General features: G+C 26.6%; 9 protein-coding genes across 15 annotated transcripts; 5 read left to right on the top strand and 4 right to left on the bottom strand.

The window, feature by feature from the left end:
• The first annotated feature begins 33,830 nt into the window (after positions 1 to 33,830).
• On the top strand, positions 33,831 to 34,559 carry LOC135926918 (uncharacterized). Its single transcript, XM_065462850.1, has 2 exons — positions 33,831 to 33,961; positions 34,217 to 34,559. The coding sequence occupies exons 1-2, from the start codon at positions 33,831 to 33,833 to the stop codon at positions 34,557 to 34,559; spliced, it is 474 nt and encodes a 157-aa protein (XP_065318922.1).
• Positions 34,560 to 36,601: 2,042 nt separating this feature from the next.
• LOC135927270 (uncharacterized) lies at positions 36,602 to 86,875 on the top strand. Its single transcript, XM_065463225.1, has 6 exons — positions 36,602 to 36,685; positions 37,670 to 37,807; positions 37,919 to 38,024; positions 69,330 to 69,400; positions 72,621 to 72,729; positions 86,747 to 86,875. The coding sequence occupies exons 1-6, from the start codon at positions 36,674 to 36,676 to the stop codon at positions 86,782 to 86,784; spliced, it is 474 nt and encodes a 157-aa protein (XP_065319297.1). The 5' UTR covers positions 36,602 to 36,673; the 3' UTR covers positions 86,785 to 86,875.
• A 2,726-nt stretch (positions 86,876 to 89,601) lies between these two features.
• LOC135926308 (small glutamine-rich tetratricopeptide repeat-containing protein alpha-like) lies at positions 89,602 to 111,042 on the top strand. Its single transcript, XM_065462134.1, has 9 exons — positions 89,602 to 89,747; positions 89,832 to 89,944; positions 95,901 to 95,958; positions 96,003 to 96,102; positions 102,530 to 102,634; positions 103,531 to 103,633; positions 103,924 to 104,159; positions 110,223 to 110,297; positions 110,698 to 111,042. Exons 1-9 carry the CDS (start codon positions 89,645 to 89,647, stop codon positions 110,930 to 110,932), a joined length of 1,128 nt encoding a protein of 375 aa, XP_065318206.1. The 5' UTR covers positions 89,602 to 89,644; the 3' UTR covers positions 110,933 to 111,042.
• Positions 111,043 to 116,735: 5,693 nt separating this feature from the next.
• On the top strand, positions 116,736 to 150,692 carry LOC135926295 (elongator complex protein 4-like). Of its 5 annotated transcripts, none has more exons than XM_065462107.1 (11): positions 116,736 to 116,856; positions 116,903 to 116,935; positions 116,978 to 117,096; positions 117,139 to 117,225; positions 117,275 to 117,320; positions 117,366 to 117,438; positions 117,483 to 117,685; positions 132,142 to 132,284; positions 132,899 to 133,028; positions 136,153 to 136,262; positions 141,167 to 141,409. In XM_065462107.1, the coding sequence occupies exons 1-11, from the start codon at positions 116,775 to 116,777 to the stop codon at positions 141,266 to 141,268; spliced, it is 1,128 nt and encodes a 375-aa protein (XP_065318179.1). In that variant the 5' UTR covers positions 116,736 to 116,774; the 3' UTR covers positions 141,269 to 141,409. The 5 variants fall into 5 exon arrangements, with proteins under 5 accessions (XP_065318179.1, XP_065318178.1, XP_065318181.1 ...); XM_065462106.1 differs by adding an exon at positions 140,769 to 140,880 and having other exon boundaries at positions 117,275 to 117,438; positions 141,167 to 141,301; XM_065462109.1 differs by lacking the exon at positions 141,167 to 141,409 and adding an exon at positions 150,571 to 150,692 and having other exon boundaries at positions 117,275 to 117,438.
• Positions 150,693 to 177,416: 26,724 nt separating this feature from the next.
• On the bottom strand, positions 177,417 to 179,954 carry LOC135926916 (uncharacterized). The gene is made up of 3 exons (XM_065462849.1): positions 178,910 to 179,954; positions 177,855 to 178,694; positions 177,417 to 177,784 (listed from the first exon to the last, which is right to left on the bottom strand). The coding sequence occupies exons 1-3, from the start codon at positions 179,952 to 179,954 to the stop codon at positions 177,417 to 177,419; spliced, it is 2,253 nt and encodes a 750-aa protein (XP_065318921.1).
• A 5,930-nt stretch (positions 179,955 to 185,884) lies between these two features.
• LOC135927252 (uncharacterized) lies at positions 185,885 to 196,985 on the bottom strand. The gene is made up of 9 exons (XM_065463207.1): positions 196,970 to 196,985; positions 196,614 to 196,710; positions 196,053 to 196,127; positions 191,334 to 191,394; positions 191,035 to 191,201; positions 190,291 to 190,404; positions 189,578 to 189,620; positions 189,275 to 189,453; positions 185,885 to 185,985 (listed from the first exon to the last, which is right to left on the bottom strand). Exons 2-9 carry the CDS (start codon positions 196,701 to 196,703, stop codon positions 185,899 to 185,901), a joined length of 816 nt encoding a protein of 271 aa, XP_065319279.1. The 5' UTR covers positions 196,704 to 196,710; positions 196,970 to 196,985; the 3' UTR covers positions 185,885 to 185,898.
• Positions 196,986 to 203,534: 6,549 nt separating this feature from the next.
• On the bottom strand, positions 203,535 to 204,736 carry LOC135926915 (zinc finger MYM-type protein 1-like). Its single transcript, XM_065462848.1, has 3 exons — positions 204,580 to 204,736; positions 203,876 to 204,377; positions 203,535 to 203,829 (listed from the first exon to the last, which is right to left on the bottom strand). Exons 1-3 carry the CDS (start codon positions 204,734 to 204,736, stop codon positions 203,535 to 203,537), a joined length of 954 nt encoding a protein of 317 aa, XP_065318920.1.
• A 7,759-nt stretch (positions 204,737 to 212,495) lies between these two features.
• LOC135926635 (uncharacterized) lies at positions 212,496 to 227,542 on the top strand. 2 transcript variants are annotated; one of them, XM_065462561.1, is made up of 6 exons: positions 212,496 to 212,617; positions 214,443 to 214,542; positions 218,635 to 218,720; positions 225,377 to 225,469; positions 226,144 to 226,203; positions 226,986 to 227,542. In XM_065462561.1, exons 1-6 carry the CDS (start codon positions 212,543 to 212,545, stop codon positions 227,046 to 227,048), a joined length of 477 nt encoding a protein of 158 aa, XP_065318633.1. In that variant the 5' UTR covers positions 212,496 to 212,542; the 3' UTR covers positions 227,049 to 227,542. The 2 variants fall into 2 exon arrangements, with proteins under 2 accessions (XP_065318633.1, XP_065318634.1); XM_065462562.1 differs by lacking the exon at positions 225,377 to 225,469.
• Positions 227,543 to 227,911: 369 nt separating this feature from the next.
• On the bottom strand, positions 227,912 to 252,490 carry LOC135927591 (ATP synthase subunit alpha, mitochondrial-like). 2 transcript variants are annotated; one of them, XR_010572120.1, is made up of 12 exons: positions 252,392 to 252,490; positions 252,285 to 252,348; positions 252,073 to 252,236; positions 251,788 to 251,941; positions 245,645 to 245,831; positions 245,277 to 245,425; positions 244,814 to 244,965; positions 232,554 to 232,821; positions 230,227 to 230,303; positions 229,674 to 229,818; positions 228,021 to 228,387; positions 227,912 to 227,977 (listed from the first exon to the last, which is right to left on the bottom strand). XR_010572120.1 is itself a non-coding variant. In XM_065463677.1 (11 exons), exons 1-11 carry the CDS (start codon positions 252,449 to 252,451, stop codon positions 228,095 to 228,097), a joined length of 1,713 nt encoding a protein of 570 aa, XP_065319749.1. In that variant the 5' UTR covers positions 252,452 to 252,490; the 3' UTR covers positions 227,984 to 228,094. The 2 variants fall into 2 exon arrangements, 1 of the variants encoding a protein (XP_065319749.1); XM_065463677.1 differs by lacking the exon at positions 227,912 to 227,977 and having other exon boundaries at positions 227,984 to 228,387.
• Positions 252,491 to 254,864: the final 2,374 nt, after the last annotated feature.

Raw genomic sequence — 254,864 nt, 5'->3', positions numbered from 1 at the left:
TAAAACTGTGTCATGGTTTAAAATAGACAGCTGATATTATTCTAAAAATATATGCTACTTCATTTATAAGGGAATGACTAAAATACGCGTCCCCAAAAACTACGCGTCCCTACGCGTCCCCGGTCAAAACGATTAATTTTTATTAATATTAATAGGAAATCTTATTAAGCTTTATAAGATGAGTTAGAAAATGTTTTTTTTAATTTAAAAAAAATACGATAACTATATAAAATTTACAAAAATTTATAAATACTACGCGTCCAAAATTTTTTTAAAAAATCAAAACGGATTCATATTTAGCTCATTAAAAGAATACAGAATATGTAAATATTATATTTTAAACTATTTTATAACTTAGTGATTTTTTCAAAAAACACTTTTTTTTTCAAAAACACTACGCGTCCCCGGTCAAAAAACCTTTTTTTTAAAAAAATAATAGCAGATTCATGTTTAACTTTTTAAGAAGATTCATTTTTTTTTGGCTAAACTACGCGTCCCTACGCGTCCCCGGCCAAAATACAGTTTTTTTAAAAAATCAAAACGGATTCATATTTAGCTCATTGAAAGAATACAGAATATGTAAATATTATATTTTAAACTATTTTAAACTATTTTATAACTTAGTGATTTTTTCAAAAAACACTTTTTTCGAAAACACTACGCGTCCCCTATCTGCTTTTATTTTTTTTAAAAAAAAGGTTTTTTGACCGGGGACGCGTAGTGTTTTCGAAAAAAGTGTTTTTTGAAAAAATCACTAAGTTATAAAATAGTTTAAAATATAATATTTACATATTCTGTATTCTTTTAATGAGCTAAATATGAATCCGTTTTGATTTTTTAAAAAAAACTGTATTTTGGCCGGGGACGCGTAGTTTAGCCAAAAAAAAAATTTTTCGAAAAATTTTTTTTTTAAATTTTTTTTATTAATACCATTTTCTGAATCTCCTTGAAAAGCTAAACATGAATCTGCTTTTATTTTTTTAAAAAAAGGTTTTTTGACCGGGGACGCGTAGTGTTTTTGAAAAAAAGAAGTGTTTTTTGAAAAAATCACTGTTATAAAATAGTTTAATATATAATATTTACATATTCTGTATTCTTTTAATGAGCTAAATATGAATCCGTTTTGATTTTTTTAAAAAAACTGTATTTTGACCGGGGACGCGTAGGGACGCGTAGTTTAGCCAAAAAAAATGAAACTCCTTAAAAAGTTAAACATGAATCTGCTATTATTTTTTAAAAAAAAAGGTTTTTTGACCGGGGACGCGTAGTGTTTTTGAAAAAAAGAAGTGTTTTTTGAAAAAATCACTAAGTTATAAAATAGTTTAAAATATAATATTTACATATTCTGTATTCTTTTAATGAGCTAAATATGAATCCGTTTTGATTTTTTAAAAAAAACTGTATTTTGGGAGGGGACGCGTAGTTTAGCCAAAAAAAAATTTTTCGAAAAATTTTTTTTTTTAAAATTTTTTTATTAATACCATTTTCTGAATCTCCTTGAAAAGCTAAACATGAATCTGCTTTTATTTTTTAAAAAAAAGGTTTTTTGACCGGGGACGCGTAGTGTTTTTGAAAAAAAAAGTGTTTTTTGAAAAAAATCGCTAAGTTATAAAATAGTTTAATATATAATATTTACATATTCTGTATTCTTTTAATGAGCTAAATATGAATCCGTTTTGATTTTTTTAAAAAAACTATATTTTGACCGGGGACGCCTAGGGACGCGTAGTTTAGCCAAAAAAAAAATTTTTTTAAATTTTTTTTAAAAAAAATTAATACCATTTTCTGAATCTCCTTAAAAAGTTAAACATGAATCTGCTATTATTTTTTAAAAAAATAGGTTTTTTGACCGGGGACGCGTAGTGTTTTTGAAAAAAAAAGTGTTTTTTGAAAAAATCACTAAGTTATAAAATAGTTTAAAATATAATATTTACATATTCTGTATTCTTTTAATGAGCTAAATATGAATCCGTTTTGATTTTTTAAAAAAAACTGTATTTTGACCGGGGACGCGTAGGGACGCGTAGTTTATTTTTTAAAAAAATAAATTTTTGTAAATTTTATATAGTTACCGTATTTTTTTTAAATTAAAAAAAACATTTTCTAACTCATCTTATAAAGCTTAATAAGATTTCCTATTAATATTAATAAAAATAAATCGTTTTGACCGGGGACGCGTAGGGACGCGTAGGGACGCGTAGTTTTTGGGGACGCGTATTTTAGTCATTCCCATTTATAATTTCAAATTTTTCCTACTTTTATATTATTTGGGATCTAACTGAAATTCTTTCTTATCATTTCAAATCTTCAGAGATTCTTATTTTATTTTTAAATAATAGATACATACCTAAAATTGTGTCATGGTTTAAAATAGACAGCTGATATTATTCTATTGAAAATAATGATCCTAATTTCAAATTATTCCTACTTTTATATTACTCTTGTTTTAAGTTTTTTAGGCAAAAATATTTGAAATTTGACTTTTATAATAAATTAGAATTTAAAAAGTGCTTTTATATTAAAATTATATTTCAGTTAATTTAATGAAGAAAAAGAAATTAAAATTACTAGAAATAATTATTTAGGGTATTGTATAGGAAAAAATATTATTATCCCTCAAAAATGCTTTAATTCTAACATAACTCAAAAAATGAGATAAAATCAAGTCAACAAATTCAATTAAAATAATTTTATTCAATAAAATTTCATTTACAACTGTAATTCTAATAAATACATAAATATTTATAATCATTTAATAATTAAAATATAAAATGAATATAAAAATAAATTTAACAATTTTCACAAAACCAATGATTTTATTTTCAGGATATACAGTGGTGAATCTATTTTAAATATCATATAATTTTATTTAAAAATATTATTTTACCTTTAATTTTATTAAATTGTTTGAAGCCAAGTTTGTATCTTGAATAATTTTGATATTTTCAGGATATACAGTGATGAATCTATTTTAAATATCATAATTTGATTTTAAAATATTATTTTACCTAAAATTTTATTGAATTGTTTGAAGCCAAGTTTGTATCTTAAATAATTTTGATATTTTTAGGATATACATTGGTGAATCTATTTTAAATTTAAAAATATTATTTTACCAAGGATAATGGTTGAATTTGTATATGTTTTTAATTGGCGGGAAAAAATATATATTAAATAATGATTTGAAATTTATAATTTTTATGTTGTGAATTAACTACATTATCTTGCTGATTGGAAATTGTTCTATGCAGTGATGTATTGCTTAAAAAATTATTGGTTAGGGCAGGGGGCAGGAGACTACAATTTTTTAAATTATTATCTATGATATATATGAAATAAATTTTTTACTATGAATATGAATATTATTCTTTAAAAACGATGTAATAATTACCATCGATTTAAAAAATATATATAAATGCTTCGTTTTATTTGGGTTCTATTTTTCTTTAAAAGATTTCAATCCCCGTGTTGGTTCCTTTTCCATATTCAGCTGCAAGTAACTGGAATCGATTCCAATATTGAGGGTTAATTAATATATATATGAATATTAAATTTGACAAATTATATACTCCTACTCTTTCAATTATCAGCTATGATTAAAATCATAAAATAAAAGCTCTTTTGACACCAGACAGTAGAATAAAATATCCATAAAGTTAAGGAAATATTAAAAATTTTAATTGATGAATTGTCGAAGCATATCATATTTATTTAATTTGAATTTTTTTATGTTTTTGACCAAATTGCGCATCTAGATTCTTAGGGCAATTTCTTTTTGAAGAAAGTATAATTTGGGAAGAATTTTTAAAATAAAAAAATAATTTTATTAAAATTTATTTGTTATAGAAAGATAACTAGGGTTACGGTGAGCTATATAATTTTATTCTAAAAATTAATTATAACTAAAATTTCTCATAAAATGTTAATAATATATATACATTTTTATATCTAGAAATTAGAATATATAAATCACAAATTTATAAGACAAGGTTAAATTATAAAATGAAAAGTAAAAATTAAGGGTATAATTACGTGATACGTGATATATAGCGCTTTTGCCCTCTAGCGTTGAAGATTCAACAGAGCTACGCTAGGTTTTCCTCATTTCCATCTAATTGGAACAATTTAATTCGGGTATAAAAGTAAAAATATGAGGAGCCCTCCACACGTTTGTGGGCAAGCCGCACGTACTTGTAGGCACACCATTTCGAAAAATGTCGCTTAAACCTCTATAGGCTTTAATTTAAAAGGATTGGGACAAAGAAAAAGCCTATACCCAAAAACTACAAAATAATTTAATTACTTTAAGGGTGGGCGGTGGATCATTTTTAATTTAATAATTTTACAAATTTAATACAAGTTTTGGTAAGAAAATTATAGAATACTTCCAAAAAGTTGAATAATTGTTGATTGGGAACCTTTAGATAATGATATATGAGCAAAGAACTTCAAAATACGGTTTCATTTGAGATAACTTTTTTTAATGCGGAAAAGTTTTTTGATGGAACTCTTATTGTTATTAAGTTTTATGAATTGTTTCATATTAATATTTAAATCCATTATATCCTTTATGGTTTTATAGTACCATAAGGATTTATATTTTGTGTATTGTTTTCCTTTATGTGTGTACATCCATGCTATCGCGTCATGAGCCAAATTGTGGTCAGAGTTCCTTATTATATGAGCTAGGAACTGTATACGGCGTTTTTTTTACAGTGATATTAATTGGCGATGATTAGATTTTTTCCAGAGATTTTGGTTTGTGTTGCGTTATATACTTTTTGTTTTTGAATTCTTTTTGTTTTTGAATTTTTTATAATCTAATTTTTTGTTATTTGTTATAATCTAATTTTATTTTATAAACGGCGTAACCTTACTTTTTTAATATTATTTTACTTTTTTGTATTTCGTTTATATTCTAATTTGGACGTATAAAAAATGTATATAATAGAAGTGTGAAATGGAAAAAATAGTATTAATAGTATTAATAAAGTTTACTTTTGTGCACATATTCATGTAACTCTACATGGTGCTCCAGTTTTGGCAAAAGAAACTCGCCTCATGGAAATTTTTTTTTAAAAATAAAATTTTTTTCCCTTTGTAAATATGGTTAATAAAAAAAATTATAAAATGGTACAAACAATTCTATATAAGATGGATAAAAAAAGGGTAAGTCATTTCAAAATTATTTTCATCAATTATGTTCGCCTTCAAAGTACTAAATGTACCCCATCAAATTTCCATCTACGATATTTTATTTGATTTAACTTATAATTGCGATGTCAACTTTTCTAGGATAAACGGTACGGAGGATGTGCTGTTTGAATTTATGAATTTAAGAGACATGATAAATTGCTTTGAATTATTAAACGGGAAACACTATATTTACAGCGATAGTGATTTCATTGAATTAATTTGTATATTCGTTAAAACATAAATAGTTATACCAAAACTTGAATTAATAAAATAATAAATGTTATAATTGCTTATTTATGTGTCTTATTAATTAAATATGGAAATTAAACAAGAATTTACACATAAGATCCCTAAGTTAGTGGGTCCTCTTACTGAAATTTATTTAGACAGAATATTAAATTACTTTTCGACCAGTACATTATCGGACTCTATTAAAATTAATACTTTGCTTAATAATTTATCAGACGAAGTTTTTGACGACATTAAGGCAATTTGTTCTGATACCGATATTTTAGATCTTAAAATTGTGATTAAAAAGTTAACCTATCTTTTACCAGCGCTAAATTTAAATACTTTAATTAATAAATTTAATCTTCTTCAACAAAACTCATCAGAGAGTTTTATGCTGTGGTACATTAGAGTATCGAAACTTCATAAGAAATGTAATTTTTTGGACGATAGTAGATTAAAAGAGAAATTACGGACATCTTCCTTAAACGATAAGATTAAATACAAATTCTCCAAAAATTTTGACCTTACATTGAATCAGATGGTGGAATTAGGGGTGAAATTGGATTCTAGTAATATTAAGTCGAAGGATAATGATATAAGTTATATAAATAAGGATATAAAGTCCGATAAAGATAAAAATTTTTGCAGTAGAAATGATAATAATTTTAGAAATAATTTTAGAAATAATTATGATAATAGATATAGAAATGGGAATTACAATAATAATTTTAGATACAATTATGGTAATAATAATTCGCGATACCACGATAATTATAACAATTATAACTATAACAATTATCGCTATAATAATAATAATCAATCGAATTATGGTAGAAATAATACATGGTATGATAATAATCAAAGAAAACAAATCCAATACAATCGTAACAATTACCAATCTTATTACAACAATTCAAATAATTATAGAGGTAATGATAATAATCAGAGAAAGCAAATACAATATAACAACAACTCAAATAATTATAGAGGTAATGATAATAATCAGAGAAAGCAAATACAATATAACAACAACTCAAATAATTATAGAAGTGGCGACGAAAATAATAGAAAGCAAATACAATACAATAATGATTACAACATGAATATTGAAGAAATTATTGAAGAAAAAGGCGACTCTACAAAGAACAAAGATGATAATGATTTTAATGTCAACAATTTATCTGGCGATATGATTAATGACAAAAATAACGCTTTTATGACTACTTTAAAAGTGAACGACATTGTTACTTGTATGCAAGTGGACACTGGATCCAAATACACTATCATACCTCATGGTCTGGCTAAAAAACTTGGTATTAGAGATCTTAAGAAATCCGAGCTACAACTCACTGCTTATGATGGGAAATTAATCAAAATCATAGGAACTACTCAAGTTAAAGTGACTTATGATGGTATTTCCAAATATTTACAAGCGGTAGTCGTTGAATCAAGTAAAAATGCCTTGTTGGGACGTACGTGGATCAATACTTTCAAAAATATTTTAAATAAATTTATAGCAAATATTGACACTAATTATGAAGATGAAATAAAAAAATTGATTAAAGAGTGTGAATCGAAATTAACTAATGGGCCAATCAACAAAGCAAGTGTCAAGTTACATTTAAGAAGTGATGCCCAACCTAAAATTATACCGCCTAGACGTATTCCTTATTCAAAAATTGTTCTTGTTAGTAATGAACTCAAAAAATGGATACATGATAAAATAATTGAGCCGGTGAATGATGTCCGATGGGCAAGTCCTGTTACCGCGGTCTACAAAGAAGATGGGAGCATAGGCTTTGCGTTGATTTTAAGGATACTGTAAACCCAGCTCTAGAAGACTTTAGATACCCTCTACCACGAATTAATGATCTAATTGCTAAACTTTCGGAAGGAAAGAAATTTACGAAGATTGACTTTAAAAATGCTTTCTTACAGATTCCAATTGATAAAAGTTGCAGAAATATTTTAACCATATCTACGCATAAGGGATATTACCAATTTACTAGACTTCCTTTTGGGCTTAAGACCTCATCTGCAATTTTTCAACAGATTATGGATCAAATCTTCGGTGACATGGATGACGTTATATTTTATATTGATGATTTACTTATAACTGGAAAAAACGATGAAGCCCACCTAAACAACATAAAAAAAGTGTTTGATAGAATATCATCGTTTGGGCTAATACCTAACTTTAATAAAAGTGTGTTCTTTAAAAACAAAGTGAGGTTCCTGGGTCATGATATTGACGCTAAGGGGATTCATGCTAATCACGACAAAATTGAAGCAATAATTAATATGCCAGAACCAAAATCAGCTGCTGAATTATCAACATTTCTGGGAATGGCTGGCTACTATAGAAAATTTTTGAACAATTTTGCGGAAATTGCCGATCCTCTTTATAAGATTGTCAATAAAGAAAAATGGGCTTGGAACCTAAAACACTCTAAAAGTTTTAATGATCTAAAGAAGTTAATTAGTCTTCCACCTGCTTTGACATATTTTAACCCTGAATTACCTATAGGGATAGCCACTGACGCATCAAAATGTGGTTTAGGAGCTGTACTATTTCATATTGAAAAAGATGGTAAAGAAAAACCTATAGCTTTCGCGTCGAGAACTTTATTAAAGTCTGAAATGAACTATACCAATATTGAGCGTGAGGCTCTCGCTATAATGTTCGCTATAAAGAGATTTCAGGAATATTTAATCGGCACAAAATTTACAATTATTACTGACCATAAGCCTCTAGTTCACATCTTCACCAAGGGTCTTAAGGATAATAGCACTATGTCGTTAAGACTCCAGAAGTGGAATATTACATTAGGAGGATATGATTTAATATAAAATATAAAGCCGGTAAATATAATGTTGTTCCTGATTGCCTTTCAAGATTACCACAAGAATGTCGAGATGAAACTATTGAAGATGTAACCATAATAAATGAATATGAGGATTTACCTATTAACTTTGATCAAATTCGTGATGAAACTTTGAAAGATACGGAATTAAAACAAGTCATAAATGATATTAATAACAACAGACCTATAATGAATAATATTTATAAAACATTGAATTGGAATTAAGTATAATTAAGAAATGTCTTTACAAAAGCAATAAAATCATAATTCCGTCTTCTATGAGAAAAACTATACTACAGTCATTACATGAAGGTCACTTGGGAGCAGGAAAAATCAAATCCTTAGCCAAAGATTACATGTGGTGGCCTGGTATAAATAATGATATCGTTATGGAAGTGAAAAGTTGTGACGATTGTAATATATATCATGATAATCCTATAAAGATACAAAAACCATGGGTTTCGGCAACCAAACCGTTTGAAAGGATACATATAGATTATGCGGGTCCGTTTTTCACAAAAAATTGGTTGATAATAGTCGATGCCTACAGCAAATTTCCTATTATTATTCCTGTTAAAAATATTACGACAGATGTTACTTTAAAAGAAATCTTTAAAACTATTTCGCTATACGGAATACCTGAAACTATAGTTACTGATAACGGCACTAACTTTACGAGTAACGATTTTGAAAAATTTTGCAACAATTTTGGTATTAAACATGTGCTTACATCTGCTTATCACCAGCAATCCAATGGCCAGGTTGAACGCATGGTTAGAACGTTCAAAACACATATGAAAAGGAATATTAAAATAGACCCAGATATCGCACTTAGCAAATTTTTACTTAATTACAGGAATACGCGTAATGATACTACAGGAGTTACACCATCACAGAGAATGTTTAATCGAGATATTAGAATTAAATGGGACTTATTAAAACCGATGGAGGAGAAGGAGAATAAAATAAACGTTACTTTACCACGAAATAGAACTTTTAATGTAGGAGATTTTGTTTGGTATAAAATACAAGGTGATGATAAATGGTGCAAAGGTATGATCACACATAAAGAAAGTGATATGATGTTCCAAATTAAGACTGAGAAAGGTATTTTGAGGAGACATTTAGATCAAATAAGAATTAGAAACTGTTTTAACACAATTATTAACTATGACTCTAAGGATTCTTTTAAGGAGGGAAGTATGGACAAAAATATAAAAATTACTGATAATAACGATATAACACCTCTCTTTAGACCTGTGCGAATTAAAAAAAAACCTGCTTATTTAAAAGACTATGTAACTTAAAATATAAAATAAATGTTAAATTGCATAAACTAAATTAAATATTAAAACGCTTATATTAAAACGCAAAAAATTAAAACGCTAAAAATATAACAATCTTATTGATTTATCATTCTTCATTTATTCTTATGATGAACTATTATTTCTTATTCGCAACTTATTTATGATAATAACAATTTCGGAAAAATGATAATAACAATTGAGTACTATCAAACAAGCTATGATTAATGGAGACAATTTACGATATGGATATCAAGCTTGTGATCAAACAAACCAACGTGCAAAATCGAATTGATCAAACCAACGATTGGGACAAGCCAACGTTATGATGATTTGTGATACAACTTGATTACCAAAATGATAAACCACTTGGACAACAAACTCTCTATGACTTCTCCGATGAAATTATCAGAAGAGGGAGAATGTTGCGTTATATACTTTTTGTTTTTGAATTCTTTTTGTTTTTGAATTTTTTATAATCTAATTTTTTGTTATTTGTTATAATCTAATTTTATTTTATAAACGGCGTAACCTTACTTTTTTAATATTATTTTCCTCTTTTGTATTTCGTTTATATTCTAATTTGGACGTATAAAAAATGTATATAATAGAAGTGTGAAATGGAATAAATAGTATTAATAGTATTAATAAAGTTTACCTTTGTGCACATATTCATGTAACTCTACAGTTTGATATGACTCTTGGATAGAAAATGCCATTAATTATACGTAGACAATTATTTATAAATGATTGTAATCGTCTCATTTCCGTTTTATTTGCTTCCCAAATTTCCCCACCATATAATAGAATCGGAACAATTGTCGAGTTGAATAACTTCAGTCTGGTAAAAACAGAGATCTCTTTTGTTTTCCAAATTTTCATATACTTGTAGAAGGTTCCCTTCGCCTTTTGTATTCTTATAGACAATTCCTCTTTACCACTACCTTTATTGTCTAGTGTTATACCCAAATATCTAATTTTATCTACAACCTTAATTATTTTTCCTCCAAAAGTAAGATTGTCCATTGGTGGAGCATTTGTGGAGGGAGAATAACAGTTTTTTTGAAATTTATTTCGAGTCCAACTCTTTGACTTAGGGTCTCTAGTAAGTATAATAAGTTTTTGATTTCATCAATGCTCTTGGAGATTACAACAATGTCATCAGCATAAGATATTATTCTGTTAACAAACGATATGGACTTATCGGAACTTAGATCAACAAGATCAGCTGCCCCTAGTGCTTCTCTTATAACTTTATTTATTATCATGTTAAATAGTAATGGTGATAGAGTACACCCCTGTTTTACTCCTTTTTTAATTCTAAAGCAGGGAGATATTTTATCGTTTATTCTAAAACACGCTGCTAATTTAGAGTAGTGGTTTTTTAAGATGAGAATTATTTGAGGTTCTATTCCACATTCAGCTAGCGTTTCCCAAAGAGCTCCGTGATTAACATTATCGAAAGCTCTACTAAAGTCGATGAAAGTATAATAGGATGATATTTTGTATTTATAACATTTCTGCATTATTATTTTCAAGGCTAATATTGGTTCTAGTATGTTTTTATTCGGCCTATAAGCACAAATGTATTTGGGGAAAAGATGGGGCTTCGATTTCACAATTTTATTTTTTAATAACGTCATAAATATTTTAGATACACAAGATGTCAGAGCCACGGCACGATAATCTGTGAAATTCCGTGGATTCTCAATTTTGGGGAAATTACATAAAAATGATTCATTCCATTCCACCGGAGTTTTCCCACATTCCCATATTTTGTTAAAAAGGGTCAAAAGGAAAGAAGAGACAGTCTTAGGTGCAATTTTCAGATACTCAGCCGTTATGTCATCAGGCCCCGGAGCTTTGTTTCTGCGTAATTTTTTTATTATGTTAGTAATCTCATCAATAGAAAAGCCAGAAGGGGGTGAGACCGAAATTTTATTTAAGCTAGCTGGTGGAGTTGCTTTCCTTGAGTCAAAGACTGTCATGTAATAATCAAACCATACAGCTATTTGTTCATCTTGATCAATGATCACTTTCCCATTCCTTAATACAATGGCGGGAAGTTTCTTAAAGCTACTAGGTTTACAAAAATATTTTAATTTTTTATATGCATCATAAATCTTGTTTACCTTCATATCCCTATCAATGTCAAAGGCTTTCCTCGCAATATATATACGTCTATCCCGGCGTAATAGTTTCTGTATATCTTTCCATAAGTCACTTTTCTTACTAGTTTTTGATTTTTTTAAAATCATATATTTTTAAATATAAGTGCAATTTCTGAATCGAGTCACATTTATAAATATTTACCATAATTTTTAAATTACATTTTTTAAAATATTCGCCAATTAAATCGATAAAAAAAGGTAAATTTTTAAAACGACACCAATTAACTTTATAAAAAATATCACTACTAAAAATGGGATTAGATTAGGGTTTGGGTTCAGTTAAAAATCTCTGAACTAGATTCGGGTTTAGGTGGGTTCAGGTATAGGTGTACAGAAATTACAAAATTTAGCTATAAAAGAAATATAATTTTTTTTAAATTAATTTTGTTATATATAGAAATACCATAAAGGTATATCATTATAATTATAATAATATAATACAATTTAAAAAATATTATACATTTGTATTTTAAAAATTTTATTTAAATAAATCATAATTATCTTCTAAAATATCATCATTGAGAATTCCACGTAGTTCTGACAATATATATTTTAATGACGAAAATGATAGTTCAACATTAACTTTATAATTAATTAAGTTTAATACAATATATGTAATGTAAGTTCTTGTGTTGCTGTGACGCCTAGAATTCACCTATGTTGGATAAATTAAACTATTTTCCTTCCAGAAGAATATTTATAACCTTATTAATTCTTTTTATAAGTGAAAATATTTCCAATAATAATTAATTAGAATTACTTCACTTTGATGTTGATATAATTTTTTTTATCTTTTTCTAATAGTAATTTTTCCAAATCATCATTATCATCATAATGATTATCTGTAGCTGAAATTAATGTTGATGGGTCCAATAATTTATAATTTAATAATTTCTGTTTCCCACATAACAGTAAAAAATTCCCCCTGAACCCTAAATTTAAAAAAAGATTCATCTTTTGAAGTTGTGGTTCAATAAAATATCAGGGTTCCAGGGTTCTGATTCATTCGGGTTCCCAGTTCTGGTTGCAATCGACTTACAACTACTCTATCGGCAAAGTAATATTCAATAAAAAAATAAGTATCTAGTAATTTTAAAACAATTTGAAATTTTACAATCCTTTAAATTTCTTATTAAGTGTTGTTTAAATTTTTTTTATATCTATTCTTTATTAAAGTCTTAAATCATTCATTTACATAAATCAATTATATTAATGTTTAAATTGTTATGCGTCATTTTAAATGGTATACGTGCTCAAGCTAAAAACATTTTAATGAACATTCATCAACAAAATCAATAAATTAATCAGAACGGAATATTTTTTTTCCTAATGGGAGTTATGGAATTAGTTGATCCAGTTCCACTGAAATATAAAGCAGAGTAAATACAATATGACCGAGAATCCGCTAATATTTAATTTATCATTTGATTATTATTAAAATAGTACCGTTCCAATGCATACGATAAATATTTTATGAAACACGTGCTACGATAAAAAAAAACTTGGCGGAAATCTAACTCTGATCCCAAATTATTTATGATATCACTCCACTTAAATCTTTATTTTTTAAAGACTTATAGGGACTCTAAATCTAATCCAGGTATCAGAAAAGCATGATATCGTGCCAATTACATTATTAATTATTATAATCATAATAATATTTTTTTTCCAACAATTAACTAAAAAAAAAATACGTTGTAAATAAAAAACTGATTAACAGATTTAAAAAATTTTCCTGCTATTTTAAATTTTCAGAGGTTTCAAACATAGTTTTAATGATTTTTCGAGAATCTAATAAAATAATTCTATTTTCATCTAAGACATATATTTTATGTATTTCTCTAATAATCCTTAACGAGAGTAAGGCATGGTACTTATTCAACTTCAGAAAACCTCCTAAATCATTAGCCGAAACTTCATATTACAAGGGTTCGGATTTAATTTCGAATTCTAAATCAATGAAAATATTAACGACCAAGTTACCCGGGATCTTCAAATACTACATTCCCTTAGATAATTCTAATTCTTTGTCGCCTGTATACAAGCTGAAAGAATATGACGAATTCGATGGCTCGGATAGATATTTGACTGCTGAAGACATGTGGCAGATAAGATCTAAGAACTTATATCCTGACCCAAATCTTCACCCGCATTCCGTAAATGCTGATATAGCTTGGAGGCAAAGATTTGACGATGATAGCAAATACTATCTTATAGAAGCTTTGAAAAGACATGGGATGGAAGGTGGCATTATTTTAAAGCCGAGAGAACAGGAATCTAATTTTAATTCCTCTTCTTTAGCATTACATCAAATTTCCTTAAATGGTAGTAGATATAAAAATTCATATAATAAAAAAAAGAAGAGAAGGCACGAAGAGAAAAACTACATATTCGAAACTACCAAAAATGTTAACCTAGAAAGTCACCTAACTTCCATTTTTGAAACTAACTCTTTTAAATCATTAATTGTAAAAGGTAACATAACCCCTTCTTTGCCTAGCACCAAACTTCCTAAGTTTCGCCCTAATATATCCGATCAATTATCTACTTTTAGATGGTCCACTTTAACGTCGCTAACTTGGCCCACAAATGTTGGTGTAATTATTAATCCTATAAGCCCACTGACTTACTATCCATATATGAAAACGTTATATAGTTTACCTTCCGAAGATATTCCCACTGAATCTATAAATCGGGTTAATTCCCATTTGCACAAGGACAATCAGCAGGCCCAATTATCTATATACCTTAAAATATTTTTAAAAAATTTTGAAGACAAAACATTCCTGAGAGATCTTTTGACCTTTTTGACCTCTCATAAAAATTTTGGCCAGATTAGAGATCTGAAAATTATAAAGGACTATGCCAATAGTATTGTAAAAGCCGTAACAAATAATAGTTTAATTTTTAATGTCACTAATACCACCACGATTGCCAAAAATTTGTCATGTAATTTAAAAAGTTTCAGCTCGAAAGGAAAAAATGACGAATATATAGAAAAAAACCTTATCAAAGATGTAAAGCCTGAGAGCGATGAAATTAATGATTGTCAGGAAAAGAGGCCTGATAAAGCTTTGGAGACAAATCCAGATTTTAGGGCGCATACCAAATTTAAGGCAAGTCCAGCAGTCGCTAATCTCTTCAAACGACGTCGGGTGGAATTTAACAATATAATGTTTAAACGCCCATCATTTTATAAATTATATTAGAGAATTATGATATATAGTGCTAGAGTTTGATTTAAAATAATAAAAATGTAACCAATAGTAAATTATAAAGGGATAAATGGGGGAGGGGGTGGTAAATTTCAAATGAATTAAATTTTTTGATATCTAGCAAATAGCTCGTCAACGAATGAAAAGTGAACCAGAAAGTTTTCCTTTACTTGATGACGAAATCAGAATGCCTTATTTTTATGAGGGATGAACGAAAATTGGGTATCACGTCAATTCGGCGCGATTCGGTGCGGCGTCAATTCAGTGCGACGACAATTCGGCGGCGTATCTAATGCAATTTATAAAATGATTAGTATAAAAAAACTCCTATTCTTTATTTCTTTATATTTTTTTACACAAATCTTAATTTTATTTACTAAATGTGTTATATCAATAAAAAATTTAATAATATCGAAAAAAAATTAACAACCAATTACCGATTTCTTTGGTGGACCAATACCATATTATAAGGTGTACACATTATTTTGACTAAAATCTTAATCGATAGTTTTTAAAAATAGACTAAAATCGGCCGTTCATTAATGCTGATCCAAAAAAAATCAAATTAATTCTTTTTTAGATTTATTAAAAATCCTTAAAATAATTCTATTAATCATTTTAAAAAATATATATTATGCAGAGTTGTTAAGGAGCGGAGCTAAAGAAGCGGTGCTCCTGAAGCGCCGCTACATTTTTTCAAAAACACCTGGAGCTTCTTTTTAAAAATGAGGAGCGGGAGCTAGCTCCTTTTAGGGCTGAAGTGGAGGAGCGCCGCTCCACCGCTCCTTTAAATTTAAGGTATAAATTAAATTATTTTTTAAATATTAATAATGTTTGTTAATTAAAATTCAATAAAAATGAAATTTTATTTTATTTAAATTTATCCATTAATAAATGTTGAGCCGAGTTTTATATTGGCTTTTCATCTAATCATTTTAAATATTAAACATCAAGTTTTTCATTGTTATATTGAAAATTTTTTGTAAAATCTTGTAAGTCATATTAATATTCATTTTATAGATATATAATAAAAAATAGTTTTAGATATTATGGAGAGATCATAGAAGAAGAAATCGAATTTCCATTTCCATCATACAAAAAATATTTTACACTTCTAAAAGATGTTGATCCAAAAATGATTAAACAAATTTAAGGGCAAAATGCCTTTTGTGGTTAAGTAAAAGTACTTCTTTTTCAAAGCGAGCAGCTTCAAATCTAAAAAAGCATTTAAAAGTAAAAAATCTTTCTTTTAAATACAAACGAAAAAGGAATAAAGGACTTAACCGAAAAAATAGTAAATATCAGATTCAACGAAACCGCTTGGGCCCAAGCAACTCTTCCAACCAAATTTGGTGGTCTCGGCATCAGATCTCCACTTGACTTAGCAACAACTACTTTCATATCGAGTAGTCTCTTGACAAAGCCAATAACCACCGCCCATAATTCTAAAGAAGACCTTTCCTTAATTGTGGCTAAGGATATTTGGAAAACAAGGATCAATGCTGATTCTCATCCCCCCACAACCCATAAACAGAAAGACTGGGATGCACCAGTGGTTGCTCGCTGCGTTGAAACTCTCTTATCTAGCATGCAATCTACCGACCGCACCCTATTCTCTTCCTTGCTCAATGGTACGGGACATGAGTTTCTTGAGGCCATCCCATCTACCAATCTTCAGCTTCAACTATCCAACAATGAATTTACCCATGCCATCGGCATTCGTCTAAATTGTTCCATCACTCACCCCCACATCTGCTCAGGGTGCAACTCGCCAGTTGACTCGAAGGGTAGACATAGTTTACATTGTCGCTCCTGCAATGGACGATTCATCAGACACAAGCAATGTAATACAATCATCCAACATGCTCTGAAATCCGCCCAAATTCCTTCCACGTTAGAACCACAGGGTCTTTTTAGATCTGATGGTAAACGTCCTGATGGGATCTCTCAAATCCCATGGAGGAGAGGCCAACTTTTGGTATGGGACTATTCCTGTATTGACCCCTTGGCCCCATCCAACCACGCCATCAACATCCTTGACCAGAAGGAACAACTTAAAATTTCTAAATACACAGAAATAATAAACGATCATTGCTTCATCCCAATCATATCAACCACTCTTGGCACCTTCGGCAAACTCGCCTTAGCATTTTTCAAAAACTTAGGATCACAAATCAGCAAACTCTCAGAAGAACCTCGAGAGGGTTTTTTTCTTCGTCAACGATTATGCATAGCGATTCACAAAGCTAATTATATCAGTTTCAATGGTAGCCTTCTAGCCAAAGAGCTATCATAGACAACGCTTACGTTCCTTTTTCATTTTTGTTTCCCTGCGTCACACCATCTCCGTTCTTTTTTTTAGATAGTATTATTATATATTTTTCAAACATTTTTAAATATATTAAAATTTATTATAATGAAAATTTAAATTATTATATCTTATATTGAAATGATAACTAGATTTTTTTATTTTGGAATAATTTTTTTAAAATGGTTATAATTATTCTTGGGCAATTCATTATAGTTGAGCCTGGGTTGTTAGATATGATGCTTTTTAAAATATATTATAATATTTATTTTAATTTTCTCATTACTTGTTCAACCTCATTTTTTATACCTGAATTAAAAAATTTCTTTATAAAATACAATACCCCGCTTCCCTCTAGTGCTCCTGTGGAGCGCTTATTTAGTTTTGCAAAACAGGTCATAGGGGAGAAGCATGGATGTTTTTTAGATTCTAATTTAGAAAATTTATTACTTTTAAAGGCTAATAAAAGATTATAAATATTTTGATAGATCATTTAATATAAATAAAACCTTTTGATAAAATATGATTTTGTTTCTCGTACCTTTTAAAAAAATGAAAATCAAAGGAGTGGTTATGGAGTGGCGCTCCATTACTTGGAGCGGGAGCTAGCTCCTTTTAAAAATGTAGTAGCGGAAGCGGGAGCTAGCTCCTTTTGAGAAGGTAGGAGCGGGAGCTAGCTACTTTTAAAAAGGAGCGTTAACAACTCTGATATTATGTTTAGTTAATTCTTTCTATTATAAAATAATCAAAAACGAATTAACGCACAATTTTTTAATTTATATATAAAATGACTATAATAAATATAAATATACTATATAAAACATGCAAAAAATATCATTAATATGTTTGTAAATTAAAATTATATGCGATCCAATCATTAATCGGGCGATTTACATAGTCAAATACAATTAATATAATAATTTCAGAAGTATTCCTATATACCCTTCTTGATCTCGGAGGTTGCGTACCAGAAATATATTATTCAATTTTTGTTTCGGTTAACGATTGTTCCAAGCGTAGAGCATCCAAAAATTTCCAAATAGAGGGATGGTGCGATGATAGAAGAGATGAGAATGCTCTGTGCCAATCTTTAAAAAATAATTGCAAAGTAAATTATAAAAAATGATAGTGTAATAATGATCAAAAGATATCAAATTTAAAAAAAAAATTCACTTCAACTGCATTATTTGTTTTTGGAAGTCCCTCCAATGTAGCAGCATATTGATTCTAACGGGGAATTGGAAACCTTGGTGCTTGTCTATCTCCATTACAAAGAATTTCACCAATCCAATTCTCTATAAAGTATGTAATAAGATATGACTCTTTCATTATCTTGATAAAGGGGTGTTTGTAAAAATTGCGAATTAATTCGTCGGGCCGATTTGGTCATATTTTTAAAAACGGTCGATTAAGATTTTAGCCAAAATAATAAGATTCGAGATAGAGGTCCAAACCTTTCTTTTTTATTATTTCTTTCTTTCTTTTATGCGCAAAATCTCCAGGGTTACATAATATTTATTGGCTACTAATCAACATACCTTATAATATGGTAAATTGGTTCACCAAAGATCGGTATAAATATTGATTTTTAATTTTTTTTTGATATTATTAAATTTTTTATTGATATTACACATTTAGTAAATAAAATTGAGATTTTTGTAAAAAATATAAAGAAATAATTAATAGGACTAACATCCAAAATGACTTCTATCTAACCATCCTTTTTTTATACTAATAAATTTAATTTATAATAAATTGCAGCTGTATTAGATACGCGCCGAATTGTCGCTGCGCCGAATTGCCATGAAACCCAAAAATTGACCTTTTTTATGAAAGTTGATCCAGAAATCTTCCAATACCTTGATGAAATGTGTTAATGTACTATATATTTAGTGATTTAACTATGCACCTCTTATCTAGCAAGAATAATTTTTTTTAATCATAAATTACAAATACAAATGTTTTTAAAATAAATAATTTTTAACAAATATGATTATGATATAAACATAATATGATTTATAAAAATAATGCGATATTCAAATATGTTTTAAATAATTTGTACATGTTGAAAGTAATAAATATATATTCAACTAATATTAGTGGCATAGAAAGGAACCCCCCCCTCTCTCCCACACTTGATTGGGTAAAATTTAGCCTTCATAATATTTTATGTTAATATCAAGACTAACATTTGCTTTCATTTCTTTCTAAAAATCCCTCCTTAATTTTTTTTATTCTTATAAAATTATTTCAGAAAATTCTTCTTTTATTTAAAAAGTGCGTGAAAAAAATCCTAAAATCAAAGAATAAACAATACAATAGCTATTAATTTTTAAACATTAAAAAAATATTATAAATTATATTTAAAAAAATTGAAAAAACTGGAGACGCTTGGCAGAGATGCTTTAATTAGTAAGAAGACGTTTGACCCTTTCTATTCCCAAGTGTAGAAGTATATTTAATATTAGTAATACTTTACTTAAAAATCGCTCAACCCTAGTGCTTGAGGATAAGAATAATAGTTTCCATTTTTACCATAACCAATTAATCTTATTTTGGCTTCACATTTCAAAGATGCTACAAATCTATTTGATTACCTTATGCGCTACTAAATTATAAAAGTACCAAAGTTATGGCATCCATCAAATCACATTATAAAATACGATAAGAATTTGATTTTTATGATAGAATTTTTAATTATTATAACCTCTTTAGTACTTAACATTTTTTTGATCTATCTTGATTCTTTATATCATTATTAGAATTTTTCAAATTTTGTTAATAATTTTTATTTATACTTGTTACCAAACGGTTTGAAGTATTAAACTTAAATGCATAGCATTATATATGGCCCTTAAAAAAGTTAGGTAAACTTCAGGCTTAAGGTTAACTATTTTACTTGAAAATTTTTAAATAATCTGAAAGGAATAAATAATATCTAGAAAGATAGTTAAATCATAAGATTCATTTTGAATCGGGGTTTTTTATAATTTACCAAAAACCTTTTCTCTTTTAAACCACTGCCAAACAGATTAAAGCAACAAAAAGTACTAAACCCTCCTTGATGGTTCAATAAAAGTTTCAAAATTAATATTTTAAAACATTGGTTCACTTTAAGAAGCGCGACATCAATGTTTTTATTTTGTCTAAATCTCGATTTCTTTTTTGTGTTTCGCAACTGATGAAGGAATTAAGTAATAGTTGTACTACTAAATATTAGTAAGAATCAGATATTTTTAGTTCTTCTATATTTTAGATTTTGGCATGATGTCAATTTTGACAATATTTTTTAGCTAATAACTTTTTTCTTTTATACTGTCTTTTAAACAGATTAAAATATAAATATAATATACAATTAAGGAAAATGCTTTCAATCAATTTTTGATCATAAAAGTTGAATTTTGTTGCTAATTCTTTTTTCCTATATATTGGCTACTATATTGGTTAAAACACTCAAAGACACTAATAAAGCAAGAAATATTAGCATAGATTCGAATTAGTGCTTCCAATTGTATAGCCAACATTAATGGAAATGATATATAAAGATATTATATATTAAAAAAAAACAAAATAAAAACAACTAAAGTAAAATCATGCTTAATTAGAATTTATAGACAGAACCCGGTAGAAGGTCGGCAAATGGGAATTTGGAGAGGAGGATCTCGAAAAAAAGTTTAATCCTACCCACCCCCTCCCCCGGAATTCTGACTATCTAATTAATATATTTTATCAAAATATGGAAAATCCACAATCACCTCTCATTATATAGGCATAGGAGATCGGAGATAGTTTTCTGTACAAGTATTTTTTGTCAAATAATTTTAAAACTAATAAACTTTGATATTTGAAATTTAAACCTTAGATCTATTTTAATAAGATGCTGAAATAGTTCTAAAAATATTTCGTAGAAATATGCTCATCAAATGTTTCAAATGCAAATTTAAATTTTAACACGTTAAATGTAACTTTAATTTTTTACATTTTTTACAAATAAATTATTTTATAAAAGTTACTCAGACTAAATATCAATTCAAAATGATAAAGTACTCTCAATATTATGATGGATAAAAATATTGACAATATTTTTGGTAATTTAATATCTTTAAATTAAATTTTAATTAAATGTGAATATCTGGTGCATGTTTTGTGAAGGTGTGTATTAGCCAATTTTAAGTAGGGATATATTTTAATAAAAAAATCCAACTATATTTATAAGAACACTAGAAGCCACTAGTTTTTATAGGGTCACGAATGACAATATGAAGATGGTTGACCTGTTTTTGTAAATTATATGGCAGTTTCATGTGACAAGTTCTTCTCGGTGATATATATAATATGGATGAACCTGATGCATTTAACAAATTTGAAAAGTATTCTCATTTATTTACTTAGGATAGCTTAGTTAAACGGCTAGATTAGAGCCGATTTTTAAAAACGCCTAACTCAATATTTTAGCTAGAAAAATATTTGCTAACCCTCGAGATTTCGCTAAACAATACTAACTTAGGATTAAAATTTTTATGTAAATTTTTTTTTAAAAATAAAAAAATAAAGAATTGCTACTCTATAACAGTCACTGCGAACAGCTGGTTTTTCTTTTTTCTTTTTTCTTAAATTTTCTATTTATATTAATATAGAATGAAAATATATTTTTTCTTAAATTTTCTATTTATATTAATATAGAATGAAAATATATTTTTTTCTAAATATTAATTTCTACTGTTGTATATGAAAAGAATAAAACTACGTTTAAATATTTTTAAAATTCGATCCATCTAATTTTTTTACAACTATTTTTTATGGGCATTATAACTCCAGTCTCCACTACATATCGTATTCATCTCATAAAGATAAGGTATATTTCTGCGTCATCAAATAAAGTGGAAATTTTAGTCACCTCGCCTTTAGCGTACTAACTACTAATCTAGGAATAAATTTGAATACATCATATAAGAAGAATTAAGTTAACCAAATTAGATTTAAATACAATTAATTATGCTTAATTTTATATTAAAATTATTATCAAATAAAAAATGGCTATTTTAGATTATAACAGAATTCTAACTTTTCAGTTACTGGGCCCATTAGAGATCTGCAAATCTTTCTAATTTTGCTAGAACCCGCCCACAGCCCGTAATAAAATATATTTACCTAGACTCCTCATTGCTACCTCAATTTTAAAAAAAGATATAAGGAAGAAATTTTTAACTCAAAATATTTATTTTATTCCCTATTTAATCGAGGTGTCAAATAAAACCTATGGAACCGTTATAAAAAAATTTTAAAAGGAGGGAACAAAATCATGGATTAACATTTTAAAACTGTTTAAACCGGTTTTACATTTATTTTATTTTGAATGATTGGTATTAAAAATATTATATTGTAGTTGTTTTTGACATTTTACATAATTTGTTAATTTTTATTTCATGTTTAAATAAAGAAATTCGGTAACTCACTGAAACTAGGGAAAATTTCCAATATTATTTTTATTAATTTATTTTATTAAAAAATAATAATTATGCGATCGTATGGCTATTGGTGGAAATTTTTTTGATGTAATAATTATTCAAATCATTTTTTAAGAATTGCATAACTTTAGTGAAAATTTTCACAATTCTTTAATTTTACATTAAAAATGGTTTAAATATTTTTTATCGTTGTATTTGCGTAAATTTTGAGATCTATTTTTTTTATAGGATATAGCCTAATATATTTTTTTTTAATTTTAAAAAGGCATGTTTTATATGGTTCCACGTCAATTCGGCGCGGAAAATTCAGCGCCCGACAATTCGGCGCATATCTTTTACAGTTTAAATTTATTATATATTATTTAGTATAAAAAAATAAGGATGATTAAAAAGCACTTTGAATGTTGGTCCTATTAATTATTTCTTCATATTTATTTTTACAAAAATCTCAATTTTATTTACTAAATGTGTAATATCAAAAAAAATTAACAACCAATATTTATACCTATTTCTTTAAGTGATCAAGTTACCACATAAGGTATGTTGATTAGTAGCCAATTTTATGTAAGCCGAGATTTTGGGCATAGAAGAAAGAAAGAAAAAGAAAGGTTTGGACCTCTATCTCCGATATCTATAGAATAACATGTTCAGGGTTGCCATTCCTTCAATATGACAGCAAGCATTTGCAACCGGAACTGCCAAGAATTTTGATATTCGCTACCGCCCAAAACCTAACATTGATGGAGGAAAGCAGTCACTGGTATGCAGTGGCACATTTAAGACAACCCCCTTAATTTTTCACCAACTTTGGAACCACCCTCCATGTCCTATAGAAATAAACGATTGTACCCACAATTTTTGCGCTAACCGAATAAAACCCAGATTACATATATAAGGGTCTTGGATGAGTTAAAAAGATTAAAAAATAATCTAAACCCTATATCGGTAATGATCGATCTTGAGCAGAAATAAATACCTATACACATTCATTTCCGTCAATAACTGTAAGAGGGTGTTTTTTTCATATGACCCAAGCGATTTGGAGACATATACAGAGTGATGGCCAGTTATTAGCGCATTATTTAGATAAAGATGCAGGATATGAGTGGCCTATAAAAATTAGACAAATGCTCTTTCTTGCATTTGTTCCCATGGATGATGTAGTTGATGCTTTTTATGGACTTACACAAACACCATTCTATCAAGATAATGAAAGGGTCTTATATAATCCTATAACATATTGTGAAGCGAATTGGATTGGGAAAATTCTTCGTAATGGAGAAAGACAACCATCAAGGTTTCCAATTCCCCTATCGAATCAATATGTTGCTACATTGGAGGGAATCCCAAAAACAAATAATGCAGTTGAAGGTAATTTTTTTTAAAATTTGCTATCTTTTTAATTATTATTACACAATCATTTTTTATAATTTACTACTTTGCAATTTTTTACTATAGGTTGGCATAGAGCATTTTCATCTCTGCTATCATCACACCATCTCTCTATTTGGAAATTTTTAGATGCTCTATGGTTAGAACAATCGTTAACCGAAGCAAAAATTCAACAATATATTTCTGGTACGCAACCCCCGAGATCAAGAAAGAGGTATCAGGATAAGGCTGAAAATATTATATTAATTGTATCTGACTATGTAGATAGCCCGATTAATGATTATTTAAGGGGGATCTCATATAATTTTAATTTACAAATATAATGTTTTTTTAATAGCATGTTTTGTATAGTATGTTTATATTTTCTATTTTTAAAAATAAATAAAAAAAATTGTGCGTTAATTCATTTTTGATTTATATAATAGAAAATTAGCCTAAGCATAATATATTCTTTTAAAAGGATTAATAGAATTTAGGGATTTTTAATAAATCTAAAAAATGAGTCAGTCTTAATTTGATTTTTTTTTGGATCATGGCTGGGTCTATTTTTAAAAAGGGTCGATTTAAATTCTAGCCAAAATAATTTGTAAGATTCGAGATAGAGGTCCAAACCTTTCTTTTTCTTTCTTTTTTTATGTCCAAAATCTCGGCTTAGATAACATTGGCTACAAATCAACATACCTGTGGTAAATTAGTCAACCAAAGAAATAGGTATTGATATTGGTTGTTAATTTTTTTTGATATTACACATTTAGTAAATAAAATTGAGATTTTTGTAAAAATAAATATGAAGAAATAATTAATAGGACCAACATTCAAAATGATTTCTAGTTAATCATCCTTCCTTTTTTATACTAAGTATTATATAAAAAATTGTATTTATAATTACGCGCCGAATTGACGCTGTGCTGAATTGTCGCTGCACCGAATTTTCAGTGCCGAATTGACGTGATACCGTTTTATATTGGAAGCTACTAAGTTAGGACTATTAAATCAAATACTAGATAATTAAGCAATTTATTTAAATAAACATAATATATAAACACTAGTCTCATTATACAATAAAAGGAGGGAAACAAAATAAGATTTTTGAAATTAAATATGGACAAGCAATTAATTAAGAAGATTAATCGTTAAAAGAAATGTGTTGGAAATTTAATTTAAAATAAAAAAATGTGTTAGTAAAATATTTATTAATTTTTAAAATTTTTCTTAAATAATAAAAAATGTTTAATACTTTATTATCCAATAGTTTTACTAATTTTTCCAATTTAAATAAAAACTCCCAATCTTAGTCGAGAACTCAAAGACCAAAAAGAATACACAAATATTGGAATAAAGGAAAAATTTATAGTTACTAAAATGTTATCAATGCCTGAAATAAAACAAATGAAAATCAAAGATATCGTTAAATACATCGAAGTATCGATGGTATCGATTCATAAATTTAGACGAGTTTAATTCCCAGAAATAAATGGAGATCTTCTAAAAAATTAGTGCTGTAAACGTTACTACAAAAAAACGCGTTACCGTTACTCATTACCTTTTCAAAAAAGGAAAGCGCATTACCGACTTTTCAAAAACATAACGGGCTTCTCGTTACTTAAAAAAATTAAATATATACAAAAATAATATTTATTTTTTTCCGACATTATATAATAAAATAAAACTATACAAAAAGAATATATAAGATAGTTTTATAAAAAAAAATTTCATATATATAATTATAATATAAATAAAATTATACAAAAATAATATATTATAAGATAACATCTTTATGTATCAATTCTTTATTTATTTTTAGCAATGAATTCAAAATTTTGATTAGACAAACAAGAGCGCTTTAGTGCTCAACACAGCTGGTTAAATAATGAGATGTTTTATATAGTATTTTAAAATAAATAAAATCTATAATGAAATTCTCTGTAAAATTTTATTATTGGATAAATCCTGGCTACACCACTATTCCATATATATATTATTTAAACAAAGTTTTTAAATCAGTCTTTAAATTTATTAATAATTATAGTCAAACCAATAGCAATACTAAAACAAGAAATAGAAGATATTGTTTAAAAAACTCAACATAATACTTTGAACCAAAACCAATATTTTGTTAATCTTGGGTTTTTAATGTTGGCTCCCAGCCAAATACTGTCGTATGATTTAATTTATATTTAGGGCTGTGCCGATCCACATATTTTCACCGATCCGATTCGATATTGCTTCAAAACCGATTCGATTGATACCGATCCGATATTTATATTGATTTTTCACCACCCCCCTTTGAACCAAATTAAGAAATCAATATTTTTTATGCTAAAAAATTATACATTTAATAATTTCTTTATTTCTACAATTAAAACTATAATTAAAAAAACATATATTTAATAATATATCCATTTTATGTTGGTATGAATTATAAAATTGTAATATTTAATATATAAAATTATAATATATTAGATTTTTTTAATAAATATGAGAACCTCTCGATTTTCTGGCAATAAGCTTCTACGATATGGACTATCTATATCCCCTGCCTTACTAAAGGCAGACTCATATGATTCCGCAGATAACGCATTTTGCAAAATTATCTTTGTCTTTTGTAAAATATTTCCATAATTCAGATACCATATTTAAAAAAATGCTTTTATTTATAGTATAAAAAATTGGCTTTATTATTTAAAAAGATTTGAAATAAATAAAACTTTGGGTGTTCCTTTCTATTTTTATAAAAAAACTTTTAATATATTATAAATCTATTTTAAAAAAGAAATAAAATTTAAAGGATGTTGTGCATTTGCATTGTTTAAAAAAAATTTAGAAAATATTATAATAACGTTAAATAAATATACATAACATAAAATAACAAAAAAAAATAAAGTAAAAAATCGGATCGGTTTTCCCAGGTATCGACCCGATCCGATATTTTTGAAAACGCTAAAATATCGGCACAGCCTACTTATATTTTAATTCCATGATTAAGCTTTTCAAAATTTCATGAAAGAATATTATTCTATTATTAAAGTATTGTTTAAAATAATGATATATTAATTTATCTTTTTACCTACGCTTTTTTAAGTTGAACTGCTAAATATTGAGGTTGAAATATTTGCGTTGGGATATCATTTACATTAACAAAGTGTAGACTTGGTACCATTAATTATTGGTTTAAAATATATCAAATTGGGGCCAAGGAAGGGTTAAATCATCTTCATCTGAAGAAGTAAGTACTATGGACATAATATTCTTAAAATAAATATAAGAATAATATTATCATTAGTAACTTTTACTTTGAATTTTGATTGAATTCAAATTTCGACAGAAAATTTAACAACGAGAATTTAAAATAAAAATGAAGGAAGTGGTTGATATGAATTAAAACTCAGCTTAAATTATTAATATTAAGAATTAAAAAATAAATAAAACTAATTTTATAATACAATAAAATATATTTTTCTTTTTGTTGATATTTTTTAAGAAAAAATATAAAGTAACGAGAAACGTTTTGGGTTACCGTTACTCAAAAAAAAGAAACGCGTTACCGTTACTCGTTACCTCAAGAAGAAGGTAAATAATAGCATTCCTTTTCTTCAAAAAAAGTAACGTGGTTAACGACGTTATTTTTTTGACGTTACTTAACAGCACTAAAAAGAATACAATATTAAAAAAAGAGGAAGTAAGAAAAAAGATTCTTACATAATTGAAAGTTACATCATTAGCTTATTAATGGAAAATAACATTCTTACTATCCAGGAGATAATAGAGAAAATTTTCCCCATGGTAGTCCAAAAACGAAAACTTAGTAAATATTTCAAAAATATAGGTTGGTCTAAAAATGAGCTGGCAAGGAACCTGATAGAAGAAATACTCCCGGGGCAATTAATATTCGTCAAATCTATTATGTAAAGATCTTGAATATCCCAAGAAAATTATATTTCCTAGATGAAACCTGTATAATTGAATATTGTATCAATCTACGCTTGGGTGCCATACAATGTCCGTCTAATAATAAAAATCTCATCCTCTAAGGGTAAAAATGCAAGCATACTTTGTACAATTGGAATTGGAGGGGTAATCCTTTATAAAATAATCGAAGGAACATATAATGGGTTATTATTCCGTGATTTTATTACTGAGCTTATCAGTGTATTACCACCAGATGCAATTATTGTAATGGATAATGTATCTATTCATAGAAGCCATCTTATCGATGCTTATAAAGGTAGGATTGAATACCTATTATCATATTCACCTCAGCTAAATCCCATCGAAATTTTTTTGGAGTCTTGAAAAATAAATATCGAGCAATCGATCCCTGCCTTAATTCAAGAGATGAAATTGTTGAGAATATTATTCAGCTCATACACGGATTTATTCCTTATGATTTTATTAAATTTTACAATCACATGCAAAGCTATTTGGAGTTGGGTTATCGCGAACAACTGATATATTTGGTAATCCTTATAATTAATTTGCATTAATAATTATAATATTAATCTTTTTGGAAAAAATTTGTGATGAAAAATAAAAAAAATTTTTGAACTTTTTTGAGAATACTCAAGTAAGATTTTTGATTAAATTTCATCTGAAATTTTAAATAATTTCTTTTTATTATTTAAATATGACGATTAATCTTAATTAATTGCTTGTTCATTAAGAAAATAAGAATATTCACATATAAATGACAAGATGATTTTCTTTCCGTTCTTCCTAAAACTTGCGGCTCAAAAAGTCATTATAAAAAAGGAATGAAAAGAAAATAATCTTAAATAAAAGGGTTTTAAGGTCACAACTTATTTTTAACATTTATATAATTCTATTCAAAATTATTAAGATATATATATATACTCTTTGTCTAAATTTAACGCAAACTATAATTAACTTCCTTTTTTTTCTTCTAAATTTAAATAATATCAGAATAGCTGCTTGAACATGTTGAGCATCTTACTCTATAAGATGCTGAATTCTTCTGCAATTTTTTGCTATCATAACAACCCGTGTGATTAATGATCCATTAAGAAAGCCATGGTTCTTGAATACGAGATTATAATCATGGTAAAATTTATGTATTCCATAAAAGGGGGAAAAAAATATTTGTTAAATTTAAAAAAATATTATATAAATTAAAATTTAATAATTAAAATATCTTCAACTAATGGCCGCAATAAAATACACCAATCGCCACACGATTGCACATTTATTATTTTTTAATAAATAAATAATTTAAAAAATAAATAAAATAAGATAATATTTTTGGTAACTCAATGAAACTCGGGGAAATTTTTAATAATATCTTTTTTTTTTGGTTATTGTTTTTTTTATGTTATTTTTTTTTAAAGAAATTTAAAAAAAGATTTTTCTACAAATTTTTATTTAAGATATTTTAAAAAAGTTTTTTCTACAAAATTTTGTATTAGGGGTAAAATCAGGCTTGTTAATCGATCCTTTTAAAAAGATCGAATCCCGATCACGATCTTTCGAAAAAAAGAGGATCGAAATCCAGAATCGACCTTTTTTAAAAAAGGATCGCGATTACGATCACGATCACGATCCTTTTCTTATTTAAATTTGTGATCGATGCAAAATTAACTAATATAAAAATTAATTAAATATGGTATAAATTTATTGTAATCGAATAATATAATATAAGTATAACAATTAAAATATATTTATTTATAATTAAATTAGCCTTTAATAATAAAAGATTTTCTAAATTATCATCATTTAAACAACCACGTTTTTCATACATGTTTAGCTTTAATAAACAAGCGCTCCTGTTTTTAAAAATATTCACTGAATCATCATTAGAATAAAAAAAATTATTAATGGAGAGCATTTTCTGACGAATTTTTCCAAAAAAGGTATCGATCTCATTCATGCATTCATTTGAAGGATCTGCATATGGTCAACCCTGTATATTTGCTAAATGGGCAATTAACATTTTTTTTAGCAACAAATTTTGTGGCAGATTAATAAAAGGCCAATTGAGCTTAAATTTTGGGTGAATTATTGATGCCAATATATTATTGTCATCCATCATATAGTGAAGGAAATCTATAATTCTTATTATATGCATATTGTTATGATCTTCATAAATAATTTTTAAAAAAATTAATTACTTCTAAATGCCTCTTTAGGTTTGAACTGCTAATCTTTGAAGAAGATATTTTGTTTTTGCATAAAGAGCATTTTGCATAGATCATTGTATGGTTACTTCCATCCATTTCACATAAAGTAAAATCCTTATGTAAATTATGAAATGGTAAAAGATTCTCATTCTCATTTATATCTGCTATCATATCAATAGAAGTAGATGCATCATCTTCTAAATCTATAATGGAGGACATTATTAAAACCTAGAATTTATTTATATTATAATATAATCAATAAATAAATATAACTTGTACTTACAAAAAATTTGAGGAATCTGATGGAATGGTGGTTGATAAAATACAGGGACCAGGAGTGAACCGTAACGAACCGTTAAATCATTATAAACCTTTATAAATATCTGAACCATATAACCGAACCAATATAATTATTTTTTGAAGGAGTAAAAATTACCTTTATAAAAAAAGGTTAAACCGGTTCAGTTTTTATTTTTTAGAAATCAAAATAATTTGAATATCCAGAATTATATAAACCTGCTCTTATAGTACTGGCGGTTCTCGCAGCACAAGTTTCTGTAGAAAGGGCCTTTTCGGGGTTAGAATTTGTGATATCGTCACAACGAACAAATATGAATCCATTTATATTAAAAAATATATTACTTATAGGTTGTTCAAATTATATATTTAAAAATGAGTTATTTTGAATCTTATATATTTTTTTTATATATATAATTCATAGACGTTTATAATAAAATAAATTAGACAATGGTGTTGCTCAATTAAAAAAAAATTTCTAACCGTAATGAACCTTTATAAATCTTTATAATTATCTGAACTGAACCTTTATAAATTTTTTCTTAAGAACCGTAACCAAAACGTAACCATTGTAATATTTTACAAACTGAACCGTAATCCAACTGAACCGTTATAAATAACGGTTCGGGTCCCTGATAAAATATGATATAGATAGATATTTTCTTTAAATAATATTTTAATTTAATTTTCAAAATTTTTATTTTATTTATTGCTTTTAAAGTAAAAAAATAATTTTTATAAGGATCGGGATCGAATATTTAAAAAAATGATCTAGATCACGATACACAATTTAAAGTCAGGATCTTAAATCCGAGAAAATTGACAAATTTAGGATCGAATCCAGGATCGGCGATCTTTTGATTCCATCCTTTAACAACTCTGGGTAAAATATAGTAATTCTTAATTTTGCAAGTTTTTTCTACAAAATTTTGTATTAGGGATAAAATATAGGTATTCTTAATTCTACAGCATTTATATATAAGGGAGGGAGAGGGTAGGAGAATTTTACCTATAAATTTAATTTTTTATTTAAGATATTTTAAAATAGCCTTTTCTACAAAATTTTTGGTAGATGAAATTTTCCATTTAATTTTTTTGGGTGATAATACTATAATTAGAGAAAGATCCCATAAATAAAAAAATATTTAGAAGAAAATTACTAAATGCCTACAAAGTTTTTAAAGAGGGTATAGGGGTGAGGTAAATTTTTGGTAGATGAAACTTTGCATTTTAAATTTTTTTTGGTTATAATACTATAATTAAAGGAAGATCCCATAAATAAATAAAATTTAAGCAACTTTAGGAAAATTAGAATAACTTTTTTCTGGAAAATAATAATCTAAAATTTGGTATTATGGATAAAATAGATTCCACCTTTGAAGTTTAAGTTATTTTTTTAACTTTTGTAGTGAAGAGTTAAATAGAAACATAGTATTAAATGACGCAATTAGATATAGTATTAAAATTTATACACGAAATATAGTATTAAATGACGCAATTTTATTCATTAAAGTAAAATATATTATAGAAATTTATACAATCATTAATAAAATGAATAAAAATATCAATACCTTATCATAATCGATATTTTCGAAAATATCTATATTCAAGAAGATTTATGAATATTATCCCGATCATGTCTTGTATAGTTTGCTTTTAGATCCCGCCACAGCCTTCCAACTTTTTGGGTGTGGATGGATCTGATCAACAAAATTTTGCAAATGATTGACCCGATAGTGGAAATAATTTGTTTGTTCTAACAGATTATATCTAAGATAAATATATTTAATTTATTGCCACTAAATAAAAAATTTAATTTGTAGGCAAAATTTTCTTACCCCCCCCCCCTCCCTCCCCTATATATAAACGCTGCGGAATTAAGAATTCCTATATTTTACCCCCAATACAAAATTTTGAGAAAAAACTTTTTAAAATATCTAAATAAAAATTTGTAGAAAATACTTTTTTAAAATATCTTAAATAAAAATTTGTAGAAAAAACTTTTTGAAAATATCTTAAATAAAAAATTAATATATTAATTTTTTAAAAAAAAACAAAATAAAATAACATTAAAAAAAAATATACCCCCCGAAAGTGGCAATATCCGAAAAGTTGATATAGCGTGCATACAAGAGACAAAATGGCAAAAGACTTTAATGATTGGAAGGGTATAAATTGTACTATAATGGAATTATTAGCAATAGGAACGGTGTCGGCATCATCCTCAGTCAAGATCTAACCTCGTCAGTGGTAGAAGTCAACAGGATCTCTGATAGACTAATGAAAATAAAACGCTGCACTGGTCAATCAATACTTCACATCCTTTCAGTATATGCTTCTCAAACTGGTTGCTAAGAAGAGGAGAAAGATGAAATTAAGCTGTAATGGAAATCCCTAAGGATGACCTTGCCATAATAGGTGGTGACTTAGATGCCCATGTGGGAAAAGCAAGAAACAGCTACAAAAGGCATCATGGTGGTTTTGGATATGGAGAAGGAAATGATGAAGGCGAGCATGTACTGAAATTTCTTGCCTTAACCAACACCTACTATAAGAAAAAGGAGAGTCATTTAATAACATATGAAAGTGGTACAAGGAAAACCCAGATAAATTACATGCTTCTCTCTCGCATAAGATTAAAAGATGTAATAGACTGCAAAGTCATCCCAGGAGAAGATATTACCGTGTAACACAAGCTACTAGTCATAGATTTGCACCTTACAAATAAATCCACTAAAAACAATAAAAAACTTGAACCATGCATCAAATGGAGTAAATTAAAAACAATGACAGATGCCTTTGCAATCAATGCAAACATTGAAACAATAGATTCCTCATTAGTCAGTGAAAAAATGTCAGACCTTTCATCCAGATTAATAAACACTGCCAAATCGACACTAGACTTGGAAAGAGGGGGGGGCAACAAAATCACACAAAGAACTATGGTGGTGGAATGAATAGGTACAAACCACTATACAGGAGGAAAAAACCCTATATAAAATATGATATTGTATCCAAAAACCCAGATGACAAGACAAGATACAAAAAATCTAAGAGAATAGTTACAAAGGTGGTGGCTAGGGCCAAAGCTATGGGATACGATGATATGTATTAAGAACTACATACCAAAGAAGGGCAAAATAAAATATACAGATTATCCAAACAGTGAGAATAGAATTCTAGGGATATAAACGGAGCTCCGAAAGTAATCAAAAATAAAGATGGGAAATTGATAATAAAGGAAAAAGCTATAATGAATAGATGGAAAGAATATTTTCAGGAGCTTCTCAACTTTAATTCCAACATACTACATCTAGATGAACACTCCCCATATCAAAACCTTATACAACCAAAAACAGAACAAGAAATAATCACATGCTTCAAGTATATGAAAAACCAAAGCTAATGGTCCAGATGATATTCCAATAGAAAGCCTTAAAGCACTAGGAGATGATGTAATACATTTCCTCACAAATCTATACAATAAAATACTGGGAAACGAAGAGATTCCTCAAAAATGGAGGCAGAGCTATCTAGTTCCTATCTTCAAAAAAGGGGATCCACACAATTGTCAAAATAACAGGGTCATAAAACTAATGTCACACTGTCTTAAACTTTACGAAAACTCATTGAAAAAAGGTTAAGAGACATAATCGAAATGGGAGACACTCAGTTTGGCTTTATGCCTGGAAGATCAACAACTGATGCAATCCACGCATTTAGGCAAATGAGTATAAAATACAAGGAAAAGAACAAAAAGCTACACATGGTCTTTTTCGATCTAGAAAAGGCCTTCGATAGAATCCCAAAAAAACTTATCTGGTGGGCGCTACGCCATAAAAATCTTCCCGAAAAATATAAAAGAATAATACAGGATATGTATATGGTCCATACAACAATGGTCCGTAGCACAACTGGTACTTCAGCAGGCTTCACGAGGGTGTTCATCAAGGATCGGCTCCTAGCCCAATTCTCTTCATAACAGTAATAGATGTATCATCACAGTCTATACCGCAAACAGTCTCGTGAAATATGATATTTGCAGATGATATTGCGATACTGCCGAATCCATGGATGAAATGGAAGAAAGGTTAGTGAATTGGATAAATATCCCAGAAAAGCACGAACTAAAAGTAAACAGAGAAAAGACGGAGTATATGGTGATAGGAGGAAATGAAACAGAGAGCATTGATATAAATGAATGGCAGATATCGGCAATTGAAAGCTGCAAATATGTGGGCTCCACTATACAAACAAACGGCCCAATAGAGAAAGAGATAAAGAGTAAAATTAATCAAGGGTGGAAGTGGAGATCATCTGGAATGCTCTTTGACAAAAGAATCCATTGAAGGGAAAAATTTACAGTTCCATAGTACAAATAACTATTCTATATAGTTCGGAAACATGGCCAACCAAAGAATCAGACGAGAGAAGTCTACAAACTATGGAGATGAGAATGCTGAGGATGATTGCTGGGGTAACAAGAAAGGATAAGGTGTGAAGTACAAGAATACTAGGAAGTTTAAAGGTAGTGCCCATTAAGAATAAGATAATGGTAAACAGACTTAGGTGGTATGGGCACACAATGAAAAGGTTTATGAACTATATAAGAAATAAGGTTGAGAGTTTGGAAGTGATGGGTAAACATAAAAGAGGAAGGCCAAAACTTCAATGGGACCATAAAGTTAGAGCCAATATGTAGAAGTAAAAATTAGATAAAAGAGATAGCATGAATAACATAAAGTGGAGAGAGATATTGAAGGAGCTTACCACCAGAAAAGGTGAAAGCTAAAAAGAAAAAAACAACTTAATAGCATTTAATATAGCACACACCTTTCTATTTTTAATGTAAAATCAAAGAATTATGAAAATTTTTACAGGAAAAAAATATGAAATTCTTAAAACTTTTGAGTAATGAAACTTTGAATTATTATTACATCAAAAATTTTCCATCCATATCCACACGATCGCATTTAAATAAAAAAAATATTTAAAAATAAATAAAAAATATTTAAAAATAAATAATATTTAAAATTTCCCCGAGTTTTAATGAGTTACCAAAATTTTCCCTAGCTTCGGTGATTTACCAGAAATTCAACTTAGTTTTAATTTTTGTTTGGATTTAATTTTTAAAGTTTTTAAAATACTATTATAAAGGATTTTTATTTAAGTTTTTATTTTTAATAGATTATTAAGGGCCAATTAATAAATTATATTATGATTAATTTAAAAATTAGAAAGAACTGAAAAGAACTAACGAATTTATAAAGGATATAACAGATATAAATTTTTTTTATGAAATAGAAGTAATGCGTTTTAGGATTTTAAACTAAAACCAGGAATAGAACTGAAATACCAATCGGTTCAACATGTTTATTTATTATATTCTATTTATTACAAAATGTGATATGGAAATGAATAGTAAATATTTATAAACTCTTTTTATTTGTTAGATTTATTTTATAACTGTGATATTCAATCATTCAAAAAAAGGAATAATAAGTATAAGATATTTTTCTAGCCATGACCTGGGCCTATATTTCATTGATGAAGTTAGCACACTATTTAATAAAAAAAGAAGTGGTTTAAATTTAAAGAAATCAATAATATCTCTCAGAATTCTTTGCAAGAAACAATAAACATATGAATTAAGGCAGAGAAAAATATTCTTAATGATCTTTCCATTTATTTTAAAAGTTTCCACACCGAAGGAAATAAATACTTACTCAAAGCGAAAGTCTAACAAAGAAAATAAAGCAAAAAAAGAAGATAAAAAAGAATAATAAAGACAGAAATAAAACTATACTGACCATCCTAAAATTAGTGTTCTCATTAAAACCTTTTATAAATGTCAAATTATTTTACCCAATAATATTCATCACCCTCATAATAGGAAAAAAAATGAAAGTGCTATTTTTACATAATTATCGATTTTTCAAGAAGAGGGAGAGAAACTTTTCTGTTTTTATTTGTTTTTTTTTGCAATATTTATTCCATAATAAATTTTTCCCTAAAATATTTGTTTTTGTTTTGGACATATTTGGATACTTGGAAAAATTATTTTAAAAAAATTTAGAAAAAAATATATATTCTGAAATGAACTCTAAAGTAACGAAAGTTTTATATTTATTTTTTATATATTATAATCAGAAATTTGCTATAAACGTTTTCATTCTATCCTATCATATATTTTTTTTCATTTCCAATTTATTTTTTAAATATTTTGTTTAAAGTATATTATGAATAAATAATATATGTATAATAATCTTCATCGGTGCCAGCCATTTTTAGAGGCGCCTATTTTAAAATTTTCTTTTTAAAATTTTTATATTGTTAGTTTTTATCTACAAACTAAATAAATTTATATCACATGATTATCATTCAATGATAGTTATTGTGTTGAGTAGTGTTGTTAAACGGCTCGATTTTAGCCTATTTTTATACGGCCCTCGAGGCTTCATTAATAGATGTATAAACCTTTGTGTTATCTATGACCAAAATCTTCAGACTTGCGTAATATTTTCCTGGCTAAAATATTGAGTTAGCCATTTTAAAAATAGGCTCAAATCGAGCCGTTTAACAACACTAGTGTTGAGATTCTAACCAAAAAAATGATAGGAATATTGTATGTAACCTTTTATATGAATTACACTAATTTAACAATACCAATTACGTTCTTCCCGTCTTCCCTGCTTTCACAGTTAACCAAATTTATAGTAAAGTATACAAAAATGAATGCAAAATTATTATATATTATATTTTGTAAACTTCTCCGCGAATTCGCGCTAACTGTAAATGCAAGGATAAATTGATCAAAACTTATCTTTGTTGGCAACATCTCTGGTATTATGGAAGATAATTTTTCTATTCGGTGAAAATCTTTAATGCTGGTTTCAATTAAGTTTAGGTATGCATGTTCAAATAATCCATATGTAGTATGTTTTAGTTATATATATATTTTTACATTAACAATATTTTTATAAAATATATATTTTTTTATATGCAATTTTTTTTTATTGTGATTTTTATATTTTATAAACTCATAATTTTTATAAAAGTATTCACTTAAACTCGGCATTTATTCAATAAAAGATATTCGATGATTTAGATCAGCATATAAACTATTACCAGCGCCCAGCTAGAAAAGGTGATGATTCCGCGTTAAATATATTCGGCGATTCAGTCAAGGCAAGTTCTATTAACCTGGACAGGTCAATTATCATAGATCGAGTATATTCAATTTATTTTAATTTTACAACTCTCTGGTATTAATTTTAAAATAAGTAATTTAAACATAATCTTATATGAATAAATCAATTATACCTTTGTCATTCAATAAAGCCTTATGAATTTTCGAATGAGATAAATGACACAAATATGACCAGCCCGAAAATAGACGATCAAAATATCAAAAATGACCCCATTATAGCTGACAATGACAATATAAGTATAATTTATTTATATTTTTGCCTAATAGCAGGAAAAACTGGAGCTAAATCGAAGTAAAGAGGCAAAAGCCTATAAATTTTTGTTCTTCAAAATAAAATCTTTCAAATTTGGTAAAAGATATATTTTTATACACATTTTATTTTCTACCATATTTTCAATTGGAAATGAGGCTAAACACTCAAGAGATATTGTACAAATAGTGTTTTTTTCACACTTTTATACCAAAATAATTTTTGCACCACAAAAATTCATGATAATTTCCATTTTTCTAGACTAATTCTATTGGTGAAATAAAAGTACCCTGAAAATAATAATATAGCAAATGATCAAAATTACAGAAGAACTAAAACTTGATGATGATATGAAGTGTTTCTTAAATTAAATTATAAGATCCATCTTATTCCTATATATTCAATCCGATTTCTGTTATTTCCCTCCATAAATCTTATAACCCCATCTTCCTCCACTAGACAAAAAACTTCAAAGTTATAACAAAATTGTCCTTATAAAAATAAATTATTGAATTGTAAGATGACAAAAATAAGAAAAGACAATATTGTGTTGTTTGCTGAAAATTATAAAAGTAGTAAAAAAAAGGGACACATTTTAATTGTACCAAGAATGACCCATTATACAATGTTCATGTTGTTAGGATTAAATTTTTTTTATTTTTTAATAATATTTACAATAAAAAGAGAAATTTTATTTTCTGTAATTAAATAGAATTTTTGCTCTCTTACTGAGTATAGTTTGCCCCTTTTGGGTAGTTGATAAATAGCAAAATTTACTAAATCGCAAATAGTGTCTAAATTATCAAAGGTAGTATTTTAATTCTCATTTTATTAATCATAATGCCAATTTCTCAATTAATTGGAAAAATAATATTTTTTACAAAATTACGATAAACATCACAAAGTGTTTATATTTTTTATAATTAAAATTATGCATCTATTAATAATAATAATAATCCTAATATCATTATGTGCAATCAAAATTTTACAATCTTTGATTGCCATCTAATGGTTAAATAATATATTTGCGAAAATATTATTATTGACATTTTATGATATGCCTCCTATTTATAAGGCCAGTGCTTATTTAATAAACCCAGTAAGTTATAATTCCTCTACTTGTCTGAATTCTCGAATTCGTCATGTCTTATGTATTCGTTACTAAAATATTGGTATCCCGAATTATTTTATAATTGATTTATAATAGGTACATTTACATAAGTATTAAATTTTATCCACCATTAATTTGATTTATAATGCGTGTATGTAGATAGTAAATAAATTCATAAAAATAGTTGTAAATTTTTTTATAAAAATAGCTATATAAAAAAAATTTGAAAGAATAACTTTATTAATAGTGTAATTTAATGAATAAATCAGATAATACTAGTGCTGTGAAGTAACGTCAAAAAGTAACGCCGTTACTAACGACGTTACTTTTTGAAGAAAAGGAACGTTATTCTTTACCTTATTTTTGAGGTAACTTTTGAGTAACGGTAACGCAAATCGTTACTCGATACTTCATATTTTTTCTTAAAAAATATCAACAAAAAGAAAAATATATTTTATTGTATTATAAAATTAGTTTTATTTATTTTTAAATTCTTAATATTAATAATTTAAGCTGAGTTTTAATTCATATCAACCACTTCCTTCATTTTTATTTTAAATTCTCGTTGTTAAATTTTCTGTCGAAATTAATATTCAATCAAAATTCAAAGTAAAAGTTAATAATGATATTATTATTCGTATAATTTATTTTAAGAATATTATGTCGATAGTACTTACTTCTTCAGATGAATATATTTTAAACCAATAAAGAAAATTAATGGTACCAAGTCCACACTTTGTAAATGTAAATTATATCCCAACGCAAATATTTCAACCTCAATACCCAGCAGTTCAAACTTAAAAAAGCATAGGTAAAAAGATGAATTAATATATCATTATTTTAAACATTACTTTAATAATAGAATAATGTTCTTTCATAAAATTTTGAAAAGCTTAATCATGGAATTAAAATATAAGTAGGCTTTGCCGATATTAAATATCGCACCGATATTTAGCGTTTTCCAAAAATATCGGATCGTACCGATATCTATAAAAACCGATTCGATTTTTACTTTTCTTTTTTTTGTTATTTTATGTTATGTATATTTATTTTACGTTATTTTACGTTATTATAATATTTTCTAAATAATTTTTTTTAAACAATGTAAATGCACAACACCCTCTATATTTATTTTATTTTTAAAATAGATTTATAATTTAAAAGTTTTTTTATAAAAATAGAAAGGAACACCCAAAGTTTTATTTATTTCAAATCTTTTTAAATAATAACGCCAATTTTATTATTTATACTTTAAATAAAAGAATTTTTTTAAATATGGTATCTGAATTATGGAAATATTTTACAAAAGACAAAGATAATTTTGCAAAATGCGTTATCTGCGGAATCATATGAGTCTGCCTTTAGTAAGGCAGGGGATATAGATAGTCCATATCGTCGAAGCTTATTGCCAGAAAATCGAGAGGTTCTCATATTTATTAAAAAAATCTAATATATTATAATTTTATATATTAAATATTACAATTTTATAATTCATACCAACATAAAATGGATATATTATTAAATATATGTTTTTTTAATTATAGTTTTAATTGTAGAAATAAAGAAATTATTAAATGTATTTTTTTAGCATAAAAAATATTGATTTCTTAATTTGGTTCAAAGGGGGGTGGTGATAAATCAATATAAATATCGGATCGGTATCAATCGAATCGGTTTTGAAGCAATATCGAATCGGATCGGTGAAAATATGTGGATCGGCACAGCCTTAAATATAAGCAATTAAATTATACTACAGTATTGAGCTGGGAACCAACATTAAAAACCCAAGATTAACAAAATATTGGTTTTGATTCAAAGCATTATATTGAGTTTTTTATACAATATCTTCTATTTCTTGTTTGTTTAAATAATATATATATATATATATATATGGAATATTGGCGTAGCCAGGATTTATCCAACAATAAAATTTTACAGAGAATTTCATTATAGATTTTATTTATTTTAAAATACTATATATAACATCCCATTGTTTAACCAGCTGTTTGAGCACTAAGCGCTCTTGTTTGTCTGATCAAAATTTTGAAATCAATTGTTGCTAAAAATAAATAAAAATTGATACATAACGATTATCTTATAAAATAATATTTTTGTATAATTTTATTTATATTATAACCATACATGAAATTTTTTTTTATAAAACTATCTTATATATTCTTTTTGTATAGTTTTATTTTATTATATATTGTCGGAAAAAAATAAATATTATTTTTGTATATATTTAATTTTTTTAAGTAACATGTAGCCCGTTACCTTTTTGAAAAGTCGGTAACGCGCGTTCCTTTTTTGAAAAGGTAACGAGTAACGGTAGAACGTTCCTTATTTCAGATGTAACGAGTAACGGTAACACTTTTTTTTAGTAATGTTTACAGCACTAGATAATACTAATTCACAATATATTTCTTTTGAGTAGACATATATATATATTTCTTTAGAAAAATAGACAATCCATGTGGTATATAATATTTTATTTTTAAGGATATTTAATTTAGAGGGGATATAAAATAAAAATTTTCATGAAAATACATTTTTCTTGCAAAAACACAATACACATGTTTTTTAAAAATTAAAATAAACAATTTTAAATAAGATATGCGAAGGGGTATAAATAATGTCGTGTAACAAATGGTAAATCTACAAGATCTCACAAATAAATTTAAATGCTAAATCACATTACACTTTTAAGTTCTCACATTGAGAAAAAGAATATATTTTTTTTATTATACTTTCAATTTTAATTAAATGAAGACCCATTAGCCAAATAAATTTACCCTCATAGTCAAATTAACAATTTTTTCCTTATTAATATCATTTACACAAAAATATTTTTACACGGTTAATCCACATTCAACCATCTCACAATTCAAAATGGACCCACCGTTAATTAAAATGAATGTACACACACATGTCAACTCCTTTTAAAAACCCCCTATTGCTTCGGCATTTTTCTTCTTTAATATTTCTAGAGCCCCTTGTTGTTCAATTTTCACCCAAAATGATCACATTTCATAAATCATATATGAATATGCCACTTTTGGAAAATTCTCCACAAAACGATTATAATAATTCACAATACCCAAAAAGGATTGCACTTCAACCTTACTTGTTGGCCGATTCATATTTAATATGTATTTTAAATTTTTATCAAGAGGTTTCCCACCCCAATAATTTGATGACCCAAATATATAATTTCTGTTACACCAAAAACACTCTTTTCTTTACTGGCTCTTAAGCCTTTGTCACAAATTCTCTTAAAACTTCTTCAAGAAGCTGATTATGTTTCTCTGGTGTCACATCAGTTATCAACACATCATCTTATAATAAAATGCACTTTCCAATTCCAAAACAGAAGCCATGGTACGTTGAATAGGTGCTGACACCCTTAACCTAAAAGATAATCTACAAAATGAAAATAAACCTTACAGAGTAAGTAATTATAATAACTTGCGAATTTTTTACAAGGGTGACTGCACTGCTTATACGTTGATGAAAAATCCACTATGAAAAAATATTTTTCACCTTTTAAATTGTCTAAAATTTTCTCAATTCTAGGAAATGGATATTTAACTTCAACAACCCATTGTTACTTCCCATTTGATTTTTATACAGGAGCTAATAATTCCACTGTCATAATAATACTATCTTTAATCCAATGGTCTAATTCTTCTTCAATTTCTTTCTTTCACTATAAAGGAACTCATATACATGCTAAAAAAAATGGGTGAACATCCCTCTTTCAATTTCACCTCCACTTGATAATCATTGATTCAACCCAAAGTGTCTTTAAAAATATACTATATTTTTACATTATCGGTATGGCTTCATGAATTTTATTTAATTCATTAACTTTAAAATCAGCAATTTGATTTTCATTTATTTCAATATTATTTTTAGAGCTACACAGCTTAGCTATTAATTTGTAGAAAGTTTCATAAATATCAGAATTAATGAAGTGATTTACTTCCTCTCTCAATAAATTAGCCATCTCCACGAATTTAACTTAGGATGTTATCCGCAATTATTTCTCGTTAAGCATTATTTACTGCCAAAAAATATCGCAATAATTATTAGAAGAACCAAGATTGGTAATCAATCTCACCCCATAATAGTTTCAACATTTTCTCTACCACCCATAAAGCAAGAACAAATATCATTGAGAACCATTCTCAATTTGGGCTTAATTGTCTGATCACATAAGTTCTTTTTAAAGTGTACCGCAGGCCAATATTTATAATAATTTTCCCTAAATATTATTGAAATGCTTTCACCAGTATGAAACAACAGTTCAATATTTTGCCTATCAATTCTCAAATTAACACGAGGTTATAAACATTGTCCATCTCCTCTTTCAGTTATTAGAATTTTATTCATTCTAATTGGCTGAATTATATTTATTATATTTGAATTTTCACTTTCAATACAGGGGCGTCGCTAGCCCTTACAATCTCAGGGGGCTCAGCTAAAAAAAAATTTTATGGGAGGCGAACATACCCCAGGGTTTTATAAATATATTATACATTTTTAAAATATGCTAAACTCTAAACAATTATTCTGAATTTCATATTTTGTTATTTATAATATTTTGCATACAAAATAAACTAGCATATAAATAATTAAAACAATACAAGACATTTCTAAAAATAATATTTTTTAATACAGAATCTATTTATTACAGTATAAAATATTTTCGATTGCTGATATAAAAAAATTTTGCGTAAAGAATTTCAAATGATAAAAAAGGTTAATTAATGCATACATATGCCTAATTGTTATGGTTTTTAAAAACCACATAAGGCTATAAAATTCTTAGCAAGCTACATTGACAAAAGGTCATGAAACGAATATAACTTTCTGATACCATTTTAGACAATGTTTTATAGAATGGACTAATAAGGAAAAATTTATAGGCTTTACCAAGTCAACAATTCTTGAAGAAGAGAATATAATCGACCAATCCAAATCATAAAACTATATGGTGGCTAGAGCTTCCTCTTAGATGACATGATGGAAGCTAGATAAATAATCGAGAAAATTTTTGTGAGATATTAAATTTCAAAAGATTATCTTCCATTTTTTAATGATATATAAACGACCACACAGTTGACCATTATTGCTTATCTACATATACTCTCAGCAGCTATAGTAATAATCTTAAATTACATAGCCACACAAATAATAAATGCTGTTTAATTTGTAGTCATAGCCATGACACTCACGATGGTAAGCCATATCAGAATTTATTATGTTAGATAAATTGATAAAACAAAAACAGTAAAAATCTTTAGAAGAAATTATGCAAATATATTGAAGTCTTGAGTTATTTACACGGCAAGGATGGCATATTAGAAATGAAACATTTTGTAACTATAAAATAAGAACCAGAGTGATATAATGAAAGTAATTAAGATTTTATATATGATTGTCGCACCACCTCTAGTTGGTATATTATATCTTAAAATAATAGTAGATTATAATATTATGAAAAATATATTCGTATTAAAAATTTCACTCAAAACTGTTTTTCAAAGAAGAAAAAAAAATCTTTCCTAATAACACTTAAAAAAAGAGAAGAAAAGATATCTAACATCCATTGTGGGATGAATAATAAGAAGTTTAATTTTAATAATATATTTAATAAATAGATGGCGTTAAATAATCGAATGTAAATTGTCATTATATTTATTATCAAAAGCATTTATTTTTAAAATTTTTAAATTATTAACTGTAATATATTATATAACTGTCAAATACGTCTGTAAAAGTGGCATTTTACCTAATATTTTATAAATAATTATATATTATAAAGGATTATAAACTATATATCTACTTACTTTTATAAATAAACATCTTATACTCATTTGGATTTGGACCTTGAAAATAATTTTAGGAAGAGACATGATAATTAAATTTAAAAATCAATAATGTAGTTGATTAGTGATATTGTCGGCTAATTATAATATTAAATTTGTTAATTTTCAATTAATAAATGATTATATTTATTTAATTAAGTCTATATAATAATTTAAATAATAAAAGTCAATTGAGCTCAACTGTTAATGCTATTAATATTTATTGAGTGATATTGATATTTAACACAGAATTTGATTGCAAGCTGACAGAGTGAACATATAATTTATATGTATTAATCTAATCTAATAATTATACAATTTCTTTATTTAATATGTATATGTAAATCAAGTATTCTATCACATATTTATATATATATATATGATTGATTTGTATATGACATTTATAACATTAATAATATATATAATATATCCAGGCGCGTACGCAGGAATTTGGTCTGGGGGGGGGGGGGGATAATAAATTTTTTTAAGAAATATTATTGTTATTAAAAAATATCAAGCATAAATTTATTAGGACTAATAACTATTTCTAGCACAATTTTAAATTATATGAATTATAAAAAAATTATATATATAAACCGGCACATAAAAAACTATAAAATATATGTGAATTAAAAAATATAAAGTTAATATAACCACCATATGAATCACTTAAATGACCCAAAATAGAAATTTGAATTTTTTGAGCCTTTAAAATTTATATATAAAGTAAAAAAATTTAATGTTGGAAATATAAATATTAATACACAAAAAGTTTCTTAGGAATAATTGTATTTTGTATTATATTTACAATGTAAAATCCAATCTTCGTTGGGTTTGAGCTAATTTTTCAATTACTCATCCTTGCTTGGCGTCAAATGCTTATAAATATTTAAAAGATCCAAACCATTCAATCCACTTTCAGAAGTTGTACTTCTTAGGTATGTTTTCAGAGAACTGTAGGCTCGGTTCCCGGGTCGGATCGTATTTTAATTTTTTAAATACATCCGGGCAGGCCCCGAAATTTTTTTTAAAAAAACAGCCGGGCCGGGCCTGATTTTTTTAAAAAAAATTATTCGGGCTCGGTTATATATTTTAAAACCAAATATTTGAAATTAGCTATAAAAATAAAAAATAAATATAATTTCTTTAAAAAAAAAACCCGGGCCAGGCGAAAAAAATTTTGAAAAAAAATCCAGGCCGTGCCCTGCAAATTGTATCTCTGCAGGGCTCTGTTATTCTTCTTAAAAAAGAGAATGTTCTCTCATTAGTTTACTAATGGGAAGAGTTGCTAATATATATAATATATATAATAATTTTAATACATTGGGATAAAATCTAAAATGTGTTTAAAATTATACAAAGCATCCATAACATTTTTTGGGACTATATCTTAGTTAATCTTTTAAACATAGTTATTCAGCTAATAAGGCATCAAACATATTATTTTTTTTCTATCACCATCTGAAAAAGATTGGGAAGGCTTTTGTGGAAGTAATATCTGCAGATTGGTAAGTGCTGCATGATGAATTAAAAATCATTCATTTATTTGAATTTTAGTTTTATAATACTTTTATACTGATCTTATACTAATGTTTTGACGATGAGCTTGCCTTGCTGCAAATCGAGTGAGACAAATATTAAACACGTATAACTCTCCTTTTGACTCAACGATAACATATAAAATTGAAATTCTTCATCAACATTAGCCCTAATTTCCTTGAGTTCTAATAAAATGCTCTCCGCTATTCTCATCTTCTTAATCAAGTCAATGTCATGTTTTTGAAAAGTATTACATAAAATAGTTGTATAATTAAATTATGCATTCTAATGGGAAAAAAAAAATTGAAATAAGTTTTGAATCCAATAATTTTCATACTTCTGAAGAAATATTTCTTTCAGGCCATTGTGATATTTCAGTAATAGCATTAATAATAGGTTCTTCTAACTCCATAAAAGCTGTTACTGCTTGATGGCAGAGACTCCATCTCGTTGGACAAGCTTGCACTTTCTTTCTCCCTGTTGGACAAGGAGTTTCAGAAAAATTATTATTTGACTAGAAATATGGAAATGGTAGATAAATAATACGCCACTAGAAATTTGAAAATAATAGGTAAATATTATGCCAATGAAAACTTGAAATCGAAATTAATTGATAAATAACTTAATAGATGAATGTGATAAATAAATGTAATTAAATATATATTTAATATGAGATAGGAATAAATATTAACAAATATAAATTAATATAAACATTAATATTTTTGAAAATCCGGCATCTGCATTTTTTGGCTTTGGGGAAGGGATTTGTCCCATTGCCCCCCCCCCCGCTGCGTACGCCAATGAATATATCTCATTTATAACATATCCCCATACATATGATCTTACAACTCCTCAATCAGCCTATTTGTAGGTTTCCTAGCTCTTTGTGATTTTCGCGTTTCTAGTTTTCCGTTATCTTCCACATTTTCTAAAATCTCAACCATATATGACTCTCTATTTTTTATATTTTCTTCTTCTCTCTCTGACTCCATATTTTCTCCATTTTCTTCCTCTCTCTTTGACTCCATATTTTCTTTATTTTCTTCCAATGGCCCAGACTTCTCCATTTCTTTAGCTATCTCCCTTTTTCGAAGTTGATCCGTATGCTTTCGTACCATTCTATTCTTGCTTTCTACCAAATAAGATATCTACCAGTTATGGATTTTATAACTCCTTTTTCCAACCTGAATTTATTTTATTATGCACCCATACCGGTTGTGCAATATCAAATTCCCTCATTTGACTATGTTCATCATGCGCTGCTTTTTGTCGTATATTCGATCGTTCCATTTCATCCCTAACATTTGGATGTAACCAATTTAATCCCCTTTTTAAATTTCGCCCCAATAATAACTTTGCCATGAACGTCCAGTTGATTGATGTTCACCAATTCTATATGTTATCAAAACTTCTCCCAAGGCTTCCTCAGGCCCCCTGATGTCTTTCCTAGTTGCAAAATATCGAGTCTTGAGGGTTCGTATTGTTCTTTCTGCTAAACCGTTTGTTTTTGGATGGTCCGGTCTTGTATGTATCAATTAATTTTCTCGAAACAAAATTTTCGAAATTCTCCAGAAATAAATTGAGGTCCATTATCTGATACAATTTGTCTAGGTGTTCCAAACCGTGCGAACCATTTCCTTAAGGTCCTGATTATTGTCGTGGACGTGGTCTCTCTCATTAACTCAACCTCAACCCATTTAGTATGTGCATCAACTCCAACTAACCATGAATACGAATCAATATGCCCCGCGAAATCCAAATGAATTCGTTCCCATGGCATATTAGATATGTTCCACGAATATAAAGAACCTCCATAATATTCGACCGGTTACTTTGACATGGCATACATTGACGAACATATTGTTCAATGTCTTTATCGCAATTAGGCCACCAACAATACATTCTAAAAATTGATTTCATAGCATTTATTCCTGGATGCCCTCTGTGTATAATCCTTAATATTGATTTCTTCAAAACGGTTGGAATTACCAACTTCCCATTCCATTTAATAACATCATCATCTACTGACAATTCCTCTCTACGATTATAAAAACAAACTAACTCTGTATCTTTTTTCGCATCAAACTCAACTCATCCACGCTCAATGTTTTTAACTACTTTTTTAAACAAGCTATCATTCCTTGTTTCCTTTTGGAGTTCAACTTGACTAATATTTATATCGTGCAAATTTATAGCTCTGATTTTTAACGCATTTCTTTGATCGTTATTTGATTCTATGCCTTCTGCTGGCAGTTTAGATAAAGTATCAGCTACTTTATTTTCTTTTCCTGGAACATATTCAATATTAAAATCACATGCGGACATTTTCCAAGCCCAGCGCGTTAATCGACTATTGGATATTTTTGGTAGTTCCCGTTTATCACCAAATAATTTTTCCAAAGGTTTGTGATCTGTTTGCAATATAAATTTTCGACCAAAAATGAAAGTATGAAATTTTTCCATTCCAAACAAAAGTGCTCGTGCCTCTTTTTCTATTAGTAATTTTTCTCTTACTCCAATAATGTTCGCGAGGCAAATGCGATAGGTCTGCTAATACTTTTTTACTAAATGACACAACACAGCTCTAAAACCAGTGTTAAAGGCATCACATTCCAATATAATTCGCAAGTTTGGCGAATATGGAATTAGCGTTTTATTTGTTGACAAAAGATGTTTTATTTTATCAAATACCTCTTGTTCCCTGTCCGACCAACCCCAGCAACATTTAATGCTTGTTAATTTATGCAGTGGAGCGGCAATTTCATGCAGAGGCAAAAATCTCTCGTGATAGTTCACAAGTCCTGAAAAAGATCGTAATTGGTGTATATTAAGTTGGTATCCTTCGAATAGCATCTATTTTTTTTTCGCTGGGTGTATTCCATTTTTGTCTATTACAAAACCTAGAAAAGAAACTGATTCATTTAAAAAGCGTATTTTGGCCCATTTTGCCTTCATAGCCACCTGTTTTAATTTCATTAATACTTTTTTTACGTTATTCAAATGTTCTACATCATTTTTCCCCGTTATGATAATATCGTCAAGATATACTCAGGTCATTTGACAGTCTTGTAATAAATTATCCATATATCTTTAGAAAATGGTTGGCGCACTACAAAGACCGAAAGACATACATTGATATTGGAAATAACCAATATGGGTTGATATGGTTAAGTATTCTTTTGAACTCTCTTTTATTGGTAATTGTAAATATGCATCTTTCAAATCTATTACCGTAAATTTCAACCCATCTTTTAATTTGGTTAATAGATCATCCACCGTTGGTATAATATGATATTCGTATAAAATATATGGGTTTAATGTTACCTTAAAATCCGCACAAATCCTGATTTCTCCATTTGTTTTGCGTACGTTTACTGTTGGAGTAGCCCATGTCAAACGTTTTTTTGTTGGGTCAATCTCCTTCAATATTGCAGATTTAACCAATCTATCGAATTCCATTTCAATTGGTTTTCATAATGGAAAAGGTACTCTACGAGCTGACCATGATTTCGGCCTTGCTGCCTCACTCAGATGTATGCTAACTTCTATTATATCACTCACCCGTCCTGTCTTGTCATCAAAAACACTGAAAAATTTAGTCGTCATGTCAGCAATTTGTTTATCGGTTGTCATAACCTTTTTACTTGTGATACTACGTATAGTAACATGTCGTGGGATAAACATATTAAATGCCAGTATCCATGGTTGTCCAAATAATGGTATGTCATTTGAACGGGTCACCACAATCGTTAGTGATCTGCTTATCTTTTCAAGACGAACCAAGTACATCCAGCGGTCGGTTACCATATACTGACAAAGGTTTGGTTGGTCCAAGTTTGCGTCGGCCAATTTCATCCCAATATTGTTTCCCAATCACCGATACCTGTGCCCCCGTATCATAGTCAAATTCTATAGGTACTCCATTTATCCTAACAGATATCTTCGCACTATTTCTAGCAATTTGGGAAATATTATTAAATGAATCTGATGAGTCATTGTCATCTTGATGCATAGCATGTAACTTCCGTCCCTTACAATATTTAGCATAATGCCCTACCTTTTGACAATTATAACATTTCACCCTTGATGCAAAACATTGAAAAGGGGGGTTAGTTCTTCCACATTTTGAGCATTCATTGTACTTACACATATCCTTATTGTTAAACTTACTGTTATCTCTGAACTTAAAATTATTATTATATTATTGTAATAATTAAAATTTCCTTTTTCTTTATTATTATTATATGGATACTTTTATTTAGAAAAATTTCCTTGATTATTCTCTATCTGCTCCTTAGGTTTGTTGACTTTTTTTACCATCATATTTGTCACGTCATCCTCAACCCTTTCCATTGCCAAAGCCATATTTAAAGCCTGTTGAAAACTCACCCTTTCTCCCATGTCATTTATTCCATCAGGAAATCTGGTGCGAATATCTTTCTCCAATGCACCCATTTTGATTCCAGCCACCATCTGATCCCTCAATCTCTCATCAAGGTCAGATTCAAATTTACACTCTTGTGCCAATTTTTTAAGTCGGTTTGCAAACTCAGCAACTGCTTCACCAACCCCTCTTTTTATCCGAATAAACTTAATTCTCGAGCTGAATAACGTTGAAATAGGCTTAAATACCTTTTTACCCACATTAATTATCTCCTCATAATTAAGTTCTTTCAAAATTTTACAAAAGACCTCATCTCTGCCAAATTACTAATCCCCATATATGCAAATAATATTTTTTTCTTGGTTTCATATTTATTAATATACCTCTTACCTCCAACACATCATCTATATATTCAATATAATCTTGAAAGTTGTTTTGTTTATCATAAATTTTAAATTTCATTTGTATAATATTATTTACTTGATTAATATTATTCCTTTCATTTGATATATTCAATTCACCACTAGTAATTGGTTTAGCTTCTTTATTCATAATAAGAACGTCGCCAATATACAATTTCTTTATTTAATATGTATATGTAAATCAAGTATTCTATCACATGACAATTGGTATATATATGTATGATTGATTTGTATATGACATTTATAACATTTATAACATTAATAATATATATAATATATCTCATTTATAACAATAATTAAAATAGTATTCATTTAATAAAAATTTAGATAGTTTTATTAATTTTTAAATAATAAAATTAAATCAATATATTACTCAATTTATAAAAGAAATCGTTCAGGGGGCAATTAAAAAAATTTATTTTTAGTTCAAGGGGATATTAAGGAGAAATTAAAAAAAAAATTTTTGCTTCAGGGGGCTATTCAAATTTTTTAGGGGGCTCGAGCCGACGCCACTGAATATAATTAATACTCATGCCCAAATTCGTCCCTATATTTAACTGCCTCTGAATATCACTAATTTTTTTATTATAAATTTCCAATGGATATTTCTCACCTTTTTTTTTTATTGTAATCCTTTTTTTAAGATTATTGATCAATTTAAATTTTTTTATTTCATCAAAATGACATTCAAAATTTCCAACACTACAATTCTTTTTATTCGAGTTAAAATTCGATTTACAACTATCATTCCCATGACAATTGTCCTTTTTATTAAATATAACAAAAGAATTCTTTACAAAACTATATGTAGTGTTGTTAATTGGTCGTAAAATTTACGACACAATTTTGTGGTCAGGCTTGCTCTAGAGCAAACCCGGGGTCCCATGGTTCAGATAAACGAAAACTAATAAAATATAAATCTTATTTACTCTTAAATCTGATTATACATTCTAATTATAAATTAAAGCTTTGATTATTTTATTATACATTAAACTCATTTTCTTACCATTTAATTATTTGTTTAAATTGGGGTACTTTTGATTGGAGTCAATCTAACCTAGTGCCCATTTTTTCTCTTCAAGACTATAAATTCACATATATAATTAGTAGTTTATATATAGTTAACCTTCTTCAAAACTTTTGTGGGATTTATAGGATATCTACAACCCACAACTTTACAAAATTTCTTAATTATGATATTGACAATTATTTCTTGAACAAACTTTGCCATAATTATCCTAAACAATCAGCATGCGATTTATTAATATTTATTAAGTTAATTATTTTTTTAGTTATTTATATATAGAAATTTTTTTTTAAAATATTTTTTTTATTAAATCAAGTGTTGTGCAGATTTAATTCAAAACATTTCCATATTTATTAATTTATTTGAAAATAAAATTATTTGACTAGCAAAAAATTGTTAAATATATTCTTATAATTTTTACAAGTTAAATAATTTTATTTACAAACGAATTAAAAAATATGGAAATGTTTTGAATTAAATCTGCACAACACTGTAACTTTCACTATAATTTTAAAAATGAATTATTAAAAATAAAATTTGTGTTTTTTTTACATTTTTGAAGTTAAGTTTATTAATTATTATTTTTCATTGTTGTAATAATTTAGGGTAAATTAATATAATAAAAGCCAAAAATTAAAAAGATTTAACAAAATGTTTTTTATTTTTACATAATACTCAAAAAATAAATGACGATCAAATATATAATATATGACAAAACAGATTTAAAAAATGCATTAAAATATAAAAAATTGGATATTTTAATTTTATTTTTCGTTTTTTCTTTATGTATGATTTTCTATATTCCTTTAAAATATATTAAAAATAAATTATATTAAAAATTTACCTTTGTCCTCGATAACCAATCTCCAATATTGTTCATCTTATTATAATAACTTTATAAGTCATAAGGAATAGTAAATTCATTAAGAATTGATGATACATTATGAACGATTTCGTTTTTTATATTTGGTCGGGGATTGATTAACCTATATTTGTTTTTTAATACCCCAAAGAAATTTTCTATTGGATTTAGTTGCGGCGAATAGGGTGGCAAATATTCTATTCGCTCTTTAAAACTATCAATGAGGTGGCTTTTATGGATCGATGCATTGTCCATAACAATAACTGCATCAGGTATGATATTAATTAGTTCTATCATATATTCTCGAAATATTAGATTATTATAAGCTCCCTCGATGATGCGATAAAGTATTATACCTTCGATTTCCATAGTACATAATATACTTAAATTTTTACCATTAGATAGTAAGAGTTTAACAGTTGGCGTAACATTGTATGGTGCCCAGGCGTAAACAGGTACAACAGGTAAATTTATGCCTGTCTCGTTAAAGAAAAATATTTTTTCTCTGGTTATATTCAATATTTTTATACAATAAATTTGGCATATATTGACTGTGCCCGGTGTGTTCCTCCTACCAGGTTCCTTTCCTGCACGTTTTTTGGACCATCCTATTTTTTAAATATATTTCCTTATGGTTCCTTTATTTTTAAGAAATCCTAGAGGCAAATTTTCTATAATATTTTTAATAGTTAATGTATTGTTGGCCATTTTTTTCTTATGTTTTAACATAATCTGGAAGAGATAAAATGGCTAAGACAAATTGACTCCAATCAAAAGCACCCCAATTAAAACAAATATTTAAATAGTTAGAAAATGAGATTAATGTAGAATAAAATAATAAACAAAGCTTTAATTTATAATTAGAATGTATTATAAGATTTAAGATTAGTAAATGAGATTTATTTTTTCTTAGTTGTGGTTTATCTGAACCCCGGGTCACCATGAGTCTAAATCACGGGTCTGAACCCTAGGTCTGTGCTTGGGGTTCGTACTCAGAGCTGGTTTAGTAGATTTTTAGACCCAAATCCCTGGTCTGGGTTTAACACAACCAACCAATTAACAACACTAACTATATGTATTACAAAATTTATTATTATAAATATATGGCAACCTTTAAATGATTTTCTCACAAAATAGTCACTGCAATCCACTCATGGATTGAACACAATTCAACGTATGACCTATATGCTCACATCTGAAGCACATTCGGGAACTATCTATATAATACATATCTATTTCACTTATATACGAGATAATAGGATTTTTTATATTTTCAACTACCTGGTTTATCAATACTATTGGCCTCTGCAGAAAACCATTTTTAAAATTTATTCTTTCAAGAATAAATTTCTTTTAATATGACCTAAGAAGCCGCATCGATGAGAAATCGTATTATTTTTATCACATGTTTGTACAGTAAAATTTTTATTAATTTTTCGATCCCTAGAAAAACAAATTTTTTTAGTATGACCTTATCGGCCACAAATAGTACAGTTATCACTGACATTATTAATTTTATTTTTTAATATATACTTCTCACTATAAATTTTTAAAACCCCTTTAATTTCTCTTATTTTTCGTAAAATAAAATTTAATCTTTCATCATTTTCCATTTGATGAATTTCATTTGAATTATTGATTTTATTAACCACTAAGGGTTCCTCAATTATAGACACAAGTATTTGTTCTTTAATTTCTTTCAAAATTAAATTTAAACTCTCAGTTATCTCTTCACCGCCTTTTTACAATTAAATGGTACTTCACTTGTACTGGCTTCTTCATACCCATTTGTTGCATTTGTTTATTCCTATGGGATTCTTTTAATTCTTTCAAATAATAATATTTCTGATATCCTCGAATATATTCCCGGTGTGGTCAAGCTGCACAGACATGATAATATTTTGCTTGTCTATGTGCTTAATAGGTAAAACTATCTCACTCCACTCTTCATTAATAGAGCGTGTCTTACTATTCTTCTTAATTTAAAATTTAACAAATGTAAATAATATATAGAATCTAAAGAATAAAAACCACTATACAGTCATTCTTTAAATCAGCTTCAGTAAATTTCTTATTAAACATTAAATATCACTCTTAAAAATGAAAATTTTTTAGGAGGAGAATTCCTATGAAAATTAACAAAATATATAGCCATACCTTCATTTATTTTATATAAAATAAATATTAAATTTAAGACAAATTTTAATTATGAGTACAATTTAATTATATATCAAAATACAAATCATCTCCAAAAATTCGTAATATATTAATTAATAAAAACTTAATTCGAAAAAATTTATTCATAAAAATAGTACTTACTTGCATGATAGATATTTCTCTATGAATCCTCTGTTAATAACTATGTCACAGAATTAGGTCCAATATTATTTGAAGAATATTTGCAATTATCAGAATTCAAATCCTTGTCATGGCACCATTATTTTATATTCTCATTTTATTAATCATAATGCTAATTTCTCAATAAATTAGAAAAAAAATTATATTTTTTACAAATTACTAAGTATCACAAAGTGTCTATATTTTTTATAAATAAAATTATAATAATAATCCTAATATCATGTCCAATCAAAATTATCTTTGAATGGCATCTAATGGTTAAATAATGTATATGCGAAAATATTATTATTGACAGTTTATGACAGGTAGAAAGTTCGGTTTTATACTTTTTTTATCCTTATGAGGAGGATATCCAATAATTAAATTAGTTTAAGCTCAAAAATTCAAATAAAATTTTTATCGCAACAAAGCAAAACATTTGCAATATAACGCCGGTCTATCTCATATGATGTTTTTTAAATCATTAGTCACTTATTATGTTTTCATTATAAATATACAATTTATTTAAAAAAATATATATGAAACATTTCAAATAAATATTTTTTAAAAAAGAAGTCGCATATATGTTAATATGGTACGACTTTTAAAAATATTACATCTTTTTCTATAAATATTATTAGTCATCATTAATAAAAATAATTCATTAGCCTAACCTACTTCGTAATTAAATTTTTTTATATAATTCAGGCTCTTAAACTAAACTGCGGGCTATCCCCATCCCTCCTCCCTTCCAAAAAAATAATGAATAAAATATTGTATAATTGTAATATAAGTAAGAGATTAACTATAATTATATAGTATACCAACAAAAGGAAATATTAAAATTTTTGAATCAGCATTATTATTATATAACTAGATATCCAGGTAAAGAATGACGGGTGAATCAGAAATTTCTCCTTTATTTGATAAAGCTTGTCAGAATTTACCTTTTTTATCAGTTATGAATCAGAAAATTTATCGTTATTTTGATGAGAGTTTATTCAGAAATCTTCTATTCAGGCGCGTACGCAGCGGGAGCAGGGAAAGTTATTTTATCAATTAATTTAGATTTCAAGTTTTCCGGCGTAATATTTACTTATTATTTTAGAATTTTTAGTGGATTTTTCTACCATTATTTTCAAATTTCTAGTCAAATAACTCCTTGTCCAACAGGGAGAGAGAAATTGCAAGCTTGTCCAACAAGATAGAATCTCCACCATCAAGCAGTGGCCCCTACACTTTTTGAGCGAATGAAGCAGAATACCCCCATGAAAAGTACCCCCTTGAAAAGTATCCCCCCCCCTTCGAAAAAATGATAATTATGACACCCATAAATTTCAAAAATAATTTTTATTGCATCACTTTTTAATATATAATATAAATAAAATGCAAAAAATATAACTTTATAAATATTATTTTTAAATTAATAATTTAGATAAATTAGGGGAAGAGAAAGTGAAAGAATTTATAATTTCATCAGTATTTAATTGTTTAAATAAAAAATTTCCCATTGATAATATGGTTAAATTATTGAGAAAAGAATCTTTCATGGTACTGCGCAGTCTTGTTTTAATTAATTTAATTTTACTCATGACTCTTTCGGCAGTACATGAGGTTGTGGGAATGGTTAATAAATATTTATATAAAATTCTTAAATTAGGGAAAGCAGAAAAATTTTAAAGTAAACGATAAGGTAAAATAAATGAATAGTTTTTCCAATCTGAATCGTAAGTCCCTGAATTATCATCATCATCAGAAGAAGCTAAATAATGTATTGGTAAAAATATTTTAATTAAATAAATTTACAATTCTCAGAATCTGACAAATCTTTAGATTCTTGAACCTCTAGGTCATGAGTAATAATTACATTCCCCATTTTGGCCATCTTATAAATATTTCTAAACTTCAACAGATATCCTCGATATCTTCCTTAATAATTGATTTTTCTGCCACATTATTTGGCGTAAAAAATGATGTTTGATGTAAAAATTTCATCGAATCATCATTAAATCTTTCGTTAAACTGCAATAATTATCGAGTGCAGCATAAAACACACCTATTTTAAAGCTAAAAAAAATTTCTATATTTAATGATGAAAGTATATATACCTCTCCTTTTTGGATTGTAATGTTTAAGTTTAGAACTTTCAAAATCAAAAGGTAGATTTCTCTCCTTCATAAAATCTTTTGCCTTTGAAAAAATATCCAAAAATTCAGTGTTATTATCTATTAGATTAAAAAATAATTAAGACAATAAATAATTTATATTATACTTCTCAAATTAATCAAGCAATCTTTTGCCAATTGAATTTGATTTATTGCAAACCCTATATCCTTCGAAATGGTTTGCAATTTTGTACAAGCTAAACTTGTTATCAACAATATTTTATCCAAAACACAAAGTGATAAGATAAATAAAATAAAATTTTTCTATTCTAAAGACTATAGCACTAGCTAGTGTTGTTAAACGGCTCGATTTGAGCCGATTTTTAAAAACGGCTAACTCAACATTATAGCCAGGAAAATATTGCCTATGCTTCGAGATTTTTCCAATAGATGTTCAATCCTATGTGCCATCTATGAGCAAAATCTCTAGGCTTGCATAATATTTTTCTGGATAAATATCTAGTTAGCCGTTTTTAAAAATCAGCTCAAATTGAGCTGTTTAACAACACTAGCACTAGCCATAGTGGAAGTAGCAGGATCTTTAAAATCCTTCTGCCCTCAAGGCATCATAAAGTAGAAAAAATTTTCAATAGCTTTATATGAGGATAACCAGCTTCTAAATAAAAAAACATTTTAAATCTAAATAAATAAGGTACTATTACCTAGTGGTATTCTTGACGCGTAGAAATCGTTGCGATTTTTTCAGATCATTACACTGAAATTTTTTGAGTACCTCATATCTTTTTACACCATTAAAATAGACATAAATCTCATCTAGTATTCCTAGAACATTTCGAAGTTCTTTAATTGATTGGCATAATTGAACAACGATTAAATTTAATCGATGACAATAACACCAAATAAAAGATGCCTTATGCGCCTCTCCTCTAATCAAGGCTTGCACACCATTGATTCTTCCACTCATGTTTGAGGCGCCATCATAACTTTGCCCAACTAGATATTCAAGGGGTAAATTCATCGAACCAAGTTTGGATATTATATTATGCTTTATATCGAGACCTGTGGTATTTACCGTACAATATATGTCAATCAGTCTTTCAACAGGCTTCGGCGTCTCACTATTTTCAACATATCTTACTATCAAAGCTATTGCTTCTGATTTAGAAACATCGTATGTGCCATCAACTATGATTGAAAAGCACCTGTTAAATGTAATCTCATTTTGAATTTATTTTATAACCATATTTTTCATGGTTTCAATGAGAATGTTTATGTAACCTATTATCATATAATAACAGTTATTATATGATAATAGGTTTGAATATAATTTCGTTTTTAATCCCTTATTTTTTTTTATCCTTTTTTCTTTCTTCATTTTGCTGTATATACATTTTTAGTATAGGTTCAGAATCTGCAATAAGCTTAATAAGGGCCATCATATTGCCTTCTTGTTGCCTGTTCCCCCAGAAGGCTTGGTTACGAGATAAATAAAATTTACTAATAAATATTAAGTGGTGGGGGGGGGGGGTCTTATTATTACATTTATAAACCAGAAATCACATGATCATGATGGATGTAATAAAAAAAAATTTTTTTTAAATTTTAAAAAATTAAAATAAAAAAATTTTAAAAAAAAATTACCCCCACTCAAATTTACGGAAGCAGTTGCTTCGGACCCCCCCTCCGTTGTAGGGGCCCCTGCTATCAAGCAGTAACAGCTTTTATGGAGTTAGAAGTAGTAATCTGCATCGAGCCTAATTTTTCAAACCCGGCTCGGCTCAAAATTTTTTTTAAAAAGTTTTGTCGGCCCGGCATCAAAATTTATTTTAAAAAGTTTTGCCGGCCCGACCCGAACCCAATTTTTTTAAAAAACTTACCGGCTCGACCCGGCCCGAATTTATTTAATATAGAAATTAATTTTTATAATTACTCAAAATAAAAGGCATATGTTATATGGCATCTAGTTTCTATAAATAAAATAAAATATTTTTATTTTACATAAAAAATTCAATATAAAATTGATAAGTTTAGATAAATTTTAAAAAAATTCCAAGGCCCGACCAGACTCGGCCCGAATTTTTTTTCAAAAAATTAGGCCCGTACTTTTGCAGATCTCTAGTTAGAAGAGCCGATTATTTGCTATTCATGAAATATCACAGTAAGATATTATTTCCTCAGAAGCAAGAAAATTATTGGATTCAATGCTTATTCCAATTTTTTTTTCTCATTATAATGTATTATTTAATTATACAAATTTTATGTATTAATTTTCAAAAACATGACATTGACTTGATTAAGAAGATGAGAATAGCGGAGAACATTTTATTAGAACTCAAGGAAATTAGGTCTAATGTTGATGAAGAATTTCATATTTTATGTTATTGTTGAGTCAAAAGCAGAGCTATACGTGTTTAATATTTGTCTCCCACGACTTGCAGCAAGGCAAGCTCATCGTCAAAACATTAATATAGGATCAATAGAAGAGTATTAAAACAAATGTCCCCTCTCTTATGATACATTTAACCCAAATAAATGAATGATTTTTAATTCATCATGGCAGCATTTACCAATCTGCAAATATTACTTCCACACCTTCCCAGCCTTTTTGAGATGGTGATAGAAAAAAATAAATATTTGTTAGATTTTTATCATGAAGATGTTAAAGTATCTTATGATGACTTATTAGCTGAATAACCATGTTTATAAAATTAACTATGGTTGAGTCCCAAAAAATGCTATGGATGCTTTGCATTATTTTAAACACATTTTAGATTATATTCCCAATGTATTAAAAGGGTTTATATATTGCAACTCTTCCCATTAGTAAACTAATGAGAGAACATTCTCTTTTTTAAGAAGAATAACAGTGCCCTGCAGAGGTACCATTTGGAGGGCACGACCCTTTTTACCGCTCGGCCCAGGTTATTTTTAAAAAAATTTTCAGGCCCGGCCCGTTTTTTTTAAATAAAATTTTTAGGCCTCAGCCCGGATTTTTTTAAAATAAATTTTATTTATTTTTGATTTTATACCTAATAATAACGATTTCAAATATAGGCTGTTTTAAAATATATAGCCCGATCCGGATATTTTTTTAAAAAAATTTTCAGGACTGGGGTGTTTTTTTAAAAAAAAATTCAGACCCGACCCGGGTATATTTTAAAATTCCTGCAGGTCTCTGAAAAACATACCAAGAAGTACAACTTCTGAAAGTAGATTGAAAGGTTTGGATCTTTTGAATATTCATAGGCATTTGATGACAAGCAAGGATGAGATAATTAATTAGTTCAATCCCAACGAAGATTGGATTTTCATTGTAAATTTATAACATACAAAATAAAATTATTCCTAAGAAACTTTTTGTGTGTTAATTTATATTTCCAACATTTAAATTTTTTATACTTTATATATAAATTTTAAAGGCTCATAAAATTCAAATTTCTATTTTGGGTCATTTAAGTGATTCATATAGTGGTTATATTCACTTTATATTTTATAATTCACATTTATTTTATAGTTTTTCATATACCGACAGTTATATCCGTTTAATATTTTTTAATTCGCATTTATTTTATAGTTTTTTATATGCTGGTTTATAAATATAATTTTTTTATAATTCACATTAATTTAAAATTGTGTATTAGAAAATTAGTCCTAATAAATTTATGCTTAATATTTTTAAAAAACAATAATATTTTTTTAAAAAGTTTATTATCCCCCCCCCCCAGACCAAATTCCTGCGTACGCGCCTGCTTCTATTATTTTTATAAAATATATATTAATATGAAGAAATAGTTAGAATACATTTATAAATATACTCGATTTCATAATATCTCAAAAAATTGTCTTTACATGAACAATAAAAAAAAGATCTTTTTAACTATATTTTTATATATATGTATTTGTAATTTATGATCCAAATATTTTTAATCTTGCTAGGTGAGGTAGAGTGCTACAAATTTCATTTCGGCCTGTCCGGTAAATTTTTAAATTTTAAGACCCAGTTTTTTTAATTAAAAAATATTAAAAATCCTTAATTACTTTATCCTCCTTATCATAGATTTTTAAGACCCAGTTTTTTTAATTAAAAAATATTAAAAATCCTTAATTACTTTATCCTCCTTATCATAGATAAATTTTAGTTACCATTTAATTTGATAAAACAAGAAAAAATATCACTTTCTGTTATTTTTTAGAATTATTATATATTTTTCAAGTAAGAATCTGGCCTCGCTTTAGAGTGCGACCAAAATGTTGAAATATATACAATACAGCCGGGCTACAAGGCTATTGCAGGGCTCCAAGGTGTGCATTATTTTCGATTTATTGCTGCAACACAAAATTCTCACCTAACAAGTTTACATTTTTTAGAGGATAAATTATAAATATAAATGTATAAAAATGTAGTTGAAATGTAATGCATAATATTTTAAGTTATTAGGAAATCGATAACTCAAAATTAGTATATTCATATAAATATATTCAAAATATTTATTTTTATGAAAGTACGTAATACTTCCGTAATGTACATAAACTCTCCTCAAAATAAAAATAAATGTCTGATTTATATAAAAAACGGGGCAAATTTCTGATGCACTCATCATTCTTTGATGGTCTATCTGTTAGTAATTAATATAATTATTTATACTTATATAGCATATCGTGTAACTGGGAGGTGAAAGATAATAGAAAGAATGGGTCAAATTAAAAGGTGATATCGTGGAATTAAGATATACATATATTGAATATGTTATTTCGAAGACTAGATTCAGCTAGTTCTATAGTAGTGGCTCATGAGTAAATATGTGGTTTGGAAGAAATAATAGAAAAGAATTAAAATACAGGTTAGAGGATAATGTAAAAATAAGTAAGGATATAAGTAAATATAATTATTAATGAGTAAACTACTGGAGTGGGAAAGAAGAATATAAGATGATGGATTAGGTTATGAAATAAATGAAAATCATACTTAAAATAAACGTATCTTAATATGTGTTTCTCCTTTGTCATAAATATAATTATCCTCCTTATGAAATTAATAATTTTTTCTAAAAAAAAGTTTTAAATCGCCGGGGTGGCCTAGTGGGTTGTGATAAATGCTTGGAAACTTGGAAACATCCCAGGTTCAATACTTGTAAGGAACGTAAAGGTTTTCAGGTTTTTCTTCGTTGACTGATGTGTAAAGACACTGATAAGATAAATTTCGGAGCTTAGAGATGACACCCCGGTCACCGACAGGCTTAACAGTAGGGTGCTAAGGATACTAGCCCAATAAACAAATGAAGGATACAAAAAATACAAATATGAAATCTAGGGCGTTCCATCCAAGCGACGCACAGAGTGTAGACCTCAATCCTGTGAAAAGTATAATAAAGGTCAAAGCAAAGAAAACAAGGTTGGCAAGTTTGATTATTAGTACACTTAAAGGTAAAACGAGAGAAATGGCATCAATGTTGAACAAGAGAAAAGTTGATATAGCGTGTATACAAGAGACGAAATGGAATCGTCAGAAGATTTTAATGATTGGAGATGGGTATAAATTGTACTATAATGGAATTTATAGCAATAGGAACGGTGTCGGCATTATCCTCAGTCAAGATCTAACTTCCTCAGTGGTAGAAGTCATTAGGATCTCTGATAGATTAAAAAAAACTCTTCATTGCTCAATCAATAATACACATCCTTTTGTTGCAAAGAAGAGGAGAAAGATAAAATTAAGCTGTATTTGAAATCCCTAAGGATGACCTAGTTATAATATGTTGTGATATAAATGCGCATGTGGGAAAATCAAGAGAGAGCTACAAAAGGCATCATGGTGGTTTTGGATATGGAGAAAGAAATGATGAAAGCGAACATATACTAAAATTTCTTGCCTTAACCAACACCTACTATAAGAAAAATGACAGTCATTTAATAAAATATGAAAGTGGTACAAGGAAAACCCAGATAGATTACATGTTTATCTCTCGCATAAGATTAAAAGATGTAATAGACTGCAAAGTCTTCCCAGGATAAAATATTGCCGTGTAACATAAACTACTAGTCATGGATTTACACCTCACAAATGAATTCACTAAAAACATAGGCGCAGCCAGGGGGGAAGACAAGGGGAAATCCCCCCTTCAGAAATTTATCACTTTTTGTAAATATCATTTTAAGCTAATAAAAATTATCCCCCTTAGTCCTCCCCCCACTCCCTAACCTCCAAAAATGTATGCATATATCTTAAACAATAATTTGAAAGAAAGAATGTAAAAGTTGATATTTTTCTATAAAACTATTCATCATAATTTATACATTTTTGGAAAAAGTATCTATATATAAAAAAATGAACCAAAAATGTTTTTTAAATGGAATATAAGCCAAATATAAGTCTTAAGGCAAAAGTGAAATGTATTATAATTATTAATAATAGATCCATAAAATTAATATAATATATCAAATATAATTTTTTATAAAGTGAGTAATTTTAATTTATTTATATTAATAAAAGTAAAATATAATTATAAAACTATTGATATAAATCATAAATTAAATAATATTATATGACAATCAAGTAATTTTTACCAATATAGCGAATTATATATTTTACAGAAAACTTTAAAAATTGATAAGGAGATCAGGAAATATCTTTTAAAAACATTGTGGGATGAATAATATGAAGAATAATTTTTAATATCATTTTTATTTAAAATAAATAGATGGCGTTAAATAATTGAATGCAAATTGATGCTATATTTATTATCAAGAGCATTGATTAGAAAAATTTGTTAAAATATTAACTGTAATATATTCTCTAACTGTCAAATATGTTTGTAAAAGGGAAATTTTGATTTTGTAACTAATTCTATATAATAGAGGAATATCAACTATGTATTTATTTACTTTTTATAAATAAATTTCTTATACTTGTTTAATAAATTATTACCATGCTTTTATATTAATGTATATATAAGTTATTTATTATATTTTATATAAACTAATAATCCAGGCTTTTTTTATTAAAATTAACCTCCTATGTTGTAAAATTTTTTTATGACTTTATATAGACTAAAGTAACCCGGCCGAATGCCGAGCAAAAGCGGGCAGAAGACCCGCCCAAAATGGGGTCTGGGAGAGAAGCCCTCAGTAATTTTTTAATTCCCCCCCCCCTTTGGCTACGCCTATGACTAAAAACAATATAAAACTTGAACGATGCATCAAAGATTAAAATCAATGACAGATGCCTTTGCAATCAATGCAAACATTGAAACAATAGATTCCTCACAAGTCAGTGAAAAAATGTGGACAGACCTTTCATCCAGATTAATAGACACTGCCAAATCGACACTAGGCTTGACCAGTGGCGTCGCTTGCTAGGGGGGCAGGGGCTTGAGCCCCCTGAAAAATTTGAATAGCCTCCTGAAGCAAAAATTTTTTTTTAATGGCTTCTTAATATCCCCTTGAACTAAAAATAAGTTTTTTTGATTGCCCACTATGATTTCTTTTATAATTCCATTAAGTAATATATAGATAATATTTTATTATTTAGAAATTAACAAGACTATTTGAATTTTTATTAAATGAATATTATTTTAATTATTAGATTAGATAAATACATATAAATTATATTTTCACTATGTCAGCTAGCAATCAAATTCTGTATTAAAAATATAATATCAATAACTCACTAAATATTAATATAGCTTTAACAGTTGAAGTTTAATTGACTTTTATTATTTAAATTATTATTTAACCCTAATTAAATAAATATAATCATATATTATTTGAAATAATAAATTTAATATTGTAATTAGCCGAGTTCAAAATGACTAATCAACTGTATATTTATTTTTAAATTTTATTATGTCCAAATAAGTATAAGAGATTTCTTTATAAAAAGTAAGTAGACATATAGTTTATAATCCTCTGCTATATACAGTTGTTTATAAAATATTAGATATAATGCAACTTTTATAAACATATTTGAGATTTGACAGTTATATAATATATTACAGTTAATATTATAATAAATTTTACTAATAAATGGTTCTGATAATAAATATAATAACAAATTGGATTCAAGTATTTAACGCCATCTATTAAGTTATAAATAATTTTTAAAAATAAACATTTCATTATTCATCCTGCAATAGATGTAATAAATTTGATATCTTTTCTTCTCTTTTTTTACGTGTTTTTAGGAAGACTATTTTTTTCTTTTTCGAAAAACAGTCTTGAGTTAAATTTTTAATACAAGCATATTTTTGATATTATTATAAACCACTATTATTTTAAGATATAATATACCAAGGTGGTGCGACAATATATAAAATCTTAATTGTTTCATCAAATCATTCTGGTTCTTATTTTATAGTTAGAAAATGTTTCATTTCTAATATGGCATTGTCGTGTAACCAGGCTTCAATATATTTGCATAATTATTTCTTCCAAAGATTTTTAGTGTTTTTATTTTATCAATTTATGCATCATAATAAATTCTGATATTAGTTTAATCGTGAGTGTCATGGCTATTACTGCCAAATTAACAAACATCTATTATTTGTGTTGCTATGTAATTTAAGATTATTACTATAACGGCTGAGAGCATATAATTGCATATTTTAGATAATCAATAATGGTCAACTGTGTAGTCGTTTATATATCATTTAAAATAGAAGATAATCTTTTAGAAATTTAATATCTCACAATAATTTTCTCGATTACTTATCTAGCTTCAATAATGTCATCTATCTAAGAGGAAGCTCTAACCACCTATAGTTCTATGATTTGGATTGGTCGTTTATACTCTCTCTTACAAAAATTGTTGATTTGGGTTAGGCCTATAAATTTTTCCTTATTAGTCGATTCTATAAAACATTGTCTAAAATGGAGAGAATTATATTAGTTTGATAACCTTTTGTCAATGTAAGTTGCTAAAAATTATATTATTGCATTATGTGATTTTATATGCTAGTTTATTTTGTATGCATAATATAATAAATGACAAAATATGAAAATCAGAATAATTGTTCAGAGTTAACAAATTTTAAAAAAGTATAATATCATATAAAACCCGGGCGAAGGCCGGGCCAAAGCGGGCCGAAGGCCCGGAAATTGGGGGGTATGGGGACGAAGCCCCCATAAAATTTTTTTTAGTTGAGCCCCCTGAGATTGTGAAATCTAGCGACGCCCATGGGCTTGACAAGGGGATGGGGCAACAAATTATACAAAGAACTATGGTGGTGGAATGAAAAGGTACAAACCACTATACAGGAGAAAAAAACCCTACCCAAAAACCCAAATGACAAGACAAGATTCAAATAATCCAAGAGAGCTAGCTACAAAGGCTGTGGCTAGGGCCAAAGCTATGGTATACGATGAGATGTATGATGAACTATAACCAAAGAAGGGCAAAATAAAATATACAGATTAGCCAAACAGCGAGAAAAGAATTTAGGGAAATAAACGGAGCTCCGAAAGTAATCAAAAATAAAGATGGGAAATTGATAATAAAGTAAAAAGAAATAATGAATAGATGGAAAGAATATTTTCTAGCTTCTCAACTTCAATCCCCACATACTACATCTAGACGAACACTCCCTATGATGTCAAAACATAATCAATCAATAACAGACAAAAAATAATCACATAGCATATGGAAAACAACAAAAGAGGTCCAGATGATATTCCAATAGAAAGCCTTAAAGCATTAGGAAATGATGTAATACACTTCCTCACAAATCTGTATAATAAAATACTGGGAAACGAAGAAATTTCTCAAAAATGGAGGCAGAGCTATCTAGTTCCTATCTTCAAAAAAGGGGATCCACACAATTGTCAAAATAACAGGGTCATAAAATTAATGTCACACTGTCTTAAACTTTACGAAAAAATCATAGAAAAAAGGTTAAGAGACATAATCGAAATAGTAGAGACTCAGTTTGGCCTTATGCCTGGAAGATCAACCAACTGATGCAATCCACTCAATTAGGCAAATGAGTGTAAAATAGAGGGAAAAGAACAAAAAGCTACACATAGTCTTTTTCGATCTAGAAAAGGCTTTCGATAGAATCCCAAGAAAACCTAACTGGTGGGTTCTACGCCACAAAAAGGTTCCCGATTAAATTATATAAGAATAATACAGGATATGTATATGGGCCATACAACAATGGTCCGTAGCACAACTGGTATTTCAGGCTTCACGAGGGTGTTCATCAAGGATCGGCTCCTAGCCCAATTCTCTTCATAACAGTAATAGATGTATCATCACAGTCTATACCGCAAACAGTCTCGTGAAATATGATATTTGCAGATGATATTACGATACTTGCCGAATCCATGGATGAAATGGAAGAAAGATTAGTGAGTTGGATAAATATCTCAGAAAAACACGGACTAAAAGTAAACAGAGAAAAGACGGAGTATATGGTGATAGGAGGAAATGAAACAGAGAGCATTGATATAAATGAATGGCGATATCGGCAATTGAAAGCTGCAAATATTTGGGCTCCACTATACAAACGGCCCAATAGAGAAAGAGATAAATAAAATTAATCAAGGGTGGAAATGGAGATCATCTGGAGTGCTCTTTGGCAAAAGAATCCGGCACAAATTGAAGGGAAAAATTTACAGTTCCATAGTACCAATAACTACTCTATATCGTTCGTAAACATGGCCAACCATAGAATCAGACGAGAGAAGTCTACAAACTATGGAGATGAGAATGCTGACGATGATTGCTGGGGTAACAAGAAAGGATAAGGTGCGAAGTACAAGAATACTAGGAAGTTTAAAGGTAGTGCCCATTAAGAATAAGATAATGGTAAACATGGGCACACAATGAAAAGGCTTATGAACTATATAGGAAATAAGGTTGAGAGTTTGGTAAAATAAGAAAGCCAAAACTTCAAGGGGGCCATAAATTAGAACCAATATGAAGAAGTATAAATTAGATAAAAGAGATAGCATGAATAACATAAAGTGGAGAGAGATATAGAAGGAGATTACCACCAGAAAAGGTGAAAGCTAAAAAAAAAAGAATTATATTATATTGAATTAAATAATATTAAGGTGAAACTTTTACAAAGATATTTAAATGCCTCTAATAATTTTAAACCAAATCCAATCAGGCCAGATTAAACTCAGATGGGCCGGATCCAATGTTAATCCGATAGTTTACATGGGAGATATAGTTTTCTTGATGTATAAACACATTGACTATAACACCAACTTTATGTAACAATTTAACAAATGACTATTATATATGTCGTATTACAATATGGAATCCAAGGGATTCTAAATCTCTCAATTTCTAATTATTTACTGAGAGAAATTTTTAAATTTAAAAAAAACTGACCATTACCGTGAATTTCAGATACTTTTGCGACGAACTTTCTGAAATTAAAAAATATATAAAAGTTTATAGTATTTGTAATTCACAGGGAAGGTATTCTAGAGGTACTACTAACACATCAGAATAAATTTAAAGATTATTTTCAGTAAAGATTCCGAATTTCCATAGATTCCATATCTGAACACGACATATATATATATTGATAATAAATTTAAAGTAAATAATAAACTTTTTTATTTTCTTTATAAACTTCAATGTATTAATATAATATTCCATCAATAGATTCAGATCATATGGAACAAGTGGGAAAAGAAGAATTAATTGATTCAAAGGGAACGGAAGGAAAGTTCGAAGTTACTTTTAATTATATTGTGGATAGCCTTATTTATCTTTTCTTCTTATTCCCATTTTTTTGTTCAATTAAAAAAATTTATTATTTTATTTTCATTATTTATTTATCTAAAAAAGGACAAATGTTCATGGTTGGTTCGGTTTGGAGCTGATTTTCATAGATCGAACCTAATTATGAAATTGTTTCTTAAGGCCAAGGCGAACACATTTAAAGATTCAACCGAACCGTGTTTTCTTGGTTTTAAATATCTATATAAAACAAAATAATTTCATTTATATGCTAATATAGGAATAATAAAAATGTCATAAATAGCTAGGGTTGTTAAGGTTACTCTTCAAAAGTAAAGAAGGGCCAAAGATGGGATGATGGTTCGAAATATTAAGATTTTCAGTGGAGAGGGCTTGGGGACCCGGCTTTAGTGACGGTGTTTTAACCAGCATCTAGAAAAAATTTATAAATGCCAACTAAAATAAAAGAGAATATTGGGTTAATTTGCAAGGCGCAGTCAGGGCCACTTAACGGAGCAGCCCGTGGCTTTTAATTAAGTTAATCATCATTCACAAATAAAGGGAAAAATCAATGGGGAATTAGGGGGTTATTTGCAATGCGTGGCCTGGGTCACACCATGGGGAAAAGTGAATCATCATATACGAAAATAAATAGGGAATAAATCAATCTTCTATTATATCAAAATCAAATCGTTGTCTTTATCAAATCATATCGTTAAAATCAAAAAGGAAAAACAAAATAAAAATAGATCAGGCATAAAATTTTATCATTATATATATATGTCAGCGTCAATGTGTTTTTTCCGACAAAGTGTTATTTTTTCAACTTTAAATCATTTTTGAGCGCCTTTTATTAAATTTATAAATTGGATATTACCGGAAATGTATTCCAGCATGTTTAGAATACCTATTTAAAAAATTGTAAATAATTTTGCCGTTAACCTTTAAGTCATTTATAATTTATATCAAAAATCTATGGAAAAACAAATATAAATATATTAAGTTCAAAAGTTCATAGCGAAATTGTTTTAAATTTATAGGGTAGATATTCCAAACATGTTAATACATTTTCGGTAAAATCAAATTTTTAAATTTAGAAAAACGCGCTCAAAAAATAATTTAAAGTTGAAAAAATAACACATTACCAGAAAAACACATTGACGCTAACATATATAAATCTTTCATATGGAATCTGGTTTAACCAGTTCACAAATGATAATTGTCGTGAGAAAAATAAGTAATAAATAATACATTTTAAAGAGTAAAAAAAATATATGAACAATAAAAGACTAAAGAAAAAAAGGGAAACACAATAAAAAGTAAAAGTTATTTAATGTGTTACTTTATGAAAATACTCAATAATCAATTATAGTTTAAGAATTCTCAAAAACAAAGACGTATTACGATCATTTATAAATCTTAATATTTTGTTTGGTTAGGATAAAAATTAATGGTCAATTTCCTCCCTAATAGTAAACTTTACCTTTCGTCACTGTTATTTAGTATAACTAAAAACAAACAATATCTATTCATATTCATTAAATTAGATTAGATTTAAATTGTTTAGATAAATTAATTTACAAAACATATACAAGAAGTTTAATAAACTTAAATCTAAAAAACTTAGTCACAATTTTTATTTTCAATTGGCTGGAAAGACTATAAACAAGATTTCTTTTGAATTTTAATTTAAAAATTAGCACACATTTATAAGAGTAATCTTACAATTTTTATCTGATATATAATAAAATAAAATTATTAGTATTATTTATAGGCGAAAGCTGCAATTTTCAAGATGTAACTAATGTTACAGTTTAAGCTCCTAAAAAGGTAATAACTAGTTACATTAACATTACTAGATATACATAAGCAGTATTATTTTTTGTTCTGAGATAATGCCATTTTCAATGAGATTAGCCTGAAAATCTTTTCCTAGAGATATTCTATTTATAAGCCGTGACCCATCACACATATCATTTTGCGTGATAATTTGTTTCACTTCTTAGTTACTAAGTAACCTGTTTTCAAAAATAATTGTTTATGGGAACTAAGGTTGTTTGAATTTTTTATTCTCTTTCAACAATATTTACAACTTAATTCACAGTCAGAGATAATTTTTAATAAAGGATAAATACATGATTATCAGTAGTATTATACTTAGACAGGCTCCATTGTAAAATTTACTATGATATATATTTGAGTCAAATCAAGTAATCAATCATCAATACGATATTACCTTACAAAATCCCGTAATATCGTATACAATTATCTGAAATTTATTGGATAGGTATTCTACACGTGTTGGAATATATTTCCGAAGAAATTAGATTGTTCAAATTTAAAAAATATCCTTGAATTTCTTAAATTTAAGACATAAATATTTTATCTATACTTTATAGTTACATTGTAGATTTAACGTCATTTGGCGAATAATATTTCGTAAGAGTATATAATATACTATATATTTTTTAAATAGGTAAATAAATCATATTCAATATAATATTAGACATTATATTGCCTTCATTTTTTGTCTTTAAAACTACTTTCCATTTCACCCTGTTTCATTTATATGTTGGTACTTTTTCAGTGGGGAAAGGGGTGGATTTATTGGTTCAAGAGGGATATGAGCTATGGCTTTATGTGTTTAAGCGATAGGCTTAGGGGTCAGCAAGGGGAAATTCCCCCTTCGGTAATTTGCATGTTCTCGTAAATATCAATTTAAGCTAATAACCCCCTCCCCCCCAAATACCACTAACTCCCTCTCCCCAAAAAGTGTATACAATATATTACTATAAAGAAGAATTCAAAGGAAAGTAAAAGTTAATAATTTTTAAAATAACGACTATAATTCAAAATCTTTATAAAAAGGCATTTGTATAAAAAAAACTTAAGAACCAAGATTATTTTTAGAAAAATCTAATATAACCAAAAGCCATAATAAGTGGGACTAAAGACCTCCAATAAATTTATGGGGAAACACCCACTTAGTAGATGCCCCCCTCCCTTTACCAAATTATTGGCTCCGCCTATGCCCCGACATAACCGATTAATTAGGCCATTTAATTCAATGAAAAGGTAAATCAATCAGAATACCTATAATTAAACAATTTCATTCATTTTCTTTATAAAAATGACCTCGTTCTAAAAAACATTTATTTCACAATACATTTCTTATTGTGTATAATATTAATATAGTAATTTATAATTTTAAAGGAAGGAGATCCGCATGAGGGAATTGATTCTTTTACTAGCATGACATCGTCTAAGTACGTCAACAGAGGTGGAGCCGCATCCGAGACAAACTATATAAAAAATCAGAGAGGTAATTTTTTTAAATATAATATATTGAACAAACATTTAACTAATTGAAAACCTCTATAAGTAACATCTATAGAGAACTCTGTCATTCGTCGATTTCTAAAACCATAATAATTCAATAATTAAAATTAACACTCCAATTTAATTATCTTAGGCTTGAGGGCCAAGTTTTAAATTCAAATTAAGCATATAAGAATTAATTGAAATATATTTTAGTCTGCTAAATATAACAAAAGTGAAATCAATTTATAAGATTAGATATAATTATGGATTCACATGTTGCCCAAACATGTATTAAAAATGGTTCCATGCAATTCAGCGAAACTTTTATCGCAAAACACTTTTTCGCGAAACTTTCATCGCGAATGTCGTTTATCGCGAATGAATTTTATAACGAAACTTTTATCGCGAATCCACATTAGCGAATACTTTCCTGCGAAAACAATATAGCGAAACAAATATGGCGAATTTTTTATAGCGAAACTCTTATCGCGAAACTCTTATCGCAAAACTCTTATCGCGAAACCTTTAAAGCGAATACATTAGAGCGAAAATTTTATAGCAAAGGCAATATCGCGAAACATAAATCGCGAAGACAATATAGCGAAAACTATTTCGCGAAATATAACACGGCCTATTATTATTTTTTTTTTTATTAAAATAATTTATTTTATTTATATTTATATTTAATGTTAATATTTTATTTATCAACAAATAAACATATTATATGATATATATTTTTTATTTATATTATTATATTATGAAATGAAAAATGGATTTCTTTTATTTGATGGTTTTTAATAAAAATAATGATTTTATTACAATTTATTAGTGATTTTCACGACCAAAATTTTAAACAAAAAATATTTTTTGAAGTTCAAAAAGATTTTTGAACATATTTTGATATAAATTTTAAATCTTTTTTGAGGAATTCTTTTATGAATTTTATTATAAATAAACAATCTTTTAGGTGAAATCTTTTAGTTTTTTTTATCATTTTTGTAAAATTATCTATTTTTTAAGTTTATTAAAAGAGGTGGGTTTTCTAAATAATATTTATTAAAAATATTTTTATTTAACTTATTTATGTTATTTTATATAATCTTTTTAAGGAAAATAATTTAATCTGACAACTTTTATATCCGTTATTGAAGATGTTCCTTGGAAAAATGACAATTATCATAACCGGTATTTTTAAACATATTAGATTTTTTTTACGGTAAAATATGTATTTTTAACATGTTAAATTAAAATTTCAATTAAGATGCACCATATAAAAGTGACAATTATCATAATCGTTATTTTTAAAGTTTTTTAAATTTTTTTGACGTAAATCGGCTAAAATAAGTATTGTTAACATGTATTAATAAAACTTCAGTGAAGATGTACCCTAGATAAATGAAAATTGTCATAATCCTTATTTTTAAAGTTTTTTGAATTTTTTTGATGCAAATGGTAAAAATATAGATTGTAAACTTGTTAAATTAAAATTTCATGAAGATGTACCAGAGAAAAGTGACAATTGTAATAAATAATCGTTATTTTTAAACTTTTTTTGACGTAAATGGGCCAAAATAAGTATTGATAATATGGTTAAATAAAACTTCAGTGAAGATGTACCCAAGATAAGTGACAATTGATAATCATTTTTAAAGGTTTTGGATTTTTTTGACGCAAATGGGCAAAAAATAAATTGCCAACATGTTTAAATAAAACTTCAGTGAAGATTTACCCTAGATAAGTGACAATTGTCATAATCGTTATTTTTAAAGTTTTTGGAATTTTTTTGACGCAAATGGGCAAAAATAGGAATTGCTAACATGTTAAAATAAAATATCAATGAAGATGTACCATAGATAAGTGACAATTGTCATAATCGTTGTTTTTAAAGTTTTTTGAATTTTTTTGATATAAATGGATAAAAATATAGATTGTAAAAATGTCAAATTAAAATTTCATGAAGATGTACCATATAAAAGTGACAATTGTCATAATCGTTATTTTTAAATGTTTTTAAATATTTTTGAAGCAAATGGGCTAAAATATAAATTGCTAACATGTATTTCAGTGAAGATGCACCCTAGATTAGTGACAATAGTCATAATCGTTATTTTTATAGTTTTTGAATTGTTTGACTAAATTGGACAAAAATATAAATTGTTAACATGTTGAAATAAAATTTCAGTCGAAACAAAAATCAAATCGATATTTTCATGCTCATAATCGTTGTTCCTTTTATCCTGCTTAAAATTTGATAAAAATATACAAAGTGATTATTAAAGATAGTTGTAACCTATGTTAAATTCTAAACTTTTGATATGGATTCACAATCTTATTCCTTTAATTAATAAATTTTAATTTTACATTATAAAAATGTATAACCTTGCATTCACAGTTAGCAAATTCGTGGCAAAATAGTGCTGAGTCTGAATTCAGGGTAGGATTTTTATAGAAAGAACTTAAAAACCATATGAATAATATTAGTAATATGATACAATCAATATCCTATAAATTTTATGTTAAGATTTTATTTTTATAAATATTTGGTTAAGATGGATTACAATCTATATTTTAATTTATTTACATCAAAGAACTTTAAAAATAACGATTATAACAATTATCACTTTTCAATGGTATATCATCATGAAATTTTAATTAAGCATGATTACAATCTATATTTTTACCATTTGCAACAAAAAAAATCAAAAAAACTTTATTAACAACGATGACAATTGTAACTTATCTATGTTACATCTTCACTGAAATTTTATTTTAACATGTAAGCAATTAATATTTTTGCCCATTTGCTTCTAAAAAATTCAAAAAGTTATAAAATAACGATTATGACAATTGTCACTTTTCTATGGTACATCTTCATGAAATTTTAATTTAACATGTTTATAATCTATATTTTTATCCATTTGCGTCAAAATATTCAAAAAAACTTTAAAAATAACGATTATAACAATTGTCACTTATCTAGGGTACATTTTCATTGAAATTTTATTTTAACATATTAGCAATACTTATTTTAGCCCATTTACGTCAAAAAAATTTTAAAAAGTTATAAAATAACGATTATGACAATTGTCACTTTTTTATGGTATATCTTCATGAAATTCTAATTTAACATGTTTACCATCCTTACCCATTTGCGTTAAAAAAATACAAAAAACTTTAAAAATAACGATTTTGACAATTGTCACTTATCTAGGGTACATCTTCACTAAAGTTTTATTTAAATATGTCATCAATACTTATTTTAAACCATTTTGGTCAAAAAAATTCAAAAAACTTTAAAAATAACGATTATGACAGTTGTCAATTTTCAATGGTACATCTTCATGAAATTTTAATTTAGCATGTTTACAATCTATATTTTTACCCATTTGCAACAAAAAAATTTATAAAATAATGATTATGACAATTGTCACTTTTCTATGGTACATCTTCACTGAAATTTTATTTAAACATGTTTGCAATACTTATTTTATGCCCATTTACGTCAAAAAAATTTATAAAATAACGATTATGACAATTGTCACTTTTCTATGGTACATCTTCATGAAATTTTAATTTAACATGTTTACAATCTATATTTTTACCCATTTACGTTAAAAAATTTTAAAAAAGTTTAAAAATAATGATTATGATAATTGTCACTTCTCTATAGTACATCTTCACTGAAGTTTTATTTAAACATATTAGCAATACTTATATTAACGCATTTTGGTCAAAACAATTCAAAAAACTTTAAAAATAACGATTATGAAAACTTTAAAAATAACGATTATGACAATTGTCACTTTTCAATGGTAGATCTTCATGAAATTTTAATTTAGCATGTTTACAATCTATATTTTTACCCATTTGCAACAAAAAAATTCAAAAAACTTTATATACAAAGATTATGACAATTGTCACTTTTCAATGGTTGATCTTCATGAAATTTTAATTAAGCATATTTACAATTTATATTTTTACCCATTTGCAACAAAGAAATTCAAAAAACTTTATAAACAACGATTATGACAATTGTAACTTATATCTATGGTACATCTTCTCTGAAATTTTATTTTAACATGTAACAATTTATATTTTTGCCCATTTACGTCAAAAAATTGTAAAAAAACTTTAAAAATAATGATTATGACAATTGTCGCTTTTATATGGTACATCCTAATTGAAATTAAAATTTAACATGTTAAAAATACATATTTTAGCCCATTAGCGTTAAAAAAATCTAATATGTTTAAAAATACCGATTATGATAATTGCCATATTTCCAAGGAACATCTTCATTAAATCTATAATTTAACATCTATACAATATAAATAATATTTTTACCCTTTTGAGTCAATAATTTTCAAAAATTTTAAGAAATAACGAATATGACAATTGTCACATTAAATTATTTTCCAAAGATCATATCAAATAACATAAATAAGTTGAATATAAATATTTAAAAAAAAATTATTTAGAAAACCCACCTCTTTTAATATAATTAAGAAATAGATAATTTTACAAAAATGATAAAAAACTATAAAAGATTTCACTTAAAAATTGTATATTTATAATAAATTTCACAAAATAATACCTCAAAAAAAATACATTTACAAAGAAGATTTAAAATTTTTATCAAAATTGAACTTCAAGAAATATTTTTTACTTAGAATCTTGGGCGTGAAAATCACTAAATTGTAACAAAAATAATATTACAATAATAGCATATCATTTTTTATTAACCCTTTCGCGCCCAGCGAGATCATTTGTCATCAAAATTTTTAATCAATTTTTTTTTCTCTTTAGCTTATGGGCACTACCTTTAAACTATTTAGTATTCTTGTACTGCGCACCTTATCCTTTCTTGTTACCCCAGCAATCATCCTCAGAATTCTCATCTCCATAGTTTGTAGACTTCTCTCGTCTGATTCTTTGGTTGGCCATGTTTCTGAACTATATAGAATAGTTGGTTGTACTATGGAACTGTAAATTTTTCCCTTTAATTTGTGTGGGATTCTTTTGTCAAATAGCACTCCAGATAAAGATCTCCACTTTAACTACCCTTGATTAATCTTACTCTTTATCTCTTTTTCTATTGTGCCGTTTGTTTGTATAGTGGAGCCCAAATATTTGCAGCTTTCAATTGCGGATATCTGCCAATCATTTATATCAATACTCTCCGTTTCATCTCCTCCTATCACCATATACTCCGTCTTTTCTCTATTTACTTTTAATCCGTGCATTTCTAGGATATTTATCCAATTCACTAACCTTTCTTTCATTTCATCCTTGGATTCGGCAAGTATCACAATATCATCTGCAAATATCATATTCCACGGGACTGTTTGAGGTATAGACTGTGCTAATACATCTATTACTGTAATGAAGAGAAGTGGGCTGAGAGCCGACCCTTGATGAACTCATTCGGCTATTGTGAAGCCTGCTGAAGTACCTGCTGTGTTACGGACCATTGTTGTATGTCTCATACACATATCCTGTATTATTCTTATATATTTTTCGGGAACTTTTTTGTGACGTAGCGCCCACCAGATAAGTTTTCTTGTGATTCTATCGAAGGCCTTTTCTAGATCGAGAAAGACCATTGTAGCTTTTTGTTCTTTTCCCTGTATTTTTCACTCATTTGCCTAATTGAATGGATAGCATCGGTTGTTGATCTTCCAGGCATAAAGCCAAACTGTGTCTCTCCTATTTCGATTATATCTCTTAATCTTTTTTCTATTATTTTTTCGTATAGTTTTAGACAGTGTGACATTAGTTTTATGCCCCTGTAATTTTGACAATTGTGTGGATCCCCTTTATTTTTGAAGATAGGAACTAGATAGCTCTGCCTCCATTTTTGGGGAACCTCTTCATTTCCAAGTATTTTATTGTACAGATTTGTGAGGAGATGTATTCCATCATCTCCTAGTGCTTTAAGGCTTTCTATTGGAATATCGTCTGGACCCCTAGCTTTGTTGTTTTTCATATGCTTGAGGCATGTGATTACTTGTTCTGTTATAGGTTGTACAAGGTTTTGACAAGGGGAGTGTTCGTCGAGATGCAATATGTGGGAATTAAAGTTGAGAAGCTCCTGGTCATCTGCATTTTTGGATTTGTACCATATTTTATAAAGGGCTTTTTTCTCCTGTATAGTGGTTTGTACCTCTTGATTCCACCACCATAGTTCTTTGTGTGATTTGTTGCCTCCTCTTGTCAAGCCTAGCGTCGATTTTGCAGTGTCTATTAATCTGGATGAAAGGTCTGTCCAGATTTTTTCACTGACTTGTGAGCAATTTATTGTTTCAATGTTTGCATTGAATGCAAAGGCATCTGTCAGAGAAGTATGAGAAGTATAAATTACCATTTTACTTTATCTTCGTTGATTTTAAGCGCGCTTTTGACAGCGTTATTCACGATACTCTGTGGGCAATCCTAGAAGGATGTGGCATTGACGGGAATATCATTAAGATTCTTAGGACACATTATAGTAATCTCTTCGCCTCGTTTAAAATCATTAATAAAGTTTCTCCCCACTTTAGAACAAAAAAAGGAGTAAAGCAAGAGTGTGTTGTCTCCCCTCTGTTGTTCAATTTAGTTATGAATAAAATAATTACTGATTAGCTGGGAGCCGCAAATCTTCTGGAACTTGGATTTAATCAGACATGGTTTTTGGAAAATAGAGTGATTTGTTATGCAGATGACGTGATGATTGCCAAGAGCTTGGAGGAGGCCCATAATTTAGTCTTGATACTTAATTCCTTCAGCCTAAAGGTTGGATTGGATATTAACTTCGATAAGACGGTAATTATGCCATCATCTCATGCGCCCCCTTTGGTTGATTGGATGGTAGGGGAGGGGGGAGTTGGTTAGGGTGGTGTCCTTTTATAAATATCTTGGGGTAAACATAGATAATAGGGGTAGCTGCCATGAAGAACTAAAAATCAGATTTCATAACGCAAGGCTGCTTTTTTAAATATTCCAAACTGTGGAAATCCAGGGAGATATCGGTTTACACTAGGCTACGTATATTCAATTCCACCATCATCCCAATTCTCCTTTACGGCGGTGATATATGGGAGATTACGAAGAGAGAGACCAGGAGATTACAGGCGTTTGTCAACAAATGTCTTAGGATAATAAATGGCATTTTTTACCCCAACATTATCTCTAATGTTAACCTTTGGCTGAGGTCACGTCACACTCAAGTGCATGTGTGAAAAAGAAACGTCTTACCTTTTTTGCACATATTCTGAGGAATTACACAAATAATAGCCTGGTCCTGGAGGCGATAAATTGGTTATACTCATTCAACGGCAAAACCTATAGGAAATATAAAACTTTATGGTTCTATAGGGCAGTAAAGGATATCATGGATTTAAACCTTAACACGAAACAGTTTTTAAGGTTGAATAAATATAAGAAATCAATAAAGAAACTGTTGAGGATCAAATCATATTATTTGAATCTCCATAAACTCCTTTTTGACACAGGTTATTTTTACTTTTGTTTTATCTTCCTTTATTTTACTTTCGCTGCCTTTTCTCTCTTCTCATTCTGTATCCAACTTTTTTCCTTTTCATCTATTATTTGCTATCAAATTTCCCATCTTATGCCGTATGAACCGTGTTATTAAAGTTAGGTCCCTATTTGCCTTTATAATTTATTATGTATATAAGCATCTTATGGGTGTGGGCTGAGCTTATTTTTGTCCATTCCTCATCAGCCCACTTGGACTATTACGCGTACAAGTACGTGCGGCTTGCCCACAAACGTGTGAAGGGCTCCTCATTTTTTATCCCCATTTTAATTTGTCCATTCAGATGGATTATCAGGAAAACCTAACGTAGCTCTGTTGTATCCACAACTAGGGGGCGAAAACGTTCTATATCATGTATCACGTAATACAAGTTCAAAGTTAGGTATTTTACGCGCCAAAATTTTTACACTTTTACATCGATAATCATTCAGTAACGTCGCTATGGAGGGGGCGCGCGGGAGCTCGAGCTCCCTGAATAATTTGAATAGCCCCCTGAAGCAAAATAATTTTTTTTTTATTGGCTCCTTAATATCCCCTTGAACTAAGAATAAATTTTTTTGATCGCTCACTGAATGATTTCTTTTATAATTTTATTGAGTAATTTATAGATTTAATTTTATAATTTACAAATCAATAAGTCTATCTAAATTATTCTTAAATGAATACTATTTTAATTATTAGATTAGATTAATACTTATAAATTATATTTTCACTATGTCAGCTTGCAATCAAATTCTGTGTTAAAAATAGAATATTAATATCACTCACAAAATATTAATTTAGCATTAACAGTTGAAGCTTTATTGACTTTTATTATTTAAATTATTATGTACCCTAATTAAATAAATATTAATTGAAAATTAACAAATTTAATATTGTAATTAGCCGAGTTCAAAATTATGAATCAACTATATCATTGATATTTAAATTTAATTACCATGCCTCTTCTTAAAATTATTTTCAAGGTCCAAATCCAAATAAGTATAAGAGATTTATTTATAAAAAGTAAGTAAACATATAGTTTATAATCCTCTATTAGATAAAATTGGTTATAAAAGATTAGGTTAAATACCCCTTTTACAGACGTATTTGACAGTTATATAATATATTCCTAATATTTTAATAAATTTTACTAATAAATGCTATTGATAATAAATATAAGTAATAAATTGCTTTAAAATATTTAACGCCATCTAAAATTTAATATCTTATTATTTATCCCAGAATGGATGTAATAATTAGATAACTTTTCTTATCTTTTTTACGTGTTATTAGGAAAGCTATTTTTTTCTTATTTGTAAAACAGTTTTGAGTTAAATTTTTAATACTAGTATATTTTTGATATTAATACAAACTACTACTATTTTAAGATATAATATACCAACTAGAGGTGGTGCGATAATAATATATAAAATCTTAATTAATTTCTTTTATCATATCATATCCCTCTGGTTCTTATTTTATAGTTGTAAAATGTTTCATTTCTAATATGGCATCCCTGCCTTGTAAATAACTTAAGGCTTCAATACATTTGCATAATTTCTACTAAAGAATTTAGTGTATTTGTTTTATCAATTTATCTATCATAATAAATACTGACATAAGATAATATAGTGAGTGTCATGGCTATGACAGCAAATTAACCAGCATCTATTATTTGTGTGGGTATGTTATTAATTACAGCTGCTGAGAGCATATGATTGCATATTTTATAAGCAATAATGGTCAACTGTGTAGTTGTTTATGTCATTAAAAATGGAAGATAATCTCTTAGAAATTTAATATCTCACAATTTTTTTCTCAATTACTTATCTAGCTTTCATCATGTCATTTAAGAGGAAGCTCTAACCACCATATAGTTTTATGATTTGGATTGGTCGTAAATATTCTCTTCTCCAAGAATTTTTGATTTGGTTGGCCTATAAAATTTTCCTTATTAATCCATTCTATCTAAAAATGGCAACAGAGTGTTATATTAGTTTCTTGACCTTTTGTCAATGTAAGTTGCTAATTTTATAATATATAGTTTTTAAAAACCATTATCAATTGAGGCATATGTATGAAATAATTAACCTCTTTTATCACTTGTAATTCTTTAGACCCAAATTTTTTATATCAGCAATCAAAGATATTTTATACTGTAATAAATAGATTTTGTATTAAAAAATAATATTTTTAGAAATGTCATATTGTTTTAATTATTTATATGCCAGTTTATTTTGTATGCATAATGTAATAAATAATCAAAATATGAAATTCAGAATTCAGAGTTAGCAAATTTTTAAAAAGTATAATATATTAATATAAAACCCGGCCGAAGACCAGGCAAAAGCGGGCCGAAGCCCCGCAAATGAGAGGCATGGGGGCGAAGCCACCATTTTTTTTTTTAGTTGAGCCTCTTGAGATTGTAAAGGTTAGCGACGCCCCTGTAACCATTCTATATAAATATATATAAAAATAGATTTTTACTAGTATTTCATATTTAGTAAAAAAATTTTTAACAATAACTATTATTTATATGATTTTTTGAAGGAAATCCAAATTGGTAACATTGGGATTTTATAATGTAATTTTTTCTATAAATTTTTTAAAATTAAATATTAAAAATATGATATAGTAAGAATTGAATATAGGTTATTTTCCATTTAGAAAGCCACTATAATATTTGCAAAAAGTTAGGAGTGGGAATTTTTTTTTATTATACTTTTTTTAAAATTTTTATAAATAATTTTTAGATTACCTCAACATATATTAAACCAGAGGGAGATGGGTTTAAACAATATATTAGCTCAAAACCGCATAAATGTGGATCATCTGGAGTGCTATATGATTTCGAAATATATTTAGAAAAATCCACAAACATAAAAAAAACATAGAAGGGAATTAGCGGAAATATTGTTATACAACTATTAAAAACTGTTCCCCCACATAAAAATAATAAAATTTACATCGATAACTTTTTTTCTTCGTATAATTTAGCAGTTGCTCTCAAAGATAATGGCTTTATCGTGTCGGGGACCCTTATATCTAATTGATTATCGGGATGAAACCTGTATGATGATAGAATCCTAAAGAAAAAAGGAAGAGGGTCCCTTGATTATAAGATTCTAATAATATTATAATTTGCAAACCGTTGATAACAAATGGATTATCACCATATCATCATTTATGGGAATAAATCCAAAATCAAGAACGAGATGGTCGGCATCTTATAAGTCTTTTTTTCAATGTTGAAATTCCGGCCATAATTCAAGACTATAACGGAGGTATGGGCGGGGTGGATCTCCATGATATGTTATTTGAACTCTACAGAACTGACATAAAATGGACACGTTTTTATATGCGAGTTTTCTTTCATTTATTAGATTCCTGTTGTAGTAAATTCATGGTTGCTCTATAGATGTCACATAACAGAAAAATAGTAAACATATATCTCTTTTAGTATTTAAAGCTCCGATAGCTAAATGATTGATTATGGTTGGAAAGGAAAATGGTAAAATAGAAGGTAGACCTACTTTGAAGATTGAAAGGAGGAAATTGAATAGTTTTCATCCAATCACAGAGATTAGATTAGATAAAACAGCCATCGGCGGATAGCAGACAAAGATGCAAGAACTGCAAAAATGGTTGTTCAAGATTTGAATAAATTATAAAATATCTAGATGTTTAAATAAAAATCGCAATTGTTTTATTTCTTATCATTCAAAATAAATTGTATATTTCTTTACATATGAATATCCCAATGACGACAATTGGTTACATTTCATAATTTTATATATATACACTTTTTTAAATAAAAACGTTGAAAATATGTTATTTGTGTCTTGTTTAACTCAGTTTTTTAAAAAAAATTTTGTTCACGGGAAATATTTCGGGCGCGAAAGGGTTAAAAAACATCAAATAATAAATAATATGTTCTTTTCATTTGTATAAATGCATTCGCAATATATTTATTGTTTAGCGGTAATGTGCTCGCGATAATGACTTCGCTCAAATTAGCGATAAAAAATTCCCCATAAAGTGCACGTAAAATGTTTCGCTAAAATGTATTCGCTCTAATAAATTCGAGGTTAAGGTTTCGCGGAATTCGAGGTTAAGGTTTCGCGGAATTCGCGACAATGGCTTCGCGAAATTGTCTTCGCTATAAATGTTTCGCGGAGATATATTCGCAGAATTGGTTTCGCTATAAAAAATTTTCGCGATAAACGACATTCGCGAAAAAGTGTTTCGCGATAAAAGTTTCGCTGAATTGAACTGATACGATTAAAAATTACATGTCATAAAATTAATGCATATTAACAAGAAACTACAACCATTCTATGATATAAAATTTGCCTTAAGCAAGCTATTAGTCAAAAAATAAATAGGTTGGGACACCTTAAAATGAGTGCAAAAGGATTATTATTATTATTAATATTGATATTATTATTATTGAATAGCTAAATAATATAAAAATTGGAATGGCAATTTAGCCAATATTTAATATATTTTTTTTATCTACCTCTTCCCTGACTATGTTAGCGATAGCTCACTAGACATTTTATAAGTAGAAGAATTCAGTCGATTAAAAAGAGGCCTGTTGTTGTTGGTCAATAATTTATTGAACCATATGCTTTACTCTAAGTCTTCACAAGTGAATCTGTCAAATGACGTTCATGAGCCTCACGCATATTCTGTAGGAGTATTATACGAATTGTTATACATTTTTAAACTCCTTCAGCATTTATCCTGACATAGAATGTGCACAAGATATCAATAATCTGAAACCAAAATAAGAAATAATTTGCCATAAACTTAAGATGGGAACACCCTTCAATGTTAGATGCCTATCTCAAATTTGTAATTTAACATGTAATAGTTGGGCCACATTATCTTTATTAATCCTTAAGAAGACTGTTATCTAATAAATATAATATACATTATTATTTTATAAAATATTTTTATATAAATAGGATAAAAGATATATATTTTTTGAAATTTTAACATTTAAATTTTGAAGGATAGTCTAACAAGTGAATCGGGATATTCGTATATTATATACTCTACACATGTATCAATATAGAAGTGGAATGTTTTTTATTGAATAGTAGGGGAGATGTGCTAAAATGGCCTTGTTTTTACTTTTTTCAAATAAAGGCATTTTGGGTTTAACAAATTTTATATCAATGTGTAGCCCAATCCTTAATCTTTAAAATCAAATTTGTATCATAGCCTAGCCCTATGTATAATAGTTTATGAGCTAGCTGAGGTTATGTGAAGTTGTTTTTCTGGCCACTCAAAACATGGTATGTGTTGACTGGCCATATACTATGAGTTAATTAGCCATAATGTATTGTTTAAAAATTTTATTATAAATATTAAATATTACAATATGAAATATGAAATGAAATACTTGTAAAAGACCTATATTAATATTTATTCATTTTTTAGTTAGGTGTATAAAAAATTAATTATCATCTTAATTTTTCATAATCTATTTAATGATAATATTATAAATTAATAACTTAATTATCTTTTTGTTAATCATTCTTAAGTTTATTCATCATTTAATAAATGTTGTTTTGCACGAGCTTTTCATTTCTATATGAATATATGAATGTATAAATAGTGGCCAGTCAATACATGACCCGACAATACTCACTCTGAATATTATTCAGCGCCTTGTCTATTAAATAAAACTTGTAAGCTCTAATTTTTTGTGTGAATAATGTTAAATGCCTCAGTAATCTAAATTGTATTATTTCACCAAACAATAAAATTGTGTAACGTGATTTTTCTAGATAGAGGTATATTTTTTATTAGAGCTATATTTATTAAATGATCTTAGGTAAGGTACATATCATAAATATACATACTTTGACCACTTTTGAGATAAATCTGTCTAATAGATAAAAGTGTTAAAGGGTGGTGGCCAGTGTTGTTAAACGGCTCATTTTGAGCCGATTTTTTAAAACGGATAACTCAAAATTTAGCCAGAAAAGTATTGCCTAAGCCACGAGATTTTGGTAATATATGTATAGACCTTTGTCTTCTATGAGCAAAATCTTCAGGCTTGCGTAATATTTTTCTGGATAAAACATTAAGTTAGCCGTTTTTAAAATCGGCTCAAAACAAGCCGTTTTACAACACTAGTGGTGGCTTGTCATCAAACATGGTCATTTATGGCATATCTCCACTACTTATCTTCAGTTATTAAAAGAAGCATACAATTCAAAATCTTTTATCTAAAAAATTGATATAATAAGCTCAAGTTCAAATATAATTTAAAAAATAATTTTAGTCCATTTTAAGTGACATTAAAATAATTAGCCAATATAAATAGATTCTGATGTTTAGGTTAAACAACTGAATGGTCAGTTTATTAGAAAGATTTTTTGTTGCATTGCATTATAATACGCCCTTCTCTCTTTAAATTTTTTAAAATATATTTTTGATTATCTACATTGATTTACTATTTTTATTTTATATTGAAAAAAAATAGGTATGTATAATCCCATCACAGGAGAAGGTTACGATTAATGGTAGATATGGAATACTAACTTGCCATTTAGATCTATTTCATATATTAGTTATTTTAGAATTTAAAAAACCTATTTTTGTAATAATAATATTATATCTATTTATTATTAATTTTGCATTGTATTCCTTTTTTATAAAAATTTTTCTAATGTAGAATAAAAAGAGATCATTGGCATCTATTATCTCTCATCATTTATATTTGATACTCTGAAACTCAAACCAGAGTACGTCTCAGGATTGAATCACCTATTAATTAGCATGAGCAGACTAGCGTGACAGACTTCTGAGCTTGAATTATTTATTTTAGAATTAATAATTATAATATATTTTTATGATTAATAATTTTGAAAATCCATTTTTACAATTACTTAGATAATTTGATGATGTATCAATATCTTATATCATCTTTATTATATATATATATATATATAACGATATAAAATGCTAAATTATTTTAAGGGGGTGGGGCAGTAATTATATTAAAATTTCTTCCTTTTTTAAAAAATTTTGTACATCCACACATTGGATGTCAAAGAATTCTTTTTCTACAAATAGAAATATTTACATATATCAATGTGTTTCAATTATGTTTTTCATAATATCCACCCCCTCCCCTCCATTCTCCCTTCCTTTTTTAAAAATTATTTTATATTTTATATTGTTTTTTATAGTATATATTATATGTATAATATTTAATTGTTAAAATGTAAATTTGAAATAGAAATATACTATTAACAGATATTAAAATATTTTATTATAAAATATGATATATAAATAAATATGAAACATATGGAATATTAAAGGAAACTAATTTAAACTAGTTTACAATTATGATTTGAAATGTTAAAGAATATAAAATTATAATAGGATTTAATGCTGCCTATATTTTAAAAATTTACCTCATTTCTGAGAAATTTGGTATGGCAAATAATTTTTCCATTATTTATAAGTTTGTAATAGAAAATGACAAATTAAGATTTATCAATAAAATTATAATTATTTTGTTAAAAAATATCAGATTTGACCTGATAGGGGAGGGGCTTCTGCAATTTCATTAGATTTATTCAGCATGAACATTTTGATTTGTACTTAATCAACTATTTCTGATTTATTATTTTTTTTTCTTTTGCAAATTCATACGTCACCTAATTTTACTTTGTCAACAATTATGTAATGATTAAATATTAGAATCATTATATAATCATAATTCATTCTTCATTATCAACCATAATTTATTCATATTGCCCAGCATAATATCATATATAAAAAATAGTTCATACTTCAATACGATTTATTAATATATTTCATTTGGTAGCATATAAATATATATCCCTAGGATTTATGTAATTCTTTATTGCAATCAAATAAACTATTTATACAAATAATACTAATTATATATATTCCAATAACAACATCATAATAATAAATATGAAATTCAAAACACCAGCCATTATTCTAGAACGTTACTCTATTTCCGATAACCACATGATCTTGATTGATGAATCTTAGATATCCAACCCAGTGTTTGGTAGCTAGTCACTACACCCCCCCCCCCCTCCATAAAAATTATTAGTTGACTCTCCTGGGATTGTAACTAGTGACGCCCATGATTTGCATTATTTGGTTTGAATCGAATAATTGTATTTTTCGTATTCGTAGGAATCGAATTATTCCATATTAGTAATCGTACGAATAATAAAAACCTTATTCAATTTGATTCGATTTTTTCAATAGTATTTTAAAAAGGAAAAAATTGTAGTATAAAAAAATCTTCAAAATTTTTTGGAATAGATCTTTAAATATTTTTAAAAAGTTTTTGATAACATCTTGAAAGATTTGTTATGCATGAAAATTAGAAATGATTTACTTAAGATCTTTTTTTACTAAAGAATTTGGAATTTTAGGTAAAATTTGTTCAAAAATCTTTCTCTTTAAAATTATTTTTAAAGATTTTTGCCTAAAAGATTTTTTCCAAACTTTGACAAAATTAGAATAATGAAATATTTATAATATGAATTAGAATCAATTTTAAATGTTATAATATTCTTCCTTTATATTTTCTTTTTACTATCTAAGCTGATTATGTCTTGTTTTAATATAATTTTGTATCTTTTTATATTTGAGTTTAAAAATTATTTTAATTTATACAATAACCTATAATACAAACCATAGTGAAATATAATATATTATAATAAAAAAAAATATTTTCAATAAAAATTATTGATTAATCATATTCAGAGGTGAAACGAATTAGTGTTGTTAAAAAGCTCGATTCGGGTCGATTTTTAAAAATGACCCGATTAATATCATAATCAAATTAATATTATGTAATTGACATTTATTTGTTAAATCTCAAGGTTTGCCTAACAATCCGGCCGTTTTTAAAATTAGGACTAAATCGTACTTTATGACAACACTATCATGAATCTTATTATAATTTGTAAGAAAAATTGTTTAAACAGCTATTTACTAAGAAAAATATTTAATTTGGTAAAAGAAGTGAGCATTAGGATCATATTTTTAATAGAGATTATTTGGCTTTGAGCATTTTTTAGGCACCTGGAATCATAATAATACTTTTCATATTGGAAATGTTTTATAAGGTTCTTTATATATAGTATAGGGTTGATTTGTAGAAAGCATTTTTATATATTTTAATTTATTTGGAAATAAAATTAATTAACTTCTAAATATTGTTTCATTAAATATGTTTTAATTTTTCATAGCTAAACAAATTTATCTATAGTTGGATTAAAATAATTGTCGTATTTTAGAAATCAACAGTCTTTGTCATGTCAATTTGACAGATACCAAGATACTCGCTATTTTATAGCAAGGTTTTTATAAATAATCTAACACAATGATGACAACAGAAAAGAAACTCGTTTTAAGCTTTATTGATTTTTTAAAGGATCAAATAGTGGTAAATAAATCTTCACCAGATTCTGTTGAAAGTTTAGAAGGTTTCGTTTAAATTTACACTTTCTTTATGTAAATATATTCATTTTTTTATTGTAAAATATATTTTTTTAAAATCTAAAATATAGTTGCCATACAGTGTTTGGAAAATGCGTTTGGGGTTACGGCAAATGAATCTACTGATTACATGAAATGTGGGTCTACGAAAATCCTAGATATATATAAAAAAAATATTGACAAGGTTAAATTAATTTTACATATATATATGTATATATATATTTGAAAAATCAGTAGATAGAATTTTGCCTAAGCACCATTTCATAGTTTTTTCTACATAGAATTTATTGTAGGTATTTAGGTCCACTTATTATGGGCATTTAGATATGTTGTATTTAAAAAATAATGATTTTGGGTTTTTACTATTTTTTATAAAAAAATTCGTTGAAATTAAATTATTATTATAAAAATTATTAACTTGATTTATTTTTATTGGAAGGGGAGATTAAACAACTGCTTTCTAAAATGGGGTACAGACCTTTGAAGCAATTGCTTTATAGAAATATATCCCCCCATGTTGATTAGAGTATTTTTTGAATTTTTATGATTTTTACAAAAAACTATTTAAAATTTTATTTATTGCTTTACTACACCCATCTAGTGGGCTCTATACCTTTGAGCTAGGAAAATAGAATAACCTGATGAAAAATAAATACTTCCATCCAAGAGAAGCAGTTACATTTTTTTGACTCTTACTCTTGATTATAAATTTAAAAAATAATATATAAAATAATTTTTATTGCATTATTCAATATATTATAAATAAAAATATTAAAATATAAAGATATTTAAAATTGTAAGCAAAGAGATTTAAAATATTTTTTAAAAAAATAGTAATGTTAAAATAATTTATACTACAATATTTAATTTTTTAAATAAATTTTGTTCCATTGATAAAATGATTAAATTATTAGGAAACAGATTCATAATACTCCAAAGTCATAACCCTTTTGGCACCAACACAAGTTGTAGCAATAGTTAATAAATATTTATATAAAATTAAATTAGGGAGTCAGTAAAATTTGTAAATGATAAGGTATAATAAATGAATAGTTTTTCCAGTTTTAATCTTAACAAGTCTCAGAATCATGAACAATAAGCTGAATAATCTACAAATATTTTAATAAAATAAATTTATAATTCTCAGAATGATGAGTTTTTTGTTTAACTTAGGGATCATCTGTAATATTTACATTCCCCCTTTTTAAATATTTCAAAATTTAGACATTTCATCAAAAACTTGTTTCGAATTCAAATGGTAAAATTCTCAGATATCCATATCATATTTAAAAAGTTTCTCATCACCAATTCTCCTTGGTGTGAAAAACGAGGATTGATTTAAAAATTTAATGGATTCATCATTAAATCTTTCAATAAACTACATTGTTATCAAATAGTGCAACATAAAAAATAAAATATTAATAATGAAGTATATATACCCTTCTTTTTGGATTGAAATGTTTGAAGCCTAGAACCTTCAAAATCAAAAAATAAAATTCTCCTCTTAATAAAAGTTAGAAAAAGATTCAAAAATTTAATAGTATGATCCAATAAGATTAATTAATGATACAACAACTAATTCAGAAGATTTTTTGCTAATTGAATATGATTCATTGCAAACCCTATATCCTTTGACATAGTCTGCAAGCCAAGCTTGTTGTTAATAATATTTTGCCCAAAATGCAAAGTGATAAAATAATTGGTCATTCCATGACAAATCCACCACGATTCTACCGACCCCTTCGATTTTTTTAAAATTTGGTAAGCAAAGAAAGGGTAGTGTAGTTAAGAAATAGCCAAAATTTTAGCCTCGTATCATTTATATTTTTGGAGATATTAGGGTTCAAAGTGGCAAAAATGACGTATTTTTACCATTATCTGCCTTCATTCATTTAAGCATATCTTAAAAACTACATAATTGTAAATAACAAATTTAATATCAAAATTGCGTAGAAAGATTCTACTTTTAGATAAAAAATTTCCGGTCATTTTATTTAATATAAAAGGACTAAAAACAATTTTTTGGAAATAATACGACCTTCAATTTTTTAAAAAAATTTAGTAGTTATTAAACTCTTTCTTTATATTTATAAAAAAAATTAATCTGGGACGCGGCCATCTTCATTCTCAAAATCGATAAAAATGTTTAGAAAAGTGTATAAATATTGTCCCAAAAGGGGGCGTCTTTGTATAAAATTATATATTAATCAGTTTTTAATGGTTTTTCTTGGACTATTTTATATAATTTAAAGGATTATTCATCTTGTAAGTGAAAATAACAATAAATGGGGCTTTCATTCAATTATAGAAATTGTCTATCGATAAAAGAAATTCAATTAATTTATTACTTTATTTATAATTTATTATAAAATTTTTTGCGCATATAACATATATTTAATGAATATTAATAAAATATGTTCAATTAAGTTTCGAGTTCTTGAATATATGAATCAGAATCTTGTGCATTTCATATATGGCGCCAAAAAATTGATATAATTTAAATTTAAAAATCTAATAAACAACTCACCTTTAAAAGATTCTAATTTTTTGGTATCGCATTTACTTTCTTGTGACAACAATGTATAACTACGGCCAGTAGCAGTTAACAGTGAAACTAATGTTAAGATATGACATTTGGACAAGTAAAGAGTGTCGTCTATATTTGAAAATGTAAAGGAATTAGAAGGTCCGGATGGGTTAAAAACTTTATATATATTTCTTCCTGCTTTTAATTTTTCACTAAAACAAAATACGTTAGGTATCCTGATATTTCTTCAATAATTATACTTTCATCATTATATGATAACTATTCTATAGTACTTTCTATTGAATTGGAATACATTTTACTTTTAAATTAATGTAGATATGTTGGAATCAAGGTGTGTATTTTGTGTGTTCCAGGTATAGATCTAGTTTTTGAAAATCTTTTCTTGAGTAATAGATCTTCTTAATCATAATTTATTTTGGTCATCTATTCAAAATATATGACATTAATATTTTCTTTATTTAACTCGTACAATTCATATCATATGATAAGGTTATTAACTTTGAGTAAGGCCTTGTAAACTAGCTCTAGCGGCTAATCTTTTAACAGTGCCACCAATCCCATCACAAACATTTTCCCCGTGTGCTAAGCAGAAAAATGCCATTTCGCCTGTACCCCGAAATCCATCTCATGATGGCAAATATTAATAAAATTTTTATGATTTTTATCATCGGAAAAATAAAAAATTTTATTTGGCCTATAAATTTTATTAATTAAAAAATTTACTAATGTTTTTTTGAAATTATGTACTGCTATTGTATTGTGTTGCAAAGATTCGGATATCATTACGTAATTTAGGCAACAAATATTGGCAAAATTATCTTTATAATATATAACAAAAGGGTGAGCAGTGGATAAAGCTATAGTTTTCTTAAAAATCACATAAAATTAAATATTGGTCTTCGTCTAAGTTCAATTTTAGATTGTCTTGATACAACGATTGTTGCGTTGAAATAAAAAAATGGAGTAATAAAGATTCCATTTTTTCAAAAAAGGCATTGATAAATTCACCTACTGGTTTGGTTATTGTTTCAAGAGTGGTTCTATCTACGGATAGCCATTGTTTGTATGTTATAAATTCGATGTCCTTAGAACGAAACAATATTTCTATTTGATCGCGTAATGTGTTGACCCTGGACAATTATCACATTTGCCCATATAAACTGGATTGTTGAGGCGAATTACAAATTATTAAGTGTAAAATATGTTTGTATGTTTTAAAGGGCAACATATCATTGGTTAAATTTGATCCAATGATCATTAATTTAAAATTTTGGCGGTAGCTGCAATCACATACATGTGTACCACTACCTCCAACGAGTATACAATTTTTGAGCGAATGCTTGCAAATTTCGAAAAACCAATTTTAACATCAGGCCTCATTTCTTTAAAAAATATATGAATTTCTTTCAAATTATCTAAAATTAATCTCTTATGCATGGTATTCTTTTTCCGTCTTTGGTCAAAATCTAAACGCAATCTTTCTTGCCTGGCATGATTCTGCTTATTTCGTCCATACAATAAAATTCTTGTACAATTTTAGCTGTATATTCGTCTATAGTTTTTCCAGGCTTGGGGTTAGGTGTTGATAGAAATCAAAATACCAATAAATTAATTAAAAAATGAATTAATATAGTGAGCATGTATTTTGAATGATTAATCAATTTTAAAATTTTTATTTATTTTATTGATTGAAACACTTATTTATTGTTATTCTAATTTAGTAAGGCTATGCTGATTTAAGAAAATCCGATCCAATATTTATATTGTTTTGGGTTATTTTATGATAATACTTTTATTTTGTTTATAATTTCATAATAATAATAAATTAATATTTGTAATATTTTAAAAATATCAAATTATTTTAAAAAATTGAGTAGAGAAAATTTTGATATTATTTTTTGGCGTCTATGAAATGCACAAGATTCTGATTCATATATTCAAGAACTATAAACTTGGTTAAATATATTAATATTCATTAAATATATGCTATATGGGCAAAATTTTTATAAATTATAAATAAAGTAATAAATTGAATTTCTTTTATCGATATACAATTTCTATAATTGAACGAAAGCCCCATTTATTGTTATTTTCACTATAAGATGAATAATCCTTTAAATTATATCAAATAGTCCAAGAAAAACCATTAAAAACTGATTAATATATAATTTTATACAAAGACGCCCCATTTCGGGAAAATATTTATACACTTTTCTAAACATTTTTATCGATTTTGAGAATGAAGATGGCCGCTGCTAAACCAATTTTTTTATATAAATATAAAGGAAGAGTTTAATAATGTCTACGAAATTTTTTAAAAAAATTGAAGGCCGTATTATTTCCAAAAAATCGTTTTTAGTCTTTATATATTAAATAAAATGGCCAGAAATTGGTAAAAAAAATAAAAAAATTTTTTTATCTAAAAGTAGAATCTTTGTACGTAATTTTGATATTAAATTCGTTATTTACAATTATGTAGTTTTTAAGATATGCTTAATTGAATGAAGGCAGATAATGGTAAAAGTAAGTCATTTTTGCCACCTTAAACCCTAATATCTTCAAAAATATAAATGTTAGGAGGCTAAAATTTTGGCTATTTCTTAGTTACATTGACCTTTCTTTGCTTACCAAATTTTAAAAAAATCGAAAGGGGTCGGCCGAAAATCTCATTTTTTTGCTCATTTGATGTGGAATGACCCTAATATGTTTTAAAAATTATAGCACTAGTCTTGGAAATGGCAGGATCTTTGGAAATCTATGACAAAGCTGTTCTCAGGCCATCATAAAGTATAATTATTTTAGCTTTATAAGCTAATAACCAGCTTCTATAAATATATAAAATAAATATGTTAAATCTAAACAAATAAGTTAATAATATTGAGTGATATTATTGATACTTATAATTTATTACGATTTTGTTACCACTCGGATATACTATATACACTGCATATCTTTTAACCTCACATAAATAAACATGAATATCATCTAAGATCCCTATAACATTTCTAAGGCCTAATACAGATTGGCATAATTGAACAATGATTGAATTTAATGACAATAGCACCACACCAAAGCCTCCTTTTTGGTCTCAGCTTCCAAGCCTGTACTCTGTTCCTTCTACTCACTTTGAAGCACCATCATAGCTTTGCCCAACTAAGTATTCCAGGGGTACATTCATGGAATTAAAATTTTTTTATAAATATCCAACACCAGTCATGTTACTTTACAATATTTATCAATGTGACTTTGGTGTTTAACTATTGTCAATACATCTTACAACATTATTGTTTCTAATTTAGTAATAATTGAGAAGCATCTATTAGATTCAATTTCTTTTTGAATTTTTTTATAACCACTTTTTTTATGATTTCAAGAAGTCTATTTAATATAAAAGATTTGAATATAGTTTGGATTCTAATCCCATTTGTTCTCAAGAATTTATAAAGGGGAGAAATTTATTTACCTTTTTATTATGAAATTTCTAACTTCAAACATTTCAATCCAAAAAGGAAGGGTAGCTAAAATCAGGAGGACTGGCAACCCTAATTATGACATTAAATTTATACAAAAATTTTAATAATGTTTTTGATAGGATATAAAATTAATATCACCAGAGCAAAAGACAGAAGCAGATGATCATAAAAATAAAGGTTTTTTTTTAAAATGCAATATAATTTTAAATATATTATATTAGGGAATGATTTGATAAAACTAGAAAATGCTCAAGAAGCTTTAGAACATTATAACAAAGCTATTTTGATTGATGATTCGGATCCAATATATTATTGTAACAGGTATGTTTATATTGGTTTTAAACCTAATATTAATCATGAAATGACATCATGTAAATATAATTTTTTATCCAATATAATTTGGGCTGTATCTTTTGGTGGTTTAGGGCAAAAATGGCCTAATTAAAATTCAGTTTGTCTAGATTTATATCAAAATTTCCTCTATATTTTATTACTAAAAAAACAAAAGCTTTTTTGAGTTATCACATAAATGGTTAATTTAATTAAAAATAGGCGTAATTACAAAATACACTAAATTTAACAGGTTAGAAATGATTATTCATAACCAAATTGTATAATGATTTTAAACATTATTAACTATATTATTGTACTAAACAGTTATATTTATAACTTCATTGCTTTTCGTAAAGGGTAATATAATGTGTGATATAATATATTATCTACGCAATCAATTTAAGTACCAATATTATTTTTTATGGAAATTAGGGATAGGGCAATGAGTTAATCATGCAAACTTCAGGTAGGTCTTGATTAATTTAAGCTTAAAATTATCACTACAAACCACAGTGATCAGAATTGTTAGTAAAATTTTTAAAACAATTTAAATATTTTTTAACGCCTCTCCTAACTTATTCCTATGGATAAAGCTTAAAATTTGTTTTAGAGTATTCATGGTATGTGTGGATAATATATTAATTAGCGTTTTTAGTTCTATTATTAGATTTAATTCATTAATACCGCTTTCCAGTGAATCCTTGGTCTGTAAGAAAAATATTTTATTTATTGCATATGATCTTAAATCAGCTTCGGATGGTTTGATAAATCAGATATATCAAAGAGGAAGCTAAAATTGTTCTTAAATATTTAAACATAAACATTGAAAACATTTGAAAGCGTTCTTGTAATGACATCATCACAGCCAGATGGAACAAAACACTGAAGAATCAATATTATATTTTTCCTCAAGATTATATATAGGTTCATCCTCAACTTCATGGAAAAATTCTTTTAAGTTTTCTTTTGATGAATTGACTTTATTGCTGATTAATATTTTTTTGGCAAACTAGGAAGAATATCTTTGACCATTCTTCTTAGCGATCTAAAAATTTATCTATTTTATAAGCATAACTGCATTTGATATTGTCTCTTTATATAATCCTGTTTACAAGATTCGCTTATGCCAGAGCATCATACTAGTTAACTAGTAACCAAAAACGAGAAAATTGTTTATTCTTTTGATGAAACCCTCTCCATGCTTCATTTTGGGTCTTTGTTTCTAAAACATCCAACAAACGGTCGTAAATATTACCAAATATCGCTTTTAGATTTTTTAATTTTTCCCTTCTGTTTTTCGCTAACGGATTCAATGTAAACTATTTATATAATGGCAGAAAATATAATACATATATACACTTTACAATACCATAAAAATTCTCAATAGTCAAAAATCTTAGGTGTCACAAAGCAACTAGTTGAGTCTATGACAAACTTAAAACATAATCACGCTCTTCAATTCATTTCTAAAAATTAATACATGGACGACCTTTAGTAATCTCTTACATAAATAAAATAACAATCATTAGTCATGTCATTATCATACCCTTCAACTTCCACTTGGTTTGATATTTGTCTTTTACTGGGCTGGGCTGGACAATTGTTCAATTTTTTTTATGGGCCAGACCAAGGTTTTGAAAGTGTAGCTGATAAGACAAGTTTATGTCGCTTTTATTCATAAAAAGTTATTATGGGCTGGGCCAAAAAATTATCTTTGCTAGGCCAGTTTTCGCCCACCTTTACTTTCTATATGATATTTTTTAAATAATAAATTATCTAAAAGTTACTATCACCATTTTCTATGTCTGGCCTGAAAGAGGCTTTGAGTTTGACTGAGCTGTGCATATCTCTAACATTAAAATATGGCGTAAGTTATTTTATAGATTGATTTTTTTTCTATTATCATTCAAAAGTTAAAAAATTAATGAATGAATTTATATTAACCTATTTATGATCACGCTTTTTCCAGCCGGTAAAATTCTTGATTTTTTCAAATTTTATTTATTTTAGTTTATCTAAGAAATCATTTAAAATCGGAACGAAAAAATCATCCTAAATAGAAAATCTGAACCGTCGCATATCTGCAACGTTGACCATTAGGGGTATAAAAATAAGATAAAATTATATTATTGCAAAAAATCGAAATATGATAGATAATTCCAAAATTTATTTTTTGCATTTATAAGATAATATTTTATAATTTTAATATTTTATGAAATTTTTGAAAACAATCAATATGTATTGGTATTTGACACATGTTACATATATATCTTGTCTGACTATGACAAAGCTTACAACGTCGCCTTTTGTTATCGATAAGTTTTAACATAATGACCATAAGAATTTTCAGGTTTTTTGAGAAAATTGACTAGAATGGCCTCTATTTGTACACTCATCTTTTTTTTAACGGGAGTTTTCAAATGTGTCATAGTTATTTCCCGCCAAAATGTTAGTAATGATTTTTTATCATCAGGATTCACTCGATTCCATAACTTCCATGAATTTACTACTGCTACGTCAATAAAATTGCTAAAAATAGATCACCACTATTTTTACCTCGTATATTTATTCTGTATGTTGACACTAGGTTATCGCACATATCAAAGCCACCCATATTACAATTATATGAATTTAAAAGTTTTGGTTGTGTAATTTTGTTTTTGAGAAAATCTTTCGATAGAATCTTGATACGTTGCATAGAGGGCTAAAAACTTTACATGTTGAGGCAACTGTCACCACTGAACTATCATTTTATCGAACTACAAATATTTCTTATATCTTTTCAAATCGGTAGTCGTATTAGCCCCTCTCTTTTTTTGCCATAACTTTAATTGTTTTTAGGGAAGAATTTTCAAGTCTATTTTCTCTTATAGTCTCAGTTGCGAAAAATTCAAGATGCATCAAATGTGATAAAAGCCTTAGGAGATATAAAAAATTATTGAAGTAAATAGAATGTAAAATTTGTAACAACCATATTTCCTAATCCAAGATTCGAAGCTATTGGACTTTTATTTTTACCTTGATATATATTAAATGCAAGTGTATATCCATTGGAGGAAGCAAGGGTGCATGATTTATATCCAAATCGAATGGCTTACCAAACATTTTACTGGGATTTCTTCCTCGATACGGTATCATTTGCTCATATATCCTTAAATTATATAAAAATATACCAAATTGTTGAAACTTTTTATTTAGTGAATTTGAATATGGATGTACTTAATAAAGATTATCCTCTTCATTAAGTGTTGAATCTATATATATAATCACCGTAATCAAGAAATGAACGTTTTCGTATAATCTTAATGTTAATTTTTATTTTTTCTATCAACTTTCCTATTCTCTTAATGTTAAATAAATCGATGGAGACTATATATATCTAATGTTAAATTTTAAGAAAATTTTTTGTACATCACGGGATTCGAACATATGACTTAACGTTTTAAAGGCAAATATTCTTCCACTCAGCCACCTTCAATATTAAATTTTGTAATATAATCTTTCTTATATATGTTATTATTTTGCTATTAACATATTTTTAATTAATTTATATAATTTAGATCTTATTGTGTTATATTAAAAAGAATACTAACCTCACCTCATTATGGTAAGAATGAATATTATTAAATTTAAAATAGCAAATTAAATTATATTTTGCCAATTGAAAAATAAACATTTATCTCATATTAATTTTAGCGTAAGTATTTATATTCAATCAAAGTAAAATTTATTAATTTTTATAAAATTATTTTTATATTACTATTTAGATTTAAAAAATAAATTTAAATTATTTATCACCCCAAAATATGGCAGTAAATTTTTTTTTATCTCAACCACAATATGGGAGCTCTGCAAATAGTATAAAATACCTATTTATCAATATCTTCCCATGCCAGAAAATTAACCTCCCTCACTAATCTTAAGTACTTATTATAATTTAGATTTAACAAATAAATTTAGATTATATTTAGCCAATTGAAAAATAAACATTTATCTCATATTACCATCCCAAAATAGGCCAGTATAAAAATTTTATCTCAACAACAATATTTGAACCCTGGAAATGACATACAATACGAATTTATCAATATCTACCCTACATTTTTAATTACAATTTCATATATTTTACGCCAAATTTAATAAAATGAAAAAATAATCACTAAAATTTGTCTATTTTATATAAAAAAATGTATTTAAAAAAAAATTTCATATAATAGTTCAAGATTTTATTATTCCCGTCATTCTTGACGGGTTATCAACTAGTTATTAAATAAATGTAGATATTTTTTTGATATCGCAAAATGTATGTTGTGTCATTGAATTCCTAACGATTGGTATAATAATATCATTGTCATTCGACCAATACATTCTTTCTTGCGATAAGGAATGGTATCCTGATAGCAAAAGAATTCCTATAAATTTTTTTATCTCTGACTCGGTTGTAATAAAATTTGTTCTATTGTTTTGTTTGGAATAAATATGTGATTGATTCACAAGCAGTGAATACATATCTTAATCAAAAATGGAGTTTTTCCGATCAAATCAAATTGAAGATTTGATTATAATTCCTTATCATTATCAGTAGATCTAGATGTGTAAATTGGATCAATTTTTCTCCATTTTAAATTATTTCGAAAATTTAATTTGCTCTCTTGATTTTTAGGTATTGAGGATTTTGAAACAATATCAATGTCTGCTGGATTATGGATTTCGATCTCCCCTGCAGTATCTAATGGAAGATTAGATGTGTCGGTGTGATCGTTTTCATCGAAATCTTCTTCATCTCTAACTAAACCAGCATTATGAGGTATAATTACAACATCTGCTTCATCACCAGAGCCTTCATCTAAAAACATGGATAGGGCTTCATCAACTGTTAGAAATTGTTTTGTCTTAATAATATTCTATTATTATTTAAAAATTTGGTAAATATAAAATGATTATAAATAATTTTTATATTCAAATGAAAAAATATAATGATAATAACAATAAAATTTTTAATTTTCTGGAATTTTTATATAAATAATAAAAATATTATGAAGAAAAAATAGTATTTTTGTTTAGTAAGAATATAAACTAAAATTTATTATAAAATATTTTGCCAAATTTTTTTTAGAAAAATTACTTTTTTTGAACCCTTATGTGGTCATCGTTGCATAAATGGTATAGTAAAAAACATATGATTATAAGTTCGAGAATAGATATGATGGGCCAAAATTAATTAGAATAGGCTAAGACATCTATAAGAAATAAATTTATGTCAATTACAATACTCTTTCAACGAGGGAGCTTATAACATATGGTATTTTAATAGTCCAAAATTGTCAAAGCATAAGCTTTATGTTTATGTCATAAAATAAATTTTTTATAAATAAAATAAATAAGCTATGCAATATGTAGATTTGCTGAGCTTGAATTGGCCTGAAGATTTTATAAAGATTAATATTTATTTAAAGAAAATGTGAATGAAATATTTTAAATTTTATATAAAATTCTGTAAAATATTTTGCATGAGTTGTCTGGCTAATTTTTAGCCCGGTTAGGTTTGTTGGCTGAGGCAGATTTATAATATAAAAAAACTGCAGAAATCTTTTATAGATTGATAATTGAAAGAAGTCAATCAATAAAAAAAACTTATACAATATTATGTTGGGGATCTGAACACCCCAACCCAAAACTTCATCCACGGACCACGCATTGAAAATTATATGATATGAACCTTTTAGATCATTATTTAAAATATTTTTTTTATGGAAACATTGATCATTTATGGAACGAAAATATGCCATCTATAGTATAAATAAAAGATTAATTTGCTCATTTTATATTAGTTTTATGGATTTTACTTATGATGTCGTAAAATCTCATCTCTAATTTGTTTTTTATTAATGTATATAGTAATGTTTGTTTAAAATTTTATTAAGATCAAAGCGACTCCTTTCCTTTATTTTAATACTAAATTTATTATTTTCATGCTTGTGGTTTTTAATTAATTATCAATTAAATGAAAACCGACATTCATAAAAAATGCTTCTACCCCTGATATCTTAAAAAGTTTTAGAAGGTGGAAATTTTGCTTTAAATATATAAAAACTGAGAAATGTCTTAAAATCATGTTTTTTTGATCAATCTTTCATGAAATGACCCTAATATGGCATAACCAGAGGACCCCTCATATTGGCAAATTTGCAAAGTTTTGTAAATATCATTCTAATAAATAAAATTTGATAACTCCCTCTCCTTCCAATAAGTAAATATACAAAACAAGAAGAAATAAATAAAATAAGAATAAACAAATTTTAAATAAATTTTAAGAATAATTACTATAGCCAGAAAATAATATTTTTGAGGGGGGTGAAACTCTCCATCGATTATTTTTTAATTAATTTATTTTTCATATATATTTATTTCCAAGAGCCGCAGCTTATTTGAAGTTGAACGATGTGAATAATGCTATAAAGGATTGTCAAAAAGCTCTCCAGCTTAACCCATCATATGGCAAAGCATATGGCAGATTGGGGTAAAAAAATTTGATTTCAATTTATCATTAAAATTATGCTTGAAAGATTATTATAAACCGAATTATATAATAAACATCATTTTATGATGATATGGTTTCATAAAAAAAACATAATCATCAGATTTGTTAGAACCTTATTTTGTGTGTAATGTTATTTAAGCATGCATGCTGAGCTTAAAATTTTGGTCAACGAGTCATTTAAATTGCCAAGGTAAGGTTATAAAAAAAAATTTTAAACAAAGTTTTAGTAAATATTTATAGATTGAAAAATAAAAAAATAAACAACGTTATTTTCTAATAATTTTCTCATCATTATGATTTTTTTAAAAAGGCTAATTTTTTAATTTTCAGAAATCACCATTTTTACAAAAATCATAAAAATTTTGTTATCCTAAGAAAATTTAGAATTTTATTTTATATTAAACTCTTAAGATGTTGTGAGTATGTAAGTATGTGCACTTATTAAGATATATGCAATTTAAAGTTGGGGATGTCAAACCTCTCATTTTACCTTAAATAAACTTGAAAAACTTTTTGCAGCCACTAAATTTTTTTTATGATTGACTACATTTTTTAAATTTAATGATTTTTTTGGGAATAGAATTTACCTTTTCTAAAAAAATGGATATACTTGATTAAAATATATATATATATATATATACATACTTATTTTTTGAAATCTTAACTTGTAATTTTTTTTACTTTTTCAATCTTACTTTGTAATTTCTCTTATCTTCATTGCAATATTTTTAGATATTAAAAATAATGCTATATCCTAAAAGTAGAACAAAAAATTTAATTTGTATGTTAAATTTTTTTTAAAGGATACAAATAAGAGAAAATAGTATGAATGAACAATAAAAAAAATAGAGTAACTTTTTCTTTATTATATCTAGCTTAGCCTATATAGCTGCTGAAAAATTTACGGAAGCCAAATCCTGTTACGAAAAAGCTCTCTCGCTAGAACCTTCCAATGAGAGCTACCAAAATAACTTAAAAGTATGAAAAGGCAAAAAAAATATTTAGTTGAAACAATATTTTTTAAAATCCTAATGTTTTTTTAAACCTATAAACTTTAATAAGTTTCCTCTTTATTATAAAATTGATAAGAAAGCCATAAATTCAAACACTATTTACTGAAAAGGAAGGTATGATATATTAATTCTAAATACTGTATAATCAGTACATGTACTCTAGGAAAAATGCTTAATTTTCATATTCCAAGAATTTTCCCCATGAATTTACAATCATTTTTATACTAATGTGACTTTTTTACTGTATGCATAAAGATAGTAATTGACAAATTGGCCGACGCACACATGACAACAGACAAATCGGGAACCGCCCAATCCATTCCTGGTGGGATGGGCTGTTTAGGAAACATATTTGGGATTTCGGGGGCCGGCGGTGTCGGAGGCGGAAGCACTAATTGTGCCAATAATCTAGATTTCGGTGCCATGTTAAACAATCCAGCACTGATCAATATGGCCACTAATCTTATGGCAGACCATAATATTCAAAAGGCGTAAAAAACCATTAAATTTTTAAAACGCTTCCTTTCCTTTTTAATATAAACGATCTTCATAAAAGTTTTTAGCACAGTAAAAGTAAGCTAACATTTTGATAGAGGCTTTATTATATTGAAGAATATTAAGAATAAGTTTATTAAATAAAACGCTCAAATTAATAATTAAATCGTGAGTTAAATAAAATTCAAAAGGGGGGAATCTGTATTTCCATAAAATATGGGAGCTTATGTGCGAATAGAATTAAGTTGTTATTAAAAATTTATCAAAATATAAATTTTCGCCAAATTTTGTGTCAAAAGGGATTATTTCTTAACAAAAATAAGAATGAATTTTAGAAAATATAATGAAAACCATATTTGTTTTGTCTTAATAAAATTTAAGTTTTCATGGTAAACACTCATAAAATATAATAATTTATAGTGCTGTAAACATTTCTAAAAAAATCGAACGCGTTCATGATCAAGTTCATGTTCAAAAAAAGGAACACGTTCACGAACGCGTTCACGTTCACGAACGCTTCACGTTCACGAACGCGTTCACGTTCACGAACGCGTTCACGTTCATAAAACCGTTCAAAATTTTATGATTAATTTTTATTAAATTAAATTTAATATAAATAAACTTATATTTTTTACTACAATATATTTTAGCCATGTTAAAAAATAATATAGTTATATTTTGATAATATAATATAATATAGCGAATAAAAAGATATTTTTATTTATAAAAAATTTTTCTTATTAAATTTTAATAACAATTGTTTTCAAAATATTTATCTGATAGACAGGAACACTGGCAGTTAATACGGCATTAGCCTAAACGCGCTCTACAGGGGAAGATGAGGGGATTTAGGTATTATACTTAATAAACAGCTCTTTTAACGTGGAGAATTAATTAAAAACATATTGTTTTGTTATTTGCAAAAAATTGAGATAAGTTATCTCCTCCAATCCATTCTCTACTCTCGACAAAAAAAGGATATCTCGAAATTAACAGTTCTCTAGGGTTTTCAAAGCATTTTTTTCAATAACGCTATAAGTTTTATTTTAATAGGTTCGTTCTGTGGAAGTTTTATCCATGGCCATTGAAGTTTGAATTCTGGATGTATAATTGCAGAAAGAACATATTGATCCTTATATATATGTTCAAATCTTTAAAAAATATAAAATAATGTAATTAATTGAGAGTGATAGGTTTAATACCTTTTATTAATCCCATTTAATACGGCGTCTATCAATGGTTGACCATATTTGAGGCCACTAATTTTTTTAATTTTAAAATAACTATCGTTTTTGTTGGGGTCAAATATCCCAAATGCATTATTTCTTCAAATTTAATGATTTAACTTAGTTATATCATATAAAATCAAATAATTAATATTAAAATCAAATGTCGTTTTAAGAACCTGAAGATTTTGACAATATAATACTTTTTGGCCACATTTTACACTTGGTAAGCATTGGATTAGTTCCTTTAATATAGGATGTTAATGTAAAACATTTATCATATTTGGCCATAGTAATGATAATTCATCTGATTTTGGATTTTCTGAATCAGATGATGAGGATTAAATAATAATATCCATGCTTATGCTAATCTATTAAATTAAAATATAAACAATAAAATTTAAACTAATAAACTATAATAATGGTGTGTTAAAAAAATTGAAATGTGAAAAGGAAATACACAGCCGATAAAAAATTTGGAAATATTAAATTTTTCAAATAAATAAAAATAAAAGTATTTTTACAATTGAACGAACGTTAAATTCGAACGCGTTCATCATAAAAAAAGGAACGCGTTCACGTTCAAAGTTCATCAAAAATAAAAGGAACGCCGTTCATCATTTTTTTCAAAAAAACGAACTTCAATAATTTATGATTAAAATATGGCGAACCTATTTAATTATAGGTGAATTTGCAGGAAATATTAATATCAGTAAATGTGGTGATATTGATATTTTTTTGTGAATAAAAAAAGTGGCTTGTAATCATTTAGGGGAAAAATCCCTAACAGTCCTAGAGGGGAGGGGGCAAGGGTGCTAGTCAAATCATGTCAAATAGTAGGGGTTAGACAGTTATTTCTGTTGGAGATGTTTGTGCACAAGGTGCTTGCTAAAAAGATTGAGGCAGTGTTTGACGTCCATTATTTAAGTGCCTGTGGAAATAAGTCATTCAGGTTGATGTCTATGATGTCCATAATCGGGGTTAGAATGGTTGAATAATTCGGCTCAGAGTAGACATGTTCATGGGATTATCGATTCATCTTGATCTTTCACATTGATTTACTTTGATTATTGTAAGCTTTAAAACATTCCTCTCATTATTTTATTATGATCACCTCTTACTTTTAACCACAATTTTTCGTTAATAATTAAATGTTCTAGTATATTTATCAGAGATCTGTAGAGGTACCATTTCGGCGGCCCGGCCCGGATTCAAAAAAATTTCAGCACAGGCTTTTTTAAAATTTTTTCGGCCTGTCCTGGCCCTCATTTTATATTTTCAGGCTTGGATTTAAAAAAAAATTATTTTGTCCTGATCAGGATTTTTTTTAAATATAGGAAATTTATTTTATAGATAATATAATGATAGCGATTAAAAAATTTAAGATAAGGCCCATCCTGTGTACCTGGCTGGGCCTGCAGGGCTCTGATATTTATTATTAAAAGTATTGGGTAATACTTAAGTACTTTAAGTAATGTGTGATTTCAGTGAGGGAACCAAGAAAGTTAAAATTACTCGATTTTGGTTTTTGAGGAGTAAATACCTTTTCAAGAAGATATAATCTATTGAAATACACACCATAAAAAGCATCCAGATATAGATTTTTTGATTGGGGAATCTGAAAGAAGGGAAATGGAGATAATAGAGAGTAAGGAAATGAGAAGGGTAGAAAGAAAAGAAATAGATAAGTTGATATCATCTCCTTTTAATGACGATTTCCAGGTAGGCCAGTTTTCCCTCTGATTTTTTTTTCCATTTTTGTTGGGCCTCAGCATTTTGTAAGATTCATTTTTCTCATATCTGCCCCTATCATATTTATCCACGTCATCTTGGTCCTCCTATTTCCATCAAGATGCATCTCTTTACCCAGTCATCTTTTGCCTTACGTTCCACATGCCCAAATCATCTAAGTCTATTTCTTCGCATTACCACTCAAAATATTTCTATACCCAATGCTAGTTTTTCTTTCTCTCAGAGATACCCCACACATCCATATAATCATCCTCATCTCTGATCTTTCTAATTTGATTTTGTGGGTCGCATTTATTGCCCATGTTTTACCGCTATAACACTAAACAACTCCTTACACAGTTTACATAAACTTTCCCCTTTAACTTCAGAGAGACGCTTTTATTTGTTTAAATAGATGACATCTCTTTGAACTTCTTACATGCTTGTCTGAAAGCAGCTATATCACCCAAACAAAATTTTCCCACTTTTTCCACAGTTAACTCATTGCTAATATCCAAACCACCATTTTCTACATTATCAGTATTAAGTACCCCTATTATGTGTGTTCTACAACTAAAGGTCATTCTTGCTAACATCAGACTTCCTTTTATCACGCTACATCTTTTGCACCCATTTCTGGTATCTGGTGCTTGAATTTCTAGAAACTTCTTTCCCTCATACATCACATGGCTGGTTGCCGGATTCCTCCGTCTTCAGATTTTCCCCACTAATCATCACCTTCTTTACGCATTCATTTTCAGGCTTTTTGCTTCCATAGCCATCTTCCATTTACTAATTTAATCCCTTAATTTTTTTTCACTGTTTGCCATTATTACAAGGTCATCTGCATATAATAGCTCGCAGGGAAGTCCTTCACGCATTTATCTAGCCACCACATCCATTACTAAGATAAATAATAATGAACTTAGCATGGATCCCTGATTAAGTCCTACCTTCACTTCAATTTTCACTATCTCATCATCCACCCGTACTGGAGTTTGTGCTCCCACATACATCGCCTTAACTGCCATAACCAACCATTCTTCCACCTGATTTTCCCAAGGCCTATCTAGTAACCTTGCGTATGACCCAACCAAATGCTTTCTCCAAATCAGCAAACGCATAATACAGTTACTCTTCCTTCGTAGATACTTCTATATTGTTTGTCTCATCACAAAAATTGCATTTGTCGTGCTTTTCTCCAATCCCGATGTGACCCCAAACTGCATTTCATTAATTTTAGTTTGTTCCCTTATCCGCTTCCCTATCACCCTCTCAAAAACTTTCATTGTATTCCAAAGTTTGATATCTCTGTAAGACCCACAAAGAAAGAATAGTTTCTTCTGTGACAATTTGATTGGCTAAATACATTAACCATTCAATCCCGAAGTCATTAGAACCTTTAAACATCTCTAATACCAACCACCCTTGTTAAACCCGCGGTCTTTCCTTTTTTCATCTTTTTTACTGCTTTCTTAATTTCGCCCTTGCCAAATTTACACCCTGGACCTTCTACCTTTGTACAACTAACATCAATATCTCATTCATTTTCTTTATTCAAAAGTCCTTCTATGTAGATTTTCCAGGTGTTCTTAATACAACTACTATCAATCACCATTTTTCCTTCCATATTTTTCAAACACTTAACAACCACATCCTGCCTCTTTTTTGCCATTCGGACCACAGATCCCATTCCTTCCCCCCATTCCATTTCTTCTGCCGTTTTTCTTCTTGCACTTTCGCTATTATTTTCTTAGCATTTCTTTTCGCTTCCTTGTAAATATTATTATCACTATTTCCTTTACTATTACACCACTCTTAAGCACTTCCGTTTCTCGCCCACAGCTTTCGCTACCTCCTGATTCTACCCCCATGTCTCCTTATGTCTAGGCGGCCCTTATGTCCATTCACATACTTCCTCAGTTGTCCTCACCCATGTTCTCCTTATGGCTTCTCCCATGCTTGTGCCACCTTCGGCTCTGATATCGCCAAGGTCATATTGAATTGACGTCTAGCACTCTCCTTCAATTTCCAAACCTTCAGCCTTGGCACAAACTTTCTTTAAGTGATTCTGGCGCCTTTAAAAGTGAGATCTCCTATAACTAGTCGGGGCTGATTAATACACTCCTCTCCCGGTATCACTTTCACATTTTTTACTATGCTCCTATCACATCTCCTTACTACAAATAATTCACTGCACTTTTAGCACTACCCGACTTGTAAGTCACCAGCTTCTCTGATTATTTCTTAAACATTGTATTACAAACAGTCATATCCATGGCATCACTAAAATCCTCTCCCCTTCCCGATTTCTCATTCCGTTACTCCTTCATAACCTCACTACTCCCTCCCACAGGTCCATTCAGATCACCAGCCAGGATAATCCCCTCATCATTTGCCAGTCTCGATGTCATCTCCAATATACTGTCCCAAAATCTATCTTTCACTTCTTCTAACCTTAGGAACATATGCCGAAATAATATTGTATAGCTTTCTACCAAAAATCATCTTGATAATCATTATCTGGTTATCTAGCCTCGATTACTTTGTTTACCCATTTCTTGCAACCAATACCCCAACGCCCACACATCTATATGCCTTCTATGCAATACATCGACCACGTCTCCCGCTCTTCCCGTCATTCTCCCAACATTCCATGTTCAACTCTTACTCCATCCCCCTTAAACTGGCTTCTCCACTTATTATCAGGTCGTTTATGGCCGTCATATGTTTCATTTTCACGAATCGTGGTTCCACCAGGTTTACCACCCTTCTTTTTATCGTAGGCGGATAAGAAGGCCCACGGGGTACTTTGGGCTATTCCCCGCCCATTCTTTATTGCAAACGTTGCTACATTTTATAGCAACGTTTTCATAATCGGATGCCTTTCCTGAAGTCAACCCCTTTAAGTGGTTTTTACACTCCGTCTAGGAGATAATGATCCTATTCTAGATCCAGACCACAGGGAATCTTTTAGACCTCCATTAGCCGCCAAAAGACTTTGCCACTCCCCCGCCATGATAAGGCTGAAGTTAGGATTTTGGGGATAAATTAAATAGATATAATTTTAAAATTTTATAAAATTTATATTTTTTATAATAGTTTATCAGGTATGTTAAATAATACTACTACTACTACCTCTAACTCACCTGGCAATTTGGACGCATTTCTAAATATGTAAGTTCTTTGAAGTATATAAACAAAAACTATTTTATTTGAGACTAAAAGCATATTTTTAAAATTTGTTTATTTTTTAATTTAACTTTTGGTAATTTCTATCATACTGGACCATGATTTGGGCACCATTTTTTAAGCATAGGGAAAAGAATAGGGTTAAACATTTTACAGGGCACTCAATTTTTGCAAGAAATTTAATGTTATCTGATCGTAAAGTTAGTGACTTATTTATATAATTGATTAAACTATAATTATTTATTTTTTCTAAAGCATTTAATGTTTAGCTAACATATATTTTAATAGTTGAAAAAGATCATCCATAACTATTCTATTTTAAATTTACAAATTATTTTATAGTATTTTTAATTTTACTCTACTTGCCACATTACCTTTCACAAAGTGGTCAACAGCTGGCCTCTCAGATTCAAAATAGGAATCCAGAATTGATAAGTCAATTAAGGAATCAATTCACCAGCCTAAATCCACCACCTCATGACCCTCAAAGCGCCGAGAACATTACAAACATCAATCATCACAATTCCTCATCAAACGAAACACCGCTTGATCCGAAGCCTAAGAATGCAGATGGTAACAATAAGGGCGATGGCGAGGCTGAAAATAAGAAGAATCAATAATATTTAAAAAGATTATGTTACATAATAAAGTTTAATTCAAAAGGAATAATATTTGTGTTATATAAAAATGCTTTTATATTTCACGCTTAAATAAATGTAAAATTATTGAAGTAATTATTTTAAACAAATTTTTTAATATATTACCCAAACAATTAACTAATTGATTGGTTTATATACATTACATATATATTAACCATTATTTCTAAGTTTTTCTTTTTTTATAACATGCGTGTATGTATTAGAAAAACTTCTTTAAAAATAGTTCTTTATCTTTTATACCAAAGTTTATCATCTCTATATGGTAGTCGGTTTAGATATATTAATTTATTATTGTTATTTTAGTAATTTTTTATTTTTCATATAACATTTTATTAATATGATTATGAACATATATATGATATTGTATTTAAATATAGTGTCTTTTTCTAACAAAATAATTAATAAAAGCTCAATGAGCTGAGGATTTACTAAACTTTTTTAATAATATTTCTTTTCGTGAAATTTAATTTTTTTAAAATTCGGTGTTACCAAAAACCCCAAAATAATTTAAAAATAAAACTTAATGCTAAAAATACAAAGATGATAACCTTTTCAATTATCATTTATGAGTAAAAAAAATTTATGGCAATACACGATAATATATTTTGAAAGCATAAAACTTTCAATATTAACGTTGAAAACCTTAAAACATTTATTCGTGATTGTAATAAGCCTCCTTTAAGAAAGTTTGGGATACAGATTCTGGAATTATTTTATATTTATTAACTTATAATTATTTTATATATAAGAAGTTATTCTAGAAAGTAACTATTACATTTTACTTTACTCAATAGTAACATCATTAAATTGACCTTATTGTTAGATAGGGCACATTAGCAAAGTAGATCGTTACCAAAACGTTGCACGTTGCTATAAAACGACCCTTTGTATTTTATCAATTGATATATATTTATTATACAAATAGCAAAATGTGAATATCAATAATTACACTAAAAAGTAGATATCAGTTTTTTATAATTGTAATGCTTGAAATATTAATAATATAATTGTAATCTGATAAACATTTATCTTTAAGCCATAACAAGCCAATTCAGCGAGATTTTTAACGCGAAACAATTTTTAACTAAAGTTTAATCTCAAAGGTAATATTATGAAACTACAATAATTTTGCAGAAAATTTAAAATAAAGACAATATCGCAAATTCATTTCCGCGAACCCTTTATAACATATTTTTTGCTCTGAATGTATTAGGTCCGTGAAGTTGGCGGAACGATGTGAGGATCAATTAACAAAACCTATGCCAATATTTAGAGTCTTAATTGATCTTCAAACTAAACATCAGCGGAATCAAAGGTTAATGGGTTTTAAGCAAAATAAGGAAAGTGTGAAATTTTGAAGCTGGTGGAACGATTTGAGGATCAATTACTAAAACCTAACCCATTGTATAGCCCGTTAATTGATCTTCTATCCGGAAAGCAGCGGAATGAACCGTTACTAAGTTATGAGCAAAATAAGAAAGTGTTGGCACTTTGCCAAAACCGAAAATATAAAAGATAATGATCTGAAACTTGGCAATTATGTAGTATTTAATATGTACGTTAATAATCAAAGCACGTATCCGTTACATTAACCGTGACCGAGTTATAACGGTTTTAAAAACGTGAAGTTGGCGGAATTATTTAAGCTGGCGGAACGACTTGAGGATCAATTACCGAAACATATACCAGTAGTCCGTTAATTGATCTTCTATCCGGAAAGCATCGGAATGAACCGTTACTGAGTTATGAGCAAAATATGAAAGTGTAGTCACTTTGCCCAAACTGAAAATAAAAAATATCATGCTCTGAAACTTGGCAATTATGTAGTATTCAATATGTACGTTAATAATCTCCAAACCGCATATCCGTATCATTAACCATAACCGAGTTATATCCGTTTTAAAAACGTGAAGTTAGCGGAATTATTTTTAGAAAGTGAAGATCAATTACCGAAAATAATGCCAATGTGAAGTCCGTTAATTTATACTCCAGAATCTTTAAACCGTATACCAGCGGAATAAACCGTTCGTGAGTTATGAGTAAAATAAAAAATGTTGGCACTTTACCAAAACCAATAATAAAAAAGATTATGTTTTGAAACTTAGCAATTATGTAGTATTCAATATGTACGTTAATAATCTCCAAACCGTATATCGGTATCCCACGTAACCGAGTTATATCCGGTTTAAAAGCGTGAAGTTAGAATTATTTTTAGAAAGTGAGGATCAATTACCGAAAATAATGCCAATGTGAAGCCCATTAATTGATCCTCCAGAATCTTTGAACCGTATACCAGCAAAATAAACCGTCCATAAGTTATGATCAAAATAAAAAATGTTGGCACTTTGACCGATTAAAAAAGATTATGTTTTATCTGTTTGATTTTGCCCAAGCTACAAGGTTTAGGCCAAGGCCTGATGTATAGCAGTGTTATATCAAGAATAGCGCGGCCCTGCCATAACCGATCTATGGAATATTTTTGTTGGGCTTTTGACCCATCTGGTTTGTAATTATCTCTGGCCGGACCGTAAAATATATTATATACAAATTGTTTAGTCCGGCTCCATCTTTTTAACTTGTCACATTGTCGAGCTTCAAGCCAAGCCGTGTTGACAACTATCAACGATTAAACATGTATTAATAATCATTTAATTTTAGTAAGAAGTCAAATTAATTCATATTAACATAACCAGCTTATAAATTTTTAAATGTCTAATATTTTTTTAAACCGGATTTTTATAAAGTATTTGAATTGTAATTTTTTACAAGATGGTGCATATAACTCCTGTACTATTAACCTAGTTTTCATTGTCTACCTCTACATTCATTCCTTTAAAATATAAATTTCATATGATAATTTGCGAATTGCACTAAAATATATATAATTTAATATAAAACGTATTATTTTTTTTGTTTTTCAGCTATAAAATATAACGATTAAAAAAAATACGTAACATTTAAAAAAAAAATTCAACCAATAAATATACTGATGTAAATCGTAAACAATTTTTACTGAAAAAGAATAAATGTAAGATAAATAATTTTGTTGATAAACGGTCTAGTACTTGAGCAGAATTAAGATAACATCATTGACCATCTTTAATTATTAAATATATCAATCTATATATTGAGAATCACGATAAAATTTGTAGTTTAAGGATGTATATATATCGTTATATAATGTATATATTTAGAAAAAAGATTGAATAATAATTTTTTTTTTTTTTTAATTTTTAAGACAGAAATTTATATACATTCGCAATCATAATTGAATCTGCAGTTTTATGATGTTTATATCAGAGACCTGCGGAGGTACCTGCACGGCCCGGTCCGGATATTTTAAAAATAATTTCAGACCCAATCCAGATTTTTTAAAAATAATTATATTTATTTTTAGTTTTTATAACTAATGGCCAATTAAAATATTTGGTTTTAAAATATAGGGCCCAGGCTTTGTTTGTCTCATAATCCAACTAACCTTCTACTATTTAGAAACCCAACAATTTTTTAACAGTCATGAAAGGCTACACGCAATCTAGAGTAGGAAAAAGGAGATGTTACTCGCGAAAGATGAGTTCTAAATCGCGATTAGCTATAGACTAGGTATCATTCCGATAATATTTGTGCCGCCTACAATAAGTAAGTTGATCCATTTTCCATGCATAGTTTCTATTGTCTTAGATTCAGGGGTCGCTTTTTGCGGCGTGACAACTTGAATTAGAGATATGCAAATCACGGCCCGGCCCATACTCTGCTCGAACCTATACAGAAAGGGTTTCAGGCCAATCGAGTATATTTTTTAAAAATAGTTACGGTTCGGACTGGGTCGGGCATTAAATTCGGGCCTGGCTAAGTAGGGCTTAAAATTTTAAATATGTTATTATTACATTTTGACAAACAAATTGATATATTATAAAAATATTAAAAAAAACAAGGCGCTAATCTTTTTTATTTTTAGTATTTTTTTTTACAATAAAAAATAATAAAAATTTTTTATATTTAAATAAATACTTCCCGAGCTGGGTGGACAAATCCTTTTTATTTTTATTTCGAGTGGAGCTTTTCGGGAAAAATAAAAAAAATTTGTTCTGGATTGAAAGGTCAGAACAAATTTATTAGAAAGATTTTGGGCTAAGAGAGTTTGAAAAATTAGGCACTAGACAGATCCCTAACCTGAATAGGTTGATCGGCAAATCCTTGATTTCCGCTGGTATCCCCAATAGTTCAGAGCCATTATGACTTTTATAAGAGGATGATAAGCGTCCGGATTGTATGTCCTTAACATTTTGGCTCGGCGGCAAAAGACTTGTCTGGGATGTGTCATGCGTTACCTCATTTCCGTTCAATAGAAATTCTGACTTCTTAGAACTCGAAGAAATCAAAAAATTAAATAAATATAGGTCCCTTTTAAATGCCTTTATTTTTATTCCATTAATCTTTAGTATTTTGGGTATTGTTTAAAAAATCGAGTTCACCCGACCAACTCTCTAGTCGTTAGTAGAATTAGTCGACTAACTTAAGTCATGAACTCAGGAACTTAACTCGTGAAGTCAAATCTATATACTTGACTCGACTAGAGGACTAATAATTCTATTAACAAGAGTCGTTAACTTGAATCGACTCGAGGACAAATAGTTTTATGAACTTGAGACTTCAGCCAGAGTCAACTAGAAGGGAGGACGCATATTTCAAATTATTTATTATTAATTAAGATATTTGTTCTGCTTTTTATATTATTTTACTTTAGACTTCCAACTTGAGTCGTGAATACAAATTATATATTAGAGTCGACTAGAGGACGAATAGTTTATGAACTTAAATCGACAACTTGAGTCGACTAGAGGACGAATATTTTAAATTAGTTAATAATTATGATATTTGTTCTGTTTTTTACATTTTTTTACTTTAGAGTTTTGCTTCAGTATTTCAAGCATAGATTATTGATAGACCAGCGTATTTATGCTTTTCATATCAGCTTTCATAAATTAGAATTTATTTTATAAAAAACATAATTGACCCTCTAACTCTATGTTATTAATATAATCATCTGTTACATAGAATTGACAATTCATGATTGATGGATGACAAATATTATTTATTCTTTTTGCTTTAATTTTTAATTTTTTTTTTTTGATAGATTTTCTTGCACTCAGCAAAAACAAGAAACATTTAAAGGAACATCTGCAATACATGCTTAAATATGGTTTAAACTAGAGCAGAAATCGTGGACGTATCAGACTATTTCTCACACTGCCTTATTTCCTATCTCTTATCCCCAGTCTAATGACAACTTATGTTTTGGCGCAATAGGAATTATGATTTTTGACGGAGTCAATGATAATCTTAAAACCGTGAATATTGATAATGATAACGATCTCCAGGCTCAATATAATAATGATAATAGTGAATAACATGGATTCTATAGACATTGCGTTATCTTCCAAGGATATACTTACCAAACATTAAGAAATTTTTTTTTCCCATCTCTTAAATCTAACCAGGTGTCAGGTACATTATTATTATTAATATTAGCTACAATTCTTAACACTATTTTGCCGGTAACGGAACTAATAGATCCCCTCTTTCTTACTCCTCTCTTCTTTACTATGCTAGCTGACTACATAGTGGTACCGTCCACTATAATAAAACGGGTATACATCATGTATAGGATCTATATACTAGTGAATATACATGGTGCACGCTACAACTCCTGGTGGGTGATGAAATTGCACGCGTGCAATTTCTGGCGTGGTAATGAATGAATGAATGAATGAATTTTTAATTTTTTGTAATTTTTAAAATAATGAAAAATTTCAATGTATTTGCCTTAAAAGATATTTTTAAAAGCATAAGTATAGGACATGAAGCAATAGATAATTTGATAGGTTATATGTTAATCCTATCTTTATTTAAGATTCAAATTATACTTAGGTGGAACCCCATTAGGCAGCATAATACTCATTGGTAAAATTTTTAAATATAAATCTGTTTCTATTTAACATTCAGAAGAAGATTATGTTACAACTCATTCAGACATATTACTCAAATATTTTATAGCACAGGGTATAGTGGATAAACATGAAATACTGTTAACAAGTGCTGATAGTGATTTTCATAAGTTTTTGGTAATTGTTATTTCATATTTTACCTAATTATATATGCTAAAGGAAATTCCAAATAATAAAGAAGAATCAGATGTTCTTCTACATAAGAATGATGATCTGGATATAGCCTGGAGATATAAAAGCCTTAAAGTTACTCAAATTAATTAAACAAAACATATTTCCATTACTCATAATTCAGGCAGCATCAGATGTGTCAAAATACAGAGATCCAAATATAATTAGTGGTAAGTTTGATTTGCAGAACATATACACTTATGCTGAAATTATAGAAAATTCCTTCCTAAAAGTTTATGATGTATATAATGATAGAATTTTAGACTATTTATCTGGCCAACAATCTAAGTATATTTTAACTATAACAAATATTCTAAAACAACCACTTCAAGCTATGATAATTTCAACTATGATAAACTTGACTTTTATAATTGTATAATATCAAAAATTGAATCATTTATGAAACAAGACATCATTCTGAATTCTATATCTGACCAACCAAATAGCAATTCACTTTTAAATGATAATAAACAACAAACAGCAATCACCTTGAACAAAAAATCTGGTGTGTTTAGAATAGCCTTACATTCTTTAGGTAAAATAACATCAATAGTATTTTAATGCAAAGGTGCCAAGACACCAGTGACAAAGCATGAATTTATTACAAGCAGCACTTAATTTTTTTTTCATTTGTAAAACCTTACAGAAGATTAAAAGCAGAATTTGTCTTTATTTCTTGAATAAATAGTGGATAACTAAATAAATAATTTGCTAAATTTTAAATAACTAAATAAATCATAGATTAGATAATCTATTATGACTTGTCATGCTTCTACAATAACTTTTTATTATTTTTAAATTTAATTAAGTGGTCTACTTAATCGGTTATGTTGAGGCATAGGCCCACCCACCCTATAAATTTTGTTAGAGTCTCTAAGTTCAATTGGTTTTTTTAAAAATAATTTTGGTTTTTCATTTTTTTATATAAAATTGCTTTTTTCTAAAGATTTTGAATTATAGTAGTTATTTTAAAAAGTTATTAACTTTTTCTTATTTTTTAATCTTCCTTATAGTTATATATTGTATACATTTTTTGGAAAGGGGGTGGGATAAGGAGTGTGTAGGGAGGGGGGCATTTTTATTAGCTTATGATATTTGCAACAACAGGCAAATTGCGATGGAAGGGAGGGATTTCCCATCCCTTGGTTATATGCATTCTAAATCAGGGATCCAAACTGAACCTGAACCGAACCGTTAAACCGCTAAAAACCGGTATTTTTTATCGAACCTAAACCGAACCTAAACCTCTAAAAAATTTCTAGCCAAACCTGAACCGAACCCGCTAAAATGCTTCTGAACCGGTTTGAGTCTCATTATTTTATGCTTATAAAATAATGTGTAAGTTTTTACTAGTATATTGCAAAAATATTAATTATATTCAAATTGTTTTAAAAATTATTATCAATCACATTTGATTGATAAACGTCAGTCATAATTTTTATAAACTTTAGCATATTGCCATTTTACAATATTTTTTAAATATTTTAAGCTTATAAATTATAATGCCTAGAAAAAAAAAATCTAATATATAAATTTTTACATATAGTTTTATAAATGACACATCAAATCTGATATCATACTGGCAATGCCAGCTACTAGTGTTGTTAAACGGCTCAATTTGAGCCGATTTTTAAAAACGGCTAACTCAATATTTTATCCAGAAAAATATTATGCAAGCCTAAATATTTTGCTAATAGATGGAATATAGGATTGAACATCTATTGGCAAGATCTCGATGCTTAGGCAATATTTTCCTGGCTATAATTTTGTGTTAGCCGTTTTTAAAAATCGGCTCAAAACGAGCCGTTTAATAACACTACCAGCTACCCAAGTTAGTGTAGGGAGGATGTTTTTCGACAAAAAAATTTATATTATCTCCTTATAGATGTAATTTGAGTGAGACGAATTTTGAAAATATATTAATTGTGCAGCTTAATAAAAAAATTTAAGTAATCGTTCATATTAAAATTATGATATATTTATTTGTTATATTTATAAATTATATTATTTTATAATGTGCAATTAATAAAAATGAAGGTTTTTATTTTAATTATGAAATTAAAAAAAAAATTTCCTTATACACAATTCGAATGTAGGTTTGAATACAAAAATGTTCAAACCGGTTTTTAGAGGTTCGAAACGAACCGATATTTTTATTTTTGGCGAACCGAACCTGAACCTTGAACCGTTATTTTTATCCGAACCTGAACCGAACCGATATTCGTTTCGGTTTGGATCCCTGTTCTAAATATTTCACTCTCTAAAATTGATACAAAACAAGATAAGCAAAGTATTCCTATTATATAGCATATTAATAAATTATCATTTATAATAAAATATTATTATCTACACTTAGACCTATGTGTTCAAAGCCTCAATTGACAGCAGCAGTCTTTCTAATTTTTTTTTTATTGGTATTCAGTAGTGCAATGATTTCACTGTCACCTAATAAATTGACAATGGCTGCAGTGCACTATTTATTTGAAATTTTTTTAAAATGAATTTAATTTATAATACAATGCATTACATTTTTTTTATAATTTATATGGACGCTCTTATTTCTAACTAGTGCTGTAAACGTTACTACAAAAAAGAAACACGTTACCGTTACATCTGAAAAATAGAACGCGTTACCGTTACATCTGAAAAATAGAACGCATTACCGTTACTCGTTACCATTTTGCAAGAGGAACGTGCGTTACCGACTTTTCAAAAAAGTAACGGGCTACTCGTTACTTAAAAAAATTAAATGTTATATATAATACAAAAAAATATTTATTTTTTTCCGACAATATATAATAAAATAAAACTATACAAGAAGAACGTATAAGATAAGATCTTTTTATAATAAAATTTTCATATCTAACGCCTTCAACTCCATTCGCCGCTCTCATATTCTCCCACAAATATACCACTCATTCCCTACCTTTTCTCAATTCTTCCATTCCTGCTATTCCATGCCATCTCATTTCCAATTCAACAACTATTTACTTTCATCATCAGAAGGGATCCAACAAAGCGATCCTCTGGGCTCGATACTTTTCTGCATTGGAATCATCGAAATGGTCAAAAACATTTCTTCCAACTGCAATCTTCCACTGCATACTTGGTACATAGATAACGGAATACTCTGTGGTCCCCCTAACGAGGTTGCTAAGGCACTCACCATCATTAAAACACATTCCCATGCTATTGGTCTCTCACTCAATGAACAAAAAACTGAGATCTGCCCATTTCATTGCTCCATCCTATTCGCCCACAACTTCCACACAACCGAACTCTCATCCCTCAGTCATCTCGGCTCTCCAGTCGGTGGTCTGGAATCCATCAACCACTTCTTCACTAACGCATCATCCAGCTTACTTCATTTCAAAAACATCTCTAAATTTCTCCCTCCCCATTAAGCTTTTTTTCTCCTCAAAAACTTTTACTACATTCCTAAAATTCTCTATGCCCTTCAATCCACCTCATTTTTCAAATTTTCCGATTCATTAAAATCATTTGAAATCTCTGACAAATCTCTTGCTGAATAGATCCTTAATCTCTTGCTGAATAGATCCTTAATCTCCGCTTTAACCATAATTCATGGTTACAAGTTCCATGCAAGCTCGGGGGCATCGGCTTACGCTCACCTCTAACTCTTTCCATCAGTAGTTTCATCGCCTCTCGTCTTTCATTTGACTCACACATTAGCAAGCTTTCTAACTTCCCTGACCCCTTTAGCCGAAGCCCAGACAATTTGGGACAATTCCGTTGTCCCAAATACTCCACGACCCTCCTCATGTTTACAGAGAGACTGGGATATTCCACTCAACGAACGCTCCATCGCTTACCTAAAATCGAGCCTTCACGACGACGATCTCACAGTTTTTAACCGATTGAACCAAGGATCCGGTTACGAGTTTCTGGAAACCATACCCTCCAACAACCTCAATTTGTTGCTCTCCGCTGACGAGCTAAGATTTGCTATTGGACTACGGCTCAATTGCGAAATCGTTCTTCCGTACCAATGCAAACAATGCGAAACCAGCGTCGACCGCATTAGACACTACCTCCACACTTTTGTCGTGGCCGTTTTTCACGGCACACCAAATGCAATGACATCATATTACGCGCCCTCAAATCAGGAGGCATTCCATCTAGTCTTGAACCAACCGGAATTTTTAGAACCGATGGGAAACGTCCTGATGGAATGTCCTTGATTCCTTCGTTAAGGCATCAGCTCCTGGTTTGGGACTTCACCTGCATTGACCCAAATGCACCATCAAACCATAACATCGATGCCCTCGCAGAATCTCTGAAAACTATAAAGTACAGTTCCTTAGACCCTTCTTTCCTATTCATACCCATCGCCTCTCCATTCTCATCACCTTCGGTAGCAAAGCTCAACGCTTTTCAAAGAATTAGGCAAATGGATCCGCGAAAAAACCGATCGGCCTAAGGAATCCCTATTCTTACCCCAATACCGCCATCATCCGCTCTAACTATCTAAGCTTCATCTCTTCCATTGAATAACCTTCCATATTCCAAACTTCCTTTTTTTTATCCCCTATCCTTTCCCGTAAATTCTATTTCTACATTTTTCACCTTTATTTATTTTACCTTTTTAAAAAATTAATTATTACTACATTTTGACAACATCATATCAGTAAATATTCAAATAAAGTAACCCATGACCGAAATTTTTTTTTATAATATGAATAAAATTATACAAAAATAATATATTATAAGATAACATCTTTATGTAACGATTTTTTATTTATTTTTAATTGATTTTCAAAATTTTGATCAGATAAACATGAGCACTTAGTACACAACACAGCTTTCGCCGTGCTAAACACACGTTCAATTGGCGCAGAGGATGGGAGAGGTGTTATATTTAATAAACAAAAATTTCAATTCGGGGAATTTATTAAAAATATTTAAGGAAATATTTTTATTTTGAAAAAAGCTCGAAAGATCATCTTCACAGAGATTTTCATTCATTTCCTGATAAAAATTTATCATCTGAAAATATTCTAATGTATGTGTTGGATAAAGGAATCAATATTAATTCATTCTTTACCTTCAAATGTTTTTTTAAGTTTGAGCTACTTGACATTGACGTTGAAATATTTGCGTTGGGACATAATTTACATTTACAAAGTGTAGACTTGGTACAATTAATTTTCTTAATTGGTTTAAAATATAATTTAAATTGGGGTCAGGGAAGGGTTAAATCTTCTTCACCTGAAGAAGTAAGTACTATGGACATAATATTCTTTTAAAATAAATTATAAATTAATTAATAATATCATTATATTTACTTTGAATTTTGATTGAATATTAATTTCGACTGATAATTTAACAACGAGAATTTAAAAAAAAAGTTGGAAGTGGTTGACATGAATTAAATCCCGGCTTAAATTATTAATATTGAGAATTAAAAAATAAAAAATAAATAAAAGTAATTTTATAATACAATATATATGTTTTTCTTTTTATTGATATTTTTTAAGAAAAAATATAAAGTAACGAGTAAAGTAACGTTTTGCGTTACCGTTGCTCAAAAAAAGAAATGCGTTACCGTTACTCGTTACATTTAGATGAAGGTAACAAATGGCGTTCCTTTTTTTCAAAAAAGTAACGTCGTTAGTAACGAATGGCGTTAGTAACGACGTTACTTTTTTGACATTACTTCACAGCACTATTTCTAACACATTTTAAAAATAGTTTAATTCATTTCTTCAGATATTTCCTGTCTAAATAAGTTTATGTATCTTATCTTTCTCAAAAAGAGTAAGGAATTGCATTTTTACTCAGACCAGAGTTACATTTAGTAAATTTTATTGATTTTTATTAAAATAAATTAAAATATAGAAATATAATAAAATAGAAATCAGATTTAGTAAAATTACAATTGTCATGAATAAACAGTATTTTATCAAAATTTGTGGGACATAAATTTGACGCTGTGCCGTATCTTAATGACCTTCCTAATGAATTTTACTGTCCTTTTCAGGAATTGATTTATTTTACTTTTATTTTTCTTTAAACAAACTGAATCCGAAAATTAATTACTCTATTTTATTTTTTCTTTAAACAAAAAAAATATATTTTCAACAAAATTATAAAAATTACAATTTCAAAAATTAAAAATTATTAAAAACATATATATATCAAACAAATATATTTCCAACAAAAAAATATATATCGACTCACCATGAGTCTCCTTTTTTCAAAGGCAAATAATTCCGCGTAGGTTATAAATATTAATCCGCTTCAAAAAAATATATAAAATAATTCCACGAAAATAACTAACATATATTAACGTTACAATAATAAAATAAATAAACAAAAATACTACTATAACAATAAAGAAGTCCCTTTTTCACTTAGCATTAATCCAAAATTCTTTAGCTGGGTGGGCTGGAGGTATACAAAGAACCTTCCTGGCTAAATTACCAAGCATAGGAAGTTTTAGTTGCTTTTTTCACCAAAATGTTAATGGACTGAGCAAAGGATGACATTATTGTTCTAGATTTTTAATAATCATAGTTGGAAGGGATGCTTACGAACTATTTTAGCTATATATGTACTGGATGTTTGCCCATTATCTTCAACCTGAATCTCACTCGTGCATTTCTATCATGCTCTAAAATGTCTAATTAAGTAACGATGTTGTGGAATTTGAATTTAAATATTCTGAAACAATTTTAAGATTTGATGTTTAAAATATAATTTTATTAATAAAAATATAAAAAATTAATTACTTAAAGTTCGCTAATTGGAAACCTATGATCAAGCTTTTTTTGCATATTTTCTTTTAGGCAAATGATAACTTAGCAATCAGATTTATTGATTTCTACATGTGTTTCTATTTCACTGGGGAATAATAACCCTAAATTTATTGTTGATCCATTTTGGGAGGGAATAAATTCCACCGACTCTGAATGGATTTAATAATGTGAGTTCGGTAATTATATCCCATTCGTTATTAAAAAGTTTTAAGGATTTTTTTCCTATTTTATTTAGAACATCAGTTATAGCAATTTTGTTAAAACTATGAATACTTTTAGCATAATGCTGTGCCAGCGGGTAAGGCAATTTAATTTTAAAGTTTTTGTATTAATTAGATCTGTTGGTGCGCAATTTATATATTAGCGTCACCAGAAATATCAAAATGTTCATAAAGGTATGTATCAAAATCATCACAATCCAAAATATGGCCTGCCTCATAAATTGATTGCAGGCATTTACGATGCTCAACCTCAATTTCACATTCCAAATCAATTTCTCGATATCTAAGGGCTGAAATTATTTCTCTAATTTTTTTAATCTGAATATTAATTATGGCAACTTTTTTATGCCATCAACTGTAACTTATGAAGTCCATGCCATTATACTTATAATCCCCCAATCTGACGGTTCTTTTGACATTTGCCCACCATCAGTTACCATCTGAATTCTTTTGTTTTTTAAATTGAATTCCTCTTCCATACTATCGATCACGGATAATATGGTTTCACCAATATGCTTTTGCGTCACGTTTCTAGTTGCCAGGATAATATTTTAAATCAAAATTTTCATTTTAATGATGAAGACAAAACGTGATATAATCTCGACGCTTGAAATGATCTGTCCATAAATCAAAAGTGATAGAATAGAATTATACAGAATTAATCAGATTTAAACATGCCCCTTTATAGATGAATAACATCATCTAGTGCACCCTTATTAATGGTTGTCTTATCAGGCAATTCTGACTAGGAATCAATTATCTTATATTTCTATTTTTTAGTCAATTTATTTTTTAATAATAATTTTATATAAATTTCAACCTTTAGAAAATCAGTCATTCCTTTATTATTTTTTTTATAGAAATAATATAGCATAAAAAATCTAAAAAGCATATCAAAACACAATTTCCCCTATTAGATTTTATATTTATTTTATACCAATACAATTTATGTTATATTAATTTTAATATTTAAATTTAAATAATAATAATTTGATATATATATATAATTAAATAGCATTCTAAAAATGCTGCACTCCGAGCCGCCGCCTTAAAAAGATTTGGTGAACCGCTCATCGAAATCGGTAGGTTTTTAGTCGTGAATAAAATTCCGGCGGCGCACAGGTCTACCTGCACTATAAAATTCACAATATTTTATTTTCTAAAATTTTTATTAATTAAAACAAGATATTACCTATAAAATGGAAGTATGGAAACCAGGGACCCGGAGTGAACCATAACGAACCGTTAAACCATTATAAACTATAATATTTTCCGATTTCTATTATGTCTTATATTTTTTATTATCTTTTTTTTCCAAATTCTTTTTTTCTTTTCATAATAATCAATTTCTGGAAATCTATAATCAAAAAAATAATATTTATAATTCCGAGAAAAAATAAATTCTATGAAAAATATTGATAAATTTCAAAAATCGATAATCAAAAATAATATTGATAATTTCGAGAAAAAAAAAATAAATAAAAAAATTGATGAACATAACATCTCTCCTCTTAGAGAATGTCTGTTCTCTTCCACATTTGATCTTGGTGTCTTCTCCATCGGCCCTTGGAGGTATCCACAACGTATATGCACCTCCCAGCACGAGCCACTATTGTTCCTTTTATCCATTTTACCTTGTCGTTGTACATTTTGGCCCACACCGGTTGTCCTATCCTAAATTGACCTCTCTGTTCCGTTTGTGTATCGTTTGATCGGCTTTCTTGGGTGGTCTCTTTAATCATCTCCAGATGATTTCGAACATTTCGTCCCAACATCAGTTTTGCTGGTGTCTGTCCCGTCGCTGCATGTTGCGTGTTCCTATAAGCTAATAAGAATTCGTTTAATCCTTCGTACTTGTTTGGGGTTGTATTTTTTCCCATAGCTGTTTTAACCGTTCGTACCATGCGTTCTGCTTCTCCGTTGGAGCTCGGATGGTATGGAGGTGTCAGCACATGGTTTATTCGGTGTTTCAAGCAATATTCTTTAAATCGATAGCTGGTGAACTGTGGACCGTTGTCCGATACCAAGGATTCTGGATATCCCCATCTAGAAAATATTTCGCCTAGTACCCCCATAGTTCTTTCAGATGTGGTGGTGGTCATTCCTTTTACCTCCACCCATTTGGTAAAGGTGTCTACCAATATGAGCCACATTGTGTTTTTGAACGGTCCTGCGAAATCTATGTGAACTCTTTGCCAAGGTCTTGTCGGTTTCTCCCAATGATGATCTTGCATTCTTGGAGGATTGTTTGCCCATGTGTTACATAATTCGCATTGACGACATAGTTCTTCTATTTCATGGTCGATTCCGGGCCATCATATATATTGTCTGGCTAAACTATTCATTCTGACGATTCCTTGATGACCATTATGTAATTCGTTTAGTATTTTTTTTCGCAATTCTGTTGGAATTATTATTTTGTCTCCTTTGTATAAACATCTGTCCTTTTCCCATAAATTGTTTTTGCACATTTCGTATTGTCTTAGTACACTGTCATCTTTTGACTTGAATTGTGTTTTTATACTCTCCTTTACCTTTTTTAACATGTCGTCGTTTTAAAGTTTTTCCCGAATTTCGTCTATCGATATTGGATGTTCGTTTATAAAATATACTTCTTCCTTATGGTCTTTGGTTTTGTTTTCCATTGAGCATCTTGAAAGTCCGTCTGCCACTTTGTTTTCCTTGCCAGCTTTATACTTTATTTCGCAATTGTACCCTCCTAATATTAGAGACCATTTGAGCAATCGTGGTGACGTTATATTTGCCGAACTTTTGTTACCAAATATATATATAAGAGGTTTGTGATCGGTCCATATTGTAAAAGTTTGACCCACTAAATATTCATAAAATTTCTTTACTCCAAATACAAGCGCTAATGCCTCTCTTTCGATAGTTGAGTAGTTTTTTTCTGCCACAGATAGTGTCCGTGAAGCAAAACCTATGGGATTCTCGGATCCGTCTTTCTCGATATGAGACAATACGGCTCCTACGCCTTTCATAGACGCATCCGTAGTGAGTTGGATATCTTTACCTGGATCAAAATGAACGATTATTGGAGGATTAGTCAAACATCTCTTTAAGATTTCAACACTGGATCCGCATTCTTCCGTCCATTGGAAATTGTTGCCTTTCTTTAATAAGTCATAAATGGGTGCCGCGATTGTTGAAATTTTTTTTATAAATCGATGATATTAATTCATAAGTCCTAATAGTGACTGCAATTCGTTGACTGACTCAGGAATTGGAGCATATTTTATCGCTTCTAGTTTTTCATCTGAGGGCATAAGACCTTTGCTGGATATGACATGTCCTAGGTATTTTACTTTTTCTTTAAGGAATTTGCTCTTTTCGAAATTCGCTTTGAGACCGAACTCCGACATTCGTTGGAATATTTCCTCTAGATTTTTTAGATGCTCTTCATCTGAAGAACCGGTAATTATTAGATCGTCAATGTAGTATGCTACCCCCGTCATTTTCCCGAAAATTAGGTCCATGGTCCTTTGAAATATTGCTGACGCCTGGGTTATTCCGAATGGCATTCTTTTAAATTGGAATAAACCTTTGTGGGTGTTAATAGCTAAATACTTCCTCGAATCAGAATCTATTACTATTTGATGGTAAGCATTTGAAAAATCAATGGTTGAAAACTTTTCCCCTTTTCTTAATTTGTTGAATATTTCTTGTATTCTGGGGATAGGGTATATGTCCGGTGTCATCCATGGATTTATAGTTATTTTGTAATCTATGCACAACCTAATATTCCCATTGGGCTTCACTATCGGGACCAGAGGACTGGCCCATTCTGAGAATTTTATGGGTTCTATTATGTCATCATTAATCCATTTAGTTAATTCCTCATCCACCTCGATTTTCCTGAGGGCGCAGAATTTTGGGATCGCGTCGTCTTTTATACTCAAATGGACTTCCATATTGTTCAATTTCCCTAACTTTTTATCGAATATTGTTACGTACTTCTCCGTTAAGGCTTTTAATTCTTGTTCCACATAATATATTTTGTTATTATTATCGTATGTGTTTTCTGTTCCTGCTAATATTGATTCTTTCCATACCAATTCTCTGAATTCCTTTATCCAGTTTATACCTACCAATGAGGGTCCATCAGCTTTCACTATTATTAAGGGTAGATATTTTATGGTTTCTTTTATTTGAACTTTTACGTCCACGCTGCCTATGATGGCGATTTCGTTACCTTCGTACGTCTTTAATTTTGTGTTCGAATCATGAATTGTTTTATTGGAGTTGATTTTATTCCATGTCTTTAATGAAATGATTGATACTGATGCTCCTGTATCTAGTATCATGTTTGTTTTCTTACCTTCTATATTTAAATTGATTTTGAATTTTTCTTTACAAGATTTGATATCCATCGAGTATATATACGATATATCTTCCTCTTTGTCTCTTTGATCGCAATATTTAATCAGATGTTTATCGCTACCGCATTTGAAGCAAGTTTTTTTTGTCTGACTATAATATTGATTGTCGTTGTATTTAAAGTTATTATTGTTGGTGTTGTAATTTCCCCTTGTCTTATCGTAAGAGTATTGATACTTATTTTTATGATAATAATTATTGTTGTCGTACCAATTTTTATGTCGGTAGTTATCATTGTTATTATATTTGTTGTTATTATTATTATATTTGTTATCATTATTATAATATTTGTTATCATTATCATATTTGTACCGCGGATTAACGTTATTATATCTTCCATAATTCGAGTTGTCATAATTATTATATCTAGTAAATCTGTTATCGAATCTCGTTTGGTGGGGATAATTGTCACTGTAGCGTTCCTGAACTCTGTTATTATTATTATTACTATTATACCTTTTATTGTCTTGTATATAGTTTATTTCCTTATTTTCTATTTTGTCTTCCTCTTGTTCCTTTCCGGCTTGACAATAAAATATACCTTTTGTTTTTTCTTTTTCGTCTATCAAGTCCATGGTTCGAAGGAGTTTTTCAATTTCCTCTATACCCATATCTTCTTCGAGTAATAACTTTGTCGTGATATCTTTGCTTTCTAAACCATTAATTATTTGCATTTTTAAGTTCTCTTCATATTTTTCTTTGAAGTTGCATTTAAGTGCCAAAGATTTTAGTGAATTTAGAAATTCTAAATTGGTTTCCCCGTCCCTCTGGGTACGTTTATAAAATTGAAAACTTTCCAATAGTGCAATTTTTTTTTCGTTGTCTATTAGCGAATCTAGCATATCGTCGTATTTTATTTTATTAATTGACTTCGGAGCGAATTTTAAAATAACCTTATTTAAGTCATAGGTTGATAGTGCCGATATCAATGCTGCTCTCTTTTTCTCGTTGTCCGATATATCATTTAGTATAAAATAGGCTTCTAGTTTTATTCGAAAAGTCGTAAATGAGTCATTGTTTTCTTTAACAGGAATTGCTGCTGGCATTTTAGACAATTTTATATCAAATTTAAATTTTCTCTTTTTTTTTTTATATATATATATTTCCGCGCGGGTTCTTCCGTATACATAGTCGCCATTATAATATTTTCCGATTTCTATTATGTCTTATATTTTTTATTATCTTTTTTTTCCAAATTCTTTTTTTCTTTTCATTATAATCAATTTCTGGAAAATCGATAATCAAAAAAATAATATTTATAATTCCGAGAAAAAATAAATTCCATGAAAAATATTGATAAATTTCAAAAATCGATAATCAAAAATAATATTGATAATTTCGAGAAAAAAAAATAAATAAATAAAAAAAATGATGAACATAACATAAACCATTATAAATATCTGAACCGTAACCGAACCGATATAATTATTTTTTGAAGGAATAAAAAGAACCCTTATAAAATAAGGTTAAACCGGTTCAGTTTTTATATTTTAGGAATCGCAAAAATTGGAAAATCCAGAATTATATAACCTTGCTCTTATAGTACTTGCGGTTCTCGCAACACAAGTTTCTGTAAAAAGGACCTTTTCGGGACTTAAATTTGAGGTATCGTTATCACAACGAACAAATATGAATCCATTTATATTATAAAATATATTACATATGCGTTCAAATAATATATTTAAAGATGAGTTATTTTGAATCTTATATATTTTTTTAATAAATAATTCATAGATATTTATAATAAATATAAATTAGACGATGGTGTTGCTTCAATAAAAAAAAATTTCTAACCGTAATAAACCATTATAAACCTTTACAATTAGCTGAACCGAACCTTTATAAATTTTTTCTTAAGAACCGTAACCAAAACGTAACCATTATAATTTTTTACATACTGAACCGTAACCAAACTGACCCGTTATAAATTACGATTCGGGTCCATGATAGAAACCAGGATTACATATGTCTCAGGATTTCGTTAATAGATATCCAAACATTTTTACACCTATGAGCAAAATCTCCAGGCTTATATTTTTTGACATGTTGGGTTTAGCCGTTTATAAGAAGCCGTTTGACAACAGTAAAATAACATATTTTTTTAGATAAATATGGCGTGCAATTATTTATTAAAATTTCTTTCTTTTAAATGAAAATTTTCATTGTAAATATATCAGAATTATACATTTTGTTCCAATTGAATTGATATCCTTTTTGTTTTAGCAATAAATCTGGCAGTTCTAAAAATTATTTAATAAAATTTTATAGAATAAGAGGGGGATAAATTATCAATGTTTTATGCAAATTTCATCAAATTCTATCAACAGGGTTCAAAGTTTTTCACATTCAAAGTTGGAGAAATAAAAGTCGAACTTTTCAACGTGTAAAAATTTATATTTTTTATTATTTTTTTCATATTTATTTTATATTTAAGCAGACGATAATTAAAAAAAAATGGTGTAAAGATGACCTGAGTTTAATTAAAATTTTAAGACACGAAAAACATCACGAAGTCAAAGGGTTTTTGAAGGAGTTTCCTAACAGAACCTGCTCTATCGCAGCGTTGAATCTATTGATTTCAAAAATGGATGCTACCAGATCAGCAGAAAAATGGTATGGTGGCGGTATATTACACACTGCTCGTGCTATGGAAAATGTTGATTCTGCTTAAGCATTCATATTGAGCTAAGAAGACAGGCCTGGCATCCACAGAACAATTTGTCCAGTATCCCGAGAAACTGATATTTCGTAAACTTCAGTGCATCGGATTATCCACGAAGAGTTGCAGCTGAAATTTTTAAAAAGGAAACATGTTTACAGTAGCTTTATCAGTCAATCTTCAAAATGATATGCGCTGCAGTTTCAATAAGAAAAAAATAAGTTGTAACTTATTGATTTCTTTGTACTCCTTCACATTTTTCTCTAAATCTGCCCTGGTTATAGTTGGGATATCAAGTCTTGGCTGCACAGAGCATCTTTATCGACTTAGTGGTCAAAATTATTGGTGCATAAAATTGTGTCGTTATTGTCTACTATTAAAGAATTGTTTGACAAAGAATTTATAATATTTTAGCAGGAAGGTGCTCCAGCTCACCAAGCCAACGAAATTGCGTATCTACTTTTAAGAGGAACTCCTGATTTTAGTTCACTCACTCTTTAGCCCTCTAATAAATATGATTTAAATCTGGTAGACTACAAGATATGGAGAGTTCTTTGGGAACATGTTTATCAAACCCTCATACGCGATGTTAACCATCTAAACAGTGACTCTAGGAATGGAATCGTTTTGATCAAGAAATTATTGATAGTGCAGTGCAATCAATGGCGAGATCACCTTAGATCAGTATTCGAGCTAAGAGCGGGTTTTGAACATGCGCTTTGAAGTACCACATTTGATTCAAATTTAATTGTTGATGTTTTCATGTTTTTGTTGAATTGTGAAGTTTAATAAAAAAATGAATTTTTATACATATTGAAAAGTTTGAATTTTGTATGTTCAACTTTGAATGTGCATAACTTTGGACTCTGTTGATAGAATTTGATGAAATTTGCAGGAAACATTTTTTAAATTAAACGTATACTGATGATATATACAGGATCACCATATTATCATATGAAAAGCAAAAGCGTTGATGAAAATTATGCGAATTTATGCCAATTTATAATGAAGCTCAAGACATTCAATACTCAGGATACCAAAACATGTATCATTATTTCACTACCGATTGCTCAATTCGAAGTTGTTATTTTAAAAAAATTGATTAAAAAAGAATACATAAAAAAATATATCTATTTTTAAAACATAAGTAGTATATCCTATATTACTTCTCCTTTTAAATTACTTACTATCTATTATTTTCCTTTTCAATCAATTTTCAAGTCTTTTTTCTAGTAGTCCATGTTTGCGATGTGCTCAATTTTAATGCGATAAATAATTTAATTAAGATTAATTAAAATTTGATATATTTCTCGTTTATTTTCACCTCTTAAAATCATTTAAAACACAAAAAGTAAAATATTTAGTTTTTTTTTAGAAATTTGATATTTTTTAATTAATTACTCTCTGGCCCACTTTAGAGATGTTCTTTGTTAACATTTTAGAAGGTTGAGTTGAAGAGTTGGTGGGAATAATAAAGTAAGAAAAAAACGCAAAAAAATGAAAATAGATACGGAATGAAGACATATTGAATGTTATATACGACAAAATTGATTAAGTTGGTGAAAGGAAGGTATTAATTAAGAATAAGACAGGAAGAATGAACAGCATGGTTAAGAAAACTATTTTACATTTACTTAATACCTCATATTCTCGATGTGCATATTCCATATTTTTAACTTTATTTTCTTCTATAGAACAATGCTACACCAAGTAGTGTATGGTTGTCGAGGATAGAAAGTTTGTGCCATACCGTTATTCAATTGAAACCATTCGAACATTCTGGAAATAATACTAGCCAAAACTCGATGCTAGATCAATATCATGGTATTTTGTCTTTTTTTTTAAATTTTTTAAATCTATTATTATTGATGGTATATCACTAAATTGTAAATTGACTAACTTGTATAACATCCAGGCTTACTTGATATTTTTGCTCTCATGAGCAATGAGGGAAATATAATACTATAGATTGGCAATCAATGCGTTAAAAACAGGACTAATTGAAGTCAACTGTTTGCCATTTTTATTATAATATAAATAAGTATAGTATTTATTTTCCAATTATAAATTTTTGTTTAAAAATATTATTCATAAAACATTATTATATAAGTCCGGATATACGAATCAATTATTTGAAATATAATTATAAACGACTTTTTATATTAAAATGAAAATAATATAAGGTATCATTGGCGTATCTAGTATTTTATTTCGGGAAGAGGAATAGGGGTCAAAATTTTATAAAACTATATAATTTTTAACAAGATGTGTACTGAATATTGCCGAATATTTTCATCGGCACCGATCCGAATTTTAATTTTAAATTGTATTCATCTATATTTTTTATAATATACCACCATATAGATCTATTCATTTAAAATATACTATAAAATTTTAATTATTTTATTTTAAGTTTATTTATTCAATTATATTCATCAATCTAAAATTTATTAATATTCATAAATAATTTATATATAGTAAAATCGTATTGAATTAGTTAGCCCTTTTTAATATACATAGGAAGTTGATACCAAGCACTGATGAAATCATTGAATAGCTCAATCCCTTAGAAGATTGAATTTCACATTATAAATTTGTGATATGATTCTTAATTATATTTTTCTTCATTTTTTATTTTTTTTTCATGAATACTATTTTGTAAGTCTATATACATGCAATAATTCTAAGAATATTTTTGGGCATTAATCAATATTACCAACATTTAATTTTTTAAAATATAATTTAAATTTATATATCTAATTGCTTAAAAAATTTATATTTTTTTACAAAGTTCTTTTTCGAGACATTTATCTTAAAGATGCTATTTTACCATTTACTTATATTTGCATTTATTTATTAGAAATTGTCAATATTTTATAGTCACTATCCTAATAAATTTTTGGAACTTAAGATATTCTTGAATAACTCCTAAATAAATTACTACCCTTCCCCCTAGCGAAATCCTGCTTACTCGCCTGATTAGTTGGATATTATTTTCTGCACAATAGAAAGATTTTTGGAACAAAGGATTACAACGATTTTACTATATAAATAAATCATTTATGAATATTAATAAATTTTAGATTGTTGAATGCTCGATATCAACTTCCTATGTATAAGAAGGACTAACTCATTCAATCTAAGAGGTACTGCTTCTCAGTAGTATTGTTAAACGACTCTTGAGCTAATTTTTAAAAACGGTTACGTAAATATTTTATCAAAAAAATATTACGCAAGCCTGACTATTTTAACACGAAAGTTTGGAAATCTATTAGCGAAATTTCGAAACACAGATATTTTTCCGGATAAAATATTGGGTTAGCTTTTTTTAAAAATAGGTTCAAATCGAACCATTCAACAATACTACTTCTTAGATATGTTTTAATTCTTGTTAAAAAAGAAAATCTACTTTCATTGGGAGAAGTACTAATGGGTAGAGTTGCCAAAATATATGATAATTTTCAAATATTAGGAAAATAGTCTAAAATATGTTTGAAATTATTTGAAGCATTTATAGAATTTTTTGGAACATTATCAACCATATTTAACTTTTTATACCATAGTTTGTATTCAGCTAGTTATGTATAGGATACTTAAAATCCTCACAATAAAAATCTGTCAAATGTTAATTTTTTTTTCTATCAACATTTGAATTAGAATATAGATAAAAAATTTTAATCAAAATAAATAATACTTAATCAATTTGATATCAATGGTAGAAGAACATGAATAAGAAATTGCCAAGTTTAATGAACAGCACAGTGCACATATATAATCATTAGGCATTTTCTCTTCATAAAGGTCTGAAGCCCATTCATTGCATGGGCTCCATCATACCCTTGGCAAAATGACTAAGATTCTGATTTTCATCAATACTGGTAGAAAAGTTCTTATATCCATCTTTAAATAAATTTAAAACCTTAAATATTAATTTTCTGAAATTTTTTACTTTAGCTAGAGAAGTTTATGGGAATTTAAAATGGTACTAAGGAAAAGTTGGAATTCCATATTAATTCATAGAATTAATTAGTAACATATTTATTTGCTGTGAATATGATAAATAAATGTAAATTGAAATATATTTATGGAGGTAGTAATGATTATAAAATATAAATTAAATCATAAAATCGTAATATTTTTGAAAAATATTTTAGTTGGCAGCAAATTTTTTGGTTAGGAGGACGAGCCCTTTTCCCTGCATCTGCACCTAGTGTATTCGTGCTAATTGTAAATTGTTAAAATTTTTAAAATAATTTATTTAGTTTTAAAATCATAAACATTCTTTTAAAAATAAATTATGTATTTTATTATTTTTTATTTAGTTTTTTTATATAATATTTATCCTAAATTTTTAAATTAAGACGCCATTTATCGAATTGGAGTATTTAATAATATCGATCGATAATTGATATTTGAAAAGGAGGATAAAAAATATCGTTACATTCATTTTGTTTTCTCAAGTTTTTTAAAACTTTTGATTTGAAGTGTTATAGTTCAAACATATTTAATCACATGTATTAAATTAAAAAAATATATTTCGAGTGGGGGGGGGGATGTTCAAGTATCCGGTGAACCCTTTCCCCCTATATGCCAATTTAACTAAATTATATAAAAATCCTATTACATTATACGGTATCAAAATAACGAACAGTTGACTTCAATTATTTCTGTTTCATATTAACATTTATGTTAGTCTACCGCTAGAGTAAATATCATTTTTGAGTTTTTAAACCTAGATCTTCTTAGTTACTGTGAAATGATATTAAAAAACGATTATTAGTTGATTATACAGTCCAAATTTTATAGTCAATTGTTGTCAAACGAAAATTAGATATTTGATATTAATTTATATTTTTTTTAAAATCTTTGACGAGAGGCAAAATTAACCAATTTAAGCCCCCCCCCCATTCTTAGAGGTTAAAGTTATATTTTATTTATAATCAACTAGGAATATTCAGTGTTAAAAAAATTAGCCATTTATACGCCTTGCCTTACAAAGTGCCCCCCGGAAAAAATGACATGGCTTACAAGCTGAAGAAAAAACAATTTATTATACAAGTTTATTTTTCTACATATTGTTATGCTTAAAATTACCCTAGAGATCGGGCTCCGCTGAAAAATTTAAAAAGATGTTTTCTCTTGTTTTATCAAAATATTAATATAATATTAGAATTCTAATTTGATATGGATAAAAATTAGTGCTGTAAACGTTACTACAAGAAAGAAACGTGTTACCGCTACTCGTTACGTCTGAAAAAAGGAACTAGTTACCGTTACTCGTTACCTTTTTAAAAAAAGAAACCCGCGTTACCGACTTTTCAAAAAAGTAACGGGCTACTCGTTACTTAAAAGAATTTAATATATACAAAAATAATATTTATATTTTTTTGACAATATATAATAAAATAAAACTATAAAAAAATAATATATAAGATAGTTTTATAAAAAAAATTTCATATATATAATTATAATATAAATATAATTATACAAAAATAATATATTATAAGATAACATCTTTATGTATCATTTTTTATTTATTTTTAGCAACAATTGATTTCAAAATTTTGATCAGACAAACAAGGGCGCTTAGTGCTCAACACAGTTGGTTAAATAATGGGATGTTATATATAGTATTATAAAATAAATAAAATCTATAATGAAATTCTCTGTGAAATTTTATGGATGAATCCTGGCTACGCCACTATTCCATATATATATATTATTTAAACAAAGTTTTTAAATTATTCTTTAAATTTATTAACAATTATAGTCAAACCAATAGCAATACTAAAACAAGAAATAGAAGATATTGTTTAAAAAACTCAATATAATACTTTGAACCGATCCACATATTTTCACCGATCCGATCCAATATTGTTTCAAAACCGATACTGATACCGATCCGATATTTATATTGGTTTTTCACCACCTAATTAAGAAATCAATATTTTTTTATGCAAAAAATTAACAAAAACATATTTATTTTTTTCCTACAATATATAATATAAATTAAACTATACAAAAAGAATTTGTTATAATATAAGATCTTTTTATAAAAAAAATTTTCATATATATAATTACAATATAAATAAAATTATACAAAAATAATATATTATATATAAGATAATATCTTTTTATAACAATTTTTTATTTGTTTTTAGCAACAATTGATATCAAAATTTTGATCAGGCAATCAAGAGCGCTTAGTGCTCAATATAGCTTTCGCCGTGCTACACGTTCAATTAGTGCAGAGGATAGAAGAGTTGTATTATATTTAATAAATAAAATTTAAAATTCGGGGAATTTATTAAAAATATATAAAGAATTACCTTTATTTTGAAAAGAGGTTAATAGATCAACTTCACAAGGATATTCATTCATTTCCTCGTCAAATTTTTTTTTATCATTATCAGAAAATATTCTGGTATGTTTGTTGGATAAAGAGATTAAGTCTGCTCTTTCTTTATCAAGATCTTTTCTCAAACTGGAAATAAGTGCTAGCATTCTTCCTTTGTTGACCTCTAATTTTATCCGAGGCCATTCCAATTTAAATAACGTGTGAATTATTGCAGATAATATATTCATGTTTATAGATGTGTTTTAATCTATTGAAAATAAAAGATAATCAAATTATAAATTGTAAGCAATATATGAACTGTATACCTTTTATCTATGCCTTCCAGGATTGAATTAATAAGCGGCTTACAAAACTTGAAATTATTTAAAGCCATTTTTTAAAGTTTTAATATTATGATAGTTATCGTTGGAGTGAGATATCCCAAATGCATTTTTTCTTCACTCTCTAAAATTGAAAGAGCTATAGCAATCGGTTCCATAACCTATAAAATCATATATACACATATATTTCTTAATTAACACTAACCATACAATATTCATCCATGAACGACTTGTCGTTTCCTGAAAATCTCTGTAATTCAGATTTATCAAAAGATTCGTCAAATTTTTAGCAATTCTCCTTAATAAGACTATCTATTAATTTCACGGAGTTATAAGAAGAGTTCCATCTTGTTATACCCGGTTTAATCAGATATCTTCCCATGTTTTCCTTAAAAATTGTTGCACAGTTTGAAGATTGCCCATGTTTATTCCACAATAGCTTACACTTAGAAAATGTAATTTTTGAAATGGTTTTAGAATGGGCATCGTTACCTGCCTTTTCAATGTCAACACTTCCAATGAGATTTAAAGTGTGTGCTGAACAGGAATGATGCTTATGTAAGTATACAATACTATCATTAGTATTTTGATTTTCAAATAGATCAAATAATGGCAGAGGAAATATTTTATCATCCGATTCCTCTACTTGTTCATATACTTTAATAAATTTTTAATAAATATATTATAATTTTTTTACTTGAAAGTAGTGTTGCGGCTAACCCAATATTTTAGCCAGAAAAATATTGCCTAAACCTTGAGATTTGACTAATAGATGTCCAAATCTTTGTACCATACAACGACCAAAATCTTCAGGTTTTCGTAATATTTTACTGCATAAAAATTGAGTTAGCCTTTTTTAAAAATCGGCTCAAATCGAGTCTTTTAACAACACTATTTGAAAGCTTTTATATAATTTCTAGCATTGTCGCTAATGCATTTGGTACTTTATTTCGTATCTTATATGTGGTAAAAATTTCAAAAATTATTTTTGCTAAATATCAAATGTGCCTTTGACAAATTAAGCAGGCTGAAACCCTCTTAAGAGTGTTTGGGTGTAGCCAGTGTACCGTCATCTCTAAATTAGATCAAAGACGATATTATCAATCTATGAAATATATATTTTATATACCTATGATAAGTGACCATGATTTCACAGTTGTATAGACAATTTTTGGGATACACAATAAATCCATTAATTTCTTTGCCATGGTGTCATATGCTTTGTTAATTTTTAATACGAGGGTAGGCCTAGACATCACATTTTTAGTTGGCTATACAATTTTTTGATAATATTAATAAATGCAGTGCTTTCTACAATTGAAAATGGTTGTAATTCTTAAATTACTATATTAAAAACTAATTTATCCACTGCTGATTGTGCTATTTTTATCTTGATGTAGATGGATTATGCATCTCAATGAGTGTGAGTTGATTAGTTTTAATTTTTTTTAATTACTATTCAAATGTTCATTAATCTCTTTCATTTTTGAGGAATGTACAGTTTATAATTATTTAATTAAAATATTAAATTCCTGAATTTTTTATTAAAAATAACTTCGCTTTTTCAATAATTGAAGAGAAATAAAAATTTAATTGTTGTTTTTAATCCCTCACTAAGCTTATTGTCAAGGAAAATATTAAAAATTAAAATTATTATTGCCAAAGGTAATTTTTCGATTTTATTTTTTTTCAGAATTATTATTTAAAAAGAATTCAGGAAAAATTCCAAGTTCAGTTCTCTAAAACTATATTACTTCAGTTTTATTCCATATATATATTTATTTAAAGATACATATTTATTTAACAAAGTCTTTAAAATCACTATTTTATTCTTTATTAACAATTTGAAGTTAAACCAATAGCACTAAAACAAGAAATAGAAGATATTGTTTAAACCCAATATAATATTTTGAACCAATACCAATATTTTGTTAATCTTGGGTTTTTAATGCTGGTTCCCAGCCCTATACTATAGTATAATTTAATTGCTTATATTTTAATTTTATGATTAAGCTTTTCAAAATATTATGAAAGAATGCTTTTTTAATGGTTATTTTATAATACCCATGAGTTAATTTTCTATTATTAAAGTAATGTTTAAAATAATAATATATTAATTCATCTTTTTTACCTTCATATGCTTTTTTAAGTTTGAACTGCTGGACATTGAGGTTTAAATATTTGCGTAGGGATATAATTTGCATTTACAAAATGTAGACTTTGTACCCTTAATTTTCTTTATTGGTGTAAAATATCTTTCAAATTGGGGCCAGATAAGGGTTAAATCATCTTCATTTGAAGAAGTAAATACTATGGACATAATATTCTTAAAATAAATTATAAAATAGATTAATAATATTATTTATGATAATTATACACTATAAAAAAAACTCTAACCGTTATTGTGAATATACTATAAAAAACTCTACCAGTAGTACAACGCCATTTTTTAACTCACTCAATTTACCCATCACAACTCTAAAACTAAAATGAATTAATTTTCAACTTCAAATTTTATTGATTAAATATATTTTAAAAAACTAAAAGTCATCATAATTATAAAATCTAGTCCCTTTTATACTTTTGGAGATCACGAGTTTTACACGTGATTATAAAATCAGGCGACTATTTATAAATTTGATAAATATTAAACAAAATAATTTTAAAAAAGAATAAATAATAATATGACTATTATTAACATTTGAATTGATTGATTGATTAATTAGATTAACATTTGACTAAAAATTTAACAACAAGAATTTAAAATAAAAATGAAGGAATGATGGTTGATATGAATTAAAAACTGGGTTATATTATTTATATTTAAAAAAAAAGTAATTTTATAGTACAATAAAATATATTTATCTTTTTTTATATTTTTTTAAGAAAAACTTTAAAGTAAAGTTTTGCGTTGCCGTTACTCAAAAAAAGGAGACGCGTTACCGTTACTGTTACCTCTAAAAGAAGGTAATGAATGACCTTCCTTTTCTTCAAAAAGGTAACCAAGTTACTTTTTTGACGTTACTTTACAGCACTAATAAATTAATGTTTTTTAATTCATTTCGCTTAAAAATGCGTTTAATTTATATTTTTAATTTAAAATTTTGAACTTAGGCCTACAATAAAAATAGAAATTCAGGAAGAGCTCGCTGAAAAAAATGGAATTTTCAAGCCTCTAAGCTATCTTTTTAATTTCTTTTGTTTTAAAAAAGAATGAAAGTAAGAAAACAGAAAGAAAAATATAAAGTTGAAAAAATATTTAATCCAATTTTTGATGTTTACAGAAACTACATTTACCCCCAACGTTATCCACCTATGAAAGTGCTTCGGACATGCTATGCGGCTCTTCTTCATATAAACATTCAACTAGCAAATTAGATTTTTGAAAAATTTATAGGATTTTAAATATTATTTATAGTAGTACATTTATATTTAAAATAATATAAAAAATTAATTAACACTTGACGCAAAAGGATTTATAAATAAAGGTACTGGGAAATACTTACTTAAAATATAAGAAAGAATTGGAGAAAACATTAAAAATTGTATATAAAACATATTTATAAACATAGTGTTGTGAAATCTTAGGGAGATATTTTTATTTCTTTTATCGATTTTTTGGATTGTTATTATTTTTTATTTTCTTTTATCAATTTTTTTGAATTGTGACTAATTTTTTTTGACCAATTCTTGGAATTGGTATTTTTTGAAAAATTTTTTTTGATTTTTTTCTTAGAAAATGAAAATAAAAAATTGTATTTTTTTGAAAAAAGATTTTGTTTTTTTTCTTGAAAAATGAAAAATAAAAGAAGTTGTATGAAAAATAATAAAATTGAAAAAAGAAAATCCATTCAGCATTAAGGAAAGATAACATTATTTAAGATTACGTAAATCTCGACTTAGAAATTCAACAAATAAGGAATCTAACACTGGCGACGACACGGGCGACGAACAGAGGAAATAACTAAAATTCGATATAAAAGTATCTAAGATGACACCATCGATTCCCATTAAGGTTAACAGTGATTCTTTCTCAACATTTCGTATTAAATTAGAGGCATATTTTATATTGAATGATATATCTGACAACGAGAAAAAAAGGGCAGCACTCGTATCTGCATTGTCCTCCTACGACTTAAATAAAGTAATTTTAAAATTCGCTCCCAAGTCTATTAATAAAATTAAATATGACGATATGTTAGATTCTTTGATAGCTAACGAAAAAAAAATAGCACCATTGGAAAGTTTCCAATTTGTTAAACGTACCCAAAGAGAGGGAGAAACTAATTTGGAATTTTTAAATTCGTTAAAGGCTTTAGCATTGAAATGCAACTTCAAAGAGAAATATGAAGAAAATCTAAAAATGCTGATAATCAACGGATTGGAGAGTAAAGAGATCAAAACAAAGTTATTATTAGAAGAGGACATGGGAGTAGAGGAAATCGAAAAACTCCTCCGAACTATGGATTTGATAGAGGAAAAAGAAAAAGCGGAAGATATATTTTATTGTCAAGATGGAAAGGATCGATGCGAAGATAAAATAGAAAGTAATAAAATAACAAGACAATCAAAAGCGCAATAGTAATAATAATAGCCAGGAACGATATAGGGACAATTATCCTTACCAGACAAGATTAGATAATAGATTTATTAGATATAATTATTATAACAACTCGAAATATGGAAGGCATAATATAATAATGATAACGCGCAGTACAATTATAATAATAATGATAACAAATATAATAATAATGTTAACAAATATAGTAATAATGATAACTAATACTATCGATATAATTGGTACGATAACAATGAATATTATCATAAAAACAAATATCAATATTCTGATAAGATAAGGGGAAAGTACAGCACTAACAATAAAAACTATAAATACAACGACAATCAATATTTCCAGACAAAAAAAATTGCTTCAAATGCGGTAGTGACAAACATCTGATTAAATCTTGCGATCAAAAAGGCAACGAGATATATCGTATATATACTCGATGGATATTAAATCTTGTAAAGAAAAATTCAAAGTCAATCTAAGTATAGAGGGTAAGGAAATAAACATGATCCTAGATACAGGAGCATCAGTATCAATTATTTCGTTAAAGACTTGGAATACAATCAACTCCGATAAAATGATTCATGATTCGGGCACAAAATTAAGGATGTACGAAGGTAACGAAATAGCCATTATAGGTAGTGTGGAAGTGAAAGTTCAAATAAAAGATATCATAAAAAATCTACCTTTGGTTATTGTGAAGGAGGGACCGAAGATGCATACGATAATAATAATACTAAATTAAAACTATCTGCTGAAACTATCAGCAATATAAGATTTGCAATCTAAACGATGACATTTACAAAACAATTCGGAGAAAATTTTACCAATTATATTCTAAGACTTGAACCGCATTTTGCGGCAAACAATATTACAGATAAAAAAAAGAAAAAAGCGATAATTAATTTCTCATTACAATCCAGCGATATATATATTATAGCCCAAAAAGCTGTGCCGAAAAATATGATGGATCTAAAGTATTATGATATGTTAAATATTTTAAAGGGGAAGGAAGCATGTTATATTCCCGCGATAGACCATGAAATTTATCCTCAAAAATTTGAAGAAAACAAAATTATTGATAAAATAAAACACGAATACAAAAAGGATAATAATGTCAACGAAATGGATATAGGAAACGAAAAATTCAGGGATAAAGCACCCGACTCAAAAAAATTACCAGATTTTATGCCTTGTTATATAACTTCCATTAACGATTCTGTAAATTCTTACAGTTTAGCACTTGCGTCAAGTATCGAGAAAAAAGAACAAGTCACGTCAAAACAAAAGAAATGTTCAAAGTATTTATTAAAGGATAAATTACAAGTTAAAACCACTAAAATCATGAGTATAATATAATTGATGTAACACCCAAGTCTCCAACTAGACATAATCAAGATGTAAAAATGAAAAATATTCTAAAGGATAAAAACAGTGGAAAAATTATCAAATAATTACAATATAAAAGCGAAAAATATTTTAAAGGACAAAAATAAGGGAAAAATCAAATTAAATAATGATAACGGACTTATGAATATTTTATTAAAATCTCACGATATAGAGATTAAACTAGATTATGATCATATCGAGAAAGTGGAAATTAAGGGAAAATATTCACCCAAAATCAAAAATTACAAATTCGATATATGTAAATTAAAAATATTTCAATATAACATCTGGGACGACGATGTATCAGCACCTCAGATAAAATTAGGAGAAATCGGTAACAAAAAGATTAAGAGACTCACGATCAGAATAATTCAACAAATAGAGCTACCGAAGAGGGAAAAATTTACGAATTCCAACAAGACTAAACTCACAACCAAGATCAACAACTTCGACTTCGGTTGGGGAAGAAAATGGAAGCAGGATACGAAAATAAAAAAAATACTAAGCGAATTCTTATTAGCTTATAGCCAGCATACGACTACAGGACAAACCCCAGCACAGATGATGTTTGGACGGAATGCTCGGAATCATCTTGAAATGATTAAAGAAACCCATGAGAGCAAACAAGACGATACGCACGCAGATCAAAGAGGTACATTTTTCAAGATAGGACAATCAGTATGGACGAAAACTTATAGTGACAAAGTAAAGTGGATCAAGGGGACTATAGTGGGCCGATCGGGAAAGTTCATATATACTGTGGATACCGCTAAGGGCTAGTGGAAGAGACATAAAGATCAAATTAGAAAATCTTTTTAAAAAAGGGAGATGTTATGAAATCTTAGGGAGATATTATTATTTTTATTTTTTTATGATTTTTTGGATTGTTATTATTTTTTATTTTCTTTTATCGATTTTTTGGAATTGTGCCTAATTTTTTTGACCAATTCTTGGAATTGGTATTTTTTTGAAAAAGATTTTTTTTTGATTTTTTTCTTAGAAAATGAAAATAAAAAATTGTATTTTTTTGAAAAAAGATTTTGTTTTTTTTTCTTGGAAAATGAAAAATAAAAAAAGTTGTATGAAAAATAATAAAATTGAAAAAAGAAAATCCATTCAGCATTAAGGAGATAACATTATTTAAGATTACGTAAATCTCGACTTAGAAATTCGGCGACTTAGAAATTCAACAAATAAGGAATCTAACACATAGTTAAAAACGTTTGAATTAATTAAGCATTGTTTATAAATTGATAATATAGTTTTAAAAATAATGTATTATTTTAAAACGGAAGTTATTGAAGGGTATACTTTTAAATCCTAGGCACTTCAGGATTGTCTTTAATCCTGGGAATAAAATAAGAAATATTTTAAATTTGCACCCTATCAATGTTGGGATTCTCCAAATCAATTTGATTTATAATTAAATGAGTCAACAGCAATTCCAGAAATATTATAGGAACCTTTTATAAATTCTTTGCATAGTTTTTTCCATCTCATTGTAATCATAACATTTAACTTCATAAATATGTTTATTCCTAGGCTGGATGCTTGTAAACGTGTTTCTTAAATGAAGAGATGAGTATTATTCTTGTGTGTAATTTTTTTTGTGATATTTGAGGATTCATTTAGTTGCACTAATATATTTGTTAGATTATTGTGATAAGGTACGCTCCAGGGATCCAAACCGAACCGTTAAACCGCTAAAAACCGGTATTTTTTATCGAACCTGACCGAACCTAAACCGCTAAAAAAATTATAGCCTAACCGAACCGATAAAATGCCTCTGAACCGGTTCGAGACTCATGATTTTATGCTTATAAAATAATATGTAAGTTATTATTAGTACAAATGAAAAAATTTCAATTATATTCTAATTATTTTAAAGATTATCATGAATCACGTTTGATTGATAAGTGTCGGTAATAATTTTTGTAAACTTTAGTAAATTGTCATTTAACAACATCCAAAATATTATTATAAATCACATATCAAATCTGATATCATATTGGCAGTGCATGCTACCAGAGTTAGTGTAGACTATGGAAAGATGTTTTTCAACAATTAAATTTATAAGCTATCACCTTATAGATGTAATTTGAGTGGGACGAATTTTGAAAATATATTAATTGTGTGGCTTAATAAAAAAAATTTAAGTAAAAAAAGTAAAATATTGTTCATATTAAAATTAATCATTGATATTTATTTTTATATTTATAAATTAAATTTTATTTTATAATGTGCAATTAAAATAAAAGGTAAGTTTTATACATGTATTTTTTTAAATTAATGATAAAATAAAAAAATATTTTCCCTATACATAATTCCAATGTAGGTTTGGATATTTTGATTTTTTACGAACCGAACCTGAACCTTGAACCGTTATTTTTATCCGAACCTGAAGCCGAACCGATATTCCTTTTGGTTTGGATCCCTGGTACGCTCATATATTTCAATGTTGCTCTAAATGACATTTAAGATATTTTTTTTTGTGGGGGGGGGGGAGATTTAGAACCTTATATTTAATAGCTAATAATATATGTAAGGGATAATATTAAAAGCCTGAATTTTTATTTTTAGACACGAGACTGACCCTTAATTTTTAATTGAACAATTTAAATTTTTATTTTTATAAAGTTAAATAAAATCTCTAAATCGCTTTGTCCTAATCCCACAGTAGTACTTATTTAAGCCTAATGATCTTTTTTATTTTAATAAAAGTCAGAGACTTGCAAAGATCAAAATTTTAGGCTCAGCTGGATTTAATTTTTTTTTTTCATTTCAAGGTTGGCTCGGGATTTATTTTTTTTTAAATTTTCAAGCCCCGGTGTAGTATTGTAAAATCAATACCATCTAAAATCAATACGATATTGATTCTACAATATTGTAAAATCAATACCGTATTGATAATTTATGACCGAACCTCAACTTTTACCTATAAAATTAATGAATGAAATTGGTACATTTAAATTTATATCATGCAGTAACAGATAAATATCAAACAATAAAAGAATACTTAGTAATAGGGAATTATCCTTTACTGCTTAAATTGGTATTTATGTCAAGCAATAACAGATAAACATCAAACAATAAAAGAATATTTAGTAACAGGAAAATATCCTTTACTGCTTAAATTGGTACATTTAAATATATATCAAGTAATAACAGATAAATATCAAACAATATAAGAAAACTTAGTAACAGGAAAATATCTTTTACTGCTTAAAATTTAAATAATATTTAATATAGGCATCTTCAGATCATTTTAATTGTATTATAATGTAATATATACTCAATTTTTTGTGATAATTATGTTTCCTTTTTTGTGATAAATTTTCTTTTTATAATATTTTTATTGTTTTTTTTAAATAAAATTATGTTTATCCTTTTTATTTATATAGTATTAAGAAATCAGCCAGTTTAATATTATTGCAATAAAATAAAGTTTCAGTTTAAAATAATTAGTGCTGTAAACGTTACTACAAAAAAGAAACGCTTTACCGTTACTCGTTACATCTGAAAAAAGGAACGCGCGTTACCGACTTTTTAAAAAAATAACGGGCTACTCGTTACTTAAAAAAATTAAATATATACAAAAATAATATTTATTTTTTTCCGACAATATATAATAAAATAAAACTATACAAAAAAAATATATAATATCGTTTTATAAAAAAATATTCATATATTTAATATAATATTAAAATTATACAAAAATAATATATTATAAGATAACATCTTTATGTAACAATTTATTTTTAGAAACAATTGATTTTAAAATTTTGATCAGACAAACAAGTGGGCTTAGTGCTCAATACAGCTGGTTAAATTATGGGATGGTATATATAGTATTTTAATAATAAATAAAATCTATAATGAAATTCTCTGTAAAATTTTGTTATTGGATAAATCCTGGCTACGCCACTATTTCTATAAATATTATTTAAACAAAGTTAATAAAATCACTATTTTTTATTCTTTAAATTTATTAACAATTATATTCAAACCAATAGCAATACTAAAACAAGAAATAGAAGATATAAAAAACTCAATATAATACTTCGAACCAAAACCAATATTTTGTTAATCTTAGGCTTTTAATGTTGGTTCTCAGCCCATACTGTAGTATAAATTAATTACTTATATGATAGGCTATGCCTATCCACATATTTTTCACCGATCCGACCGATATTGCTTCAAAACCGATCCGATACTGATACCGATCTGATATTTATATTGATTTTTCACCATACCCCTTTGAACCAAATTACTAATTAAGTAATCAATATTTTTTATCCAAAAAATCAGATTATGCATTTAATTTAATTTTTTTTATGTCTACAATTAAGACTATTATTTAAAAAACATATATTTGATAATATATCCATTTTATGTTGGTATGAATTATAAAATTGTATTTAATATATAAAATTATAATATATTCGATTTTTTAAAATAAATATGAGAGCCTCTAGATTTTCTGGCAATAAGCTTCTATGATATGGAGTATCTATATCCCCTGCCGTACTGAAGGTAAACTAAGTTATTCCGCAGATAACGCATTTTGCAAAATTATCTTTGTCTTTTGTAAAATATTTCCATAATTCAGATACCATATTTAAAAATATTCTTTTATTTAAAGTATAAATAATAAAATTGGCGTTATTATTTAAAAAAATATAAAATAATTAAAATTTTGGGGTTTCCTTTCTATTTTAATTAAAATAACTTTTAAAATACTATAAATCTATTTTAAAAAAGAATAAAATTTAGGAAGTGTTGTGCATTTGCATTGTTTAAAAAAATTATTTATAAAATATTATAATAATGTAAAATAAATATACATAATATAAAATAACAAAAAAAAAGAATAGAAAAAAAGATCAGATCGGTTTATTACAGGTATCGGCCAGAACCGATATTTTTAGATAACGCCAAATATCGATGCCAATCCGATATTTAATATCGACACAGCCATACTTATATTTCCATGATTAAGCTTTTCAAAATATTATGAAAGAAGTAATATTTAAAATATTGATATATTAATTTATCTTTTTACCTTCAAATGCTTTTTTAAGTTTGAACTGCTGGACATTGAGGTTGAAATATTTGTGTCAGGATATAATTTACATTAACAAAGTTTAGACTTGGTACCATTAATTTCCTTTATTGGTGGGAAGAGTTAAATCATCTTCATCTGAAGATATAAGTACTATGGACATAATCTTAAAATAAATTATAAGAATAATAATATCATTATTAATATTAACTTTGAATTTTAATTGAATATTAATTTCGACAGAAAATTTAACAAGAATTAAAAATAAAAATGAAGGAAGTGGTTGATATGAATTAAAACTCGGCTTAAATTAATTAAAAAATAAATAAAAGTATTTTATAATACAATAAAATATGTTTTTCTTTTTGTTGATATTTTTAAAAAAAATAATATAAAGTAACGAGAAACGTTTTGCGTTACCGTTACTCAAAAAAAAAGAAATGCGTTACTTACTCGTTACCTCTAGAAAAAGGTAACGAATGGCGTTCCTTTCCTTCAAAAAAAGTAACGTCCTTAGTAACAACGTTACTTTTTTGACGTTACTTCACAGTACTAAAAAGAATAATTTAAAACATTAAGATTTGATTTAAAATTTTTTTATATGTCACATAAATATAAGTGTTTAATTTTAATCAGCTAAAAATATAATTGCATATGCATCTAAAAAATAAAATGACGATTTGATGAAGCCAACAGAAAATAATTAAAACATAATCAGAGTGATAGATATTGATTGAGATTCTTTGATGTAATAGAAACCCTCATTTGTCTATTATTAGCTTAAGCTTTTGTCTATTAAAATTTTAAGGCTAGAGATCCCAATAATACGATGATAAATAAAGAAAACTTGTATACATTGTATTTAATTAAAATTTTCTGCAGGATGGAGTTGAATAAACATAATTTAACCATAAGAAGAAAATTATTACAAATAATGGGTTAACAAATAAAAATTATATAGGATATCAAGAATTGTAAAATAAATAAATTCCCTAAAATAATTATATAAAATCATTTTTATAAACAATTAAATATATTTAAAACTATTAAATCTATTTTAAATAAATTTTTTTACAAATCAAAAATGGCTGCCAATATTTTTGAAGCGATGAAAAATATATAATAAATATTTTACAATTTTAATGGCCGCCAATATTTTTGAAACGATGAATAAATATTTTACAATTTTAATGGCCGCCAATATATTTGAAGCGATGAAAACATCTCTTAAAAATCAATACGGTATTGATTCTACTATATAATATCAATATGGTATATTGAAACTACAATGGGTATTGATTTCATAATCCTACACCGGCTCTGGATTTTTTTTTTTAATTTGACCCGCCAGATTTTTATTTTGAATATTTTGTTGGCAGCTTGGAATTCTTAAAATTTTGTCATTTTGAATAATTTTTACTGTAAGATGCAAAAGTTTCAAAGGGAAATTTAAAATATGAGCAGTAAATTAATAATGATTTTCCAACTGATTTTAATTTTTTAAACTTGGCCGGTATTTTTAATTAAAATATTTTTAACCCAGATCTGGATATTAAAAATTATACCAATTTTAGGTCCTTCACGGGCCGGTTCTGCATAAAAGTACATAAATTTTTTGAAATTAATTTTTGGGCTCTCTATTTCTTCTTTTTTATCTTTAATTAATGTAGAGTAGCTGATAGCATGCACATTCAACCTCCTTCAGGTATTCAATTTGACTGTTATGGGCGATTCACTACCTCAAGTTTAATCACTGTAAATCGAGTATGATAAACTATGCTGTGTCTAATCGAGTTGCATTTTATGATTTATTTTTATAAAGATTTTTAAAAAAATAAAGTTTTATTGAAAATCAAACTAAAATAAATTTATATTGTATATTTAAATTCTATTTATTTTTATATGTATGTTATCGGCTATATGCATGATCAAACTATGTATAATAACTTATAAAATTATCTGAAATTTATACGGTAGTTTATGTTTTACACGATTATAGTACAACTCAAGGAAATTGCCTTTGCAACATCTATTATTTAAATTAAATTCGTCTATTTTCAATCACTTGACCTGTCATTGACAAGTTATTAATAAAACGGATTAAAATTTATTAAAAACCATTTTATACATTAAATTAATCCTAGCTACCCCTCAAGCCTTTATTTATCACTAACCCATATCTCTAACCTTCAATCCTACTCCTTACTTTAGATTTGTCTAGTTATAAATATATTTATCCAATTAATTTCCTCTCAGTTGAATATTCCCTAAGTTTGAGCTATTATTATTTTACACAAAAGTTTATTTTTAAATTTATGAAACGCACCTAATAAATGATTTAAAGTTGCAAAATATTTTGCTGAAATAATTTTTAAATTTGGAGATCTGATTTTCCGAAAATATATTCCAAGTGTATAATATCTATTCCTATATACTAAAATTTCTATCATATGTACTAAAATTTAGATTGCATAGCTTTTTGACGATTTGTTATAACCTACAATTATTTATTTATATACAAGGTACTACTACTAATAATCTATTAACGTTTATTTAAATAATGGAAATTTAGTAACCACCTCTCATCAAAATATAAATAAATTTTGGTTCACATCTCATAAGATAGGCAAATTTATAATTTATCCATCATTAAATGAAGGAGGAATATCATTTACCAATCATTATATGGTTAACTAATGAATACTACACTATACTATTTCAAGTTTACAAATATTTTAAAAGATTATTACTTTGACTTATATATTATTTTAGCTTATGTTAATAACATTAACAATAATTAAATGTATATGTATATTCTAAAATTAAACATGCTTTTTAATAAATAGATAAAAAATACATCATTAATTTGAGGATCATTTATAAATTTTTTGATTATGAGCAGGGGCGTCGCTAGCCTTTACAATCTCAGGGGGCTCAACTATAAAAAATTAATGGGTGGCGAAGCCCCCATATCCCATAATTGGCGGGAATAATATTTTTTAATACAAAATCTATTTATTATAGTATAAAATATTTTTGATTGCTAATATAAAAAAATTTTGCCTCTAATGAATTAAAAGTGATAAAAAAGGTTAATTAATTCATACATATGCATTAATTGTTAATGGTTTTTAAAAACTAAATAATATATCACAATTCTTAGCAACTTACATTGACGAAAGGTCATAAAACTAATATAACTTTCTGTTACCATTTTAGACAATGTTTTATAGAATGGACTAATATGGAAAAAATTCTAACCAAATCAATAATTCTTGAAGAAGAGAATATAAACGACCAATTTTAGATGACATGATAGAAGCTAGATGATAAGTAATCAAAAAAATTATTTTGAGATATTTTTCTAGATTACACAGTTGACCATTATTGCTTATCTAAAATATGTAATCATATGCTCTCAGCAGCTGTAGTAATAATCCTAACTTACATAGCCATACAAATAATAGATGCTGGTAAATTTGCAGTCATAGCCATGACACTCACGATGTTAACTCATATCCGAATTTATTAAGTTAGATAAATTGATAAAACAAAAACACTAAAAATCTTTAGAAGAAATTATGCAAATATATTGAAGTCTTTTATTATTTACACGGTAAGGATGCCATATTAGAAATGAAACATTTTGTAGGTATAAAATAAGAACCAGAGTGATATGATGAAATATTTAAGATTTTATATATTATTGTCGCATCACCTCTAGTTGTTATATTCTTAAAATAATAATAGTATGTAATAATATCAATAATATACTCGTACTTAAAATTTAACTCAAAACTGTTTTTCAAATAAGAAAAAAATAACTTTCCTAAAAACACGTAAAAAAAGAAAAGAAAGATATCTAATTTATTACATCCATTGTGGGATGAATAATAAGATGTTTAATTTTAAACATTTTTAAATAAATAGATGGGGTTAAAAAATTGAATGCAAATTATTACTTAAATATATTATCAAAAGAATTTATTAGTAAAATTTATTAAATATAAACTATAATATATTATATAACTGTCAAATACGTCTGCAAAAATGGCATTTTGCCTAATATTTTATAACCAATTAAGATTTATTAACCTTCTCTCATAAATGTCTTATACGTCCTGCTAACAAAGAGACCCCATTACATGAACAAATAAAATCGAACATTGATAATTTTGACAATATTCAAATGATTAACTACAATCATAATGTTAAAAAGCAAGTAGATGATATAACACACAAATGCAAAATTATATCAAATAAAATAGATCAAGGTGACATAGGTGGTGCAATTAAACTCATATCCTCAGATAACCATCTTTCTCCTATCAATGAAGAAACATTACAATTATTGAAACAACTACATCCTGAAGCTTCTACAGATAATCTACCCATCCCTCCAATCCACCAGACTGTAATTTTTACCAGTGATGAAATTGTCAATGCTATCAATTCTTTCAATAAAAACTCAGCAGGTGGTCTTGATGGTTTCAGACCCTCCTATTTTCAATACTTAATTAATCCAAAAAATCCTTCCCATAGTTCTGTCATCAAGGTTTTAACAACTTTTTGTAATAACATAATAAATAATGATATTCCAATACAAACTCACCAAATCCTTTTTGGTGCACGTCTAATTGCTTTATCTAAGCCAGATGGTGGTACCCGTCCTATTGCAGTAGGCTCCTTTTTCAGAAGATTAATAGCCAAAATCATAATTGAACACATCAAACATGATGCTGTCAACATATTAAATTCTTATCAACTAGGTTTTGGGATCAAGGGTGGCTGTGAAATAGCGGCTCATACATTAAGAATTTACTTAGAAAACCCACCACCTGATTCTGTAATATGTAAACTAGATTTTAAAAATGCCTTCAATAGCCTACATCGTACCTCATTTTTAAAATTCTTCTATGAAACATTTCCCTGTTATTCTAAATTTATTGAATCCTCATATGGTTTTCAGACGCCTTTGACATATGGATCTTATCAGATTTTATCCCAAGAGGGCATCCAACAAGGAGATCCATTAGGACCTCTTCTTTTTTGTTTTGGAATCCATCATCTCATCTACCAAATTAAACAAAATTTTAACCTAGATCTTAATCTATGGTATTTAGACGATGGGACCATATGTGGCCCTTCAGCTAATGTACTAAGCGCCTTAAAACACCTGGAAATCAATTCCCAAGCTATCGGCCTGGTACTCAACATAAATAAAACAGAATTATGTTTCTTAAACAATAAGCCACAAAAGTTGGAAGGCTACAAAATCATTGCTCCTGACAGCTTAACCTTACTTGGGTCCCCATTAGCTAATGCGACCAAATCGGAAGATTTTCTCAACAAGATTTTTAAAAGCTTTTACAGTATGGAGCACATTCTTAGTCTCCTACCAGCTCATCAATCTTTATTTTTAATTCGCAAATGCCTGTACATACCTAAATTTATGCATATTTTCCGATCATCATCTTTTTTCAAAAACAATGAATTCATATCTAAAATTCAGGATAAATTTAAAATATTTCTGGAAAAAATTTTAAACATAAATTTAAACTCATTCAATTGGTCACTTGCTCAGCTACCTTCTAAACTAGGAGGTTTAGATTTTTTTCCGCTCAATCTTTTATCCTTATCATCATTCGTATCATCTCGATTATCTAACAATTCTATTATTTCTGGCTTCATATGCCCTACCGATCGTTTATTAGACGACGCTATTGACAAATGGAAGGCAAACACACCCATTAACACCGTATTACCATCAATCATCACACACAAAAATTTTTTCACACCTTTAATCTCTAAATACCAGACAGATATATCAGTCAATCCACCTTTAGATTGCATTCAACTCCTTCAATTATCTGACAGACTTGGTGGTCATGAATGGTTAGAATCACTCCCTAGTCGCAACCTTGGTAATCTCTTATCAGATGAACAACTGAGAGTAACCATTGGTCTACGTCTAGGTTGCGATATAGTACAGCCTCATGCCTGCGTCAAATGCAAATCACCCGTTGATTCAAAGGGTAGACATGGCTTAAATTGCATTTTTAGTCAAGGGCGACATCAACGCCACTCAGCTGTAAACCATATAATAAATAGAAGCTTAACAGCTGCACACATTCCTAACAATCTCGAACCATCGAATTTATCTCAAGTAGATGGTTTAAGACCTGATGGTATGACAACCATACCTTGGGCCCTCGGCAAATCACTCATATGGGACTACACGTGTGTTTCATCATTCCCTTCAAACATAAATTTCAATTTAATAACACAGGCTGAAATTAAAAAGATAAACAAATACAAAAATTTTAAAAACTTTTTATTCACTCCAGTTGTGACTTCTACTAACGGGCATTTTTCGCCTTCAACATTTTTGTTTTTAAAAAATCTTGCTAATAAAATACGACTTTTCACAAATGAACCAAGAGAATTCCTTTTTATTCGACAAAAAATTCAAATAGAAATTTTTAGACACAATTATGGTTCCTTTTTGGGGACTCAATTATAGAATTTTATTTTTAATTATATAATTATAATTTATAAATTATAATATTTTTAATTAGGTGTTATGTGAAACAAATAAATAATATTAAAATAAAAAAATAAAAAAATTATATATAATAGAGGATTATAAGCTATGTCTACTGACTTTTATAAAGAATTCTTTTATACTTATGTGGACCTTGAAAATATTTTTACGAAGAGGCATGGTAATTAATTTAAAAATGAATAATATAGTTGATTAGCGATTTTGAACTCGGCTAATTATAATATTAAATTGGTTAATTTTCAATTAATAAATGATTATATTTATTTAATTAGGGTTATATAATAATTTAAATAATAAAAGTCAATTAAGCTTCAACTGTTAATGCTACATTACATTAATATTTAGTGAGTGATATTCTATTTTTAACAAGAATTTGATTGCAAGCTGGCATAGTGAAAATATAATTTATATGTATTAATCTAATCTAATAATTAAAATAGTATTCATTTAATAAATATTTAGATAGTTATTAATTTTTAAATAGTAAAATTAAATCTATATATTACTCAATAGAATTATAAAAGAAATCGTTCAGGGGGCGATCAAAAAAACTTTTTAGTTCAAAAGGATATTAAGGAGCCATTAACAAAAAAATTTTGCTTCGGGCCTATTCAAATTTTTCAAAGGGCTTTAGCCCCTGCACGCCCTTACCTAGTGACGCCAATAATTATGAGTAGTGTTGTTAAATGGCTCGTTTTGAGCCGATTTTTAAAAACGGCTAACTCAATATTTTAGCCCGAAAAATGCATAAGCCTTGAAATTTCGATAATATATGTCTAGACCTTTGTTCCTTCTATGAGCGAAATTTTCAAGCTTGCGTAATATTTTTCTGGATGAAATATTGAGTTAGCCCTTTTAAAATCGGGTAACGAGCCGTTTAACACTAATTATGAGTAATTATTAGAATTAAAAATCACCATTCAATCTCAGTAGGAATTTAATATTGCCCAAATCAAATAATCGAAAACTTTAATTATTTTACTATGAATCAAAATTCACTAAAATTTATATTTTTCGTTATAAAATTAAATTCTTGTTTCTTTCCCCAATATAATTTTTTTAAAACTATCATCTACATTTGGGGTTAATTTGTAAATTTTATGAACAGTCTTTGGGATTAAGATAAATCCAAATCAATTTTGTAAAAAATATTTTATAAGTATAAATCTGTATAAAATTTAATATAAGAACATGTAATAGTATTTTTAAACTTAATACTTTAATTTTTCATTTATGTCAAAATTCACTAAAATATATTTTTTTAGATTTTTAGGATTTTAAAAATATTTTATTTTTTTGACTCATTCTGTGTAAACTTACTCATATAAACATAAAATGAAAAAAATTTTAAGTTTCCGTCATTATATTTTGAGTTATGCTATATAAATTCTCAGTTTAGTCAAAAAAATTTAAAATAGGATTTTAAAAATATTCTATTTTTTGACCCATTTTGTGTAAACTTAATCATATAAACATAAAATGAAAAAAAATTAAGTTTCCGTCATTATTTTTTGGTTATGATGTCAATTCTCAGTTTAGCAAATTTTTTTTTAGATTTTTGGGTTTTTATTTATTTTTTGACTCATTGTGTGTAAACCTACTCATATAAACATAAAATGGAAAAAATTTTAAGTTTCCGTCATTATTTTTTGAGTTATGATGTCAATTCACAGTTTAGTCAAATATTTTTAGATTTTTGGGATTTTAAAAATATTTTAATTTTTTAACTCATTTTGTGTAAACTTACTCATATAAACATAAAATGAAAAAATTTTAAGTTTCCTTCATTACTTTTTGAGTTATGATGTCAATTCTCACTTTAGCTAATTTTTTTTAGATTTTTGGGATTATAAAAATATTTTATTTTTTTGACTCATTTTGTGTAAACATACTCATATAAACATAAAATGAAAAAAATTTAAGTTTCCGTCATTATTTTTTGAATTATGATGCCAATTCTCAGTTTAGTCAAAAAAATTTAGATTTTTAGGATTTTAAAAATATTTTATTTTTTTGACTCATTTTGTGTAAACATACTCATATAAACATAAAATGGAAAAAAATTTAAGTTTCCGTCATTATTTTTTGAGTTATGATGTTAATTCTCAGTTTAGTCAAAAAATTTTAGATTTTTAGGATTTTAAAAATATTCTATTTTTTGACCCATTTTGTGTAAACTAATTTATATAAACATAAAATGATAAAAATTTTAAGTTTCCGTCATTATTTTTGGAGTTATGATGTCAATTCTCAGTTAGTCAATTTTTTAGATTTTTGGGATTTTAAAAATATTTTATTTTTTTAACTAATTTTGTGTAAACTAACTTATATAAACATAAAATGATAAAAAATTTAAGTTTCCGTCATTATTTTTTGAGTTATGATGTCAATTTTCAGTTTAGTCAATTTTTTTTTAGATTTTTGGGATTTTAAAAATATTTTATATTTGACTCATTTTTTGTAAACTAATTGATATAATCATAGAATGATAAAAATTTTAAGTTTCCATCATTATTTTTGGAGTTTTGATGTCAATTCTCAGTTAGTCAATTTTATAGATTTTTGGGATTTTAAAAATATTTTATCTTTTTAACTAATTTTGTGTAAACTAACTTATATAAACATAAAAATGATGAAAAATTTAAGTTTCCGTCATTATTTTTTGAGTTATGATGTCAATTCTCAGTTTAGTCAATTTTTTTTTAATTTTTGGGATTTTAAAAATATTTTATTTTTTTGACTTATTTTGTATAAACCTACTCATATAAACATAAAATGAAAAAAAATTGTTTTCTTCATTACTTTTTGAGTTATGATATAAATTCTCAGTTTAGTCAAAAAATTTTAGATTTTTGGGATTTTAAAAATATTTTATTTTTTTGACTCATAAATAAATGCAATAATTTATAGTTGTTATTGAATCAGAAAACTAGTTTACGTCAGTTAAAATTTAGGGGCCCTTAAAAGGGCCGTTGGGTTTTCATTGCTCCTAAAAAAGACCGTTAGGTATTTATGTCATAAATAAGTCTACAATCGTTTTAATAAAAGACTAAGGCTAACGAATTCTTTATTTTTTAAAAATGTTTACAGCTTTAATGTTACCTATATGATATTCAAAACTTCTTATTCACTCATTTTTTTTATTATTTTGTATCTTGGGTAAATTAGGATATTAACGGTCGAATAATTCATTTTTTCTTCATACCTACAAATATTTTTGTATGAATCTGGTTCCGGTCAAATTTAATTATTAATTTTCAGATTAAACGATTTACATAATTATGTTGAACACCTGTAGCAGATTTTTAAATAAATTTAGTTGATAAATTAAACGGAAGTAGGACTTCGAGTACAAATTTCAAAGTTTTAAAAAGATAATTATTTTTATAAAATCATTACATAAAATGGTACTCGAAATATCTTACATAATATTTTATTCACCATTGTAAAAATGTTGTTTACAGATATGGGAAAAAGTTAATATATTATTATAATTATTTATCTCACGAGAATATATATGTCGTATTGGGATATGGAATCATGTGGGATTCGGAATCCCCACGTTTTATTCGGGATCTTTTTTTTAAAATGTTTTTTAAAAAATATTCCGAATCCCCAGAAAAAAAAATTTTCTTCTCTTTTTTTGCGGCTAGCATCATATAATTAAAAGGCCAAAATAAGGGAAAAGAGAATTTAAAAAAAGTAAATAGTATAAAATGAAGGCATATAATAAATGAAAAGGGATGAGGTTAAGACTTTTTTGTTTTAAAATATATATTTATAAAAAATTTGAATTATTGCAACAATTATTCAATGCAATATGGCATTTCGTTGAACATTTAAGCAGGGACCCGAACCGTTATTTATAACGGTTCAGTTTGGTTACGGTTATATAAAGTTCCGTTCGGTTCAGCTATTTATAAAGATTTATTACGGTTAGAAATTTTTTTTTATTGAAGCAACACCATCTTCTAATTTATTTTTATTACAAGCATCTATGAATTATATATAAAAAAATATATAAGATTCAAAATAACTCATTTTTAAATATATTATTTGATAAGTAATATATTTTCAAGTATAAATGGATTCCTTTTTGTTCATTGTGATAACACAAAAAGCCCTTTCTACAGAAACTTGTGTTGCGGGAACCGCCAGTACTATAAGAGCACGTTTATATAATTCTGGATATTCAAATTATTTCCATTTGTAAAATATAAAAACTGAACCGGTTTAACCGTTTTTTATAAAGGTTCTTTTTACTCCTTCAAAAAATAATTATATCGGTTCGGTTACGGTTATGGTTCAGATATTTATAACAAAAATAAAAATTTTTTAAAAAAATATTAAGGGGATTCGGAATCTTTTTTTTAAAAAAAACAATTAAATTATATTTTTTTGCCGCCTGGCTGGCACCAGGAAATTTTATTTTTTAGAGATATTTAATATGTACTACTTTTAGGTATCCCGTCTTTACAGAGAATCTTTTATAGAGAATGCAAATATAGAAAAACCTTTATAGAGAAAACAATTGTAGAGATGTCGTTTATAAAGAATATCGTTTATAGAGAATGATTTTATAGAGAATTTATTTGTAGAGAAACTTTTAAAGAGAAAACAATTATGGAGAATGTCGTTTATAGAGAATTTCATTTATAGAGAATGATTTTGTAGAGAATCTCGTTTATAGAGAATGATTTTGTAGAGAATCTCGTTTATAGAGAATTTATTTTATAGAGAAACTTTTAAAGAGAAAACAATTATAGAGAATGTCGTTTATAGAGAATCTCATTTACAGAGAATGATTTTATAGAGAATCTCTTTTATAGAGAATGATTTTATAGAGAATATTTTTGCAGAGAATTGTTTTAGAGAATTGTTTTACTGAGAATTGTTTTAGAGAATTGTTTTACTGAGAATTGTTTTACAGAAATTGTTTTACAGAGAATTGTTTTAGTGCGAATTATTTTATAGGGAAGGATTAATAATTTTATATTGAAGAATTTTACAGACCATTTGTCGCACGTTGATAGGAACTGTATATTTTTCATTGTTGAAAATATCAGGCATCGATGATCATGGTGACCGCTATCATATAATAAAAATTGTTGCCCGTTATTATTTATTTGATATTCAATAGGGATTATTAGGTCAATTAAATTAACAGGAACAGTAGGCGCCCTTCCTACTAAGCGTTGTTTTCTTTGAATTGTTCTTTTGATTAAGGAACAACTTGGCATTCTCCCCATAGCTGCTGTTGATATATTGGTTGTTATACCCGCTATTATATTATTGGGTAAAGTTTGCGAGGTAGTTGCCTTTTCCTTTTCCTTTATTTGATTTATTTATTTCCTTGCTTCAATTTCGGCAATGTCTGGAACATGATTATGCATTTGATTATGAAATATAACTCCAGATTTTGTCCTTGCCCTTCTATTGCACTCCTCCAAGTGGAATTTAACACAACGCCAATAACTTGTATCGTTAATAAGCCTTTCTCGTTGAAATATAAATGATTCAAAAATTAGTAATTGATTGTTTTGACTGCTTAAAATAAATTCAGCCATTAAAATTTATAAGTTCTTTAAAAAAATTTAGATTTCAAAATTAATGATAATTTTTCTTAAATCCTATTATATATAAAATAAAACTATTAGTGCTTTGCTTTAACTAGTAGAGTAGCAATTTAAAAAAAAAAGCCTGTAGGTCTCTGATTTATAGTGCGCGTTTCTAATTTCCCTGATAAATCTGATTTTACCAAATCTATTCCGAAGAGAAGCTTCCCTGGGAATTTCATACGATTTCTCCAAAATTTTTTGTATTTAATAATTTATAATAAAAATCTATATAATTTAGTAAAAATTAAGGTAAGGGCGATAGTTTGATGGGTATTTTGTTCTATTTTTTGCATTTTAAATCATAAATTGAGCGCGTTTTATTAAATTTTAAATCTGATTTTGCCGAAAATGCATTCCAATATGTGTAGAATACCCACCCTATAAATTTCAGAAGATTTTATATTAAACTTCTGAAGAAATTTTAATTTATATTAATCTGAAATTTATAAGTAATGTTAGTAGCCTAAAAATCAGCTAAACCTAATTTGGCTTAACCGAAAAATCGCCTAAAACTAATTAGACAAAATGTAGGGACTGGGAGCTAGGCTAATCGCCGTTTTGCGTTATGCAACACTAAGCCTAGCCTTTATTAAAATTATTTTATAAATTTATTATGTAACGATATATGACGAGTGATTAACCGAGCTCCTTAGCCGATGCCTAATTTTTAACTATTCGTTTTCGCCTATTTTTATGCTAAGCCTAATTATGCTTAGCCGATTTTTTGGCCTAAAAACTTGGCTAACCGTTTTGGAATTGCCTAAAATTAACCGATTGCGCAACATTAAGGGTGGGTATGTTACACTTATTCAGGTGCATTTCTTGCAAAATCAGATTTTTAAATTTAAAAAACGCACTCAATTAATGATTTTAAATGCAAATAACAATAAAAAATAAAACAATACCCATCAAACTATCGCCTTACCAAAATTAAGTTAAGATCACTAGAGTACTGTCTAATATTCACATGCTAGGAGGGAACACTAGGGGGTGGTTGGATCAATTTCTGTTCATCATAGGTCCGAAAATAATTGTATCTGAATTTACAAAATACAAAATGATAGTTCAAACTCTTACCTATATACATCGACAAAATTTAAAATAATACACCTTTTTCTCTAAATTGATTTTAGTAAAATGAAAATTTCTTATTACAAGCCGTAAACTCCTTATCAGTTTAGAGAAAGATGAATCAAAAAGTTTAAAATGTTTTTATAGGTTTTTTTCCAAATACAAACTACCCCTTTTAATTTCAATGTCTAACTTGAATTATAACCCCTTACCCTGTGGTAAAAGGTCCTGTTTAACATTGTTTGAATGGTTAAGTGTCCTTTTATTATTGGTAGATAGATCTGGTTATAAGCAAATATAATTATCATAATATTTAAATTTCTTCTTATCATTAGGACTAATTATTTATTCAAACTTTTCTGTTGAAAGGGGGGGGGGTGTTTTTTTCAAATCCCGCATAAAATTTTTGAACTCTATAATTGTCCCATATATAATATTTCTCTATAAAATCAAGATCTACAAATAATTCTCTACAAAATAATTCTCTACAATGTAATTTTATACAATATAATTCTCCACAAAATAATTCTCTATAAAAGTAATTCTCTTTAAAATCATTCTCTATAAACAACATTCTCTATAAAATCATTCTCTTTGAAGTCATTCTCTATAAAGGACATTCTCTATAAAGGACATTCTCTATAAAATAATTCTCTTTAAAATCATTCTCTATAAATTACATTCTCTACAAAACCATTCTCTATAAAATCATTCTCTATAAATTAATTCTCTATAAAAATTATTCTCTATATAAAACTTTCTCTATAAAACATTCTCTATAAACTACATTCTCTATAAAACAATTCTCTATAAATGCATTCTCTATAATTGTTTTCTCTATAAATGTTTCTCTATAAAATACATTCTCTATAATGGTTTCTCTATAAAGAGACCCTACTTTTATGCTTTAAAATCATTAAATACTCGAAAAAATGGTTTTAATATAAATTAAATGTAAAAAAATAAATGTGGCAATGAAAATATTCACGCCATTCACGCTTACCACTAAAAAATTTTCGACCCGCCCGCTCACGAAAGGCAATATTTTGTTTCACGCCCGAAAATTCACGTTTTTTTTTAAATTTTTCAAAACTTTAATGCGATAATTTTTTACACTATTTGAATTTATTCTATTTATTTCTTTAATTCCATAATCCATAATAACAAAAAATAAATACATATTATAAATCCAAATTTTTACTTAGAAAAAGAAGAATGTCTATTTTTTTTATTTCAATTGTATACGCCTTTCCTCTAATAGGCGATTGGCTACAGAAAATAACCTTTCACTAGAAGCCGAATTTGCCAGGGCTGACAAAATTTTACTCTCTAATTTTCCCAAAAAAGGAAATAAATTTTCCTGCTTCCAAAACTTCAAAATATTGCCATTGCCATTGTTATTTGTTTTATTTTTTAAAATTTTATTTTGATAATATCGATATTGGTATAATTTTTTAAAAAATAATAAAACACTAAAATATTAAAACTATATAAAAATATGTAAAAATATATAAAAACTAAATAAAAATATGGTCCTTAGCCTTTTTTTTTAAAAAACATTTTGATAATCTCAACTTAAAATTTGTTATTGTTATAAATAATTTAGTTTTAACAATCTCTAAATGAGTCTGACTTATTTGGCACCTAAAGATACATAGTATTTTTCCTATATTTGATTTTTAAAAAAGGCTAACTCAATATTACATCCAGAAAAATAAACCATTATAATTTTTTATATACTGAACCGTAACCAAACTGAACCGTTATAAATGTTCGGGTCCCTGCTTAAATGTTCAATGAAATGCCATATTGCATTGAATAATTGTTGCAATAATTCGGATTTTTTATAAATATATTTTTTAATATTTTTAAAACAAAAAAGTCTTAACCTCATCCCTTTTCATTCATTATATGCCTTAATTTTATACTATTTACTTTTTTTTAAATTCCCTTTTAATTATATGGTGCCAGCCGCAAAAAAAGAGAAGATAAAGTAATTATATTATTTTATTTTATTTTCATGGGGATTCGGAATATTTTTTAAATATTTTTAAAAAAAGATTTAAAAAAAAGATTTAAAAAAAAGATCCCGAATAAAACGTGGGGATTCAAGATAATACGACATATATAAAGGTATAAAAACTATTATTTATTCATATATTATATTCTCAAATTTATAAGGTAAAATTTTTATTTTTATTTTACTAATTTAATGCTAGGCTGGATCGGGCCTTGAAAATATTTTTAAATTTATTAATTTTGTATTGAATTATTTACGTAAAATATTTTATTTTATTTAAAGCATATAAGATCTATCTTTTATTTCGAATATTTATAAATTTCTATATTTAAAGATTTGGGCCTGGACAGTAAAACTTTTTAAAAAATATTAAGGCTAAGTTGGTTCGGGCCTTGGAAATATTTTTAAATTTTTCAATTTTATATTGAATTTTTTACGTAAAATATCATATTTTATTTATAGCATATAAGATCTATCTTTTATTTTGAATATTTATAAAAATTAATTTCTATATTTAAAGATTTGGGCTTGGCCAGCATTTTTAACAATTATCGATCCTCCTGGCTTTTACAAATAATTAATATATGTAAGTTTAATTATGTGCAAGAAATAATTTTTTTTATCTTCTTATGAAACTTTAAAATGAGTTTCCATTTATCTAAATTTTTCTTTATAAAATTATATTTAATAAGATTTGAGGAATATTGCTATTTCTAATTGGTTTAAAGAATGTATTGTTATTTACTATCAAATCTTTATTTAACATTTATAACAAACGTCTTTTTTAAGACATAAATACCCAACGATCTTTTTTAAGACCAATGAATACCCAACGGTCTTTTAAGACCAACCAATACCCAACGGCCCTAAGGGCCCCTAAATTTTAATTGAAGCAAACTAGTTTTACAATTCATGTCATAACTCAAAAAATAATGAAGGAAACTTAAATTTTTTTTCATTATATGTTTATATGATTAAGTTTACACAAAATGAGTCAAAAAAATAGAATATTTTTAAAATCCTAAAAATCTAAATTTTTTTGACTAAACTGAAAATTGACATCATAACTCAAAAAGTAATGAAGGAAACTTAAAATTTTTTTCATTTTATGTTTATATGAGTAAGTTTACACTAAATGAGTCAAAAAAAATAAAATATTTTTAAAATCCCAAAAATCTAAAAAATTGACTAAACTGAGAATTGACATCATAACTCTAAAATAATGATTGAAACTTAAAATTTTATTTCATTTTATGATTATATAGCTTGTACCAAATAAATTAATCCAAAGTAAAGAAATATGCTCCTATAATTCATATTAAAAACTAAATTTTTAGTCTATTACGCCATCTAACCGAAATATATTTATGATTTTTAAAATTTATTATGGGTGTTATATTTTCTATGTAACATATCCGTTCTATACATATTTTAAATATATGGATATGGACTATTCTTTCTTCCATATTCTATTTTATTTATTTAGATAATTTTAAATTTTGATAAATTTGATTTACATAATACAAATACATTATTTATATTTTTAAAATATTAGGCCATAAGTGTCAGTTCTCAGTTCAGTTACACCGCTTAAAAACTTTTTATGATTATATTATTAACTATATCAGGAGAAACTTATCCTGAATTCATAGTGAAGAGCGGTTGCGATTTCGCCGCGTAATCGCAGCGACCGATCAGCTGGATAGAACGCAGCGATTTTCATTATAGTGCAGTGCAAAGCGTTATTAATTCAAAATGGTATCCATCCTCAAATTATTATTTTTTTACAGAATGATCTTGAAGAGAAGATTAAACCATCTTAATAATATATGAGAATGACTAAAGTAATTTTATTCTATTTTATCTATAATTCATTTTAATTTAGGATACCTTTTATTATATACTCAAACATGTAAAACCTTTATTAAATACCAAATGTACCAATTTTATAAAACATCCTATAAGTGTTGAAGAAAAGCTTATGGTTTGTTTAAGGTAAAAATAAAGCAATTTATTATTTAAATATATTTTTTACTTAGGTATTTAGCAACAGGCTGTAGGTATCCTACTTTGGCTTATTCTTTCAAAATGGGCATATCTATAGTCCAGAAAATTGTTAGGACAACTTGCCAAATCCATTAAATCTTATTATTTTTATATTTATATAAAAATCCTATATTATAGATATTTATAAATTTAATCATATCTTATTGTATTTTATATAAATATCTTATTTTATATAAATATCTTGTTTTGTATTTTATATATATTATAATAAAAATAAAGTTATTATTAATATAATCTAAACTCATTAAATATATTTGAAGGAATATGTCACTAAAAAAGTTATATAGATGTTCTAAATCTAAATTCATCTATTTAAAATATTTTTAATAAGCAAATAAACATATAAATATCTTATTTTATATAAATATCTTGTTTTGTATTTTATATATATTATAATAAAAATAAAGTTATTATTAATATAATCTAAACTCATTAAATATATTTGAAGGAATATGTCACTAAAAAAGTTATATAGATGTTCTAAATCTAAATTCATCTATTTAAAATATTTTTAATAAGCAAATAAACATTCATTAAACTTTCTCTTAGGACATTTATAATATTAACTACCAGATTCAACAGAAGATCCTTCATTATAAATAATATATTTTTAGATATTATTGATTACCAAACTCACAAGCTTAATTAATGTAGGACTTTTGGGAATAATTATATCATTCAATGTATTTCACAAAATATTTATTTCAAATAATATAAATACATAAAAAATATCTATTTCAAATATAATAAATATATACAAAATAATTTTATTCAATTAAAATCTTTTATAACATCAAATATTCTAGTTGTTAATTCTTTTTTTTCCTGTTTTGTACAATCATCTAATTTTTCTTTCAACATTAGACATATTCCATATTCAGTTGATTTATTTTTAAGCAATTCCAATGTTAATAATGATTTTTCTTTTTCAAATTTAATTAGGTCCCTATATTCATCTATTTAAAATTTATCAAAAAATATAAATTACCCATATTATTGTTCTTTCTCTTAGGATATTTATAATATGAACTAGGTGATCCAACACAGGGTATAGATTCTTAAATATAAATAATATAAGTTTTTAGAGAATATTAATTACCAGAATCATTAAGATTTAGTGTTACAGAATCTTTATTAATAACTGTAACATCTGATGTATTGTCAGTATCAATGAAATCACCTAAATAATAAATATATTTTCAATTAAAATGCTATATTTTACAATCATTCTCCCCTGTCATTTCATTAAAAATATCACAAACCTCTATAGAATATGACTTTTGAGACCTAGGTGTAATGGGTTCTACCATGAATAGCATATCATGAGAGACCTAGGTGTAATGGGTTCTACCATGAATAGCATATCATGATAGAAAGGCCAGGTGATTTGATGGTCAGCCCCTGACCCACTTTTCAATTTAACTAATATTTGTCTCTCTTTTATGAAACAATCTCTCAAATTTTTCCAGAGAGATTTGAGAGATGTTACTAAAAAAATTTATAAATGTAATATGTATGCATAATTATTACCAGTCGTCTTATAATCTTGAGCTAATAATCCCCAAACTTTGTTCTTGTAAATATTATTTTTATATAAATGATGGTGCTTATTATATAAGCACTCATATTCTTTAACTGAAAGAATAAATGATATTTATCTATTTTCTAAAAAAAAATTAAATTTAAATCATAATTTTAACTTGATTATTATTTGTTATTGTATCTTCGAAAAATGTTGCCATTGAATTCATTTTATTTTAAATTTAGTGCTAAATAAAATTTTGAGCTAAATTCACCAAAATCTGTATTTAACGAAGCACTATTTCAAAATCTCGCGATAAACACAAAATGATTTGTGTTTTGAAAAAATCGCGGCGATTTGCTTTCGCGTATCAAATCGCGCGATCGGTAACTATGAATGAGATAATGGGCGGGTTTTTGGATAATATGCCCGCCCACTCAATGTTTAAAAAAATTTTTAACCCGCCCGCCCAGCTCGCCCATAGTTTTCAAAAAAAATATACCCGCCCACCTGCCCATTAATCTAAAAAATTTTACCCGCCCACCCGCCCGCCCATTAGTCTAAAATTTCTTGCCCGCCAGCCCATTATTTATAAAAATTTTTACCCAAGCTTGCTATTTTAAGCATCTAATGAAAATAGTTTCAACATTACATCTCTATAAGTTTTATAATTTAGGAAATTACTATATTAAGCTTAAAAAATATTCAATTTAATTTATGGATAATTTATTTTATCAAATAAAATATTTATAAAATATAAAATAAATATTATAAGTAATTATAATGCAAAAATAATAGATTCAAACACGTTCTTCTTTGTTCTAAAAACCTTCCGGCAATGCTAAATTTTCTTTCAGAAGTAGCGTTTGGATACGTTGCGGCTAACTGTTGTAGCACAAGGGATGATCTTATTAACATCCAATTTACCATATGTTGCCCCTAAGTCGGCAAATCTTTGTAAAATATTTATAAATCCAGGTCCTTGAACTGCTTGAAATGGCCTAAAAAAGATAAAAGAATAATTTATTAAATTAAAATACCTAATGTCTCTAGCGCAATATTCTACAAAATTCGCTATTAGACCAGATTTTATCGTTTTGTTTAATTGAGAATTGTCTTTTTCAAAATATCCAGTTATTTTTTTATTATCTATCAAATCTTCATAATTTGCAGATGAACATTGATGCCGAAGGAAGAAGAAGGTGCCACTTTTGCTATCATATTTAAAGATGGACTCGCAATCATTGTAGCGAATCCAATCTAGCTTTTTGTCATTTTCATCAAAAATAATTTTAAATTGTTTCCACATAGACGATTTAAGTTTATTATTATTATCTTCATTGTTTTTTATCTTATACAAATTATTTTATATTTTCTTAGCAATCAATTCTTTATTCATATTTTAAAATTAAATTAAAAAATATTATTTTGTTAAAATTATGTTATAAAAATAATATTCATATATTATATAAGAAAATAAAAATGAAAATAAAAATAAAAAGAGCAATATAAAGATAAACAATCATTACTAAAATAAAATAACACAATGGAGTAATTTCATTATTCCCAAAAAAGGAAATTTTAATTTTCAATATCTAAAAAATTATATATTTTAAGAAAAAAGTTTTATTTCATTACCATAAAAGGAGATTTTAATTTGTTTATATAAAAAAGTTTGTTTTTATTTGTAGAAAAAGTTTTTTTAATTGAAGAAAAAAGTTGATTTATTTTATAAAAAGTTATACCAGAAAAAGGCTTTTTATTTTTTAAGTTCGTAAGAACAATTTTTTATTAATTAAAATAAAAATTTTTAATTTTTTTAACCCGCCCGCCCGCCCATTGTTTAAATTTCTAAATTTCTTAACCCGCCCGCCCACCCGCCCATTGTTAAAATTTTTTTTAACCCGCCTGCCCGTTTTTAAAAAAAATTTACCCGCCCACCAGCCCACTTAGATGGGCGGGCAGGAAACCTGACTAATGCAGGCCTCTATGCGATATCATATTTACTGTATTTTGTATTTATCGCGTCTAAATCGCAATCGCAATTGAGCCACTATGACTTCAGGGTAACCACTAAATCGCCATGTTTAAAATCGCCAAAACGTCCAATAACATCCTCAAAACATCCCCGAAAAGAGCTTCAAAAAATGGCCGCTAAAATTTAAAAAATAAGCCAAAGTTGTTAAAAGGATTATTTTATTTATAATATTTAACAGAAACCTTTTTGCATCAATATGAATTTACAAGATTATTCCAGGATAAAAAATATTCAATTTAAAGTAAATTACCATTATTATTACATTATATATTTTTATTAGAAAACTTAAAAAAACAATGATGTAATTGTCTATTTGAGCTATGAATATTTAATCAAGGGCAATCGTCAAAATTACATTTACCTAATATGCAGAGGTAAATGTGGGGGTCGAGCTAAGCTTTCATTAGTAGATGTTGTTGTTACAAAACAACATATTGACACTTGTAAATGTAAGAATATATCTTCTTCATTTATTGTAACAAATTATTATATTATTTATTTTTAAAGATGCAACAGTATCAAGGCTCCCAATTCCTTTGCAATGTATTTTAATTTTTTTTATTAAACTTAATATTTTTTTAGCAAATAAAAATCTTATCCCCCAAATACCTCAAATTAGGACAACAGGTGGTATATTATTACAATATTTTATTTTATATCATTTATTTTTAAAGATGCAACAGTATCAAGGCTCCCTATTCCTTTGCAGTGTATTTTAAAATTTTTATTAAACTTAATATTTTTTTTTAGCCAATAGAGTCCTCCAATTTCCTCAAATTAGGACAACAGGAAGTATAATCTTACAATATTTTATTTTATATCATTTATTTTTAAAGATGCAACAATATCAAGGCTCCCTATTCCTTTGCAATGTATTTTAAAATTTTTATTAAACCTAATATTTTTTTTTAGCAAATAATAATCTTATCCCCCAAATACCTCAATTTAGAGTCCTCAAATTAGGGCAACAGGAGGTATATTATTACAATATTTTATTTTATATCATTTATTTTTAAAGATGCAACAGTATCAAGGCTCCCTATTCCTTTGCAATGTATTTTAAAATTTTTATTAAACTTAATATATTTTTTTAGCCAATAGAGTCCTCAAATTATGACAACAGGATTTATATTATTACAATATTTTATATTATATCATTTATTTTTAAAGATGCAACAGTATCAAGGCTCCTTATTCCTTTGCAATGTATTTTAAAATTTTTATTAAACTTAATATTTTTTTAGCAAATAATAATCTTATCCCCCAAATACCTCAAATTAGGACAACAGGAGGTATATTATTACAATATTTTATTTCATATCATTTATTTTTAAAGATGCTACAGTAACACATTTACAATTGCATTCTTCTTCAAGCCCACTATTAAATTTATTGCCTAATGTAGATGGTAATTAAATATATTTATTGAATAAAATTAAATAAACTATAGATGATTTTGAAATAATAGATGCGGCATATGCTATGCTTGACATAAATCAAAACATTTATGGTAATAATATAATATATATATGTTATTAAAGGTCAATTTGTTAATGGTCAAAGGGAAAACCATTCCTCTTTTACCGAGAATATCTCTATCGTTTTCACTATGAAAGGGGGGATGAGTTCATTACCGTTGCAGGAAACCAGGCTGTCCAGCAAAATGTAAATATGACCATATTTACATTTCATAAGGTGTACATGGACACCAACCTGATGTCGGGTATTTTGAGGTCCTCAAAACGAGAGAAGTTCTTGAAAGAACTATTGCCCAAAATCTTACCGAAACGAGGATGAATATATATCAAAAAATATTGATATAAGATGCTTAGATCGAAAATTATTCTGAGGCAATCCCCCCTTTCATATCAATTAGTGGTCTTATCGACAGAATTCTTAAGAAATATAGGCCTTCCATGCCTCATTCTATTCAAGATATTGACTTAACTCCAGCATATGCTACATCTTCAAGATCTCAAAGATTCCATATTCCTACCGATGATAATAGAATATTGGTCTTTGGGACTAGTGATATGTTAAAATTGTTAGGATCTGCTACGACAATTTATATGGACGAAACTTTCTACATAGTTCCTAGATTATATTGTCAGCTTTTAGCATACACGTTATGTATGAAAACGTTATGATCCCAGTTATATATGCTCTCCTTCCAGATAAATCAAGGGAGACATATATTAAACTTTTTCATATAGTCAAAAATTTTTGTACCCGTGAAGATATTTATTTCAATTTTCCAATTGGCCAAGCAGATTTTGAGGTGGCAGCTATATCTGCTCTTCGATTTGTATTCCCAAGTGATCAAAGGTTAATTTATGATATACTAAATTTAATTTAAAATATTTAGGATGTTTCTTTCATTATTCTCAAGCTTTATGGCTGAAATGTCAAGCTTTGGGTTTAGTTAGAGATTATCTAAACGATTCTTATGTCCATTTAGTTGTTAGGCGGATGACAACTTTACCATTTTGCAAGGAGGAGCATATGGCCGAGGTTCGTTTATCTTGCTACTCAATAGCAACTAATAATCCATCCCTACTTCGTTTTATGGAGTATATGGACCATACATGGCTTGGTGAAACTGCCTTATTTCCTCATGCTATATGGACAAGGTATAAAAACTTAAAATAATTGTAATCAATCATTCTAATATTTTTAAATATTTATTAGGTATCATGTTAATGATTTATTAAAAAAATATTTAGAAAAAGCCACCTCTAATAATAAACTTAAAATATAGATATATTTATAAAAATAATATAAAAAAAACTATAGAAGATTTGACCTAAAAGATTATTTATTTATGATATAATTAAAAAAAGAATAAAATTTTATGATAAAACAAAAGAATAAAATATCTTCAAAAAATCAGCAAAATATGTTTCAAAAATATTTTTGTACTTCAAAAAATATTTTTTTTGACGGGTAAATTCTCTCTTTATTTCAATAGTTGCTGATATAATATTGCTTAAAATTTTTAGCTCAAAAATATTAATTTTATTTTATTTAAAAAAAAATCAAATAAATAAATCCATTTTTATTTTAATCAAATCAAAACATATTATTTGCATAAAATAAAATATAAATAAAATAAATTATTTTACTAAAAATAAATAAATAAAATTCTACATTATTATTTAAAATTTCTCAATAACATAAAAATAATTTTTGGCTCTAAATTTAAAATAAACTCAAGCTACCCTCTGAGCCCACTAAGTGAGCCGACTAAGTGAGCCGACTAATGCGGCTCCTTGATCGGCTTGAGTCGGAGCCGTTTTTTACGACTACGACTCGAGTGGCAAGTCGTAAGAACTCGACTTTTTAACAACACTAGATATACGTATATATGAAATTGTACTTTTGTTTTTTATTATATTTATAATCCGAAAATATAATAAATATTAATACTTTTTTATATTTCTACAAAGATATACGTATATATGAAATTGTACTTTTGTTTTTTATTATATTTATTAAATCCGAAAATATAATAAATATTAATACTTTTTTATATTTTTAGAAAGATATACGTATATATGAAATTGTACTTTATTAATACTTTTTATTTTTACAAAAGATATACGTATATATGAAATTGTACTTTTGTTTTTTATTATATTTATAATCCGAAAACATAGGCGTAGCAGGTGGGGGGGGGGAAAGGGGAAATCCCCCCCCCTTCAGAAATTTATCTTTGTAAATATCATTTTTAGCTAATAAAATATATCCCCCTTAGTCCTCCCCCCCCACTTCCTGACCCTCAAATATGTATGCATATATCTTAAATAATAATTTAAAAGAAAGAATGTAAAAGTTGATATTTTTTTTTATAAAACTATTCATCATATATAGATTTTTGGGAAAATACATTTATAAATATATAAAATGAACCAAAAATGTTTTTTAATAAATGTAATATAAGCCAAAGATGAGTCTTAAGACAGAAGTGAAATGTATTATAATTATTAATAATAGATCCATAAAAATACTAATTAATATAATATATCAAATATAATTTTTTATAAAGTTGTGTAATTTTAATTTATATATCTTAATAAAAGTAAAATATAATTATAAAACTATTGATAAAATTAAATCGTAAATTAAAAAAATATTAAAGCACAATACAAACAGTGGAATATTATATGTCGTAGATTTACAGTATATCTAATTATCAAATGACAATTAAGTAAATTTTACCAATATAGCGAATTATATATTTTACAGAAAACTATTAAACATTGATAAGGACATCAGAAAATATATTTTAAAGACATTGTGGGATGAATATTATAAAGATTAAATTTAAATATCATTTTTACTTAAAATAAATAGATGGCTTTAAATAATTGAATGCAAATTTTTGCTATATTTAATATCAAGAGCATTGATAAAATTTGTTAAATTATTAACTGTAATATATTCTCTAACTGTCAAATATGTCTGTAAAAGTGGAATTTTACCTAGTATTTTATAACTAAATCTATATAATAGAGTAAAATCAACTTTATGTCTACTTACTTTTTATAAATAAATTTCTTATAATTGTTTGGAATAAATTATTACAATGCTTTTATATTAAGGTATATACAATAAAAGTAATTTATTATATTATTTTATATAAACTAATAAAAATATATTTCATATTTGTTCCAGGCTTAATGAAAATCCTGGCTACGCCTATGATTATATTATATTGGTATTATATTATAATACACCTTATGATATTGGTATTATATTATATTTGTATTATATTATATTTGTATTATATTATATTTGTATTATATTATATTTGTATTATATTATTATTATTATATATTTTATATTATATTACACATAATGGTATTGATATTATATATATGGTATTATATTATATTGGTATTATATTATATTGGTATTATATTATATTGGTATTATATTATATTGGTATTATATTATATTGGTATTATATTATATTGGTATTATATTATATTGGTATTATATTATATTGGTATTATATTATATTGGTATTATATTATATTGGTATTATATTATATTGGTATTATATTATATTGGTATTATATTATATTGGTATTATATTATATTGGTATTATATTATATTGGTATTATATTATATTGGTATTATATTATATTGGTATTATATTATATTGGTATTATATTATATTGGTATTATATTATATTGGTATTATATTATATTGGTATTATATTATATTGGTATTATATTATATTGGTATTATATTATATTGGTATTATATTATATTGGTATTATATTATATTGGTATTATATTATATTGGTATTATATTATATTGGTATTATATTATATTGGTATTATATTATATTGGTATTATATTATATTGGTATTATATTATATTGGTATTATATTATATTGGTATTATATTATATTGGTATTATATTATATTGGTATTATATTATATTGGTATTATATTATATTGGTATTATATTATATTGGTATTATATTATATTGGTATTATATTATATTGGTATTATATTATATTGGTATTATATTATATTGGTATTATATTATATTGGTATTATATTATATTGGTATTATATTATATTGGTATTATATTATATTGGTATTATATTATATTGGTATTATATTATATTGGTATTATATTATATTGGTATTATATTATATTGGTATTATATTATATTGGTATTATATTATATTGGTATTATATTATATTGGTATTATATTATATTGGTATTATATTATATTGGTATTATATTATATTGGTATTATATTATATTGGTATTATATTATATTGGTATTATATTATATTGGTATTATATTATATTGGTATTATATTATATTGGTATTATATTATATTGGTATTATATTATATTGGTATTATATTATATTGGTATTATATTATATTGGTATTATATTATATTGGTATTATATTATATTGGTATTATATTATATTGGTATTATATTATATTGGTATTATATTATATTGGTATTATATTATATTGGTATTATATTATATTGGTATTATATTATATTGGTATTATATTATATTGGTATTATATTATATTGGTATTATATTATATTGGTATTATATTATATTGGTATTATATTATATTGGTATTATATTATATTGGTATTATATTATATTGGTATTATATTATATTGGTATTATATTATATTGGTATTATATTATATTGGTATTATATTATATTGGTATTATATTATATTGGTATTATATTATATTGGTATTATATTATATTGGTATTATATTATATTGGTATTATATTATATTGGTATTATATTATATTGGTATTATATTATATTGGTATTATATTATATTGGTATTATATTATATTGGTATTATATTATATTGGTATTATATTATATTGGTATTATATTATATTGGTATTATATTATATTGGTATTATATTATATTGGTATTATATTATATTGGTATTATATTATATTGGTATTATATTATATTGGTATTATATTATATTGGTATTATATTATATTGGTATTATATTATATTGGTATTATATTATATTGGTATTATATTATATTGGTATTATATTATATTGGTATTATATTATATTGGTATTATATTATATTGGTATTATATTATATTGGTATTATATTATATTGGTATTATATTATATTGGTATTATATTTTATTGGTATTATATTATATTGGTTTTATATTATTATTGTATATTTTATATTATATTATTACACATTATAATAATACATTATTTTAGTATTATAGTGTATTACATTATTAGTTTATATTATTAATTTATATTATTATTTTATATTATTAGTATTAGTATTATATTATTATTATATATTTTATATTATATTACACTATATTATATATTTGTATTTTATTATATAGGAAATATTATATTACTTGTGGTGTTTTAAATTACGTACAAAAATATTTGGCTATTTTGAACTTGGCGATTTCGTGTGGGAACCATAAACACAAAATGATGGTTCCTGTTCTAAATCGCTAAAAGTAATAATCGCTAAAAATAATAAAAAATTAAATACCACTAGAAAAATAAATTAACAAACAAATATATATCAATGGGTGAAATTATGATAAATTTTAGTATATAATTACAAATTATATAATTAAGCAAGCGTTTTACAAATTTAATAAATATTTTAAATGACAATAAAAAATTTCATCAATAGTTATATTAAATACTTAATACAAATATATTATATGGGTGAAATTATGATAAATTTTAGTATATAATTACAAATTATATAATTAAGCAAGCGTTTTACAAATTTAATAAATATTTTAAATGACAATAAATATTTTAAATGACAATAAATATTTTAAATGACAATAAAAAATTTCATCAATAGTTATTGAAATGTTTTATTAAATAAGTAAAATAAGTAAAGTAAGTAAAAGTATATTTAATACAAAATATCATGTATATATATATAATGAATTCAATCCTTCAGGTTATGTAATTTACAAACGAAAAGTTAATATTATATTCAATTTAAATTCAATTTACAATTACATTTATATTACAGTTCTCCCCACTATAAATTGAATTCATCGTGATAACGTAGTGGGGGTTTCAAACTCTTTTTTCAAGAGTTGTATTCTCATGTTCTGCCTTTTCCACTTCTTCGGTCAACGTAACGGGTATTTCCTTCTCTTGTGTATGTGCATCCCTCAATTGATCTGCATGCTTGTTTTTAACGATCCCCTCTGATTCCACATCGTACAATATTGCGCTTTTTCGTTGTAACACTTTTCCTTCATGCCACCCTGCTGTCCTTTCATAATTCTTTTCAGCCGCCGAAAGTGTCCTCGATGCGTAAGCAATCGGTTTCTCCTGGCCAGTAAGAAATCGGTGTGCAATAACAGCTCCTAGACCATCTTCGGAAGCGTCACAAGAAATCACGACAGGGATATCGGCTGAATAAGGAATTATTGTATCTTCTTTTGACAATATATTTTTAACTTTAGTAAATATTTTCTTTAGCTGACCAAAACCAACCAACATTTTTACTCGTTAGTCGATGTAAAGGCGCACAAATAGAATGCAAAGTTTTAATAAATGCCTCATGATAATTCACTATTCCAAGAAATGAACGTAGTTCTTTAACATTGGAAGGTGTTTTAAAATTTTTTATAGCGCTAATCTTATCTTCTGTAGGGTGAATTCCGAAACTGTCAATAACATGACCTAAATAAGTGACTGACTTTTCTCCGATTTTAATTTTATCAGTCGTCGTGGTCAGTCCAGCCTTCTCAAATCTTCTTAATACTTCTTCCAAATTAACTATGTGATCGGAATTATTCTCACCTGCAATAATTATGTCGTCTAAAAATACACTAACCATAGGAATTCCCTTTAATAGGTTTTTCATAAAGCGTTGGAATATTATCGGAGCGCTAGTCAAACCAAATGGAATTCTTTGGTATCGGTAATAACCGACATGTGTCGAAATTACTAAAAGGTCCCTACAGTCTGGACTAACTCCGAATTGTAAAAATGCATCTCTTAAATCTATTGTTAAAAATATTTTACCACCCGCGATTTTATTTGTTAGGTCGACGAAAGTTGGTAGTAAATCGTTATCGATCGCTAGATATTTGTTGATTGTTAAACGAAAATCTCCGCATATCCGCACGGCACCGGATTTCTTTAAGATATTAACCGTTGGCGTAGCCCAAGTGATTGGAGTTATTGTTGGATCCACCTTCTCGATAACGCCTTCGTCTAAAAGTCTATCCAACTCTGCTTCAATGGTTCGACGCAACGGAAAAGGAACTCTTCTTGCTGGTAATGCAATCGGTAACGTGTTCGGTTCTATTCGGATGACTGCCTTTTGCAGTTTGATTTCACCTAATTTTTTTTAAAAACTTGAGGGAATTTTGAAGCAATCGTATTTAAAGAGGGAACATTCATATTTATTTTATTAATACGAACTTCTTCCGGTAGTTTTATATCAAATTCTCTAATGAAAGGCATCCCAAAAATAAGGGAATTCTCCCCTTTAACTACCCAAATAAGTAAAAATTTCGAAATATTTTTTACTTTGACTTCTACGGTACATTTACCTAGTACTTCGATTTGGATATGATTATATCCCACTAATTTATAAGCCGGTGATAGTTGTGGTCTGCCAATACGATTCCAGGTGACCTCATCAATCACACTACACGCGGCGCCGGTATCAAACTCCATAGCTAGCTGCAACCCATTTATCTTCGCATCGATGGTTGCTTTATTTGAAAATGACAGGCGAGGTGTCCGTGGCAGAATCATTTGTATGGCATGGGTTCTACAATCTTCCGCTATGTGGTTTGCCTTACCGCAACGAAAGCATATCACTTTCTTTTGAATAGAATTAGGTTTGATACTAGGTCTATAATTATTATTAGGAATATAATTGTTACTAAAGTGTTTATTATTATTGAATCTATTGACGTTTGTATAATTATTATTTCTAAAATAATTATTTTTCGAACCCTGTGTTGGCTTATTTTTAGTTATTTTATTAACTTCAGTCTGGGTTTCATTTTCCAACGAAGACCGCGCGATCGCTAAACGCACGGTCTCTTCAAAAGTAATATTGCCTTCGATATACTTTGACCGAAGTTCTTTGTCCAACTCAGGTAAGCCTACTCCTAGGATAAATATATCTCTTAAAAGTTCATCAAAAGGCGGTTTAAAATTACAAAGAGAACAGACAGTTTTAACCCTAATTGAAAAGTCAATAATCGTCTCACTGCATCTTTTTAACGTAAAAATTTTTTTCCTATTTACGAAAATGCTCGAACTATAATTGAACACCAAATTTAAGCTTTTTATTAAAGTATCATAATTTATCATCTCTAAATTTATTTGAAAGTGAAAGTTCTTAATTTTGATAAGATTGTCTGTTCCGATATAGGCTAAAAGCAGGTCTTTTTTTGTATTTAAATCTATAATATTTCTTACTTTATAAATTAACTCCAAGTTAAATAAGTAGTCCTGAATATTTATTTTTTCTTTGACGAATTCTGGAATATGGAATTTAATAGGAACTACTTCCATTGAGTCTTCAACTTTAATAGGAACTACTTCCATTGAATCTTCAACTTTAATAGGAGCTACTTCCATTGACTTTTACTTTAAATTTAATAAATCAAATAAATCTTCTCTAAAAAAATCGTCGCCAATGAAGTGTTTTATTAAATAAGTAAAGTAAGTAAAAGTATATTTAATACAAAATATCACGTATATATATATAATGAATTCAATCCTTCAGGTTATGTAATTTACAAACGAAAAGTAAATATTATATTCAATTTAAATTCAATTTACAATTACATTTATATTACAGTTATATTAAATACTTAATACAAATATATTATATGGGTGAAATTATAATAAATTTAAGTATATAATTACAAATTATAATTAAGCAAGCGTTTTACAAATTTAATAAATATTTTAAATGACAATAAAAATTCCATCAATAGTTATATTAAATACTTAATACAAATATATATCTTACAAATTATATTATTACAAATTTAGTAATTATTTTAAATATCATTTAAAAATTTCTTTAATAGTTAAAATACTTAATAAAAATATATATCCTAATGATAATATAATTATAAATAATTTAGCACTTATAAAAAAAAAGTTAACTAAACTAAAAAAGATAATATAATTTTTTTGTAAAATATACCGCATTGTATTTTTTCCGGAATAACTTTGAACTCTTTTGAAATTCAAAAATCTGATTTTACAGAAAATGTAAAGCATATTATTGCCTATGAATTTTATAAAATTTTCCATAAACTATTAACTTACTATAATATATATTCTTTTTACCATAGATTTTTTTATATAAATTATAAATGACATTGGGTTTATTATAAATTAATACTTTCATAAATTTCGACTTATATGGTATATTCCTAAGCAGCCCTTCGGATAAATATATGAATATTAAAATGATCTAATTTATATTTCATCTAAATTAAAGTTGCTAACTTTTTAAGAAAAACCCCGAGGCCAAGGTGACATTTTTCGACTAAAAATATAGTAAAACCCTACTATGTTGTCAACACAATGATCAAATTTATATCTTACACCTAATCATATTCATTATTTTCAAAAGGAATTTATTTATGGATAATTATGTGCTATCAGGCATTCTAACAGTGAACTCAAAATCATGCCAAAATATATATTATAATAATGCATTATTGTTTATAATGGATTTTATTAAATGAATTCATGTTTTAAAAAGTAACTTTTTTATATTAATAATATTTAGCGAGATGATAGTAGAGAAGCTATAGAGGGAGTATTCTTTTATTTGCGAATTTTTTTTAGGGGGAGGGGGTATATAGATTTATGATGGATATCTACATCCAGTGAAAATCCTGTCATGTAAACAAAAAATTTACAAAGTTATGAATAAGTAAAATAAAGTATCATTTCAATCGAAACACCAAGTATATTGGTCTCTTTTGTCAATTTTATATTAAATTTTTTATTAACAATATATCTACAACTATTTTAAATTTAATAACATATATTTAATATGATTTTATTAAATCAGACACTTTATCATTAAAAAAAAAATAAATTAGAAGTAATATCATATAATGCTGTTAAGTTTACAATTTTTTTTATTAATTATCACATATTTTTTATTTTTCTCCGTAACTATTTTCCCGTTATTGATTTGTATAACTTTAAGTTCTGTCAGGCGTTGGTTATCTTTTAAAACGCGAATTAATGAATATATGTCCGGATGAGCATTTTTTGCCATTCGCTTGAGGGAATGGTGATATCCTTCGAGATGATTATTACTGCGAGGACCTTGAATCTTATACCTAATACCAAACAATGTATTAAATGTTAAAAATATTATAAACCTTTATATAAATTGTGAGGAATTAATAAAAATGAAATAATTACCTGGTCCAAATTTGATGAGGAAAGATTGCATCAGAATTTATACAGGTAGTATCCATATATATTAAGAAACTTAATATTAACGGGTCATTGGCTGCTAGATCTACACAAGAATCACGGACCACTTGAATGTCCTCTCTCTTGCATAAAGGTAGTACACTCATCCTTCGAACAATAGTGTAAACCGCAGTCTCTTCTTTATACTGCTTGACTAGGCCTAAATGCTTAACTTTACGCCAAATGGCCTGCGTAAAATGGAAGAAGCAGCCTAAAAATAAATTATGTTACAACTATATATAATTTAAACTTTACTCTTTACTAAAATATTGGGAAATACAAATTGTAGAGCAGATATCGCTCCTGCGTCATAGACGGTTTGTGCCATGTCTGGTAAAAACTGGATACCATTCAATGTCCCATATTCCACGATTATTTGAAATAGCTCAATATATGACTCCTTCCTTTTATAAATATATAAATAATAATTTTAATTAACTTAAACTAAATTAAAACTATCTGCTGAAACTTATCAGCAATATAAGATTTGCAATCTAATTTTTAAATACCTATTTTAAAATTTGTGTTTTGATAATGGTTATATAATATGTTGTACCTAAAATTATAATATTTATTTAAGATTATTTATAATTTTTAACTTGGATTTGAGAGGGTCAAGGATTCTCCATGAGATTGAGAAAATATTTGAGATACATCTATTTAATTTATAGTTAATTAATATGATTTATAATTTTTAACTTGGATTTGAGAGGGTCAAGGATTCTCCATGAGATTGAGAAAATATTTGAGATACATCTATTTAATTTATAGTTAATTAATATGATTTATAATTTTTAACTTGGATTTGAGAGGGTCAAGGATTCTCCATGAGATTGAGAAGATATTTGAGATACATCTATTTAATTTATAGTTATTTAATATGATTTATAATTTTTAACTTGGATTTGAGAGGGTCAAGGATTCTCCATGAGATTGAGAAGATATTTGAGATACATCTATTTAATTTATAGTTAATTAATATTATTTATAATTTTTAACTTGGATTTGAGAGGGCCAAAGATTCTCCATAAGATTGAGAAGATATTTGAGATACATCTATATGATTTTGAGTTTATTGTTTTATAATTATGTGATAAAATATTTTTACCTTGAAAATTTGAACTCAGTTGTTCTAAGATAATGTTTGATGATAAAGGTGAAACATCTAAATATAATAATATTAAGTTTTACTTTGAATTGGTTTACAAGTGTCTAAATGACATTTAGTTATACTAAAGTCACAATTAATGGTGAGTTTTGTTCTCCCACCACATCTTTTGCGACAATAGTAATATATGGCACTTTTACCAGATTTGTGCTGTAAATACTGATATCCCAAATATTCTATGTAGTCTTTATTTTTTATTGTTTTCTAAAAAAATTTTTAAATGTAAATAAAATTTTCATATCTATAAATTATACATACTTTAATATCTAATTTCCTAAGTTTAAGTAAATTATTTATGTTTTCTGCTACAGTTTGAATCTTTATTTTTTAAATAAAACACTAATAGCCATCTTTGGGATTTTCACTGGTAACAAAATTGGGAACATCCCATTTTTTAGCGATTTTTCGCTTAGCGATTTAGAACCGATCCCTTTTTCGTTTAGCGATTTAGAACCGATCCCAAAATGATTTGTGTTTTCAAAAAATCGCGGCGTATTGCTTTCGCGATTCAAATCGCGCGATCGGTAACTATGAATGCGATATGATATTTACTGTGTTTTGTATTTATCGCGTCTAAATCGCAATCGCGCCACTATGAATTCAGGGTTATCCTACCGTTAATCTGTTCATCCCATTTCATTAATAGAACACTTAAGTCTCTTTGATAATTCACTCATAAACGCAATTAATGCTCAACAAAAATTAGTATCCTATTATATTTTAAAAATTTGGAAACCATTATGCTATATTAGATCCCAGACTTAAATTGTAATTTTTTGAGTACCTACCCTGTCTTATAATATCAAAGTTACAACTATATTAAATAATTTTAAGAAAATGTTCGATAATTATAAAATAAAATATGATGTATCAACCAGTCAACCATTAATACAATCAATCATGGAGGTAATTTTTAAACAAAATGTCTTGCCAATTTCTGAAGTTGAATATTAGCGAAAATTACGTCTAATAAAGACCCACTAGAATGGTGGTAACTATACAGAGATTGTTTTCCCGTTTTATCTAAAATGGCGAGAGACCTATTTTCAATACAAGGATCGTCAACCCCATGTGAGCGACTCTTTTCTGTTGGAGTGCATATGGTTACCAAATATAGAATGTCGTTAAAAGAGAATACAATGCGGAAAACTTTGTGTTTAAAAAATGTTTGTTGTCAAATTTGTCTTCTATATGATATAAATATTATATTGATTTTTCTACATTATATATAAATATGCTATATATGTATGCTTCTACTTTATCTAACTAATAAAATTTGTTTGTCTTTTATCCGTAGTTAAATTTTACAAAATAAATTTAATATTCGATCTTTTTTAATTTATGGTTAAATAAAATAATTGAATCGAATAATCATTTTATTATTCGTACGAATAGGAATAATGAATTATTCGATTCGTATTTTTGTAGTTATATATTAGCTTAAGCATGATGTTATTTCATCATCATCTGATTCTGAATTAATATTATCATGGCCCATATATTATATATACCTTGCTAACATCAAATATTCAATAAATCAATTCTATCCTTGCCAAATGCAAAATGTATCCAAAAAATATAATATCAAGTTTTAAAATCTTCAAGTAATTTAAAGAGATACTTTATTGTAATATTTTATAATATAATAATTTATTTTAGATTTTGTATTTCTTAGGCTTATAAATTATTATGATTATAGATTAGATACATAAAGTAAAAAATCATCATATATAGATATAAAAGATTTGCTATCTTTTAGAATTTATTTATTTTAGTATGATTATTTGAAATTTGTTTTTATTTTTATCAAGTGTTTTATATTTTAATAGTTGAACACAATTTAAAGTAATATAAATTTATAAATTTTAGAAATTATTAGATTTATATGATATATAAGTTTTTATATATTAATAATTAATAAGAAATTTTTTTAATAAATAAAAATATTTTTTATTCACTTAAAATATTAATTTTAAATATTGCTAATAAATTGTCTTAAAAAATATATATATTTTATTTATATTAAATTTTTAAAAAAAGTTTTGAACGAACGTGAACATGGTGAACACGTTCAATTCGATTCTTTTAGAAATATCTACATCACTACTAATTATAAAACATTTGTTTTAATGTAAGCCAGCAATTACTACCCAATTCTGGTTCAGGATCTAGGTTTTGAGTTATTTCTAGCTAAAAAATAGATCCTCAAAAAATTTTAATAAATTTTTAGCTTTCTATATGGATATCCCTTTTTTGCTAATATAGAATTTCTATTTTTGCTAATCTCAAAAAAACATAATTTTTTTTAACCCTCAAGTTAACGAAGCTCGTGACAACTGACGAAGCCCTTTATTGAATAATAATTTTGTAATATAAATGGAAAGCCATTTTGTAACTATTTTTTTTGAAAGCCTTTTGATATTTATTGGACCCCATAGAACATTCAAATTAATACAGGAATTGGAGGGACGGTTATCTCTCATCATTTAGTCAGTGATCTCTTGGATCGTAGGCTAAGCATATTCTGCTAAGATGAGTCTCTTGCTTATAAAAAAGACTCAAATTTAGTTCAATTAACCAATTCCACTTCCGGCATAAGTTAATATTTTTGAGCTTGAAAAATATAAAAATATTACAACGAACATAATATAACAAACATTTTTTATTCAGTTCATATATTAAAAAATCTTTGTTAAAACGTTATAATCATTAATCCACAATAAGTAAATTATTACATTTGCAAAAAAATAATAATTCCAAAATGATAATTTTTCAAATTTTCATAGAAAAAACATTAACTTTTATACTTTCTCTAAAAATATTAAAAAAAAGGTACTACAAAATACATTTTAAAATATAAAAACATTAACTGCAATCTATATAAAAAGGCATTTAAATCTTCTATTGTGGACACTCTAAAACGTAACACGGCGTACTTTTCTTTTTTGGATTACCCAGGAACATATCACAACGCATGGTTTTACCATTCTGTAAGTTTAAAAATAAATATAAAGTATTGCGCTTTTAAAATTGAAAAAATATTAAAATATTTTGTCAAAAAATCTGACATCTACCAGAATTAAATTTTAAATTCAACATATCCTCGTTTGAGCTATTTGAAAAAAAGAGATCGAAATTTATACATACTATACTTATATTTATGTCAGAAAAACATAGGATGAAATACATAAAATATTTATCTCAAGCGTCAATTATGCCTATTAGAATCATCAGGGCAGGCGATAACATCAATAAAATATCGGTCCATGGACCAAGAAAATATTTAATGTTATATTTCCCTTATATTCTTCTCAATTATAAAATGAATTTTGAAAAATCGGGAAGTGAGAAATACTATTCATTTTCAATTTTGTTATAAATAGATAAACATTAAATTATCAAAGTTATTTCTGAATATTTAAATTGAAGGCATAATTTATAATATTTATATATTGGAGACCTAATCGTATCCAACCCAGATTCCAGTTTCTGGGATGGGGAATGATTTTATTTAAAAATCTGAGCCAGGTTGGGCCTAAATTTTTCTTTTACAAACCTTAAACATTCAGGCTAAGATTTAATATAATAAATTTAAGTTCAATTAATCAATTAAAAAACATGTTATATATCAATTAAACTCATCCTATAAAATAATTGACAAAATACAATCGAAGAGCAGGTTAGGTTGTAATAACCAAATTGATAAAACTCGGAAAAAGTATTTAAATTAAAATTTTAAATTACCAGTTATATGATTGCCAAAAGTTTATTCTAATGACGATAATGTCTTCAAAACTCACCCCTCCAATTTCAATAGCAATCGTTAAAAAAAAGTAGCTCGCTATTAGCTACTATTTTTAAAAAGTAGCTTTAGCTACTTTTAGACTACTTTTTATAAAAAAAATTTAAAAACAATTTTTTTTTATTTTGCATATAATGTAATTGTATAGTAAATAATATATAAAAATCAACATTTATAAATATTAAAATATAGTTAATTTTGATTATAAAAAAATTTATGTAATAAATTTTAAATATTCATGGTAATTTGTTGAATTTTAATAATAAAATCATCTCAATATTATCATCCCCAAGTCTAAAGCGACGATCAGAAAGTATCAGTTTTGCCTTACTAAATAATCTGTGTGTCTCACCTTCAGCTTTATCCTCACCATATATTCTATATTCATATTAAATAGAATAAATTATTCATCCCGTTTTTAATAGAAATGTGTAGTGATATTTATCAAAAATGGAGTGGTAAAATCATTAGGTTGCTATTATAAATTTTAAACCTCAGGAATTATGATGTAACTAAGTAAAAATATTTTATCAAATGAATACATTGAATTCCCTGTACTGTATATAAATTAATGGATATTAATCAATAAGAAATAAATATAGTAAAAATCTAATCATCCATGAAATATTCAATAACCATATCATATTAAATGTAAGCTCAATGACACTTGCAATAAAAACTAATGAAATAATCCATCTCTGTTGTAAATTTTATTAGTTAAATTCACTAATTTTTTTATAATTTGATATAAATTATGATATAATATTACTAAAATATGTATGTATTTAGTTAATAAAAATTCTATATATAATGTAAAATATTAAACAACTTTTAAATAAATACTGAAAAATTTAATTTATAATTTATTACTTGATTTAATTTTATTACTCTAAATATTTAAAAAATTAATTTATAATACTGAAGGCCTTCAGCTAATTGGACCCATTATCGGTCACCATCTTGCAAACTTTATTATGAATACTAAAAGACTTGTGCACGTCAATAATTTTATTTGGAAGTACATCGTATGACTGGCATCCTATTATCCTTTTGAGGGCTGGGTCTAGCCAATGGCCTGTGATTCCCAAATAAGCTCAAAAATATTTAATCAGATCAATTTATAAATATAAATAAGTGTTTACCTTCTGTTATGTGTCCAACTATCTGCCGTGGTACATATATGAAATATCTCTGATAATTCTACTATTAAAGCATCTTTCATCACTTTAAACTTATCTGCTATTTTATTCACAAGTGTCTGGCTACATAAAATAGTTGTACCAGGTGATAAAGTTTTAATCATCATAGTAAATGATGGATTATCAACCAAGGACTTTGGCTGAACTGTATCAATTATAAAATCCACAATATTATCAATTAATTTCTGAGAAATATTAGCATTTGTATTATAAATTAATTTTGTCTGAATGGAATTAGTCTTGGATGTAGATTCACCTATGTCAAATTTATTTAAATGTTGTTCAATTTTCTAAAAACTATTAGCATGAACAGTTTTATAAAATAAATATTATTATTTTATGTAAAAATGATAATTTACCTTTAAATGTTTCTAGAGGTTATATCTACTGGATTGATTTGAGGAAATATTTTTTTTACTTATAAACATATAAATCTGAAGCCAGTTTTTGTTTTAATATTTATCTTGAAAAATTTTTGAAATCTAGGGAATGGGAAAGTATTGCTATGAATATTATTTTCTTCCCTGGTATCTTCCATTTCATTAATATCATTGTCTGACTCTGAATCACTTTCAACGATTTGGATATCCATATGCAATGCCATTTTAAATTATTAACAGGTGATTTAGGTTTATAATACAAATTGAAAATATTATGTACAAATTGAAAATATATTTCAATTTCAAAATTAAATAATAAATCATAAAAATTATAATTAATTATGGTATTATACTTAAATTTTCGTGCTTGTACTTACATTCATTATATTTTTTAAAAGTAGCGCGCTAAAAAATTAAATAATTTTAAAAAAAGTAGCCGCTATTAGCTATAGCTACCAAAAAAGATAGCGCGCTAAGTAGCGCGCTACTTTAACAACTCTGGAGATAATCAGATTAAATAATATTTAATTATTAATTTAAAGTTATCAATTGATATTTCAAGGTTAATGTATTTGACATTAAGGAAGGTCATGTATTTTCTTGCTAATATTTTTTATGGACATAAAATAGAATAAAATAAACGTCAGATACAATACTCAAGTGAGATGATAGGTTGATATTTGTTATTGGTTGATTTTTAATAAAATATTTCTTCTAGTATTAATTATTTTATAAGAACTTTTTTGCAGAAAATTTAACGGACACAAAGTAGGTTTAAGAATGAGTAAGTGCTTTATATCATTCTAAAATTAAACCACAAATCGATGTAAATAAAATCAGGAATTATTTAACGGAGAGTCAGAGTATTTATCATAATATACGATGTAATAAGTAACCTTTCTAAAACCGCAGGACTCAGGGATATTGTCTATAACTACCATTCCACTATTGGGTAAGATATTTCTCTGGCAACGTATATCTTTACTATTTCTCCCGAAATGTACCTTATCTGTAAAAACTTTTTGAAATTTGAGCACTATATCCATACTCCCTTTACCGGCATTGTAAGCGTTAACTAAATAAGGTTAGTTGATCAATAATCAAAAAACAAAAGACGTAAAAATGTAGGAAAGTATAAGCATTTCAAACTAAGAATTACTAAATAAAAAAAACTATTTTTAAGAGAAAAAATATTTTACTTTCCATGGGTTCGGGTGGGCGTACTACTTCGATTGGAACTTTCTTAATTTTTTAATTATATAAAATATGACATTCATGTTTTATTTAAAATTAATAAAAATTTGATATAAGATTTATTATAAAAAAAAATCTACACAATAAACAAAGAAATGTAAATTTTCCCAGAATATATTATTAGTATTCTCTACCCCCAGTAAGTGTTGCTATATTCAAATCAATTCACTATCTGAGATAAGATTAGAGGGCTGAGGGATTAATTCTTCACTTTGAGGTCAGAAATGCTTCGGTTTTTAAGAGAAAAAAAATTACGGGATGGGGCTGCCGTCTTAGAATATTTTACCTAAAAGTTATGTGTCAACTTTCGGTATTATAATTATTTCGTTACTTTTAATAAATTTATATTGGTTCATTTCGGTTTAGAAATTCATATAGGCTTTTCAGTATAAGTTATAGATTTAAAAAAAAATCATAATGTATATTTTTTAGTTGACCCAATAATTTCTAATAATACTTTTACCAACATATCAAATTATTTTAAACATCGAACAGGTATAAGTACATTATTTTTAACTAATGGGCATGCATGATATTTTCTAAAACTATGAGCGACAAAGTGAGATTTGGGGACCACAATCAGCTCATTGCTTACCTCTAGCCTTTATAGAAAAATTTAGTCAAAAAGATAAAAAAATAAAATAAATTGAAAACTTACAGGCATAGTATATATTTTAGACCTCGGACAACTAATTTTAAATGTAGCTGTATTGATAACTTGGTCTCCTTCCATAACTTCAAGATCCGCATCATTCTCATAAAATCCATTGTTCTTTAAAATTAAAAAATAAAATCCAGTTATCGTACCTTGAAAATATATAATTTTAAATCTTTATAAAACTGGAATGTGGTTTCCTATAAACTATTATTTATTTTCTCACAATTTATTATAGTGGTGTGAAAACAATCACGGTATCGATAGGGTTATAATTAATTTCTGTTCATAAATAATTGAAGTTGTTATGATTTTGTACAAAACTAAATGAGCTTTTTTGGAAGAAAAATACAAGGAAACGGCCTTTTTACAAAATTGCTAAATACCTTATAGAATGATTTCAGTTCACTCATTTTCCTATATTATTTTTTTACAAGTTTTGGACAAGTTTATTAAATACTATCTCAATTGCATTCGAACATATGAAAATAAAATATTTTTAGATGCTGCTTATTAAATGCATTCCCATATAAATAAATCTTAATAGTTAAAACAAAATTATTTAATAATGGATCTTCATAATTTACAATTCACATAGCGGGAGATTATAATGATGACTTCCCATTCGCCATTTCAATAAAGCTTTTATATTTTCCTCCCTTCAATTCTATTTTCTGGCCTTCCTTATTTTTCCTTCTTACACGATAGTCACTTTATACATTTTCATAATATAAAAATAATGTGTACGAATATTGTTCCACATTGATTTATTCCTATATGGCAACTTATAGGCGAACCGAGCGGCAAATTTGGTCCGGAGTCAAATGTACAATCGTTGCATCTAACCCTACAACGCCTGTTTTTGGGGGTTTCTACTATAGCTACCAATCTCTCGTTCACGCAAATTATTTTGGCTTTAGTTTATAAAGTAAAGAGTTTTTGAATTTAGTTAGTTGATAAAGTAATGAAGTAAGAGAGGGATTTTAAAAAAACTGGAATCGAAGGCAACGATAATAAAAAAAAATGATAATAAAATCATTAATTACGTGGCTTTATGGAGTCATCGAGGCTTCGTTTCCTTATGTTGCTGGAACGGTCCGAAATTTGCTAATATTTGTTCGAAATATAAAATAAGTTTATTCTTATAAATATATATGATCAGAATTTATTGTGCTTTATAATAAAAGACATATATTTTTTTAATTATTTTAGTGCGCAGATTTGCATCATATTTCATAATAAACTATTAAATACACAGAAAAAATAAGCATAAGTGTATTCCATGCCTTTTGACTTTGTATAATCAAAACGAGTTTCATAAATGGGTAGGCAAGAATTAATTTTTAATTGACTAGTTAATGCATATTGCTCATTCGAACACAAGTTTGGGGGAAAAGTTTTATACTTTTTAATTCGTGTGAATTAAATTCTCTATATGATTAAAATTAACATATTTATGTACCTTTAATCTTTTATAGGTATTTTTGCAATAGTTAAATTTAATTTTTTTATCATTACTAAAATATTTTTAAAACATGGATTAAATTAGGTATATTTCTCTTACTTTTAAAAATTGATATGTACTATATTGTGTTGTTTAAACTTAATTTAATAAAAAAAAATTTTTTTTATGAAATTATAATTAACAAATTTAAAATCTTTACTTTATTAATCCAAAGCATGACAACATTCTAGAGATTATTAGATAATTTTTACAAAAAAAACCTACACACCACAATTAATTATAATTTTATGATTTATTATTTATTATTTAATTTTGAAATTATATTTATATTTTATATTTGTATTATAAAATCATCTGGCTTAAATTATTTAAAATGTTATCGCAAATGGATATTCAAATCGATGTAAGTGAGTCAAACAATGATGATATTAATGAAATGGAAGGTACCCTGGAAGAAAATGTTCTTGATAACAATAATACACTTTTCCATTTCTAAAATTTGAAAAATATTTTCAAATTAATATAAAAACAATAGGTGCCTGCAAATTTTGTTTAATATGTAAAAAAAATATATCCTCAAATAAATCTAGTAACTATAATTTCAAAAAATACCTAATGATAATTGTCATTTTTAAATTCTAATGGTATTTATTTTATAAGAAGGTTCATACCAACAGTTTTAAAGAGATAGAAAGACATCGTAATAATTTTAGTATAGGGGAGACTGCATCCAAAAAGATCAATAAAATTCAAGCTAAATTGATTAATAATAGATTCTAATATTTCTCAGATACTGGCTGATATAATCATTGTAGATTTTATAATTGATACAGCTTAGCCAATGTACTTCATTGATAATCCATCATTTATCATGATGATGAAAACTCTTTCCCCTATTTATGACACCAAACACTAATGATTAAGATAACAGATAACTTTGAAGTGATGAAAGATGCTTTAATACAGTGGCGTAGGCATGGGAGTGGGGGTTCACCCCCCCCCCCTTCCATAAAAAATGAAAAAAAAATTTTTTTTTTTAAATTTTAATTTAATAAATTCTTAATAAACGCTTGATTTTTATGTTTTAAATTCATTATAAATAATAATAGATATACACATTTGATTATTTTTATATTTATTTTTGGTTTGCAGCTATTTCACACCACCCAGAAAAAGGGATTTATTTATTCAAACGTATCAGGATATTGACCAAAAAATCAAAAAAAAAACTAAAAAGAATTTGTCCGACCAGATTCATCTAAAGACAAGAGTCGGTGAAACTCTTTATTGAACTATATGATATTGTCTTTGCAGCACTAAAATTTTATATATCAAGCAAGGAAAAAGATTCAGCAGATGCCGAAAATCTTTTGCAGGCTATTATTAAACACAGTTTTTAATTTCAATTCAATGTGTTTATTTTTTTATTTAATTATACATATGATTTTAGCAAAATGCTACAAAAAATTGATTTGGATTTAAGTGAGATTATGAATAGAGCAAAGGATATTGTTGAAATATTAACAAACATCAGAGAGAATGTGGATGAAAAATTTCATGAAATATATGAAAAAGTAAAGGAGATTGCTAATATGTTTGGAATTGAAATTTTTAAACCTAGAGTAGTCTCTAGACAATCCAATCGATCAAATATTGATGCATCAACTATTGAGAATTTTTATAAAATAAACATTTTTATTCCCCTTATTGATACATTTTTATTTCAATTAAAAGAAAGATTTATTAGTCATAATTATATTTTAAAAAGCTTTTATTTTCTTTTGCCGGTTTAGTCTAAACTGTTAATTACACTTGAAATACAATAGGATATTAAAAAAATCTCAGAGTTTTATGCTGATGATTTAGTAGGTTCATATGATAAGTTACTTTGTGAATAGAGTCTTTATACATTATAATGTTTAATATTAAAATCTGTATTATATAAAATATCAACATTTTGAAAATATTTTAATTAATAAAAATATATACATGATTAAATAATGGAATGTAAAATATATAATAAAATACCCTAAAATTTTGTTATATGAAAATATAAAACAATTTTAACAAATCCAAAAATATAAGCAATTAAGTGTTCAAAAAAATGGAGGTTTGGGGGGCGAACCTCCCCCCCCCCCATGATAAAATTCTGGCTACGCCACTGCTCTATAGCAGAGTTGTCAGAGATATCTTAATACCATGGCAGATATTTGGACAGATGACAAAAGATAAAAACTTATTTAAATTTATAAATTGATGCGTTATTAATATTTGAGCTAGAGAATCACAGGCCATTGGCTAGACTCTAAGACTCACAAAAGGATCTGTAGCATTAGCCCTTAAACGGATAATACGATGCTGGACATATTATGTACTTGCAAATAAAATTTATAATTCATCCCAATTTTAAACTAAACTGGCCATATATAAATTCCTATTGTGCTAAAAATCAACGTTATCGGCTCATGGTAAAGCTGAATAATCTCATACCAAACAAAAATGCTCTAGTTACAATTACAAAAACGACGTTCACTGATAATTTTTTTGAAATAAAGGATACTAATATAATAGAAAATCCTAGACGCATTATAATTTTTTTTATATTAAAAAAAAATACATATATATAAATACTGCCTTGCCCTCAAGTGCTAGTGTTTAGAGATTACTTAGTTAGGAGAAATTTATACTTTCTGATCGTCACTCTAGATTTGGGAACGATAGTATAGAAATGATTATAAATAATAATTTTTATTGCATAAATTATAGTCTTTTTACATAAATTTTTTTATATAGCCAAAGCTATTGAAAAAAAATAGTAATAGCGCGCTACTTTTTTTGATGGGTAGCGATAGAGATAGCGTGCTACATTTTATGACAAATAGCGATAGCGGTAGCGCGCTACTTTTAAAAGTAAGGTTTAACAACTCTAGGTTTTTTTGAGAAGAATGGTTTGATAAAAATCTTGCTTGAGAGATCTCTCTGCTAATGAAGAAATACTTGTGCTAAACAAAGAGATTGCTATAAGTATATATTTTTTTAACGAAAGGAAGAAGAGAGAAAAGATTTAGAATGCAAATGAATAATTGATATTAAAATTCAAGGAGTCGGATTTCATAATAAATAAGATTAAAGAAAGTTTCTGTTATAGTTTTATTAAGCTGATAATTTATGAAAATACAGAATATTTAAATGTAAGAAGAATTAAAAGAAGTTTTGATAGACTTAGAAATCAAATTCTGATAATTTAATAAAAAATTTCATGAAGAATAAGTTATAAAATTATTTATGATCACTAAAGATAATTGGAATATAGATGAAAATGAAGATCATATCGTTTTTTAGTACGATACTATTAGACGAAATCTGGAAAAATATGTTCTTAGGATGGGAAACCATATGGTCAAAATGGAAATGGTATGTAATGATTCAGTTCGATCATAGAGAGACCGTCAGAGAATAAGCTGCCCGGTTATATGGTGGAGAAGAAAGAGTGGAGACAATTGAAAACAACAAGTGATTTGGTAAACGGAGACGGTTATAACTGATGCCCGATGATGAGATGTTGGGCTTGTGGAGAACACCCTATACCTTTTTACAAGTTGTAATAGTGCCCGAACCAACAGTAAAACAAAGATTTGCAGTGAGGGAACAAATAAACAGGATGTTACATTATGGAATCGTAAAGAGCAAGATTATAAGGAATTACTTATGAGAGGGGATTATAAGAGTATTAAGTTTTTTTATTGCTAGCAGATTTTAATTATAACGACTGTTTATGCAAATCATATTTTTTCTGTGCAAATATATTATTCAGTTTTTTTTTAAATATATAACTATCAAATTACCAATGGAGGAAAAATTGAAATTATGAACATTGCATGTTTTTTGTGTTTGATAAAGTAATGATTTTATATTGTTAATTAATTTCATATAAATTTGTTTTATTAAATTAAATTTATAATTTACTACACATCAACAATTTAAAAAAAAAATATGTTTGATAACTTTCCTACATTACATTTTAAGCATGTCTTAGCAATATAGGGCTAATTACATTATGAGTGTAAATGTAAATATATAAAAAAAACAGAAACTGGATTAACTTTGAAACCAAAAATTTTAGTCAGGATATGCCATTATATCAGCACTAGAGAACGAAACAGATAACAACCTATTAAGTATAAGACATAATTATTTATCATATTTAAACCAACTATTAAAAATGCGAAAGTTTAAAAATTTATAAACAAAGAGATGAAATATAATTTCCATTTTCTTAATTTATTTAAAATTTCAATACCCTTTTAATAATTCTTCCGCGAACATCCACTTTGAAAACCGGGTATACGGAAAAGGGGCATGTCTCAGTCACTTGCTATATATAAAAATAGTTAATTATTTATCAATCTAATTGAAATTGGAACCATATTTTACGTCTACATATATACCCAAATTTTATTATTATCATGGCCAAAGATTTGCCGTTACTTGAATTAAAAGCACTGTATAAATATTTTGTTGAATCAAAAAAAAAGGGAGATGAGATGAGTTAACTCCTTAACTAAAAGTAATATTTAACATTATAAGTATTGATTGATGAAATTATTTTCTTGTAAATTCACATATTTCAGTCTAAAATATAAAATATAGAAAATATTTTTATTTTAAATTACAAAATTTTTTTTCGTTTACAAGAGTCTAATTAATAAAACAAGCTACACCATCCTTATTTATTAAAAAATTTGTTTAGGGCTCCTTTATTTATATTATATACAGTTAATATTATTTTCAAAATATATAATATTCCTATAATTCAATGTCGATGTATATTATATATATTATATATATATTATAGTATTACAATATCCATCGTTGCCTTTTTCACCAATAACAATGAGTGGATGGCTAACCAGATTTTCAGCATCAAATCGTTAAACATATTAGTTTTCATAAGAAGGCTGAAACATAATTATTTGAAAGTTTTTGTAAAGTGTTATAACTATATTATTTAACTAACAAATTATATAGTTAATTTGGACCAAAAATATAATGTTGGTAAATCATATTGTAGACATTGTCTGAAACCTCTTGTATGAAAACAGATTACCAGTTTTTTTAAAGAGGATATTCATCCTCACTTGAGAGATAGATCTGTTTGGAAGGTTTCACAATGAAATAGATTTTTTCTAAAAATATAATTTTTATAATATGTTTTACCTCTTGTGTTGTCTGTTTTGTAAATATTATTTCAAATAAAATCAATTATCATATCCTATTTAAAAATAGATTGCATTTTATAAATAAATTTAAAAAAACTAAAACTTTAAATTTCAAGAAAGTTCTATTTTAGAAAATTCATAAAATTTTTTAAATAAATAGAATTGCTTATTAAAACATTCTATAACAGAAATGATATAAGCGAACTGTTAGATAAAAAAATGCATAATATAAAAGACCCATCCATACTTAAATAGTTTGAGATTAATTGGTCCATGTGCTTATTTAAACTTTAATGGTAAATATTTAATAGCTTTAACAATTTGAGGAACAGTTTGCCCAAGCAAAAACCTCTGGTTTTGGATCTATTTTTTTAAAAATTAAAATTCTATGTAAAATCTAGCACTTAGGTATTTTGATGCATGGTAATACCAGGATTTCATATTATTTTAGTTTTACCCAGGGTCATAAATTCGTGGCTTTGATGATGTTAAAGCGTCATATCTGTCTGATATTCTCTGGGGTAAACTGGCGATGCTGCGGCCTAGTGGGTAATTTTTTAGTGGCTCCATACACTTTCCTTTGTAGCCGGGTCCACTAAATGGATTATTTCTATTTTTTTATTTAGTGCTTTTATTTATTTTAATAGATTATATAGAATATAAAAACATGCAAAATGTTTAAAACATAACAAATATTGAAACTATATTAAATTAAAAAAATATATTAAGTCGAGAGAAAAAAATAATTGAATTAAAAAAATAAAACATCTAAATTGGCGTTTTTCAGAAGTGCTTATTGTTTTGCTTGGATAGGCCTCTGGCTATTCATAACTAGTCTTGTCCATAATAAACAAAGGTTTGTAAGCTGTTCTGTGTCGTTGTTCGAAAGTAAATAGTAAACGGATCGAGATACGATAGCAGTCTCCCCTGCTTGTGGCATAGGCTGTTCCCTCTGTTACCTTTGCTGACCAGATAGATAAGGTAAAATTAAGTAACTAATCTTCGGTTGGGTGGATTAGCAGAATAAGTTTTCGGTTATTGATGGAACATGATACAAATGATAAATTAATATTGGTAATGGAGAGCGTTCCTCAAGATTTTATGGGGAGGGCAATTTGAAATCATATTTACTGGCAAGTTTTAAAAATTAAAAATATCCTCCAATGGATTTGATTTTAATTTCGTTATTTTGGAGAATTTCTGGAAATAGGAAGCTCCTGATTTCGGAAGCAGTAAAGAATGTTGAAATGTTTAAGAAATTTTAAACCTGATGTGAAGGCAAGAGTTTAAGGGTAGTTACTTTAATGTTAGATGTTCTAGGTTCTTTTTTTAGATATGTTTGGATAGTGGTTGAGCCACCTATTGGTTACATGAGAATTCAGATTTCGCCTTTAGTCATAGGAGTAAATATCTAGGTTGAGAGAAGAGTATTTTGTTCTTTAATATATTTTCATATTTTTTTTATTATTTAATGATACGTTTAAATGTCGAAAGCTAAGGGTGATTATGTCGAGAGCTTTATTTATTTTACTTATAGGGTCTAAGAGTTTAGCATCATCCAAATATCAAAAGTTCAGGTTAAGATCACAATTATCAATTATTTTATATATTGCAATAGAATAAGGGTAAACCTATAGAATCGCCATGCTGGAGTCCTTGCACTGACAAACATTTTTTATAAAATAGTATTGATAGTGATCCATTTTAAAATTGTATGTAATTTAAAAATTCTGGATATTTATCGGAAAAACTTTGAATTATATGCGGTATAACGAGTTGAAAGCATTCGTAATGAGATTCTTCAAAAATGATTCTAACTACATAGCTCGCAGTTTCACATCCTTCTTTAATCCCAAATTCTAATTAATTGGGTGCTAAAATATAAGATAAGAAATTTTTATTCGTTTGCAAATTATTTTAGGAATTATTGTTCAGAATAAATCCCTGACAATAGCTATAGGCTGAATTCCCCAATAGCCAAGCACCAAAAACTAGAAGGATTAAATTGTGTGAAACCCTCCATTGCCTTTGAAGTTGCTATGTTTAGGGATAATTGGCGAGGCTGCAACCTCATGGGCAATTTGTACTAGAGGGATTTCAGTCCGTTTTTATCCCTGCTTTGGGCGTGTCCCCTTTAAAGGTTTATTTTTATTATAAATGTTATCTATAAATTTTTACTTAGGAGCTATTACATTTTTAATAATTTTTTTTTATTATGATGCTCTACTCAGTTCACATATTTTATTTATAAAATAATATATAAAATCCTATTAATTGCACATGTAAAATTATTACATATTGCATTATAAATGCCACAGTTGGAGTCTACAGAGAAATTGAATTAATGGTAAATTTTAAAGTCAATATGGGCCATAAATATTCAATAATCGAATAAAATGTGTTCTTTACATATTTACCTTCCCCTGCTACCTTAGAGAACCCTCGTTTGCATATTAAATTAATAGACCAAACACAAGATGAAAATGTTTTGAAAAATCAGTCCTTTATTGAATACTTAAAGTTTTTATTTTAGACTTTACAGAGGATATATTCTTTATCACGCCTTTCCATTTTTATTTATTCTTATTTTAATTATATAACAAATTATTTTTTAAATAAAAATACAAAAAATTTAGAACGTTTATAGCAATTACCCATGGAAAATAAGAGCATGCAGAAAGACAATTTTTTCTTCAAAAAAAATTAATTTCAAGGCCAAGAAAATTTGAATTTAAACAAAAAGCGAACGAAGAATGAACCTTTATAATTTACTGAACTGTTATGGCCTTTTCTTTTAAATAAAATAAATTTCTAAAAATTTTAGAAAAACTTGAGTCTAAATTGTATTTTAATTCATATTTTCATATTTGTATAAAATTTCATAATCTAGTTTAATTTTGGTTTTATAATAATATAATAATTATTATTATAAATGTTTAATATCTTAAAGTAACATTTTATATTTGAAAAAATTCGGAAATTTTTTGGAAATGGCAAGCTAATCATCTCAGCCCATTTTCAGGGGGGTCGGGATGATCTTCACATAGTGTTGTCAAACGGCCCGATTTTTAAAAACGGCAGGATTAAGAATTTAGCTAAAATAATATTATGTAAGAATCGAGATTTGGCATAGAGGTCCAAACCTTTCTGCAATCTATGAGAAAAATCTCCAGGCTTACAATAATAATATTTAATCGACCATTTTTAAAAACAAATTAGGCCGTTTACAACACTAACTCATTGACGGAGACATAAAATATTACTAATAAGGCTGCTTACAAAATTAGGGTAAGATAAATATAAAAAGATAGGAAATGAAATGAATAAGAATAACAAAAGAATATAATATAAATAGAGAAAAAAAGAAAGAATATAGAAAACAATACGAAGAATAAAAAATAACTATTATAGAAAATATGATTTTTTTTTAATTAAAATTTATCATGCTATTACACAGTGGCGTAGACAAGGAAGGGGGGGAGGCTTTATGGTTGACCCCCCCCCCTCTTTAATCTCCGAATTTTTTTAATTACGAATAATTTTATTTCAAAGTTTCTATTTAGAAATAAAATAATATATAGGATATCAAAATGTTATATATTTTAAAAAACAAATAAAGAATTGTCAATTTTAAATGATCACATGGTTATAAATACATATTGAAAATTATATGAACTAAATATTAAATCAATAAAGATATATTGTAACTTTTCTGGCATAGTTAAATTGAATATTTATAAATATATTGTTAAACTAATTAGATAGTTTTAAAAATTTTAATTAATTTTTTATTTTAAAATAAAAGAAAAATCGTTTAATTTGGTAAATATAAACAGCATGGATCATGAAAAAGGAGATCGCTAAATGTTTGGGATTGAAATTTTTAAACCTAGAGTAGTTTATAGACAGTCCAATCGCTTAAATGTTGATGTATCAACGTCAGAGGATTTTTGTAAAATAAATATTTTTATTTCCTGTATTGATACATTTTGATTTTAATTAAAGGAAAGATTTATTAGTCACAATTTTATTTTAAAAACCTTTTATTTTCTTCTGCCGGTTGAGTCTGAATACACTTGAAACGCGAGGGGATATTAAGAAAATCTCAGATTTTATTCTGATGATTTATAAGGATCATATGATAACTCGCTTCCTGATGTCAAATTTTGGTATAAAAATCTTGACAGAATAAAGACTAAAAAATGGTTTGCAGGCACTTTTCATGTGTAATTGCACTTTAGATTCCCTGCCTGATACCAAAATATTGCCTTTTATTTTAGCTACCTTACCAATTAGTGCCCACACTAATGAAAGGTCTTTTTCAACTTTGAAAAGGTTAAAAACCTATTTGAGAAATAGATCCGTGAAAACCATTTAAATGGATTAGTCATTCTAAATATTTATAAGGTTAATCTAGATAAAAATTTGATTCTAGATGAATTAGGCAAATCTCAGAGAAAAGTAGACCACTCTTTATAAATTTAAATAATAAAATTGCAATATGATTATAATATGGTCTTAGTCATAAAATTTTTATATGCAAATCTTAATTATAATGAATTCTTAGTCATAATATTTATATATTTTTTATATTATGCTATTTTTTATACTTTAATATTTTAAATAAAATTATTGCATTTTCAATAAGAATTATTTATATTTTGATAATATACTCATTTGTATAAATTATAATTGTTAAATTACATTTTTTAAAATACCTTACAAGAATTACTCATATTTTATTGTAATTATATTGTTTTTAAATATAGTTATTTACAATAAATCTTTAATATATAATAATCTATATAAAATTTCTACATTTTGAAATTTATTTTATCGTATATTATCATTAAAATAAATCCATAGTTATATAAAGGGATGTTATTCATACTAGAGTATTTTAATAATATATAAAATCTCTAATTCTCTGCAAAATTTTGATACAAAAATTTAATTAAAATAATTATTTTTAACATAGAATAAGATATAGAGTGATCATAAAATAGGAGGTTTGGTGGGCGAATTTTTTTCCTTTCTATATAGAATGGATTGAATCAGCGTCTACATGGCAGAAAATTTGATGGAGGCAAACCCCTCCAAAATCTACCCATACCCACCTAAAAAAAATCCTGCGGGCTTCGGCCGCGAAATTTACAGACCTACGATGGTATAGGGATTTTATTTAAAAAATCTTATCTGCCACCATTTATAACCTTACAACATAATTCTATTTACAATCTTTCAAGCCTATTTAGGGAAAAAAATTTAAAAATTTGTAAGTGATAATGAACTTTTATTTAAATAATGCAATCTTTTCATAATTTGGTATTCACTTTATTTCCATAAAATATATATAAGTGAATTAAATGAGATAACATATTAATATTTCTATGAAAAAGATCTAAAATATTGTAAAAAATATAAGACGAATAAATTTAAAGAGGTATATTTAGCTTGATTCCACATAATTAAAAACATGTATTGTAAATAGAGCTATTATATAAAATATTAGAATAAAATGAATTATAGTATATTTTGCATTGAAATTATAAAATGTTAAGTTAAATATACATTATTTAAAAACCTATATATTCGCTGTGAAAAAGATACATTAATTATTTTATTAATAATTTGGATAACCTTATTGATGTTAAAGCAAATTGTGTTATAATATCATCAATTGTAAATTTTTCAAAAACATCAATTTCGCTGGATATTAACAGTAAATTTTCCAAAAATGGGTCCGAAATTTTATTCCGAATTCGAGTTTTGTTAATTTTTACTTTACTCATGGCTCTTTCGGCTGAACAGGAAGTTGTAGGAAGGGTTAATAAATATTTATATAATAAATTTAAATTTGAATAAGAATTTAATTGATTTAAAAGTCGGTATGGTAATATAAAAGAAAATTTTATCCATTTTTTTATTTTGGTCATGATTTCGCTGTTGATATTTTCTTTGGTAATTTGATCGTTTGCAATACCTTTAATTATATACAATTACAAATAAAATATCAATAAATTACTTTCATCAATATATAACGCGTCATTCTTTTTAACTTTTAAAAGATCTTCGCAAAAAATGATTGATTGAGACTCCAAATATAAAGAGCGAAAATCATTATATTCATCAACAATGTTTTGGACATCCAATTGATAAGTATTACAAATTTCGGATATTTGCCATCCTTCTATTTTTTCATTATCCATAATTCCAGCGGGAGTAAAAATGGATATCTGTGATAAAAAATTTAAACAATCATAATTAAATCGATCATTTAGGTGATTAATTATTGCATTTAGAACAGGGAAAAATATTTCCGTTCTATATCTATAATAATAAATAATAATTTAAATTTTTTTAATTTATTCAACTTGTTTTTTTTTTGTTCAACATAATTATTGAATTCTGTTTGATCCAATTTGAATATTGATTTCATATTATACAAATCAGTTATTACATTATTCTTTTTCAAAAAACTATTAGATAAGGAATGTAATTTTAAAAATATATTGTCTTCATTAGCTATATTTTAAAATTATTTATAGAAATAGTAACTAATATTAACCTTTTAGTTTTTGTAATTTATTTTTTGTATGTTGTATTAATTTGGTTACCAAAGCCAAATCATTACCAACTGCTTGCATTTCAATACAAGCCTCATGTGTACATTTCAATATTTCTTTCAAAATAAAAAGACTTAATATAAAATTTTCATCTTTAATTCTTGATAATAACCCAACGGCAATGGAAGAGGTGCTTGGGTCATTAGAATCTTTTAATTCAACTGATGATGCTAAAATATGTTCATAAACATCTAAAAAGATTTCTACAGATTTGTAGGATGATGACCAATTTCTGAAAATATATAAGTTTCAAGTTTCATTAAAAATATTTTATTTACCTTGTTGTGTTTTTAATTCTTTTAAGAGATTTCTTGGACTTTCTCATTTGATATTTAACAAACACACCTTGACGTCTAACTCCATTCATAAAATTATATAACTCATCTAATATTCCCATTGCCTTTTTCATTTCAATTTTGCATCCACAAACATGAGCAACTACTAAATTTAGCCGATGTGCATGGCACCAAATATAGATGGCTTTTGGAGCCTCTTTCAATATTAAAGCCTGCATTCCTTTGTATACTCCTCTCATATTCCCTGCACCATCCATACTTTGTCCAACCAAATAATCAAGAGGAAGACCAAGATCATTAAACTTAGAAAAAACATGTTTCTTTATATTTTCCCCAGTGGTTTCTGATGTTGTAAAAACATGTATGATCCTTTCTACAGGATGTGGATGCAGATCATCTTCTATATACCGTACAAGCAAAGCTATGCATTCTTTTTTAGACACATCATATGTTCCATCTAATATGATGCTATAGGCACGATTCTCTTTAATTGTTTGAATAATGCTTTTTGATTTTTATCTTAATAATTTCAGTTATTTTTTTCACGTGGCCATATGACAGTAAATTTATATAAGGTCTCGAAATTTTATCTGATTTTTTTCTCCGCAATTTTTCGTTGTTATCCATGTATGCACGTAAAGTTGGAACCGTTTTTGCCATTAATTTTATGAGACACATAAAATTACCTTCATTCGAATTAGAACCCCAAAAGGCTATATTACATTTTATAAGGTACATAATGGCATTGATAATATTATGAACTATATTACGATTTTCCATGATTATATCAAGCTTATTTGATAGCAAATGATCTTGAATGCGTTTATTTGCAAGCCAAGTCATGTTTGCATATTCAGAATCTTTATGAAGAGAAGATGCTTCGTGTCTCTCTAAGTCACGCTTTATGTTTTTTCAATTATTTACCCCATGTTGAGTCCAAAAAGTATTGGACTTAGGGCCACCAAACATAATACAATATAGACAAAAGGCTTTGTCTAAAGTAGTGCAATAAGATAGCCAATTTCTGGGGTTGAGGGAACCATCTATATTAACCTTTCTATAATAGGTTATATTCATGCTCCTGTTTAAAAAGTAAAAAAAAATATATTGGTATAGAAATAATGGATGGGTAAAAATTAATGAAAATAAATATTATTTAAAACCTCTTGTTAGTAACAGGATATTGAAATTTATTTGTACATGGCTGACAAGGGCTACAGCAATTATGAAATTTATCAAAATATTTGTCATCCTAAATAATATAAAGTGAAAAGGGTCATTTGGTTCCTTTTTTTTGTATAGCTGAATAAGACTTGGACTTTGAATATCCTCATAATTTATTCCCTTCAAAAGTCATTATATAAATTTTATTTAAATATAATGCCTCATGCAAAGTAAGTGCCTCACTAGAACCGGGGATTGGATGAGGAGATAATACAATTTGTGAATCTTCAATATTGGAGATTTGCTATAAATAAAGAGTATAATTTGTTTACTTATGAAAATCTATTTTTAATATAATTTCAGCCAAATGGTCATTTTATTCTTAGCTACATTATAATTAAGTTAATCAATAAATGTTGGAAATATTTAAATGTCCTAATTTATTTTCTTCAAAAGTTATCATATAATTCGTATTTAAATTAAATACCTCATCATGCAAAGTAAGCGCCTCACTGGAACTGGGGATTGGATGAGAAGATAATACAATTTGTGAATCTTCAATATTGGAGATTTGCTATAAAGAGTATAATTTGTTTACTTATGAAAAACTACATTTTTAATAAAATTTTAGTCAAATGGTCATTTTATTCTTAACTACATTATAATTAAGTTTTTAATAAAGGTTGGAAATATTTAATTAACCTCATAATCATAATTTATTTCTTTCAAAAGTTATCATATAATTCGTATTTAAATTAAATACCTCATCATACAAAGTAAACACCTCACTGGAACTGGGGATTGGATGAGGAGATAATACAATTTGTGAATCTTCAATAACTGAGATTTTCTATAAATAAAGAGGAGTTTAATTTCTTTCCTTATGATAACTATATTTTTAATAAATTTTTAGGCAAATGATAATTTTTTTTAACTACATTATAATTAAGTTTTTAATAAATGTTTTAATTCTACATGAATACATGATTGAGAAAACAGGTATTAAAAATATTATGAAGTCCAACATAAAGTTATCAGGTTACAATGGAAAGATGATACAAGTAATAGGTAAAGCACAAGTGAATGTAGAATACAAAGGGAATTCACATATTTTGAACGCAATAATCATAAACATCAATATGACTTTGTTAGATCATGTAAAAACATTTTTAAAATATACTTGATAGGCATGATAGATGCAGATTAATATAAAACTGCGATCACATGAAGAAATCATAAAACAATATTATAATGACTATAAAAATAAAAACAATATTAAGTATAAATAAAATTGTGAAATTCATGATGAAAGTATATTATCTAAAGAAATTCTAATAGCTAAATAAAACAATGATAATAAACATACCTAATATAACACATAATGTAAATAAAGGGGATGAAACTCACACAGATAACATTTTGAAAATAGTTGATTCCAAATCATATTTTATAAGATTTATATTTAAAAAAAGTAAAAGAATTTGAAGTCTTAATTCAATTAAAGATGAAAAGATTTAAATTTAAAAATTCCTAGAAATTAACATTACCTTATTTTACTACATTATATTAACTTAATAAGTTTTTTTAATACATTGGTTTTAAATTATTATTATTAACTTATTAAACATATTGTTAAATTGAACTTTATAAAGTATATATAGATATAAAAATAGTGTGATAAACAGTTAAAAAACATTAAATAATAATATATATAATTTATTTTCTCTATACCCTGACTACTTTAATATTAATATTATTCTGGTAAAATTTTAAATCAGTTTCTATTAATTCACAAATTTATAGTTACAATAATAAATAAAAATATTACTTTTTGGAAGTAAGATGTTATTGTCTTTTTTTGCAACTGGGTTTCAACTCCATTTGTGATATTATATGGAATATCACAATTTAAAGATACCCAATTATTATTATCTCTTTTGATGGCTACCTTTGTAAATTTCATATCAGCTGGCTTAACATGAGGATGTTTATGTTTATAATGTTCATGTATCTTGTCACTTCTTATTTTAGAAGTTTTGCAATTTTTAATATTGCACTTAACTTTAAATATGGTTTTGTTATTTGGCATCTAGAAAGAAATAATTATTATAATATAATTTTTTACATATTATGTTTTTTATTATTCTTTGCTTGCTGATATATGTTTTTATGCATGACTCAAAAAATTACCTAAAATTTATCCTGCTAAAATCTATAAATTTATTAAAAAACATAATATAAATATATTAACCTCTAAGAAAAGTACCAAATAGGAAATGTGTAAATATTAACTTGATAAAATGCTAAATGAAAATCGTTGACAAAGAAAATTTATATTATTTATTAATTGACAAATATCTTTACTTTAATTGACATTTTTCAGAAAATCAAACGATAACCATCATAATCGTATCAATTAATGGATTAAAAAAAGATTATAATTCAAATCAAAAATTACCCACCAAAAATCAATACCTACCCCCAAAAAAATAATGCCTACCCCCAAAAAATTAATATCAACCCCTTAAAATCGATACCTACCCCCAAAAATGCTAATATATTTTGGAGGCATTTGTCTCCTACCCCCCCCCCTCCCGGCCATGTAGACGCTGGATTGAATTAATTTACAATTGACTAAACATTGATAAAATTTTCAGAATAATGCTTTCAGTCGCTTATTAATCATAAATTTGGCCAAAATTTTGTTATTAATATTTTATTCATTTATGCTGGCTACTCTAGTGGTTAAAGACTAATAATGCACAAGATGTTGGCAAATTTTTAAAATGGGGGTTGGGGGCCAAGCCTCAAATTTTTTTTTAACCCCCTCTCCTCTCCTCCAGATAAATGCTGGCTACGCCACTGCTACTACATAATATTAGGGATGTAAGGCAGAGGAAATTTCCCGGGAAATATGGAAAACTTCCCAGGAAACTTCGAAATTTTCCATATAGTTTCCCCAATTTTTATAATACGCTTTTTTGATTAAATCAACATGATTTTTACAATATTAACGTTTTCCCAATTTTAAAAATGGTCTTATGATAAAATAAATAAGATTTTTTATTTTATATAAACATCTTTTCCTCGTGGTTCATATCATAAGTTATAATTGTATTTTGTTTTTGAATATATATATTAATTTCCTTATCTCCAGAGATGGGAATTTCAAAAATAAACACTATAATAACTGACAATGCAAGCAATATGGAAAAAGCATGGACCTTGTAATGATCTAACTATTGAATACATTGGATGTGCCGCTCATAGATTAAATCTACTTCTAAAGGACACAGCAAATAAGATATTATCGATTCAAATTTTAGTCACAATAGCTAAAAATATCATCAAATATGTAATATCTAACAATATTCTTTTATCAACCTTAAAAGAAAAACAAGAAATAATGATAAAATTGTTTTCCTAAAGTTGTCTAGCCCAACTCGTTAGGCAGGTATAATTTTGATGATAAATAACTTGTTATAAAATAAAGATATTCTACAGGAAATGACAATTCTTGATATATTTACTGATCGAGATAAGTGACTATACTCTTCTCGATCAATGGGGGTTTAATGCACTTATACAATTTTATAAAAGTCATATTTGCACAAATAGAGATAGTGGAAGGGGATAAAGCCAATTTATCAGATGTCCCTCAAGTATTTATTCATACCAGGGGAAGACATTTAACGTATATAAAACAATATCAAATCTATTGTAAAAAGTGAGATTTCAGAAATTAAGCAGTTTATTAAAAGCCGAAATTTTTTTTTACCAGGACATACATTATAATGGTCATGACCCAAGGTTTAGTTTAAAAGACAATGAAGTTGCAAAGGGGTTGGATATCATTAATCGATTTTCTGGATATCTAGATTTCGATATTGCGAGAGTAATGGGAAACCTATCCAAATATCGTGCAAGGGAAGATTTTTTTAATATGGCAAGGCGCATCATTTACAGATCCAGTGACTTGGTGGAAAATTTAAATACTTTTATATTTTAGTAAACAATAACCTAACTCTTTTTCTAATCGTAAAAATTGTGTTATTTAATATTTTATGTATATGTTATATCAATACATATCGACCCTAGCCATAGGATTTTATCAGTGTCAACGATGAGTGCAGCGTTCGAAAGAATATGGTCCTCATATGCAAATATTCATTCGAAATCTAGAAAAAGAATAAAAAATGGTAAGGTTCTAAAATTAGTTTTTATAAGAGCCAATCTTCATTTTATGGGAAAAGAAATTTTTGCAAATGATAAATTGCTGGATTCAAGAATTTCAAGCTCTGATTTGGAATCATTTTCCTCTTCAAACGAAGATAACTAAAAAATTACTCCAATTAAATCATATTTGTTTAAATATTGTTTATAGTCCATATATTTCAAATGAAACATGTAAAGAAATCATAAATTAGTTGAAATTAAATCATGTTTAATTATAATGTTTATAATCTATATATTTTCAATAAAACATGAAAAAAATCAATATTGACCTGCAAAGTATTACAAAGATAGTTTGCCGTTTTTTCCCGTTGTTTCCATATTTTCCCATTATTCCCAAATTTCCAGGGAAATTTCCAGTGTAGCGCGCTACTATAGCGCGCTACTTTTTTCAGTAGCGGTAGCTATAGCGCGCTACTTTTTAAAAAAATAGCGATAGCGGTAGCTCGCTACTAATTTAGAAAGTAGCGAAGTAGCGCGCTACTGCTACTTCGCTACTTTTAATTTTACATAATAAATACATCTAAAATTATTAAAATATATTTTTTATAAAATCTAAAATTATAATCCTTTTATTTAATTTAATTTTGAAATTTATATTTATATTTAAAAATATATATTATTGTTATATATTAGATATAAACAGTTGTTAAATAGCAATCTGTATTTAATTTATATTTCGCGCATTCATTAAATTATATATTTTTGAAATTACGTTATTGATATGTCCTTGCTTTTATCTTATTTTAGATTTCATTTTACATTTTATATTAAGCATTATAAATCTTATTATGTGTGAGATTGTTGAAGATATTGAAATTTCTTTGGAAAATGAGCAATATAGATGATCCTTTCCCAAAATTCAAGAAATACTTTAACCTTGAAGAAAAAATTAATACTGGATATCGGTTTCGGTGCAAGATGTGCCGCAAAATTATCTCTTCAAATCATACGAGCAACTTTAATTTGAAAAAACATTTAAAGGTAATATATTAAACAAATTTAATATCAATGTGTAGGCTAATCTTTAATTTTTAAAATAAATTAAAATCAAAAACCAATCATTTTTTGTATATATTCATAAATTTTATCTAAATTATTTAAAACATTTTAAAATAGTTATTTCAATCATTTTTATGTACTTATCTCCTACATAATTTTTATTTTAGACTGTGCACACTTCAAATTATAAAGAGATTGAAAAATATCTCAAAAGTTTTGGGGTAATGGAAGAAGATAAACCCACTTCCAAATCAAATTTAATACAAACAAAATTAACCAATTTGGATTCATCAACACCTGGTGTATCCCAAAAATTGGCTGACAAAGTCATTATGAACTTTATAATAGATACAGTTCAACCATTATCCTTGGTGGAAAATGATTCTTTTATAAAGATGATAAACACTTTTTCTCCACGGACCAAGATATTTTGCCGGCAGACATTGATGGCAAGAATTTTGGAGAGCTTTAAGGAAATGAAAGAATCTTTGATATTAAATATATCAGATGTCTCCTACGTCTGTACAACGGCAGATTGCTGGACTCACAATAGAAGGTAAAAATGTTTATTTTCTGATTTATAATATGTCATATTTTTAGAGCTTATTTAGGAGTAACTGCACATTGGATTGATCCTAAAATCTTAAACGAAAATCTGTAGCGTTAGCTCTAAAGAGAATAATTGGCTGTCAGACTTATGACATTCTAGCCAATATTATTGCAGAAATCCATAGGTCTTACAAAATTCAAAACAAGGTTTGTAAGATGATTACGGATAATGGGTCTAATTTCCTGAAGGCCTTCAGGTTTTAAATTTATTATAATATGATATAAATAATATAGAATATTTGGGGAAGATAATAATAATAACAATACTAGTAATATTCCTGACAAAAATATTGAAGATGAAAAACAAGAAGAGGATGATGAAATGGAGTTTGAGATAATTGATGTTCATGACATCCTTGGTTTTAAATTATTTTATATTTAATTTTTCACCAATATAAAATAAAATTTATAATATTTAGGATCTTCAATAAAGTCTTCTATGTTACCTAGCCATCATCGTTGTTCCTGCCACAACCTAAATTTAATTGCGACAGTGGATGCTGAAGAAGCATTATTAAATGAGGATTTTAAAAGAGTATCAAGATCTACATTTTCTAAATGCCAAGCTCTTTGGAATAAATAAAATAAGTCATCAAAGACGTCTGATATTTTCAAAATAAAATTAGGACGTTATTTATTGACACCAAACACTACAAGATGGAATAGTGTTTACAATGCTATGAAACTTTTAGCATTGTTTCTAGATGAGAAAAAAATGGAAATGAATTATATATTGGATCAAATGGGAATACAGTATTTTAATGTGGAGGAGCATACTTTTATTAAAGAATATACTGAAGTATTTTTAATTAACCTCTAGATGCTTTTTTTAAATCTAAAAATACTAATTTAAATATTTTTGATGATTTTTTTCATATAAAAAGTTTGTTTATTAAATTTAATACTGCGTTGCCCTTAAGTGCTAGTGCTGAACGATTATTTAGTATGGCAAAGCTTATACTTTCTAAACGTCGCTCTAGACTTGGGGATGACAGTACCGAAATGTTATTATTATTAAAGTGCAATAATAAATAAATTATATATATATATGTAACAAATTATAGTCATGTTTTTATATCAATATTTTATTTGTGGAAATAAAGTTACGTAAAAAAAAATATTTAAAAAAAAAATCAAAGTAGCGTAAAAAGTAGCTTTAGCTACTTTATTTTAAAAGTAGCTAATAGCGCGCTACTCATTTGAAAACGATAGCGGTAGCGATAGCGCGCTACTTTTTTTATAAAATAGCGTTTAACAACACTGGAAATTTCCCCGAAATAACCCGGAAATTTATTTATTATTATAAAAAAAATTTTTTTTATTGATTCTTAACCTTCGTTTATTTTTTTTTAAATCATAAATTATTAAAATTACATTATGAATAAGGTAATTAAATAATTATATTTGTTAATAAATTAATTAGTAGCTATTTAAATATTTACATTTCTTTTTCATTATAATAATAACTCCGGTTAATAATAATAACAAATGCGGAAAGGGGAAATGGAATCGTAAAATGTAAAAACAGCCTTGAGTTCAAAACATATAATATTTACCTGTTAAAAATAATATTGCATTTATTTTATATCATTTTATTTTATAAAATTTTAATTTAAAAAAAACAATAGGGTTTGAAATATCATGGCCATTCTCAAAAAATGCTGTTATTTTTATTCACTGAGGACTGGGAGCTTACTTTCGGCGTACATTACACTGGTAATATATTTTTGGTAAAAAGTTTGATATAAAAATTAGAAATATTTTTTAGTATTCATTTCCGCTTCTAAAAAGGCTTTATTAAAGTAAAAAGTTTGATGTGAAACTAGAAATAATTTTCCTAAATTAATTTTCACTAAGAAAGGCGTTAAAGTAAAAAGTTTAATGCTAAATTAGAAATCTATATTTTCTTAAAATCAATTTCCAGGGTAGAGGCTTTATTAGAGTAAAATGCTTAATATATAATGAAGTGGAATAATTCATGAGGGATGGAGGCTTCGCCCTCAAATACCTTATTATTTAATTTTTTTATCACTCTAGGTCCTCAGGTTTAGGTCGTGTGTGTTTGGGGCGGTTGAATAATTTATTTAAAAACTATCTCAGTAAGAGTTACAAATTTAAGCTGATAAAATAATTTTTAAATTGAAATTAATCATCACTCTCGTCTTATGGTTGCATATGTCATTTTTGTATATAAAAGCCCAGATATATTTTCTATTACACTTAAATAGGGGCTTATGAAGACTATTTTAATAAAGCCAAACCGTCATCTGATAAAAATATATTAGTTGATTTTGATCTAAGACATGACTCATTATTTTATTGAAAATAAAATCCCCTTGCGGAAACCATACATTTGCCAAATCAATGAAGTCTTCTGATCAAATATGATGTAATATTTAGATGAATTTATAATTCTTTCAGCATGTTATCTAGACCTTTCCCATCTTGCAGTAGTACATAATAATTGTTGCGAATTTGAGGGCCCTTTTAAGATAATCAGGGTTAAAAGATTCACCTGGCTTTCGTATTATAAAACTCTTTACATACATCAATAAGATTAACTGCATCCATTAAGATCTATTCCAGGATTGATGTTCTTTCTCCCATTGTATTATTTTTTTTTGCTGACATGTCAACAAAGACCTTTTCTTTGTTTCAAAGATGGCAGAATTAGATAAAAAAAAAATTAAGATATTAAATGTTTACCTCATAAAATAAAATAAAAAGCCCTAAACTTTATTCAGATTTATTCACATGAATGTCTATTTCACATCAATAAATTTTTCAATCAGAAATCTTGCTGGGCTATAACACTTTCCCTAACTCAATCAATATTTCCGAAATATTTGTTATCAGGACACCATTATGAAATTTGAGAAATATTTGTTATCATGACACCATTATGAAATTTGAGTTTTCTGATTCATAGGAGATGGATAACCGCGTATTATTCAAAACATAACTTTAAAAATGTATTTTTAACATAAAACAATACCGCACTTAATATTAAACAAGAACAGTGAAGAGGTGAGGCAGACCTTTAATTTATCTGCAGAATTAATTTAAATATTGGTGATCAATTTGATTCAATAATGTTAGAGTGGCGTTCATTTTGATTTGAATACTATTTACTAAGATTCGAATATCTTCAATAATTATTGATTAATGGATTGATTTTAGTCTTAATATGTAATTATAAGCCCATAGCCTACCTCTATAATAATCATAAACTAAGATTACATCGCATTAATATTGAAAGTTAATAGTTATAAAAATATAATTTATGGCAATTTAATTTAATTTAGAATAGGGTGGCAAGTTATTAATATTTTATAATAAGTACATTCAAAAATTTTCAGAAAAAAACACTTATTTTTAAAAAGAGTATAAAACCAAATTAAAGAGTTATCAGGCCAAAGGCATTCAAAAAATGAACCTATAAAGCCTTCAATAAAATTTATAAGGAAAGGAAGAAAATGAAAATCTTGGATACACCAATATTTTTACTTTTTAAAACAAAATGGTTTTATCCTTTTTATAGATATATTTCGTTCTAGAAGCTGCAACTAGAATATACTATTTGATATGGTGGAATAGATCACCAGGACGCACAAGAAATCAATCCACCTCAAATACGAGAAGTAGAAGTTCTGTTTTAAAATTTTTTTTCTCAAAAATTTTAGCTTATATTATGACTTCATAAGCATGGGATGTAAACATTATAATCAGCCGATATTTGTTAAAATTTATTCATTGAATGTTGTATTATATGCCAGGGTTTAACAAATGAAACTTAAATGGCATTTGAAAAATTTTTCCCTTAAAATTTTTAGCAAAGATCTATTACTTCTCAAATCTGACAGGTTATGTGACTAAAAATAATTTCCTTGAGTTGGACCATAATCATTTTAAAACATTTTACAAGGATAAAAAAAAACATTTAAAAAAAAACTATCTTAACATTTCTATGAACCTTTTTGCTATTTTTTTATTACATATAAAATAAACATTAAAATTTATTAGAACTAATTATTACATAAATTTATTAGAACAAATATTAAAACTAATCCATTAAATCGATTTTCTGATTTCATAGTTTTGAGATAGGTTTTTAATTTCTGTAATGAAGATAAAGTCATTGCATTTGAGCTTGTGCTTAATGTGGTATTTTTGCCAAAATATATAGCAATTTTGATATATTTTAAAGTATACAATGCTTTTATGACGCTTCTTGGATGATTATCTATTAGAATTTATCTTTAATTCCAAGATTATAAAATTAAAGAATCACAAGTCCTTCTTTGATTTGGATAAGAAGTGTAAAGATTGTTATTTTGTAGCAAACTTTAATCAAGGCAACGCAAATATTAGAATTATGTTTGCCTCAGTGATAGTTGAACTTACTAAAACTATTCATATCGCTTTGGTTTCGCTTCAACAATCGTAGATATCTTGTGAAATGAAATATATTGCTAGTTGTGTAACCTAATAATTTATTTATACATTCCAACGAAAAATAAATCGGCTGTCCTATTGAAGCTCATAATGTACATTTCAGATGAAATATCTGGTTCAGGCTATTCCGATATTTCTCCAAGGGCACTCATAAAAGTCTATTTATAATAGAATATAACAATTTTAAAATAAGGATTGTTTGCAATTCATGAAAATATTTATTTCTTCAAAAATTGTTTAAAATAATTTACATTTTTTTAGTTATGAGAAGGGGAGAGGAAGGGGTATTTGTCCCCTTACCTCCCCTCCAACCACTTATTACATACCTGTATATACAAATAAATTAGGTGATATTTCGTGTTTTTAACAAAATAAAATATACCTATGAATAAAGAAAATAAAGTATAAATTAAATTCTACCAAGGAAATTGCCAAGGATCCAAATTATTTCAAGCCTAGTGTAAGAAAAAATACACAATTTTTGATAGATTCAATATAATTTAAACACCTCCATAAAAATCATAGAGACTTGCAAAGATAACATTTAAAAATATATTACATTTATTCTTAACTTTTATAGCTAATAATGGCGATTTAAAATATTCTATTTTATAATTAACGGCCCAGCCCGCGTATTTTTAAAAATAATTTTTAGGCTCGGCCAGGATATATTTATAAAAATTTAAATACGGCTTGTGTACCCAGGCAGGCTGGGCAGGTCTTTGAAAAATCATATACAAAGCCTAAAAAATTTTATCAAGGCCCGTCTCACAACTTTTTCACTTAAAAAAGACAAAAAACAAAACTATTTATAAGAGACCAGCAGAGGTATCATTTGCATGGCTCGGCCTTGATTTAAATAAATAAAATTTTTTTTGCCTCGGTTAAAAGTGGCCCGGGTTTTATTATTTTCGGCCCTGATTTTCTTAAAAAATATTATTTGTCCCTAAATTTTTTCTAAGGCCTTGGTTTTTTAAAAAAATCAAAATATACCTATTCGGCATTTTAAGGATCGTTTTTCAGCGAATATGAAGTTCATATATAATAACTTTTTAAAATTAATCATTTATTTTCAACAAACATTTTCATGATAAGTGATATGTGATATATTGTTCTATGATACATAATTTTTAAATATATTCTATTTATTTTCAATTTTTATATATAATAATGGCGATTTAAAATTTCAGCCGGGCTCGGGTATTTAAAATTTTTTTTGGCCCGATCCGGGTATTTAAAAAGAAAAATTTCGGTTGGAATTATTTTTTTAAAGGCCCTATTATTGGACCCTATTATTATTGGTAAGAAATAAATTTATTTCTGGCAGGCTAAGGGAACGGTAAAAATACCAAAAAAACACAAATATGTCATCCTTAATTGTCAGTGAGCGAGGTCGGTCATTGGTAATATCCAGTATTAGTTGCACAATCGCCTGATTAATGACATCTTAATGAAAGACTGTTCACAAAAACACTTGATTTTTTATTAATGCATTCTTGAATGAATCTATTGTATCCTCACATTTTTTAAAAATAATTAAGAGTTTGGAACTAGAAGCGGCCCTCTGTACCGAGTCCAATCAAAGAACCTGAACCGAAACGTTCTCATAAAATTTACGAGAAGCGGAACCCAAATCCCTTTTGAAATTTCCAGAACTGTGTCATCAAAAGTATAATATTCAAAATTTTATGATTTATTTTAAACGGTTAATTTATTGTCAAGTTTGTGATTTATTTAAAAAAATTGCTTATTAACTGAGTTTAAATTGTATCCTCTGAATAAATATAAGCACCAAAACTCTTTTTAAATTTTCTAAAAACTGGAACTAGAATCCTTTTTGGTCCGGATTCCAAACTCTGAATGATTGCAAAAATGTATTACCATAAATATTAGCATAAATTATTTATAAAGAATGTATGTAGTAATAAAAAAATTTATCTTTATTTTTTTATTGATTTGCCCCCCCCCCCCTTCCCCATAGAAATGGGTTTTAGGTGCTACATCATAAATATTAACACGGCTATTATATTTAAATTGGAAAATAGAAACTAACCGTTTTTTTAAAAAAAAGAAATTATTTTTTAGGGTATTTTAAAATGAAGGCTCAATATTCTTGTGAATATCTCATTTTAAATATAAACCAGCATGCCAACATACTATTTTAGATATTTTTCTGAATTTTTATCCCCCCCTTCCATCCCTCACATTTTTCTTACTATATAACATTGTTAATAAATTACAATCTGTTAATAGTTACTGGGAAGAGAAACCTATGGATTTTTTTAGGTTATTTTTAACTACTATAGTTAGGTAATAGTCGATTTTTTAGCGAAAGCTAGGCCTAAGCCGAATTTTTTAAAATTGGTTTTGGCTAAGCCTTAGCTAATTTTTTTTTAGTTAAGCTAAGCCTTAGCCGATTTATTTTAGTTAAGGCTATGTCTGAGCTGATTTATTTCGGCCTAGGCTAAGCCTGAGTCAATTTATTTTGGCTAAAAAAGTTTTAAAATGTCGAATATGGCAATTATCAATCTTCTGAATTACATTATTATTGAATTTCAACTACAACAGATTTAAAATATTAATTATTACCTATTTTCATTAAAAACATTGGAAAAGTTTTAAAATGACGTATGACAATTGTCACACCCTTCTGAATTATTAAATTTACAGTAAAGCAGAATGTTAGCTATTCAAAATCAATTGAAGGTTTAGCCTTAGCCAAAAAAATCGGCTAGACTAAGCAGTGTTAAACGAATTGGTATTTTATATTTTTGTGTTTGAGCGACACTTCAACATATGGTTATAATATATATTTTAAAAATCGTAGTTTTCGGATACCTACTAGGCCACCTAGTATGTAAGTACGGGGATCACTAATCCGATAGATCTGGGTTCGAATTCAGTAAGGATCTAGTTTTCTTTCTGAAATCACCTAGGTGGTTCTGTGTTGGTATATGATATAAAATATATAGGCAGCGACCGCGTGATTTCATCTCATAATATATTTAAAAAAAATGAAACTTATTGCATTTTAAATAGGGTGACTTGGCACGTAACTAACATTCACCGATATTTTGTTATATTGATTTGTAATGTCCTTATTTTTCTCTTTTATGAAATCAATGACTTAAAGTGCTTTTATTATTTTTCATGAATTGTTGTCATATCATAAGTTTCTACCAAGCGGATGATCAGAAATTTTAGTATTTATATTGTTAAACCGAGTGTTTTTTTTACTTACCATATATATTTTTTTAAATTAAAATATTATTTTTTAGTTTTCAATATCGCTTGGGGACTTGAATTAGGACTCTCTGTAATTATGATATTTGCATCGCTCTTATTGATTAACGGAATCTTAAAAGTAATCTTAATTTAATCAATCCATGTAATTCCAGTATGTGAAAAATTTTAAAATAACTGATCATGAACCACATTTTTTGAGTTTTATAAAGTAGGAGGTATTTTTCACATAAAAAAATGAATGCATTTTCGGAAAAAATCAAATCTCCAAATTTTAATAGGTGTTCAACAAATGATTTTGCTATTTTCTAATTTTAACTATGAGCTATTTTAAATTTATAAATAATTATATTTAGTATAAATGATAAAATCAGAAATAAATTAAGTAGACTTTGTTTTAATATACTTAAACTAAAAGCATATGCGATAAGCTTACAGTCTTCTTTTTGGATCCAGGCTGTGACTCTCATTATGTCTGATTAAATTTTAAATAGGTTTAAATATTACATTTTACCTTCAGAGATCCTCCACTCGCCCATTTGCTTCCCTGGGATTACAAAAGTGTTTCTTTTAATTCGCGCAGGGCTATATAAATATAAAATTTTGTTGTGCTCCATCACATCTTTAAATATAATATATTATAATTTTTTAAGGGTATTAGTCAAAAGGTGTATGTATATATGTTAGCGGCAATGTGAAATATTCGGCAATGTGTAATTTTTGTAATATTATATTATTAATAATTTTTTCGTTATTATTAATAATTTTTTAAGATTAATTATTAATTTGTTTTATTTTTAAATTTTATATTTTTTTTTCAATATATTTTTTTGATTGATATTTTTTTTTAAATATAATTTTTTTACTTGATATATCTTTTGATCGCTAATTTTTTTTATTTTTTGTGTTATATGATATATTTTTTTATTATTTTTTATTTTTTTTTTAAATATATATATATATTTTTCAATATATTTTTTTGATTGATATTTTTTTTTAAATATATTTTTTTTACTTGATATATCTTTTGATCGCTAATTTTTTTTATTTTTTGTGTTATATGATTTTTTTAATAAATTTTTTTAAATATATTTTTTTGATTGGTATTTTTTTTAATATATAATTTTAAAATGATTTTTATATATTTATATTTTACTTAATTTTATCTATTATATATCTTTTGATAGATAATTTTTTAGATAAAAGTGGCAATTCATAATCTTTATTTTTAAACTTTTTTGAGTTTTTTAAAAGTTTAATAGATAAAAATATGTTTTGTAAATATGTTAAATTAATATTTCAGTGAAAGTGTACTATAGAAAAGTGACAATTGTCATAATCGTTATTATTAAACTTTTTTAAGTTTTTTTTTAAAGTAAATGGGTAAAAATATGTTTTGTAAACATGTTAAATTAATATTCAGTGAAAGTGTACTATAGAAAAGTGACAATTGCCATAATCGTTATTTTTGAAGTTTTTTTTAAAGGTAAATAGATAAAAATAGTATTTGTAAACATGTTAAATCAATATTTTAGTGAAAGTGTACATAGAAAAGTGACAATTGTCATAATCGTTATTTTTAAACTTTTTTGAGTTTTTTTAAAGTAAATGGGTAAAAATATGTTTTGTAAACATGTTAAATTAATATTTCAGTGAAAGTGTACTATAGAAAAGTGACAATTGTGATAATCGTTATTTTTAAACTTTTTTCAAAGTAAATAGGTTAAAATATGTTTTGTAAACATGTTAAATTAATATTTTATTGAAAGTGTACTATAGAAAAGTGACAATTGTCATAATCGTTATTTTTAAACTTTTTTGAGTTTTTTTAAAGTAAATGGGTAAAAATATGTTTTGTAAACATGTTAAATTAATATTTCAGTGAAAGTGTACTATAGAAAAGTGACCATTGTCATAATCGTTATTTTTGAACTTTTTTTAAAATAAATAGGTAAAAATATGTTTTGTAAACATGTTAAATTAATATTTCAGTGAAAGTGTATTATAGAAAAGAGACAATTGTAATAATCGTTATTTTTAAACTTTTTTGAGTTTTTTTAAAGTAAATGGGTAAAAATATGTTTTGTAAACATGTTAAATTAATATTTCAGTGAAAGTGTACTATAGAAAAGTGACAATTGTCATAATCGTTATTTTTAAACTTTTTTCAAAGTAAATAGGTTAAAATATGTTTTGTAAACATGTTAAATTAATATTTTATTGAAAGTGTACTATAGAAAAGTGACAATTGTCATAATCGTTATTTTTAAACTTTTTTGAGTTTTTTTAAAGTAAATGGGTAAAAATATGTTTTGTAAACATGTTAAATTAATATTTCAGTGAAAGTGTACTATAGAAAAGTGACCATTGTATAATCGTTATTTTTGAACTTTTTTTAAAATAAATAGGTAAAAATATGTTTTGTAAACATGTTAAATTAATATTTCAGTGAAAGTGTATTATAGAAAAGAGACAATTGTAATAATCGTTATTTTTAAACTTTTTTGAGTTTTTTTAAAGTAAATGGGTAAAAATATGTTTTGTAAACATGTTAAATTAATATTTCAGTGAAAGTGTGCTATAGAAAAGTGACAATTGTCATAATCGTTATTTTTGAAGTTTTTTTTAAAGTAAATAGGTAAAAATATGTTTTGTAAACATGTTAAATTAATATTTCATTGAAAGTGTACTATAGAAAAGTGACAATTGTCATAATCGTTATTTTTAAACTTTTTTAAATTTTTTTAAAGTAAATGGGTAAAAATATGTTTTGTAAATATTTTAAATTAATATTTCAGTGAAAGTGTACTATAGAAAAGTGACAATTGTCATAATCGTTAGTTTTAAACTTTTTTGAGTTTTTTTAAAGTAAATGGATAAAAATATGTTTTGTAAACATGTTAAATTAATATTTCAGTGAAAGTGTACTATAGAAAGTGACAATTGTCATAATCCTTATTTTTAAACTTTTTTGAGTTTTTTTAAAGTAAATAGGTAAAAATATGTTTTGTAAACATGTTAAATTAATATTTCAGTGAAAGTGTACTATAGAAAGTGACAATTGTCATAATCGTTTTTTTTAAACTTTTTTGAGTTTTTTTAAAGTAAATGGGTAAAAATATGTTTTGTTAACATGTTAAATTAATATTTCAGTGAAAATGTTCTATGGAAAAGTGACAATTGTCATAACCGTTATTCTTGAACTTTTTTGAGTTTTTTTAAAGTAAATGGATAAAAATATGTTTTATAAACATGTTAAATTAATATTTCAGTGAAAGTGTACTATAGAAAGTGACAATTGTCATAAATTTTTGAACTTTTTTGAGATTTTTTAAGGTAAATATGTAAAAACATGTTTTGTAAACATGTTAAATTAAGATTTCGTAAGATTAATTTATTTTTTCCTAAAATGATAACTACGAAATATATTTATGCATCGGTTATTTGTATATCAATTAACTATAATATCTTTGACTCATTTATTTCAATTCTGTTAGTAAATACATTTTAAATATTTATTCACTTTAGTGAACGATCTGAAATTACAAGTTAGAGCTACTATTGAAAATTAAATCTATCAAATTATTAATTAGATTTTCAAAAATGAATATAATTACGAAATTAATTTTAGCATTTTCAAAGTTAGCCCTCATATTTATATTTATTTTAAACAATTACTAAGATTATACACCAAATATTCTAAGTTTATCTAAGTTTTTTTCGAGAAATGAATGCATTTGGATAAATTTTTTTACTATATTTTATTACACTATGCTAGGCTCTCTCTTTGAAGGCCTTTGGCCAATTTATGTTTTAAATTTTCCTCTGGTTTATAATCTTTTTTTTTAAAAATATTTCTTACAAATTTTATAAGGTCATTATTTTTATTCATTTTTTTATATTTTTGTTAATCATATACGCACTTTTAGTTATTTGATAGGGGTAAATACTTTATTATTTTAAATAAAATTTACCAAATCAGACACATTTGGTAAAATGGGTGGTCTTCTCCCCCCCCTATCATATTTATATGTTTCTTAATATTATTAAAAAATATTTTTACGCTATATTATTAACGGAAATCTGGTAGCAAGCCTTCCCTATAAGATCTTGTAAGATTTTGTTTCTTCACAATAGAAAAAACAATATTTACAACTCATTTTTTTATTATCAATATAATTCAATATAAATATAAAATTATCATTTATTTTGACATTTTTTATTTGTAGCATGAATATTAAGAAGCATATAAATATGATAGGGGGGGGGAAGAAAAAATTCCCACTCATTTTACCAAATGTGTCTGATTTGGTAAATTTTATTTAAAATAATAAAGAATTTACCCCTATCAAATAACTAAAAGTGCGTATATGATGTCACAAAAATATAAAAAAATGAATAAAAATAATGACCTTATAAAATTTGTGAGAAATATTATAAAAAAAAATTATAAACCCGATGAAAATTTAAAACATAAATTGGCCAAAGGCTTTCAAAGAGAGAGCCTAGCATAATTCAATAAAATATAGTAAAAAAAATTATCCAAAGGCCTTCATTTCTCGAAAAAAAACTTAGATAAACTATATTTGGCGTATAATCTTAGTAATTGTTTAAAATAAATATAAATATGAGGGCTAACTTTGAAAATGATAAAATTAATTTCGTAATTATATTCATTTTCGAAAAGCTATTTAATATTTTGATAGATTTATAGTAGCTCTAACTTGTAATTTCAGATCGTTCACTAAAGTGAATAAATATTTAAAGTGTATTTACTCACAGAATTGAAATAAATAAGTCAAAGATATTATAGTTAATTGATATATAAATAATCGATCAGGATTCTATATTTAATATATTTCGTAGTTAACATTTTGGGGAAAAATAAATTAATCTTACAATTATTTTAATCTTATATCGGCCTAATATCATAAATTATGTTAAAAAAACATTTCCGAATGCTATGAAGATTAAAGTTTAATCATAATAGTGGAATTTATTATCATTTGAAGTGATTAATGTATTATTAATAAAATCTCGAGTTTAATCAAATCAAGGAATGACGATTAGCAGGAAAATAACTCATCATTAATTTTGAATATATAAATAAAAGCGAATTTAGGAATTTTATTGTTGATATTACTGTTAGTGACTTAAAAATATAAAACATATCCAAACTGAAATTTTAATTTAACGTTTACAAAACATATTTTTACCTATTTACCTTAAAAAAACTCAAAAAAGTTCAAAAATTATGATTATGACAATTGCCACTTTTCTATAGTACACTTTCACTGAAATATTAGTTTAACGTTTACAAAACATATTTTTTACCTATTTACCTTAAAAAAACTCAAAAAAATTTAAAAATAACGATTATGACAATTGTCACTTTTTTCTAGTACACTTTCAATGAAATATGAATTTAACATGTTTACAAAACATATTTTTACCTATTTACCTTAAAAAAACTCAAAAAAGTTCAAAAATAACGATTATGACAATTGTCACTTTTCTATAAGACACTTTCACTGAAATATTAATTTAACATGTTTACAAAACATATTTTTACCTATATACCTTAAAAAAACTCAAAAAAGTTTAAAAATAACGATCTATCAAAAATAAGTAAAATATAAATATATATTAATCATTTTAAAAATATATATTAAAAAATATCAATCAAAAAAATATATTTAAAAAAATTTATTAAAATAATATATTAAAAAATATCAATCAAAAAAATTTATTAAAAAAATCCTATAACACAAAAGTTAAAAAAATTAGCGATCAAAAGATATATAATCGTAACTTTATTATTTATTCATAATCATTAAATTACAGAGGATTAAAAAATATATATTAAAATGGATATATTAAAAATTAAATATAAAAAAAATAAATATATAATATATATGGTGAATTCCATATCAAATCAACCAAGGTTTCAACCCGACCCCTTTCAATTTTTTTTAAATTTTGCATACTGGTAGTATATACTATAACTAAGAAAAAAATGAAATTTTACCTCCCAAAAAGGTTTACCCGCTAAGATATGGGCGTTTAAAGCGCGGAAAAATGGTACATTTTTGACAAAAAGTGCCTCATTTATTTTCAAATATCTCAAGAAATAATTAAGTTAGAAAAATAATTTAAATTTTATTATGTAGCTTAATAATAGTTCTTTAATATGACATAAAAATAAATATGATATAAATTTGATGAATGTCCAAAACCGGATGTATAAAACCGGAAATGGCCATAGAAAAAAAATGGTATTTTTTTTTTCGAAATTTTTTTTCTGTAGATAGATATAACACTGCTTTATATTTGTGCCAAATCCTAGCCTGGGATGAAAAAGGGTCTAGGAGTTATGACTCTTTATATGGCTTAAATTGATCAAAAATATCTTCATTTAATGAATACTTATGAAATAATGTTTTTTTAAAAATTCTGTCTAAATGATAGGCCCTAACTTTTTTTTTATTTTTAATTGTTAACATATTGTGACTAAAATAACAAAATTACCTTGCCTACCACTACCTCACATTTCATATTGCCGCTAACATATACATATTTTATCTCTACCTTTCAACACAACTTTTTAAATTTAATAGTCAAGTTACTTTGAGATCCCATTTCTAAAGCTCTTTTTAAAGAAGGGATTAAGATGCTATAAAGTGAAATTTTAACTTTACACCCTTAAACATTTGCAACTATCACAAATTATCAGTTTGATTTTTTTTAAAATATATTTTATTATATCTTTTTACACAGAGAATCAAAAAGTATTTCTGGCCCTGGATGCTATCCCTTCCTATTCTTATCATGATAATTCTTTTCTCCTCCATTTCAAACCTAGCACTAGGCGTAAATATATTATCAAATATTTATAATCATTTTTTAAATAATTAATTCTAATTACTATTTAGTATCCTTTAAGCATTTAAAGTTAACTAAGCATTCTTTAAAATGAAATAGTGCCCTTTAAATTAATAAATATATCTGTAACTAAATAAATAAAGAAACCCGATTAACAAAAGGCAGGCACTTCTATATTTTCTAAGCGAATGATATTATTGCCCCCCCCCCTCTACGCATTATAGAGAAGGAAATCCAAAATAAAATTAGCAGAACATGAAATCCAAGCCAAATTTGCTTAATAGGGAAATCTAAGCCAGAATTTATTGAAAAAAAGGCCAAGCCAAATTTAGAACCCCGCTCAACACCTACCCTTCTTAAGTTTTAATAAAATTCCCTTTTAGAAATTGTTTAAATAATATTAATTTTATGACGAGTATGGAAGGGGATGCTTTTTATTACAAAAATGATATTAAAGAAAATTTAAAAATTTGTTAATCAGGGTTATACCACCTCTTGGATAGGCCTATGAAAGAGTAATTTTCACATTTTTTAAAATTCTCTCATAAAAAAACTTTACATTTGAAAAATAAAAACAAATGCTTTTTTAAAAAATATGATTTTATCATTTGAAATTTATTAAAATTTTGCTATAACTATATTTTTGATCAAAATAATTTAAGAATTCTATAGTTCAAATGCTTGGCACCGGGATAGCAAATTTGATCATGTGCTTTATTTTGGTAAAGTAAAATCTTTTCATAAGAGACCGGGGTAATACGATAGCTCTTTAACCCTTAACCGTAAATTTGGTGAAGATATATTTATATATCTTTATGTTCATCTTTTGAAAAACTTTCCAGATTTAACTCATTTTACCAAAAAAACATTTTTTACTCATAAATTATAAAAATCACCTTATGGTAAAATTTTATAGGTAGCTTCACCTGTTTTTATTTTGTAAATGAGGGATTTAGATAAATCTGTAATTTGCGAAATTTGATGGTAAAAATGCAAAATACCAATCGTTTTGTCCCGGTCTCCCCCACTATGGCTTTCAAAAGTTATCTTATTTTTTTTTGTAGCTGGAAATGAGAATAATTTATATTATTTTATTATTGGCTTAAGCACTCTCATAGGGAATTCAAGCAATCAATAACTTAATATTTTTCAAGTTACTCAAAATCTGTTATGATGAAGCCAAATATTTTTTAATAAACGAAAAATTTTCCTTTTATAGTTAAAATAATTTATTTCAATACAGTAGTTCACGATAAGGAAACAGTTTAAAGTTGTTATAGAAAAGTTATTTAGAAAATATTAACAATAGTGAAGTTACTAATTAAAATTAGTATTAATTTCTCTAATGTTGAGCAAAAATATGGAAAGTTCTATTATATACAAAATTAGTGCAGTTTTTTAAGAAATTTTTTTTTCCTCTTCAAATGAACGAAAACTTCTATTAGCTATTGTCAAGGAAAAAAATACATTTAATCAAATACTACTTATATATATTTTAAATCAGATTTATTGCCTTTTATGCGTCATGTCATATTACAGAGACATCGATCAAGCTGATATTCCTTAAATTCAATTTACCTAAACATGCTATATTAAACGTGAAAAAGATATTTAATACTTTTCCAAAATAAGTATTTTCTATACCCTAGTTTTTCCATTCAGTCAAAACAAGAAAATCTCCGAAAAACATGAAAATATTTTTTAAGGATTACTGTTATACATTTTATTCTTGATTTTAAAATATACTTCCAGAATATTTGATACTTTTATAATCCTATATCTCTAAGTCCTAATAATTTTTGTTGAAAATATCAATTGCACATTATTAATATAAATTTTTTAGTGATTAATTTACATTTTAAATAATATTGGGCGGAAGAAAAATATTCTATAAAAAAAATTAAATATTCAAATTACTCAGTCCTAAAAAAATTTCCTTCATCAATAAGCTTTATCTCGTACTTGGTAAAAAGTAAAAAGGTTTAAAATAATTTTATACAAAGAAAAATATTTTAATTTTAGTATGCAAAATATATAGTTGCTCACTTTAATTATTCAAGATATATTATTTGTCATTCAATAGAACTTATAGAATGTGTGCCATTTTTTTCAGTGCAAACTCAAACAAAAATTAGTTCTCTTTTGAAATGATCATTGTATAAATTATATATATAATATAAAAGATTAAATTATAATATTATACATAAATTTTCTAGTCACATTTATAATCGGGCATATAATTTCACAGAAAATGCAAGTGGTATATAATAGTAATACTTTTATTGTTCAAAAATATAAGTAAAAAATGCATAAAATATGGCAGTTAAAAAATAAATAATTGTATTCTAATATCATATTAAAATCTGAGTTAAATATGATTCTTAACATTACCATAGTTAATGAATAATATAAAATTTATTTATCAAACAAGTCACACGATCCATACGTGGTATTTTAATTTTGGTGAAGTTAGTTCATGTGGTTTTAAATTTAGACCTTAATAAATTAATAATCATAATTTAAATGAACACTAACTAACCTTCGTTGATAATTAGATTAAAACGCAAAATGTGAATATAGTAAAGTACAATAGCATAATTGGCGACCCTAAGTTTAAGGCTTAGCTTCGGTTTTCTCAGCTCCAGCTTTAGCACTTTTAGTAATAACAGCTTCGCTAGCCGTAAATTGAGCCACAAATTCAGATACTATCTTACGCATAGCCGCATCTACATCATCTGCTATCTTTCCTTCCTCCTTGATCCTTTTAAGCAAATCTGAGTGAACACTCTTAAAGTGGGCACTGAATTCCCGTTCGAACTTGGTTATTTTTGAAGGGTCTAGCTTATCGATGAATCCCTTGACACCAGTGTATATTATAGCGACTTGATCTTCTATGGCCATGGGGACTAGAAATTATAAATATACATTTGATTAAATCTAAATCTGTATAAATTTTCTTCTTTCTTTTGATTAATTTCCTTCCATTCTTATTAAATCTTAGCTATTGATAAAATGTGGTATATTGGGTCATAGTAATAGCTCAAAAATTTCTTTAAGTTACCAATATAAAAAACTTATCAATATTTTGACCTGGTATTTTCAGTAGCCTCCTATTTTATACTTAATTTGTTTAGGCAAAGTTTCATGCATTTTCAATGAATGGTTTTTAAGATATAAAAAAATGTATATTTTGACTCTTAATACATTATTTGAAATATAGGATTTAACATAATTTTTATTTAATATTAAATCTTCAAAAGTTTATATTTATAATTAATTTAAAAGTTATAGAATGTTTAAAATATCAATAATATAAAAATTTAAGTGAGATACAATATTTTTAAAATGGGAGTAAGTTATGACCCATACAACCACTCGTATCAAATTCAGTCATGCTAAAAGAGTATTTTCATTTTTCCTTCTAGATAAATTCTATAGAAATATTTTTTTAATTCAAGCATTTAATTTTTTTTAAAATGAATAAATTAGTTTTTTTAAATTGGTGGAAATCTTTTATAACTATATTAAATATTTATTTCAGAAACCTTGAATTTGCAATTATTTATAATATCAGTGAGTCCTATTGAATATCCTGATATGAAAGATGCCATTTTTTAATTGAGAGTTTAAATATAAACAAAAATATAAGATATTTAATTTCCACCTTAATATTATTAAGAATAATTAAAAGGCGAACAGCTTTCATTAGCATTAGTTCAGTTATTAATGCATTGATTTCAGCTTAGTGTTATAATATATGTCACTTTCCAAAATCGTTTAAAAAAAAATTTTTCAATATTCTTTTTTATATAAATTATATTATCAAATCATGTGATTTTTAAAACACCTAAACTAAGGATATATCTGCTATAAATATTATTATGTCATCAAATCTCACATGGTAATTTTCATATTGAATTCCATCCACTTTTTATTATTATTATTCTGAAATGGCTAAAGGACAATAAGTATTTAATGTTTTTTATGTGTACCGGATTATATTTAAAACAGTACAGAAATAATGAACAATCAGACAAAATATTTATATTGAAATCTTCCCTTTCTTCCGCTTTCCGAATGTTTTATTAGCTATATTCTATCATATGATCTTTAAACATATTGTCCATTAAAGCATAGAGTTCCAAAAGGAAGTGGGCAAATTTAGTCTGTATTCTAAAATAAAATGTTTTACCATATTGTCCCTGTTTTAGCAATTCAGTGAGTCGCACACCTCGATTAAGTAACTGTTGTGTCGAAGCGTCAAGATCAGAGCCAAATTGTGCAAAAGCTGCGACCTCTCTATATTGAGCGAGCTCTAGCTTCATCGATCCAGCTACCTAATGTAAATTCGAGTTTTATATGAATATTAAACCTAAGAAAGATAAAATGCTATAAAATTTATAAGATAATAGAACAAGGAAAAAACTGAATAAATGATAAAATCAATTTATGATATACTTTTTATATTAATATCACAAAATTTTAACTACCAATATTTATAAATATGAAATTATAAAAAAATAAAAATAATGGATCATTAATAAATAAACAAAAGTAAAAACTCATGGATCGAATAATATATCTCAATGCAAACTTTTGATACAACATGAAAAGTCCAATAAACATGTGTAAATATGTTCAGGAGTTAAAGGGGGTTCTTAAACGCATTAATTGATTTAAAATTTAAAAGCCATAACTATATACTTTAATAAGGTTTTAAAGAAATAACAAAATATAAGATTTACTTGTTTCATAGACTTGGTTTGAGCCGCTGACCCAACCCTACTAACAGATAAGCCCACATTAATCGCCGGTCTTATACCTTTCCAATATTTATAATAAAAAAAAGAAATAATTTTTTGCTTTAATATAACGTATTACTTAAAATTCAATAAATCTAATAATCCATGAAAATAAGTAATATTGAAAATATTTATAGCATTTTAATCCAAGGTTATCAGTTTTCGTTGAGACAGTTAACGACTTAGCAGTGTTATTAGACGCTAATTTTGGTATATAGCGTGCTACCACTATTTTTTCTATATTTATCCTCGGCTGAGGTTTGTAGTGCAATATCCACTTTTTCCAGCATTATATGAAATAAGTAAATTTACCTGTCATATTTTCAATAGGGATAGACGTAGACTTACTTCTATATTTAACTATAATATACTTGGCTTTATATCTTTTAAATATCAAAATGAAAATATCATGGACATAAAACCTAACATGATAAACATACTGGAAAATGAAAAAAGGTATGATTTTATCTTTATTCTGATTAGATGGATATAGAACATATATTCTTAAAAACTCATCTTCATCCAGTGTAATTTCGCTTATATCACTGGTCTCAGCCATATCTATTTCAGACATTTTAATATTTCAGATCAATAAAAAACAAATTTTGAATATTTAAATATATAAAAGTTTGAGTTCACGTGTAACATTTAAATATGTTTATAAATTGATAAAAATCTATTTTATCTATTTCGTAATGGAATTGTAATATCCAGTTTATGGACAAACATACACAGATACGGAAGGTACAGCAAATTTAGGGATAAATTTCTTTTTGAAATTTATAGTTTTAATTATAATTTTGGTTGAATTGATAATATTTTCTAAGGATTTTTTAAACTAATCTTTTAAGTATTAATATTATTAAGGAAAGTTAATTTTTCCCCGATAAACTTGAAGACAACCAAAATTTGTTAAGAAATATATTTAAATATCAAAATTAAATTTTACATGCAATTATGAAATTATAAACTAATTTTCATTATATTTAATTGAAAAGTAACGAAGTTATGTTATAATTATTCTTCAACATTAACTATCGATATAAAATAGGGTAGCACGCTTTTTTAACAACTCTGCTATTTAAAACACTAATTATAAGATACAAGAATAATAAAAAATTATGGTTCACTTTTTATACTTTATTAATTACCAAAATAATTAATATATTTCATGTACATTGTATAGAGTATTATCAAAAAAATTTAAATATTTGTTTGGATATTATTTGATTAAAAATAAATGATTATATGCAGGGTTGGGCAATACTTGTATTTAAAATAATAAATACAAATACTTTTATTTGTATATTTTAGAAACGTTTTAGCAAAAAATTAACTTCATTTTTAAATCCTATCCTATTTTTAAAATGATTAAAGACGAAAACGAAAATAAGAGTTTTTAAAGATATAAGAGTTAGTAATTGAAGAAAAAAATTCTATATTAAGCTATTATATATGATTGTTTTGCTGATATTCTATGATAACGTCAACATCCTCTGTATATAATTTGACAATTTTGGATGGATTTTTATTTAAAATATCATCAAAAATCAATATTATAGTGTAAGCGAAATGTGATATCTTGTTCAATTAAAAATAAAACCAAAATCATAAATGGAGCGATTTTATCCCTAAGCAATTTATTATATGCACAGTAAGATGATGATCTATAGATATTAGATACATTTATAAAATGCAAAATAATAAAAAAATTATCTTGCAAAATTTGTCAAAGTATTTGTATTTAAAAATACTTATTTTGAATGTATTTATTTTTTTTAATGTATTTATATTCATATTTGAATACATTTTTTGGAAATTTGCCCAACCCTGATTATTTAAGATAATAATCTCTCCTAAAAGCAAGGAAGAACAAAAAACTTGAAGTCAGAATATAATTTAAAAGATGGATTTTTAATAATTAGCTCTTAACTTTTTTATCTAGAAGATAGCCAATAACTAACAAAAATTTTTCTCTCTAAAAAATATCAAATAATATTATTAGAATCGTTAGTAAAATTTCAGTTCGTGCCTTAATATTCATTCACGAATTAAGACAATCTTGATCTTAATAAATTTTATATTCCATATGATTAAAAATAAAAAAAATCATAAGTAAAGCATTTCTTTTATAAAAAAAACAAATCCACATTATCAATTTTTTTATCAAATAAAAATTATTCATCTAGCCCAATATTCCAATGCAAGCATCTTTAAAATATTTAACTTAAATCTGCTAAACTCTAGGATGGCTTAAATTCAAAATAAACCTTTATAAAAGAGCTCAGTCTCCAAGAAAATCTGCCCGTCTGTTATGCTGATAACGTTAGTAGGTATGTAAGCACTAACATCACCTGCTTGGGTTTCTATGACTGGTAAAGCGGTTAGGGAACCCCCTTTAGTTTTTCCATCTGGACTGTCCCTCATTTTTGCGGCCCGCTCCAGTAAGCGTGAATGTAAATAGAAAACGTCTCCTGGATAAGCTTCCCGACCTGGAGGTCGACGGAGTAATAGTGACATTTGACGGTAAGCTACGGCCTGCATTTAAAAAATAATTAAACGGGAGAAAAAAATTAACAAATTAAATTTTATCTAAATTGAATTCAAAAAAATTTATCTATTAAAATTTTATATTAGTAAAGCCTAGTTATTATAAACTCGGATGGAGTGAAAAATTGCTACTGTGAACCCAACCAGATTTCTATTCCCAGTGTTAAAAATATAGGATACATTGTGAGCCTTTTGCAACTGCTTATTTCATAATTTTTTGTTAACATATGGGGAGTATGAAATTTAATAGGTTTTGCAGAAGTAACTACGAAATGATTAAAATATTATTTTATTTAGTATAAAACATATTTCCCATTCCCATCGAGTTTACTAATGAGGAGTGTTGCGTAATCGGCTAAAACTAAATTAGTTTAAAATTCTGCATCGGCTAATCGTCCGTCAGTGTTCCGTAAGATATGGATAGAATTAATTATTATTTATTTTTAATAAAATAATTTATCTTATTATCAACAAATAAACATATTTATAAGAATTAATATTTTTTATTTAAATTATTATATTACTAGAAGATAGCCCGTCAAAAATGACGGGGAATGAAAATTTTCTTCTTACTTTTATGATAATTGTTACCTCTTATTTGAAAATAATATCCAATTATTATTCTTTTAATCCCCCCCCCCTTCATGCCAGGTTTAATCCATTAAAACTAAATGTAAATATTATGGTTTGGTAAAATTAAATTTAAAGCTTTTACTTGATAATACCAATATTATTTGATAAATATTACTGATCATTTATACCTAATATTTAATATTAAAAAAATTCCTAGGCAAAGTACAGAGCCATAATAATTTTGAAAAATTCTTCCAAGCCCAGTGAATATAATAATTTTGGTGTTGAGAACTGAAATAAAATATTTAAATAATCATAATATTAAAAATACAATCAAAAATCAGATTTCATGGGCCTAGGTTTTTTGATCAGGCCGAGCCCAGACCTGCATAAAATTTTTTTAGGCCAATGTCTGACTCATAGTTAATAATAAAAAAATTCTCAAGCATTCTAGCTCATAATATTTTTGAAAAATTTTCCACAAGCCCAGCCTAATATAATTTATAAAAATATTTTTCAAACCCAGCCCAACCTATAAAAATTTTATAAAAAAAATTTTCCCAAGCCTGGCCAACCCATAGTAATTTTCAAAATTTTTTCCCAACCCGGGAGATAGGTAGATCTTTAAAAACCATATCTATTTTTTTATTCTATTTTATTAAGACTGAGAATGAATACTAATTTTATAAAAATATATTTAAATTAGCTGAACCTGAGGGCCATATAAATATTCTGTGTTAAATATTACACCTATGCCTAATATTAAAAAAATTCACAAGCCAGGTCCACGCACTTGGGAAAATTTTCTCAAAAAGATCATAATAATTTTGATAGTTGAGAACTGAAATAAAATATATAAAAAGTCACAATGCATTTAAAAATACAATCAGAATATGAAAGTTGCATGGGCCTTTGTATTTGATCAGGCCTGGCCATGTCTCCAAAAGAAATTTTCAGGCCAATTTCTAACCCATATTTAAAATTAAAAAATTTTCAGTAATCTAAGACAATTTTAAAAAATGTTTCCCAAGCTATTTCCAAGTCCATATTAATTGTGAAAAATATTTCCCAAACCCAGGAAAACCCAGAATAATTTATTTTTTCCTTGGATCCAAAAAAATAGGTGTGATGTAAGGGTTTATAAGAATTAAATCTGTCTAATATGTATATATTTTTTTTGCCATTTATATTATTGGGAAAATTTTTCAAAATTAGGATCAAATGAAGGGGAAATATCTGATTTACCTATCATTCTACTGGTTAGCTCCTGCCTGGTATTTACATATAAATCATGAATACATATTAAAGTACCATGCTAAAAATATGTTCATTCTAATTTAAATTTTAAACAAACCACCACCCTTCCAAATGATTTATTACTTAGTTACAAAATATAAATTTAAGACATTGTTATTAAATTACAATAGAAAAAATAAAAAGATATTCTAAGTTAACAAATAATAGGAGGTTAACTTTAATCATAGTCAAATTATATATAAGTTAAACAAAAAAGTTATACATTTAATCAAAAATGTTATATAAAGTTATGAAAAATATACATTCTACAATTAAATTATGAAGTTATGAGAAAATAAACAAAACTATGGAATGCATGTAGAAAGGCCAATTTCAGAAAAGATAAAAGAGATGCAAATATTTACTTATGCATAAAAATTACCTAATTAAAAGATATAAAGTTGTATAAAATTCAATGTGGAATGGATCCTTCTTAAGGGTTTTAACATAAAACTCTCATCTGCAAGAATAAATTTTTAGATTATAAAATACAAATGAATAAAAATTTATTTAAAGGACTTTTTTAATTGTACACATAAATTAAAATTACTAAATATATACTTTATTAACATATTTTATAAAAATAATGGAAAATTTTAGAATAACCCTAAATAAATATAAATTTTTAAATAACACCTCATAAGATAGAAAAATTTCTGATTCATCCCTCATCAAATAAAATAGAAAATTCTGATTCATCCCTCATCAAATAAAATAGAAAATTCTGATTCCCCATATAATGGTTTAAATTTTAAATTATACATAAATTCAAGAATTAAAAAAGTATTTAAATAAATCTCGTACTCTTTGAAACGTATCTATTTGATTAATTTTGTCAGATTAAGAAAAAAATATTTTGCCAAATTAAGAAAAAATACATTAGCCGGGATTCGAACCCAAGTCCAATAATCCATCTAGATTTGTAGGCGAAGTTCTTGCCCGATTGGGCCACAGGCACTTTTCAAAATTAACGATTTTTTGAATATATATTATAAAGTGGGACATGAGAGCGTAACGCTATTTTTGTGACAAGGCTTTTATATATATTATAGATGAAATGAATTTGATGTTTTTAATAATAAAAAATGATATGTTGCTATTGTAATATTATTTTTGTTACTATTTATTAGTGATTTTCACGACCAAAATTTTAAGCAAAAATTTTTTTTTGAAGTTCAAAAAGATTTTCGAGGAATTCTTTTGTGAATTTTAATTATAAATAAACAATCTTTTAGGTGAAATCTTTATAATTTTTTTTTATAATTTTTGTAAAATAATCTTTTTTTAATATTTATATTGAATTTTTTTATAATATTTTATATGATCTTTTTAATGAAAATATTTTAGTGTGACAATTGTCATATTCGTTATTTTTTAAGATTTTTTGACACAAAAGGGTAAAAATATAATTTATATTTGTAAAGATGTTAAATTATAAATTCAATGAAGATGTTCCTTGGAAAAATGACAATTATTATAATCGGTATTTTTAAACATATTAGATTTTTTTGACGTTAATAGGCAAAAATATGTATTTTTAACATGTTGAATTATAATTTGAATTAAGATGTACTATATAAATGTGACAATTGTCATAATCGTTATTTTTATAGTTTTTTTGACGTAAATGGGCTAAAATAAGTATAGCTAACATGTTTAAATAAAACTTTAGCGAAGATGTACCCTAGATACGTGACAATTATCATAATCGTTATTTTTGAAGTTTTTAAAATTTTTTTGAAGCAAATGGGTGTGACAATTGTCATAATCGTTATTTTTAAGACGCAAATGGGCAAAAATAAAATATAAATTGCTAACATGTTAAAATAAAATTTCAGTGAAGATGAACCATAGATAAATGACAATTGTCATAATCGTTATTTTTAAAGTTTTTTGATGCAAATGGGTAAAAATATAGATTGCAAACATGTTAAATTAAAAATTAAATGATGATGACCATAACTAAATGACAATTACACTGTGTGACAAATTTCGACTTTTTGGGAGAAAATAAAATAAACATGTTTTAAGACAGTTTTTTATGCATATTCTAAATCCTCTGTTAATTTTTTTCTAGCACGTCAGGTTCTTTTATTTATTTTAGGTTAAAGTGGCCAAAAAGGTCATTTTTAACTTTTTGAAGGTTTATAACTTCGGTTCTAATGATCCCTATAACTAAAAAAATATCTTAATTTTTGCAGCAAACCTTCCTAATTATTATCATACATTTTTTTTTGTAAAATCCTTACTCAATTTTTAAACAACCTATATTTTTTAAATTTACCTTTATTTATAAAATCTTTTTTAATATAGCTTACATTTAATATATTTATTGTGGCTTTCGTTCTCTTCGCTACACTGCACACGGTACGATTCCCAAACAATTTATTTTAAATGAAATAGTTATATTTCTCATATTTAAATAAATATATTATGCTAAGCTAACCTATCTCATATTTTACTTTTAATAAACCTTTTATCGGTCCGTTGTCCCACCCCCTCCTTCATTATTATATAGATTTAACTTGTAATATACAATAAATTTATTGAATTTGAAACAAATTAAACAATAACATAAAATTTATCGAATTTAAAAACATTTAATGGTAAATTTAAATATATTTCCGCGAATATGAAGTTGATGATTTATCTTCAAAAAAGATACTCCAGCAGTAGTCCGCCAACATATTTATAAAATTCTTGCCGTGATAAAACTTTTCGAAATTTTCTATCTGTTGATGGAACCGCTCTCCCATTTCTTCTGACACAGCACCTAAGTTTTCAGGAAAAAAATCTTTATGGGAATGAAGAAAATGGATTTTGAGGGACATTCGGCATCCCATTTGCTTATAATTTGTTAATAGGTCATCAATTTTCTCACGATAGTCGGCTAATTTATGATTGCCAAGGAACGATCTGCATATCCATTTAAAAGATTCCCATGCTTTTAATTCAATGAGTAACAATTCATTTTCAAAAAAACTGTCCTTCATGAGTTTTCTTATTTGGGGGCCCACTGAAACCCCCTCTTTTATTTTTTGCTTGGGAAAGCTTGGGGAAAAAATTTCTAAGGTATATCGTGGGGCCCTCGGCCAATTTTTTGATAAAATTTAGATTAGTCCTAATTTTATGTGCAACGGAGGCAACAAAATCTTATTTTTAGAAACAAGCGGGATATTTACGCGATTTTTTTCATGAACGTTGGGACGATCCTCCCATTCAGATACTGTATAATGTTTTCGAGAGTCTCTGGAATTATAGAGATAAAGAAAACACGAATGCTTGGTGTAGCCTAACTGAAGGCCCGTCATGATTGCGATCATTTTGAGATCGCAGCATATCTTAAATTCGTAAATGGAATAATTTATTTTTGACAATAAATATTTCATATTTTCTTATGATTCATTTAACTGGTTGGAATAGGCGATGGGAATTGATGGCTTAGAATTTCTGTTATGAAGCAAAACTGCTTTCAAGCTGTTTTTGCTTGAATCGATGAACAAGCGCCATTCATCGGGCACCAATTCAATATTAAATTGTAAAAAAAGTTGACCTAGATTGTTGGAATAGTATAAAAAATTTTCGTAAGAGAATAAATTTTTAAACGATGTTCCACGGAATCGGTATGAAGTTCGAACTCCATTTTTTAAAATTTTAAAATCATTAAGCCTTGAGGCTAAAAATTCGGGCCTTCTTTTTGAAAGTTGTAAATTTCTGTTTATGTCATTTAGTTGCTCTTGTGACATAAATGGCTAATCCTCTTCGAGATGATACTCTAGATCAATATTGTCATTGACCTGGCAACGTAATTTTTCCAGCTGCGAACTATTAAAAAAAGGAACTGGGAACTGTTGTATGCATATTATATTTTATCGGATAAACAACCGACGAAATTTCAGGATAACGAATTTTCTTCTTATTTTTTTTGTTAAACGCAAATGTACTAATCGAGAAAAAATAACAATCCCACGAATGATTTCTTGCTACGTGCCAAAATGCAGGTTTCGAATAAGGCAAATGAGTTGTTAAAGTAGCGCGCTAACTTTTTTGGTAGCTATAGCTAGCGGCTACTTTTTTGTAATTATTTAATATTTTATTGCGCTACTTTTTTTGAAAGTAGCTAAGTAGCCGCTACTTCGCTACTTTTAAAAAATATAAAGAAGGTAAGTATAAACATGAAAATTTAAATATAATATCATAATTTTTATTATTTAATTTTGAAATTAAATATAATTTCAATTTGTAATTTATATTTTCATTTGTATTATAAACCTAAATCACGTATTAATAATTTAAAATGTCATCGCCTATGGATATCCAAATCGTTGAAAGTGATTCAGACAATGATATTAATGAAATGGAAGATACCAAAGGAAGAAAATATTCTTAATAGCTATAATACAAATTTCCCATTCCCTAGATTTGAAAATTTTTTAAAATAAATATATAACCAAAACTGGTTTCAAATATATGTGTTTAAAATGTAAAAAAAAATATTTCCCCAAATCAATCCAGTAGCTATAACCTCAAGAAACACCTAAAGGTAAATTGTCATTTTTACATTCTAATAATATTTATTTTATAAAACTGTTCATGAGTTTTAAGGAAATGGAGAAACATCTAAATAATTTTGGTATAGGCGACTCTATATCCAAAAAGACTAAAATTCAAACCAAATTAATTAATAATGCAAATGACAATATTTCTCAGAAATTGGCTGATAAAGTTATTGTTGATTTTATAATTTATACAGTTCAGCCAATGTCCTTAGTTGATAATCCATCATTTACCATGATGATTAAAACTTTATCCCCCTGGTACAACAATTTTATGCTGCCAGAGACACTAATGAATAAAATAGCAGATAACTTTAAAATGATGAAAGATGCTCTAATAGTAGAGTTATCAGAGATATCTTATATATGTACCACGGGAGATAGTTGAACACATTACAGAAGGTAAAAACTTATTTATATTTATAAATTGATCTGATTAAATATTTTTGAGTTTATTTGGGAATCACAGGCCATTGACTAGACCCTAGTACTTTAAAAAGAAGATCTGTGGCATTAGCCCTCAAAATGATAATAGGATGCCAGACATACGATGTACTTGCAAATAAAATTATTGATAATCTATCTTATTGTATATAAGATTGAATACGCCCTTACCCTCAAGTGCTAGTGTCGAGAGATTATTTAATAAGGCAAAACTTATACTTTCTGATCGTCTCTCTAGACTTGGGGATGATAATATTGAAATGATTTTATTATTAAAATGCAACAAATTACCATAAATATTTATTTTTATTACATAAATTTTTTTATAATCAAAACTAACTATATTTTAATATTTATAAATGTTGATTTTTGTATATTTAATTTACTATATAACATTATAAGCCAAAAATAAAAAATTTGTTTGTAAATTTTTTTTATAAAAAGTAGCTAAAGCTACTTTTAAAAAATAGTAGCTAATAGCGAGCTACTTTTTTTGACAAATAGCGATAGCGGTAGTGGGCTACTTTTAAAAGTAGTTTAACAACTCTGGCAAATATGACCGTTTTCCATTTACCCACGAATTAAAAGAATTATAACATGTTTTACATATGTAATTAGGGGCAAATGGTTTATCCAAATCGCAGAGTGGAATATTGTAATAAATTTCATAAATCCTTTGAATGATTGGAGAAATTGGACATTTTTGTGAGGGCAATATATAGCCCGCATAACAAAATTTAGAGACACACTTTAAACAAGCTCGGCATTAATTTTTTGTAGAATATTATATAAGGAGGGAATTTGAATAATATTTAAAATCCAATTTAAAAAAAAATTAATGAAAGAAATTAAATATTTATGAAAAATTAAGCGCGAAAAAAAATAATTCTTCTCTTTCTTCCTACTTGTTATTTGGTACTACGGGTTCAAGGTACTCCATTGGAAAATCATATATTTTGATATAAATTGATTAAAAAAACAAATATTCTTAAATACAGCTAAAAAAAATAAATTATATTAATAAAAAATATGAAAAAATTACCAATTATTGCAATTTTAAATAAATTTTGCTTCAAAAATTCTCAATTCAAAAAGAGTACAAATTAAAAAATCAGGTACAGATATCTGATTTTGGTATAAATTGATCATAAATGCATAAAATATTACTAAATACAACTAAAAAAGATAAATATTACCTTAATTTTGCTTTAAAAATGTTTTATGCAGAAAAAATTCAATAAAAGTGTACAAATTAAAAAGTTCAAAAATATCTGTACCGACTTTTTTAATTTATAGATTTTGGTTGAATTTTCATGGCATAGAGTACTTTTGAAACATAATTAGAATTAATATATAATCCTGAGCATATTTGAAGCAAAATTATATAAAATTTATCTTCTAAAGTTAATAATTTTGATAGTAATTTAAATTGAAAACTTAAGACCCCCAAAACGAAATTCTTTACCATTTTTCACAAAAACCAATCGATAAAAAATTATAAAGAAATATAAGTTTAACACTATCACCAATTTTCAGGGATTTTTATTCGATACTTTTTAAAATATATCCGTCTAAAGGCCTAAATTTTACCATTTTTGAGATTTCGAAAAGTTGTCTTTATACGGTAATATTTTTAAAACTTGACGTGTAGGGAAAATTTGGAAAACGGATTCGAACTCAGCGTCAAATTGTGCACCAAAACTTGTTTTTATTTTCTTCTCCCATTTTTCTTGTCGCACAGTGTTATTATAGTCATTATTTTTAAATTTTTTTGATGTAAATGGGCTAAAATAAGTATTACTAACAGTTTAGATAAAACTTCATTGAAGATGTACCCTAGATAAATGACAATTGTCATAATCGTTATTTTTAAAGTTTTTTGACGCAAATGGGTAAATAAGATTTTTATGAAAAGAACTTAAAAACCATATGAATATTATTTATAAATATGATACAATCAACATCCTATAAATTTAATCTTAGGATTTTGAATTTTATAAACATATTGTAAAAATAGATTACAATCTATATTTTATAACCCATTTGCGTCAAAAAAATTTAAAAATAAAGAGTATGACAATTGTCACTTTTCCATGCTAAATCTTCATGAAATTTTAATTTAACATGTTTAAATCTGCATTTTTAGCCATTACGTCAAAAAAACTTTAATAATAACGATTTTGATAATTGTCACTTACCGATGGTATATCTTCACTAAATTTTAAATGTTATAAATCTATATTTTTGTCCATTTGGGTCAAAAAAAAACAAAAAACTTTAATAATAACAACTATGACAATTGTCTTGTATCTAGGGAACATCTTCACTGAAGTTTTATTTAAACATGTTAGCACTACTTATTTAACCAATTTTCGTCAAAAAAATTCAAAAAACTTAAAAATAACGATTATGATAATTGTCACTTTTCTATATAGTATATCTTCATAAAATTTTAATTTAACATGTTTACAAGCTATTTTTTTTTACCCATTTGCGTCAAAAAACCTTAAAAATAACGATTATGACAATTGTCATTTTTCTATTTTACATCTTCATGAAATTTTAATTTAACATGTTTATAATCTATAGTTTTAGCCATTTGCGTCAAAAAATTTAAAAATATCTATTATGATAATTTTCACTTATCTATGGTACATCTTCACTAAATTTTTAATTTAACATGTATACAATCTATATTTTTGATCATGTGCGTCAAAAAAATTTAAAAATAACGATCATGAAAATTGCCACTTATCTAGGGTACATAACTGAAGTTTTATTAAAACATGTTAGCAATACTTATTTTAGCCAATTTACCTCAAAACAATTTAAAAATAACAATTATGACAATTGTCACTTATCTAGGGTACATCTTCACTGAAGTTTTATTTAAACATGTTAACAATACTTATTTTACATTTACATCAAAAAAATTTAAAAAATAACGATTATGACAATTCTTTTTTTTATATGGTACATCTTAAAATTTTAATTTAATATGTTAAAAATACATATTAATCTAATATGTTTAAAAATACCAATTATGATAATTGTCATTTTTTCAAGGAACATCTTTATATTATAAATATAAATTATATTTTTATCCTTGTGTCAAAAAATTTCAAAAATCTTAAAAAATAACGAATATGACAATTGTTATATTAAAATAATATCATTAAAAAGATCATATAAAATAACATAAAAAAGTTTAATATAAATATTTTAAAAAAATTATTTAGAAAAAACCACATCTTTTAATACTTAAAAATATAAATAATTTTACAAAAATGATATAAGATTTCACCTAAAAGATTGTTTATTTATAATAAAATTCACAAAAGAATTCCTGAAAAATCTTTTAGAACTAAAAAAATATTTTTTGCTTAAAATTTTGGGCGTGAAAATCACTAATAAATTGTAAAAAAATAATATATTACAATAGCAGCATATCATTTTTTTTTATTAAAAATATCCAGAATAAAAATGTGGTATCTGTGTCTGTATCTAATAGATTTTCGATTAAAATATCGGTATCTAGATATTATTTTAGACGATGTATCTGTATCTAGATCCATTTAAAAAGTATCTTTTAACAACTCTGAAAATATCAAATAAATAAATCTATTTTCATTTCATAATATAATAATTTAAATAAAAAATATTAAATCATATTATGATTATTTGTTGATAATAATAAAATTTAACATTAAATATAAATAAAATAATAAATTATTTTACTAAAAATAAATTTATAAATAATAATTAATGCTAGGTTTATCTTACGGAACGCTGAGGAAGAATAGCCGATGCAGAATTTTCGACTAATTTAGTTTTAGTCGATTTTTAGGCTATGTCTTATTAGGCTTAGGCTTCGTTTTTAGCTGATTACGCAACACTACTAATGAGGTATTACTGTAATTCTTTAATTTTTTTTTCTCTAACATATATTATTATAAAAAAGATGCGTATTCATTATTAATTAGACCTAAACTAATATAATTTAATCAAAATAAGTCTTCTCCATGTCCTTCATCCCAAGATATTCCATAAAAATCGAACTCCATGAAGCAAATGGATTAATTCATTTTATATTCTATACTATTGCATGCTATGATGTTAATGGCTGGCCTATTGTCCCGTAGTCTCGAATTAAAATTATGTTTATGCCTTTTATCGCCTTACGAAAAGGTAATTATCATTTACGGCCTATTTTAATTGAATTTACAAGCTAATTACCATTTTTCAATAATCAATCCAGCATAATACTTTGAGTTTATATAAGTATAAAGGTAAACGATTTTTTTAAAATCTATTAATTAAATATGACATGTAGATATTTTATGCTATTCTATTACACAATTAATATATTTATATAGTTAATAAAGGAGCACATTCTATTATCAATCAAAAGGGTCATATTCTACCCAGACCAAATATGATATGAATGATTATGATATTTTCTATTATAAAATTAAATTTTAGTGGATCAACTTGCCCATAAATATAGACCCTCAATACTTCAGTCTATAAAATAATAGAAACATTATCAGCACCATCAGTTTATAAATTTTTAAAATACTTAGCTTAAAGATTTATTTTTGGGTTTTGGTCTGATAGAAATTGTAAATATCATTATTAGTTTGCAAATTAAGAAAACCAGCAAAAAATATGTTTTGTGACCTTTTTACTAAAATAAATAAAATTTTAAATTTGGGACAAAACAATTAGAATTGAAAAAAATGAGCTATGGTTGACCTTAAAAAAATTAGGCTGATTGGTTAAATTATTTTTTATTAACATATTATGAAATTCAAAATTTATTACAAACCTGTTTATAATTTATTGGCACATATAAATTTATTTATAATTAATGGGTAAAAATTTGTAACTATATATGTTGCATTGTTTAAAATAAAGTTGAAAGAAATTATATTAATATTTTAAATTCTCTCATTTCAAACTTTAAGGGCCATATTGCTCGCCATTTTAGTTTATTTGTCTTTTTGATATTTTTAATATTCGATAGAGTGGACCCAAATCGTTAACGGTTTTTAAATATTTTTCCAAAAGCCCTTTTCCCAATAAAAATATATAAATCAAATGAAAATCACTTGTTTGGAAAGATCATCGTATATAATTAAAGCGTGCCTTCCACTGTCTCTGAAAAATTCTCCCATACTGCACCCACTGTAAGGTGCCAAATATTGAAGCGGGGCAGCGTCAGAGGCAGTAGCACTAACTACTATGGTGTACTTTATAGCCCCTGTAATCCATATAAATGCAATGAATATACAAGATTAAGACATGTATTTTAAATTATTTTGTTCATTATCAACCTTCTGATTATTCTTTCTTAAGTTTGAAGTAAAATGCATGGCCTGATTACTGATATTTTAAAAAAATATCAAATAAGTAGTTTTTAAATTCATTTTTTATATTTATAGGATTATATGAATTTGCTTTAAGTTTAATTTGGACATTATAAATGCCTAACTTTCATAAAGGACTACAAAATAAAAACAACAGTAATTATGATAAAAATTATAATATTTGATATATCAAAGGCAGTTTTACCGGCGTCAGTAAGCCTTTTAACTAGTTGGGCAACCGTGGATCTTTTCTGGCCTATGGCCACGTATATGCAATATAATTTTTTGGACTCATCGCTACCTTCATTAAAACGCTTTTGGTTTATGATAGTATCAATCGCTATGGCAGTTTTGCTTATTATTTTATAATATAAGTAAAGAAATTGTGAGAAAATATTATTGGGAATAAAAAGTATAGTAGTCCTGTGCACCAATGATTTAACACTTCTCTCATTAATCCAAGATTAGCATAAGCCTACATTTCTTTATCCATTCCTATTTTATTTATTTAAATTTTCCCCTTCCTTCATTTTTTAATTCTTATCTTTATTCCTATTTACTATATTTTTGTACCCAGTCTGTCGGTCGCCTATAATAAGCTCCCTCTGACCTCTTCCTATGGGCACCAAGCTGTCCACTGCTTTAATGCCAGTTTGCATAGGTTCTCGGACCGATATTCGAGGGATAATGCCTGGAGCTTTAACTCCAACCCTTATACGTTTTGTCGTAGCTATTGGACCTCGCCCGTCTATTGGGTTGCCTATTATTAATTTTTATGTAGTGTTAGTTTCCTTTATTTATTCCTTTTAATTTTGTTTTACAAAATGTAGCAAATAATATAAATTTGTAAGCACCCGTTTTATGTTTGTTAGTTTCAGGATAAATTTTAACTTTATTTTGCTTTCCAGGCATAATTTAAGGTTGTTACTATATGAGCTATAGTTAGACAATACACAAAAGAAATTTTATCTAGCATTTATATAACCTGAGATAATAGGGGTGAAAAACATAAATATAATCCATATTTAACTCTTTGGATTAGCTATTAATTAAAAAATCGGAATATTAAATTTGATACTCATAACTTAAATTCTGAAAATCATCTTTACATTCCAAGGAAAAATTTCTATACATATTTAGTAAGTAATATGATAGAATCTAGTAAATTCTATATATTATGTAGAGTATTTGATAAATCGTATTGATCACGTGGTTTATATTGCAGTTTTTCGTTCTTTTTCAAATACCAAAAATTAGGTTATTTTTAAAACATCTTATATAATTAAACCCTTTTAGAAAAATAAGATTTGTATAGTATATTTCACTTATATTCTCCCTATAATACATACCTAGAAGTATATTAAACTACGAACTCATTTCTTTAAAAGAAATGCCATAAGAGTTGCATAGCAATATGTAAATATTGTAACCTTAAGCATCCCGAATCCTCTAAAAAGACAGCACGTCAAGATATGTTGAATTTCCTAGTAATTTTGAAGTAGAAATATTAACTTCTTAAAATCAAGGTTATTTATATGTATTTCATTTTGCAGTAAATCAGTGACCCCTTAAATTTTTTCTATAAAATTCTTAAACTTAATATAATCTTTATAATATGTTAAAAAAAACTAATCTGACTTCGTTAAAAAAAAATTAATATTATTTTTTACTACGTTAAGAACATGAGGGAAGCAAATTTAATATTGCTTATTTTTTTAATATATAAAAAGAAAATCATGCGAATGTATTGTGTAATTTTAGGTTTAAAAAAAATAAGCATTGGCGATGCAAATAAAAAAAAGCTTATTAATTTTTTAATAAATAAAAGAGAAAAAAATCTTTTCTTTCTTAAAAGCAATAATTAATGTTTAATGATTGCAATTATATTATTGAAAATTTATTAAGATTACCAGTTGTATAAAAAGTATCTGTATCTATATACTATTTCAAAGGTATCTTTATCTGTTTATAAATACTTTTAAGATACATTTGATATAATTTTATTTATCGCTTTTTTATAAAAAATAAAAATATTTAAGTGCAAATTTTATCTCATATGTATAAGCAGGGATCCAAACCGAACCTGAACTATTAAAAACCGGTATTTTTTATCGAGCCTAAACTATTAAAAAATTTCTTACCGAACAAATCGAACCGCGAAAATGCCTTTAAACCGGTTCGAGCCTCATGATTTTAGGCTTATAAGATTATGTGTAAGTTATTACTAGTGTATCGCAAAAATTTTAATTATATTCGAATTGTTTTAAAGATTATTATCACTCATATTTGATTGATAAGTGTCAGTCATATTTTTATAAACTATAGTATATTGCTATTTACAATATTTTAAGCTTATAAATTATAATGCCTATAGAAAAATTAAATCCAAGATATAAATTATTCACATCTAGTATTATAAATGACACATCAAAATATAATATTACTGATTGTCAAATAAATATGAAAGGCCACTATGGAGCAAATCTTGAGCGTCACATAAAAAGAAACTACCCTCTAGAATTAGATAAAATTAACAAAATATCACAACAAAAGGCTAATAAGATAAAAAAAAGTTATATCTCATCAAGTCAAGACGATAGATAAAGCATTAAAAGAACAGCCAATATCAGTAAATCTAAATAAAAAAATAATCAATGCTTGTACTGAGTTGGTCACTTTTAATGGCAGACCATTCAAGTATCATAGTGAAATTTTACAGCTTTAGAATGGGAAGCAATTATAGGGTTGATGAAAATCCTAAAACAATTAATGTAGCTACCCAAAACTTACAACTTGAGCAGCTAACTTTATGAGATTTTATGGCATATGGCTAAATGCTAAATTTGAAATTTCTTTTACTTCACCCTTTGCTGGTTTAATAATGGATGCTATGAATTTTAGAGAGAAACAACTTTTAAACAACAATGCCTTTTTGTTCATGCCTATATCTATATTTAAGGTATGTTTTAAAAACATTATATTATATCTTATATAAATAAATTTAATTAATAATTTTATTTTATATAATTTTCTATCTATTCATAAAAAATAATAAGATTTTTTAAATATTTTAATTTTTATTATATAGATATCAATGCTTCTGACTGAAGAAGTAAAAACCAGGCTAGAGACATATTATTAATATATGGCATACCATGAAATTAAACTTTGTTATAAGAGTAGATCTAGTGAATATGAATCAACGCCGGTTAATATATCTTCATCTGAAGAGGATTTAGTAGAAAGTTTAAAAAAAAAGATGGTAACAAACAAAATCTGTTAAAAAATTGGAGAAATCAGAGTAATTGATACCCAGAATTATGTAAATTGTCTGATATCTTACTGGCAATGTCGGCTACCCAAGTTAGTGTGGAAAGATGTTTCAACGATTAAATTTATACTATCTCCTTATAGATATAATTTGAGTGAGACGAATCTTTAAAATATATTAATTATGCGGCTTAATAAAAAAAGGTAAATAATGTTAAATATTTTTCATATTAAATTTACTCATTGATATTTATTTGTTATATTTATAAATTAAATATTTTTTTATAATGAAGGTTTTATTATGTATGTATTTTTTATTTTAATGATGAAATAAAAAAAATGTTCTTCCCTATACAAATTCAAATATAGGTTTGAATACAAAAGTGTTCAAACCGTTTTTAAAAGTTCGAAACGTACCAATATTTTTATTTTTTACCGAACGAACTGTTATTTTAATCCGAACAGATATTCGTTTCGGTTTGGATCCCTGTATATGAGCTTATAATTTATATGAATATATATTATAAAAATTTAAGACTAAAATATATATAATATTAAAACTTTTATATAAAAGATATAAATATTATTTTCCCATTTATATCTATAGATATCAGTTAAAGATTGTTAAGGATATTTTTATCATGCAAAGAAATTTATAAATCCTTGCTTAGCCGACCATTAATTATAAACAATACTATTGATGAATATTATTTTAAGCAAATAAATTTATTTAGAATTTTGTAAAATAATTTAGTGGATATTCCGCTTTTTTTAAATTTAAAATCTATTTTTGATTTTGATTGAAAAAAACTTATTAAAAAATTTAAAATCTAGTAATAACTTTTATAATTCAGTACTTGATCATTTTACTCAACAACAAAAACGAATTTTACTTATTTATTTATTTTAATTTTTCTATGGTTTGACTAAATAAAAATAAAAAAATTTACCGATTGCTACCCTAGTAGTAAACTCGACGCTTCACTGCAGTAAATATTTTAGAACCATGATTTTAATTTAAAAAATTCTGAAGTTATGAAAAAGTTTCGAATTTCAATTTATAAATCAAATTGTTCATAATTTGATGTTTTCGAGTGGAAATGGTATATTGGAAAGTTAAAATTTATGTATCCATAACCTAAAAGAGACTTTATCTAGACAATAATATAAAGTAAATTTTTAATCGGCCTTCTGTCTGTAGCTGCTACATGCACAACATCATAAAATGGTCACCTTTTGGAAAAGTGATTCTATGAGCTGGAATAGTTGAATAAAGACAAAATTCATAAATTATTGAAGCATCAATATTAATAGAAATTCATATTTTTTTAATATTAATTTTCTTACCAATTAGTGATCTGCACCAGGCATAAATTTTCAAGCCTGACCCTGCCCAATTTTTTTTAAAAAATTTGTCCAGCCCAACCCAATCTTGAACAAACTTTTATAAGTTCCAAAAAGGCTGACCCAAGATAAAAATTATTTGTCAGCTAAGCTCAAATTTATTTAAATATAAAAAAAAATTTTTAATTGTAAAAAAATATACTACAAATAAAAAATATCGGCACCTTGTTTCTTGAAAAATTTTTAAAATATATCAATTTATTTCACAAAATCGAATATTATATTTAAAAATTTAAGCGTGGCTCAAGCTAAACTTAATTTTTTTAAAATATTAGGCCCAACCCAAAATTCCTCTACTACCAATCGTTGTTAACTAAAATTTTGTAATAAACAAAATAAACGAGTTATAAAAATTGTATTTCCAGTAAAATGTTGATAGATTTATATTTTCCATATAAATAAACGTAAGGACATTTAAAAAAATTGGGCCAAGCCAGACTTTGCATAACTACCAATTACATTGATATCTAATTTTTTTTCAATGAACTCAATTTAGTAACATGAACGAATTATAAAATGATTGTAATAATAATTTCCAACAAAAAAATTGGTAGATTAGATTTATATTAAATATCATGTAACTGAAAAGTAGAATAATCAAAATTCAGTTTTAAATAATTAGTTTAGTTTTTAAATCAGTTTGTTCAGTTTTTAATTCATATTTTCACTGTTTCAAATAAAATAATTTTTTAGTTTTTGTTAGATTTTACCAAATGTAGTGGGTTTGGTGTCTAATAAAATAAATTAGTATTTTGACTCATCTAATATAAACACTAATATCCTTGTTGCATAGTCACTAATGTGATTTGCAAGTTGGATATCAGATTTTTACCTGAACTGTATGGCTCAAGGAAAAGCTAATAAAAACTTATTGTCTGTTTCACCAAGTATCTATTAGATTTTACCAAATGTAAGGAATTTGATGTCTAAAAATAACTGAACATTTATTTAAAAAACTATGAAAATAATTATAAAACCTGTAAAATTATATTTAAAAAACAATGCATATAATTTTTCCCATTTACATTTTCCATGGAAATTGTATTAGTAATATAATCATATAAACAAACAAAATGGCAACTACTCTTTAATAAATAACAATAAGAGCTCTGTAAGAATTTTTAAAAAGGTAAGATTATAAAATATCCACCCAGCATGACATGTAAAAATTTGTGTCAAATAAAAAATCACAAATTTACATTATTGAAGGTTAAATAAATTATTCATACAGGCTGGGCCCAATATTTTAATATGGTGTGTCTAGGATTGGAAAATATTCAGGAATTATCATTGTAGTAACTCTTCAATGTGAATTTTGGGAATAAACAGGAATTAATGATATTGAATTGTAATCAACAATTTTCAATTTTTATTATATTAAAGTAATAAAGCAAAAAATAATATAAGAATATATTAAATGTTTAGTAAAATACATTGTGAAAACTTGATTAAATATATTTGTTAAGGAAACAAAAACTATTAAATGTGATCCAAGAATATCCTGAATGAATATCCAAGTTAATCATAATTATTTATGTGAAAAATGAGGATTTATCCTTTTTAGTGTAATTAAATCATACCTAAGTCAAAGACTTTTGTGGGTCTAATTTTTGATCAAACCTGGCCCAGGCCCACAGTTAAAAAATATTAGGCTCAGGTCTGGCCCAAATTTAATATTTAAAGATTTCCCAAGCCAATATCCAAAAATTTAATTTCCTGGCCCACAAATAGTGCTGACCAATATATAAGTAATCTATTGGAAAAGTTGTATTGTCAAATAAAATACAATTGTTATTAGGCTTAGGAAACAAAAATGTTTAAATGTGAGCCATGTAAATATTTTAAATGAATGCATCCAAGCTATTCATGAGTATTTATGAGAAGGATATAACTTTTCCAAAAATTTTCAGGTTAACAACTCTAGGTATGTATGGGCCAACAGATTTATGATTAATTTAAAATTAAGTTAATTAGCACTTTAGAAATATTTAAAAATTTACCATGTATAAAATTTTTATAAAACAAATAGGAAAATTTTTAACCTAAAGCATCAACTACCCTCCCTAACAAGGCTTCACCAACTGGTACATCAACAATAGCCCCAGTTCTTTTGACAATATCTCCTTCTTTGATAAGCTTATCATTTCCAAATACAACTACCCCAACATTATCTGGTTCTAAATTGAGAGCCATGCCCTTTTTTGTAGTTTGATAAGAAATATTTATAACAATATAGTACCTATATAAAAAAATTTACATGTCAACGCGACAAAAAAAATATATTTAAATATAAATTGAAAAATAATTAAATATATTAGTCAGCTCACTTTAAGTCCAGAGGAAAATTCAACCATCTCTTCTGCTTGAATATTTTTTAATCCATAAACACGTGCAATTCCATCACCTATCGATAAAACTTGACCCGTCTCTTCTAAATTAATCTTAGATGTGTGACTTAAAATGCGCTCTTCGAGTATACTAGAAACTTCAGCTAATTATTTTAAATAATCCATGTAAATTGAATTTAATAAAATTTTACCTCCTGAAATAGATGTGGCATAGTTTAATTTACTGGTAAATAAATTCCGATTAGATACAATGGGCTAGATTTCTAAATATGAAACTATAAAATCAGCTTAATTATACTTTATATATATCTCTATGCGCTTTAAAAATAAAAGAAGTGAGGAAACGTGTTGAGGCCATATTGTGTACTACTAATATCCCTTAAAATGTTTGTCATGAAAGTCATATGTTTATAATTTCTTATATTATGACTTAAATCTGAGATCTATAATAATACTCTTTTATACATTTATATAGTAATTAACTAACACTAAGTTATATATATTTTTCTTGAAGTTATTGAACATTTATTTAATTTATACTAGGAACAAAAAAGATCATAATATCGTCTTATCACATATTATTCTTTTTCACCTATTATACCATGCCTACTTACCCTTCTTCCCTCCACTAAATTCCCTCTTTTGGGTTTTCTGGATTTATAAAGCTGACCATAAATTTATATGCCCTCATCTTCGAAACTCCATTGTTTCGTTTACCGTCACCCCTTCTAATCTTTAAAACTATTAAATAATATTTCCCAATATCCTTATTTCATTCATTTGCCACCCTTACCTTAACAACGTTAGATTTTATTTCTAAGACAATACATCCCCAAGAAAGTTCACAAAGGAGTTGGCTAATCATCTGACGAAATCAATAAATTGATCTTACCCAGTGTATACGTGACTGGAGTGGATATGAGACTATCTCCAAATTATATTTGCATTTTGTGGAGTAGGTAGATTTTTGGGGTAGATACTTTTTTAAGGGGGTGGAAATTAATTTTTGGGGGGTTGGTATTGATTTTTGGTGGATAGTTTTTGACTTAAATTATATTCTTTTAAAATTCAATAATTGATACTATTATCATGTTTATCGTTAATTTTATTCTGACAAATGTCAATTAAAAGTAGATATGTCTACACATAGGCGTAGCCAGGATTTTCCTAAGGAGGGAGAATTTAAAAATTACTGGGAGCTTCGCCCCCAGACCCCATTTTGGGCAGGCCTTCGGCCGGGTTACCTTTGTCTATATAGTCAAAAAATATTTTTACAAGATAGTAGGTTAATTTTAATAAAAAAATAAGCCTGGAACAAATATGAAATATATTTTTATTAGTTTATATAAAATATAATAAATTAATTGTATATACATTAATATAAAAGCATGGTAATAGTTTATTCCAAACAAGTATAAGAATTTTATTTATAAAAAGTTAGTTGACATATATAGTTAATATTCCTCTATTATATAGAATTAGTTATAAAATACAAGGTAAAATTCCATTTTTACAGACATACAGTTAATATTTTAACAAATTTTACTAATCAAGGCTCATGATAATAAATATAGAAACAATTTGCATTCAATTATTTAACGCAATCTATGTATTTTAAATAGAAAATGATATTAAAAATTAATATCCATATTATTCATCCCACAATGTCTTTAAAAGATATTTTCTGATTCCCTTATCAATAATATTTTATAGTTTTCTATAAAATATATAATTCGCTATATTGGTAAAATTACTTGATTTTCATATGATAATTGATAAAATTAGATATATACTGTAAATCTACGACATAATATTTGACTGTTTGTATTGTGCTTTAATTTTTTATTTAATTTTATCAATAGTTTTATAATTATATTTTACATTTTAAATAAATTAAAATTACTCACTTTATAAAAAATTATATTTTATATATAAAATTATATTAATGTTTAATAATATAAAAATGAACATTGAAAACTTATTATATAAATAAATTATTCAATACGCGATTAAAATTATATAAAATAAATTCTAATCATCATGTGAGATGAGGCTGCCAATGAAGCTGATGTAATTGGCCCTGTGAATTGCTATTGCGAGTCTTTGTCTTAAGAAGAAGCCTTCACGAGGTTCATCTGTTAGTTTGCGGATTAGCGATCCAAGTTCCTTGAAGAAAGAAATAGCACGATTCCCAAAGGGAGTCAAGGTAATGGAAATGATGGGAATGAATAAATGATCTTGGGATATCTCTGAATATTTTGCAATTTTTAGAAGCTCCTTGTTCTCCAGAATGTTAAGGGATTGATTGGAAGGAGCCAATGGATCAATACAAGAGTAATCTCAGACCAAGAATTGACCTCGCTTCCAGGGAATTTGAGAGATCCCGTCAGGGCGTTTTCCAACAGACCTGAAAAGACGAGAGGATTCGAGGATAGAAGGAATTTGAGCTCTAAGAATTATAGAATTGCAAATGTTATGTCTAACGATGCGGCCTTTACATGAACGACAATGTAGACTATGCCTTCCATTACTCAAAACAGCAGAACTGCAGCCGGCACAGATGTGGGGTTGGGTTACTAAGCAATTTAAACGGATGTTTATAGCATGAGTTTGCCCATTTTAGGTCAATTGTAATTGTAAGTTCGCGGATGGAATGGCTTCGAGAAACTCATGTCCAGAATCATTAAGCAGAGAGTAGAATAAGGGACGGTCCAATGATTGCATACTGGAAAGGAGAGATTCGACGCAGCTTGCAATAATGGGCTTATCCC

This window comes from Gordionus sp. m RMFG-2023, chromosome 3 (genome assembly GCF_954871325.1).
Source record: "Gordionus sp. m RMFG-2023 chromosome 3, tfGorSpeb1-WG-v2, whole genome shotgun sequence".
NCBI lineage: Eukaryota > Metazoa > Nematomorpha > Gordioida > Chordodea > Parachordodidae > Gordionus > Gordionus sp. m RMFG-2023.
The sequence above is the reverse complement of the archived record's forward strand: the minus strand, read 5'-3'. Positions and strand labels throughout refer to the sequence as shown.

What these genes read in the sequence shown, in the direction of transcription:
- LOC135926916 (XM_065462849.1), bottom strand. Translation starts at nt 179,954, where the DNA reads ATGGAAGTAGCTCCTATTAAAGTTGAAGATTCAATGGAAGTAGTTCCT. An exon ending in TATCCAAATCGAAGTACTAG is followed by an intron (nt 178,695 to 178,909) that starts GTAAATGTACCG and finishes AAAAAAAATTAG; the next exon opens with GTGAAATCAAACTGCAAAAG. An exon ending in GCCTTTACATCGACTAACGA is followed by an intron (nt 177,785 to 177,854) that starts GTAAAAATGTTG and finishes TATTGTCAAAAG; the next exon opens with AAGATACAATAATTCCTTAT.
- LOC135927252 (XM_065463207.1), bottom strand. Translation starts at nt 196,703, where the DNA reads ATGAAAACTAATATGTTTAACGATTTGATGCTGAAAATCTGGTTAGCC. An exon ending in CTAAAATATATACTATGCCT is followed by an intron (nt 189,621 to 190,290) that starts GTAAGTTTTCAA and finishes TAAAAAATTAAG; the next exon opens with AAAGTTCCAATCGAAGTAGT. An exon ending in AGTCCTGCGGTTTTAGAAAG is followed by an intron (nt 185,986 to 189,274) that starts GTTACTTATTAC and finishes TTAAACTTACAG; the next exon opens with AATGGTAAAACCATGCGTTG.
- LOC135926308 (XM_065462134.1), top strand. Translation starts at nt 89,645, where the DNA reads ATGATGACAACAGAAAAGAAACTCGTTTTAAGCTTTATTGATTTTTTA. An exon ending in ATAAAAAAAATATTGACAAG is followed by an intron (nt 89,945 to 95,900) that starts GTTAAATTAATT and finishes TGTTTTTGATAG; the next exon opens with GATATAAAATTAATATCACC. An exon ending in AGATGATCATAAAAATAAAG is followed by an intron (nt 95,959 to 96,002) that starts GTTTTTTTTTAA and finishes ATATTATATTAG; the next exon opens with GGAATGATTTGATAAAACTA.
- LOC135927591 (XM_065463677.1), bottom strand. Translation starts at nt 252,451, where the DNA reads ATGGCCTCAACACGTTTCCTCACTTCTTTTATTTTTAAAGCGCATAGA. An exon ending in GACTGAGCTCTTTTATAAAG is followed by an intron (nt 230,304 to 232,553) that starts GTTTATTTTGAA and finishes AATATTGGAAAG; the next exon opens with GTATAAGACCGGCGATTAAT. An exon ending in AAACCAAGTCTATGAAACAA is followed by an intron (nt 229,819 to 230,226) that starts GTAAATCTTATA and finishes AATTTACATTAG; the next exon opens with GTAGCTGGATCGATGAAGCT.
- LOC135927270 (XM_065463225.1), top strand. An exon ending in AGCTGACAATGACAATATAA is followed by an intron (nt 38,025 to 69,329) that starts GTATAATTTATT and finishes TTCCATCAATAG; the next exon opens with ATTCAGATCATATGGAACAA. An exon ending in CTATATAAAAAATCAGAGAG is followed by an intron (nt 72,730 to 86,746) that starts GTAATTTTTTTA and finishes GAAAAAAAATAG; the next exon opens with GTATGTATAATCCCATCACA.
- LOC135926915 (XM_065462848.1), bottom strand. Translation starts at nt 204,736, where the DNA reads ATGACTTGGCTTGCAAATAAACGCATTCAAGATCATTTGCTATCAAAT. An exon ending in GGGTTCTAATTCGAATGAAG is followed by an intron (nt 204,378 to 204,579) that starts GTAATTTTATGT and finishes AAACAATTAAAG; the next exon opens with AGAATCGTGCCTATAGCATC. An exon ending in AGAATTAAAAACACAACAAG is followed by an intron (nt 203,830 to 203,875) that starts GTAAATAAAATA and finishes ATATATTTTCAG; the next exon opens with AAATTGGTCATCATCCTACA.
- LOC135926635 (XM_065462561.1), top strand. Translation starts at nt 212,543, where the DNA reads ATGGCCATTCTCAAAAAATGCTGTTATTTTTATTCACTGAGGACTGGG. An exon ending in TGATTAACGGAATCTTAAAA is followed by an intron (nt 218,721 to 225,376) that starts GTAATCTTAATT and finishes CTTTTTACACAG; the next exon opens with AGAATCAAAAAGTATTTCTG. An exon ending in TTTCAAACCTAGCACTAGGC is followed by an intron (nt 225,470 to 226,143) that starts GTAAATATATTA and finishes AAATAATTTAAG; the next exon opens with AATTCTATAGTTCAAATGCT.
- LOC135926918 (XM_065462850.1), top strand. Translation starts at nt 33,831, where the DNA reads ATGAATAGATGGAAAGAATATTTTCAGGAGCTTCTCAACTTTAATTCC. An exon ending in GAAATAATCACATGCTTCAA is followed by an intron (nt 33,962 to 34,216) that starts GTATATGAAAAA and finishes CATTGAAAAAAG; the next exon opens with GTTAAGAGACATAATCGAAA.
- LOC135926295 (XM_065462105.1), top strand. Translation starts at nt 116,775, where the DNA reads ATGAAAAATTTCAATGTATTTGCCTTAAAAGATATTTTTAAAAGCATA. An exon ending in AGCAATAGATAATTTGATAG is followed by an intron (nt 116,857 to 116,902) that starts GTTATATGTTAA and finishes AATTATACTTAG; the next exon opens with GTGGAACCCCATTAGGCAGC. An exon ending in AAAAACAATTTATTATACAA is followed by an intron (nt 136,263 to 141,166) that starts GTTTATTTTTCT and finishes TGATGTTTACAG; the next exon opens with AAACTACATTTACCCCCAAC.